At 46.2% G+C, this 255360-nt stretch overlaps 8 protein-coding genes and 1 non-coding gene across 23 annotated transcripts; 5 read left to right on the plus strand and 4 right to left on the minus strand.

Moving 5' to 3' along the window:
- The first annotated feature begins 28568 nt into the window (after positions 1-28568).
- LOC135388293 (integumentary mucin A.1-like) lies at positions 28569-117482 on the plus strand. Of its 10 annotated transcripts, XM_064617741.1 has the most exons (13): positions 28570-29332; positions 30413-30466; positions 33360-33413; positions 43295-43348; positions 46957-47010; positions 49150-49203; positions 52446-52499; positions 55705-55758; positions 62016-62069; positions 67440-67490; positions 69981-70025; positions 115930-116052; positions 116699-117482. In XM_064617741.1, the coding sequence occupies exons 1-13, from the start codon at positions 29275-29277 to the stop codon at positions 116836-116838; spliced, it is 849 nt and encodes a 282-aa protein (XP_064473811.1). In that variant the 5' UTR covers positions 28570-29274; the 3' UTR covers positions 116839-117482. The 10 variants fall into 10 exon arrangements, with proteins under 10 accessions (XP_064473814.1, XP_064473818.1, XP_064473817.1 ...); XM_064617744.1 differs by lacking the exon at positions 46957-47010 and having other exon boundaries at positions 28569-29332; XM_064617748.1 differs by lacking the exons at positions 115930-116052; positions 116699-117482 and adding an exon at positions 102047-102257 and having other exon boundaries at positions 28569-29332.
- An 853-nt stretch (positions 117483-118335) lies between these two features.
- On the minus strand, positions 118336-122022 carry LOC135390043 (uncharacterized). 3 transcript variants are annotated; one of them, XM_064620062.1, is made up of 3 exons: positions 121547-122022; positions 121254-121444; positions 118336-118522 (listed from the first exon to the last, which is right to left on the minus strand). In XM_064620062.1, exons 1-3 carry the CDS (start codon positions 121848-121850, stop codon positions 118421-118423), a joined length of 597 nt encoding a protein of 198 aa, XP_064476132.1. In that variant the 5' UTR covers positions 121851-122022; the 3' UTR covers positions 118336-118420. The 3 variants fall into 3 exon arrangements, with proteins under 3 accessions (XP_064476132.1, XP_064476130.1, XP_064476131.1); XM_064620060.1 differs by having other exon boundaries at positions 121254-122022; XM_064620061.1 differs by lacking the exon at positions 118336-118522 and adding an exon at positions 118870-119297 and having other exon boundaries at positions 121254-122022.
- A 9995-nt stretch (positions 122023-132017) lies between these two features.
- On the minus strand, positions 132018-169746 carry LOC135388294 (ADAM 17-like protease). Its single transcript, XM_064617752.1, has 21 exons — positions 169601-169746; positions 169156-169297; positions 168832-168965; positions 166364-166556; positions 163896-164121; positions 161046-161240; positions 150575-150713; positions 149786-149896; positions 149218-149223; positions 148991-149109; positions 148198-148267; positions 147377-147509; positions 145553-145654; positions 145328-145390; positions 143309-143382; positions 143099-143214; positions 142712-142790; positions 142310-142398; positions 140953-141009; positions 138204-138418; positions 132018-136694 (listed from the first exon to the last, which is right to left on the minus strand). Exons 1-21 carry the CDS (start codon positions 169665-169667, stop codon positions 136505-136507), a joined length of 2520 nt encoding a protein of 839 aa, XP_064473822.1. The 5' UTR covers positions 169668-169746; the 3' UTR covers positions 132018-136504.
- Positions 169747-173798: 4052 nt separating this feature from the next.
- Positions 173799-183502, minus strand: LOC135388296 (MICOS complex subunit MIC27-like). Of its 3 annotated transcripts, none has more exons than XM_064617755.1 (10): positions 183396-183502; positions 182917-183028; positions 182742-182861; positions 182308-182325; positions 182178-182232; positions 177277-177372; positions 176961-177107; positions 176543-176631; positions 175185-175251; positions 173799-173882 (listed from the first exon to the last, which is right to left on the minus strand). In XM_064617755.1, exons 2-9 carry the CDS (start codon positions 183010-183012, stop codon positions 175234-175236), a joined length of 639 nt encoding a protein of 212 aa, XP_064473825.1. In that variant the 5' UTR covers positions 183013-183028; positions 183396-183502; the 3' UTR covers positions 173799-173882; positions 175185-175233. The 3 variants fall into 3 exon arrangements, with proteins under 3 accessions (XP_064473825.1, XP_064473823.1, XP_064473824.1); XM_064617753.1 differs by having other exon boundaries at positions 176474-176631; XM_064617754.1 differs by lacking the exon at positions 182308-182325 and having other exon boundaries at positions 176474-176631; positions 183396-183501.
- Positions 183503-183657: 155 nt separating this feature from the next.
- On the plus strand, positions 183658-191945 carry LOC135388297 (DNA-(apurinic or apyrimidinic site) endonuclease 2-like). The gene is made up of 7 exons (XM_064617756.1): positions 183658-183831; positions 184541-184811; positions 185195-185338; positions 185431-185503; positions 186694-186778; positions 189438-189776; positions 190703-191945. The coding sequence occupies exons 1-7, from the start codon at positions 183717-183719 to the stop codon at positions 191173-191175; spliced, it is 1500 nt and encodes a 499-aa protein (XP_064473826.1). The 5' UTR covers positions 183658-183716; the 3' UTR covers positions 191176-191945.
- LOC135388298 (synaptophysin-like protein 2) lies at positions 191826-211345 on the minus strand. Its single transcript, XM_064617758.1, has 6 exons — positions 210923-211345; positions 208750-208816; positions 205047-205156; positions 203956-204169; positions 203179-203370; positions 191826-199559 (listed from the first exon to the last, which is right to left on the minus strand). The coding sequence occupies exons 2-6, from the start codon at positions 208807-208809 to the stop codon at positions 199371-199373; spliced, it is 765 nt and encodes a 254-aa protein (XP_064473828.1). The 5' UTR covers positions 208810-208816; positions 210923-211345; the 3' UTR covers positions 191826-199370.
- Positions 211346-211632: 287 nt separating this feature from the next.
- LOC135390044 (proteasome subunit alpha type-5-like) lies at positions 211633-225570 on the plus strand. Its single transcript, XM_064620063.1, has 8 exons — positions 211633-211731; positions 211958-212053; positions 213540-213666; positions 214259-214326; positions 214430-214596; positions 223283-223385; positions 225198-225284; positions 225442-225570. The coding sequence occupies exons 2-8, from the start codon at positions 211958-211960 to the stop codon at positions 225517-225519; spliced, it is 726 nt and encodes a 241-aa protein (XP_064476133.1). The 5' UTR covers positions 211633-211731; the 3' UTR covers positions 225520-225570.
- Positions 225571-234031: 8461 nt separating this feature from the next.
- LOC135390045 (tolloid-like protein 1) lies at positions 234032-238256 on the plus strand. Of its 2 annotated transcripts, XM_064620065.1 has the most exons (9): positions 234032-234392; positions 234831-234906; positions 234969-235013; positions 235442-235542; positions 235627-236052; positions 236121-236257; positions 236973-237128; positions 237204-237509; positions 238120-238256. In XM_064620065.1, the coding sequence occupies exons 4-9, from the start codon at positions 235461-235463 to the stop codon at positions 238225-238227; spliced, it is 1215 nt and encodes a 404-aa protein (XP_064476135.1). In that variant the 5' UTR covers positions 234032-234392; positions 234831-234906; positions 234969-235013; positions 235442-235460; the 3' UTR covers positions 238228-238256. The 2 variants fall into 2 exon arrangements, with proteins under 2 accessions (XP_064476135.1, XP_064476134.1); XM_064620064.1 differs by lacking the exons at positions 234032-234392; positions 234831-234906; positions 234969-235013 and having other exon boundaries at positions 235119-235542.
- Positions 238257-252793: 14537 nt separating this feature from the next.
- Positions 252794-252934, plus strand: LOC135390218 (U4 spliceosomal RNA). Its single transcript, XR_010421782.1, has one exon. It is a non-coding gene; the product is annotated as a U4 spliceosomal RNA (small nuclear RNA).
- Positions 252935-255360: the final 2426 nt, after the last annotated feature.

Raw genomic sequence — 255360 nt, forward strand, 5'->3', positions numbered from 1 at the left:
TTCTGTGCTTTAATCTTTATTTACTCGTTGAGGGGTACAAAGTTTGGATGAGTTTGTACAGAAAGAGGTCCCATAGTTAATGCTAGTTCTGGGACCTCAAGTTTTCTTATTTTGTTAGCAGCTCTATGTGGTGAATGTATATGTTAGGTAGGTCAATCCTTCAAGAAAGAATAAACATCAACAATAGATATACAGTGTAATACATATTAACGTACAGTGTGCTTTTTTCCTGGTTTGCGACGTCATCATGTCATGTTGGGGCTTGTTTAGCAGTGTTGCAATTTTACCCGCCGCTATTATCTTGTTGTTATCTTGTTTAGCCGTTGAGTTTCGCAGTGATGTCCGGTGACTCTGCTATTATTCCTGAGCGCTCCGTCTTAAGCCTTTCCCCCTCTCGCTTGAAGGAATTTGTGTGCCTTCATCCTGTGCTTTCTTTACGAAGGGACAATGCGGCTGTGTATGTAGCATTATGCAAGAATTATCTGATACCAGACATGAGTGTCTTTTTTTTTAGTTTATTACCATATGCTTCAGTTTTTGAAGCCATAGCAATTCCAGCACAATTGCGCGCAATTTTTGCTGCTCTTTCCTCAAATCACTGCTTTTGCGCAGAAGAATGTCGCGTAGTAAAGCTGATTTCATGAGAAGGGGGTTTCTCTGCTTGTTTGTTAGATGTTGTTAGGAGCTCGGTATGTTGAGGAAGTCAGCTGTTATAGGTATTCGTGCAGAAACGCTTGCATCTGAGCGCAGGATAGGGATTCCTGAAGCATGGCACCCTCAGTGTAAATTAATTATTTTAGATGTGAGTCTGCTTCACTGCATGACAAGGCTGAAATGGGAAGAGAGAAAAAATTGGAGCGCTTGATTAATAGCGATCCAAGTAACAGGGCAATTATAGTTTCCATAGAAAGTAGAATTTTAATAGGCTCCTAAAATTATAGTTTTGTAGTAGTTTTTCTAAGCTGCAATGCCAGATAGAAAATCATTAATATAGTGGGAATGCAATCATGTTCCCCTAAAGGCGTTCTGTCTTGTGCTTTGTCGTGCGCGAATGGAACTTTGCCCCCAGGCTTTCGCGCCTTTTTGCTCGCAGGTATTGCCTCAGACAACGAGTATACGAGCATAGAAAGGGTCATGTATTACATAAGCCTGGTGATTATGTTGAGTGGTCTCACTTATTATTTTAAAAGAGCAGTGGTAGTTTACTGGTGTTGTGATTCTAATGACTATTATGAGCCTTTGGGGTGAAAATCGCTAAGATCAAGATTCATACACGGTGCTTTTTTTGTTGAATTTTATTGTAAAAGTGAACGTCATTAGGAATCGGACAAAGGAAATAACATTGCGATTCAATTAATAATAGTAGTGTTTGTCTTTGCCACTGTCTTCTTCAGACAGGATGTGATGTGACGTCACGCGGTGTTTCATGTGTATGTAGCAATGCAGTGACCATTACTGGAAAAAGTGTAGCAATAGAAAAATGGTGTGTATTGTCCTGGACGGATTTATGATGAGCACTGTTTTTGAATAAGAGGAGTGCGTGTGCTTAGAAATAGTTTGATGCTGGTTCTCTGTCTTGTTCAAGTGTTCCTTTTGCTTTTTTCCCCCTTGTTGTCTGACAAACATGCGCTGACAGGCCCACACCTGTTCTGACATGCTTTCCTTCTACATGTAGTTTTTCTTTTTGAAAAGAAACATTCTTGACGATGTCGATAGTGCTGCCTTGAATGGGAGTAGTGCTAGAACGATTCTTAATGATTTTGCGACTCATTTAGTGCAGAGAGTAACCGCAAGGGGGACAAGTGTGTGACTTTATTCAGGAGGAACAAAGTGTCATTATTCAGTTAGCTGCCTGGCTGTCGGATAGGATGGACATGTCTTGCTGAACCATTGTTTTGTTTTTTCCTGTACTCATAAGTCCCATTTAGTAAGACTTTGGGAATGAAATGCTTAATTCCTACAATCACCTCTCATGTATGGTGTTTTTCTGCAATAGTTCCCTATGCAATCATTATAGTAGGATAAAGGAAATAATCTTGTGATGGTGATTCAATAAATAACAGGTCCCCTGTCTAGAGCACACGCGTCCATGAGCCATGCAGCTGCATGATGACGTCATACCGCGACCCTATTGTTTCAGGTGGACCTTGTCCAGAGGCGATGGGTTCGACATTAGTGGAAAAAAACAGTGTAGCCCTGAGACAACAGGATGACGTCACGACCAATGAGCAAAGCCTGCAGGGGGCGAAAAGATTCACTTCTGTCTTGGACACTGGCAGGTGTGGACACGTTAATTATGCAATTAGCAAATGCGTTGGCCGTTAGTGGAAGAGCGTAGCTTCGGTAGCGTTCCGTCTGCCTCTGATGGGGTGCGGATGTGTGATTCGTCACTGGTGAATGGTGTTCGACGATGCAGGTGGATTTTGTGACGAGCGGATTTACAACGAGGGAATGTAGTATATGTGTCCGATGATGGTGAGTGTCTTCTCACTCTGTTCAAGTGTCTCTGTGTTTGCTTTCCTCTGTTGCCCAGCAGTCGTGCGATTTGTCCTCGTGCAATAGCGCTCCTGACATGCCCCGACATGCATGCTTTCCTCTGTTGACACTTTGTATATCTTTCTTGTTTGACAAGGAACATTCTTGTCTTGACGATGTCGATAGTGCTGCCCTGAATGGGAATAGTGTTAGAACAATTCTTAATAATTTTGCGATTAAATTAGTTCAGAAATCAACAGCAAGAGGGAATGATGCATGATTTTATAGAGGAGTAAAAACATTAACCGCCGTATTCTTGAACAAGCCTCGACTCGACGCTCCGCCTCGACTCCAACGAGTGGAGGAAAGTGGCAGTGCTCCACTCGAAGAGCCCATGCGTTTCATGAACCCGCTTCGAGGATTCCTCCGCCAAGGCGCTCCTCGAGAAACCTTCCTCGAATAAAGCTGTAGTCTCGTCCCCAGCCGTCTTTCGGAACCACTCGAAAATGTTAATTATCGTGCTTAAAACACACTTATGGCATGAAAAATAAATGTAGTTCTTTACTTTATTTCGACCAACGTGCATTACAAATACAAACACAAAGGTCTGCAAGTGTTTGAAGAAGGGTGCAGGTGTTTCGAACAGGGGAACAGACTGATAGGTTTCCTAGTTTTCTGGTCTGGCAGCTACAACCACAACAGCGGCAGCTAGCTTAATGGCATGGTCACCTCGTATCAAATAATATGAAAGATGATGTCACTGCTTGTCACTCTTCTAATATGTTACAATGTGTGACGTGAATGACTGTTTGTTAGTGGATTGGGTACGTTTACCCAACGCCTTGAGGGTAGCTATAAACAATCAAACAAACAAAACAGATTTTACAACAACATCCCGAGCAAAGAATCGGGGAGACCATTCTTGGGGAGTCACCGCGAGCATGTCGTACGAACTTTTATGGCCCTCAATCGCGCTCTGCCTAAACGGTGGAGCCTGTTATCCCACCCAACAAACGGAATTTGTACTAGTGGAACAACAACTCCAAAAAAAAGAAAGAAAGAAAACGAGAGAAAAAAAAACATGATAGGAAGATTTGTTGAGCCGTTTCGGTGATAGCTGGAGCAGGGGTTGGGCCAGCTTGATACAGTATAAAGATTATGGAAAAACATTGAGGAGGCAGATCAGATGTTTATTTTTTTTAGATGTCCAGTCAATGCATTGTTTCTTTTTTTGCACCACTTTTTGCGTGAAAACATCCTTCAAAGACACCTTTTTGTGCTAAATAGCGCGACAGAAGGAAAATTTATTACACCTTGTCTTGAAAAGTGTGCTTGCGAGAAGGTGTGGGATTTTTTCCACAACGCAGCACACCGGGTCGTTTCTGACACATTCACAATGTCTCCCGTGGCAGTTCGAAAAGTCCTAAGGCCATAAAATCACATGTCGACGGGCAGCTGTAGCACAGGAGGTAGAGGCAGCCCACGATTGCACACATTTTCCTCCACTGGCAATGTATCCAAAAGGCTTCATACGGTTTTCTTCATGAAGCGGTACCGTATACCATATGAGGAACTCGTGATCATCAAAATGGTCAAAAGGAGTTTGATGGCCCCTTATTGAACGTTGTCGCTCAGTGGTAATGTTGTCAGCACCCAGTTAAAGGCCATCGTGGCACAAAATGCAGTCGATGGACGAACGACCTGTCTTCCGCCATGGCAACAGCCAAACTCGAGTTGAGGAGCGTTCTCGAGGTAGCACCCTTTGTTACCTCGAGATTTTCGAGGAATGCACAGAGGAATTCCTCCACTCGAGGAGCGTTGCGAGTCAAGGTCGATTTATGAAGCGCAAAACCGGTCTCGAGTCGAGTTTCGAGTCGAGGCTCGTTCAAGAATACGGCGGTAAGATTCAGTTCTGCGCCTGGCTGTCAGACGGAATGGACGTGTCGCTCTGCGCTCCTCGTGACTGATGTGTTGTGTCACCAATTCTTTCGCCAACTTTATCTTCGCTTTGTTTGCGATTTTCTTGTCGGGTGCTGGTTGCTGTTGTCCAGGCATCCACGCCATTTTCTATCTTCTTCTGCCTTGGAAACGAGAGTAGCGCTGGCGTGATTCTTAATAATTTTGTCATGAGATTAGTTGAGAAAGTCACCGCTAGGGGGTGCAGCTGTGGGACTTGATACAGGAGAAAAAACCATTACGAGTCAGTTCTCTGCCTGGCTGTCGGATGGAGCAGTCGCATTGTTCTAAGCTCCAGTGGCTGCTGTTGTGGTGGGCTCATTTGTTGTGTAACTAATTCTTTTTGTTGTTGGCTTTTGATGGTTAGCATATTAACTCTTGCTTTCCCAGCCTCTGTATTACGAGTGTTTTTCTCCTCGCATGTACAGGGCTGTCCTAACCTGACCAGACATGTCATGATGATGTCACAGCTGACGTCACAGGATGTCCGGAACTGGTGGTCATAGCTGCGATGCTTTGCAACCTGCCTCTGTGCTCCGTCGCAAGGCGATGGTCAGCGGCCGTTCCGGACCGCTTTCCTCAAGATGGCGTTGTTGATCTTCAACTAAACTCCTTCTCTCCACTTAATCTCCATCTAATTTTTTTTCTTTTTTTTGGACTCTCGTAGTCCACAACGCTCAGCTGGTCTGGACACGAGTTAGATGCTCCCCACTTAGTGTGGTGACTCCCTGGAGTGTGCTTATTAATGAGGGGAGTCCCAATTAGCTCTAATTAATAAATTAATCGTGTTCAGGCCAGTTGAACGTTGTGAACTACGAGAGTCCAGTCATTACTACTTATTGCTCAAGGTGATTGACTCGGGCAGATAGCTCAGCGTATTCTGTTTTCTATTTAGTGTTGTCAGCCTTCAGTTCTGCATTCTCTTTTTGTATAATGTAGCATTTGGAGGACAATTCTTCGAAGACAGTGTTCATAACGCTCATGCTAGATTTTATGCCTTCAAGGTCGTTTGAGAAGGCCTGAATCTTATCAATTTTTTTTTTTTTTCATTTGGTCTAATATCTCAGTGGATTGGGCTCTGAGTAGTTCCTTTATGTCGTCAATGTTTACTGGAGTATTAGTACCACTACCGGTCGATCTTGTTTTAGACATTTTGTGAACTTTACACAACTAGCAAATTGATGCCACTGCTGCAGACAGGTCACTACAGGTATGAGGGAAGTTAAGGAAGGCCTGTAATGCAGGCTGACGTACCTGATAATAAGAATGCGTATCAGTAGGTATCCTCGGTGAGCACAACGTGAGCTGCCTGCAGCAAATGGTTTTGTAGATGTCAGGCCTTTGCTTAAATAGTAGATTGGTGGATGTGGCGTAGCGGATGTAGTGTTTGTTGGGCGATGATTCCACGTGTATAGATGGCACCATGTGTGGAATGTAGGAGGCAGGGTACACGTTGACCACGACGGTATTCAGTTCACAGGCAGTTGCCTTGCAGGGGAGAGTTGACGAGCCTGATAATAAGAATGCGTATCAGTAGTATCCTCGATGAGCACAACGTGAGCTGCCTGCAGCAAATGGTTTCGTGGTGCTGGAATGTAACATACTGTTATGTCAAATGAAATGCCGACATAAGTTAAGAACTAAACCTATTTAATCCCAGTCATACTAAAAGATGAACTAACCGTGCACAGAGAGTACCTGGCCTGACGAAAAAGTCTCGACTGAACGCGCGGCGCAGGAGATTCGACGTGTGTGAGCATACAGAGCTCCCGGCGCTGGCTGAAAAAGAAGTCATAAGCCGCGTTTACATAGACAGATATGTCGACTGAAGGCCCCAGTCGATTGATCCTTAAATGAGCTCAGAAAGCACTTTAAACACACAATATTTTTAACCAAGCGGTTCATAAGCTTATTAAAACGCACCATGTGAAGTAATTCTATGAACAGGTGCACAAATATAGCAGAATTCGATTTTTAAAATCGCGTCCGTGCGCAACGGTGGCAATGCCCGGAACGAGCCGTCGAGCCGCTTGCGTCATTCTGACGTCGGAAAAGTGGAGCCGCTGATTTGTTTCGAAGAACTTCGTCTGCTATTTTTCACTCTGAACCCCGCTGCAACGGTGGAAGTAGTTTCATTTTGCTTTTTCTTTGGTTTATCAGATACAGTAAATGAAGATTGGTCTACAGACACTGTTAGGCCGTGAGATTGTAGAGGCCATCCTCATTGAACTCCCCGAGCAAAGTAAACCAAAAATCGGTCAACCTCTCCCCGCTCGACCTTGCTTTCCCTAAAGCGACCTTCCGGAGTAGGTGGATTATGAAAATAAACTTCAGGTACCAGTTGAACGCTGTTCTGTCTGTGTCTGCGTTTTGTATGCTCTTCGTTATCGTGGTGACTGTTTGTTGTTGTGTTGTTGGTGGCAATATGTTCCGGGTGGTCCACCAACCATGATAGAAATTCATAGTAAAAAACGTAGGCCCCGGAGAGACATGGTGTCAAGGGATTTTTTTCTGCCAATAACTTTTGCCACATATTGGTAACATTTTTATTTCATTTCAATTGACGGAAAGTTAATTTCTTGAATTGAACTTCGAAATTTCCCAAGGCAACCTAACGTTTTCTTTGCGGAAATGGGTTCCTCATGGTCATTTTACTCAGTATAGCACATAATCCACTCGTAATGCAATGGCAATTGCCGAAATAAATTCACCGAAAATCCGTGGAAATGAGCCCTTGGCTCCACCTCTTTTTTGACGGCTCGTATTTTGAGCGTAAAGCTGAGAAGAAAGGAGGTTACATTCACATACCACACGAGGGGCGAAAAGGTTACAAGCCGTCGGTTGACCTAATTTTTGATAAGATAGCTCTGATTCCCGCACTCACCGCGCGTGTTTGTTCCGTGGGTAAGGCTTGTAACCCTTTCCCCCCTCGTGTGGCGTGTCAATGTGACCTCCTTTCTTCGCAGCCTTGCGCTCAAACTACGAGCCGTCAAAAAAGAAGCGGAGCCAAGGGCTCATTTCCACGGATTTTCGGCGAATTAATTTCGGCAATTGCCATTGCATTACGAGTGGGATTATGTGCTATACTGAGTAAAATTACCACGGGGAACCCATTTCCGCAAAGAAAACGTTAGGTTGCCTTGGGAAATTTCGGAGTTCAATTCAAGAAACTAACTTTCCATCAATTGAAATGAAATAAAAATATTACCAATGTGTGGCAAAAGTGATTGGCAGAAAAAAATCCCTTGACCACATGTCTCTCCGGGGCCAACGTTTATTACTATGAATTTTGATCGTGGTTGGTGGACCACACTGTATAAACACAGTGCAGCACTAGGCGCTGCTTCAGTTCACGCCTCAAAATGATGGCTGCATCGCTATGATCACTAATTCCGTTCTCTATAGGTCACTGTATCAATATTCGCTATATCACTAATTCGCTATGATCACTAATGCCCGTCACTTCGACTAGCAACTTTGTTAGCCATTCAGTTAATTCCTGATTCAGCTGGGGGAGTGTTCTTGCCCATACGTTGTCAGATACAATGCAGTGAAATCTATCGCAATATGTCGTCGTCGGCACATCGTGGCATCAGGAGTTGAACATTTATTGCCTAAGCTGCACACCAAGCAGTGTCATAAGACCACCACAATTTATTATCAACTTACCAATCATCAAGCTAAACGAGAATTGTCCGATGCAGACTACAAATGTGGACGACGCAGACACGCAAGTTTGAGTTCACCCGTGCTCGGCGCCATTTGTTTTGTCACCATATAGTGCACCAGTATTATGCACCATATAGTGACCGACAACGTCGGTTAAGTTTGCGTCCGCCGACATATCAGCGTGCACTGAAACAACACGTAGCGTAAGTTTTAGCTGGCTATAAAATGCACATGTGGCGCGAGGAAAACTGCCAACGGCAAACTGTGACTAACCCAGCCATAATATTGCAAGCACACAACTAGCTGACCAACATGCCGCCCTGTTAAGCCAAATGGCTGCTAAAATGTGTCTTTCGTTCGCTAAGACGATTTCGGCACATATAGAAAACCCTTGAATTCGAGTGGTTAAATAGTGATGTTATGTTCTTAATCGCGGCATATCATCTTACGAAGCAGCATTTCCCCTGGTTTTTCTTGTTTCCAGAACATGAATTTCGAGAACGGGGGTTTCACGACCAGGAAGATCGATGTCCTCCCTTATTCATTGCTTGACAGGGAAAACGGAAAGAAAGAAAAGAAAACCAGTCAGGCGCTGACCCGGGTAGAAGCGCGGTCGCCGCTTTCAACTTTTATTACGTCCCCAATTAAGTTTTTTTTTTTTTTTCATTCTCCTCCTCGTTTGAACCGGAGGAGCGAGTCGAGTGGGAACACGCGCGGCGATGTTCAAGTGTCTTTTTTTTTCTACGAAAAACATCGCCTACAGAGAAAATTTTCGTGTTAATTATCAAGTTAAGTTACCTGCTTCCACAACACTTTCGGAACGGAAAATTTTTTAGATGGCTTTCAGAGCTCCTTTAAGGTTGACTGGCGACGTGACATAGAGCTCTGCAGGACTCAGTCGACTGACCCTCGACTGAAGCGCAACACTCACCTTTGATTTGTACTTTACACGCAACTTTGTCATCGCGTAAATTCTTTTGCTTTCAAAAACTTTTCAACCTTTCGACGCGCCATTCTTTTCATAAACAGCCATTCTCCCTCTTTTGCTTCCGTCTCCGGTTGTTTCGGCACGCGTCTGTTCATAATCAGACAGCCGTCACCGGTGTAGTGCTGCTATGATGCTGTCTTCTACTAGCTATTCTTCTTCATCCATCTCTGGCTGTCTATTCTGAATCTAAGGCGAGGATAGACCACTATAGACGAGGCATCCAGCAGTGACGTATGCGAAGTGGCTGAATAAGTCTACTGACGCGGTTTACATGCGGAGTTCAGTCGACATTTGTGGTCTGAACTACCCAAGCCGAGTGTCTGTAGACTTCTCTTTTAGGTCGATATAGACCGGTTTACATGCAGATGATAGATCGACTTATTCAGTTCAGTCGACTCGTGTCGCCTTCATATAAACGTATCTGTACATAACATGCCTCTTTTTCTATCTCCTTTTTTTCTTACTACTTATTCTCTTAGGGTAACGTAGGGGCCGTCTCGGCCTTCTTCCTGAGCACGTAAACTGTTCAGTCCCAGTAGTCGGCGGTAACACATCAGCCGGGGGTGGTATTTGCTCAGTGAAGTCTGAACTCGCACCAGTTGGCGGCAGTGAGGGAGAATTAGCTACAGATGCTGGCGATTTATTCGCTGCAGCAAAGAGGTACTTTTCAGGTGAATCCTGTGATCTGTTGGAGGTCTGTCATTTCCAGCCAATAGCTTTAGATCCTTTTCTAGGGTCGCACTTGCGTTACAACGGCGGACAACCATGTATCACGATGTCTCGCCCAGACATCCGGGTTTACCGCGAGGGGGCTTGAGTTTCTTGTCTCCGTAAACGTGCTGCCTGTGTTGCCAAAGTTTGAGTTGTCGCTTAGCGCTTATACTGCGCGTTGTATTGAACTGAGGCTTCAGTAGTTATGGAATAATATACAGGTGGATACAAGTCATGTCAAAAACACACTGTCATCCCACGGATATCCCAAGAACATCATGCCCGGACAGGGACGGCATCCCGGGGAGGATCAAATCTGATCCACAAATCCTCGTCATCGTGTCAATGTGGCACTATTTATGGCGTACTATTATGGCATGACAGAGTGATGACACTTCAGGAACGAATTCTAGTTTCACTTTATTGCATCTTATTTTTTCTTCAGGGTGCTTTTACTGATTCCATGCATCTTGGTAAGCCGCCGTAATGAAGTCTCGCTGCTCGTTTCTAGTGCAATCCACAACAAACAATGTGCACAGCGGTTTTAAAAAGAAAGCAGCAAGGTATAAAAGACAAAGAGAAAAAATCCTGCCAGGCGCACTATGCCCGAGAAGCCCACTCCGAAAGGCACTAGAATTACCTTCCGAAAACGAAAACAGATACCATTTATTGCTTATAACACGACCCCCCGTAGATTCGACAGTCCTGCTCGCTGCTACACAAAACAAAGGGTGAGCTGTCCATGTTTGTTTCGATTACGCAAATAGTAAATACACAGAGCGAGAAAATGATTGAAGTATTAATTCTGCATCACTGTACGTTTCTTACTCACTTTGGTTTGAGACACCCAGGCATCTACTTTGAAAGTCAAAAGCAGTGCTACAGAACAACACGCTTCTGTCCTTTCCACGAGCAATGCTCCATGTATGATAGACAGACTTTTTCAAGGCAGACAGTTTTACACTCAATCAGGTCCTAGGATCGGCCCAAAAACCAAACAAATTTGTTTAGAGAGTCTGAACAGGTAAACTAAGAAGGTAATATATAATATAATGTCGTCCCGCTAGCTACCCACAGGGACGGGCACAGGACGTACCTGATGACTCTCCACGGACAGTCCGCGAGTGTCATCCTCAGTACGTCCTGGGGATACACCTAGAAAGACGAGGACACTGTGAGGACATCCTGAGGACCGTGTGTGTTCATGGGTAGGAACCAATGTTCTTATCCTTCTTACCATAAGAAGTTCCGCAGGTGACTTCATACCTTCTATTATGGTGTTTCTGTGGTTCATATAATGGTGCCATTCATAATAAGGTCTGTCTGCATAGTGTGGCGACACGCTGCACGTGCCGCAGGGTAGGACTGCCGATAGTTTCGGCACCCTGGGGTTCTTCTGACATGCGCCGAAAATCTCCGATACACGGTGCTGGAAACAATGTTTGCCTCCCCCACATAGCTGGCCGTCCTTGAACTTGAGCCCAGCAAGCCAACGCGTTACCCACTGAGCTACCGAGAAGGGCTGTAGTCCATAGGCACAGAAAAAATATCCGCTCTGTCATCAGCTGCATTGATGAGTGAGTGCTTGAGGATCTGTACAGTTCGTTCAGCCAGACCTCTAGTTGTTTTGTTGTACGGTGCCGTTGGGGTGTGCACTATCTATGGTTTCACGTTTTCGGTTTTAATCGAAAGACACCGAATACGGAGGGACATTCCAGGGCATGACAGAGGGAAACTGCTGCACATGCCCAGCAAGTTGTTGATGCAGATCAGAGAACCACACAGAAATACGATGGTTGTCAAAATGTTCATTTACTTTTTCGTTAGCCGTAAAACGCCACTTAAGCGAACGACGCCATGTTCAATGAGCCTCGTACGGAAATTACATTGTGATGTCTACGATCGGGTAAACCATGCCAGGAAAAGCACTGAAACACGCCGATTTCGTGAAAATCAATAAACATCGAAAAACACATTCCCAGAAATGCGGGACACGTACAGTTTCTAAAAGTTGGCTAGACCGACGTAGTCGCTGCCCTCCATTGAAGCAATGCATTCCACCTGGTTTTGTTAGAGTGTTGACCTAGAGCTTGAGAAAGAAATCTCCACACATGGGTGTTGCTGTGAGAGACCCTTCGATGGCGTACTAGTGGAATGGAAGCGTAAGAGCGTCACAGTTTTGTACCTGGAGGACTTATTTTCGCCGTGTTGGCTTCATGGCAGAATGCACTGGTGTGCTTTTTTGTTGTACTTGGCTAAAACAATGAGTTCTCCAGAAAATGTGCATGTAAGGCATGAAAGTTGAGTTTGTCTTGTACGCTTTGCAACTTTGTGCGCAACTGTGGGACGCTCCAATTTTGTTACCACGACGAAAGAAGTGTTGAGAGGCACAGTGTGGCTTGCGTAGCGTATGCATCTTAATTCCTGAATGCGATACCAACGGGCGGTGTTAGCTCAGTGGTAAAGACGTGGGTCACAACTTTCGAGGGCCGGGGTTCGGTCTGCGTAGTTTTCTTTGTCCTTTTATTATTTTTCTTTTTCTCTTTTGTGTGTGTGTGTGTCCAGGGAGTTATGAGAGTAAAGGACAGGGCGAGAGCGTCAGAGTTTTGGCTTAATAATACCGCACTGGATCTATACTGCATGGCGTTCGGTGTGAATTAGTTGCGGTAATGCTGTGCGATCGCCTGTGCACTTAACAGCAGAACTTGAACAGCAGATGACTTTCCCTTGCACTCCGACTTACTTCACCGTTACATGAATCCCCGTTTTCCACAGTGCCACGCGTGTTTGTTGTAGTGTAGATTATTGTCCATCACTTAACATAAATTTCGAACTTGTGGCTTAAACGTCCTTTCTAGCCTATGAAGTCGAGGTTGATGTGACGACGGAACCAATTATGCGGGCCAAGCTTGACGCGGTCTAGTGGTAAGGGTATTTAAGATGAACGAATTACCACGCGTGTTTGTGATACATGTCAATAATTTGCCATAAATTTCGGACCCGCGGCTTAAGCGTCCTTTGTTCCCTGTCAAGGCGAAGCGTATCAAATTTTCATTGATCGAGGTCGACCTGACACGGAATCGTCGTGCGGGCCCACATTAACGCGCTCTAATGGAGAGAGAGAGAGAGAAATACATGATGACGATGATATGGGGATGACTTCCGCTCATTGAGCAGAATGCTACCTTATTGCTATTGGGGAAAAATGAGAGGATGGTGATGAGGATGATGCTGACGACGCTGACAGGGTTTTAGAGAGAGTCGATCAGGCCGGTAGTTTGCAGGAATTTGATGAAGGGTCGCAAGACGGACATCTGCTTTCGTGTGTCCCATGGTCCCAAAATGAGTCTGAGGTCAAGGGGTCGGCTGTCAATCCACGCAAAGTCGTTTGCCAACAAGTGACGCTCCCTCCGATAAGTGGGACATGCGATGATCACATGGTCCGCGGTCGCTGGCACACCACACTCCGGGCACAAGGGACTACTGGCACACCCTATCTGGTAACGGTAGTACGGCGAAAAGGCAACATTCAGCCGTAAGCGATGTAGGAGGGACTTAATGACGCGCGGTAAAGATGTCGGTAAGCGACACGAGAATGTTGGGTCTACAATTCCCAGTATGGTACTGGCCGCGACATCCCGACGCCATTGTTCGACGGATGAGGATGCAGCCCAGTCACGAAGAAGGGACCGTCTGTCGCCCCTTGGGAGAACAATCGGAACACACTTGCCCTGGTGGTGAGCGGCCGCTGCGGCAGCGTCGGCAACGTGGTTGCCGGAGATTCCGCAATGACCCGGAATCCATTGAAAAGCGATGGTGTGGCCGTGGGCAGTTATGGACTTCAGTAGGCGTAGAATGTTAATCACAAGTGTGGCCAGTGAGCCGCGGAGACTTGAGGTTTTCAGGCATCGAAGAGCTGACCGTACAGACCACCCATCGCCGTGGATCGCAGGTGGCCGCATATTGTAAAAACAGCAGGATTCCGTACAGCTCGACTGAGGTCAAAGAGGTGCGATGGGACAACCAGCAGCCCCGGGTGAGCGGTATCGAGGGTACCACAAAAGATGAGGATGACGAAGTTTTCGTTGAGGAGCCATCCGTGAAGACCGTGCAGAACCCGTCATATGCGGTGCCGATGAAATCCATAGTCAGTTGCTGTAGTACGAGGTCGGGGTAGCTCCTTTTGTTGTCCGTGATCCCTGGGACAGAGGCGGTGACGCTTGGCGACGGAAGTGCCCACGGGGCTGTGCTTTCAGCGGCGGGGCTGATCACGAATTTCGGAACGCGGGATTTGAATGACATTATACATCCGTGGATCGGCGCGCTGCGCCTTGCCCGAAGTTTCCGGATGAGCGGGTGGTGGCGATGGTGTGCAGTCAGGCGGAGATACTGGCGCACAGTTTCTGTGTTTCGGAGAACTTCAAAAGGAATGTCGCGGGCTTCCGCAACCACTAGCCTTGTCTCGGCCCCGCGGGGGACACCGAGGCTCACCCGTAGGCTCAGTGCCTGCATAGCGCGGATCCTCTGTGATAAGGTACTGGGGAGATCGTGAAGCACAGGCAGACTGTAGGCGACTGTGGAACGAATCAAGGCGTTATGCAGCATCAGGAGGTCCTTCTCATCGCGTCCCCACCTCATTCCAGCGAAGTGACGGATGACAGCGGTCCAGCGCTGAACTTTCTTCTCCATGCCATCGATGTGACGTTTCCAAGAGAGGCTAGTGGTTAGAGTTACGCCGAGGAATTTGTGGTGCTGGACATTTATAAGTGGCCTGTCCCCAATGTGCAGACGGCATCGCTGCATGGATTTGCGGGAGAAGGCGAGTGCCGCACTTTTCTCCGCTGATATTTCCATCCCTGCTCGGAGCAGGTAAGTGTGAATGTCGTCCAATGTAGCCTGGAGGCGTTGTCGAATGGCAGGGCGAGATGTACCAGTGGACCAGATGCATATGTCGGCGGCGTAAAGGGACAAGTTGGCCTTCATTCGAATATGCCCGCCATTAAAACATTAAATAAGAGCGGGCTCAGGACGCCTCCTTGTGGAACACCCTGAGGGACCGGGAACAAGTCGGTGTCGCCTTGTGATGTGCGGACGAAGACGGACCGTTGTTGGAGAAAGTCCTGAAGCCAACATAGTGTACGATGCGAGAGACCCGCTTGGTACAGATCATGCAAGATGGATACGTGACTGACAGTGTCATACGCCCTTTTGACATCAAGAAAAACGGCGACGGAAATATTCCTCCGCTGTTTACCAACTTGCACAGCTGTGACGAGATCAACTACAGATCCATTGAGTTACGGTAACGGCGAAAGCCGCTCTGCTCCTGGGGAAAGAATCCATGGCTCTCAAGCCACCACTCAAGCCTCCGTAGGACCATTCGTTCCATGACTTTGCCCAAACAACTGGTGAGGGTAACCGGGCGAGATGAGGACAGCTGAGACGGGTGCTTTCCTGGTTTCAAGAGCGGCACCACCTGACCTACTTTCCACTCCAAAGGTACCTGTCCACTTCTCCACGAATGATTGTACATGGCTAACACAGCCTTGAGGGACAGCGTATCCAGGTTCCTAACAGCAGCGTAGGTGATACCGTCCGGGCCAGGAGATGACTTTCTACTCGAAGATGATATCGCCGTGAGGAATTCCTCCATGGTGAAATCCATGTCGAGAGGGGGTATTGATGGCATAATCACATGTTCAAGGGTAGACTTCAAGCAAGCTGTGCCTGCCCGGTACTCGGCACAACGACACACGTCCGCAGCTCTCGTAATGAGACGACAAAATTCCGAGGCAACCAGCTTCTCCGAAGAGGACGTGGATAGGGCCAAGGACCCTAAAGGATTTCTAACTGGATGAGTTTCCGCTCTAATTGAGAAACTAACTAAGATGCACAAAGTGCCACGCGTGTTTGTTGTAGTGTAGATGTTTGTCAATAATTTACCATAGATTTCAAACCCGTGACTTAAACGACCTTTGTTCCCTGTCAAGGCGAAACTCATCAAATTTTCATTCATCGAGATGGATGTGGCGACTGAGTCCTCGTGAAAGCCAACTTGGACACGCTCTAATGGTGAAACTAAATAAGATGCACTAAGTGCCACGCATGTTTTTTTGTAATGTAGATGATCGTCAATCCTTTAACATGAATTTCGAACTTGTGGCTTAAACGTCCTTTGTTCCCTGTAAAGACACAACCCATCAACTTTTCCTTCGAGGCCGATGTGACGGCGGGCCAGCTTTGACGCGCTCTAATGGTAAAGGGAATTAAGATGAATAAATTCCCACGCGTGTTTCTTGTCGATACATGTCAATCATTTAACATAAAATCCAGACATGTGGCTTAAACTTCCTTTATTCCCTAACTCGACAAATTTTTCGTTCTCATGCAGCGTTGCACAAGGCCGTAATATCCTTACAGGTTAACTCGTTCTAGATAACAAGATAATGAATATGTTAACAATACCATGCGCGCTTATTGTCATATATACAGGGTACGTGACGTAAGTCTGACTAAATTTTATTAAATCCGCGATTGACTTTTTTTTCTCAAAAGTCGTTGAATATATCTATTCCGGACGGGACCTACTCAAAGGTGGTGGTGTATCAGCAGATAGCGCAGCCGTCAATTAACTTTCGTGATTAATCCGTATAATTAGCGAAAATACGTCGACTACGTAATTGCAAGGATGTAGAGCACAATCCTGAGGGGCCTACCCCTCAAGAACCGAAACCACAGCGCCTTTGCTCTAGTAAAAAAATGTGCGAAAATACAAAATAATCGAGCACTGTGCGGGTTTTGCGGCCAATTTCTCCTCTCCCTGTCTCGGTGTCAACCCCTTCTCAACTGACATCAGGTTGTTCCTGAAATCACGGAACAGCCCGCTTTGTCCCTGGAAGTGAGGGAAATTGCGATGCTGTTTCTCAGTCTACATTATCATAAAACATGCCGTATTTAATTTTCTTTCCGTCGTTATCTCGCTTGATCTGCTAACAACTTACAACACAGTTCGCGATTTGATGTGAGAAACGTCACGCAATAAAACTACCAATGCGTTAGTGTAAAAACCTGACAGATAACACAAATAAAATCGCCGATTCTGCTGCTCAATAAGTGTCTACGTTGTATCAGATTTTAACAAAAGAAAAACAACGAGGACGCTACGAAGCGGGGGGGGGGGGGGGGGCATGTTTTGAGGAACAGCGTGATGTCAGTGTTGTCAAACGGTGGCAGTGAAAGTCATAGGAAAAAGCGGCCGCAGAACTCGTGCAACGCTCGAAGATTTTGCTAATTTTGTAAGGGCACAGAAATGTGCTACTGTTTCGATTCTTGCTGACCAGACTTCTCAGTGTAGTGCTCTACAAATTTGGTATTGCGCGCTCAACTTGTTTTCAGGAATTATGAAAATTCATTATAAAAGCAATCAACGGCTGCACTAATTAGTGATATATCGCCACCATTGAGTTGGTCCCGTCAGGAATAGATACGTATATTCAACGACTTTCCGAAAGAAAAAACGAACCGCGAATTTAATAAAATTCTGGTCAGTCTCAAGTAACGCACCCAGTATGTATATACTAGTATATCACTCACTTTAGTTTCAGGCCTGTGGCTTGAACACCCTTTGTTCCCTACTGATGCGACACTCATCAAATAGTCCGTTTTGAGGCTTCGCGCAAGTGCATGATCGCAATACAAGGACGTCATTTTCAATTGTAAGCTCTGCGAATTACACCCGCCATATGAACACGTTTTAGGTACAGTCATTTTAATAGTGATTCCGACATTTCAGTCATTCCCAGAATTGCCCCTCCTCAAGTTGACTTGACCGGCGTACGCCCTGCCCTTCATTGAAGCTAAGCATTTCAGCTGGGATATTTTTTGTCCCTCAGCTTTAGAAAGACGTGCAAACATTTAAGTGTTCTATGAGAGGTCCCACGATGGTGAACAACTGGAATGGAAACCCAAGTTCGTCAGTTTCTTTTTTGTTGTTGTTGTTGTTGTTCCGGTGGTACTTGCATGCAGTGACGGCCAGTAGTTAACTACATGTAGTTAAACTACTAGTTAAACTACCTGATTGTAGTTAAAAAGTAGGCCTGGTCCCCCCCGGAACTTTTCCTAGGAGGGGCCAGGCCCCCTCCGGGAAGTCTAACCAGCTGACACTCAAGATGAAAGTTTCGAGGGATATCCTAAGAATCGATCGCGTGTTGCACGCGATTGATGATGAACATCTTCAAAAGTTCGTCTCATAACGTCACAACACGATTTCCTGATACCTTGCCCGACCTCTCTGTGAAAGGGGGGGGGGGGGGGCTTTGTGCCTCGGCCCCCTCCGGCAGATTGAAAACTCTCCGCCTATGCGTACCGCGGTCTCGGGTTTCGGTGGGGCGGACTCTAAAATGGCGTCCGCACATAGCTGCGTACTAGTTTCGGTTTCGGTTACCGAACGTATAGCGACGCATTCGTAAACGAGCGCGTCGCTTTGCAGCTGTTCTACTATGCATGTTCGTCGCCGCAACGTACAAATTCCAGTGCGCAGCCCGCAACAGCTTCGGAATAAGCTGCTGTGATATGCGAAAAAAAATCGAATATTCAGACTTTTACGAATATTCGGAAACTTCGAATATCAAATTTTCGAATACGAATATGAATCGAATATCGCAAATATTCTATTCGTATTCGAAATTTCGAACATTCGCACAACTCTACTTTTAATGCTTGTCTAGTGAAGCCTCATATGCTGTGAAATAATTCTGCAACTTAGTTTATCGCGTAGGCACAGAAAGAATCCCACCGCAAGCTTTGTATTTGACGATCGTAGCAATGGCTTGAGCCAAAGTTTATTATTGCATGTGATTCATATTTAGGTGTCCAAGAACACTGCAAGGGATTTGTGTTGGTGGACAACGTTAAGTAGTTATAGATGTAGTTAAACTACATTGCAGTAGTTAAAAAAAGTAGTTTTAACTACTCCCCTGAAAAGTAGTTGAACTACTAGTTAAACTACTCAATCACAAAGTAGTTAGTAGTTATAGTTAAACTACTGTAGAAGTAGTTAGTGGCCATCACTGCTTGCATGTATGTAGTTGAAAGTTTAGTGGCGCGAGGGCATCTAAGGCCAAAAAGCCGGTGGTACTTATTTTCGCCGTTTAAATTGCATTGGCGTGCCTTTGTTTTTGCATTTCGAGAAAGCAATGTGTTCCCCACAAAGTGTCGTACTCTTCGAAAGCGTTCATGTCATGCACGAAAGACGAACCTGTCTTCTACGGTTCTTTTAGTGCAACAGCAGTGTGCCCCAGTTTTTGGCTTTTCTCTTTTCTTTTCTACGACGAAAGTAAGGACTGTTCAGTGTGCCTTCCGAAGCGGTTGCGTCGTGGTCCCTCACGATGACAAAATTCTGGGCTGTTGGTTCAGTGGTGCAGATGTCGATTCTAGCTTTCATGTCCCCTGGTTCGATTTGAGGGTAATGCCTTTCTTCATTTTTATGAAGAGAGTTTTGAGATTAGAGCAAGGCAAAGCGTCACAATTTTCTTCCTGGATGGCTAATTATTAGGCACTATGACATAACATGACGAGTATATGAAAGGTAGACCAATTTCCATGGCATCCGAACCTACTGCAATGATACAGGAAGTCCCCGCTCTGCAGGATGCCAAGGTGTTAACATTGCAGAACAACAGCAGAGAGAGCGTCTTTAACCTCTATTTTTACAACAGCAAGGCGCGTGGAGTCGAGATTATTGTTTCTCTTTTTAAATGTTATTTGTTCATCCTTAAGAATGTGCTGTTGTTCGCACTCACAAGGCTTTCCATACGTTCTATAATCAAACATAACATATCAAGTAATGCACGTCCCACGGAGACTGCGTATTAAGCATTACAGTGCTTCCGACGAGTGAGAAAACTTGTACTTCCATCAGTGTTTTCCTTTACCGCTTCTCGCATATTACAAAGTGCTTTCATATGGGACTGCGAGGAGTGTCATTACTGGCTAGTTGAAGTCTCTTATTTAACGTGATCAATGGCAAGCGCATAAAAGCAGTTCTAGCAGACGGTTTGTAAGGTTATCATGCTTGTCGGCGCCAATTTGCAGTTATATAAGACTCAGATTCTTATCCACTGATTGGTTTAGGCAAGCGATGTTATATGAACGGTTCTCTAAAATTGTCTATCGTGTTCACCCCATTTTACAATAAAGCGAACCAGACGCCCATAAGAATCCCAGAAGAATGGCGATTATCTGCGAGAAACATTATACGGACGTTTCCCCGACTCTACTCTTGGCGAGATGAAAGAAAACTTTGATATGATGTCCGTTGGTCCCTACGATCTTATCACCACAGTTTGCGATTACATCTCTCTTCCCAAGCAGCACAGTGTACTGAAAGACGAGTGCAATAGGAGTGGACGGTATATATGTATTTGTCTTATCAATGTTCCTTGGCTTCAAGAGTCTGTTCAAGGTCTTCTACCTACCCATCCACCCCTATTGCACTCGACTTTCAGTACATTGTGCTGCTTGGGATTCCTTTTGTCTTTGATTCTGGCGCTTATTTCAGCAACACCTCCAAGATATGGAGAAGGCCTGTACCCTGCGCGCGTCACATTGGAAGGCCTGCTGTTACTAGTGTGGTTGTTTCTATGAGGTAAATGAAAGAACGAACGAGAAGAAAGCTCGAAGAAGATCGCAAAGCAGGACAGGCCTCCATAGGTGACGTAAGCGTGAACGCCCGATGTTATGTAGGAGGTGTTTGTTTACCAATCACTTTTTGCGTAGAACATGACTCTGCTGCCACCTCAAGATGTTCTGAAATTAAGCACTCTTCCGCTTGTTTGTTTATTTTTGTTTTTCTAGAGGACGGTATTGGTAACCGACAAACCTTCTTGATGGTGCCGGGAAGGGACTGTAACACGCAAAATTTGGAATTAAGCATGGAATTGTCCTCATGATAAGGACAAGAACAAACTGAAGCGTATGATACAGTGATCATGGAGTAACAAGGTGCAAGTAACAAAGTGAGGTGCAAGTAACAAAGTGAAGTGCAGTTACTGAATTCGTTTTCGTAGCTTAGAGAGTATAATTTCTTTTCATCATAATGTAGGATAATTTCTAGAGTTTTCCTCAGACGCTGTAACACATACGCCGGCACATTTCCCTCAGAAGTCGCCCCGGGACACACATTTCTCATCGTCGACGGCATCCCCATTACCCACAGAGAGAACAAAATAAATGGATAAGAACCAGCCTTACGAGTGGCAATCACACCGGGTGCGTTTTTTTATTCTACCCGGGTAACTCGGGGGTAACTCTTACTGGGCGAAAAATCGAGGGTGACGGAAGTGACGTCATAACTTACCGGCGAAAATTCAACTCTCGTCGCTCGAGGGTTACTCCGGGTACCTAGCTACTCTCACTGACCCAGCTCAGCAGGTGGGTAGCAGAGGGTTATGACGCAGCACGACGTCAAGTGACAGTCCCGCGTCTTTTCGGATTTCGGATTCCGAGCATGCAGGCGGTGCAGCCACTGAAGTGCCCATACTGTGATGTCCCCAGCTTTGGAGTACAAGACCTCGTGGAACATATCCGTATCGTCCACGGTCTCGTCGCTGTCGTGTCGAACGGTAAGCCGTCGGTTTACATGCTTTATGCGCGGTCGAGAAGCAAGCCGTGCTGTCAGCCACGCATGGTCGTCTGCGTCTCTCGATGGTAGTTAAGCACGCATTCTAGAGGGTCGTAACGAATATGGGCACGTATTCAAACCGTGCTTAGGTGGCTGTTGAACGAGAAATGTCTGCTGATCTTAGCAGAACATGAATCATGTGCTGACAAGCTTGTCTTGGTGTGACGTCTGCAAACTTCTTTGCAGCTGAAGATCATGAATGGCTTGCTAAGCTTCTTTAACGCATTTTAATTTTGACAGGGCCCAAGGTGGTCCCTCTTCAACAAGAGGTAGTTGCTGCCCAACCAGATGATGAGTTTGGAGAACCCTGCACGAATGGGCCGAGCATCTCCCCATCCCAAACTACTGAAAACAAAACAAGCTAACTAAAAGGCGTCCTGTGGCCTGATAAGGCAGTAAGGTTCCTTCTAAGCCTCTGCCAATAGGAGGAAGAGAGGAGGGGCACAATGAAGTTCACGAAGGCATTTTGGTCCCAGTAAGTGCACCACATGAACTCACCTGTGCTTTAAGCCGTGCAAACGTTTGGAGAAGTGGTGCAGTGTCAATCCAGAAATGTTACAGATGCAAAGATTCTGATGTTCTACCTCAGGGCTTCAGCCTTGCTTGCGGAAGAGGGATACACGCTGACTTCCACCCAGAGCTTCGACAAGTGGAAAAATCTTCAGAAAACCTACAGAACAGTGGCAGGCAGCAAAAACAAGAGTGGGAATGGAAGGTCTGTTGGGTTTTTCAAGGTTCCTTCACAAAGTCAGGTTGATTTCATGCCAACACCTGCTTTTTACTTTCACACAGTCAAAAATGGGAGTATTGGAGTATTATGCACGATATTCTTGGGAAGAAGCCCGAGATAGAGCCACGTACCCGCTTTGGCCCCAACATCTAGTGGACTCCACCTCCTTGAAGACCAAGAACAAACATCAGAAACCCCACGTAGTGAAGTCCCTCCACATCGCAAGAAGAGTCGAAGATAAAAAAAACAAAACAATGTGCACTATGCTAAGGTTGGAAAATGAAAGGGTTGAACAGCCGTTCAGAGAGTACCTTGAAATGAAGACGGTGCAAATGAACATGTCCAAAAGTTAATGCGTTAAGCATTTGTCCTGCTGACAAATGGCTTCTGCAAACAAGAAGCACAGGGTAATGAACCAAAGATTGATGTGCATTTGCAAAAAAACAAACAAAAAAAACAGAAAGCAAAAATGACATTCCCACTTGCCTTTGTCATATTTATTTACATTTCATGCGTGTTTATGTACACGCATGAAATAAATACCAAAACGATGTGCAATGTGCAGTAAATAAACGCTAGTGAATAATGAAAACCTTGGCAAGCACATTGGTAAAGAAGTAGTACACGGAATCTACAGGGTGTCTACCAACCGAGAATTGGAAGGAAAATGAAAATGGCCAGGAAAGTCGGGGAATATCACAAGCTTACACTCACTGCAGCATCCCAGTCTCCGGGAGTCTGATGTGTCTTTTGCATTAGTGTTTCCTGGAGACGAGCACAACACTGACGCCAAAAAAGGTCACAACTGAATAATGGCAAAGTATAGTTGAGGCAGAAAGAGTCCGCAAAATCATCCTTTGCTTGCTTTCAGTAAATTTCTTAGTTTTATGAACGGCGTTGGTTGTAAACCGTTACATCATGCCTGATGGCCAGGGAGTTTTGTTGCAATTGTCAGCAAAACCTTGGAAGGGTCAGTGAAGTCTGGTAGACACCTTTACATAGTAATCGAGTTGAAACGCATTAAAAACGGTCATAGAGCACACGATTACAAGGAATTTGCAATATCCTCGCGTTTCTGGATGCCAATCCTCCTTTCGTTGGCAGGGGTTTCGTCCTCTGGGACCTCGTCTCATCCTGCCTGTCAGCAACTGGTGGCTCCTCAAATGTATCACCCCACATCTGGCAAGCATTATGAAAAATACATGCCACAATGATGGTGACAATTATGTCTGGTCGTCGGGTTTCCACACGAAAGAGCCTTCGGAACTGACCCTTCAGCAGTCCGAATGCCCTCTCAATAGTTACCTTTGCCCTAGAAAGATGCACATTGTACCTCCTTTCCTTGGCTGTCAAGTGACCATTGTCTCTGTATGGCGTCAAGAGATGTGGGCCAATGGAATAGGCAGCATCTCTCACTAGATAACTGTCCAGTGGAAAGTGATCTGAATTGGGCATTCCATACACCTCAGAACGGCGAAGCACGCGCGCATCATGCACTGAGCCTGCCTCACCAACTGAACAGTGCAGGAACCGCATCTCATGATCACAAACTGCCTGTAGCACCACAGAATGAAAACCCTTCCTGTTCACGTACGAGGAAGCGTTCTCCTTAGGTGCAGTAATTTCTATATGCGACTCGTCAATTGCTCCCAGGACCTTAGGAAACCGAGATTTACCCTAGAAGCCAAGTATGATGGGTAACGCAACAAAGAAACGTGCCATGTCCAAGAGAGCCGAACCAACCCTACTAACCCAATGGAAGACCGTAGACTTTGCAACACCGAAGCGGTCCCCAACACTCCTGCAAGTGAATGATAGTGGCATATTTTGTCACCTTGTTTTGTGTTTCACACAAACAGAAATAAATGAAATGAAATGAAATGTAACAGCTGGAGTACGGCAAAGTAAGGCATTCGCACTAGACAGACAGGATACTAGTCTGTTGCTGTTCGAAGTGGGCACTACTAAAAATGTATGGCATGAACAGCAGGATCACATTAGAATTCCTCAACTGAGCAGTATTTCGCTTCTCAGGCCATATAATGTACAGATACTCTTGCCTGAAGGATTCCAAATTCGCCAGCGACCAGATAACAATAAGAAGCTGCTTCATGGCGGGAGTCGTGGGCCGTCCGGGGTGAATAGTTGCCGATTCTAATGCTGGGGCCAACAGCGTTGCCATCTTTTCTACAACTGTGGAGTCGAAAGTGAGACTTGATGTCTTCCCTCATGGCTTGGACTGTTTCTTCGGCATAGTGGGCGACCTTCGGAATCGTTCGGCTGTAACGTGCATAAAGCACAACCAAGTCACCAAATACTGCGCATAGCGCGGACTGTCACCTTCACCCTTGCCATTCGATTGCACATTTCGGTGGCTTTAGCACAACTGTTGTTTCGTTGGATGCATACCTTTTTCTTCCTTCGTCATCATGTTCCCCTTCGTCAAATGCGTCAAGCAGCACAAGTGCCGCAACTTCTACAATCATGTCCTCATCAAAAACGTCAGTCTGAAGGAATTGAAAAACCTCTTAAGTAGAAAGCGTCCTTGCGAAACGGCCACAGTGGGACCATTGAAGCAGCAGCTGTTGAATCTTTTCAATGGAAAGGTTTCACAAGAACAATACGACAAACTCGTTGAAGACTTCGTTATTCAAGGTCTACACCCTTTCTCTGACGAGCCAGCGTTCCGTGTACTATTAGAAACACTGGCCCCGACACCTAAGCTGATGACTCGGCGTGTCCTCATGACACGACTCCATGGGAAGTTTGAGGAGATGAAACAGCGATTTGGGTCCACACTCTCAGTGGCGTACAGCACGTTGCTGTCACAGCAGATTGCTGGACCAGCTTCCACAGGTACAACGCCTAAAGGCTTACTACATTCTCGATAGCAACATGATTTTTATGATCAGCGTCATCTTGTCTTTTTAGTTGCCTGCCCAGAAAAAAAGAAAAGAGTCGATCGAAGCATTTTTACATCCATTTTGGTTATAATTCGGGTGCCTTTGTAAACACAGAGAGATGCACTGGATAAACGGTCGCATGGCCGATTATGTTCGTGAAAGCTTTCTATCACCTCCCGCATTCTCAACATTTCTGTGTTGTCAATGCTTCAACCCAGGACCTTCCTCGGTGTCATGGTACTGTGGGTGGAGCCTAATACCCTTGAAAGACGAACCGCTGCACTGGCTCTTCGTCGCCTCACTGGTAGAGTAACTTACGATAAACTGGCGGATGCTCTGTCATAAGTATCCAGACAATACGATATCCACGGCAAAGTGACAAAAGTGATCACCGATAACGCGTCGAATTTCCTCAAAGCCTTCAGGTACGCTTTCAAGTTTTCTGCGTTCATGTTTCCACTTGCCCGCGTGATACATTCTGTAAGCTTGATGCGCTTTATATAAACTAGGCTTTATAGAGCAGAGGAGAAGGTCGCAAACTCTGCAGATGATGTGGCAACTGACGTGACCATGCTGATGGATGACGTTGGAGACGTTGGCGTCCGTCTGCCTCCGTATCATCGGTATGTGGCGCATACCCTGAACTTGGTGGCGACGCATGACGCTGCCCACGCTGAGCAGGACTCAGAATTTTCCAGGATATCCAAAAGTGTCGCAGAAAATGTACAGCACTATGGAACAGGCAAGGTCAATCCGCTGCAGCTGCAGACATTATTAAGAAGCACTGCGGTGTATACTTGGTGAGGCCTGTACCCAGTAGATGGAGTTCCTTCTCTTCGATGCGCATGAGGGCATTCTGAAGCTCAAGAGGCAAGGAGTGGATCTGAATACCTGACCTTACTGAGCTCGTTCGGACTCCCACTGTTCCAACGTCCAAGCGACCTAAACTTTATAGAGGAATACTGTGAGGTAATTTGTGGTTCTACGCAATGCGCTGTTAGTCAGTTTTAGTGACCTCAGCGCGTCATACGTACTGTATTTACTTCGTTTGTTTCCATGGAAATAACAGGATGCAATGTGCTCCTTCGCAGGTTATGAATCCTCTAGCACGCGCCTTGGACATCCTTCAAGGCGACACAACCATGTATATTGGATACCTCCTTCCAACGATTGCTGTCGTGAAGCGAATGCTTGAATACCAAGCCATGAAAGGACTGAGGTTCTGTGGTCCTCTAGCTGCCGCTCTTCTTGGGGCTATTGAGAAAAGGTTGGTATATATGTAGACGATAACCTGCTTCAATATTAACGCGATGTGTTAACATGCCATGCTCAACTTCTCAGGTTCGACCACCTGATGCATAATGATGACCGTCTGGTAGCGGCTGTGGTGCCGCGCTTCAAGGTGGCTTGGATAACGGACGAAGAGACTCGGAAGGTCGCCATTGAACTTGCTCCTTGGAATACCACCAGACGGAGGGAGGGCCAGTCGACGTGCAAGACGGGACCGTAGACGATTTCTTCACTTTCGGAAACGCTGTTTCTCGTATCTTGTCCGACGACGGGTTCCCTCCCTCTCTCAGGGTTCCCTCTAGTGTCAGAAGATTTTAAGCTTGCCGCTCTCAAGGACAATATTCCGAACGTTCACCGTGTTTTCAAAAAAAGTTAACACAGCAGTTCCGTTCAGTGCTTCGGCGGAACGTCTGTTCAGTGTCAGTCCAGACACGCTTACAAGAAAACGCACTAGGATGACAGACGAAAACTTTGAACGCCAGCTATTGCTCAAGTTCATCCAAAGCGCCTAAGATGCCTATTAAATATTCTGCTTTTCTGTTGTAAAACTGCCTTCTCCCTCGCTATTATACAAATAGAGTGTCTACATAAGCGAGTTTTCGATGTTGCAGATTTTATGCAAATTATTCGCATTCCCAGCAAAAGTATTGGGCAAAGTATCGCGTTACTTTTTTTAGTAACGATAGCGGTACTCGGTTACTCTTAAAAAGAAGTTTCGATATCGGTATTTCGCTACTTTTTACTCAAGTAACGGGTATCGGTATCCCGATACCATATTTCTGTAACGGGTACAACACTGCTACTACCCCATCCCTTGACGATCCAACTTTCATCTGCGACATGCGTGTCGCACTGTCCTCACTCCAATTCACGCCAACACCGCCTGTACACCGACTTTCGTGCACGCCGAGTTTCGCTCCTCCTCTCACGTTTTTCTACGCACCAACAGGCCGCGGAATTCCCTTAAACCACCCTATTTCGGCCCCTATAATGTGTTGCGACGAAACGGGAAGACATTTGTCATTGGCATACCTGGACTCCAAGAATCAGTCTCCATTGACTCAAGCCTGCTTTTATTATCAACACGTCCAGCATACTGCAGTTACTGCCGACCTCCACCTTTGAAACACCAGTTGCTCAACATAAAACCGTTACGTGGGCCTGAACACCCACTCGCACCCATTTCCACACCTCGTTTCTACCTACCTCACCCGCTTGAACGAGTGGCCATTATTGATCATCGCTCCATGGAGAATCATATACATCTAACACTGCAATATGCCATCACACTCCTTTGCATCATACTTAGGCGTCGTGCTTATTTAACGCCCCAAATACATCATTCCGTCGCCCTGGTGTGCCAGGCCCGTGGCTCGTGGCGTGAAGTCACTGTCTCGACCGAAGCGGCTCGACGGTAGCAGCAGGACATGAATGCTCCCTCAACGTCTCGTTGTTTCGCGCTGATTCCCAAGGCGTTTCTATTAAGTTTCATTGCGTTGTGCTAAGACACTGTAGGGAGAGAGTTTATGCATGAGAGTTTATTGTTTATGCACCCTAAAAAGCGAACATCACCGCATAACACGCTGAAGGCTCTACCATTGTACAAAGTGATACCTTCATCACTCTTTAGGCAGCGTTCACACGGGGCAACTTTTTGCAGCAACTATGAGCAACTTTGGAGTTGCTGTCAGCCGGCAACCTCCAGCAACTCGAGTTGCTCAGAGTTGCTGCGAATCGCTCCCCGACCGAAAACTTGAGAAGTTGCTTGTGCATCGGCCAATCAGAGAGGGAAGCATTGCCACGTGACTCCCGATGGCGTTGTGGATTTCATTCGTGGGTTCATGGGTTCAAATCCTGCAGGTGCAGCTGAAAAATAACTTTTTCTTTTTTTACGAACTTCACGGAAACATATCAGTTGCCACTTCTGGAAGGCAATAATGATCTATTGGGGCAATAAAACTGACTGAAATTTGATATACAGCAGCCAAAGAAAAGATTCCACCAGTTCGATTAGAACCCACACTGTCCGGTCGCCATAAGGTTGCTTGTGGGTGGACCTACCGAGTTGCTGCGTGTGAACGCGGACTCGAAATTGCTCAAAAGACGTCGGTTTGAGTTGCTTCGAGTTGCTGGGAAAAGTTGCCCCGTGTGAACGCCGGCTTAGTCACAGGGCGTACGCTTTTCCGTGACAGGAAGTCCAACAACGCGGAGCGGATCTCTCCATGGTCTTCTCGAACGGTTTGTCAAATCATCGCCTGGCATCACTTGAAAAGACCAATCCGAGGCCTCTCCGCATTGTCGCGCTCCTTGAGAAGGAGAGAGAGACGGAAAGCGTAAATTGCCTTGTTTTTTATCTATCGATCATAAAATACGAACGAATCAAGCGATGAGTCCCGTTCCTTTGTGTTGGTGTCAAGATAACGATATATTGCATTCCGCTGGAAGATATTTTTGTACTCCGCTACCCCTTTAATGTTTTAAAATATAACCATGATACAAAATATGCGCTTAAAAATCTGTACAGCTGTACTAAGTAATAATAATGAAGAAAGCCCGATTGTTCCAGAGTAATTGAGAAGCGTAGGCGGCCCTTAATGAGCAGTCTGCGGGATCATAGTGTTCGTGGGCTCTACTGTATGAGATAAAAGATAAAAGACCATAAAGTTTCAATCGGGGACGTCTTATAAAGCCGGTCATTGTATCTGTTTCCTAATTACGCTTGTGTTTTATTTGATGACACAAAACAAAAAGGACTTCTTTTAAAAAAATTCTCAATCTTCACTTTCTGCTATATTCCGCCTCCTTTGGGTCGTAGCAACACGCTGCTATTTCGCTGAATGCGTCCTTGCTGTGGTACTGACGAATCCCCGCAATGTTGGGGTTCCTTCTGGTGATCGCATTCGGCGTTTCCGGCGCACAGGCTCAGCCACGTAAGAGCTTTCGATTTTCGGGGTTCCGAGCGTTGTCACTCCCGTCGTATATCGTTTCGCTAGACACTGGAACAGGGCATTTTTGAATGAATTGTACATATCAAAGCGGCCTGCAGTGTCATGCACCTTGGTATGATGATTCTTGAATGTAATGTTCATTCAATTTCGCACGTACTGTATTTTTGGGAGTGGTTTTTCCACGTTTCGAAGAGAGTTCACACTGACTTTATGCGCTTAGTAATTTAGCTTTCCTTACGAAAATAAAGCGTTTCTTTGGTGAAAGCAGCATTTTCTCTCGACAAAACTGGAAGCTCACCGTTTATAGACATATGCAGAACACAGAAAACACTGCTCTAGCCTAAGTGGCATTTGCAAGAAATGAAAAAAAAAAAATCGTCCCTTGTTTGACGGATGAACTTTCTGTGATGCAGAAGACTCGATTAAGTTAAACTCAGTGTGCTAAAGTAAATGTACTAGCGTCGAAAACTTGGGCTTCCGTGCTTTAGGATAGGCTATATATACTGATGTCAACATGGCAGTATCAGTCTTGTATACGAGTATGAAACGTGGATCTATCGGCATCGAAAACGGAAATGATTTGCCATATATGGATGCTCATCTTTGTGCCCCTATACAGCGGCATACCTGCACACAGCCCGCCCGAGACCGCTATGTTGACATCGATATATAGCCCTATTCTAATGCACGGAAGAAATGTCATCTCTCTTTCTTGGCAACCAACCTTTTAGTGTTGAGAATGTACTGGGAAGCTGGCCAAAGCAGCACCAACAACATGCGCTGTGTGCCACAGCGAAAAACCTCAAGGACATACGTGCGGAAATAATCTTTTCAATCATTCAGTGCTTCCATACATCAAGCGTCATGGAACAGCTGGTCGCACCAGTGCAACCTACGTTTCCATTTTGTCTTTCTACTTCTATCCTATTCTACCTCGCTCTCTAGGCTTCCCGTCCTTATTCACAACGTCAACAATAGCGCTTTCACCGAAAGAGAATATTATGAGCACCCATGATGTATTTATTAGTGTCCTTTCTTATTAGTCATCTTTTCGTGCTTCAGGCGCTGCAGTGGGCCGACAGGGCACGACGACAATGGTACCACCTATGACTTCAGGTATTTTATATACCTTTTGTATACCTTTTTTGGAGCACAAAACATTGATATGTGGCGCACAAACTGAGAGGTGGAGGTACGCACTTTCTATAGCACAAAAGTGGCCACGAAGAGCACTAAAGCAGTAAGGGACAGAGAACTGCCTTCTTAATATTGAAGAGCACAGAACACAGAAACTCACAAGTGGACAAGGAAGAGACGACTTCTGTGTTTCTACGTTGCAGTCTTCGAGTTTTCCCAAGTGATGTACTCCCAAGAATACCCAGTGGATAGGGAAAATGTCATAGCTTTCTGCCATTACGTGGGCGCGAGCGCTGAGTGTCATGTATATCCGTGCACTTCTAACCATTAGTAATCTCATGTGCACCAGCCACAAGATATTCGGTTGCAGACGACAGGGTCAATGGCACCATCTTCTATGTGCCCAAGTACGGCACCCCGACATTCCTCCGCCGTGCGAATGCTTAGCATAAGACGCTCTGGATCTTCCGCCCAGTCAGCAGGTTTTTTTTTCTTTCTTTGCTTTTGCTTTGTCTTCCACTGGAATGTTCTGTGAGATGCCACACGTGCGGATACTCTGTTTTTAATACACGTCTTTATACGTAACGCTGCGATTATCGGGCTGTGTGGATGTACCTCGTTTGCGTGCACGGTTGTTGGCACATCCACTTTGGAGGTAGGAAGAATTGTTCTAACGCACTAATCCTCACGTATCTAAATACACTACGTCATTAAAATTTGAGGGTAATTCAATAATTTCAAGTATTCAATTACATTTGCGTCGAGTAATTGTTTCTATGCTGCAAACTGCTTGCACAAAAACTCCCACATGTGGACGTGTGACCCGGCGACAACGACACAGGTTTTATTTGCCGATCGGAAATACGAATTGTTCTTAGTCAACTTCTAGTTTAACTTCTACCCGCGCACGACTTGGGAGCATCATTTGATGTCAGTGAAATCAGTGAACGTACCTTGTTGCAGAGAGTGAATTAAGACCACGTCTTCGTAAACTTGAAACTCGACCACGCGAATAAGGTGCAAGCGCGGTTTCGGCATCCTGACGTCGTGACTACAAACTAGCTTCCAGAACAAACCAGACTATAGTCTGGTATACACTCGGTCACGGACACCTCTAATAGAGGAAAAAGGTGCATGTACGTTTTTACCTCTAAAAGTAAAACGTATATTATAGCCTCTAACTAACGTAACCGAGCATTGACACGGCATTGCACAACGTCGCGTAACACTGGGATATGTTTGGCTGTCAAGATCCAAAGTATGCTGAAAATACACTGAAATTAATTCTCAAATCTGCTCTTTCACTGCGCTGTGCACGCGGTAATGTTTCTGCACAGAGGTTTATGAAATATTGTCGTGTGACTATTTCGTCTCGCGGCAGAAACATGAAAGTATATTCCGTGAGACAATGCACACAGAACCGTCATAAGCTTCACGTTTGCGAGTAACAGTTTGTTTACGGGTTATGTCGAGGGCATTGTGATCGTGTAACTGTAACTCTTGCGGGTGATCATGACGCTCCCTGTAACCTCTGGGACACCAGAGGGTTTCGTCTAAGCTCGTTACCCATTATGTAACCCCTACAGCAGAAAGCAAGTCTTCTGACGGCAAGGATCAGCGGAAAGCTCCGAGAACTGGATCAGAATAAACTAAAAGAAAAATAAATAAATAAAAACAATTATAAGAAAGAAAAAGCAAACATTATGAAGAAAGAAGAAATAATTATATATAAAGAAGGAAAATTTATTAGATTGTCCCGATGGTAAGCACAGTGAAATTTATCCGTCTTCGGAGGTAACGTGAGAAGTGACCGTTTTAAAAGTGTACTTTTTACTTTCAGAGGTCAAAGGGCATATACATTTTTTCCCTCTACTATAGAAGTGGCCGTTTTATGGGCCGGTACCCACATGCCGTATGCGCAACCGCCCGCCGCTAGCCACGCGTATGCATGCCGCCCCAGCTATATATACCATATATACTGCCTCCGCCTGCGATTCTCGTCCGAAGCTACGCGAGACCTCGTGAGATCTTGCCAGCGAGATCTCGTCCAACGCGAGAGCTTCTGAGATTGTGTTTGACAAGACGGCGAACGACCGCGAAGTCATGTTATTGACTGTAGTGAACGTTTCCGTTCTTCCATCTGAGCTTTTGCGAAATCAACGTCACAGACGCAAGGAACGCAGGCTTTAGGTTCACTCGCTGTGGCGATAGCGCATTCTTTTCTTGTGAACTATGTTTAGCTTTCCACTCCCTGACACTATGGCTGCCAATATCTTACACTTTACTTACCTACACTCCAAATTTTATTCCAGTGTCGGCCCAAAAGATGATTTTAATGCAACGCTCTATATAATGTAGACAGCAAGGACATCTTGTTTCCTTCATAAATTCGCCGGTCGGAAAACGTGAGCACCGCTGCGACATACCTTCCATTCAACGACGCCGTCAAAGCTCTCCATGCGGGAGGGCGGGAAAAAACAAGAACGTCGCGCAAATTCCGTTTACTTCCTGATTGGCCGAGCATGTGCGGATGCCGCTAAAAATCGTGCACTGCGCGATCGCCAAAAAGCGGAAAGCGGAGGTGGATTTTCCCGCCTAGCTGCAAGAATTTACCGCGCCGCGTTCGCGTTTCCATGCAGGTTCTCCGCATGTGGGTACGCGGCCTAACAATATACCTGCACACAGCCCGCCTGAGACCGCCATGTTGACATTGGTATAGTCCTATTCTATTGCACGGAAGCAATAATAGCCTGGCTCTCAAGGCTTCCCCAGCCTATTACAACGTGAACAATATAGGACTTTTACTGACGCAGAATATTGTGAGCAGCTGCGATATATTTACTAGTTTTGTCTCTGTCTTTCGGTGTTTCAGATACTACAGTTGGCCAACAGGTCATGACGACAATGCTACCACCTATGACTTCAGGTATTTACTGCATTTTACACCTTCTTGGAGCCAGGGGCTGATCCAGACCCTCGGTTTGGGGCAGGGGGTTCCTTTGTCGAAGCTCGTAGTGGGGGAGGGGAGACAAGGAAATCCACTGTAGAGAGTGAGTAGTATAGACATAGACTGTATAATTTTCGAGCGGCATAAGAACCGAGCGGCATAAGAACCGAGCGGCACAAGAACCGAGCGCTATAACGGCCTCTTTTTTCTAATCCAAGATGGCCGATTCTAAGCCAACACAATCCAGTTCTAAGCCAACACAAGCCAAATCCAAAGCCATCTGATTGGCCACCATTAGCTCCGCCCACTTCACGTTGATTGGCCACCGCGCCCCCAACTGATCTTTGAATGGCTGACCGTAGATCCGCTCCTTTATGCTAATTAGTTGGCTTGGCTCCGCCCAGTTCACACTGAGCGGCCCGTGCTAAGCCTTGACTGATCATTGATTGGTTGACTGTAGCTCCGCCCCCCTTATGCTAATTACTCGGCTCTGCCCCCACTTCACACGCTGATTGGTGCACGCGTATCGCTGACCACAGCTCCGCCCCTTTATGCTAATTAACCGGCTCCGCTGATTGGTCCATTCTAAGCCTACTGATCACTCTCCCAGCCGCCGCCGCCGCCGATTGGCCCGTTCCAGGTCCACTGATTGGGGCCCGCTGAACATAGCCTTCATTAGCGCCCGGCAGACGGCGCTGCGGCTTTATCTCGGATGTTCAAACTTACCCAGGCTAGCGGGTGGCTAGCCTTCACCGGCGCCCGCCAGATGGCAGCGTCTCCACTGCGGCTTTATCTCAGATGTTCAAACTTACCTTGTGGCGTCCGCCCACTTCATGCTGATTGGTCTGATTCAGACGTCTAAGCCTACTGATCACCCTTCCAATGTAAGCCTGCCGATTGGCCCGTTCTGAGCCCACTGACACCGGATGGTGCAACCCTTTACTGGCTCCACCCACTTCACGCTGATTGGCCCATTCTAAGCCTACCGATGGCTGGTCCTGATTGGTCCACGCTAAGCCTACTGAATGGTGATTGGCTTACCTGTTGCTCCTAAGCAGCTTCAGACAAGACACACGACAATTGTTGATTTCAACCTTTATTTGGTACAACAGCCTCCTGGTTCAGCTGTGGGTATAGGTTCAGCTGCATCAGAGAGATCATTGGTCTATGTGGACATCTCTCACGCTAACTCAGCTCCCTCGGTAGATTCCAACTGTTATTGGTTCATCTGAGTGTGCACGTGGCCGCTCACCCAGCTCCTTATTGGTTCTAGTTGGTCACCACTCCCTCATAGGCTCCAACTCCGATGGGTCCATCTAACAGCAAGTGGTCACTGCTATTGATCCATTGAACCGCAAGCCACTCATTGGTCACTCACACTCATCTCTAGACGAGATAAATTTAACTGTGGAACTTTTACCATAAGATAACTTTAGCGGGGGCTGGTAGGCTCCAACGGCTATTGGCCCGCGCTAACCGCATGCCTCCACCCATTGGTTCACAACGCGCATGCTCTGACGGCGCCGAAGAAGGTTCCCTGCACATTTAATAGAAATTATGCTATTGGTCCAGCTGCGTCATAGGGCACGGCTGTGGCCGGCCCTGATGCTACTTACTTCGTGGCGCAACTCTTTAATGGCTCCACCCACTTCGCATTGATTGGTCCATTTTAAGCCTACTGACTTCTAAGCCAGTCCATGCTAAGCCTACTGATCACTCTACCAGCGCTCTGATTGGCCGCTACCAATTGGCCCTCGTTCTAAGTCCACTGACACCAGATGGCGCAACTCTTCACCAGCTCTGCCTACTTCATGCTGATTGGTCCATTCTAAGCCTACTGACTTCTAAGCCGAACCACGCTAAGCCTACTGATTGTCCCTTCACACCAAAGCCTACCGGTGTCTGGCCCTGATTGGTCCACGTTAAGCCTACTGAACAGTGATTGGCTAGCCTGTCTCTCCTAAACCACATTGCAGCAGCTTCAGACAAGACACACGACAATCGTTGATTTCAACCTTTATTTGGTACAACAGGCAGCTGTGGGTTGGTTCAGCTGCATCAGAGAGATCCCGGTCATCTCTTGCGATCATTGGTCACTCAGCTCCCTCGATAGACACCATATGGCTCATCTAACTGCAAGTGCTCATTGGCCCATCTGACTACAAGCCTCTCATTGGTCACTTATGTCTAGGGCTCCCTAACAGGCTCCAACTGCTATCGGCTCATGCCTCCATCCGCGGCTGCTCACTGGTTCACAATGGAACTTTTTCACATGCTCTGCCCTACACAGACAAGAGATGACGCCGCTTGTCTTTGCAAAGATGGACAGCTGCCATTGCATTGGTGACTCATTTCTATCCAACTGGTTCAAGAGAGCCAGCGTGCTGAACAGCTTACATGCCGCCGCCTGTTCACACAGCCACAGTTGGAAATGGGGAAAAAAAATTTTTTTTCAGGGTACACATCTCAAAACACACTCTACACGAATAAAGTTGGCTTCCCCCGGTTGCACGCGGGCGTTAGGTCAAGCCCGCCCCATGAGAACAAGCTTAGGATCGTTTAGGATGTGTGTGCTTTGCAGTTCAAAATCGTTTCAATCAAGCAGAATGGCAAATGATGCAATGGAGCGCGTTCATTCTTGAGAACGAATTTTGTGACAGAACATAAACAAAACAAAACATTTCAATGTGCAAAAAACTCATCGTGATGCTAATCAGGGGAGCCAGCACGCGTTCGAAATAAGCAAGAAGAAGCACATGATCGAGAAAACAACGATAGTTGATGTTGTGCAGAGAAGCTGGTTTGAGGGAAAACAGCTTGTATGATCAATAAACCCTTGGGCCTGTTTTTATTTTAGACAGCGTGCATTCAACACGCGAAATTAAATAAATCGAGCAGAATGACAATAGCATAGTGGCGCTATGTGGTGAAGCTCAAGACGCACTGACACTCCAACGCTTATTAAACAATGACGTGCGTACTGAAGCTAAAAAAGAAAAAGGCAGACTCAACCCAAGCTGAGTATGAAGAAACACAATTGCTCCCATCAGAACATTCTGTTCAAACATAGCCAGTGTACACGACACAGCTCGCAGTCCTGGAAGCACTCTTAGAAATATAAGGATGGTCGCACTATGAACGAGTTCACCTGGGAAAAAATGCGCGCTCACCTTCGCAGCCGGCATGCCGCAATATCTGAAACGCGTGGACAGCTCACGTGACTTTAGCCAGCCCGTGCAGTTTTAGACTTCAACATAAGAAATTAACTAAATCAAGCACAGTGATGCTATGTCGTGACTGACGCTTATTAAACAATGCTATGCAGTGAAGCTTCGCACGTACTCAATGTTAAAAACGGACACTCAACCCAAAACTGAGTATGAAGAAACACAATTTCAGATTGCTCTCTCCCGCAGAACATCCCGTGCACCTCCGCGTTCCTTCTCTATACTGGAAGCAGCAATATTAAGATCGTCGCACTATGAACAAGTCCGGCTCATCAAAAAAAGAAAGGGCTTACCTCATCACACCGGTATTACGCACGTAGACTCTTGTCGCATGGCGCGGTACAGCAGGGTAGGGAAACACGGCCGCGTGGACAGCTCACACGATTTCAGCCTGCCCGCGCACACATATCATGAATAGGTTCGCATCTCCTTTTTCTAGCTCAATTTCGTGGTATACTCGTAGGATCTCGTCCATGGCATCGTCTACCCTGTCGATGGTGGTGAATCGTTTCCCGATGAAAGCTTCATAGAGACCCCGCGGTACTGCTAAACACTGTATTCACAACACTTTAGCGAGGATGTCTTCTAACGTGGAGACAACACGTTCATTTCCCTCGATGACGGTAATGTCCAAGCTCGTGTGGTTCTTTTTCCAGTAGTCGCGCACCACGGGGATGGAAAACCCGGCATTTATGATTGTCTCGTCGATGGGTTCTCCGTTTCTATATCGCTCCAGCAGTTCCAACTTGTATCTCACAAACTGTCTTATTTTATGAGTACTCCGCACGGGAATAGCTCTCAAAATGTCACTAAAATCACTCTCTTCTCCGTGTCCATTTAAAAAGTTGTGTAGGCATTGTAAATCTGCCAGCATGCGTTTGCATACGAACTGATCCATCTCACACGACACACTGAGGCTTCGCAGTTTCGCGGTTGTCAAGTCGCTGCTCATCACTTTTCTCATGTCGGAGGATCATCCTTGACTCTCTTCAGTGTTTCTTACAAATCTGCACCATCATACGACCACAAAAGCCAGAACTTGTTTGAGCACGCTGAAACAAGTTATGATATGGTACGCGCGTTGGAGCGGGACTTGTTTGATCGCGCAGAACAGTTTACGTTGTTGCCTGATGCGCTGGAAACACCCGCCTGGGAACCCAAAACTACTTCTTTTACTAATAGCCAGAACTTGTTTGAGCACGCGCACGCACCGTGATGCGTGAAACGGTTTTCTTCTTTCCGTTTGATCGCGCAGAACGTTTGGGATATGATATAAAATGACTTTAAAATAGCGTGGCGCTCTCCACAAACTATACTCGCTTAGTCGATGAGTACGTGCTATATAATCCTTCTCCTTATCACCTATCTATATAGCGTCTCCATCACACAACACAGAATTTTCCCTCCTAAAAACAGGAAATATTGCCGAATGAACTGAAAACTTTCCTCATCTTCCTCGTTGTGCGCTTAACCCAGAGTCGACCGACGGACGGAACTCAAATGCGCCCTTGGAGGGTGGTGCGATTTTGTTTACACAATCGTGCCCGTGATGCGCGCCCGTTAGCTGCGAGGGACATTTGGAACCTCTTGGAAACTGCATAAGCGAACCCTTTGTTCTCGGTGCTTGTTTCGGCAATGAGCAGGTGGACTCATAGGGATATTTTTTTTCCTTCTCATAGCGTGGTGTGATCACTGGTTTTAATACGTGCGGCCTCGGAAAACATGATTTACGAGGTGACCCAGTTTCTCGTTACATCACCTTGACGCAACATTTTTTTCCGCTAGGGTCCGCCGCAGAGTTTGGCCATGAAGTGCGTTTTGATATAAAACAGATGGCTCATCTTCAAGGTGACCCAATTTCTCGGGCTTGCAACCTTGCGGAAACGAGCGAGCACTGATATAAAAGAGATGGTCCCAACCAGAGGGGTGTTTACGCGCCTGTGTTTCGGCTATCAAGTTTTCCGTGCGGCTGGCACGGTAAGTGGTCGACATGTTGGGTGTGTCCGCGCATGTTGTGAGGTGTGCGCGGGCAGGCTGAAATCGTGTGAGCTGTCCACGCGGCCGTGTTTCCCTACCCTGCTGTACCGCGCCATGCGACAAGAGTCTACGTGCGTAATACCGGTGTGATGAGGTAAGCCCTTTCTTTTTTTGATGAGCCGGACTTGTTCATAGTGCGACGATCTTAATATTGCTGCTTCCAGTATAGAGAAGGAACGCGGAGGTGCACGGGATGTTCTGCGGGAGAGAGCAATCTGAAATTGTGTTTCTTCATACTCAGTTTTGGGTTGAGTGTCCGTTTTTAACATTGAGTACGTGCGAAGCTTCACTGCATAGCATTGTTTAATAAGCGTCAGTCACGACATAGCATCACTGTGCTTGATTTAGTTAATTTCTTATGTTGAAGTCTAAAACTGCACGGGCTGGCTAAAGTCACGTGAGCTGTCCACGCGTTTCAGATATTGCGGCATGCCGTCTGCGAAGGTGAGCGCGCATTTTTTCCGAGGTGAACTCGTTCATAGTGCGACCATCCTTATATTTCTAAGAGTGCTTCCAGGACTGCGAGCTGTGTCGTGTACACTGGCTATGTTTGAACAGAATGTTCTGATGGGAGCAATTGTGTTTCTTCATACTCAGCTTGGGTTGAGTCTGCCTTTTTCTTTTTTAGCTTCAGTACGCACGTCATTGTTTAATAAGCGTTGGAGTGTCAGTGCGTCTTGAGCTTCACCACATAGCGCCACTATGCTATTGTCATTCTGCTCGATTTATTTAATTTCGCGTGTTGAATGCACGCTGTCTAAAATAAAAACAGGCCCAAGGGTTTATTGATCATACAAGCTGTTTTCCCTCAAACCAGCTTCTCTGCACAACATCAACTATCGTTGTTTTCTCGATCATGTGCTTCTTCTTGCTTATTTCGAACGCGTGCTGGCTCCCCTGATTAGCATCACGATGAGTTTTTTGCACATTGAAATGTTTTGTTTTGTTTATGTTCTGTCACAAAATTCGTTCTCAAGAATGAACGCGCTCCATTGCATCATTTGCCATTCTGCTTGATTGAAACGATTTTGAACTGCAAAGCACACACATCCTAAACGATCCTAAGCTTGTTCTCATGGGGCGGGCTTGACCTAACGCCCGCGTGCAACCGGGGGAAGCCAACTTTATTCGTGTAGAGTGTGTTTTGAGATGTGTACCCTGAAAAAAAATTTTTTTTCCCCATTTCCAACTGTGGCTGTGTGAACAGGCGGCGGCATGTAAGCTGTTCAGCACGCTGGCTCTCTTGAACCAGTTGGATAGAAATGAGTCACCAATGCAATGGCAGCTGTCCATCTTTGCAAAGACAAGCGGCGTCATCTCTTGTCTGTGTAGGGCAGAGCATGTGAAAAAGTTCCATTGTGAACCAGTGAGCAGCCGCGGATGGAGGCATGAGCCGATAGCAGTTGGAGCCTGTTAGGGAGCCCTAGACATAAGTGACCAATGAGAGGCTTGTAGTCAGATGGGCCAATGAGCACTTGCAGTTAGATGAGCCATATGGTGTCTATCGAGGGAGCTGAGTGACCAATGAGCGCAAGAGATGACCGGGATCTCTCTGATGCAGCTGAACCAACCCACAGCTGCCTGTTGTACCAAATAAAGGTTGAAATCAACGATTGTCGTGTGTCTTGTCTGAAGCTGCTGCAATGTGGTTTAGGAGAGACAGGCTAGCCAATCACTGTTCAGTAGGCTTAACGTGGACCAATCAGGGCCAGACACCGGTAGGCTTTGGTGTGAAGGGACAATCAGTAGGCTTAGCGTGGTTCGGCTTAGAAGTCAGTAGGCTTAGAATGGACCAATCAGCATGAAGTAGGCAGAGCTGGTGAAGAGTTGCGCCATCTGGTGTCAGTGGACTTAGAACGAGGGCCAATTGGTAGCGGTCAATCAGAGCGCTGGTAGAGTGATCAGTAGGCTTAGCATGGACTGGCTTAGAAGTCAGTAGGCTTAAAATGGACCAATCAATGCGAAGTGGGTGGAGCCATTAAAGAGTTGCGCCACGAAGTAAGTAGCATCAGGGCCGGCCACAGCCGTGCCCTATGACGCAGCTGGACCAATAGCATAATTTCTATTAAATGTGCAGGGAACCTTCTTCGGCGCCGTCAGAGCATGCGCGTTGTGAACCAATGGGTGGAGGCATGCGGTTAGCGCGGGCCAATAGCCGTTGGAGCCTACCAGCCCCCGCTAAAGTTATCTTATGGTAAAAGTTCCACAGTTAAATTTATCTCGTCTAGAGATGAGTGTGAGTGACCAATGAGTGGCTTGCGGTTCAATGGATCAATAGCAGTGACCACTTGCTGTTAGATGGACCCATCGGAGTTGGAGCCTATGAGGGAGCGGTGACCAACTAGAACCAATAAGGAGCTGGGTGAGCGGCCACGTGCACACTCAGATGAACCAATAACAGTTGGAATCTACCGAGGGAGCTGAGTTAGCGTGAGAGATGTCCACATAGACCAATGATCTCTCTGATGCAGCTGAACCTATACCCACAGCTGAACCAGGAGGCTGTTGTACCAAATAAAGGTTGAAATCAACAATTGTCGTGTGTCTTGTCTGAAGCTGCTTAGGAGCGACAGGTAAGCCAATCACCATTCAGTAGGCTTAGCGTGGACCAATCAGGACCAGCCATCGGTAGGCTTAGAATGGGCCAATCAGCGTGAAGTGGGCGGAGCCAGTAAAGGGTTGCACCATCCGGTGTCAGTGGGCTCAGAACGGGCCAATCGGCAGGCTTACATTGGAAGGGTGATCAGTAGGCTTAGACGTCTGAATCAGACCAATCAGCATGAAGTGGGCGGACGCCACAAGGTAAGTTTGAACATCTGAGATAAAGCCGCAGTGGAGACGCTGCCATCTGGCGGGCGCCGGTGAAGGCTAGCCACCCGCTAGCCTGGGTAAGTTTGAACATCCGAGATAAAGCCGCAGCGCCGTCTGCCGGGCGCTAATGAAGGCTATGTTCAGCGGGCCCCAATCAGTGGACCTGGAACGGGCCAATCGGCGGCGGCGGCGGCGGCTGGGAGAGTGATCAGTAGGCTTAGAATGGACCAATCAGCGGAGCCGGTTAATTAGCATAAAGGGGCGGAGCTGTGGTCAGCGATACGCGTGCACCAATCAGCGTGTGAAGTGGGGGCAGAGCCGAGTAATTAGCATAAGGGGGGCGGAGCTACAGTCAACCAATCAATGATCAGTCAAGGCTTAGCACGGGCCGCTCAGTGTGAACTGGGCGGAGCCAAGCCAACTAATTAGCATAAAGGAGCGGATCTACGGTCAGCCATTCAAAGATCAGTTGGGGGCGCGGTGGCCAATCAACGTGAAGTGGGCGGAGCTAATGGTGGCCAATCAGATGGCTTTGGATTTGGCTTGTGTTGGCTTAGAACTGGATTGTGTTGGCTTAGAATCGGCCATCTTGGATTAGAAAAAAGAGGCCGTTATAGCGCTCGGTTCTTGTGCCGCTCGGTTCTTATGCCGCTCGGTTCTTATGCCGCTCGAAAATTATACAGTCTATGTCTATACTACTAGAGTGACCCCCCCCCCCCCTGGATCCGCCACTGCTTGGAGCACAGAACTTTGATAGGCGGAGAATGAAATGCGAAGTGGCGGTACACACCTTTTGTAGCGCAAGATTTGCCACGAGGAGCACTAATGCCCTAAGGGACAGAGCCTTCTTAAGTCTTGAGGCGTAGAACACAGACACTCGCAAGTAGACAAGGAAGACACGACTTCTGTGTGTCTGCTAGTTCTCAAGCTCAAGAAGATGTCACGTTCAACATCGGCACACCGGCTCGCTTGTATTTTTCTACTTTGCCCGTGTACACAGAGGAGTATTCCCAAGCGATGTATTCCCAAGAATACTTCAGTGGAAGATAGCGAAAATGTCATAGCTTTCTACCGTTACGTGGGCGCGAGCGCTGAGTGTCATGTTGCCACAAGATTTTCGGTAGCAGAGGACAGTGTCAATGCTGCCGTCATGTATATGCCCAAGTATGGCACCTCGATATTCCTCCGCCGTGTGAATGCTCAGCATAAGACAGCGTGGAACTCCCCACCAGTCAGCACAGCCAACACAGAAACACAGTCGTGTTTCTTTTATTATTATTATTATTATTATTATTATTATTATTATTAATTAGTGGCCCGCTTCGCGACTCTCTTGGAAGTCGCGACCCACAATTTGGGACCACTGGTGTAACTATACTGCGGATTATCATCACGCTCCCTGTAGCCTCTGGCCAGCAAAGAGTTTCGTCTAAGGTGTTTACCCATTATGTAAGCTCTACAGCTGAAATTATCCATTTCAGAGTTAACGCGAGAAGTGAGTTTTAAGAGTAACTTTTTTTACTTTTAGATGTAACAACGCGTATACATTTTTTACTTCTACTAGAGGTGACCGTTTTAAGAGTGTACCTGCACACAGCCCGCCTGAGACTGCCACGTTGAGCTTGGTATAGCCCTATTCCAATGCACGGAAGCAACGACTCCTCACTCTCTAGGCTTCCCCAGCCTATTTACAACGTGAACAATAGCACTTTTACTGGTGCAGAATATTGAGCTGCCGCGATATACTGTATTTATTAATTTTCTCTCTGTCTTTCGGCGCTTCAGGCACTCCAGCTAGCCAACAGGTCACGACGACAATGCTACCACCTATGATTCCAGGTATTTACTGCATTTTACACCTTTTTTGGAGCACAATTATAGGTGGAGAACAAACTCCGAAGTGGCTGTACGCACCTTGTGTAGTACAAAATTTGCACTAAAGCCCTAAGGGGCAGAGAACTGTCTTCTTGATCCTGATGCGTAGGACTCAAAAACTCGCAAGTGGACAAGGAAGACGCGACTTTTGTTTGTGACAAACTCCAGTTTGTGCGCACCGCTGACGGGGACACTGCGACGTTCCGCGTGCACCGTGGTATCCCACAAAGGAGCGTCCTCAGTCCCTTTTTATTCAATATCATTATGGCTTCTCTTCCTGCGCAGCTTCATAATCACACTCACATTACAATATATGCTGACCACATATGTATCTGGACTTCCGCCGTTCGGCGTGACACGATCCAACGCCGACTACAAGGTTCATTAATCATCATTTTAAGATACCTCTTGCACCGCGGCTTGGTTGTCTCGCCTAGCAAGACGGTATTCCTGGCAAGACTAGCCATGGCATTCTCACGAAGAGAGAGAGAGAGAAATACATGATGACGATGATATGGGGATGACTTCCGCTCATTGAGCGGAATGCTACCCCATTGCTATTGGGGGAAAATGAGAGGATGGTGATGAGGATGATGCTGACGACGCTGACAGGGTTTTAGAGAGAGTCGATCAGGCCGGTAGTTTGCAGGAATTTGATGAAGGGTCGTAAGACGGACATCTGCTTTCGTGTGTCCCATGGTCCCAAAATGAGTCTGAGGTCAAGGGGTCGGCTGTCAATCCGCGCAAGGTCGTTTGCCAACAAGTGACGCTCCCTCCTATAAGTGGCACATGCGATGATCACATGGTCCGCGGTCGCTGGCACACCACACTCCGGGCACAAGGGACTACTGGCACACCCTATCTGGTAACGGTAGTACGGCGAAAAGGCAACATTCAGCCGTAAGCGATGTAGGAGGGACTTAATGACGCGCGGTAGAGATGTCGGTAAGCGACACGAGAATGTTGGGTCTACAATTCCCAGTATGGTACTGGCCGGGACATCCCGACGCCATTGTTCGACGGATGAGGAGGCAGCCCAGTCACGAAGAAGGGACCGTCTGTCCCCCCTTGGGAGAACAATCGGGACACACTTGCCCTGGTGGTGAGCGGCCGCTGCGGCAGCGTCGGCAACGTGGTTGCCAGAGATTCCGCAATGACCCGGAATCCATTGAAAAGCGATGGTGTGGCCGTGGGCAGTTATGGACTTCAGTAGGCGTAGAATGTTTATCACAAGTGTGGCCAGTGAGCCGCGGAGACCTGAGGTTTTCAGGCATTCTCACGAAGATCATTCCATAAGTACCCGCTTTTCATTGATGGCTCAGCCCTGACGTTTGTCACGACCTGCCGATACCTGGGGTTTACAATTGACCGTGGCCTGACGTGGTCCCAGCATGTGAAGCTGCTTGCTACCAAGGCAAACTGTTTGGTAAATGTACTCAGGCGTATTGCTGGTGCATCCTGGGGCCCGTCATGCTCTGACCTCTATCGTGTCCATCAGGCCCTGGTGTTGGGGACATCGCGGTACAGCTTACCCATTCTGCATGTTCTCAGTCGAACCCAAGAACAGGAACTGCTCAACATCCAGGCCCGTAGTCTCCGTGTCTGTTTGGGAGTCCCCAGGACAACGGAGACCTATCCTGTCTTGGCAGAGGCTCGAGAGCAGCCGGTTCACATACTGCGGGATGGTGATACCCTTCGCGCTTATATACGCTACATTAAACGGCACCCGCTCCACTCTCTTTGTCGCATTGATGAGGACTGCTCGGCGTCTGCTTTCGGCAGTGCCATTGCCCGCCTGAAAGGGAGCATTCCATCTCCCGCGTCTACACCATCCTATGCACCGGCGATGTGGACTCTCGAAAGACCCTGTGTTCACTCTAACATCCCTGGCTTCCAACGCAAGAAAGACGTCCCCACAGTCGTGGCCCACCAGCTCACACTGGAGCACCTCGCCTCAACACACCGACTAAGTCGCCATATATACACCGATGGCTCAGTAACCCAAGATAGTTCTAGCGCTGCTTTCTACGTTCCGGATGAAGACCTGGGGCATGGTTTCAAACTCCCCTATACAGCGTCCTCGACAGACGCCGAACTGTTTGGTATCCTGGCAGCACTGGAGCATATTACCGAATCCGGGCACGGAACGTGGGTCATTCTTACCGACAGCAAGGCATCACTATGTTCTCGTCATCTCGCCCCAGCGTAATAAGCGATTTGCACACCATGGCGCTTCAAAAATTCAATGAACTCTTCGCCACTGGTTACAACATCACGTTTCAATGGGTCCCTGGCCACGTAGGCGTGTATGGAAATACCCGAGCAGACGCAGTAGCGAGACGCGCTGGGTCTAATGGCACTTCGGCCCTGGCACCTCTGCCGCTTACAGTCTCCACATGCCGTCTATACACACGCCGTCGGTGTGCCATATGTGCTCAGCAGTTCCGTGCCGAAACTACGACTTACAACTCATTCCTACAGCCTATCGACCCATTGATGGAGTTCGTCATCACTTGCCACCGCAGCCGTAAAGAAGAATCCCTTCTCCACCGCCTACGACTCAACGTTGCCCGTACACCCTCACTTCTCTTCAAGATGCGTCGGCTAAATTCACCAAACTGTAATGTCTGTGGAGTGGAAGCTGACATCCCACACCAACTCCTGTATTGCCAGCAGCACCTTCAACATAGGGACACCCTCCGCTGCCGTCTGCTCCAGATTGGCTGTAACGACCTGTCGTTGGCCGTTCTTCTTGGCCCCGTCTTACACCCCAACCAGTGGGCTGTCACTGCCGCTCTCCTCGGTTTTCTACGAGTCTCAGGACTCGTGAACTGCATGTAACGTTGTGCTAGTGTTTATTCTCTTCTTTCTTTCTTTCCTTTTCCTTTCGTTTCGTTTCTTTTTTTTTTCTCTTTCCTTTTTCATTCTTTTTGTTTCTTGTTTTCTTTCCTTTTCCTTTCTTTTTGTTGCTTTTTGTTTTTCTTTCCTTCCTTTTTTTCTTTTGATTCATCTTTTTGTTTTTTCTTTCTCCTTCCTTTTTCGTTTTCCCCTTCCCCCTTTTTCTTTTTTTTTTCGGAATAGCAAGCTGGATCTTTGCCTGCACTCTTAAAAATGAACTTCACCGCATAGCACAATCCTAGTCAACCATCATCCCGAATGACAACGTTCTCGCCCCTGATTTGTTGAAAACGGGAGGCGGAGCCTTTTTTGTGTCAATTATGCACGGCACAGAATAGGCTCCGCCTCCCGTTTTCAACAAATCAGGGGCGAGAACGTTGTCATTCGGGATGATGGTTGGCAAGAAGCGTGCTATGAGGTGAACTTCATTTTTAAGAGTGTGGCTAACCTTTCCTTCCTTTTTTCTTAATAAACATATTCCCTCCCCCCCTCCCACATGAGGCCGCCATGTTGACGTCTGTGTCGCCCTATTGTAATGCACGGAAGCAACGACTCCTCGCTCTCTAGGCTTCCCCAGCCTATTTACAACGTGAACAATAGCACTTTTACTGGTGCAGAATATTGAGCTGCCGCGATATATTTATTAATTTTCTCTCTCTATTTCGGCGCTTCAGGCACTCCAGCTAACCAACAGGTCACGACGACAATGATGCCACCTATGATTCCAGGTATTTACTGCATTTTACACCTTTTTTGGAGCACAATTATAGGTGGAGAACAAACTCCGAAGTGGCTGTACGCACCTTGTGTAGCACAAAATTTGCCACGAAGAGCACTAAAGCTCTAAGGGGCAGAGAACTGTCTTCTTGATCTGGATGCGTAGAACACAAACACTCGCAAGTGGACAAGGAAGATCGACTTCTCTGTTTCTGCGTTACAGTTCTCAAGCCGAATAAGATGTCACTTTCAATATCGGCACACCGGCTCGCTCGTATTCTACTACTTTGTCCGTGTACACAGACGAGTATTCCCAAGCGATATATTCCCAAGAATACTTCAGTGGAAGATAGGGAAAATGCCATAGCTTTCTGCCGTTACGTGGGCGCGAGCGCTGAGTGTCATGTATATCCGTGCACTTCTAACCATTGGTAATCTCATGTGCATCAGCCACAGGATATTCGGTTGCAGACGACAGGGTCAGTGGCGCCGTCTTCTATGTGCCCAAGTACTGCTCCCCGATATTCCTCCGCCGTACGAATGCTTAGCATGAGACGCCGTGGAGCTTCCGCCCAATCAGCAGGTTTCTTTCTCTTTTCTTTTTTTTTCTTTTTTTGCCTTCCACTGCAATGTTTTGTGGGATGTCGCACGTGCGGCTGCTTTGTGTGTGATACATGTCTTTATACCACCTTGATATACCTTGATATGTCACCTCGCGTATTCGGATACACTACGTTACTAAAATTTGACGGTAATTCAGTTATTTCAATTATTCGTTGACAACTTCATCACCTCGAAATGAAGTTGTTGTTGTTGTACAATTATTCGGTTGCATTTACGTTTATTAATTATTTCTGTGCTGCCAACTGCTTGCACAAAAGCTCCCACAGGTGGACGTGTGACGCTGCGACAACGACACAGGTTTTATGTGCCGAACGGAAATGTAAACTGTTCTTGGTCATCTTAACATCTACTCGCGTACGACTTGCGAGCAGTGAAATCAGTGAGCGTGCGTTGTTGTAGAGAGCGAATTAAGACCACATTTTCGTAAGCTTGAAGCTCTACCACGCAAATAAGGAGCAAGAGCGGATAAGGCATCACGATATACGTAATGATTACAAACTAGCTTCAAGAACAGACCAGACTACCCTCTCGTTAGCGGTATACACTCCTAAAACGGTCACTTCTAATAGCGGTAAAAAATGTATGTGCGTGCTGACTCTAAAAGTAAAACGTGTAACCTCTAACTATTGGTATGTTTTCTGAGTTGTCTACGTGGTGTGGAGTAGCCGGCTTCCACGTTGGTGGTGCCAATTTTCTTCCTCTTCTTCTTTTTTTCTTCTTCTTTTTCACTCACTCACTCTAACTAACGGAACCGAGCACATGACAACATCATTGCACAACGTCGCGCAATATCGGGATGTGTGCATGCATCGGCTGTCGAGATCTAAAGTATGCCGAAAATACACTGAAATTAATCCTCAAATCTGCTCTTTCTCGGTGCTGTGTACGCGGTAATGTTTGTACGTATGTACACATAGGTTTATGAAATAGGGTGTCACTATTTCGTCTCGATGCAAAAACCTGAACGTATTCCTCTGGCACAATGCACACAAAACCGTCATAAGCGTTGTTTGTTTACGAGTAACGGTTTGTTTACGGGTTACACAGAGGGCATTATGATCCTGAAACTAACTCTTGCCGATGATCATGACGTTACCTGTAACTTCTGGCCGCCAGAGAGTTTCGTTTAAGCTCATTACCCATTATGTAACCTCTACAGCAGAAATTACATATAAGGAAATTTATTACATTGACCTGATTATATGTACCGTGAAATTTATCCACTTTCAGAGGCAACGTGAGAAGTGACCGTTTTAAGAGTGCACCTTTTACTTTCAGAGGTCAAAACGCATATACATTTTTTACCTCTACTAGAAGTGAGTGTTTTACGGGTGTACTTGAACACAGCCCGCCTGAAACCGCCACGTTGACATCTGTGTAGCCCTATTCCAATGCACGGAAGCAACGACTCCTCGCTCTCTAGGCTTCCCCAGTGTATTTACAACGTGAACAATAGCACTTTTACTGATGCAGAATATTGAGCAGCCGCGATATATTTATTAATTTTCTGTCTTCCGCTGCTTCAGGCACTCCAGCTAACCAACAGGTCACGACGACAATGCAGCCACCTATGATTCCAGGTATTTACTGCATTTTACACCTTTTTTGGAGCACAAATATAGGTGGAGAACAAACTCCGAAGTGGCTGTACGCACCTTGTGTAGCACAAAATTTGCCACAAAGAGCACTAAAAACATAAGGAACAGGGAACTGACTTCTTGATGCGTAGAACACAAAAACTCGCAACTGGACAACGAAGACGCGACTTCTGTGTTTCTACGTTACAGTTCTCAAGCCGAATGAGATGTCACTTCTAACATCCGCACACCGGCTCGCTTGTATTTTACTACTGTGTCCGTGTACAAAGACGAGTATTCCCAAGCGATCTATTCCCAAGAATACTTCAGTGGAAGATAGGGAAAATGCCATAGCTTTCTGCCGTTACGTGGGCGCGAGCGCTCAGTGTCATGTATATCCGTGCTCTTCTAACCATTGGTAATCTCATGTGCATCAGCCACATGATATTCGGTTGCAGGTGACCAGCTCAGTGGTTAGCGTGCTAGCCATGTCACGTCGAGACTGGGAGGTACCCGGGTTCGAATCCCGGTGCCGGCTGTGCTGTCTGGGGTTTTTCCTGGGTTTTCCTCAGACGCTTTCAGACATATGTCGGCACAGTTCCCCTAGAAGTCGGCCCAGGACGCACATTTCCCCAGGGCGTCAGTCGTGACGTTGCCCACATACGTGAGGCCGACAACGGCAAGCCCTTTCACCACCACCACCATCGGTTGCAGGCGGCAGGGTCAATTGCGCCCTCTTCTATGTGCAGAAGTACGGCACCCCGATATTCCTCCGCCGTGCGAATGCTTAGCATTAGACGCCATGGCGGAGCTTCCGCTTGGGCACAGTCAGCAGGTTTCTTTCTTTCTTTTTTTTTTTTTTTTGCCTTCCACTGCAATGTTCTGTGGGATGTCGCCCGTGCGGCTACGCTGTGTGTGATACATGTCTTCATACGTAACACTGCAATTATCGCGCTATGTGACTACCTTGTTTACTGACACGGTTGTTGCGACGCGGACTTTGTTCGAAGGTAGAATTGTTCCAACGAACTCGCCTCGCGTATTTACATACATTACGTTACTAAAATTTGACGGTAATTCAGTAATTTCAATTATTCGTTGATAACTTCATCACCTCGAAATAAAGTAGTTGTTGTTGTTGAATTATTCGGTTGCATTTACGTTTATTAATTATGTCTGTGCTGCCAACTGCTTGCACAAAAGCTCCCAATGGTGGACGTGTGACCTGGCGACAACGACACAGGTTTTATGTGCCGAACGGAAATGTAACTTGTCCTTGCTCATCTTAACATCCACCTGCGTACGACTTGCGAGCACCACGTTAAGTCAGTGAAATCAGTGAACGTGCGTTGTTGGAGAGAGTGAATTAAGACCACATTTTCGTAAGCTTGAAACTCTACCACGCGAATAAGGAGCAAGAGCGGATTCGGCATCATGATATACGTAATGATTGCATACTGGCTTCCAGAACAGACCAGACTACCCTCTCGCTAGCGATATACAGTCCTAAAACAGTCACTTCTAATAGAGGTAAAAAATATATGTGTATTTTGCCTCTAAAAGTAAAAGGTATAGTGTAACCTCTAACTAACGTTACCGAGCACTGACAGGCATTGCACAACGTCGCGTAATATCGGGATGTGTTGTGTATCGGCTGCCAAGATCCAAAGTATACCGAAAATACACTGAAATTAATTCTCAAATATGCTCTTTCTCTGCGCTGTGTACGCTGTAATGTTTGTACACATGTACACAGAGGTTTATGAAATAGGGTGTGACTATTTCGTCTCGATGCAAAGACCTGTACGTATTCCGCTGCCACAGTGTACACAGAACCGCCATAAGCGTTATTTGTTTACGAGTAACTGTTTGTTAACGGGTTACATCGAGGGCATTATGATCATGAAACCGTAACTCTTGCGGATGATCATGACGCTAGCTGTAACTTCTGGCCACCAGAGAGTTTCGTTTAAGCTCGTTACCCATTATGTAACCTCTACAGCAGAAAGTACATATAAAGGAAATTTATTACATTGACCTGATGATATGTACCGTAAAATTTATCCACTTTCAGAGGTAAGAGCGGGAGGTTTGTTCGCACTATCCAAGCTTCGGCACCTCGCGACCTCTAATACATTGTTAACTGTGTATTATGCCCTCATTCATTCACACATTAGTTATGGCATAGAGGTTTACGGTCTCACTTATCCTTCCAACCTTGATCCCTTGTACATGGCACAGAAAAGGGCCTTACGCACTATTCTTTTCATTGGTCCCAGGGAATCGGTGTCTTTTGCCTTTTCTGAGTTAGGTGCTCCAACCATATCTAATCTTCTGAGATATAAAGTCTCTCAACTGATGCATGCCGCATTCTACGGATCTTCTGTTAGATATCAGATGCAGCTCCGGCATCTCGCCACGCCTTACCCTCTCAGAAATCAGCTCTTATCACTTCAATGTCCAACATATCGTACTAACTACGGGTTTTTTTCTCTTTCATCTTTCGGTGCTCGCCTTTGGAACAGTCTTCCGATTTCCATACGCTCGTTAGGTAGCTTCCAATTATTTAAACGCCATTGTAAAATGTATTTTCGCGACACATAGCACATCCGTCACGGGTCCTGACAACGAGACTAGTCCGGTCTACTGTTCACATTTCCTTGTGTTAATCCTTAGCTGACACTGACATATGTTTTCTTTTTTCTATTTTATTTCCTTTTTTCTTCTTATAGCAGTATTGTAATATGTATAATAATATGTTGTAGCATGTAGTGCTGTCTTATGTAACGATGAATGTAATTTTTACGTGTAATAATGTTTCCCCACACGTTCATTTTATGCATCACTGATTATTTATAAGGACCGATTTACAGGGCCTGCCCTCTCGGTCCTTTCTTTGCTTATATGTACGTTTTTGATGTTTTCAATAAACTATTGAACTATTGAACTAACGTGATAAGTGACCGTTTTAAGAATGCATCTTTTACATTCAGAGATCAAAACGCACATACATTTTTTACCTCTACTAGAAGTGAGTGTTTTACGGGTGTACTTGAACACAGCCCGCCTGAGACCGCCATGTTGACATCTGTATAGCCCTATTCCAATGCACGGAAGCAACGACTCCTCGCTCTCTAGGCTTCCCCAGTGTATTTACAATGTGAACAATAGCACTTTTACTGGTGCAGAATATTGAGCTGCCGCGATATATTTATTAATTTTCTCTCTGTTTTTCGGCGCTTCAGGCACTCCAGCTAACCAACAGGTCACGACGACAATGATGCCACCTATGATTCCAGGTATTTACTGCATTTTACACCTTTTTTGGAGCACAAATATAGGTGGAGAACAAACTCCGAAGTGGCTGTACGCACCTTGTGTAGCACAAAATTTGCCACGAAGAGCACTAAAGCCCTAAAGAGCAGAGAACTGCCTTCTTGATATGGATGCGTAGGACACGCAATTGGACAAGGAAGACGCGACTTCTGTGTTTCTGCGTTACAGTTCTCAAGCCGAATGAGATGTCACTTTCAACATCGGCACACCGGCTCGCTCGTATTTTACTACTCTGTCCGTGTACACAGAGGAGTATTCCCAAGCGATATATTCCCAAGAATACTTCAGTGGAAGATAGGGAAAATGCCATAGCTTTCTGCCGTTACGTGGGCGCGAGCGCTGAGTGTCATGTATATCCGTGCACTTCTAACCATTGGTAATCTCATGTGCATCAGCCACATGATATTCGGTTGCAGACGACAGGGTCAGGGTCAGTGGCGCCGTCTTCTATGTGCCCAAGTACGGCACCCCGATATTCCTCCGCCGTACGAATGCTTAGCATAAGACGCCGTGGAGCTTCCGCCCAATCAGCAGGTTTCTGTCTCTTTTCTTTTTCTTCTTTTTTTGTCTTCCACTCCAACGTTCTGTGGGATGTCGCACGCGCGGCTACTTTGTGTGTGATACATGTCTTTACACGTAACACTGCTATACGTAACGCGCTATGTGACTGCCTTGTTTACTTACACGGTTGTTGCCACGCGGACTTTGTTTGAAGGTAGAATTGGTCCAACGCACTCACCTCGCGTATTCGGATACACTACGTTACTAAAATTTGACGGTAATTCAGTAATTTCAATTATTCGTTGACAACTTCATCACCTCGAAATGAAGTTGTTGTTGTTGTCCAATTATTCGGCTGCATTTACGTTTATTAATTATTTCTGTGTTGCAAACTGCTTGCACAAAAGCTCCCAAAGGTGGACGTGTGACCCGGCGACAACGTCACAGGTTTTATATGCCGAACGGAAATGTAAATTGTTCTTGGTCATCTTAACATCTACTCGCGTACGGCTTACGAGCAGTGAAATCAGTGAACGAGCGTTTTTGTAAAGAGTGAATTAAGACCACATTTTCGTAAGCTTGAAACTCTACCACGCAAATAAGGAGCAAGAGCGGATAAGGCATTATAATATACGTAATGATTACAAACTAGCTTCCAGAACAGACCAGACTACCCTCTCGCTAGCGGTACACAGTAAATCATTTTACACTTTAATTTGCTCAAACAAGGTGTATTCTTATAAAAACACCCTTTTCTATTCCACAAAGAGTGCAAAAAGTGCATTACTAAAGGTGTAATATCGACATACACCACGTCCTATGCAATGTGGATCATTAAAGGTGTAAAGTGGGGTGTTGAAACAGGTGTTTTCCGTCGAATGCACCTTTTTTACACCCATTTGAATTGGGAGTATAGTGTTAAAAATGGTGTTTTATTTCGTGAGAGAAAAATTATGCTGGTTTCACAGCTCCGCTCAGCAAGTAATCACATTATAGACGATAACCTGAGTTAAAAACACAGTATTTGACAGGGAGCGATGTTAGAAATTTAGCTTATACCTTTGACTCGTTGCAAGCGTGGGTGTTAATTGCAAAAACACATTCCCGTCACCGTTACAAACGTTTCCCGCCCCACCACATGTAACGAACGTGCCCCAACAAATTGTATTTCAATATATGATACATCCGACACGCCAATATAGGCTACTGAGGGTGCCCTAGGTCTCTTTATGCCTCTGCACTCACGTTGGTCCCACAGTGTTAACAAGCTAACGAGGCGTGCCTGCGACGCATTGCACTCCAGTTTAGGTTCTGCGATGGAACCACGGCTGGAAGTCTACCGCGTTCGCGGTGCTGCTTGCCATAGAAGCAAGAAGGTCGAACTGTATGTCTCGGCCAGTGGTATCGGTATGCTGCCGCGGAAGCTCCTATTGCACTATTTGCGAGGGAATATTCGCTAGCAAATAATTCCATCATAAAAGGTGTTTTCAATAGAATACTCCCATTTTAAGGGTGTTTTTGTTTTTAAACACCCGTTATAACAGTGTTTTATTAGGAATACACTTAACTAAAGGGTGCATTAGAAAACACCCATCATTTGAGTGTAAAGGCAACACCAAAAAGGTGTGCGCCATGGGACAAGCCATTTACACCAAAAAAGTGTAAAAAAGTTTACTGTGTATACACTCCTAAAACGGTCACTTCTAATAGCGGAAAAAAATGTATGTGCGTGTTGCCTCTAAAAGTAAAAGATGTAACCTCTAACTAACTATTGGTATGTTTTCTGAGTTGTCTACGTGGTATGGAATAGCCGGCTTCCACGTTGGTGGTGCCAATATTCTTCTTCTTCTTCTTCTTCTTTTTCACTCACTCACTCTAACTAACGGAACCGAGCACTGACAACATCATTGCACAACGTCGCGCAATAGCGGGATGTGTGGTGTATCGACTGTCGAGATCCAAATTATGCCGAAAATACAATGAAATTAATCCTCAAATCTGCTCTTTCTCTGCGCTGTGTACGCGGTAATGTTTGTACATGTGTACACATAGGTTTATGAAATAGGGTGTCACTATTTCGTCTCGATGCAAAAACCTGAACGTATTCCTCTGGCACAATGCACACAGAATTGCCATAACCGTTGTTTGTTTACGAGTAACTGTTTGTTTACGGGTTAGGCAGAGGGCATTATGATCCTGAAACTGTAACTCTTGCCGATGATCATGACGCTACCTGTAACGTCTGGCCGCCAGAGAGTTTTGTTTAAGCTCATTACCCATTATGTAACCTCTACAGCAGAAATTACATATAAAGGAAATTTATTACATTGACCTGATTATATGTACCGTGAAATTTATCCACTTTCAGAGGCAACGTGAGAAGTGACCGTTTTAAGAGTGCACCTTTTACATTCAGAGGTCAAAACACATACATTTTTTTACCTCTTCTAGAAGTGACCGTTTTATGAGTGTACGTGCACACACCCCGCCTGAAACCGCCACGTTGACATCTGTATAGCCCTATTCCAATGCATTGAAGCAACGACTCCTCGCTCTCTAGGCTTCCCCAGTGTATTTACAACGTGAACAATAGCACTTTTACTGGTGCAGAATATTGAGCTGCCGCGATATATTTATTAATTTTCTCTCTGTCTTTCGGTGCTTCAGGCACTCCAGCTAACCAACAGGTCACGACGACAATGAGGCCACCTATGATTCCAGGTATTTACTGCATTTTACACCTTTTTTGGAGCACAAATATAGGTGGAGAACAAACTCCGAAGTAGCTGTACGCACCTTGTGTAGCACAAAATTTGCCACGAAGAGTACTAAAGCCCTTAGAGGCAGAGAACTGTCTTCTTGATCTGGATGCGTAGGACACAAACACTCGCAAGTGGACAAGGAAGATCGACTTCTGTGTTTCTGCGTTACAGTTCTCAAGCCGAATAAGATGTCACTTTCAATACCGGCACACCGGCTCGCTTGTATTCTGCTACAGTGGCGTCGGAACTATTTTTCCAGTGGGGGAGCGAAAAAAAGTGCTACTATAAACATCATCATCATCACTTATTTTCCTTGAGGGCTCATGCTGGTGTTATACAGTCAAACTCCTTTATAGCGAACACCTTCTTAACGAAAATACCACTACAGCAAATTTTTTTGCCGTCCCGCTGGAGCCCTATAGGTCCAATAATGGACATCCTTTTGAACAAAAATATCTTTACTGCGTTTTTTTTTCTTTTTTTTTTTTTTTTTTGCTGTCCCCTGAGTTTTGTTGTAAAGGAGTTTGACTGTACAGGGTTGCTACACAAACTGTAAACGTGCTCCAGGCAAACGACATCTGCATATTTGTACAGTAGATATAAAATAGCATTGCAGAAGTATTGTAATTAAATAACGCTTGGTGGTGGGCTAGTTGGTATGAGTTCAGTGCGTCCGGCTTTTTTTACTTCTGCGCAGTGCCTAGACCTCTATGACAAGTAATGTGTAAGGAACTTCGGGGACTTGTCCCCGGGAATCGTCGTCGCGGCATGAACGCGTGCCGCGACTGGAAGCGAATATCGTCTGATCCGCAAGCCTTCTGCGAAGAAACCAGACTTTCCCGGGGCGGTCTGGAGCTCAGCAAGAATGTGTCCCTTTGACACCCAGCTCTTTGACTGAGTGTCACGCTGTCGTTATCAGTCCAGGGCGACTCAATAAGAAAAGCCGGGTAAATGACAACAGCGGGTAGTTTGAGACATCAGTACGGTGGAAAGTGAGGAGCCAGCAATCAGGTTAACAGCTAGAATATTTTACTATGACAAGTGAACATATACATAATATGAAGACAACAAACAAGCTGCGATACATATCTCTTGCCAGAGGTGTGGGCTTCTCCGATGTCTATGGCGTTTTATAATCATGTAACGCTGCTAGAGGCGACAACTTGATGGCGCTCCCTCGACGTTGATGTTGCCGACAGGTGAACACAACACCGGTGCGACGTTTCGTCTCAGTCAATCGCACTTGTCGTACTACAGGTCTTACACGCCAGCTCGAAGTGGGCACCCTGGCCACAACCGACTGAAATCTGTGGCTGCGCCTCGCAAACCGCCCCTATAACAACCTTCAACCGGGCGGTATCTTTGTATCCTTATTTCCCCCAGATGTCTTGTGTCTTGCGTGCCTTTCGCGATTCCCGTTTGCGCCTCTGCCCCCCCCCCCCACCCCACCCCGTGGATTGAGTCTGGTAATGCTCGCGCCTCCCGGTACACACTTTCGAACTGAGTATTGCACTTCGAAACCTCGACAGTGCACTTCGTACCAAAACCTTGCCATGGTCAACTCCAGAACCCTGTGAACCTGACACCTTTGGTATGTAGCTCTTCTCAAACGGTCTCCGCACACTGACAGTGGTAGGCTCTCTGTTTATTGCTCTCTAAATTTATGGCCGCCGAAAGAACACATGCACGGGCCTTTCCGTTAGACCGTAGAAGAATACGACGCTGGGCTGACACTGGGGGAGCCGTGCTCCCCCATTCGTAAATGTGGGGGAGCCGTCGCTCTCCCTGCTCCCCCTGTTCCGGCGCCCCTGTTCTGCTACTTTGTCCGTGTACACAGACGAGTATTCCCAAGCGATATATTCCCAAGAATACTTCAGTGGAAGATAGGGAAAATGCCGTAGCTTTCTGCCGTTACGTGGGCGCGAGCGCTTAGTGTCTGTCCGTGCACTTCTAACCATTGGTAATCTCATGTGCATCAGCCACAAGATATTCGGTTGGGAGGTACTGGGAGGTACCCGGGTTCGAATCCCGGTGCCGGCTGTGCTGTCTGGGGTTTTTCTGGGTTTTCCTCAGACGCTTTCAGACATATGTCGGCACAGTTCCCTTAGAAGTCGGCCCAGGACGCACATTCCCCCAGGGCGTGAGTCGTGACGTTGCCCACATACGTGAGGCCGACAACGGCAAGCCCTATCACCACCACCACCACCACCACCATCGGTTGCAGAGGGCAGGGTCAATTGCGCCCTCTTCTATGTGCAGAAGTACGACACCCCGATATTCCTCCGCCGTGCGAATGCTTAGCATTAGACGCCGTGGACCATGGAGCTTCCGCTTCGGCACAGTCAGCAGGTTTCTTTCTTTTTTTGCCTTCCACTGCAATGTTCTGTGGGATGTCGCACGTGCGGCTGCTTTGTGTGTGATACATGTCTTTATACGTAACACTGCAATTATCGCGCTATGTGACTGCCTTGTTTACTTACACGGTTGTTGCCACGCGGACTTTGTTCGAAGGTAGAATTGTTCCAACGCACTCGCCTCGCGTATTTAGATACACTACGTTACTAAAATTTGACGGTAATTCAGTAATTTCAATTATTCGTTGATAACTTCATCACCTCGAAATAAAGTTGTTGTTGTTGTTCAATTATTCGGTTGCATTTACGTTTATTAATTATTTCTGTGCTGCCAACTGCTTGCACAAAAGTTCCCACAGGTGGACGTGTGACCTGGCGACAGCGACACAGGTTTTATGTGCCGAACGGAAATGTAACTTGTTCTTGCTCATCTTAACATCCGCCTGCGTACGACTTGCGAGCACCACGTCAAGTCAGTGAAATCAGTGAACGCGCGTTGTTGGAGAGAGTGAACTAAGACCACATTTTCGTAAGCTTGAAACTCTACCACGCGAATAAGGAGCAAGACCGGATTCGGCATCATGATATGCGTAATGATTACAAACTCGCTTCCAGAACAGACCAGACTACCCTCTCGCTAGCGATATACAGTCCTAAAACAATCACTTCTAATAGAGGTAAAAAATGTATGTGTATTTTGCCTCTAAAAGTAAAAGGTATAGTATAACCTCTAACTAACGTAACCGAGCACTGACACGGCATTGCACAACGTCGCGTAATATCGGGATGTGTTGTGTATCGGCTGCCAAGATCAAAAGTACACAGTAAATTCAAAAACACCCTTTCTGGGTAAAAAAGGTGTTTTTAAGCAAATACACCTTTTTTAATTCCACAAAGTTAACCAAACGCCGCAAAAAGGGTGCTAAAAAGGTGTATGAGAAAATACACTCTTTATTACATCAAGTGCTGTATCAAAAAGGGTGTTTTTATGCGTTTACACCTGTCTTTACACCCTTCAAGTAACACTGGTGTCGAAAAAGGTGTTTACGTTATATGCACCCTTTCTACACTGGTGTTGAAAATCGTGTTTTCATTCGTGAGAGAAAAATTACATTGGCTTGACAGCTCCGCTCATTGGGTAATCACATCATAGACGATAGCTTGAGTTGAAAACACAATATTTGACAGGGAGGGATGTCAGGAAGCTCGCTGATATCTTTGGCTCGTTACAGGCGTACGTGTTAATTGCAGAGACACATTTTCATCACCGTTATAGACGAGTTTTGCCGCACTAAGCTTAGCGAACGTACTCCCAACGGACTGTATTTCAGTATATGATCAATCTGGTACGCCAATTTAGGCTACCGAGGGCAAGGTATATCTATATCACACAATCTTCTGTGGCTCATCTCATAGAGTCAACAATACAAGGTATATCTATATTGGGCTAGATCTTGAACTTTTCGCTATCCCGTAACGCTTGCTAAACGCTCGTGCTCCCCAGTTGACGGTCAATGCGCGTGACGGAATGAGCGCGCAAATTTTGAAAAATAGCTATAACGATCGCTATGTGCAGATCAAGATTGAGCCCCAAGGTATATCTAAACTGGTAGCGTAAACAAGCGAAGATACCAAATCAGACCCATCGGCAAGGCCACCAGCAAGAGGCGCGAGCGATCCTGGGTGTTGACAGTAGAGGTACGGTGGTAAACACAAAAACTTTACAACACGGGCGTGGCTTGTGTTTGTACTAATAGGTTATTCATAATTTCAATGTAGAAAAAACTTTCTGTTGCCCTGCTCGTGCACATATACGAAATCATCTACCACCTGAGTACATTTCCGCGTCCTGCTCCTTATGCGCATGTGTCACAGTGGGCGTGTTTATCCGTGCATCTCTGTATCCGTGCATTGTAATACTTAGTTGGTGCACTTTGTTGGGTTAAACAGGAAACGACGTTCACATCTCGGAGCTGTAGACCAAGAACCACTTGTGTGAACAGATAAATACAATGCATTCCCTGTTGCCGGCCCCACGAAAAAAAATTTCGTCATGGGACGAGCGGCCATGATAGCGTGAGTGTTAGCAGGAATCAGCTGTGCACCAATGATGCCATGTTTCATTGCAATTTACCTATAATAGCCACTCACTGAAGAAATGCAAACGTCTAATCTCTACGTGTACGTGTAGCTCTAGGAGAGCAATGGAACTTAAGTGAATCTTCCTAATTTCTGTGTGGTCATCACGATGCCCTTCAGTCTGGAATTGTATAAATCTGTGATAACTCTATGTATTTCGAACTGATATGTTTAAGTAAACCTGATGTGATTTATTTTTCTGTATTCTCGTCTGGTGTTGTTGCTTGGGTGAGGGAAAGGGTATACAACGCAAACAAAGTGCGCGAATGTAAACGTGCCATGGCTAATTATGCACTATTTATTAGTCATAGAGCTGACGTCATCCCTGACGTCATTTATTTACAATCGTAGTAGTCCGCTCAACGGATGGATGGCGCTGACCGTCTCTATCATGGCGTCATTCTGAAGACACAGGGGCCTATGGGAGTTGCGCTACCTGTTTAGATATACCTTGCTGAGGGTGCCCGGGTTCATTACTGACATCGTCTGAAGATGGCAGCATCGTAACGCCGCCCATTTCACGAGCACTGACGATGTTGAGATCTTCACCTCTTCCCGTACGCATGCCAAACTGTTTTGCTTTCATTCTATTTTCATTGTTTTTTTTTTGTTTTTTGTTTTGCTCACACACAGTGTTGCTAGGACGATGAGGGTTGCCAGTGACGCGCTGCGCTCCAGTTTAGGTTCTGCGGGGGAACCACGGCTGGAACTGTGCCGTCTCTATAGGGTGGTTGTTGCCATACAAGCAAAAACGTCGGACTGCATGGCTCGGCATGCTGCCGCGGGAGCTTACATCCTTTCGAAAGGGTGTAAGAGTGTTAAATACCCTCCTAAAAGGGTGTTTAAAGGGTGCAAAACAAGGCATTTTCAAGGAAAAGCACCCCTTCAAAGGGTGTTTTACACAGAATACACCCTCTAAAAAGGGGGTTCCAGATCATACGGTGTAAAAAGTGGTGTGAGTTAAAGGACAAGCCATTTACACCCATAAGGGTGTTTTTCAGTTTACAGTGTATGCCGAAAATACACTGAAATTAATTCTCAAATATGCTCTTTCTCTGCACTGTGTACGCTGTAATGTTTGTACACATGTACACAGAGGTTTATGAAATAGGGTGTGACTATTTCGTCTCGATGCAAAGACCTGTACGTATTCCGCTGCCACAGTGTACACAGAACCGCCATAAGCGTTATTTGTTTACGAGTAACTGTTTGTTAACGGGTTACATCGAGGGCATTATGATCATGAAACTGTAACTCTTGCGGATGATCATGACGCTAGCTGTAACTTCTGGCCACCGGAGAGTTTCGTTTAAGCTCGTTACCCATTATGTAACCTCTACAGCAGAAAGTACATATAAAGGAAATTTATTACATTGACCTGATGATATGTACCGTAAAATTTATCCAATTATCCACTTTCAGAGGTAACGTGATAAGTGACCGTTTTAAGAGTGCACCTTTTACATTCAGACGTCAAAACACATATACATTTTTTTACCTCTACTAGAAGTGACCGTTTTATGAGTGTACGTGCACACACCCCGCCTGAAACCGCCATGTTGACATCTGTATAGCCCTATTCCAATGCACGGAAGCAACGACTCCTCGCTCTCTAGGCTTCCCCAGTGTATTTACAACGTGAACAATACCACTTTTACTGATGCAGAGTATTGAGCAGCCGCGATATCTTTATTAATTTTCTCTCTGTCTTTCGGTGCTTCAGGCACTCCAGCTAACCAACAGGTCACGACGACAATGAGGCCACCTATGATTCCAGGTATTTACTGCATTTTACACCTTTTTTGGAGCACAATTATAGGTGGAGAACAAACTCCGAAGTGGCTGTACGCACCTTGTGTAGCACAAAATTTGCCACGAAGAGCACTAAAGCTCTAAGGGGTAGAGAACTATCTTCTTGATCTAGATGCGTAGAACACAAAAACTCGCAACTGCACAAGGACGACCCGACTTCTGTGTTTCTGCGTTACAGTTCTCAAGCCGAATGAGATGACACTTTCAACATCGGCACACCGGCTCGCTCGTATTTTACTACTGTGTCCGTGTACACAGACGCGTATTTCCAAGCGATATATTCCCAAGAATACTTCAGTTGAAGATAGGGAAAATGCCGTAGCTTTCTGCCGTCACGTGGGCGCGAGCGCTGTCGTCATGTCTGGTCAAGATTGGTAATCGCATGTGCATCAGCCACAAGATATTCAGTTGCAGACGACAGGGTCAATGGTGCCATCTTCTATGTGCGCAAGTACGCGGCACCCTGATATTCTTCTGCCGTGCAAATGCTTAGCATAAGACGCCGTGGAGCTTCCGCCCAATCAGCAGGTTTCTTTCTCTTTTCTTTTTATTTTTTTGTCTTCCACTGCAACGTTCTGTGGGATGTCGCACGTGCGGCTACTTTGTGTGTGATACATGTCTTTATACGTAACACTGCAATTATCGCGCTATGTGACTACCTTGTTTACTTACACGATTGTTGCCACGCGGACTTTGTTTGAAGGTAGAATTGGTCCAACGCACTCACCTCGCGTATTCGGATACACTACGTTACTAAAGTTTGACGGTAATTCAGTAATTTCAATTATTCGTTGATAACTTCATCACCTCGAAATAAAGTAGTTGTTGTTCAATTATTCGGTAGCATTTACGTTTATTAATTATTTCTGTGCTGCCAACTGCTTGCACAAAAGCTCCCACGGGTGGACGTGTGACCTGGCGACAACGACACAGGTTTTATGCGCCGAAGGGAAACGTAACTTGTCCTTGCTCATCTTAACATCCACCTGCGTACGACTTGCGAGCACCACGTAAAGTCAGTGAAATCAGTGAACGTGCGTTGTTGGATAGAGTGAATTAAGACCACATTTTCGTAAGCTTGAAACACTACCACGCGAATAAGGAGCAAGACCGGATTCGGCATCATGATATTGATATGGCAGCACAGCGTGGCGATGGCAATGATTTAATGGATGGAATGAGAATGACCGTGCGTGTCATGCGCCCGCCGCTGCTGACACCGTCGTCGCCGTCGTCGTCGTAACAATATACTGTTAGCTTCCCTCGGAGACAGAATGGCAGAGACTGGTCGATTAGGGATTACTAACTTTAATTAAAGAAAGAACATCATACTGAGACGGTCCAGGGCACGTCTACCCCACCCTGAGGTGTCTTCCAGTGTTGTTTGCCGCTCGTTCGCATCGCTTGTGCGTCCGTAGAACCAGTTTCGGTTTCGATTTCGTTTGGTTCTATTACAATTCGGCCATCCTATTCCCGATCGTCCCGATCGGACGGACTGTCTTCTGAATCACTGTCAAGGTCATCTCCGACCCATCTTTTTAGTTTATCGATAGGTGCGACACCACTGTAGTAACGGCTTGTCCGCTGATTTTCTGGCAAGTCCTCAATGCGGTAGCGGTCATGAGGTAGCACCTCGGATACGATGTAGGGTCCCTTGTATTTCTCGGACAACTTTGTTGATTCTCCACTCGGAGGAGGATCTCGCTGTACGACAACCAAATCGCCTGGCTGAAGTGCATCCGCCATTCGCCTTCGCAGGTTGTACGCTTTTCTCTGTCTACCCTGGTCAGCCCGGATATTTGCAAGTGCTGCTTTTCGGCGCTGCAGTATGTCGTCATCAAAGGTCTCCTTTAGGCTGTCATCAAGCGGATCGCCGTTGAATCGTCTAGGACGAAAGTTGAACAAAAGTCCAAACGGCGTTCTTCCAGTCGCCTTATGGATGGTGCTATTAACTGCATACTGGACCTCTAGCATAACGTCATCCCAGTCCTTCTTGTCGGTGTCTCGACATGAGCTAGCCAACGAGGAAGTGATTGTACGGTTCACTCGTTCAACTTGACCGTTTGCTCTTGGCGTTGCAGTCGACGTTTTAATGTGGCTGATACTGTGTTTCTTACAGAAATCTTCGAACACTTTCGCAGTGTATGAGGAGCCTCGGTCTGTAATGACACGATGAGGGGCGCCAAAAAGACCAACTATGTCCTGGAGAAACTGTACAGCTTGTCCTGCAGCTGTGCTCCGCACTGCGCGTAGGACGGTGTACTTTGTAAATCCATCCACGGCTACTATGATGTAGCTGTTCCTTCTCTTGCTACGAGGATGATCCATGTGGATCGTGTGGAAAGGTTCGTCGACCTTTTCGATAGAATGGAGGTAGCCCGGCTTCTTGCCAGAAGGCACTTTGTGGTAGAGGCATTCGAGACAGCAGGCCAAATACCTCTTGACATACCTCTTCAACCGCGGGAACCAGTACTTCTCCTTTAGCTTCTGTAGAGTCTTATCAAGCCCAAAGTGTCCCAAGTCATCATGGCAACTGTATGATGTTCTTTCTTTAATTAAAGTTAGTAATCCCTAATCGACCAGTCTCTGCCATTCTGTCTCCGAGGGAAGCTAACAATACGTAATGATTACAAACTGGCTTCCAGAACAGAGTAGACTACCCTCTCGTTAGCGGTATACGCTCCTAAAACGCTAACTTCTATAATAGAGGTAAAAAATGGATGTGCGTTTTGCCTCTGAAAGTAAAAGGTATAGCATAGATTGAGAAGCTACCCGTCAAAAAGAACTCGTTACGAGTTAAATTACAGTGTGAAGAATGTAACTCAGTTGATTACGAAGTTCTTCAGCCTGAAATGTAACTCGCAGTTACGGAGTTACTTAAAAATACAACGAGTTACTTCCAAGTTACTCCGGACACAAAATAGCACTACACAGGTGCAGCGCGCGTGAGCAGTTGACTTAGACCTTGAGTTGCCTGCGGAGGAGTGCAACACGCTTCGATCGTTTTCGTTTATATCCAACAATTTGAACGCTTTGCATCTTACTCCCTGTGGGCGCACGATGGTTCAGCTTCATTTCAAAGGCAGCGGTTCTTACTTGCTGAATAGGATACTGTCATTGATTGACTATCACGTTCAGTGGCATAAAATGCCATGAAAGAACCGGAGAGAACGCAAGAAAATAAGTGGACGTGAGTGAAACACGAATTAAAAGGAACTTAGAACTTAGCCCAAGTTACTTTTCCGAAGTTACCTGAAGAAGAAACGAGTTCCTCTATAAGTTACCAAGGCGCAAAAGTACCGAGTTAAGTTACAAGTTACCAAAAAAAAAAGGAACTTAGTTACAGTAACGAGTTACCTCGAACTCTGAGTTATAGTATAACCTCTAACTAACGTAACCGAGCATTGACACGACATTGCACGACGTCGCGTAATATCGGGATTTGTTGTGTATCGGCTGCCAAGATCCAAATTATGCCGAAAATACACTGAAATTAAATCTCAAATCTCCTCTTTCTCTGCGCTGTGTAGCGGTAATGTTTGTGCACATGTACACAGAGGTTTATGAAATAGGGTGTCACTATTTCGTCTCGATGCAAAAACCTGAACGCATTCCGCTGACACTGTGCACACAGAACGGTCATAAGCGTTATTTGTTTACAAGTAATTGTTTTTTAACGGGTTGAATCGAGGGCATTATGATCGTGAAACTGTAACTCTTGCGGATGATCATAACGCTACCTGTAACGTTTCGCCACCAAAGAGTTTCGTTTAAGCTCGTTACCCATTATGTAACCTCTACAGCAGAAATTACATATAAAGGAAATTTATTACATTGACCTGATGATATGTACCGTGAAATTTATCCACTTTCAGAGGTAACGTGATAAGCAGGGTGTCGAACCGAACCCGAACCGAAAACCGTACCCGAACCGTTAATTTTGCCGGAACCGTACCCGAACCCGAACCGAAATTTTCATGACACTGTTGAACCCGAACCAGAGCAGAACCGTAAAAAATAATAGCGGTAACCGGTTCGCAACAAAACGGTTCGGACATAAAAGAAGTCAGCATAAGAGTTCCTCTCAATCCCAGAACGAAGACACATTGGTGTCATCATCACACGTCCACATCATGAATTTCGGAAATTATCACCTAGCAGACAAACGAGGACATATAGTAAGTATACCCTCAGCGTCTTTTTAACATGCTGAAGCGCAGTTGTCCTTGTGAGCGCCGTGTCTAGCGCCCCACGCACGCGCTGCGGCGTCTACTCTTCAGAGACGAGGCGCCAAGCGGACGAATGAAACAGGAATGGAGTAGGCCAGTTATGTAGCTCTATAGGACGAACATGTGATTAAGTAAGCTCCCAACATTTCCCTGTATACTCGTGAGCAGTAAAAATTACACAAGTTAGAAACATGAGAAGTGGAGAAGTAGCGTACGCAGAACAGTGCCTGTTTGATTGGTCGTGGTTTGAAAAGTAAATGCAGTTCTGCTTATTGGTAGTGCAGTTGTGTCGCCTGTTGCCTTTGTCTTGCCTTTGCCTTTGTGTTGTGGATTAACTAGTACACTGCTGTGAGCTCGGACAGAGTAAGGCTGGCAGGCTTATTTTCGACATGCCTCAGTACGGTTTCAGATCGATTCACGCTGCGAATGCACTCTGCCAGCAAGTACCGTCGTCTGTGTAGCGCTGTCCATCTTATTAGGCTTCGTTTAAGTGCATCTTGCTGGCACTGTGCGTGTGAAAAAAGAGATTTTAGGAACAGAAAGTAGCAGGTCTACGACGCTTCGTCCATTTCTCCTTTCTTTCGCTAAAGGGAGTACCTGGCCGCTAAAAACGTCAATGCAGACAACAGCGGTACGCTATTAGCCACGCATTCCCTGATAAAAGCAGTTTTATGGAACATATAAAATAGAAGCGTTGAACCGGTTCGTGAACCGGTTCGAGGTTGAGAACCGGTTTGATTTTTGGCATGGCCGAACCGGAACTGAACCGGAACGAAATCAAAGCAACGCGAACCCGTACCCGAACCGAACCCGTATTGTTTGCGGTTCGACTCCCTGGTGATAAGTGACCTTTTACTTTCAGAGGTCAAAACGCATATACATTTTTAACTCTACTAGAAGTGACTGTTTTACGGGTGTACTTGCACACAGCCCGCCTGAGACCGCCATGTTGACATCTGTATAGTCCTATCACGGAATCAACGACTCCTCGCTCTCTAGGCTTCCCCAGCCTATTTACAACGTGAACAATAGCACTTTTACTGATGCAGAATATTGAGCCGCCGCGATATATTTATTTATTTTCTCTCTGTCTTTCGGTGCTTCAGGCACTCCAGCTAACCAACAAATCCCGACGATGCTACCACCTATAACTTCAGGTATTTACTGCATTTCCCACCCTTTTGGTCTTTACCAGGTTCGCCCTTACGTTTACGGGTCAGAAGCGTGACGGAATGTTCGTGGGATATCTGTGCTTCCGAGGGATCGGAACCGGAACTGAACCCGAACCGGAAACCGGGAAAAACCGTTAATTTTTGTCGAACCCGAACCGAACCGAACCCGAACAATTTTTGTACTTGTCCTGTATCGAACCGGAACTGAACCGAAAAACTCTGACACGGTTACTGGCTCGGGAATCGGTTCAGAGGTGACTACTACCGAACGACTTTATTTGTTTATTTATTTATTTTTGTACGATGCCAGATGCGAGTTAAAACTTGTGGCCGTAGCGCAAGTTTTTTTGCCAGAGCAAAAGAGGGCCCTGACCGCATTCTGCCAAAAGGCACCCAGCACTTCGCTTTCCGTTTCAGCAGGCGACCACGAGAGTGCAATACAGTAAAATATCAGGTAAATAATAAAGGTGTTTATTACATGTCGTGTGTTTTCACCTAGGTACTTTCATGAAATGTTTCTTTTTTTTACCTGAAGCGGTTATCTCACACCTTTCTTACAGCTGTGTACGATTGAGGGTAAGCTCGCATGCATGTCGCAAAATTACTGCCGATGAACCGGTTAAAGCAGGACCGAAAAGAAACGGTTTCAATCCCTGCAAAGGTCCCGACCACTGACTGCTTTTTGTTTTGTTTTTTAGCCGAGCCCGAACCAAACCCGAACCGAACCGAACCGATATACCTGAACCCATTCGAGCTGATAACTTCGGTTCAGCGGACCTTAACCCGAACCGAACCAATATGCCTGAACCCGAACCCAAACCGAAAAAAAACGGTTCCGATCCCTGGCTTCAGTAATAACTTAACATTTTCTGTTGAAACGGCACTCAAGTGTAAAAGAAATGAATGAATTAATAAAATGAAGCGCAGAATGAAACATGTCGTTACCTTGACAGCAATGCAAAAGTAACGGAGCTAATCAATTAATCAGTCCTTCGCTACTTGTGTGCGACTGAAACCACCTATTTACGTTTTCCCCCTTCTTGCCTTCTCACCAAGAGCAGAGTGTCCTGCCACTGGTCCCCTGAAACGATTTGTCTCACCATCGCTGGAGATTGTTTGAGGACACCAATGACAGGCCGCTCCCCATTGCCACGTTTCTTGAGAATGAGGGAAGAGGCAGAAATTGCGGTTTCGCTTTAAAAGTACCGTAAAGCAACGCAGACAGGCAGGCTAACAGCTCATGTACGTATGTATGTATGGAGATAGGTATGTATGTATTCATCTATATTTATTTATTGGATACTCAAGATAGTATCTCTATACAGAGGAGTGGTGTAAAAGATAAATAAGAACACCAATATCCCAAGCAAGCAATGGCCGATGGCCGACGGTTGGCAAAAGGTAGGATGACAGTTGGCCAACGACTCTTTCGGCCATCCAACGTTGGCGCAACGTTGCATAGTGATAGGCATAGCAAGGATTGGAAAGCCGTCGGCCAGGGTACAGATCCGTATCAAGAAACGAGCTCGTTGGCCAAGCACTTGCCAAAGCTTTGATTAATCTCGCCTGGGCGAGAGGGAAACGTAGAATGGTCTAGCGCTGCATAAGTTCGACTTTCGGTGGACCAAGGGAATTTCTCAAAACTAAAGCCACTGCAGTACTAAAGCAGTAAGAAAGGTAAAGGTAAAGGAAAGGTAAAACTAAGCAGTAAGAAACAGAAGGATTACCTTCATTGCGAGTTAATACGACAAGGAATTCATCATTTCAGTGTCGTTTGTGTACGCGCCAAATTAAACTAAGACACGCCTCACCCTTCATTTTGACGCACGCGCGAACAGGTCTCTCGAATTTGCGGAAGCTCGCGATACAAGTTATGTATAGTATCTGTTTTTCCTCAGGAAACGTTGTGGGAAATACGAGCAACAAACAAATAATGGTATATCGTTACCTTACGCCGCGAGATAATTGAGTCTGAAAATGAGGGACGCCGTGGAATGCTTTGGTCTGTATCTTGGCACAAGCTTGGCACAACGTAGGCTGGCCAATGCTTGGCAAATTGTTGGCCAAGGTACAGATCCGTTTCAAGAAACGAGCTTGTTGGCCGATGATGTACCAAGCAAGGCCAGGTTGGCCAGCGTAACTATAGCCTAGCTTGGCCCAGCCTTTGTTTGTTGCTTGGGATAGTCATATTCTTAATATAGCATACCTTGAAGGTAGCGAGTTCCTGTTGCGAGTATATTTAGCGTTCTACTCAAATACCTTTCAGGTTGAGCGTTTGCTACTCAACTCGGTCACCTTTTTGCCTCACTAACTTAGCTTAATGTGGCGGGTGGGAAGGGTGTCACGTACAAGCCTGGGATTTACCCCGTACCTTTCGTACGTATTCCTGTCAAGGTGACGGCATCTTTGGTTCCGCGGGGAAACTTTAGATACTTTACACTTTGTTCACGCAGAGTATTTCGCTTGATTTTTAAGCTGACACGATGTACATGCCGCATTACATCAGGAACGGCACACCAGGTAAGTTGGAGTATACAGTTACACTTTTGTAATAGCTATAAGCCCTACAGTATACCTGTCGTTTTCACCGCTTCTGGTTTGGTGCCAAAACAACATCCGGTTTCACAGCAAACACGCCCTGCGCCAGCCACTGTGCCGATTGATACATTTATCGCTCTGATTTGAAGAGAGAGGATCGAGGCAATTCAAATTGCCACAAAAAGGCGTACGCCACCCGTTCTTCACAAACCAGGAAAAGCGAAAGATATAATTCTGCATGGGGGCTGGTTCAGAGTGTCCCTAGACGCGGAACGACCGTGAGGACCAGCTCTCACTTGGCGACTCCCGACGCGACGTCGTGAGCAGTAGTAATGAATGACCACGACTAACCGGAAACGCTACAAGGCTTCTCGACACGTTTAATTAGCACTTAGAGCTAATTGGGACCCCCCACATTAATCAGCACCCTCCAGGGAGTCATTACACTAATTGGGGAGCGTCTAACTCGTGTCCAGACCACCCTGTGCGTTTCCGCATAGTCGTGGTCATAATAAAGAAAAAAATAGATAGAAATAAAGTGGAGAGAAACCATTTATTCTAAAATCAATGATGCCGCTGCGAAGAAACCGCTCCGGAAGATCCGAGTGACCAGCACCCGCCATGTTGGTAGTTGTCGGCGGCGGGTAGTTGCAGAGATCGACGACAGGTGGCCACTTAGTTGCAAGGCATCACACCAGATGGCACCACCATCATAGCTCTATGCGAGAAAGACAGAACAAGATACTAGCGGCAGGTAAAAATGCCAACACTGCTGAACAAGTCTAGGCATGCGAGAGAAAAAGGTCTAACCGCTACTGCTAAACAGAAAACAGTACACATCGGGGAAAAGGCTTAGGCGGAGCGATCGCTTAGGCCTACCCACAGCGCCTCAACACTATACACCTAACACAAGGCAGGAACCGCTAAACGTGCGTCAACATGGAGAAAAGGCTTGGTCACTGCTGAACAAGTCTAAACATGCGAGAAAAGGCTTAACACGAGCACAGTCAAACATCGGCAAATCACTCGTTGGTCACTGCTAAACACGGGGGGCACGGCAAACATGCAAGAAAAGGAGCGCGGCAAATTACTCACCTTTTCCTCCGCGGCGACTGCTCATCAGCCAGGCAGAAACTGAGTGAGCGCCGGGACTGCGGAGCACCTGAGCACACGTCTGCTCTCCGCGCCAGCCAGCCAGAAACTGAGCGAGCGCGGCTACTGCTGAGCAACCGAGCACACGTCTGCTCTCCGTGACAGCCAGTCAGCAACTGATTGAGGCGACGCGCTGCAGCAGCTACGCATACGCGCACGCGCGCCCCTAGCGCCTTCTGCTCCACCCGACCACGCATGCGCACGTGCTCCTAGCGCCCTCTGCACCGCCCGCCCGCCCGCGGGTGTTTTCGGTTTCGGCTCCCCGCTGCGCGCGTGTTTATCTGTATAAAGGCAGCGCGCACCGCGCTCGCGTCATCATTCTGACCGATACGTGGAAAACGCCATGTGTGGTTTATTCTCCTGCGTTTCTCGTCAGCGAGGGAAGACAAAAAAGGACGAACTTCGCGAATTTATTTGCGGCATCGTGGAGGAAGGCTTTCAAGTCCACCACCTGGAATGGTTGCAAGCGCGTTAAGAAATGTGTCAGGACAAGATGAAGACGCTCGACTGCATCTTAGCGGGGGACAGACTGACGAAAAAGAAGTCCAACTTTAACCTGGATAATCTGTATTGGAAACGCAGTTTCGATGTAGAGGACGACGACGACGTGTAAATAAAAGCGCTGCATTTCTCTTCGAGTCTCAGTCTCTTCTTTTTCTTCGTGCAACGTGTACGCACGCAACATGTCTTCCCCCGAACCTTTTCGTTTTTGTCATCCTTTTCGCTGTACCTTAAGCGGCCCCTCCATGTCTACTTTCGTTGCTAAGGTGCTGAGGAACCTGAACGACGTGGTGGACAAGCCTCCATCACAAATATTCTATGTGCAGAAATATGCTTCGCCGAGCATGCAGGACGAATTTCGGGACTCCGTAAAATTTACCAAGGAGCTACCACGAGAGTGAGACTTGTCGCGTGCTACGCTGATCGTCGTCGACGATCACATGACCGACACCGGTTCCTTGAAGGGGGTGACCGATCTTTTCATTCAACTTTATTTTCAACAACTTTATTTGCAACCTTGGAGAATGGGGAGTTTCATCGCCACAGGCGATACTCTACCCCATTGCTGGATGGAATGGGGGGAATAAAATAACGAGCCCCTTCACAATAATGATCGAAGTCCGATGGTGTCCAGAAATGTCAGAAGAGCTTTGAGCACAGAGCGTTGCTGGGCTGGATTGGGCCAGGGACCAAGCAATTTCGATAGAGAGAAAGGGCGAGAGTCCAGCTGACGAAGAGCCGTCCAGCCGAGCCGTAAGAGGCCGTGCGCAGCGTGCACCAGCTGGAACATTAATCCAACAGCTCTTTGGCAGAAAAAGATTGGAGTATTTTCTGGACGCATATAAACAAGCGATGTCGTTGCCCCACGCTTATTTACTTGTGTAGATGGGTAGAAATTTAGCGAACCGGTAGAGATGTAGGAAGGGAGTTGCCTCAGGACAGAAGCCGCCGATATTTCGAACAGAGACTGTTCTTCTTCTGGGCACCGTCCTCATATATATGAGGACGGTGCCCAGAAGAAGAACAGTCTCTGTTCGAAATATCGGCGGCTTCTGTCCTGAGGCAACTCCCTTCCTTATTTACTTGTGGATCTTCACAACTATATGCACGAGGATCACAGGTTGCATATTAATATCTTTCCGGGTGAACGTCAATATATCTACGCTCCGAAATGAATCTCCGCCCTCACCTCACTTTACTCAAAGTACTCTCCACTCTACTCCCTCCACGCCGTCGCGACGTCTTGAGACGTTCGTCTTCGTCCGACATGAAACACCTCTCCGAAATTTGCCTCGATGTATTGAACGGAAAGGTGGCTCTAGCTCCAGATATGTTCGCGCGTTTGAAGAAGCACAGACGCTTCTTACGACGGCTCGCCTACAAGAAGATTCACAAGAATCCGCAACGTTTGAAGCGCTATCTGTCTCAGCAGCGAGGACAGGACGTTCTTTCGTCGGTGGTTCCTCTGCTACTTTCCGCCGTGTTGAACCTTTTCGCCAATGGCCAAGAGAATTGAAGTGACCACCTCCTCCATTGGAAACATTCTTTCCTCGAAGGAGAGTGACGACGTCAAAGTGAAACTCATACTGCAAGCACTGTATCGCATACTCAAGCAGTACGGATTTGACCCCTACGACAATAAAAACAAGGTGTCCGACGCTACAAATGACTTTGACTATTTGCTCCTCTCTCCAGAGGTGGACGAAGAGGAAGCGGAAAGGGTCGTCTCGGAATTAAAGAAGGTTCTTTCCTGGGATCGCGAGGGTTGTGTCTCCGTGTCGGGCAAGCCCATCAGACACTCCTTCGTTTACGAACTCGTCAATTATTTGTTGCAACGTAAGACGGGAAAGAAACCTTCCTGGTTCCCCAAAGTCTCGAAACTATTGCGCCTGATTTCTCTACCCAAATCTCGCGAGCCTCAACACCAGCAGCAAGCCTCCATTGCGTGGACGACTTATGGAGGGATATGAAAAGCCAGCGGGTGGTTTGGGGTGTGTGGACCGCTATAGAAAAGCGCACTTGAGCACAAAGAAGGCTCTCGCCATTCTCAGAAGGCTGGATGCCTACACGCTTCACCATCCGGTCAGAAGAAAGTTTGATAGGAGACGCATCATCACGCTCAAGATCAACGACGTGTGGCAAATGGACCTCGCGGACTTTTCAAAATACAAGAGATTCAACGGTGGCTACCGCTACATTCTCGTGGCAGTCGATTCCATCTCCCGCTTTCTGCGCACCCTCCCGCTAAAGACGAAGCGTCCCGCCGAAATTAAAAGGGCCATGATAAGACTTTTTGGGGAGGTAACGCACCTACACGCATCTTTTGCGACAGAGGAGGGGAATTCTACAACAAGATCGTCAAGGAGTATCTCTCACAAAAGAAGGTCCACATGTGTTCCACCTGCTCTCCAGTAATCAAAGCATCGCAGGCAGAACGCGTAATACAGACTTTACGCGACAGAATATTCCGTTATTTTAGAGTAAGCGGAAAATACCACTTCGTTTCCGCGCTTCCCAAGATCGTGCGCGACTACAACAACACCAAACACAGGACTTTGGGCATCAGCCCGTCCGAAGTCACACCCGAAAACAAATTGGAGCTGTTCAATAAGATAAATGGGAAGCCCGTCATACCCTCCGTGAAAAAGAAGGTCAATGTGGGAGATAAAGTGAGCGTCCTACTACACAGAAAAGGTTTTCATAAGAGCTCAGAAGGGAGTTGGTCGCCTCAGATTTTCACCGTCTGCCGCCTGAGAGACACCTCCCCTCCCCTCGTGCACCTGGAAGATTACCGGGGTAAGGAAGTGGACGGATCTTTCTACCCGGAGGAGGTACTCGTCGTAACCCGAGACGCCTATCAGCCTTTGCCAGTAACGAAAGTGCTGAGAAAGAAGCAAGTGAACGGTGAGAGCTTCTCCTTGGTTCGCTGGTTCGGTTATGACAAAGAACACGACAGTTGGGTTCCGAGCAGCGATGTGGTCAAGATGGGGAAATGACGTCAGACATCTACGTCCACCTGCTCTCGAATGCCAGCATGGATAAGTTTTCCTTGAATAAGCTCAACGCCTTCATGGTAGCTTTCGATAGTCCGCTTCAGCTCTCGAATCGGTATAAAGTCGGTCTGATGGATCTCAGCATAAGCAACGATTTTTTAAATATGGGGTACGAAAGGCGAGATGCGAAAATCGAGGTTTCTTTCGAGGACACGGTCGAAGCCGGGAGAACTTTTTGTGTCACCTCGGATCTCGATGTCTCATCACCAATCTCAAGCATTCCTCAACTGAAGGGAAAAGTGAGCATTGTTTCGTGAGGGGGAATCTCGTACGGATTTTGTTTGACCGCAGTGCCACGCTGTCTCGTATGTCAGTACGACCCCATCGATGCCATGCTCGTGGCCATAGAAAGAGATCATGAAGCTAGAATAGAGAATCTCGGTAACAGCCCAGATGACGACGACGACAGAGTCAGTAGTCCGCCTTTGGTAATACCTGAAACGGACGACAACGAACCCCTAGATGGGCACGACAGTGCAGACGAGCTGCTCATGTGGGAAGGGGATCAGTCGTATGCAGATTTCATTCCTCTGTCTGGTAGGGCTAGAGATTAATCACCAGATCCAAGCCCAGAATTTCGAAACGAAGCTGAGCCTATCCAGGGACGCAGAATCGTTGAATTACGAGAACACGTCGTAGGGAATCATCCCTTCGTCACGGAGAGACGATTCCTTCCTTTCTTTGTCACAGACGAGGCATTTGACGGAATGGCTACTAGGTGCACGCTTCTCTGTTCTCCGCACGACGACAATGTCGACGATTTGCGACTCTATCTACCGAGCATAGCTCCAGTAATCGCGCGCGTCCTGGAAACATATCCCATGCCTTTCAAATTTTGTCTGTGCTCGAAAGCGCTCATGGTTAAGGACGGAGCCGACGGGTTGACTTCTCATCTCCTTCACGTGAACCTTCACATGAGAGTGGTTCATAACCGTCAAGAAATCGAAGGCGCGATAAATGCTGCCATCACAGAGTCCTCGCAACACGTAGAAAACTATGCGATAGAAGGGTCTGGTTTCACCTCGAACGACGTCCAATGTGTCGACTTAAAACTAACGCGCTTAAAACCGAAGCGGATTGGGTGCACGATCGAGCTTCCCGAAATGTTGAAAAGAAAAACAAAGACTCTCACAAACGTCAAACTTCCACCGAATCACGAAAACGAGTGTTTCAAGTACAGTGTGCTGGCACTCTTGCGTTCGTTGAGGAGCAAACCAAACCTTCATGTCAGATACCACAAATACATGAATCCTTCGAATCCGGAGACGCGCGTAACGTACTGGCCACCCTGCTTCCCAGTCACTTACGAAGACATTGCCCTGTGGGAGAGAAAAAACAAAGTCTCCGTGTACATCTAAGTGTTCGACGGGCAGACGAGTTCGATATCTACCGGACAGGTTCCCTGCACGCTCTATAAGGATAAAGTCCATCTGCTCGAGGTTAGGGAGCATTTCTATGGGATCCGAAAATTTAGCACTTTCATGGGACGAAGTGACTACTTTTATTGCGAAAAATGCACGTCCGGTTACGGGACGAGAGAGGCATTGCAGCAACACGAACGTCTGTGTCAAGATGTAAACGAAGTGATTCTCGAAATGCCAAAAGGGGGGGGAGTGTCTCCTTCAACAAGATACAGTACATGCATCCGTATCCCTATTTCGCGGTGTTGGACACGGAGAGCGTCTTGGAAAAGGACGCACTCGTTAAGGATGCCGTGAGTGTGCACAGGATGAGCTGGTACTGCATCGTTGTAGTGAGAAGTTGGGACGGAAAAATACTTGGCCTAGATGGCTATTTGGGACCCAACGCAGCAGAGAAATGCCTGCTCACGCTCAAGTGATTTAGCGATCAAATCGATAGGTTGAACCGTTGTCCCTCACCGTTGGTCATGACTATGGAAGACCACTTTCGGCACGCGAGTGCTACGCACTGCGAATTTTGTGGAATCGAATTTAACCGACATACCCGAAAGATGTCGCATCACGACCACACCCGCTTCGTAGAGCCCGGTTCTTCGAATTTTGTCGTGACGATGTGTGATACGTGTAACCTTACGTGTCGTAACACCAAAGAACTCGTCGTGTGCGTGCACAACCTGCAGTACAATTTGAGCTCCCTTCTCCACCACATGTACGTTCTAAATCTGGGCGAACTGTAGATCTTAGCTTCGAGCTCGGAAAAGATAAGAGGGTTCAACATTGGCGATCTCCATTTCCGCGATACCACACAGTTTTTCAACCTGTCCTTGTCGAACCTGGTGGAAACCCTCCTCGCCAATGGTGGCGAGAGCGCGTTTCATTGTACCCGTCAAATGTATGGTGACCGTTTCCGGCGCCTCCTCAGGAAGGGCATTTACCCGTACACCTTTGTCGACAGTTTCGAAGCGTACAATTTGCCCACACTACCGCCGAAGGAAGCTTTCAAAAGTGACCTGAACGACCAAGAAATCACGGACGAGGACTATCAGTACGCCCTCGAGATTTTCGAATTGTTCGAATGTAAGAACCTTGGCGGTTACACGCGTCTCTACGTCACGCTCGACGCTTGTCAGCTTTGCGACGTCGTACTCTATTTCAGGAAGATTGCTCTAGAGACGAATGGGGTGGATATCTTACGTTCCATGTCCCTCGCCAGTTACGCGTGGAGCAGTGCTCTGAAGCTCACCAATGTCAAACTCGAGCTCATGAGCGATCGCGAGATGTACGAAACGATCGAGAAGGGAATCAGGGGAGGCATTTGTAACAGCTTCCACAGATACTGTCGGGGTAATCACGAGGGGTGCGACGATTACGATCCCCAGCAAGAAAATACTTTTATCCAGCACATCGACGTGAACAGTTTGTACCCGTACGCGATGACTCTCCATCTCCCGACAGGTGGTTTTGAGTGGGTCGCTACTTCGAGGTGAAGCGAGATCGATTTTCTCAACTTTCCTCACGATTCGGAAGTGGGTTAAGTCTACGTGGTAGACTTGTCGTATCCTGAAGAACTGCACGCTCTCACCAGGGATTTTCCCCTGGCACTCGAACACAGGTGCGTGGACGAGAACGAACCAGTGTTGCCAAATCTCATTCGCAGGAAGTCACTAGTGGCGCCCCGAAAAGGCGCTAAAAGTGGCTAAAATTGAAACTGAAAGTCGCTAAAAAAGTCGCTGCTGCTATTCTGTCCTTTTTGTTCGTTGCATATTATGAAACAATATGGTGACAGCCCTACCAAGATGATCCAGAGAATGAGCGCAGTGGATGGCCAAGAGAGAACATGAAGAAATGGGCATGAGTGGATAAGAAGGAAAGAAAGGAACTGAAATTCGGCACTTTGAACATCTTCTGCAGAACTTTTTCTTGTTTTGTCACCGGAGGCACTGAACATGGTTTGTTTATTGCAGGTTCCGATGCCTGCTCGTGTTTTTGCGAACTGCTTGTCTTACAATCTTGCATAAATCTCACGTGCAATATAGATGCACAGCACCCTTGTGTCAGTCTTTGACTGGAAGAAGCGAACCCAAGAATACTAGCAGCATTTCCCAGCTCTTGCGGTATTTCTGATGTTAAGAGGTATTTTGGAAAGCGCTTGCGGCTAGGCTACATGGCGCGTCAGAAATGGGGCAAACTGGAAACAGCTGAAAGAAACTAGCACTGTGATGAACAACAATATATATGACACTGCATCACTGCACGCTGCAGGGAGAACGCTGAGAGATCTCCGTTACAGGTGATTGGCCCTGAGGAGTTAGGGCCAGCGAAAATTGATGCGATTGCGTATTATTCTTCGCTAGAGCGTATCGGCCACTGAGATGTGACAGCAAAATCGCGCTTCTTCCCGACTTCGTGAAGGAATATTTGTGTCGTTAAAAAGTCGCTGAACATGTGAGAATGTCACAAAAAAATCTGCTAATTCCAAATACAAAATTTTGCCGCTAAACAGACCCCGAAATCCGCAAAATTTAGCGACTTTTCCCCAAATTTGGCAACGCTGGAACGAACTGTCCCCCTACCCAGCATCCTCTCGTTCCGTCAAGACAACTTTTTGCGGACCTTCGCGCAGGGAAACGTCGCGTTGAGGAATGCCGCGACCACGAAATTCGAGCGATTTCTGTACAAAACCATGTCGAACAGTACGTTCGGTAAGTCGATACAAAAAGTGGGACGCATGAAAAGGTACTCTATAGCCTACGACAAAGAAAGTGCGCTCCGAAAAGCTAGCTCAGTCGACAGTCAGCATTTCCACATTCTGAATGATAAGCGCATCTTGTACGAGATGAAACAACGCCGCATCAAATGCACACACCCCCTTTACGTGGGCTTTGCCATTCTTGAGATATTCAAAGTCCGAATGTACAGCTTCATCTACGAGTCACTGTTTTCTCGCTTGACGTGTCCAGTGCAATTTATCTATAGCGACATGGACAGCATAATTTTTTCCCTCACGTGTCAAAGCATGGAAGAGCAGTTGATGAAAATTGAGGACGACTTAGACCTGTCCTCCTATCCAGTGGACCACCCACTTTTCAACGACGAGCACGCGAATCAGATGGGGTACTTCAAAGACGAGACGGGAGGTGGAGTTATTCAGGAAGTCGTAGCCATCCGAGCCAAAATGTACAGCATTCTCTTGGCTGGGACACACAAACAGATCGCGAGAGCAAAAGGAGTTAAGAAAGACGTGGTGAGGAAACATTTATTGCATGAAGTGTACCGAGGCTCTCTGTTCAATGAAAAGGCGGTCTCTCAGAAGCAGTGCACCATCCAGAGTATAAAGCAAACGATGTATACCATTTCGAGACTCAAGAAGAGCTTGGTCCCCTACGACGACAAACGCTATCTCGTGGATGCTGTACACTCCTTCCCTTATGGAAGCTGCGAATACGGTAAGCTTTGTTGGTGTTTTGACGCGTATCGCATTACGATAGTACTCCCTCTTTGTGCAGCAACGTAAAACCCGGAAGAGAGCCCGAGACGTCAGGCATCGAGTAACTGTGGAACAAAGAGCTGCACGTGCATGTAATCGAGGATAAAAGTTCTAGTCGAGACATGCTTCTCCTTCTCTTTCCCTCTCGCAGACAGGAGAAGCACGGGTCATCGTGGCAGTGTGGTAGCGGAATGGGTGTACGAACAGAATGACCATTCCGTCATCGTGCTGGTGCAGTGACCCGCGCAATGACGACGCTGCGATGAAGCTTCCCTGTTCCTTTTCTGGCACGTCTGATCATCTCGTACTGCTCCGTTCGTGAGGTCGGACATGTCAGGGAGGGTGTAGGTATCTATCGACCAACTCTTTTGTATGTATTCAATAAACATGTTTCAGTGAAAGAAAAGACAGAGTCTCGTCAAAGTCATTCAGATTGTTTAATGTGTTGCATGTCAATAACCAATTGGTATTTCAATAAATTAATGACAAAGTTGGCGATGTAGACTGCTTGCAAATGTCGCTGCTTCCGCAGGGCGTGCTTAATATGAGCGATGGCACGAGCGAGAAGGTCCACGATGTCTGCAGCGATGTAGTTGAATTCTGTGTTGGCCAGACTCACAAATTCACTCATCAGTCCCAGGGGGCTGTCCGGAACCGCTATGCAGACGTTCTTGTAACGGGCGTAGATTCGACGCACCATCTCCTGCAGCGGCCTCGCCGAGATCTCTCCTATATTGCCAAAGCCTACCATGTCTATCCCGTAGCAAAAAGCAGTGATGACGAGCTCGTTGCGGGGACTTTCGCTGCTGAAACACTCCTTCTCCACTTCTTCCCAAGAAGCGTGGGTGCGGGAACAATTTTGTAACGAGTGGTAGCTGAACATCTTCACGTCTTGATGACGCGAGCGCGGTGCGCGCTGCGTTTATACAGATAAACGCGCGCGCAAAGAAAGGAGAGCGAAACCGAAACTCAGAAGCCACCCGTCGCCGTTAGGAGCGCGCGCGCGCAGCGGAGAGCCGAAACCGAAAACACCCGCGGGCGGGCGGGCGGGCGGTGCAGAGGGCGCTAGGGGCGCGCGCGCGCGTATGCATAGCTGCCACAGCGCGTCGCCTCAGTCAGTTGCTGACTGGCTGTCGCGGAGAGCAGACGTGTGCTCGGTTGCTCCGCAGTCCCCACACTCGCTCAGTTTCTGGCTGGCTGTTGCGGAGAGCAGACGTGTGCTCGGGTGCTCCGCAGTCCCCGCGCTCGCTCAGTTTCTGCCTGGCTGATGAGCAGTCGTCCCGGGGGGAAAAGGTGAGTGATTTGCCGCGCTCCTTTTCTCGCATGTTTGCCGTGCCCCCCCCGTGTTTAGCGGTGACCAACAAGTGATTTACCAATGATTGACTGTGCTCGTGTTAAGCCTTTTCTCGCATGTTTAGACTTGTTCAGCAGTGACCAAGCCTTTTCTCGGTGTTGACGCACGTTTAGCTGTTCCCGCCTTGTGTTAGGTGTATAGTGTTGAGGCGCTGTGGTTAGGCCTAAGCGATCGCTCCCCCTAAGCCTTTTCCCCAATGTGTACTGTTTTCTGTTTAGCAGTAGCGGTTAGACCTTTTCTCTCGCATGCCCAGACTTGTTAGCAGTGTTGGCATTTTTTACCTGCCGCTAGTATCTTGTTCTGTCTTTCTCGCATAGAGCTATGATGGTGGCGCCATCTGGTGTGATGCCTTGCAACTAAGTGGCCACCTGTCGTCGATCTCTGCAACTACCCGCCGCCGACAACTACCAACATGGCGGGTGCTGGTCACTCAGGTCTTCGGGAGCGGTTTCTTCGCAGCAGCATCGTTGATTTTCGAATAAATTGTTTCTCTCCACTTTATTTCTATATGTTTTTTTCTTTTTTATGACCACGACTTTCCGGAAACGCACAGGGTGGTCTGGACAGGAGTTAGACGCTCCCCAATTAGTGTAGTGACTCCCCTGAGGGTGCTGATTAATGTGGGGGTCCGAATTAGCTCTAATTGCTAATTAAACGTGTCCAGAAGCCTTGTAGCATTTCCGGATAGTCGTGGTCATTCATTACTACTGTGAGCGGCCGGCAGAAGTAGAGATGCATTTCCGCCGCCCTGTCACGGCGCACGATTTTCATGTTCCCACCAGGGTCCAATAGCTCCCCATAGATCCCATAGTTTGAGATAATCCACACAACACTTGGCACACGACCAATGAGAGTGCAACGTTGTAGAAATTATGCAATGCCAGTATGCCAATCAGGAGCCTTAACTTTGGCTGAGCTTCCGGCCGGTTCTGGCTACCATCGACTTCTACCGGATTCCACGCCTACCGCCGTTACCCGATATTCAAAAGAACTGAAGCTTCTTTTGGCTAAAAGAAATATTTATTTGACACAAAGCACTGAATCAAAGACCTGATACACTGGTGCACTGTGAATACAAAATCCACTGCGTTGTTGACGCACTGTAACTAAGTTCGAACTTGAAGCAAAACGGACACAGCCCTCGAAATCCGACAAGGGCCGAGCGTGTTCTTCACTCTCCAACCACTCCAACTCACGAAACATTCCAGTTCCGGAGGTGATAGACTGTTCGTGGGATAATAGTCGTGTCCAGGAACAGCACAACACACGCTGAATCACATCGACGCATCAATAAACCAGCGAACACTTCTACAAACCGTTCTGCCGATTGACATCACTGAAACACGGAACACAAGAGGACGCCGTGCCGGCCGATTTTATGATGAGCATCTTCTTTCGTTGCTTGCAGAGCGGAGGGCACTTGTGTGGCACGTAATCGTAATCCCGTCTTTGTTGTCAGCCCTCAAAATCCAACGGCGCCCGAACGCGTTCTTCACTCTCCAACCGCTCCAACCCACGAAACATTCCAGTTCCGTAGTTGATAGACTTTATGTGGGATAATAGTCGTGTTCAGGAACAGCACAATACGCGTAGAATCACAAACTGTTCTGCCGACTGACATTACCGAAACACAGAACACAAGACGACGGACGACGGGCCGGCCGATGCGAGCTATTTCGAAACTATGCTGAAACTGTTGAAATGGCCACGGGGACGCTGGACGCTGCACGCAGATGCGCGCGTAGAAAATGCGATTTCAAAACATTGTTGACCAACCGGAGCGCGCACACAGTCTACGCCCATGAGCTTGCAACGTTGTAGATTGGCATAGTGGTACATACTCTACAGCCGCATCCTCAGTTACCTTAGGAGGACTGTTCCCACCACAGTGGCATTCCGTCGTCCAAAGCAGATGAAAAATCAGGAGGCGTGGCCTTTCTGTGTCACGTTATTGGTCGCCACTATATCGTTCCCTGCAGTTCTTGCCGACGTCGTGAAAGAAGTTCGGCATGGCAATTTTTTGGGCTCGGCGTCTCTCCTCTCCCAACCCCGGAAATGTCCGTCTATTCCCGCCACCCGCTCACGATGTCGCGTCGTGCGTCGGCAAGTGAGAGCTGGCCCTAAGTCTCCGTACCACCGGAAGTTGTGGCAGGGGCTTGTTTGTGGTTACCCAAGAATGTCATGTATTACTGCATGACATTAAACTGTAAAAACAGAACTTCACCACATAGCACGCTCCTGGTCAACAGTCATTCCAAAGGATATCATTATGTGTCCTTATTTGCTGAAAATGGGAGGACGCGCCTATATGGGATACATTATGCATGTCCCAGATAGGCTCCTCCCCCTGTTTTGAGAGAACCATGACACAGAATGATATCATTCGGTATGGCGGTTGGTTAGGAGCGTGCTGTGTGGTGAAGTACTATTTTAACAGTGTACTTAACGGCAAGCTGTTGATTACGACAGCGTCCGGTACAGTTGCGGGTTCGATCACGCCGAGGGTGCTAGCCGCTTTGTGGGTGGGTACATGAGTTGTCTACAGAAACACCGTCTTCCGCGAGCGATGTCAAGTACGGTGTGCTGTCTGCTGAGACTCCGGCGTACGTTAAGGACTCTCAGGCATTATCACGCACTCTCTTGAGGCACTCAGTCACTCCCTTAAGGACTCTCAGGCCTACAAGAACTCTTATGCACGCAAAATTAATCCACAGACAGGCCACAGTTGGCTGAATAGAATAGATTGGGAACAGAAAGAAAAAAAGTGGAAACGTAGGTCGCACTGGTGCGACCAGTCGTTCCAGGCCGCTTGACGTACGAAACCACTGAACGATTTAAAAGATTATTTCAGTGCGTATGTCTTTGAGATAGTTCGTTAGTGCACACAGCGCAGGTTGGTGTAGCCTTGGCCAGCTCCCCAGTACCTTCTCAAAATTAAAAGGTCACGAAAGGATAGAGAGGTAGCAAGCGAGCTGGTGGCATAGATCCATAACTTAAATACCCGAGACTAGGGGACATAGGCGCCGACTGCGGGGGGCGTTGGGGCCCTTGCCCCCCGGGGAGTCCCACTAAGAGACTGACACCAACCTTTGGGGTTCGGCGCGCCCAGGTCAAAAGAGCGAAGAGGCACCAGCCCCAAAAATGCATCTTGCAATTTGTAAAATATGTATCCGCCCACCATACTCATTATCACAGTAGAAGGTGAGGCGAAGAAACACAGGGGATGACACAACACATAGCCTGAATTTCGCCCAAAGCAATCAGATCAATGAAACGAAGCAGTCGAAAAGGTACCAGCAGCCGCCAGTGAGGTGTAACTGTAGAATCTTCGGAACGCATATCCGTTGGGAGCGGGTTCAACTCCCGCCGCTCCATTTCATTGGCCATATTCATTATATTGCGCGCATTTCGGGTCACACACCGAGGATTCAATGCATTTTGATCCTTTTGCACTCAGTTTCCAAAGGCGTAATGCCTTCCGTTGTACACATGTTCACTGTTTACGTTCTCTCTGTTTTTTCTTTTTGTTTTTTCTGTACTTCCTTCCTCTTATTTCTATACCACTTCTGCATACATCATAGGATCCTCAGGAGTGTGTGATTCTTCAGCTTTAGTTTTGTGTTCTTCATTTTTCTTTTCCTTTTCTTTCCTTCTTTTTGTTTTCTTTTGCTTTCTTCTTTTCTTTGCCTTTTTTGCCTTCCCGCTTTCACTTTTTTTTAATAACAAGCCAACATTCATCTGGCTTACCTTTCCTCCCTTTTTTTCTTAATAATCATATCCCCCCCACCAGAGTACTTACTTCGCGGTGCGCCCTCCCCCCCCCTCCGGGAAAATGAAAACTCTCCGCCTTTGCTAGGGGACAAAAAAAAGAACGACAAGGTCTCAAACACAGCTGAAAGTTTTCCTCAACAGCACAAACATATACGAAGTTCAAGTGGCTGAGACAGAAGGGTGAGGATTACGTAAGAAGATCCCCAAAACCAACGGGAAGGTCAGGGAAGGTCACGGCATGCCTTCAAAGTAAAAAATAACGATTTTGCTTCCAAGTTGGTAAAACACCTACAAGTCTGCAGAGGTTGTGCGCCCAGATGGCATGAAACCTTTGTAGTGCCCAGTGAAAGTGACCTTAACGAAAGGCTTATGAAGGAAACGCTGTCCATTATCTCTGCTGGGAACTGTGTCAGCAAGCCTTCCCTGACCTTCCCGTTGGTTTTCGGGATCCCTCGATGCAGCGAAAGAGGAACAAGGACACAGACACAACAGGAACAGGGACACAAACAGAAACAGGGACAAAGTTTTGGGCATGTTCTTACGTCCTCCTCGCCCACTTCTGTCTCACCCACTCGAACTCCTTATATGTTTGTACAGTTAAGTAAACTTTCAGCTGTGTTTGAGACCTTGTCTGTGTTGTCGTTTTATTTTTTAATTTTGTCTCCTAGTCTTGGCTTTTTAAGTTATAGATTAAAAGGTCGGTTGTCAAGTTTCGCGAGGGTGTTCTTCAGTGTTGGCCCACTAGAGTCGAAGCATCAGCAGGAGACCAGCACGCGCTCCGTGTCGTCCACAGTTCCGCAAGTTGAACAGTTCGGCGATTTAACGGCACCTAACTTACGAAGGAACGCTGCCGCGAACGGGACATTGAGTCGCAGGCGATGAATGACGGGCTCCAACGGTCTTGGCATCTTCTTGGCGTCGCTCGTGACCGCACTCTTAGAACGAACCTTCAAACCATAGAAAGTTGAAAGGCCAATCATTGCGCAGAACGATGTCGTTATCACTCCTGATTCGTGGAAAGCGCGTGGTGTACTCCTCTTTGTTACAACCACATTTTCCTGGGTTTTCCTCAGACGCTTTCAGACATATGTCGGCACAGTTCCCCTAGAAGTCGGCCCAGGACGCACATTTCCCCAGGGCGTGAGTCGTGACGTTGCCCACATACGTGAGGCCGACAACGGCAAGCCCTTTCACCACCACCACAGGGGTGGGATACAATGCATTGCTCCGTAGACGAAAGCGTGCTGGGCGAACGCAATGCGTCCTGGACAGGTCCTGGTCGCACGTCACAGCAAACGTCAAGGCACACGTGACCTTAAAGATGGCGGTGCCCGTGATCGGCGGCAAAACCGTTCGTAAACAATGCGGCTGTTGTTTCTGCGCGACGTTTTGGGTGTGTTTAGATCACGGTGTGTTTAGATCATCCTTATTTTCATCCGATAATATCGCAGTAAAACGCGCAGTTTTGCACATAAGGTCTCGCAGTGTTGACGACTTCCAAAGACGTGATGACGACCGCGCGTTAAGACTCATCCGATACGATGTACTTAAACTAAGGAGAAATGGGATACCATGTTGCGGAAGAAACACCGCATAGTTTACGCTGCCAAAATTCTTGACGTTATGACGACGAAAATATGTCGGTAGCGGCAAAACGACATGTAAACAATGTCAAGACCTCCCAAATGACGTTTACCCTGACGTGGAACGATTACAAGATGGCAGTTTTGCCAAAAGCACCAGCTTGAGGGTAGTTACAACAATGGCGGGTTTATGCCACCCCTGTGGTTACAACGGCGACCTCTTTCAGCAATTCCACCATCACCTTGTGACAATTAATCTACAAACATAGTGACAAAACCATCATGCTTTCAACAAATCAGAGAAACGAACCATGTCATTAGGACTCTCTTATACGCGATGAAGTTCCAGTTTAAGAATGCATAGTTTTCAGCAAACGTAAAGACACGAATTCTTATCACTACACTGTTAAGACACAACCTCGCCCCACAGCACGCTCCAATAGCCAACCATCATCCCGACTGATATCTACTTCTGCTTCCTGCTTTGTTCCTGCTTCCTGATTTGTTGAAAGTGGGGCAGAAAGTACACTCTCGGAAAAGCAACCCTTAAAATAACCCTTACTCCGTGTTTTACTCTTAGTAACCGTAGTATGCGGCGACGACGCCAACTGCCCTGTCCGTTATCATGTATTTTACTTGTAGTGTCTGTTAAACCCCACACTGTATCCGTTAAGGCACTTGTTTTCACCGTCATCTGTGCATTTACCCTTAGAAATTGACGCATAGAATTTGCCCCTGACGGATAAACCAACCTCGGACTCATGACATCACTGTATTTACGCTTATTCTTGGTGAACCTTGCCAAAAAACAAGAAACTCTGCGTGGGCGTGCACAGTTTGGACGCAAGCTTTCTTGTTTTATTCGGTGTGAATGCCCCTCGTTGTTATACAGGGCACAGGTGATGGTTTACAAGCGCCAGTGGAGAGATGGCACAAACAATATCAACGGATTTAATCGGTCAGCTGCGAGGACGCTGTCAAAACTGCGACTGTTCGGGAGTAGAATAAATATATGTCCTATAGCCAAGAGTTTTCTCTAATCCAATTCCAATCCAATTCTAATCCAATTCGAATCCATTTCTAAGCCAAAATCCACTGCTAAGTCAACACAAGCCAAATCCAAAGCCATCTGATTGGCCGCCATTAGCTCCGCCCACTTCACGTTGATTGGCCCATGCTAAGCCTACTGATCTTTGATTGACTGACCGTAGCTCCGCCCCTTTATGCTAATTACTCGGCTCTGCCCACTTAACTGATTGCTGCATGTGTATCGCTGAGCACAGCTCCGCCCCCTTATGCTAATTAACTGCATCCGCTGCTTGGTCCATTCGAAGCCTGCTGATCACTCTGCACATTTTCCAGACTTTCCAAGCCCTCTGATTGGCCGTCCCCAATTTAAGCCTACCGATTGGCCCGTTCTAAGCCCACTGATTGGCTGACTAAGCCAGCTGAACACAGCCTTCGTTAGCGCCCGCCAGATGGGGCGCTCGGCAGCGAACCTGCTGCGGCTTTATCTCAGACAGACAGGGAAAAAAATACCTTTCAACGTTTATTGAGTACATGTTTGAGAAAAAGCATGGTGGTCTTGGAGAGATTGATTCCTTTGATGCTGGGCGTGGTTCCGCGGAAGTGACGGATCATGTAGACGTCTCCGGGACAGCGGCTGAGAAAAATTTTGTCCTCCGTGAGCTGGCACTTCCGCGTGCACTGGATATCTTCGTAGCTGTCGCTCACGTCCAGCGAGTGAAGGCACGTATGCAGCGATCCAGTAGCGTTCCTATTCAGGTTAATGCCGGACCGCATAGGTACCACGTGCCACTCTCTGATGGCCAAGATGTCACCAGGGCATTTGTGCGCGTACGTGTGCTCATCCTTCTCCAGCTTGATGCAGGCAGTACATTTGCCGGCGTCCAGCGCCAGCGCGCACGAGACGAGCGAGAAGAGAACGAGGTACGACATCTTTCCAGTGACACAGTCCAAATGACGTTACTCCTTCTCATCCACTGCATTATCTGTGCGGCGGGGGAAAGAACGCCAGGTGAAATCTCGCTATCTACGTCATCCACTCGAGCTTACCATATTCGCAGCTTCCGTACGGGTAGGAGTCCACGTCATTGTAGAGGTATCGTTTGTCGTCGTACGCCATCAGACTTCTTTTCACATTTCTGATGGTGTACATGCACTGTTTCTTTCCCACTATTGACACCTGTTCGTGCGATACGCTAGCGTGCTTGAATAGGGTATCGCGGTACGTATCATGGAGGAGGTGTTTGCGCACAATGTTCTTTTGACCCCTTTAGCTCTTGCTATCTGTTTTCCTCCGGCTAATTTGATGGAATACATTTTGGCTTTCAAGCATATTACTTCCTCAATGGGTACGCTACCCGTTTCACTTTTGAACGCGCCAAGTCTAACGCGATTCCTCTCGCTGTACAGTGGATGACCACGATCGAAGGAAGACAAGTCTCAATGGTCGTTGGCGATCGCACGTAACCAGTGGCGTCGCAACAGGAGGAGCGAGGGGAGCGACGGCTCCCCCTCATTTACAGATGAGGTAGCACGGCTCCCCCAGTCAAAGGGCACTGCCGCATTGCGACAATTTCTTTAGCGAATTTTCGTTTAATTACGAGTTAAGTGAGAGAAGAGTTGTTGCAACAGGAAGTTGGCCAGTTGGTTCAGTTGACCATGACAGCTTCGGGACCCCCAGACTTATTGCTTCCAGACGTTTTGTCAGACGCGTTGGAGGGACAGTCCGAGTGTGCCTCCTCCGGGTAGTTCTCGACCCCCTTCGGCGAGACCAGGCATGGCATTTTCATGTCGTTCGGACCGTGTACGGTAACCCAATGCCACGTGTCTTCGCCCACAATCTTTTGGCCCCCGAGACCTGGGAATTGTCTTTGCACTCTGACATTTGGAAAGGATGTAAATTATTGTTCTTTTTTCCCTTTTTTTTTACGTAAAGCGGCTATAGTTGGGTTTTGTGACAGTGGCGTCGTGACTCTTTCCCGCCCAAGAAAAGAGGCCTGATGTTCCGTGGAGTGACTTGTGGGAGCCCCGTTTAACAAGGTTTTATAAGGGATTGTTGGATGAGCTTGAGAGACTCGTCCCGTGGTTGGTCTAGAAGGCGGAAGAATGCAAACGCGAGGAAGATAGCAGCTGTTTTCCCGCCGGGGAAGTTTGGGAATATTGGGAATAGTGGCGGTGGCAATAGTAGCGGTATGGCTATCACGGTGTGACGTCGAGGATAATGCCGGAAGACACCCCGCCGACAAGAAGGCGTCTCAGGCCTCTTCGAAGAATCTTCAGACTTCCCCACCCCTACAGCTAAGTGAAGTTGACAAGACTGAGGTAAAAATTGTTTAGTTAGGTAGCCTGTGCGGCAATTTTGAGTTTACGGATTTGTGCAACTTGTTGGGTAGCCTGGCGATTGTGGTGCTAAGAAGCAGAGATCACTTTTGTGCATCTTGTCGAGAAGCCTGCGTGGCGAGTTTGATTTTAAGTCTCTTGAGCTTAGAGTGTCTTTGGGTAACTTGTTGGACAGCCTGTATGGAACTTTAGTGACCGGTGAAGATTGGTCTAGCGTAAACGGAAGTCGTGTATTCAACCCGAGGCATCGCGAGGCCACTGCCCGTAACCCGCTGAGTCCGAATCTTGATTAGCACGGAGCTCCAGACTTTACTCAGTATCGTCCCGACCTAGCCCGCGACAGGCACCTGTAGGCTCTTGCTGAGCCCCACTCCGCACCAGGAAACCCTGATTTAATCGCAGAAGGCAAATGGATTGAGGATCAGACGATATTCGCTTCCAGCCCCGGATAATATAGTTCCAGATTTTCGTTGGAGTTAGTGTCCTACAGTCGTGCTGTAAGGGAATCTTCGTTCCGTGCCGCGGCTCCCACTTAGACATGCATTTCATGTTCCTTCTGTTGAGTCTTCTATTGTTGGGGCTGACGCATTTGGCAACAAGCTTACTAGACACAAATATCTTTGACTGGAAAAAGCCCGCACAAATGGTCAGCGTTCTCGCAGCTAATAGGGTTCATTTATCTTTCCTTGCTTGTAAAGTATGTATAAAAGATATGTAAATTATGTTTGTAATTACATTAACATTACCTTCTCACTGACATATTCATACACATTACTTCTGCAATGTTAGTTTAGGTCTGCTGTACAAGTATGCACAAGTCGTAATTTGCCTGGAGCACGTTTTCAATTTGTGTACCACTCCTGTATTGCCTGCATGAGTCCTCAAGGAAAATAAATGATGATGATGATGATGATGTTTATGGTAGCATTTTTTTTCGCTCCCCCAGCGGAAAAATAGTTGCGACGCCACTGCACGTAACTGATCTTCGTAGTCCTTACAGAATAGGCCGAGGATCAGAGAGTCCGTGTCAAAGTAGCAGGTAATCACCGGACAAGTGAGCTTACTCAACAGGGTTTCATAGTAGAACGAGTACATGGTTAACTTACTCAGTTCTAAAATCGTGAAGCCAATCTGCAGGGGGAAATCGCATTGCACTTTTTTTTGCGCATTTCGTACATGACACAATCGGGGGGCAAAATTTCCATTCGTACACATTCCGCCCGACTCCCGAGGCGACTCGCCGTCTCCTCATTGAAGACTACTCGAATGTCCCGCATATTAAATTTATTTAGCAACGTACGCCCGAAGACTGCATTATTTGAGATTTTGTAGAAATTTTTCTCGAACGTCGTGCTCGAGGCGACGCGTCTGGCAACATTGTCCTCGATGTAGGGACGCAGGAATGGTGCCTGACGAAATTTTAGAATTCTGTGAATTTTTGTCACCCTCATGCCCAGTCTACAATAGAGCGCGAGCAGCGCGTAATAAACAACGTACTCGACCTTGTCCTTGCACATGAGCAGCAGCTTTTTGCTGTTCGCCGGCTGATACATTAACTCTTCGAGGAACTCTCGCTCGAATGGTGAGAGCCATTCCTTCGGGACGACCGCCTTCTCGCGAGCCAAGGGGAAGTACCGCGTCAGCGCGTGGATAGATTTTGGATACTCTAAATCGCACACGTACACGTATCCCACGTCCGAATCTGTGCGATGACGCATAAAATCCACGGAACTAAAATCTTCGACCCATTGGAAATCGCCGACGGGGAGGTGCTTTATCATACTGAATCCGTAAAGATTGTTGCAATCTATATGTACGATATGGTACACCAACTCTTTATCGGGATCGTAGCCACTGCACAGCGGGTTGTTAGCCCGTAAATGACGCCTGCTCGCCTGATAGAGTCCGCCTCTAACACCCGATTCGATGGTCCGGTACATGTCCTCGTCGATGATCAGCTCCAATTTTGCCCGCGTGTAATTTAAAGCGCATTGCCATCAATAGGATGATAGAGAAACGCAATGACGCAATTCCAAACCGCGTGCGTCGTAGCACAGGCGTCGGAAGTGCTGCATTACGTCAGCATGTAACAGGGCATCCGTTTTCAGGTACAATGTATTATAATCCCTCAGATTCGAGCATCCAAAACGTTCAAAGACGTACAGCGCGTACTGATAGTCTTTGCCGCTTATATCCTTCCCCGTCAGATCGTTTCGGAAGGCGGATTTTGCCGGCAGACCCAATTCGTCGAAGACCGCGAACGAGCTAACGTGGCTGTATGGGAATACACCTTTACGAAGCAAAATTTTGTAGTCGTCTCCAAATACCTGCTTCAGGCATTGGAACGCCTCTGCGCCCCCCATGGATTTGACGGTTTCCACGAGCTCTCCCAGCGACGAATTTAGGTACTGCATGGTATCTCTGAATAGGAAGGCGCCAATTTCGAACGATCGGATTTTTTCCATGGAACTGGCCACGATGAAGGGAGCTCGCTTCCACCCGAGAAGGTGAAATTCCCGCAGTAGTCCGGCCAAATCATAGGCCAGATTGTGCACCATGATGGGAAGTCCTGATGCACATCACCTTCGAGTCGTGGGTGCGCACGAGCACGGCACAGAAGCTAGAGGTGACGTGACGCTGCATGCCAACACCACTGGGCGCGAGTACGCTCTCCGTGTCCAACGCGATGACGTAGTTATACTGCTGCTTGTACTGCATTTTAGTAAATTCGACAAAGTTTTTGCCTGGTTCGCAAAATTCCAATATGATTTCGTTTACGTCCGCGCACAATCCAATGTATGTGTGTGTGTGTATCCGCGCACAGGTGACGATGTTTCGCCATGCTCTCTTCCTTCAGGAAAGAGCGCGTGCAATGCTCGCAGACGAAACGCTTGTCTTTCTTAATCAGTAACCGCTCGAGGGACTTGATTCCAAAAAAACGCTGGTCTATAGCCAATAAGTGAATTTTCTTTTCATACTCGAGTTTTGGGGGTCGCGACACGTGCACTCCCTGATCGACGTACTTGTATACGTACACGGATATCATGTTTTTGTCTTCGAATTCGTCCAGGTCAGTGTAGGAAATGGGGAAGCGAGAAGGCCACCAGTACTCCGCACGATGTACGATGTATGTACGTACGATGCGGACTTTCGTCACTATGTACGTGGAGTTCAAATCGAGATAGTGATGCCCCAAATTCGAAAGCTGGAACTCTATGACAGAGGATATGTCAGCGACCGGGTAGAATACTTCATATTCCCCCTTCAGTATATGCCACTGCGTTCCCGGCACGGAAAATAACTGTGTTTCCGACTTATTCAACACAGGAGTGTCGGGATGTACGACGTTAATCGTGTCCATCTCGCAACTAAATTGTGGCCGCGCAACCGGCGTGATTTATGCTGTCGAAGACGTCCGGTTTTCTCCTCTTTCTTCGCCCGCCGGCCCCTCCGAGGGTGTCGGAGAATTTCGTGGCCCGTATCTTTCGCCGATCTTTTAAGCGCACTTCGGAAAGAGTCTCCCTCCGACAGATTTTTGGCCACGCGCTTAGTGGCCGCAACAGCCATCTTTTTTAGGTAGGGCGATACGCGTTTAACGAGTGGAATAGCGAAACGCCCGAGCTGAGAAAAGAAATTGCCTCCCCTCTGGTACAGATGCGACCTATACAGGGTGTCCACGCTAAGTGTGAACAGATTTTTCATAAATCGGGTAATTATTATTTTTAAATGCAATTAACGGTGGTATGTTCTATGCAAGAGGGCTCGTTCTTTGAGGCACCAGGCGGCCTCCATTAACGACGTCTTAATTAATTTTCACTAATTAACTTTTTAATTATGAACGACAGCGGGATGGTTCCAATGTAACATTTGTTGATGTTGCTTCCCTGAGGTTATTGCTTTTCTCAGAATCAAAATCGGCCTACTGGGTCAGCCGCAATGTCCGCTCGAAAAACGTCTATTTTTTTCTTTCTCTTGTTGTTGTCGCTTCCGAAGAAGCGCGGATTGCCCTCACTCTTTATTGCAGAGAGGGGCCGAAAGCTGCGACATTGTGCGGCCGGGAGACGTATTACAACCATGAGTGAGGGCTGCAATACCAGATTATTCCTGACGGTTCTTTCAACGACCTTGATGATCTGGGGAGACACAGGTTAAGATACGCCCACCCAAACCGGAGTGCCAGGTCATGGATAAGAGCAGGTTCAGACCACACCTGCAACTCAGTTATCGCTTCGTTGCTTTGTTTCTTTATTTTTCATTTCGTTTTTTCCGGTGCTCGGGTGCCCCGTTTCGTTGTTCGACATGGTTTAGCGGACGACAGCTTGCCTGCTGTTAGTGAATCTGTCACTATCACGGCACGACCGGTCGCAGCCTATTCCAACGACCAACTAACAGATATGATTCTGGCACTGGGGGAGGCCAACGGGAACTTCAGGAAGGCAAGGGATATTTACAGCCGAAATCGCCCGAATGATCCTGTACCAACTGCAAGTCTAATATGGAAGTATCACAAGCGCCTGCGGGAGACCGGCCAATTTTACCAAGAGCACCACAGGGAGTCTACTGTAAGGGATTCCGTCGCTCCTGACGTTCTAGCCTATGTCGCGCAGAATCCTCACGCTAGTGTCCGCGCCGTAGCCCAGGCAAGCGGCATATCAAAAAGTATGAGTGTATGGAATATCCTGCACGGCAACACGTTTCACCCGGTCCACGTTAGTCTGCACCAAGGACTCCACCCCGGAGACCTGGCGAAAAGGCTGGATTTCTGCAACTGGCTCCTGAACATGGTGGACAAAGACGGAAACTTCCCACTGAAGATTATGTTCACCGACGAGGCAAATTTCTCGCGTGATGCCCAAGTTAACCTCCATAATGCCCACTACTGGGCAGTGGAGAACCCACACTGGTTGAGAGAGTGCCGATCCAGAGAAAGTGGTCCTTCAACGTTTGGGCAGGCATTTTTAATGGCTCAGTTATAGGACCGCACTTTTATGATGGGACCCTGACAGGTCACCGATACAAGGAACCATCCCGCTATCGTTCATAATTAAAAAGTTAATTAGTGAAAATTAATTAAGACATCGTTAATGGAGGCCGCTTGGTGCCTCAAAGAACGAGCCCCCTTGCATAGAACATATCACCGTTGATTGCATTTAAAAATAATAATTACCCGATTTATGAAAAATCTGTTCACACTTAGCGTGGACACCCTGTATACCGTTGGAACACCAAATCCGTAGATTGGTACCGCTTTAGTGTACATGCTTAGAGTGCAGCGTAAGCGTCGATCTACCGCGATTTTGTAGCGTTAGCTTGCGACCCGTGTCGTCGCGTATAGAGACGGTGATTGAGGAAATTTCGCGCTGCACTAACTTAAAATACTGAACGGGAAGAAAGCTGAAACTCAGTTGTTCTTTCGTTCTATCGTACACAAATGGCATTAATTTCAGTATCGGGTCCCGCCCGTTTCCCACTACGAAGGGCGTGACGAGATCCGTGTATATCATAATACAGTTAATAGGAAGATCTATGGTCACTTTCTCGACGCCCGTATCGTTTTCGGTAAATACGGTTTTCGCGCCGAAACTCTGTAGGTACGCAAAGTAATTGGATAATGTAAGCGATACGTTTTCCCGCAAGCTCAACGAACACTTCCTCGCCCATGCACCGTACGTGAGGGAAGCCTCCGGCTGCAGACGCTCCTGGATGGCGCTCACGAGAGCTTCGGGTGTTTCGTAGTAATTTGGTGGAAGTGAAATGCGCCGACTTTCCGTCTCTCGAGTGTTTATGTAGATGCGGTACGTCTTCACTATGGGATTACACGTGATGCGCTTTCGGGACCCTTCAACCTGGATGTGCTTCACCTGAATGAGGTCCAGGAACTCAGTCAACAAGTTGAAATTCGCCGGGGGAGAGAGCGAGTAAGTGTTGTCTTTGTATTCCACTCTTGACTCTGTATCGTTCGTCGCTCTGAAAAATTCGTTGAATGTGTCGGTAATTAGCGATCGGGGTTCTAAAATTAGATCGTTATTTATCACCAGCACCCGGCGAAATCGCATCATAGCGGCTCTTTCCTCCGCGAGCGGTAACACGTTTGGGACGGCGCGTACTCTACCACCCTCCGGGTGATCTCCATCGATGTCGACGATTCCAAAGGCGAGATGCAGCGGTCTGTCGATTAATTTCACCGAGCGCACGCGCGACGGTAGCTTAAACACGTAGTGATCTTCCTCGTAAGTCCACTCTATCCCATATTCGGGGAATATTTTATTAAATAGCGTGTCCGTGTCTTCGAACGTGAGCTGTTTTGTTTGCCACTTCTCGGTTGATAGCGTTATCAGGCGTTCGGTTCACGTTCAGGAAGCTGTTGGGAATGGAAAACCCCTCGAGACCGACGACGTATGAATCATCCAGGTGTAGCGGCTTATCTAACGCGATCGTGAAGTCATTCAGCGTGTTGGACGGGTGCAGGTTCATGCTGGCGTTCGAGAGCAGATACACGTAAAATTCATTTTCTGACATCGCTGGCGGGCACCCAAGAATCGTGATCTTTGGCGTATCCGAACCAACGAACCAAGTAGTGCAATACCCTGTTAATTTTCTTCTTTCTAATCACAGCGGATATGAGTCGCTTATCGTACGAGGAAAGATGGTGGACGGGCTGCAGGTCCTGCTCGTAGAATGATCCCAGTATTTCTTTTCCCGTCGAATCTTTCACATACACTACAGGGTGATCGGTCTTTCTCGTTCGCGACACCTCGAACACTTCGGCCGTCCACCTTTGATTGTATCTTTTGGCGAACGCACCGCGATATAACGCGAGCCTCAGCTGGTCTCCTGCTTTATACTTGCTCTCGCGCAGGGTCGTCTTACGATTCAATCTGTTGAACAGAGCTACTTCATTTCCGGCGTTCACGTTTTTCGGCTTTTCGCCCGTGACGGAGTGTACCGAGTCGTTATAGTCGGCCACTATCTTCGGCAGTACGTTGATATAATTAACTTCCCTGTACTAGTGAAATGCCTGGCTATTCTTTCTCTAATTGTTCCCTGCACGCGTTCACAGGAGGCCGCTTTCACTCCGCTTTGCATGCTATAGTGATTTAGTAGCGACTGAAAGTACTGACGAACGGGGGAACCCCAAAATTCGCTTCCGCGATCCGTGAGGAGATTCTTCGGAATTCCGTGACGGAAAACTCGATGGAAAGCTTTCTTTACGTCTTGCGGGCGCTTTGTGCGAATGGGGACCATGTACAGGTACCTCGATAGCGTATCTATGACCGTTAAGATGTACCTGAAGACCTTGTTAAATTTCTGATATTTACGCATATCCAGAAGGTCTGCCTGATGTAAATCCCGCACATGATTTGCGATGATGGAGCGTCACTTCAATTTTTTCTTCGCTGGCTTGTGAAGGGTGTAAGCATCTTTTTTTTTCAGCTGTTCGAGGCTTTTGCGCGCGTGAGCTTGTGATAACGTTGGTACCGATCCACTCCACCTAACCCTTTCTCCTTGATCTTTCTATAGGGCCCCATATTTGCTCCAGTGAGCAATTCGGTGTATTTTCAGAGTGCTTATAATTTTCGATACTTTTTTGTACCAACTGGGTTTCTTGATGAGCGCGCTACGACGTGCTAAGTAGCTCACGAGAGCCACAATGTTTGAGCGATTGATTCGCTTCCCTCTATATACTAGCACATTATCCGCCCGGCAGGTGAAAACTTTCTTCAATTCTTTTAGCACAGATTTCGCGCGTGCTTTATCAACGCCGGAGGGTAGAAGATTAAAATCGAATTGATTGGGTTCCGGTTTGGGAGCCGAATGGACAGGTTCCAGAGGACAAGGAGGAGGATGATAGTGAGGGCGCTTCAGCAACTAATAGAGGGCTTCCAGTATTTTGCCGACCTTTACGTCGTCCGAATCGTTATTTCAGAACTGCACCTATTTCTATTCTATGAGCCATGACCGATGGCTTTGGATATTGCTCTCCTGGCGACTCCAGCCACGAGACTTGATAGCCCTGAGAGGAGCAGTGGAAGTATGGGAATGACACCACCTCGTTGTCCCCTAATATATTTCTTCAACTGCCTGGGGCACTTATGAAGTGACTTGTGAGCGAGGAAGCGGAGGATTTCTTTTGTGTTTTTTCAAGTTTTTATGAAGTTTCATCGAAAGTGGGATATTTCCGTGTAGAATGTTCAGACAGATTTCCGAAAGGATTCGAATGTCGTCGCAGCTGAGCTCTTTAAGTAACTCTGCGTGGTGTGTCGGTTTGCTGGTGGCCAATACTTTGACGAGCGTGAGATGTCTTCTAAGATCGGCCGTCATTCCGCGGGCGTAAACTGGAACTGCCGGTCGTGCAGTAAAATACCCGTTCGCAGGCTACGAGAGGGAGGTGTTTGCGCATGAAGATCTACACCTAAATAACCGTGTGCCTTCTCCGTCGCCTGCTTATATGCGTCGAGAAAATAGGAGAGCCCCTGTTTCTCGAATACCTGAAGTCCGAAGGTTTCGATCTGTTGTACGGACTGAGCGTTCCGGAACATTATGATATAACTGGCGTTCAGTGATATCGTTCGAAAAGCGGCGTTGTGATAGAACACGGCTTGTGTGATCAGGATCACGGACGCATTCTTATGGTGGCTACCACGTACAAACAGCGACTCTACCTCCGATAGAACCCCCTTTTCCGTGATTTGATCGTCAATAACCATGAGAGTGGGATATCGCTCATCCCATTCTGCGGGTATCCTGTCCATAAACTCCACGCCGTCGAGATCCTTTTCCCAGCCGGCTGCATACTTATCTTCTGTGGTGGAATGCTAAATAATTCGGGATGTCTCATTATATTCTGCGTGAGCACCGTCTTTCCACACATGGACGCGCCGGAGATGAGAATTCGAGTGGGGTGCTGGAACTGCATGCGCATCGTGGAATAACTTCAGTAGACTGTGTAGCGAGGTGTGATGCATCTTTATTTTCATCCATAGCTCCTAGCGCGATTGATGATCATCTCCAGGGCTCTTATTTCTTCCTGACATAGTTCCTGAAGCTCGCGCAGTGATTGCTCCCTGTAAGCCGACAGGTACTCATCCAAGATTTCGCGTATGATTTTTCGCAACTTGTTTGCGGTGATACGGGAGCGCAATATGTGGCAGCACATCTCGACAAAGTTCTCTCGTTCGTGTGACGCCTCAAAGTGGAACAGCGCGGAGTTGATGCACCTGAGTCGCGCCATCTGGTGGCACGAGGTAAGTTTGGACGTATGAGATAAAGCCGCAGCAGGGTCGCTGCCGAGCGCGCCATCTGGCGGGCGCTAACGAAGACTATATTCAGCGGGCTTAGTCAGCCAATCAGTGGGCTGAGAATGGGCCAGTTGGTAGGCTTAAATTGGGGACGGCCAATCAGAGGGCTTAGAAAGTCTGGAAAATGTGGAGAGTGATCAGTAGGCTTCGAATGGACCAATCAGCGGAGCCAGTTAATTAGCATAAAGAGGCGGAGCTGTGCTCAGAAATATGCATGCACCAATCAGCGTGAAGTGGGCAGAGCCGAGTAATTAGCATAAAGGGACGGAGCTACAGTCAACCAATCAATGATCAGTAGGCTTAGCATGGGCCATTCAGCGTGAACTGGGCGGAGCCAAGCCAACTAATTAGCATAAAGGAGCGGAGCTACGGTCAGCCAATCAAAGATCAGTAGGCTTAGCATGGGCCAATCAACGTGAAGTGGGCGGAGCTAATGGCGGCCAATCAGATGGCTTTGGATTTGGCTTGTGTTGGCTTAGAACTGTATTGTGTTGGCTTAGCAGTGGATTTTGGCTTAGAATTGGATTCGAATTGGATTGGAATTGGATTAGAGAAAACTCTTGGCTATAGGACATATATTTATACTACTTTCGGGATACCTGCGGGCCGTAGACGCGTTTGCCTATGATAAATGCCCCCATGCCTGGTGTTTGATGTGTAGCCACCCGCCAGCGCACCACGGTCTTGTAGGTGAGTTACCCACACATTGGCGTACAGTGTGATTCGTTCTGTTGTCGCGATGCCGTCTACTCTCTCTCATTCTTTACTTCACTGACGGCTGAATTCATGAACGAGCCTCGACTCGAGCTGCTCCTCGAGGCCGGTTTTGCGCTTCATAAATCGACCTTGACTGGAAATGCTCCTCGAGTGGAGGAATTCCTCCGTGCATTCCTCGAAAATCTCGAGGTAGCATCGGTGCTACCTCGAGAACGCTCCTCAACTCAAGTTTGGCTGGTGTCATGGCGGAAGACAGGTCGTTTGCTGCGTCCATCGACTGCGTTTTGTGCCAGGACGGCCTTTAACTGGGTGTTGACAACATTGCCACTGAGCGACAACGTTCAATAAGGGGCCATCAAACTCCTTTTGATCATTTTGATGATCATGAGTTCCTCATACGGTACCGCTTCATGAAGACAACCGTACGAAGCCTTTTGTATATATTGCCGCTGGAGGAAAATGTGTGCAATCGTGGGCTGCCGCTACCTTCTGTGCTACAGCTGCCCGTCAACATGTGATTTTATGGCGTTAGGACTTTTCGAACTGCCACGGGAGACAATGTGAATGTGTCAGAAACGATGGTGTGCCGCGTTGTGGAAAAAATCCCACACCTTTCTTGCAAGCACACTTTTCAAGACAAGGTGTAATAAATTTTCCTTCTTTCGCGCTATTTAGCACAAAGAAGGTGTGTTTGAAGGATGTTTTCACGCAAAAAGTGGTTCAAAAAAAAGAAACTGCATTGACTGGACATCTAAAAAATGAAACATCTGATCTGCCTCCTCAATGTTTTTTCGTAATCTTTATACTGTATCAAGCTGGCCCAACCCCTGCTCCAGTTATCACCGAAACGGCTCAACATATCTTCCTATCATGTTTTTTTTTTCGTCGTTTTCGTTTCCTTTTTTTTTTTCTTCTTGCAGTCGAAGACAAAGCGGCAGAGCGTCCATCTTTCGTCTCAAACGGTCGCGAGAGTTCTGTCGCATCCCTCCCCTTTCTTTTAGGGTATTTGGGAGATGTCGCAATAGTGTCACCCCAGGTCATAGTCTTGTTTCTTTTCTTCTTTTTCTTTTTTGTAGTTGTTGTTCCAATAGTACGAATTCCGTTTGTTGGGTGGGATACCAGGCTCCACCGTTTAGGCAGAGAGCGAATGAGGGCCATGAAAGTTCGTACGACATGCTCGCGGTGACTCCCCAAGAATGGTCTCCCCGATTCTTTGCTCGGGATGTTGTTGTAAAATCTTTTTTGTTTGTTTGATTGTTTGTAGCTACCCTCAAGGCGTTGGGTAAACGTAGCCATCCGCTAACAAACAGTCATTCACGCCACATATTGTAACATAATAGAAGAATGACAAGCCGTGACATCATCTTTCATATTATTTGATACGAGGTGACCATGCCATTAAGCTAGCTGCTGCCGTTGTGGTTGTAATTGCCAGACCAGAAAACTAGGAAACCTATCAGTCTGTTTCCCTGTTCGAAACACCTGCACCCTTCTTCAAACACTTGCAGACCGTTGTGCTTGTATTTGTAATGCACGTTGGTCGAAATAAAGTAAAGGATTATTTTTCACGCCATGAGTGTGTTGTAAGCACGATAATACACATTTGCGAGGGGTCCTGAAAGATGGCTGGGGACGAGAGTACAGCTTTATTCCAGGACGGTTTCTCGAGGACCGCCTTGGCGGAGGAATCCCCAAAGCGGGTTCATGAAACACATTGTCTCTTTGAGTGGAGGAGCGGTGCTTTCCTCCACTCGTTGGAGTCGAGGCTCGTTCATGAATTCGGCGGTGAGTGTTGTGCAGCTCAGTCGGCGGATGAACGACACCTGCCGTTTTCTTTTTTTTCTTCATGTCCAGCACCTTTCCCCAGATTTATCGTAACCCATTGCACTAACATAGCAGGGGGTTTCATCGGGTTCAAACGCCCCCATAGAGCTCGATGTATTTGCATTTGCAGGCACAAAAAATCGTATAAATTCACCCATATATCATACTCAAATAAAAAAGGTGTCAGACATGATGCGCAGTATTCGTCCTACTATCATGAGCTTAGCGTATTGTATCATGACTGCAGCGGTTTTAGAGATGAACTGGACAAAGCGTGGCCCATAGAGAATACACTGGGGTGACTCCGCATTAAGGCTTTCCAGCATTTAGGTGGTGTCAGGGGCCCATCAGAGGCCCTGGCAGGTTCCTATGCCACTGTCTTCAATTTCACTAATGATGCTTTTTATTATCAAAGATATAGGTGAAGCTGTTGCATCGGTTCGTCTAATTGCCCTGATGCAATTGCCGATTTCAGAACCAAGATGGAACGCATGGGGCGGCAACAAACGTTCCTTCTTCGGGGGTCGTCCTTCTTTGTTGGCGCTGCAGCCGATGCGAGCGCAAGAGGAGCATGATGTTGCCTTTGGGGGACGAAGGGAGGGCACCTTGCACCGTTGACGGCTACAGAGCTTTTTCGTTTACTCATGCTATGCGGTATACGTGCTGCAATAGGCGGTAATATAAGAGTAAACATTTGACGGATGGCGTAACCGTCAGCCGTTGCCGCTTAAAATAACAGTATGAAAACGAACGATTCTTGACCCTTACTATCCGTCATCGCACCAAGCGTAAGGTGATGACACGTAAAATAGCAGTCAAGAATCAAACGTTTTCTTACTTTTACTATCCGTTGCTTTTCCGAGAGTGTAGGTTGAGAGTGTTCCTATCTGCAACACATTATACATGTCCCAGATAGACCAGATCGTGCATGTCCATAACAGTAGTCCGCAGCTGACTGATACATACCCGTGTTACACGGCCACTCTCCAAGGTTTATTGAAACCAACTGACACCGAACTACATGTTTTCTCGCTCAGTGCAATCCTGTAGTCACTCATTGTAGTCCTATGGTCACTGAAATTAATTCCATGGTCACTCAATTTAATTCTTTGGTCTATCAATTTAATCTGACGGTCAATCAAATGAATCCAGTGGTCAGCCAATTAAATCCGGCCCATGTCAACAACAACTTTATTTGCGACCTTGGAGAATGGGGAGTTTCATCGCCACAGGCGATACTCTACCCCATTGCTGGATGGAATGGGGGGAATAAAATAACGAGCCCCTTCACAATAACGATCGAAGTCCGATGGTGTCCAGAAATGTCAGAAGAGCTTTGAGCAAAACCATGCCGGCCCATGTCATTGCATCTGCCGCCATTGGAATCAGTATAACCAAGTAGTTTATGACAACTGCTATACACGATCAGGAGATAACTTGCTAGTACTTGGTCATTTATTATATGTATTGTATATTATAGCGCCATGAGTTATGACCATGCTGGATTTTATGGCCTTTTCATGACTAACCTATAGGTAGGGTTCCCAGTCTTCGGCATTTACCGAAAGGCACCGATAAGCGTACACCAGTAAAAAATTTTACAAGTTCGGTGGATATAATTATTCACCAACTGTCGTCGAAATGTCGACTTCAAATGTCTTGATTTTATCCCGTGTCCCTTCTCTCTGAACCAGTTGCCAGCAGACAGCAGACTTCTTGAAAGAACAGATATTTCTTCGTTAGCTTCTCGCGGGGTCTAATGTTGGCCATAGTCAGGATCCAGGCCAGTTATAATGAGCACAGGTCTGTTCGGTCTGGAAGTGCCCCACCTAGAGCCTACCATGGGGTGTACCAGTGCGAACTTTTCGCCTATTCCACAAACACTGAAAACTAGGATACCGACCGACTGAAAAATTTGCCTTCAACAAGAAAGCTCCTGTGCTAATTCCTTACAGCGAAGAGAGTGGTGTGCGATGTCACCTGCATCGCTAACCTGCATCGCTGCATTGTAATGAAAAGGGAAAACGCAAGAATATGAAGTATTGGTTCACTGTATGCATGGGAAACTCCCGTCACGTTCCTCGTCGGTTTCGACCGGATGGCTTCAGATTTCAAAATATTACTGCCGCAAGGCACCGATTCCTGGTAGGCTAAATAGCCACCGATTTCTCCCACCAAATCTCTGAAAAGTTAAGCACCGAAAACCGGGATCCCTAATTATAGGCTATGATGGACTATTTCGGACGATCCTTGTCGGAAATTGTTTATGACATGAGTTATGACTATAACCTACATTATAGACTATAACTAGGGTTCGTGGTTTTCGGCATTTTCCGAAAAATGCCGGAAAACACCCCCCGAATGATTTTTTTCAGATTCGGAATATTCCGAAAAAATATGAATTTCTCGTATCCTGACAGCTGCCATTCCTCGAACCGCAAAGGGAAATCCCCTTGGAATCTCCCTTTGTCGACTATTTCTCGAGCGTGGCATTATCTTCGGGCTGTGCCCTTGTTTCGTTGTGCGTAAGCGCTTATAGGAGGATGACCTCAGCTGTGTTGATGAATCTCGTATAAATGATATAAAGCGCGAGTTTTTCGAATATGCTGCATGCCCAGCCCCTCAGGTGGATATATCTCATATCAGTTTTGGACGACCGGTTCCAGCACATGGCCTTTGTTATCGCAGTGCGCCTTAAGCATACTGGCTATTCCTGTTTCTAGCGCTAATGTTGAGCGCGCGTTCTCTAAACTGCGTGTTATTAATCGCAAGGAGCGAGCCGCTATGACAGATGCGAGCATGATGATGTACGCTTGACTCTATTTAGTCTAATTGTTTGCTGGTTTGGCACAGGCAATAAAAGACATTGTTAATGAAGCCATGAATCAATTCACTTCTTTTCGGTTCGTTGTTACTTCGCCCGCAAAATAGGCTCTCCTTCATGCCAAATAAATAGATGCCCGTATTCGGGCATTTATTTTTTGGGCCGAATATAGATGCCGAAAAAATCCGATTTATAGTTCCCAATATAAATGCCGATAAACACCCCCCGTATTGGGTTGAAAATAAATGCCGAAAACCACAAACCCTAACTATAACTGGACTATTTCGGAGTAACCTCATTGGAGAGAGTATAATACCATGATCTACGACTATCCGGGATTTTATGAGCGTTTCATGGCTAAAACCAGCATTGTATTCTATGACAGAACTATTTCGGACTACTCTTATTGGAAATTGAATAATGTCATGACATATGACTACGGGGGATTTTATGAGCTTTTTACGACTATAGCCTACATTATAGACTATGACTGGACTATTTCGGACTACCCTTGTCGGAAATGGTATATTGGCACGAATTATGACTATGCAGAACTTTATGAGCCTTCATGACTATAACCTACATTACAGGCCACGACTGGACTATTTCGGACCACACTTGTGGGAAATGGTATAATTACGCGATTATGACTATGCGGGATATTATGAGCTATCCTAACTATAATCTACATTATAGGCCATGACTGGACTATTTTGGACCACCCTTGTCGGAAATGGTATAACGACGTGAATTATGATTGTGCGGGACTTTGAGCTTTTCGTAACTATAACCTGCATTATAGGTAGGGAGTGACCTTTTCGAGTTAAATGCCTTCCTCAGATTCGGGGGGTAAAAATTGGGCGCTATTTTTAAATCTGTAATTCAGGAAGAAATCGGGCGATACTTGTGTCTTCGGGTGTTATCGGGTGTTTTTGTTTCTCCTCTTGTCTATTGAGTCATTTCCTAATCTCTCTTTTTTGTTCTTTTGTTGTTGTTTTTGCGAGATCGTGACCTTCCAGCGGTAATCCCCGAAGGCATAGACAGTGCTGACACACCTGGGTGTATTGCTTGGAAAGTAAGTGACCCATTCTTACATGTGTTACCAGGGCCGGTGCTATAGGGGTGTGCGGAGCCTGAGGCAAAGGCACATCGCGGGGCCTGTTTCACACGATTAAGTGCATACTTGACATTTTAAAAAAAGTAATCCCTGGTTGAGAGCTTCCTGCACGGGGCCTATGCAAGCGCGGTGCCTAATGCGATCGCCTTACTCGCCCCCCCCCCCCCGCCAAGAAAAAAGTTACCCTCCGTTGGGAATTTTTTAGTTCAATTACGCTAATTAGACAAATTAATGAAGTACACTAATGGAAACCACGTGTTTGGGCGGCAAAAACCTTCACAAGTATGACGCAGAAGGTTTCTAGTTTTTACCTCGAGCACATTTTTTTTTAAATAAATAGGGGTCAGTCTTAAGTGAAACATCCTGTATATACTATGACTAGACTGTTTTGGACTACTCTTGTTGGAAATTAAATAATGTCATGACTTATGACTATTTGGGGATTCTGAGCTTTTCGCGATTATAACCTGCGTTACATACTATCACCGGATCAGTTCGTGCTCCCCTTGTTGGAAATGGTCTAATGGACCTATTGCTATTTTACATCATTGTGCAGTTTCTCATGGCAGACTTTTTAATAAGCGGCTTCGTTAATCTTAACATACCTTTCTAACTTTACTTTCGACGTGCCTCGTAAAGCACTGGTGAGCAGACGATGTCTAGAGCAAACGCTCCGCTGAAGCAGACGACACACCAGACAACAGCTACTACGTGCGTCAGACAACGGCTATTCGTGAGTTGATTTTGAACCGCATTCACAGAAATACGCGGTGATATGAGCACCGATGTTGAACGGGAATGAGGAGAAAACCGGCGAGGGTGTCCGCGTAGAAACCTCAATGACCCTCCGAGAAAATATGCAACAATATCGCAGCAAGAGAAGGCAACGTCTGCTCGACTGCCACACGCGAGGCGGCGACTTGACATCGACTGCTAACACGTTGGGAATGAACATCAAAACTGCTCGCTCCATTGTGCGCACGGATAGAGACAAAGCGAAGAGGAGGATTTGAGGTGAAGGTTGTCCCGGAAGTGGTAAACATATTGACGTGACCTTGTTGACACGCATGGCTGCATACACACTTCAGAAGTTAAAGCGAAAGCTTATAGAGCGTATGCCCGACCTGGAGATCAGTTTGGCAACAATAGACCGCCTGATAGACGGTCATTGTGACAGCCTGAAGCCACTAGCACCAGGGAAAGGTAACAGAATCGGTAACCGAAACGGTATTATACCGGAATTATAGCAGGTAACGGTAACAAAAACAGAAACGTATATCGCACACTTGGAACACCTGAAACAGAAACGGAAACGACTATAATTTACGGTAATAATTCGGGTACTACAGGACCCGAATTATTGCAATTCTTTACCGTATCGTGTAGATAGGTTGATGAAGTATACTTCAATGAAGCAAAAGAAAATTAACTGAAGAACTAAAACTAAAATGAACTATCAAACTGGAGCATATAAGTAAGTAGTATACAGTAAATAGAAGAAGCATAGTTTTTATACGCTTATGGTGACTTGTAAGTTGTAAGCGTGAGTAACATTCCTGAAAACCACGTTCATATTAGCTGTTCATAGAAAATCACGTATATGTATATTTTGAATAGACGTTGCCTCTTGTGTGCATGTACCCCCGAAGTCCTCAAAATAGACTTCAGAATGTAGGGGGATTAAATTTTCATGATCAAGTTAAGTCACGGTCTCAAACTATTTAAAAAAAGAAAGAAAAGAAACAAGAAGAACAAAAAGGGCGGGGGGGAAACAGAAAACCGAAACGTAAGCAACAATGGTGGTAACCGAAACTGAAACAGAAACAAATAAGGGCCAGTAACATAGATGGTAACGAAAATGAAAAAGATTCCGTTACCTTTCCCTATAACTAACACTTCAACCGGCGGACCGAAACAGGGATGACGTCAAATGCGCACGGCGGAACAGATGCGACGCGGCTGCAATCGGAGCGGCCGCAAACGCTACGATACTACGTAGACGAAACGAACTTCAATATCTGGCGCCGTCGTGGCTACGGCAGGTCGAAAAAGGGTACACTGGCGGTGAAGAAGACCAGAATTTGCAATGGCTCCAATGTTAACATAGTCGCTTGCATGTCCTGCGATGGCGTGCAGCTGTGGAGAGAGTGATGAAGAGGGTAACGCACATTTCCTATAGTGAATTTTTGGACGAACTTTAACGCTCTATATCGGAGTCCGAACCAAGTCAGCATGCCGCCAGCATCATGGACAACGCCCCAGCTCACAAGCGTGCGCAAATGGCTGAGCTATGTGATGGACTTGTTTTTTTTTTTTTACACTATTATCTTTCTTCCTACAGTTCTCTCTTTAATCAAATAGAGGAGATGTTCCCAAAGTTCAACCTTCATATTCGTGCCTTTCTAACGGAAAGGGAAAATACATTTTGCCACCCCCGTCTGGAGTAACAACACTCGACCATCGCCGCACCATTTGTCGAACATGAGAGAGCTGATGTTCTGAGGCTGGAACACATAGACACATAGAAAGGACAAACGCATACACAGCCTCAAGTGCCTAAGAAATTAAGGACCGTACCATTTTGTTGCAAGGCGCTCAGCAATGCATGGAGAGCATCCACCTGGTGGACTGTGCATCTTTTGATCGTAATCAGTTCCGTTACATAAGTCAAGCGCTCGAATGTGTTGACATGTAGAAAATGCTTGCGATCCTGTGTACGAAGCCTTTCTCTTCTCTTTGCAGTGTTTTACCTTAGTGTACCAGATAAACATGAGCCTAACGCTTACTTCGTTTCATGTAACTGAAACGTGTTTGTGAGATTCAGATAACAAATGTTTCGCACCGCAGCTCATGGACACTCCAAATATATTGGGTTAGTTTATAGTTAGTTTATAGTTTTAGTTAGTTAGTAGTTTATCTAACGTGGGCGCGGGTCATTGTTTAACGCACGACCTATTACTATAGAGACCTGGACATCCGCAAGCTCCCAGCACCGGTTTAGTAGTTCTGGCAATCGCCGCTGCGCTATGGGATTTGGCGATAGTTAGCACTATTCGTTACCACGTGATTTGTCGAAACCGCGGCAATGTACGATGAGGATGTGTTAACAACGACGAAGGGGTTCGGAAGAGGGAAGCGAGCGCTTAACAACAGTCAAGCATCCCTGTGTAGCAGATGAACGAGGGTGACAAGGATGACAGTAATGCACATTTCATTTCCTCTCCACAATAATGATATGTGGCACTTGCAGCGGCCACTAGCGTAACTAACCCGGCTCTCCCATAGGCGGTTGCCATTTGTCCAGGTCTCTAGTACAGAGTAGGTCGTGGTTTAGCGTTGAATTTGAACACGAAGCTCCGTGCAGATTGGATTGGAAAGAAAAAAAAAGAAATGGCAGAAGTAGGAAAAAGAAAAACAAGACGGAGCTCCGTATAATCGTAACCTAAAAGTCCACTTCCGATACACAAACAGGAACAGCATGTAAGTACATGCACGCACGCCAGCTCATTATACTGCTTGCACAGGGGCTACTCCGGTATACACTGACTTGCAAGTCTGCAACATAGTCTATGGTTATAGTCTATATCTAGAAATGAAATGAAATGAAATGGTTATAAAAAGCTCACCAGGTTCCAAATAGTGATGTCATGACATTATACCATTTGCAAAAAGGGCAGTGCGAAACCGTCTACTCAAGTCTTATAACAGATTCATAGTCATAAAAAACTCATAAAATATTCACATAACAATAAGTCATGCCATTAGACCATTTCCAACAAGGGGAGCCCGAAATCATCCTGTGATATATGAAAGTTTGGTCTATAATGGAAGTTATAATCATGAAACGCTCATAGAGACCTCAAATAGTCATAAGTCATGACATTACTGAATTTCGAACAAGGGTAGTCCAAAATAGTCCAGATAGAGTATATATTGCGTCTAAGTCATAAGTTTGACTCATGAAAAGCTCATAAAATCCCGCAGTCATAGATCATAGAATAATACTCCATGCAATGAAGACAGTCCGAAATAGTCCAGTTATAGTCTATAATGTACCCCCGTTATAGTCATGACAAGCTCATAAAGTCTCGCACAGTCATAATTCATGTCATTTTACCATTTCCGACAAGGGTAGTCCGAAATAGTCCAGTCATAGTCTACAGTGTAGGTTATAGTCATAAAAAGCTCATAAAGTCCCACATAGTCGTAGACCATGGTATTATACTCTCTGAAATGAGGTTACTCCGAAATAGTCCTGTTATAGTCTATAATGTAGGTTACAGTCATGAAAAGCTCATAAAGTCTCGCATAGTCATAATTCATGTCATTAAACCATTTCCGACAAGGGTGGTCCGAAATAGTGCAGTCACAGCCTATAATGTAGGCTAGTCACGAAAAGGGCATAAAATCTAGCATAGTCATATAACGCATGGCGCTATACCAATGTAATCAATGACCAAGTACTCGCAATTTATCTCCTTATTGTGCAACACTATACATAAATTACTGAGTTATACTGATTCCAATGGCGGCAGATGCAATGATATGGGCCGGACTAAATTAGATGACCACTGGATTAATTTGGTTGACCATACGATTAAATTGATAGACCATATGATTAAATTCAGTAACCATGGGATTAATTTCAGTGACCACAGGATTAAATTGAGCGAGAAAACCTGTAGAATCTACACTGAAACAAGGCCGTATGTCAAAAGGAGGTCTGACCATTGATGGATCATGCCTATATATACCTGGAGGTCACGATCCGCCCACTTTTTGAGCTCTCTGACCAATGACGTGTTGAAATATGGGGAGCTATATCGATCGTCGGATCCTTAATACCTGTCCTGTTTGAGTGGCAAGTAGATTGAATTTAACTGAAATGAATACTTCTTGCAATCTCCATAACTATAGCGGATTTTTGTGCCAATTGGCTGAACCCCACATAGACGACACAAAGCATGTCGGGAATTGTTGTCTGCCATCCTATGTTGTTCGACTGCCGGCAGAACCGTATGCTGACGGACATCCTCTCGTCAGTACGATTTTTTAAATTAAACAACATGACTGGTTGGAATAAAAAAAGCAACAATGTTTATATGCAGAAGATGCAGAGAGATGTGGTGGTGGCCGGCATACAATCGGTAATTCCTCGCCAAGTGTCTTTTTCCGTGTATACAGTCGACGTCGCCCTTTGGACAGTAGGAAAATCACGCCCGGCCATTCAGCGCCGCCAGCAGCTGGCCCTAAATAATGTACATACATACCTCACGCAGCTATCATCATCCGAAAAGTGCGGCGAGATCCCTTTCGAACGCAAAACTGTGACAAATTTCCCTCTTTGGGGTTGGAGCCAAGAAGCTTGAGCAGGTACGTTTCCATCACTCCCTAGGCGTGCTAATCGGCTCGGACTTGTGCTGGGCTCGCCACATTAGGCACCTTGAAACCAAAGTGCAGCGACGGCTCCCTGCAATTCAACATATTTCTGGCTCACGATAGGGGCAGTGACCCCCACCCTGTTCGCAGTTCACGCGGCGTTGATGAGGGTGACTCTGCTTTACAGCCTTGCTATCCTGCACAGGATATCAACAACGTCATTAAATACTTTTCGGACCCTGTTTGCTCGAAGCCTTCGTCGCTGCCTTGGAGTTCCAAGAATGGCTGAAACACGGTAAGTCCTGGCTGAAGCTGGTGAACTTCCTTTTGGAGTTCTACATGATCGGAAAACGGCTTGGCACTTCCTACGTTTGCGTGCTCACATTCCCTGTCATCCAGTCCTCACGAAAATTCGATACTGCCCTGAAAGTGACTTCTATCGAGTAGCGGAGAGGATACGCCAGAGTCTCACAGGCTTCGTAGCTAAGAACGCAACACCGCCAGAAGCCCCTTGGTTTCTGCCGGCACCACCGACCCTCGTCAGCCTTTCAAACCTTCTGGAAAGAAGCCGATCAGGTTCCCCCTCAAGTCCTTCGAGCCCTGTTTTTATGCTCTGGTAGAAAAAGTTTTTTACGTCTACAGCAGCATAGACATGTGGCGCATCCAGAAACGGTAAGTCCGCCTCTGCATTCGTCATGCCATCTGCAGGCGTAGTGTAAGAACGACGCCTTTCACACGTACCCAACCTCATCAACAGCTTCGGAACTATATGCCATACTTTTCTTTCAGAAGTACATCGTTGGTTTTACACCGCGGTAATGGCAGTCTTCACTGACTCGAAATCTGCACTGCAAGCTATACGGGCATGCAAGCATACGAGGCTCATCCGCACCCCTAGTCACGGATGTGTTAATGACTTACCACCTTGTGTACGAAGCAGACCATAGGCTGGTTCTCAGTGAATTCCAGCCCATTTTGCTGTGGTGGGGGAATGAGCAGGCGGACAGCGCTGCAGAAGCAGCTCTCTCGTATCGGAAGCGGACCAATATTGCACTGGTGCGAGAAGACCGTCGCTCCATTCTGCGACGCCTCGTGCACCCTTGGCTTCCCGCCAATGGACAACCGACATTCTTCCCCCATCTATGCTGAGCGGGGTTGATCCAACACTGGCTTTTCGCATGGCACGAAACACCTCTCGTCAATATGCTGCGTGAATTCGTCGAATACGACTCGATGTGGCTTTTACAGTTGAGTAGCGTTACCGATTTAGACAAGTTGACTCTCCCAGGTGCTGTCACTGCGGTGCTCTAGGGGATCTGGAGCACACTCTTCTTCATTTTTAGTCCATCCGTCCGTCCAACTCCAACTCTTCTTCATTGCCCACACTACCAACCTTCCCGAACCGCACTTTCCGGGTCTCTTAGTCAGCCGGACTCTCGCCCCTTCTCTCAGTCAAAGTTGCTGGTTCACTGGGTGAATCCAGCACAGTTACGCCCTGCGCTGATAGATATTTTGATCTTTTTGGACACAGTAGGGCTTCGATCCTGTGAAGGGGCTGTGAAGAGGGGAACTCTCGACGTGCTATGGCAAGACCTTCCCCTGTGATGCACCGTGAAGATGCTGCGTGACCATCGTGCTAGTCGTCTCAATACGATGGGTGACATAATGTATCACAGAAGAATGACTCCACGGTGAAATTAGTTCATGAAAAGACGTCAATAGTTTTCTGTATGGGGAAGTGTAGAACAGGCAACATATATAGAAGACCTCTCTGCAGAGAGGGTGGCGCTTGTGGAAAGGTTCCTTGAAACGTTTTTGGCATGCGTCAAAAAGAACCTAACCACAAACGCTGCCCTCTCTGCAGTGAAGTTCTTCAACTGGAGGACGTTCGCGAGGATGTCTATAGAATGGTTGTTTAAAGATCAAATCGCCGGAGAAATGGGGGAGGCATACTTGAGATACGCAATCAAAATAACCCCGTGATAAGCACATCTTCTATCACGCTTAGCCCCTTAGATATTGGGTATCTGCAGCAGACTACGCCTTGAATTTTAGGTCAGGTTCTTCACGTGGAGTACGTTCGCGTGCTGCCCCACATGTTCTGCTATTTGGGTGTACCCGGTTGTATCGCTCATGTTTTAGCATTCCTTTGTTGTGTCATTAGTGTATGTTTCCGATAAACTTCAGTTGCCAGTGAGCTGGCTGAGTTGTTCGTCTCGTCTTTCGTCCAGTGGCAGCTCTGCAGTTATGGAACATTACCGACTACTCCAACTTCCAGTGATTGGCGCATGCTGACATAGAGGCTGAGGAGCTGTAGGAAACAGCTCCAAGAATCAGTGCTCCACACTATCGAAAAGCGTGGCGAGCACAAAGCTGATTTGCGTTCCCGTGTCCGCTGGGAAACGATGGTTACCAATATGGCACTGGACGGGTAGAAGACAAGCAGGCCGTAGGCCTCAGTTGTTACCGTTATTATTGACCGGCCTGAGAGTCTTCCTCCTAAACACATCGAGCTTAGTAACACGTGGAGCGATGGGCAGAAGCGGCGATCATGCCAGCAATATTGAGGTGTGATCAAACCTTGCAGTGATGAGGGCGCCGCGGACTTAACGACCTGCCACGGTTGCGGGATCAGCGAAATTGACAATGAAGAGCAGCTAGTAGGCCACCCATTTACGTCGTATTTTGCTCATTACACTCGGCAAGCGAGCAACGGTGATGTCCATGTCCCTGGAAAGCTAGGAATCCGTTGCCGGAAGAGGGGACGCACGGCAGTAAGGCTAGCCAAAGCGTAGTCGACGATGTGATGTGCTGGTTCCGCTAGATGGTCCAGGATGGCGTCGTCATTGCCAGCTAGGATAAGCCGCACCTCGTCAGTGAGACGATAAAAAAGGCACGCGAAGGATAGCGGAATGGATTTCGGCACGGGTTTCAAGCGATGGTCTCATGCAGTGAAACAGCTGCGACCTGCGAGGGTTCCCTAGCCCTTCGGTTGTAAGTGTTGCCTTGTGTGTGGTCTTGTGTTCCTGCTCCGTCTGAAATCGCTCGGTGTGGGAAAGAATCGCCGACCTGAAGGCATCGCAAGCGTTGTGGGATTGGAGTGAAGAGAGAACGTCTTCAATGTCGTCGACTAAGTCGAGCGAAAATATGGGTAGCACTTTGTAGTATAGTTGCACATCTATGGCTCTGCTCCAGCCTGATGTGGAACAAGCAACAAGTTTATTTTATGATGATGAATGGGAAGTTTCATCGCCAGAGGCGACACTCTGCCCCATTGCTGATGGTGATGTGGGGAATGAGATAATGAGCCCCTTCATAATAACGATCGAAGTCTGACTGTGACTAGAAAGGTCAAAAGAGTTTTGAGCGCAGAGCGTTGGTTTGCTGGATTCGGCCAGGGACCAAGCAATTATGATAGGAGAGAGGAAGCAATTTTGATGGGGATAGCGAGAGTCCAGCTGACTAAGAAATCCGGAAAGTGCGGTTTCTGAAGGTTGGCAGTGTTGGCAATGAAGAAAAGTGTGCTCCAGATCCTCTAGAGCACCGCAGTGACATCTGGGAGAGTCAACTTATCTCAAGTGGTAACGCCACTAAGCAGCAAAAGCCATATGTTCGATGAATTAACGCAGCTTCTTGAAAGCGAGCGTTGGATCAACTCTGCTCAGCATAGATGGGGGGAGATTGTCGGTTGTTCATTGGCGGGAAGATAGGGATGTCACGAGGCTTCGCAGAATGGAACGACGGTCTCCTCTCAGCAGTGCAATACTGGTCCGCTCTAGCTTCCGATACGAGATCTGCTTCTGCGGCGCTGTCGGCCTGCTCGTTCCCCACGACACCGCAATGGGCTGGAACCCACTGCAGAACCAGCCTGGAACCTGCTTCGTACACAGGGTAGTTAGCCATTAACACATCCATGACTTGGGGTGCGGACGAGCCTCGTATGCCGGAATTTCCAATAGCTTTCAGTGCAGATTTTGAGCCACTAAAGACAGCCCATTCCTGCGGTGTAAAATAAACGATGTGCTGCAGAAAGGAAAGGATGGCATAGAATTCCGCAGCTGTTGATGAAGTTGGATGCGAAAGGCGTCGTCCTTGCACTACACCTGAAGATGGTACGACGAACGTCGAGGCGGACTTGCCGTTTCCGTATGTGCCATGTGTGTATGCTGCTGTACACATGGAAACTTCTCATCTACCAGAGCATAAAAATGGGCTCGAAGGACCTGAGGGGGAACCTGATCTCTTCTTCCCGGAAGGTTCGGTAGGCGTACGAAGGCTTCCGGCGATGTGACGTAGCCTGTGAGACTCTGGCGTATCCTCTGCGCTACTCGACAGAAGTCGCTTTCAGGGCAGTATCGAATTTTCCTGAGGAGCGGGTGGCGGCGAATGTGAGCACATAAATGTAGGAACTGCCGAGCCGTTTCACGTTCACGAAGAACCTCAACCAGGAGTTCACCAGCTTCAGCCAGGACTTGCCGTGTTTCAGCCATTCGTGGAACTCCGAGGCAGCGACGAAGGCTTCGAGCAAACCGGGCCCGAAGGATATTTAATGACGTTGTTGAGATCCTGTGTAGGATGGGAAGGTTGTAAGGCACCGTCGCCTTCACCAACGCCGCGTGAACTGCAAGCGGGGAGCTCTGATCCAAGCCCATCGCTGGACTTAGGTGTCAAGGTGCTTAATGTGGCGAACCCAGCGCAGGTCAGAGTCGAGTACCACGCAAAGGAAGCGATGAAAACGTACAGGCTCACGCTTCTTGGCACCAACCCAAAGAGGAAAATTTGTCATAGCCATGCGTGTGAGAGGGAGCTCGACGCTCCCATGTTCTGCAGCTCAATGATGGTTGGGGCCACCAATTTCGTGGCAACTGACCATCAGAACAAACGGTCCGTGACCTGCACCAGCCCGAGCTGAATGCGATCATTTATTCACCCGGCATCTGAGCGTCCCACTACACCCACACCGAAGCTGTGTAAGCGCTGCACATTTTGTTCTCTTCTTTTCATGGACTGGTTCTCATCAACCATCGTGGCTCACCAGTGACGAAAATAACTTTTTGCTGGGAGGCCGGCTACGAATGCCTGCCCAAGGTTAAGTGCAAGAACTACATGTTCCGTACCTTCCACTTCGCATGTGGTCCGCATTATACCTGCTGCAATGCACGTAAGTAGCCGCCGAGCGCATAAGTCGAATAAAGCAGTGATCTCGCGATGACTGATGGACAAATCGTTTGCGGAGACCAATGAGAGCGCGCTCCGCAGTATCGGCCTTCTTGAGATGGAGAGGAAAAACGTAGATCTCAAGTTCCCTCGCTCGTAAATCATGAACGACGCAACTGATGAATCCCGTTCCTGTGGCGCTGGTGTCAAGGTAACGCCATCTTCCGTTCCGCGAAAAGAAAGTTGCGCACTTTAGTACCATTTGAAGGTACCGTAAGAGCAGCATACAGACATGTTATGTTGACGGTATAGTTTAACACTTTGTTGTTTGTAAACCCAGCGTAACGAGTTATACATGTGACAAGTAACGCTACATATTTTTACTTTAAAAGTAAAATTGCACCAAAGCGGTGCCGTGTATTAAAAGCGCCAGACTATTTGTTGAGGGCGCGTGACAATCATCTCTGTTCGTCACCCCTTCTTAACGTAAAGACCAATGACAGGTGAGATATGAAGTAATCGAGGTCGATCACTTTGACGAGAATAGGTCCTCGGTACCTTTAAATTAAATTACATTTGCTTACTTTGCTGGCTTGCATATTAGCCCATGCTCTAACATAATTATTTATTCCAGTCATCCCTTCTTGCAGTTGGAGTGAACAGCTGTCTCATGCGTCCTGGAGTTTGCGTCAAGGACCCTTATATAGGAAATTGGCAATGTCGCTTCAAGTACAAAGCGTACGATTGCAACCACTGGGAAACCTGCTGCGCAAATGCAGACTTTCCTTAAGGGACGTTTCTGTTGACAGCCTTGGATCAACACTTGTTGCGTGTAAGCCCAGCACAAATTATACATATGACAGATGTTTCATTTGCTAGCAAAATTGCGGCAAACTCCCGCGGAGTAGTATTGAGGCAACTTAAGGTAAAAAAAAGGGTGCCCGAGTGATAGTTTCTTCTGTGTGCACAGCGGGAGCTACTATTCGGGCACCCTAATAAAAACGTATCGAAGCGACGTCTGGTGGCACATGATCCCTCAAAAGGGAAGAGCCAAACCTAAACCAGTTCCTCAAGCAACGCTGATCTATTCGACCGACTGACTTCCAGCTCCTGGTGGCTACGGAGCCGACACATAGCAAACTCCTATCATTTAGACCCGCGGTGTTGTCCATGTGCAATGTAGCCATGCCGCCATACTCGACCAGTGGTGCGCAGTTAGGGAATTACTTCGATACAATGGTGTCCGTAAATTTCAACCTGAACTTTCTGAAGCAGCTAGACGCGCATTTGTGACGAAAATCGTTAGCGTAGCAGTACTGAGGGCTCGAGCTATCGAATAAATACATTTCCTGAGAGTTTTATCTCTACCAGTTTACGGTACCCTTTGTGCTTTTCTTTTTTCTTTTTTATGAAAATAAAAGACCATGCTGTCGACACTAGACTTTCTTCTTGCTTCCTGCAGGCAGATTGCGGTTCCTCAGTGAATACCGTTGTATCCCCTCCAAGGATCAGGCCAAGCGTCGGGCGGAAAAGAACTGTCTTTATTCAAAACTATCAGTTTAAGTAGTCAACCAGTGGCGCTGCTTGCGCCGCTTATCACACTGAGCATCACACGCATGCTTTGCGTCGCGCGATAACAACTGTTCGAACATGATATCACAATCCTCCCCTCTAATTAACACGCAATTAACACCATAACGTTCGGGCGGGCGTCTTGTCCGCGTAGATCTTCGTAACGGAATGCTGTCCGTCTCATTTTCCAACGACCTTTCACCTTGAGTCTCTGTTGAGGGGACGTGGCTGGTCTTGTCTGTGGTCTCTTGAGGACTGACCCTTTCGGACGTAGGGGAAAGAGGGTCCCCTGCACGAGTAATGTCCATGCTGCTCTGCGAGATCGGTACGTCTGCTGACGTAGTCTTCTCCTGGGGCGAGTGCAGCGGAATGGTTGGGCCTGGCTCACGGAACGTGGCAGTGGCGATGTCGTCTACATGGACGAATCTTTCTTCGTTATTTATTCTTACAGTGTACGTCGCAGTGCTGACTCTACGTGCGATTCGTCCCGGAAGCCACTCCGGGTCGGAAGGTCTGCTGCCCTTGACCCTTACTGTGTCACCTGCCTCAAATTCCCTCCAGGGCCCCCTCGAGTCGTCTGCTGTCATCTCTCCTTTATGATGCTCGTCTCTTGTGGAGGTTCGGGTGGAGAAGGCTTAACCTGGTTCTCGGAGTCCATGACAAAAACAACTCCGACGGCGTCTTGCCTGTTGTTGGGCTTGGAGTGTTTCTGTAAGTAAACAAAAACTGATCCAGACGACGTTGGACACTTCTTGTAGTCTTCAACTGGTCCTCATCCTGCATCTGCTTGAGAAGGTTCTTTACTGTCTGGACGAGACGTTCCGCTGCCCCGTTTGATGCAGGGTGGTAGGGAGGTATGTTCTTGTGGACGATTCCGTTCGCGGACAGGAAATCTGCGAACTCTGCAGAAAGAAACTGTGGTCCATTGTCGGACACCAACACTTCAGGCAATCCGAAGGCGGCAAACACTGTCCTCAACTTCTCTACAGTCTTTGCAGCTGATGTTGAACTCACCCACAGAACGTCCACCCACTTAGAATATGCGTCCACTAGTACCAAAAACCACTGCTGGGAATAGTAAGCAAAATCTACATGTACTCTTCGCCATTGTCTAGTGGCAACATTCCATGGGACCAATGGAACCTGCTGCATTGCGTTCTGCGTGAGTTGACACGTTGTACATGATTTTACAACATTTTCAATGTCGTCAGAAATCTTAGGCCACCAAACATGGCTTCTACTCAGCATTTTCATCCTTGTAATTCCTGGGTGATTTTCGTGAAGTAGCTGCAACACTTCCGAACGCAAGGGTTCAGGTACAAGTACGCCATTCCCCCAAGTTACACAATCTTGATCGACAGCTCATTCCTACGCAAGAAATAAGGTGCTAAAGTTTCTTCAGATACATGTGCTAGCCAACCATTCAACGTGAAAAACAGAACCTTCTGCAGCACCTTATCTTTTTTTTTTTTTTTTTTGTTTCGGAACTTATTGCGTCTGCAGATAAGGGTACGCCGTTCACAACAGAAAATGATTGCACATAGTCACTCTTGTCCTCCCTATTCGGCAACGGTAATCTTGGCAGAACGTCTGCATTAGCTACATCGGTTCCCTTGCGATAGACCCATTTGTACCGATAGGCAGAAAGTAACAGCATCCACCTTTGCATACGTGCGGCTGCCAAGGAAGAAATAGGCTTGTTATGAGCAAAACGTCCGGCTAACGGCAAATGATCCGAATGAACAATAAATTATCTACCATATAAATACTTATGGAATTTCTTAATGGCAAACACAACCGCTAATGCTTGCCTTTCAATATGTGCATACGCGCATTTACTCAACGTCCGAGAAGCGTAAGCGATAGGCCTTTCTGCTCCGTCAATTTTGTGGAAAAGTACGGCTCCCACCCCATAGGCTGATGCATCACACACTAGACCAAGTTCTTTCGTAGGGTCGTAGAATGTCAGCACGTTATCTTCGGTCAACCATTTTTTTTACTCTTGGAAGCTCCTTTCCGTTTCTTTAGTCCAGGCCCATTTCTTGTTTTTGTGGAGTAGGTCATACAAATGCTTAAGCGCCGTTGACATATGCGGAATAAACTTCGAGTAAAAGGTTATCATGCCCAAGTACGCTTTGAGCTCTGACGCGTTTCTTGGCCTTGGAACTTTCTGAATTGCTTCTACGTTTTCCGAACAAGGGTGAACTCCATCCGCATCCAGTACACGTCCAAGATACTTCACGGATCTTTTGAAAATTTTTGCATTTTTCTTGCTTTACGCGTACTCTGTGTTCGGCAAAACGCTTTAACACCAGCCTGTACTCTCTCTGCCCGTTCTTCTACCGACGATCCCGCTACAAGCACATCGTCCAGATAGGAAACAACCCCTTTCATGCCTTTCAGCAGTTCATCCATAACCGACTGGAATATTGCTGGTGCGCTGGATATACCATATGGAATACGGACAAAATTGAAAAGTCCCAAATGCGTGTTCACAGTTAATAACGATCGCGAGTCGCGGTGAAGCTCGAGTTGTTGGTACGCAGTTGTTAGATCCAGAACCGTAAAAACTTTGCCTCCAGTCAGCGCTGCGAAAAGGTCCTCCATCACAGGCAACGGATAATGATCGGTTTTGATGCACGGATTCACGGGGACTTTATAATCACCACACAGTCCGACTTGATTTTCGGCTTTCCGTACTACAACCAACGGCGTTGCCCTTGTTTTTACAGGAACGAGTACCCCTGCGTTTTCCAAGCTACGAATTTCAGCTTCTACCATGTCCCGTAGCGCGTAGGGCACTTGCCTTGACTTACAGAACACTGGCAAACTGCCCTCCTTCAGCACCAGTTTTCTTGATACCCTCTTATCAGTCCCACTCCCGGCGAAAATACCCAAAGCAGCACAATGTACTGAAAGTAGAGTGCAATAGGGGTGGACGGTATGTGTTGTATCAATGTCCCTTAGTTTCACGAGTCTGTTCAAGGCCTTCCACCTACCCGTCCACCCCTATTGCACTCGACTTTCAGTACATTGTGCTGCTTGGGACCGTACTATACTTCTTTGCGAGATGCTTCACCTTATCTTCCGCATCAATGCTGAAAACGTCAGACCAGTTCCAAGATAACCTTTCCAGCCAATCACGCCCGAGTAAACATGGTTTTCTTCCGGGCACTACAATCACGGGAAGAGTCTTCTGTCCTTCGTACTCAACTAAGACGTCCATCTTCCCGGTTACGTGAAGCGGTGTTCCACCATAAGTCTTAAACCTCTTAGTGCAAGGCTGTAACGCGTTGCGTAGTCCTAGACTTGAACAGACATCCTCCGAAATAATTGATACTGCTGCTCCCGTATCGATTTGCATTTGGACTGGCTTACTTTCAATACGGACTTCTACCACGTACGGTTGTCTTGCAGTACGGCTGTCCTTGACATTGAATAAAGTTAATTCCTCCTCGTCTAGGCTGTGCATGCACCTTTCTTTCCGGAATTCTTCTGTTACATCTTCTCGCCAGGTGCCCGATGCGTTTACACTTATGGCACTTGAACTTGCGGTATGGACATGTAACGGGTTCATGGTCTGATCCGCATCGATAGCAGCTCCCCTTAACTGAAGTTTATCTTTTCACTCACCGTTGCAGTCTTTTTCGAAGATTTCTTGACGGCGTTGACCGCTTCGTTGCTCGATGCCCCAGCAGCCGCGGGCTGGAACACTTTAGACTCCTCCTCGGCGAGTTCCACACTTTTAGCAAAGTCGCATGCTGAAGTGAACTTTAGGTCCCGGTTCTTCAGAAGTCCGGCTTGTATTCCTGGATTTTTCAAGCCTGCAACGAATCTATCTCTCAGTGAATCATCCAAAAACGCACCGAAGTCACATTTCGCTGCCAGGTGTTTCAACTCCACGGCGAAGGTAGAAACACTTTCACCTTCATGCTGATAACGACGATTGAACTTAAAGCGTTCAGCGATGACTTGACCTTCTGGGGCGTAGTGGTCCTTCAGTACTTGCACTAGTTGGTCGTAAGTTTTCTGCTGTGGCTTTGACGGCAGCAACAAATCCTTGAGGGTCTTGTATGCTCGTTTTCCGATTTCAGTAATAAGGGCCGATGTCTTCAATGCGTTGTCTTCTATCCGAGTCACTTTCCAAAAATGCCCAAACCTCTCGATGTAGGATATGAAATCCTCATCTCCGCCTTCCACGTAGGGCTCAAATTCCCAGAACTTTGACATCACGCAGGCCGCCGTTCCTTTTTGGATGCCCTCCTTCGTGATGCTGCATTACTTGTTTGAGCATGTTATGGCGGGCATCATTCCAGCCCGCCATAAGCATGTGTCGTCGCGCGTTGTGGTGGGTGTCGCCATCCTCGTCACCATTTTCTGTTGTATCCCCTCCAAGGATCAGGCCAAGCGTCGGGCGGAAAAGAACTGTCTTTATTCAAAACTGTCAGTTTAAGTAGTCAACCAGTGGCGCTGCTTGCGCCGCTTATCACACTGAGCATCACACGCATGCTTTGCGTCGCGCGATAACAACTGTTCGAACATGATATCACAAATACGAGGCACATCTATGGTATCGGTTACTGATGGACTGAGGACGTCTCCAATGTGTTGACGGATGTCGCGCGATGGGTCTCTAAAGGTGTTTCGCGAGGGATTATATCAACCGGTGTGTGTCATGGTGTGAGCCAATGAGAGTGGACGTGATGCCATTGCATACAGAACCCTTATGGTGTCTTCGACTGGTTGGTTCCTAGCGCTCTGGAACGACATTTCATCCTCGACTGGTCGATACAGACCACTCTGCATCCGACCGCTTCATTTAGAGCCTTTCCTACAACTCGTAGCGCTCTATAGTGCTCTCACCCACACCGTCGCAGTGGTAGGACGATGGATCGTCGGAGGATGATGGGTAACGATGTGATTCACTCCTGATGGCCATCACCGACATCATTCACCATCACATCAGTCGGAATGATGTGATGTTGAATGACTAGGTGGTGGCGTGATGTGATTTTTAATTTGATGTTTAATGATGAGTAATGACGTGCTGTTGAGCTTGATGTTGAATGATGGGTAACGATGTGATGTTGACTTTGAAGTGATGAGTTTTCAAGTTGATATTACGCTTGTTTGTAGGTTCTAGCATTACCAATTCGGGGGGGGGGGGGGGTCGCATAGAAGCATGCCTTGACTAAACGTGAGTATAGTGCACCAGTTTCAGTGTTTTGAGTGAACCTGTCCGCATGTCTTGTGATAATCTGAGTTTACGGGTAGCGGGGAAGTTCCAGTCGTATGCCTGACATTTATTCCGGTGGGTGGTAGGGGAGGGGTATTCGCTGTTCAGCGTTGTATTCAGACTTGGGAGGGTCTCGGTCGGTGGGGAGGCGCTGCACTTTATGGATGGCGTTCTCAAGAAGCAGGGGAGTGGTGTTGACCTTGCCGCCCTCGCGCTATTAGTATTGCATCGCTGGTGTGGTCACTGTGGTGTGGAGTTGGCTCCAGGATAAAGACGCGGCACTTTCGGGCTGTTATACCGGGTGCGTGGGTGGGAGTGGAAGGGCTTGCCGTTCAGCGTTGTACTTGGAGTCGGGGGCCCCGTGGCGCTGCACTTGGATGGGGCGCTTGGATGGAGATGGAGGTTGACGCTGGCGCTTTCGCGCTATTGGATCTGCATCGCTTCAGAGCAGGTGAGGCGCGGAGGCGGGCTCCACTGCGTAAAGAAGAGACGCCTTCGGGCTGTCATATCCGTTATGTAAATCAGAGAGCCTGTTGGAGCTCGTTTTTTCTTTTTGCTACTGCTAGCACCGAAACATTCGTGCTGCATGAGCAAATGAGCGAGTAGATGAAAAATGCGACGGGTATTGTGCAGTATGAACTCTGGGTATGTCACTGTCATGTGAATAAAATGATGTCGTCAAGTACCCGATGTTGTTTTGGGCAACTACAGCACATCGTGCTTCCGCGTTATAATTTTACGTTGACATTGCCGCACAAAATTACTCTTTGAAACAGATTCTCAGTGAGACTCTCTGAGAATCTACGTGTGTCGTCTTCTGTGTCCGTGTCTCTCGGTCTTCTTCGTGGATCTATACCAGCTAGCCTGCACCCTTTCCCTTGTTTCTTTTGTCATGATAATTTTGCACGTTGCAGAAAAGCATTTCAAATTTACACAGATACGCCCAAATCGCAAAACAACAAAAAACTCGTGTCTTTGGACCTTTTCTTTTGTAGCAACTGCGTTTGTTGCTCTCGGGTCTGCTTTCAGTGCATGGCCAAGACTGGCCCGACCTTTTCGTGCCGAGCTCCCCGGTAACACGTCACTGAAGGTTCTCGAGCCGACGTTGTGTGCCAGCTACATTGGTCAGCGACATTTGGCTGACGTTGGTCCAAGGCTCAATGGCCGACTAAGTCGTTTGCCGACCAAAAACCGATCACCGCCCGGTGGTTGGCAGTCGGCAATTTCCTCTTGGGTTGTCGCCAAAGCCCGCGATTATCTGGAGTCCGACACAACGCCTGCCCCTCCTGCACCTGCGTCGCTCAGCACAATGCCTCCACCACGACGGTCCCAGCCTTGTCAACGCCATGAACACTGGACGCTTCCGCTTTCCCGAGAAGGGGGCCCATTGTAGCGGTGACGACGACGACGGCGGTGCGCTCTGCCCTTCGCGCGCCGATATTCTTGGTGCCTTGTCTTGTCTGTCTTCGCCTCACCTTCTACTGTGATAATGAGTATGGTGGGCGGATACATATTTTACAAATTGCAAGATGCATTTTGGGGTTGGTGCCTCTTCGCTCATTTGACCTGGGTGCGCCGAGCCCCAAAGGTTGGTGTCAGTCTCTTAGCGGGACTTCCCGGGGGATGCCGCGCCCCCCCTAGTTCATGTTCCGGGGGCAAAGGACCCCCCCCCCCCCCCGCAGTCGGCGCCTATGCTGCGATTGGATTGTGACAGAAGAAAATCATGATGAGCGAGTGCAGGACCCCTTTAAAGCCCACTATCTGACAATTGCTGGACATCGTGTATATGAAACATGATTTAATTGTTCAAGTTGGAACACGAACACAGGCAAAATGAACCCGTGGGAGACGGGATACAATGCCTAATGATACCCTGTACTCTATGTGATTTCGGCGAAAATGTTCCTGGAGAATACAGCTGTAATAATACCGATAAAATGGTGACTAAGCTGGTGGTGACATGGAGCTGGTGACGAAGATCCATAACGAAAAACCCGAGAATGGGGAAAAGGCGAAAAACAGACGTTGAACGATAAAAGAGATAGGGCGCAGACTAACTGGTGCATGATGACGAAGGAACGAATAACCGAGAGACACGGGACACGAAGACAAGCACAAGAGTTCTCAGACACAGTAATGATTTAATAACACCGAGCCTCCTAAATACCTAACAACTCCCGGAGGGGAGGGAGAGGGATAATTGAAATTGAGAGTTTGTGTCCATCGTCTGGTTTTCGTCTTTTCTCCAGTCTCGGGTTTTGCATCATGGGGGTTGTAATAATTTTCATGATCTTTCTATGTCTCCTCAAAACGGAGCCAGGAAAACTGGAATCCAGGTGACTGCAGTGCACCTTTGAAATGTAAAAGAAGGAGAAGAAAACAGAAAAAAAGAGAAAAACGCACGATGTGATTGCCGGTGCGATTGGTACCATCGTTGTGCGCAAACACTTCAGCTGTGAGTCCCCCGATTCTGGCAGCAGCATCATAGTGTTCTGAGAATCGAGTGCGGGATCTCTTCAAGCACTTTCCCCGCCACCACCCCATCGTTTCCATAACGGGTACATCTGCGCTGTAGTATTCCGGGCTGCACTTTACTCATGCAAAACACTAACGTTAAACCTCACTGCGACAGCAACAACTGTTACCAAATTTATCCAAGCACAGCACGAAACCCTACAAATTGTTTAAAGTAGCTTTAAAGTGGTATATCTAACATGGCAAAAAACTGCTGTCATCTTGTAAAGCAGTATGTGAAAAGCATTCCCCCAAATATTTTTGTCCAAAGTTGTTTCACCGCGGCGCAATTAATTCGCAAAATCGCCCACCCACTTTCCCAAATCACCCACGCTAAATGTGACGTTTGTGGTAGAGAGCCCCCTCATTCGTTTGTAGGAAAAACCGTCTGCAGTGAGCATTGCGAGCGGTTTCTTGTTGACTTCTATCCTTTATATGATTTATATCACGTTTTTTTTAAAAAAAGACAAAGCATATACTGCAGCCTGACCCAATGAGGTTGCAATCACAAGAGTAATATATACGTGGCTTCTATGCAATCTCAGAATTCACCGTAGCAAAAAGCAAGCGATGACGGCCAGTGCCGTGTATGCCAAAATGAGTCTGGCCATTAGGAGGAGCCTAAAAAAGAGGCTCGACCTGTCAATCAAACGTAGGCGCATTTCTTTGGTTACTGTTTTCCATGGGAGCTGCCATGGCACCAAATTCTCCAAGATGGAGGATGGTGCTTGGAACGGCGAAGGGGAGATTTCGTGGCAAAAAATTTTTTAGACTACTTTAATTGCATAGTGTGAGTAGATATCCTCATGTACGCATGTGCACAATCAGCTTCAACTTTCGCTCCGCCATCATTATTTACGTGAAAATGAGATGTTTCGTCGCCAATGTTAGGCCTAGTTAAGATCGTGATACCAGGAAAATAGCAAGAAGGACGACCCTTATACGTAGGATTTTGCATTATATAATTGCATTTTATTTATACATACATCTTTGCTCCTTTTTGATTCAATGTACTTGCATTACGTGATATAAAACTTCATACCGGCTGTCGTCTGCTACGAAGGCGCGGTTGTACCGCAATCCTGGCCAATCACTTCTGAGAGCAACCATTTCTGCTATTCTGAGCCTTCCCAACATGCCTCTCTCCGTGCAGATGGCGTTGATAAAAGTGGGCGCAAAATCCGTCGTTTTGGTCTGTCACCAGTGATATCCGCTTCAATCCAATTCCATCAATTTTCTCCAAAATGGTAGCGCCCAGTAAATAAGGGTGAGGTATAAGTATTGGATGGATGTAACAATAGACAACTGTATTTCGACCTGTGATTGGCTAAATACCTCAAAAGGTGAGGTATAAGTATTGGATGGATGTAACAACAGACAACTGTATTTCGACCTGTGATTGGCTAAATACCTCAAAAAGTGGGTGGAGCCTCAGGTACACAGGGGTGACACAAACCCGCCATTGTTGTAACTACCCTCAAGCGGGTGCTTTTGGCAAAACTGCCATCTTGTCCTGGTCGCACGTCATAGAAAACGTCATTTTGTGGTCATGTGACTTTGTTTACATGTCGTTTTGCCGCGTACCGACATATTTTCACCGTCATAACACCAAGAGATGACCGTATTTTGCCAGCGTAAACTATGCGGTGCTTCTTCCGCAACATGGTAGCCCATTTCACCTTAGCTTAAAGGAGCATTAAAGTGGTACCTACCATGGCCCAAAACTGCTGTCATCTTGTAAAGCAGTATGTGAAAAGCATACCCACAAAATATTTCTGTCCAAAGTTGTATCACCACGGTGCAATTAATTTGGAAAATCGCTGCCGCGGTGACAGGCCGGAGCGCTCCAACTGCAGACCACACCCACTCTAGTGTGACGTTCGTGGTAGTGAGCCCCTCATTCGTTCGTAGGAAAAACCGTCTGCTACGAACATTGCGAGCTGTTTCTTGTTGGCCTCTATTATTTATGATTTATATCACGTTTTCTTAAAAAAAAAAAAAGAAGCATATACGCAGCCTGAGAAAATAAGATTACGATCACAAGAGTAATATATCCGTGGCATCTGTGCAATCTCAGAATTCACAGCAGCAGAAAGCTAGCGAGGCTAGCGATGGCGGCGGTATTGTGGCGCCACCTGTTAGCCACTGAACCAACTGCGCGGTGAAAACTGTCGGACAGGCTGCACACTGTCGAGAAGCACGGGTTTTTTGCTGTACAAACGCAGTTAATTTCAGGCTGCACCACTCGTTCTTCCTGTGGTGCCTGCGGTCCCAAAAAATCGTGGTTGTGTCGTGGACAGCCTTCAAACCCTCCGTTTCGGACATCCCGAAGCCGGAGAACGCATGGCGTCTCCGAAGCGGTAGCAGACGCTCCGGCATGGGCGATGTTGCTCACCTCGATCATGTGATCCCAAGTCCAATGAGGAGCGTCCTCACCGCTTGCGTCACATAGTGACGTGTGTGGTGGCGCGCTCATCACGTGCCTATCGTGAAGGCGAAGGAGGGTGTTTCGCGCGCGGGAGGTTCGGGGAGCTATTGCAGGCGTCCCAATTTAGCTACGGTTGCACTAATTGTGGGAAAACTGTTTTCTGCCGCCTAACATTCCATACTGACCAAAAACAGAAACAAAGTTGTGGGCCTCCAGACTCTCCTTTAAGTACATCGCATCGGCTCGGTAAATCTTAACGCGCGGTCGTCATCACATCTTTGGAAGTTGTCAACAATACGAGGCTTTATGTGTAAAACTCTGCGTTTTACTGCGAGATTATCGAATAAAAATAATTACCGTGATCGAAAAACATCCAAAACGTCGTCCAGAAACATCAACCACATTGTTTACAAACGGTTTGGCCGCCGATCACGGGCGCCGCCATCTTTAAGGTCACGTGTGCCTTGACGTTTGCTGTGACGTGCGACCAGGACCTGTCCAGGATGCATAGGCGCCGACTGCGGTGGGGGGGGGGGGGGGATATCATTCTGTGTCCTTATTTGCTGAAAATGGGAGGAGGCGCCTCTATGGGATACATTATGCATGTCCCAGACAGGCTCCTCCCCCTGTTTTGAGCGAACCATGACACAGAATGATATCATTCGGTATGGCGGTTGGTTAGGAGCGTGCTATGTGGTGAAATTCTATGTTAACAGTGTACTTAACGGCAACCTGTTGATTACGGCAACGTCCGGTACAGGTGCGGGTTCGACCACGCCGAGGGTGCTAGCGGCTTTGTGGGTGGGTACATGAGTTGTCTACAGAAACTTAAAACTTCAGACTGGGCCTGTTGGTAAGGCATGGCAGAATAAAAGCGCTAAAAACACGAGGACAACGGCGCTAACTGTGTGTCCGTTGTCCTCGTGTTTTTAGCGCTTTTATTCTGCCACGTCTACAGAAACACCGTCTTCCGCGAGCGACGTCAAGAACGGTGCGCTGTCTGCTGAGACTCCGGCGTACGTTAAGGACTCTCAGGCATTATCACGCACTCTCTTGAGGCACTCAGTCACTCCCTTAAGGACTCTCAGGCCTACGGAGAACTCTTATGCGCGCAAAATTAATCCACAGGCCACAGTTGGCTGAATAGAATAGAATGGGAACAGAAAGAAAGAAAAAAAAATGGAAACGTAGGTCGGGGGGGGGGGGGGGGCACTGGTGCGACCAGTCGTTCCAGGCCGCTTGACGTACGAAACCACTGAGTGATTTAAAAGATTATTTCAGTGCGTATGTCCTTGAGATAGTTCGTTAGTGCACACAGCGCAGGTTGGTGTAGCCTTGGCCAGCTCCCCAGTACCTTCTCAACATTAAAAGGTCACGAAAGGATAGAGAGGTAGCAAGCCAGCTGGTGGCATAGATCCATAACTTAAATACCCGAGACTAGGGGACATAGGCGCCGACTGCGGGCGGGAGAGGGGGCGCTGGGGCCCTTGCCCCCCCGGAACATGAACTAGGGGGGGGGCGCCTCCTCCCCCGGGAAGTCCCGCTAAGAGGCTGACACCAACCTTTGGGGCTCGGCGCGCCCGGGTCAAAAGAGCGCAGAGGCACCAACCCAAAAATGCGTCTTGCAATTTGTAAAATATGAATCCGCCCACCATACTCATTATCACAGTATAAGGTGAAGCGAAGAAACACAGAGGATGAAACAACACATAGCCTGAATTTCGCCCAAAGCAATCAGATCAATGAAACGAAGCAGTCGAAAAGGTCCCAGCAGCTGCCAGTGAGGTGTAGGATCTTCGGAACGCATATTCGTTGGGAGCGGGTTCAACCCCGCTGCTCAGTTTCATCGACCATATTCATTATATTGCGCGCACTTCGGGTCAAACATCGAGGAGTCAATACATTTTGTTCTTTTTGCACTTAGTTTTCAAATCCGTAATGCCTTCAGTTGTGCACATGTTCACTGTTTACGTTCCCTCTGTTTTTTTTTTGTTTTTTTTTTGTTTTTCTGTTCTTCCTTTCTCTTATTTCTATACCAGTTCTGCATACATCATAGGATCCCGCTAGAGTGTGTGATTCTTCAGCTTTAGTTTTGTGTTCTTCATTTTTCTTTTCCTTTTCTTTCCTTCTTATTGTTTTCTTATTTTCTTTGCCTCTTTTGCCACTTTCACTTTTTTTAATAACAAGCTGACATCCATCTGGCTTACCTTTCCTTTCTTTTATTTCTTACTAAACATATCCCCCCCCCCCCCCCCCCCGCCAGTGCGCCCTTGCCCCCTCCGGGAAAATGAAAACTCTCCGCCTCTCCGCCTCTGCCAGGATGCATTGCGTTCGCCCAGCACGCTTTCGTCTACGGAGCAATACATTGGATGCCACCCCTGTGCTCAGGTATAGGCAGGTCCCATTAATGGCCAGACTCCCTTTGGGATACACGGCACTGATGACGGCGGCATTGTGGCACCACCTGTTAGTCACTGAACCAACTGTGCGGTGAAAACTGTCAGAGGCTGCACACTCAGAAGCACTGGGGTTTCGCTGTACAAGACGCAGTTAATTTCGGACTGCACCACTCGTTCTTCCCGTGGTGTCTTTGGTCTTAAAAAATCGTGGTTGTGTCGTTGACAGCCTTCAAACCCTCCGTTTCCGACATCACGCAGCCGGAGAACGCATGGCATGGCGTCTCCGACCGGTAGCAGACGCTCCGGCCTGCGCGTTGTTGCTCACCTCGATCATGTAATCCCAGGTCCAATGAGGAGCGTCGCTACCACTCGCGTCACATAGTGACGCGTGTGGCAGCGCTCATCACGTGCCTATCGTAAAGTCGAAGGAGGGTGTTTCGCGAACGGGAGGTTCAGGGAGCTATTGCAGGCGTGCCAATTTCGCTGCCTAACATTCCATACTGACCAAAAACAGGAACAAACAAGGTTGTGTGCCTCTAGACTGCTCCTGTGCTGCTGTTGAACTACTGCTCCGCGCAGTAGTTCAACGCCGACGTCACATGTGAACATTACGGAAAGTTCTTTTGACGCTCATGTGCCTCCTAGTTAGAGGTGAGTATGGGTAAGCAAACTTGGACCTGCACCCGCACAGTACCCGTGCGTGTGTGACCCGCACCCGCAAGAATTTAATCTGGGCGACCCGCACCCGCATTGGGACCCGCGGGAGGAAGTGTTCCTCGTCCACTTTACCGCTGTTTCTATTTTAAAACAATGGAAATTCTGAGTGTTGGTTACGTGTCTCGGACATCTTCATCGTACGCCAATAAAACTGCAATTCAACAGAGAGCCGTATATGTCTGCATTAATACACGACCTCGCCCGCCAGCACTTGCCTGCTGCCTGGCACATGGATGAATTTATACGGCCGACGACATAGGGCACTGCTGAGCTCGCATGTGACAGAGAGGATCGAATCACTTAGTTGGCCATGGAGTGCGCATTTTACCCGCCACCCGCAGCGATCGCGAATTCCTACCCGCAAATCGTGACGATGTGTGGGTAACTGCGGGTACCCGCGGGTATACCCGCACCCACGCTCGGCTCTACTCCTAGTGACTTGAAGACATGTGAGGCCATGAGGATTCACGAGGCGAGGGCTCGCGAGGATGACGGGTCGTCAGACCACGATGGCACCCATGATGTGATGACACGTGAGAATGAGGATCCTCAGGAGGTGAAGATACGTGAGGCCATGAGGGTTGTGAGTGGCCTCGTGAGGTGAAGGCATGTGAGGATGAGGATGGTGAGGCCTTTTGTTATCCCGATGCCCTGAGGTAAGGTTTGTGAGGTTAAGATTTAAAATGGAATGTGAGGGTGAGGGCAACTAAGGTCAAGTTACTGGTGAGGAAAATTTGGTGAGGGTGAGTGAGGCCAATAAAGTTTGTGCTTCGTGAGGTGAGGATGAGTGAGGCCGCAAGAAAATGCCCACCTATGCAGCAGTTTCTTGCAGAACTCTGCTGTTACAGTCACTGAACATAAAACGACAAGTCTTTTCTGGAGAACGTAGTTTAAACACATGCACAATCTCTCTCCATTTCATAACGAGACTCATACTGCTTGACTCAGCCTCATGTCATCAGTGTGGAGTCACCATGAAGGACCTCTGTGAGGATCCTAAGGAGAGTAATCTCGCCAAGATATGCAGTGCTGTGAGCACTATGAAAGTGTAAGCCACAAGATTTCTGCACCTCATATTTGCAACTTTACAAAACAGACAAACACATCTTTCTGTATTGTATTTAACTTCTTTATAAAAAAATAACACTAAAACTGTGATGAACCAAGCACAGCAAAGTAAAAAATCCGATTACAACTGTGGTCAACCTATAGAACACCAAAGGCAATGGTGGATCCTGGGGGAAGGAGCGATCGATCCCCACAAAAAACGTCAGTTCATACACTGGATTCTCTCTCTCTCCCCTCTCCCACTACGCACTTGACAACGAAATCGTCTCCCCCACCCCCGAAATTGAGGGCCTTAACCCACCACTGGCTATAGGTGGCACACCTTTCTACTAGGGCAATTGGCCATATCAACACAATACATAAAGTAGTGGGCACATGACATTCGTTTGTGCCAAATGCATCCGTGGCAAGCGTTACTTTCACAGCAACATGTAAAGGTAGAAAATACAATGTGTCCTACAGCAACCAATGTATCGCGCTTAGGTTGAACATGGGTGTAACATTTGTCCATTCCAGATTGACTAGAAATACAACCTAAATAATGCTACATGTTGTTCAGTACAACTTGCACAATATCACACAATTCTTGCTGTCACAGTTGACAGGTTACAACGGAGTTCCTAAATGCTAAAGGGCAAAATATCAGTACACACAACATTCACGTCATTTTACTATTTATGGCAAATTTTTGCACAACCCTAATGTGAAGTATGTTCCAAACATACAAAGAGGAAGCAGAGCTTGCAAATGGAATTGTGATAAACAAAATATAAAAGGACATCTCTGGTACCCTGGCTAGTAAATATTGATACAAGATATTCTAGCTGGAAACCAATACTGTAGAGTTACATTACAGAAATATGTGGTACAGTCCAACATAGCATATAGTTTCAGGTAGCTTCCAATATTGCACAGGTTGTTGTACTACACTATTGTATTTGTACGTGCAGGGATTAAAGGTGCTATACGAATATGTGTCGATAAAGTTTGGTTGACCTGCCTGTCTTAAAAAAAAATTGCAATAGTAACTTGAAAATAATGAGTAATGAAAATTTGTAGTTTCAACTGAAAAACAATTAATTGACAAGTAATTGCTCTTATTAATTACATTGCATTAAATGTTTTGTTTAAAATGTTTTAATATGTTTTAAAAGTACAGATTTAAAAAAGTACCTTGTATTTTCGGGTTAAATTTAGTAAAAACCAATACTAACCCATAAGTCATAAAAACCCGTACGAACCCGTAAACCATAAAACCTCATTTTTACCCTATGCTTCGCATCATTCTTGCTTTGAGTCGAACCTAAACAGCCGCGACAATGAACTTGCCGAAGTGGAAGTCCAAGCCACCAATATGGGCCTCGGAGAATCCTAAGCATTGCATGGTCAGCACGGCTCCTCAGCATCCCGTGTTCACTGCAAACGCCAAAAGCGCGTCTTTTTGTTCTTTGTCAAAAAAAAGCTTCCTTTTCAACTCAATATTACCAGTCTCTCTTGAAACTAAAATCCAATTTTTTTTGTCTTCCAATTTTTGAAAACCGAAAAACACTGAGGTCTAAAAATGGTATGTTTAGAAAGGTTTAAAAATGAAGTTTTAAAGGTAATAATAATAATGCAATAATTACCTTATCAATGTTGTTATGCCTTTCAACTTTCGTGAGCCAGAAATTATGACCATTTTAAGTTTTGATCAAGATATATGATGTTTCTTTTGTGTCTCCCTTTGTTTAGCTTTTCTGGTTGTAGAAACCAACAAGTCTACATAGGGTAGCTTTTCCCCAATTGGGGTACTTCAATACAGTAAAAATCATCTCCACATGTGCAGAACATTGAAGTGGATGCAAAGACAATAAAACGAACAAAAACTAACAAAACAAAATGTTTCTGCAAAAGCGAGGTTAGACAGGTTTACATGTACAGCAAGCAATTGATAAAATAAATTCAGCAAAAACACAGAAAGGGCAAAGATGCCAGAAAATCACGAAGGTTCACCAGGCAACATTCCCAGTCACAACGCTCTTGACATACCAAGAGGGATGTCAAGTTTGGGGCTAAACCAAGTGAAAACTGGCTGCATGTCTGAAAAGAAAATGCTTATCAAGCACTGACACCAAGAAAATTCGACCCTGTGCTTCACTGATTTTCACAACTCTTCACTAATGGTAAATTTGGGTTGTCATTTTATGGCAACATGGCCTAGTGCTCAGAAATTGCTCGGAAGTTGCCCGTGCTGGATCACGTGACCGTTGCCACCTGAACGTGAGTGCCAGAAATCTAGTGGTCGTAGCCGCTTGTATCACATGAGGGCCGTCGTGGTAGCTCATCTTCGGGTTTCGTAGTCTACTAATTCACGTGAGCTTCACCATGTGGGCCAATGCGGGCACTCGCCACTGTTGCAGTGCAGATTTGATGACACCAGATATAGTGGGAAGACCCGCTGCCCGATCGTATCAAGGCCGGGCGAAAAGGTGCTAGCTGGCAAATTCAGGGCGCTCGGAAAGCACCACTCCAACATGCAAAATTGATTCGCTTTGACCAAGCAAACATGACTACTCTGGATTGGGCACAAAAAGTTGAAATGACCACACGAATTTGCCCTTAGTCTGCAATTGTCCATCTGAATGTAAAACAGTGTGTTGAACCTTCCACGGCTAAACGACAACTTAACCTTAACAAGGATATGGATGAGACCATGTACTATTGGCACGGGTATAGGATTTTAAAAGCAACCTCATGAGCGATTTGAACACAACCGACTAGACAATAGTTAGTTAGATATGTAGTTACAAGTTAGTCTTATACGTCAATGTCATAGCATTATGGCAGCTCCTATGCTGCAAACTGCCATTTCATAGTGTTTATAGAAAAGTGTTATACATGTGGCAGTAGTGCCACGAATTTTCACAGAATGCATTCTTCTGGAACAATTTTGTTGGATGAATCGTGATGTCATAATTTCGTTCTTCTAGATTCATTATAATATAGCTTTCACCTGTGCTTCAACATGGAATTTTATTGATCCACTAAACTAAAATTAATTTTGACTGTAATGCAATGAGATCAGTGTGAAGGTTACCGTACTCTTCCCATGTTAAAAATTAATCTAAATGACATAATTATGCTCAGCTTTAAAAAATTTTTTACATAAATTAGAAGCATAACTACAAGCAAGAAAAAAAAAGACAGCATAAAGATCTAAACAAAGTAAAACGTAAGGTCCAAATATTTGCTCATGCTCTGATGGTCAGTACTGCAGACAATGGCACAGTACACTCTGCGTATGACCAACAATCCGAGACCTAGGATACCTCCATGAAGCAGTCAACAATGACATACATCAACAGGTCTCAAGCTATGTGTAAAGCAAACATAATAAAAACTTCTGAGAATGCAGTGGGTAAAACAGCAAAAAATAACGAGCAAGACAAAATCAAGCAGTGAATGTGCATAACGCTGCATAACTTAATCCTAATTTGGTAGAACATATTTCTGCATGTGTGTTCTGTACTACCTTATAACTCTTAAGTAAACAAACATCTCCCTCATTCATTAACCCACAGAGCACTGAAGTGTTGCAGGCATAGAGTTCATTCACATATATACATGTTTGGCGGCATCATTAAGACAGTGTTAAAAAATGCATTGACTTAACGGAGCAAGGAAGTCATACTAAACATTGCTGAAAAAACCTGCTTCATTCTTCAAGCAGCCTATCAGGAGCCATGGTGCAATATATTTTCTTGTCACTGCTCAGTTAAATTTACAAAATGCCCTGGAAAAAGGCAGCCATGGGCCTTGGAGGCCGAATCAGCCGGTACGACATAGCATCGTTGTATCGAGGCAAGGTCTCATTTGCCACGGAAGCTTTGTCATCCACGATTACCGCATAGTGCTACTTGTTGCTGACTCTTCACGTCAAAAAGGTGACATCAGTACCTATTATTCACGCATCATGTGTAGAGCCTAAAGTTTTTGGGAAAGATTTTTTTTTCTAAATTCGTGGAATAAAATTAGGTACATAAGCATGTGCACAAAATTCATCCGAGCTCAGGTGGAAAAACTTCCAGTGTGCTAAATTTGGACTCAGTCACTCATATGAACTGTAATTGCTAGGGACAAATGATGATGTAACTGCATTTGCTGCCAAACACAATTAGTGTGCATTCCTACAGGTGTGTCAGTGAGGGCAATCTGCCCGGGTAAAAATCGTGTTTCACCCTAAAGAGGCCACTTTCAATTCGGAGTCCAAATTCGAGGAAGATTCAAGTTAAACTGTAAAACTTCAAGCTCTAATCATGTGCTCTCTGAACGAGGGGAAGCTCAGATCAAAGGCCTCTCCACCACGCTACAGGTCAGCTTTGTGCTCAAGAATGCATGTCACTTATTGTACTGCATGCCACAGTTGAAAATGGAAAAAAATAATTATGGAGGGGTCCTTCAGTGCTCCTTCAAGTCCTTATACTGTACAGCTGTACATGGGCATATATACATTTAGCCACCATTTTATAAGAATGGTGCCAAACTAGAGGGCAGTGTAATTCTCAATGTGCTGTCGACTGCGGCTGCTGGGACGATCGGAGAGATTCGAATGTCTTCCACTGTAGCCACTGTGAGGCAAATAGTAGTCCGCCGGCTCGTGTCGGCCATAGGAACCGGAGTCGATTGAGCGGGCTCTGGTGTAGGGTCGAGCCTCGTATCTTGGCCCGTGCACGCTAGGAGGAAAAAAAAAAAGAAAGAGTACACAATCATGCAAAAGAACAAGAGATACACCTCAGGTATTCAAGGGCTTCGAAGACTGGTGGTAACCATGTGCTTGTTTATGATTAAGGCCCCTGGTTTTCTGCTGCGGCAAATTAAAAATTCAGTGGCACCGACTTGTAAATTCCGCGATTTTCCGTGGCAAGGAGTCAACGGCTGCTTGAAGCGGGAAACACTATTTTCTTGGATAATGTGGGTACAGCAGTACATGATACCTTGTGATCTACTCTGACAGCGAATGCTGTTGTCAGCTACAGTCATTCTATACCTCCAGAAAGATATTTCAGCATCTGCATAGTTTATAGGAATTGACAAATGCGAGTAAATATGATCGAAATGGACGCTAAATTCAGTGCAAGCACCCTAATTCTGTTCCAAAGACCCAATCGTATTTACTCGCATAATTTGCGCACTTTTTCTCCCTAAAAAAATCGGAAAATTTAGGGGAGTGCAAATTGAGCGGGAACATTCGTTACGATATTCAAACGACGCAAAATTTTAAAATTTTAGTATGCGGGTCATATAGGATCTCAGCAGGGCTGATACTGACGTTATCACTGCATTGCGCGAGCGCAAAAGAAGCACCCAAATACCGCGCAACCGCCGACGGTCATCAGGAAACACGGCGGCCCGTCATTATACAAGTCATTTAGAAAGCCAATGTCTTTAAAGAAATCAAATACTATAAAAGTGGTTAATCTCGCAGTCTTAATAATTCGCAAATCTGTGCGGAAGCGCGCTTCGGGAATATTTCGCGGAACCTTAATTTCGCAAATTCGTGCAGAAGCGGACAGAAGCGGAAATTGCGGGATCAGAGGGGTCGGGGGTTCATGGCACTACCAGCAGAAGTTCAGATGCATGGGAACTTTGAAGAGGACTAAAGGTGCTCTTGACTGGTGCCAAGATGGCATTTCTCGGTGGTGTCATTCCTGATATACGTCTGCTTAAAAAATAACGATTTCTTGTCATTCTCTCTGTATTGCCTACTACCATGACTCAGGAAAAACGAATTTTAAGACACTTTGGGATGCATCTGAACAAAAGAAAACTTTGGGATCACATAGAATATCGATTTTTTCACCAAAACTGTGATTTCCAGAACATCCGGTTTCTCTTTCCTCTTTTTTTCTTTTTTCGCAAGTTGATACCCAAGGGACACCTTAACCTGAATTGGTCCTAAGCGGGTTTGGAAGGAATCAATCGGGGGAACCACGTTTAACCTGAAATTACCCTAACCACGTTCGTTTTCACAACAGTGTGGGCGTGCAAGTCATTATGGCAGCACACGACCCTGTGTGGACGGCTGCCACCAGGAACCCAATCGTGTCCTGGAATCTGCATTTAGAAATGCTGAAATACGGAGACTGCAAAAGAGGCTCAAGATTCCAAATCCTATACAGAGCTACTGTCAACTTTATTTGTGACAACATTATAGGAAACAGAGCAGCTGCTTTGCACAGTACCTCCTGTCTGCGGCAGCATAAAGTGCCGAAGGCCAGTAGTCGGCGTGCGGTGCTGCCCTAGATACATGTCGCGGCAGTTGCACAGGAACGGGCTGAGTGGGGGGAGGTTCCCTTGGAGCAGGCTGAGGAGGCTGGGACGGCTGCGGAGGCTGACGTCGCGCAATGCGCACCATCTTCACGCTGCTATCTGAAGGTGGACGGAATGGCAACAGGCTCTGTGGATGAAGAGCAATATTGTTGTATGAATGACAGTACTATGCATGTACAATGATAGCATGAACTAATGACGGTAATAGACAATACAGTGTAGCATATTGCGTAGCATGTAATAATAATTCAGGGCTTTATGTCGCGAGAGAACTGCGATCATGAGCAATGCCACGGTGGTCGGGTCTTTGCCCCACCTCAGGGTTCTTTAACGGGCGCCGAAATCTCAACACACAGAACACCGCATTTCACGTCCCTCGCGGAAGACGCCGTGTCTGACCAACCTGTTACCAACCTTCCACCAAGTTACCACTGTCCTCGACAACATTTGAATCCGCGAGCTTGGGATCAGCAGGTGGACGTGCTACCGACTGAGCTACCGACGCCTGCTTGTGTAGTATGTAGTGGACCTCATACAAGGCCTTTAAGCATCTGTGTCCCATACCCTCCCTCTTACATGCCTGACAGAACATGTCTTCGTCAACCTGCTTGAGAAACAAGTATGCCTTTCTTTTTGATTCATGTTTTGATGCTTTAAAGAAGAACAGTGAGCAACACTGAAGGTCGTATTCTGAAGCTACAATCAACTTGACCCTCCACTTGAGCTGCTCCTCGAGACAGGTTTCGTGCTTGAAACATTGACCTTGACTGGAAACGCTCCCCTAGCAGAGCAAATCGTTTGTGTATTCTTCAAGTGCTGCGGGGTAGCACCAGTGTTTCCTTAAGGCCATGCCCCCTTAACGCCTCCTCAAATGGAGGGGCACTTCTTTCCTCCCATAACTGGTATTGAGGCTGGGCGTAGGGTCAAAGATCGTTTAAGCTATCGCTATCATATTTCAATGTAACAGTGCTCTCTAAAACAAGAAATGATGTCATTATTACAAATGGAGACTTCTACATTAGTAGAATAAAGCTTGCTCAAACTGTCAAAAGACATGAGCATGTGTGTGTCAAATCATTGGGTAGGTCACTAGACTGCAACAGGTATCATTTTGCTACTGGAATTAAGTTACTGGATTACACACTCGTCCTTTATGTTGTAATAGGCGGCTATGGGCACAGTCTTCAGCACCTCATTGAAAGCGTTTGATTAATTATCACATTAATGATGTTTATCACTGCTCAAGGCCCCACCTAATTAAGCAAGTGCTCCAACACCATGTCGAATGTCTGGAATATTGTCTTATTAATGCACAATTCAAGTCACAAAAAGTGCCCCTAAAAGTCAGCAGTGGATGGAGCTGCGTAACATGGCACAATCTGCATCAATGACATACGAAGATGTCAGTAACGTCAGGTGTCATTCTCCTAAGGAGCTTCCTGAAAGAGTGGAGGGTTTCTAGAGGGATGACGGGCTGAGGGAATCACTGTTTTTGTTCTGTTTTAGCTTCCTAATTTTAGGTCGTTTTTTTTTTTGTCCAAGAAAATTTAGGTCGACTGCACCCCTTGGACAGGTTGGCAAGGGTTTTTGCCTAAAATTTGCTCTGTTAATTTAGTTATGTAATATAAATCAATTCCATTTTATGAGCTACTATAACTAATTAAGTAAACTTAATTGTGGGCATTAAGTGTGGGCACTAAGAGGGATGACACAAACACACGACTCAGTAAGTCGTGTGTTCATGTCGACCCTCTGTGTGCCCAAACTCAGGCGTTTACATTAGGCTAACGCTTTTTTATCAAGCTCATCCACCAGCTAAGTCCATCCACCAACCACACGACCCAGTCGTGTGTACATGACATCCGTAGGAATGCACATTAACTTGTTTGACAGCAAATGCAGTTGCATCACCGTTTGCACCAAACCAGTACTGTGAGTTTGAGTAACTGAGCCCGTTGTCTCACCAAATTTAGCATACTGGAAGTTTTTCCACCCGAATTCGCATGAATTTAGAGCACATGTTTATTTACCCGATTTTTACCCTCCGAATTTAGAAAAAAATATTTCCCGAAAACTTCAGGCTCTAGTTGTGATGAATGGGGAGTTTCATTGCGAGGGGCGATACTCTACCCCATTGCTGCTGGTGATGCGGGGAATGAAATAATAAGCCCCTTCGCAATAAGGATCTATGTCACATGGTATCCAGAAATGTCAAGGGAGCTTTGAGGGCAGAGCGTTGGTGGTCTGGATGTGGCCAGAGACCAAGCAATTTTGTGAAAGAGAGGGGGCGAGAGTCCAGCTCGTTAAGGGATCCGGAGTGTATGGTTCGGGAAGGTTGGTAGTGTGGGCAATGGAGAAGAATGTGCTCTAGACCTTCTACAGCACCGCAGTGACAGCATTGGGGAGAGTCAACTTGTCTCAAGGGGTAATGCCACTGCACTGTAAAAGCCACATCGACGCTTACATCATTCATTCGATAGGGCATTCATTTGATTAAATTTTCCTATATAGCAACATATTTTCAAGTTATACTGTCAGCCATGAAGAAATGTATTTGTCAAACCATCCAAAAACGGACATTTCTGCGGTGGAAACAAAAGAGTAAATGAAAAGTCAACAGGTGCGGGAGGGAAATTCTGGCACCAAAATGGAAAGGCTCACCTCCCTCTTCCTGCAGCTCTTCTTTGCTCTCTCATGTTCTACCCTTCTTTTGTTATCCTGAAAGAGCAACGCCCGCCGCTATTAAAGCACACCCGCAAAAGTATTTGTCGGATATAGGCTAAAGGCAACTATTGATGCGTTACGCACAAACAGTAACTGAACCATGGTTAGAGCAAGTATTCTTGATAGGGGTGTGTGAATCCGAATATTTTAAGTCGAATCGAATATCAAATCGAATGGGGGAAAAAATTCTGAATACCGAATCGAATATCGAATATTTGTGCAAAATTTACAACATGTGACTTTCACACTAAAAGTTTCCATTTTGTAGCCCATGGCTTTAGTGTAATTTTTCTGGCATTAGCTCCCACAAGAGAGACATGCAATTCGTCAGTTTAAAGCCCCTACTCTTTAATTTTACATGAGAGTGCTTCCTGCTTTTCAGGTGATCCTACACTTACTGGAGTACTGGAGTGGTTACCTTCATTTCAAAATTTTATGTCAGGCAGTAGCATGTTATATGGATGAGGCTGTAATTGTTTCAGACAACCACAGGCCATTTGTGAAAGAAACGAATTGGCATCCTGCCTCAGCTTTGCCGTGAACACCCTTTAGTTTCTTTGCACCCGCCCTAGGAATTTGCACTGCTGAAATTTTAGACGTAAAGTACATCTTTAAGACACCCTTCTTGTTCGTGGGCTGTAGTCATTATTCAAGAGTCCTAACTTTTTAAAGGCAGCCTCACAGACATCAAATCAAAGTCCCTCGTCGGCACCACTAAACTCATCGGCTCCCACATGCAACTGCATGTGGGAGGGGCGCCACCCCTTCCACGTTATCTTAAACTAAACATCGTCCCGCCTGTGTTGGTCCTGCAGCCAGGGTAATTTCGTAAAGCAGGCTTCACCTCATGCACAGAAGCATCAGGTGAAGCCCACATTCGGGTTGTGTCGTTCATATTCGTGGAATAGTCGAATATTCGAAGAATCGAATAGTTTGAGCGTTTGATATTCGATTCGAATTCGAGAACTCGAATATTCGCACACCCCTAATTCTTGAAAATAATGGTAACAAAGGCCATTAAAAATGTTGTGGTCTCCCTCCACTGGAGATGTTACTCGTTGAATTAATGAGCAATTTTATAATGAAATTAATTACATTAAATTACCATAAATAAAAATAAATATTTAAATTTAAAAACCATAATGTCACTATGTTACATGAAATTTATGAAGCATCGCCCACATGAATGACTAGACACACTCAAAATTCTACGTGAAGAGGCTAGTTAAAGACCTGCAAAAGCTAGCAAAAGGCTTATGCTCGTAAAGAATCAGAGTGGAGAATGGTGCATTACCACATAGCTCACTAGACAGCTGAGTGGAATCCAAACAATGATTGACACGACAACCACAGTGCCCACGATGTTGTCATTCAGGAATTTCACTGAAATCAAAGAGTTACATCATGTACTGATGGCCTCCATGATTACTTCCCTTAAGAGAGAGTGCTAAAAAAACATGCATATTTATTTGCAAGATATTCCAATATATATTCGTACACCACTGTATGGAAATACCTTGATTTACTACTAGTCGTCAAATGATATCTTAGCACAATATTAACTTTTTTCTAATATCAATACATTTTTGTCAATTAATCAATGTTCATTAATCTTTTTTTTTTCCTATTTGCCACATCATGTTTGTTTGAATAATGAGCGGCCCCCTCTCCCTCAAAAAGCTGCAAAAAGACGTACAAACAGTATTGATGTCAATGTCTTCGATAATGTCCCAGAATCTTTCAACGATATCTTGCACAGTCTTCTCACATTTTCCCTGCAAAACATCACATGGATATGGCTTTTCAAATCACAATGCAGTGACCACTGATGTCGACTCCTGACACAGAAGGTTCACAACAAGTGAATGGAATAAATGGGAATAAGTACGTACAGTAGCCACAGCGGCCCACTGCTTGCCTCAGGATCTTAGAGGTGTCACAATTAAACTTTTCGGTGTAGATCAAGCAATTAGCAATCTCAACATAGATGCCTTCTATGACAAAACTATTCAACTCTCATGCTCTACACGTGCAAAAATGTGGATGGTAATACCAAATGTTTTCAGACTTTCTATGCATTTACCTTTTCACAATACCCATGGATACATGGCGTTCCATCCCTGAGTACCTCCACCGGATCCGTGGGCTTGCACGTCGCGTTGTGCGACGGACGACAGCACCTTTTACACGCATCTGCCTCTGTAGTTGCACAAGAAAAAATTGTGTAACAACTGAATGCCTCATGAAATTAAACTCAAATAGGACTACATACTAATAAATTTGGAAAAATCACCTGTGTCACACATGCAGGAAATCTCCCCTCGTGTCTCACAGTACGGCATGCATTCTCCAGCACGGCATTTCCCTCTGGGCACCACAAAGAAAACATGTGGAAATGTAGCAAGGGCCATTCGTGCGGCTAAATTCTGTACAGTGCAGGGCTACTAGTTCGTATGATCGTGTGCTTGCGTCATTCCTGTGCATATAATTTGCAGAAACAAATAGAGGGCGGTGCATTATGCGTATGGTTTGACCCTCCAGAACAGTCTCATGGCAACTTTGCATTTCTCATTACCCATCACATCTTTCAAAGTCCCTCTCGCAAAGCTTGGTGACAGGGGCATCGATTTGGAACAACATCCTCTACCTCCACAAAAGCTTGTAGTGTAATGATAACGCGCTTGACTGCGTCGGTTCTGGACTTTGGACTCTCGCTGTTGCAGTGTCAAACTGACAGTTTTAGTATGTTCTTTTCTTACAAATTAATTTACCAAGAAATTTGTTCGCTGAACCACTGGGCTGGGCCCAGCTCTACTGACTGGGACACAGAGCCAGGCCGGGCCGCATAAAAACAGGAAGGCCTGGGACACATTGAATGTGTCCGGGCCAAGTTGGGCACAGAAAAGTCGGCCGGTGCAGGGCTCAAGTGTGAATTTGTATCACACTGTGGGCACAGAAAAAGCAAAGATGGCTACTTAAAAGCAGCACTACAATGCAAGAATTTCTCCTCTTAGGATGCATGACGTCATTACCTTGACACCAACACAAAAGGAATGGGATTGATCAGTTGTGTTGTTCATGATTTACGAGCATATGAAACAACGAACGGAAGGCTACGGCAATGCGGCTAGCTCTGGACTGGCTTCCTCAAACAATCTCCCACAATGATTGGAAAAACTGTTTGAGGAAACCCATTCTACATTGGCAGCATTCCCAAGAGAGAGAGAGAGAATTGTGGTTAATTTTCTCATCAATTCCAAACAATGCAACCAATGAATCTGGTTCCTTTTGTGCTGTTGGTTTCTCGTATGCTGTCCTTGAGTGTGTTGGTGTCAAGGTAATGACATCTTTCATACAGTGAGGAGAAATTTTTGTTCTTAAGCGCCTCTTTAAAGGGACTATGAAGGGACGCTCATAAAATTGAGTTCTCAGCAGAGTATGGTTCTTAAGAATGACTTTAAGAATGACCAGGGAGCCGAAGAAGCAGAGCCTGCAGACCATGTGTTGCTGTATTGCTGCTGACTTTTAATTTACTTCTACTTTGGGGCAAGTAAACCAAGTAAGACTTGGGAACACGCAAGTGGGAGGTTTTTCCCATAAAGTAGAAGGAGACAAACACACGCTCGAATTTGAGGTGCTAAAATTTGAGGTGTTAATTGGCTTAACACTTTGTGACAGGTCTGAAATAGACCTCTTTCTGGTTGTAAACAAGTGACATCATTGTGTTCGACAGCGCCCTCAATTTTGCAGACTTGAACTATGCTCGAAGGTAGGAGGCGAACAAAGTTGCACTCAAAAGCCATGGTCTTGAGAGTATTACAATGGTCCCTTTCAGTGTTCAGTCCTACTTTTCTTTCAATAGGAGGCAGCGAACAAGTGCCCATTTGTGGAACCCAGCCCTCCACGTCCGATTTGATTCGGTTTCAGTCTGTCTACCAACATCATGATTTCATTTCTCGGGTAGAGGTCTATTGTCTGCATCACATTTAACCGAAGCCATGCTGCACAAGCGTGTGCTGCAGAACACTGCAAATGACACTCCCGTACAATCCAAAACCTGTAGGATCAGCTGTGAAGGTAATGTTTTCTATTCCAGCTTAGTTTCTTAAGTGAGAAATCTTGCTAGACATTTTTGCATGCCCTTAGAATTTGTGCATTTTTCAATTTTCATTAAAACTTAGTGCTCGTCAACAATAAGGGTTTTACAGTATTAAAAATGCTTGTAGAGGAATACTATTGAGGGTCCCTTCACGGTTCCTTTATGTAACATGGGTAGAGGGTAGAACATTTTTGCAACAGGTACTTCTCTTACTTGTCTAAGCATGGAGTGTCATCCATCTGTGGCATCGAAGGTGGACATTCTGCCGAGGCCCCAGTAAAAAAAATCCATTAAGGAAATTACATTAAGTACACAGAAAGTAATAGTACCGACTGGTGAGCTGAAGTCAACTTACAAATGAGCTGTACTCATTACATCCCTATGACATTTCCAATTATGTAATGCACGACACGTACAATGCTCCAAGGAAAAGGATATGTGCAATGGGCTTCATTTTTACAAGCATTTGGCTGTGCTTCACGGCACATCACTCCCGTGGGTGAGTAGTCGCAGCTACGACAGCATGGAGAGTTCCTGTCACTGCAAGGTGAAACATAAAATTCTTACCCAAGCAGCACAGCATCTTTGCCCAATATTGGACCAATATTGGCAATCTCGGCCCAATATTGGACCAAGATTGGACCAATGTCGGGCCAGTATTGCCAATATTGGTCCATTATTGGCAATCTCGGCCCAATATTGGACCAAGGTTGAACCAATGTCGGGCCAGTATATCCAATATGGACCATTATTGGCAATCTCGGCCCAATATTGGACCAAGATTGGACCAATGTCAGCCAGTATAGCCAATATTGGTCCATTACTGGGCCAAGATGTTGTGCTGCATGGGTACACTCAGTCATGTTTTTTTTAAGAAATTTCAACAAGCATGTAGGGTACTCCAGTCGAGAGGGAGACACATTATAGGAGCTGCAATGTGCAGGGCAGGCAGGTATATCTGTAGCGGCCGGTGGACAGCGACGAAGATGGCCACGCGCCTGGAGCACCTGCCTCAGTTCCACCGGCAGCGTGAGACATTTCCGCGAGCGACCTCCGGAAAGCGTTGCCGAGCTGACGCATGTGCGGCGTCAGGGCGGCATCACCAGCGACTGTTCAATGAGCAACACGCTCCACTACTGGTATCGGTACGTCGCTGTTCTTACGCCCTGACGCCGCACATGCGTCAGCTCGGCAACGCTTTCCGGAGGTCGCTCGCGGAAATGTCTCACGCTGCCCCCATCGTCCTGCTTCCACTTGACACGACGCAAGCTGATCACTGGCGCAGCAGCACGACGGCGCAGCGCACTACATCGACCGTCCGTAACAACGTTCTACAACGAATGTCTACGCCCGCTATCCTGCCGCGCCTGCTGCCGCGAACTCAAGCCGTACTTTCTCACTTCTCAAGCCTCACTTTCCCACGTCCACGTGCCGTCGCCATTCCTCCCGTCTTAGTATCAACGCGCAAGCGCCGCTCCGCGTCTGAGGGGGGGAGTGATGTAGCGGCCGGTGGACAGCGACGAAGATGGCCACGCGCCTGGAGCACCTGCCTCAGTTCCACCGGCGCGGCCATGGAGACAGGCCACAGTCATCGCCTCTCCGTGGCATACCATCATCGCCGGTCGGGGCTCATGTAGAGGAAGACCATCGTCCTCTACATATCATTCACTAGCTGCATTCTTTTCACAGCAAAAGCTGCTCCCCATCTTGCTCTTTTTACCAAGGGTACAATGGAAGCGACAAGCCATCCCTCGTCCTAAAAATAGTGTCAGAGTGCGGACGGGGCAGATGGTGAATGCACTCTATGTGTCAGTGGACTCGGCTGAATTTCACTGAATCTGCTTCCTGTACACTAATCGCAGTCCCTATGACAACGTGTGCCAATGTTACCATGCATTCAGTCCAGCGTACAGCCACTGCAACAGCTGACACACAAAAGTTTCGTCACGGAAATTGCACATGGCAGAGAGTAGTTGCGCTTGGATGACTTTGGAAGGAAAAGCTGTGTGATTGACAGGTTGCTCCTAGAGTTGCAACAGGAAATGCCAGTGGAGCAATTGGCCGTGCAACTTTTGCAACTCGAGTTGCGCAACCAGAGCCTCTCCGTTCACATGGTGCAGCCTCGCTGCACGCAACTAAAGTTGCATCATGTGCATCGAACCTAAGTCTACATAACATGGGTAAGCTCAAAATTACAATTTAATTTTTTTACACATACATACACACAAAAAGTTCCATGCTTGGAAAGACAATTGAACCTACCTGCATTTGGCATTAGGCTTAAGGCGACACTCTTCATCACAGCACGGGTCGCTGTCTTCACTGCCGATAAGCCCTGCATCACACTGTTCACCTTCTTCCACAAGTGAATTTCCGCAGAATGATTCCTCAGGTTCTGCCAGAAGGGAACATCAAATGAGTGCCCAACAGAATGTCGAAGGAATGTCTTGCACAGAAGTAATAAATAAAAAGCACTTGAACAGCAACATGTGCACTTGCATAATAATTAGAACCTGAAGTTTTAAGGCTTTACCCGATTCTTCTCCGAATTCGCACTCCAAATTTGCACTCCGAATTGAAGGTTGCCTCTTTAGGGTGAAACCCGATTTTTACCCGGTAAATTGCCCTCACTGGAATGTCTGTAAGAATGCACTACTTACTTGATTAGCAGCAAATGCAGTTACATCACCGTTTGTACCAAACTACTACAGTTAGTTCGAGTAACTGAGCCAGATTTCTTTACGAATTTAGCATACTGGAAGTTTTCTCACCCGAATTTGCATGAATTTAGTGCACATGTTTAGTTGCCCAATTTTTACACCCTGAACTTAGAAAAAAATATTTCAGGCTCTATCAATAATGTATAAAAATGCCACTACAATCTGAAAATCTGCTTTATTAGACTCCACCTGCTGTGGTTATTTCACAGCCAACACATCACCGTAGGGTGACAATGCACAGAGGAATCACAGAAGGATGCAAGCACTCTTTTCTCAAGGCATGGTAATGACGACCCGATGTTCAAAATTCGAAAATGATGACTAGTTCACTCTGTGCTACAAAATATAACAAAACAGACTTACTGGAGAAACACTTGCTAGCCTTTGCCAGCAAGACGGCTCGTATTGACCTCACGCTGCACGGTGAAAATTTCTAGGGAGGACAAAGGTTCACACAATTTAAATTCACTGCATCAGCACAAAAGCAAGAGAAGTGCTTCTCCCGTACTGTTAAAAGTGTTCTTCCGCTATGCCCAATGTCAGAATGTACAGTCACTTTTGTTTCCTTTGCCTACCCCTCTCTGTACACAAATTCTACTGTCCTTCACAAGAGGAAAATGCAGCTAACCTTCCTAAGAAATTATCAACTCTGGTATTACTTCAAGGTGCTGCTGATGTATATGAAAGCTGCTCTTGGTTGCGCAGCTGGTGCTAGCACTGCATGTTCAGGACAGGCACTCACATCTCGTGATCACCTAAAGTGTAAGAAGTGCCATTCTTCTATTTCTTTTTATGTATGAAAATCTGAAGGGATTGGACGCGATTGGGTTGCTGGCCCATGCCCGCCTGTTCTCTGATTGACAGTTTGAGTGACAAAAGTTACAGTTTTCGTGTCGCTCGGATTTTCAGGATGCCAACCTATTGCAGATTTTAGAGACGTATTAACGTTAGAAACGGGAAAATCCAACAGAGATGTACTGTCGTCCCAATTGAGACGAAAAACCTGCACAAATCCGTTCCCTTTTCCACTGTGAAGCGTTCAGACACTGTAAGATCACTCAAACCGAAAAGATCCTTGTTTCTTCAATAACGCTGCTCTGCAAAGTCTGAAAGCTTCTAGTACAAACCAAAGAACATGTCTTATGCGAGTGCTTACCTTGTTGTTGGGATCGTAACCATTCACTGAGTATGTATACATCAAATAAGATCCTCCCCTTTGTGAGTCAGGGGAGCATTCCAAAAGGTCTGGGTCATGCTCGCTTCCCCAGTTGTGACCTGATATGTACAAACATATTCTCAGAATGACTGGTCTTAGAAAATCGGCTGTGTTCCGAAGAGAGTGGGATGCATGCAATATTTTGAAACAAACCAAAAAGTGCTTACCAAATTCTGTTTCATGTGTCAGCAACAGGGAGAGAACAGAAAAAAAGGTAAGATTAGTTCTAAAAAATGTTAAGCAGCTCCGAATTTCAAAGTAACAGCAGAGAGGATTAAAATCAAGGGCATGATTTGTAGGAAGCTTGAGAGTGACACATACTGCCATCCATGCAGACATCTGTGTGGTCACTGTTTCACAGTACAACAATGATCATTATTCATGATGATTAAGGGTGCTAAAACCTGAGCCCACAAAAGTTCTGCTGAAAGCGACAGTCCTGGACTCGTTACAACTACAAAATGGCCGTTGTACAGTTCTTCATGATACGCAAAGTTGGGGTGCAAATCATTTCAATGAAATTCATTGCCAATTCAATGCATCACAATTCAATGGACTGCAACCAGCCAATCTCCTTCGATGCCGATTTTCACCACATTTTTTTACCATGTGGAGCATTGGAGCCACAAACTACAGGGTGTTCCACGAAGGTCCACCAGCTGAATAATTCGTAAACAGGTGGCGCCATCGCAGAACTTTCTTTTTGGTAAAGTGACAAAGCTTTCAATCCCATACCATGTGCCGTGACGAGGTCAGCTTCCCTGGTTATCACACGCTGACCATAATGATTGCGAGATGTGCTCAATCCGGAGTTGAGATATAAAGTGTATCCATTTTTAACGTAACCTGCAATATATGATTCCATTGAGTATATGCCACAAGAAAAATGTTTTGCAATCTCAAAATGCAGCACACATAGAACATGTTAGCCCATATCAATATTAGCACTCATTAGCAGCTCTGCAGGGCATTCAAGCAAGAAGCAATTCAAAGCCAAAGCACAGTACTCTGGGAAATTGAAGAAATGTCACTTGGAACTGAACAAGCAACATTAGGAAAGCACGTAAATAAACCTACAGGAAGGTATGCCGGATTCCTGCTTCACCGTGCAACTAGTGTGAACTCAACACATTTTCTTGCACATATATATCATTACTGACTGGAAATAAGCACGATATAAATGAAAGATAAAGCACAATTAAACATTTTATCACAAGCTTTCGTAAATGAGCCCTTCGGTCATGACTGACCCGTAAGCTTTAATCTGCCTTGCTCCAGTTACCTGGAAATAAGCATGGCAGAAATGCTGCTCGATGAAAAGCAGAAGACAAGTAATTTTGATGGAGTTAAGAGTCAGTAAGTAAGTAAGCACAAGTCAGACGGAGCATGGTCAGTACTGTTCAAGCTACTGAGAGTCGTGTAATGCATGCATAGCAAGAGCTTCTCACTTTGAATCGATTATATTTATTTTGAACATGCGATATTTCAAGTGAAACTCATGTAATGAAACACACATAGGCATACCGGGACTACAGATGCCGCCTACAGAGTTCCTACGTGGAGAACCCACATAGGCGAGGCCCAAGATGCCCCCTTCAAACTTTTGATCAGTGAATAAGTGAGCCAGGCAGAACCAGCGGTGATTCAAGCTGCGAGAGAATACCTGCGAAAGCCAGGGGAAGAAGGGCATAGAAAGAGAGGAAAAGGATTTATAGGCATTTTATAAAACATCTCAGCAGCAAGCCCATGAGTGATAGCATTGTAAGAAATCTAAACTCTCAAAAGTAGGCCCCACTGAAGGCACTATGAAAAGTGTTCCGATGTTCTAAAGAGCAATTTTCTTGCATCGGTGCCAAGCGTTGGATGAGACAGGTTGAAGAAAGATGTTTACACGAGTCCCATGAACACTCCGCTGTAGAGCGCAGCGTGGAAACTGCGAGCTGGTGTACCGTACAAAGGGTATAGACATTTCCTCGAGTTCGAGGAGGACAATGTGAGAAGGACACTTGTGTCGTCCTTCCTGTATCTATGTTCCTCAAACTCACGAAAGTGTTATCTTTCAATAGTTGGAACGCTTCAGTGAACTGTTATCATGCTGGTATTCGTCAAATTGGTGAGAGAGCCAGGAAAGAGGTGTGACCACGCTCGAAGGTCAGAAGGAGAACCAACGTTTATTCGAGGTTGCAGTGAGGGTGGATGTGTCGTGGCACAAGCCGAGTACAACAGGCGTCTCCTGTACTGCACCAAATGGACCTCTTTCACAACACTTCTGCGCATGCTCTGTGACCATGGCGGTGCAGAAGGTTCCTTACATAATCAGTAGATGGCGCCAGCTGTAGGATGCCTCAGTATACTTACGCAACCTGCGCCCTCTTTGGAAAGGGGGCGGAATTATTGAGGCGCCCTATAGCCGGCTGTGCTTTGGCACGCACCGAGCGTGTTTCGCAGGACAGCCGCTAAGACACGACGCGAGTGTGAAAAAGGTCCATTAATGCTCCACACTGCCAGCAAACTTTGAGCCTGTGTTACATGTGTCACATCTATTAACATCTGACTGCCCACACCACTGTGCCAGGTTTTTCTTTAGCAAAGGTGGTAAAGGAGCATGGAAAGGCTCAGGGGAACAAAAAAAGAAAAAAAGCGAAAGACACGTCAAGAGGAGTAGAGTAGAAATTAGCATTACAACCCCTGGGACGCACATTCGCACACAAAGTATTAGTGCAGCGCGCAATCCTGGTGTGCAATGGAGCTTTCAATAGACGACCCTCTGTTGTCAAGTGCGACTAGCACCTTCCAGCGGCGTCTCGATGTATTTCACCGGTGTGAGTGGTAGTGGGCCGGCATTTTTCCGGTTGCGCGGTATTTCGGCACTTCTTTCTCCCTTGCACAAAGCAGTAATTGCATCAATACTGGCTCTACCGAGAGCTTATATGAACGGCATACTAAAATTTTGAAATTTTGCGCGGTTTGAATATTCTATTGAACGTTTCCACGCAATCTGCGCACCCCCTACTTTGCCGACTTTTTGGGGAGAAAAAGCGTGCAAATCATTCGAGTTAATACGAGGGTCAGAAAAGCTTGTTCCGTCAGCTTCCTGTTCGCAATGTCATCTCAGTCACACGATAGTGAGCTGAGCGCATTCTTTGTTCCTCCTTTCTTTTTGTGGTTCTATTTTGCAGCACCCGTCCCGCATCTGATACGGAGGTGGTGGCGAAAGGGCTTGCTGTCGTTGGTCTCGCAGAGGTGGGCAACGTCACGACTGACGCCCTGGGGGAATGTGCATCCTGGGCCGACTTCTAAGGGAACTGTGCCGACTGTGCTCTGAACGCGTCTGAGGAAAACCCGGGAAAAACCCCACACAGCGCAGCCGGCACCGGGATTCGAACGTGAGTACCTCCCAGTCTCGACATGACATGGCCGACACACAAACTGCTGAGCCACGGGATCTGGTATCTGATACGAAGCAGTCGAATGGATGCCTTGTTCCGACGTGGTAGCAGACGGTTCTCGGCAGCCAATGAAAGTGCTCGGTTGATCACGTCACAACACACTAAAAGGGGATGGGAGAGTTTGCCATTGCTGAGCACATTCTTGTAAACTATTTTTCTCAGGAAATGCGTGCTTCCTGAAGGAAATATTTAGTGTTCCTGAACCTGAAGGGAGCATGTTTATACTGAGCAAAAAAATAAATAAAAAATTTCTTCCTCCTAGGGGCCATCCATGCTCCTTTAAAGCAACAGCTGTAGTTGCTTGATCAAGAGAGTGGGGACGGTCTACAGAAATCTGAATCCAAAGTGCGCTAAGCGATTATAACCACATTGCTGATAGCTCCTCCACATCTTTGAAAACAGTGCAGTTAGCATCTTTCTTGCAGTATACAGTCAAACTCCTTTACAACGAAACTCGAGGGACAGCAAAAAAATTTGCAGTAAAGGTATTTTCGTTAAAAAGGATGTCCATTATTGGACCTATAGGGCTCCAGTGGGACCGCACAAAAATTTGCTGTAGTGGTATTTTCGTTAAAAAGGTGTTCGCTATAAAGGAGTTTGACTGTACATGCATAATGCTATATTAATTTAATTCAAGTTTTACATAGCACTGCACAGTTTGAATGCCTATTCGGTGATGTACTCATATGAAACATACTTAAGGCCTGACTTTTTCGGGTTAAATTTTCCAGCGAAATCGCGGGGAGGGGGGGGGGGAATATTGGGTTATATTATGCTTCAATAATTCGGGTGTAATTGGGTTGAATGGAACTTGATTCAACTTAATTCTGGTTGAATCGGGTTGGATCAGGCGTAAATCTTTAGTTTACTCGGCATGATGCACATGACACACCAATAGATACAGCGTATCAATATTTAGTCCATGCGTCTAAGAGGCAGCAGGATGTCCGTTCTGACAGTTTGTGTTAGCATATTTATGCAGTTACAGCACAGTTTCCAAAGTTGGGTGTTAGTTGTGATGACTTTGGATTCGCCTGGTCCAGCAGTTTTCGGGGAAATACCGGGTTAAACCCTGTTTTTCGTCATTTGAATTGGGAGGTAAATATCGGGCATAATCAGGTATAACCCTAAAAAGTCAGGTCCTAAACATACTGCACTTCAGTAGCACAGGTACTTGTCAATATGTTGCCAGGCCTTCACGAATGTCACAAAATCACTGGCACAGGTGGCAGCATGTTGAAAAGGGGTTCGGTGCTCAGCTTTCCTCCACGCTCTGGTTCGTCCAGCATGTGCAGCTGGCACATACATGGTTGCACTGATGCTGTCATGCAAATGGCTATGTTTATGCTTTTACGGTGTAACGTGAGGTAGCGGCCTCAGTAAAGGGAGTTCGTCAACTCTCTGGTGGTAATTCGAGATTTTCAGTGTGTCTTTTCGAGAACCCAATGCAATTTTCTGCAGGTTTCAAGGGTTATCAGCACAGAAAGGGCCAGCTCTAAGATCGTTTCAAAAGCACCACCCCAGTACAGGTATCCTTGGCAGGTAATGAAAGGAGTGGTCAAAAAGTACCTTAAATCATTAATTGATAAGCGCTTGGTACATGTACCTGCAAACAGGTGTTGCCTCATCTAGGCTACATAAGTGGCAGTCCGTGTGATATAACACAGGTTGGAAAGCTTTTGCTCCAGAGGTCACATCAATTTTTGATTTCAGGTGCTAACATAAAGGTCACGCAAAGAACAAAACAAAAAAAAAGAAGAAACAAGATGAGGAGAGAGAGACCTGTGTACTATCTGCTGAGACGCACACCATGTATTCACACGAGCAACATTCCCCAGAGTACTCCTGTGGAAGATGTGTAAAACGCTGTTACATTCTGCTGCTATGTCAGCGCTCAACGTCATGTCTTTTCGTGCGCTTCTAGCCACGGGGAACATCCTGTGGCTCAGCCACAAGATATTCCGTAGCAGATGACAGGACCTCTGGTGTCGTCTGCTACGTACAGAGTATGGCACACCGATGTACAGGTGCCGTGCAAATGCTCAACCGAAGATGCAATTGAACTCCTGCCCCATAAGCAGTTCTTGTTTTTTCTTCCACTGGAATAGTCCGTGCGATGTTGCTCATGTGCGTACAGGGATACATGTGGACAGGGACAAAGAACAAGAAAGGTGCCCCCAAACATGATTTGCTCGTGGTATTTGGTCACAGGTAACAGGTACACCAGAATAACGCCAGTGCAGCAGGACACACACGACGAAAAATGAAAGAATTTGTGAGTGCAAGACAACCACAAGAGCAGCAAAAGCGAAAAGATATACGTGACACATGCTCAATGTTGAAGCTCAGCAAGCAATAATGTTATATAGCAGTCGTTTTGAAAACCAAGGTTCTAGAGAACTGTTAAGCAGATGCAGAAAACACCAGGAGCAGTACTTTTATTGAAAATGCAGCATTTCAGAACGCTGCTCCATCGGCAGAGACGTGCGCAGTGGTACCAGAGCCGGATGAGTTTCAGTAGCCACAATGCCATTTTTTACGCGTCTATTACATCCTTTGCTGTGAAACTTGAAATGTGGGTTTCCAGGTGTGGGCATGCATTATGTATAATAGTAATACTGTAATACCTTTTTGTATTTTGCATTTCGTATCATAATACAAGCTTGAAACAAGTACTTGCATTAGTATTACACTACTCAAAAATGTGTGTTACTGGTATATTACTGTATTACCTATACGACAGTAAGATGCCTCGGGCTTCACCCTGACCCTCTGTATGACTCCTCTCTCACGGATAACAAAGGCAACCTGTGCCAAGCCGTGCTGTGCAAGCTGTGCTCAAGCCAGATCCATGTCATTACATACTTGCACTGTTCCAATTTTTCCCACTGGCTTTGTCAGTATTATGCTAGGTGACTAAGGGGCTGTTCATACTCCGTCATAACCTCGACAACCGTGCATGCACAATGAGGATGACTCCCGTTGGCTGCTGTGGGAGTATCTATACTTGGGTGGCACAAGCACGCTGCATGACGCTGGTCAACGTTGCACAAACTACGCCGTTTGACGTTGGAGTATAAGAATTCACAAAGCATATGTTTGATACCATTTTTAGTTCTGAAGGACGCTATGGTGTTTGGTGACATATCAGACATGTAGGTTGATATCGATTATCGGACATTTATCGGCTTATTAATTGAAATATGAGACATGTAACATTCACAGTCTCTCTCTCTCTGTCAGGCCTGCAATGCTTATGCTAAGTTGCCCATGGGTACTGTACTAGAGAAGCCAGGAAATTCATAACCCCAGTGGTATGTATACAGGCTATGGTAAACAGGCTATGTCATATTAATACCTAGTTTTTTTAATTATTTCAGAGTTAACACGAACTCTCACTTATCTCAAGCCGTTCACAAGCAAACCTGATAACTATACTTACTCAGTAACAAAAACATTACTTTCTTGTAAAACACTTCTTTTTACACGCCTGTTCTCCCACTTCTGGAAGTTTTTGTACTTTGCTCCTGAGTAAAGACAAGTCTCATTTTTCATTTTGCATAACATGTCCGTAATATGTAAATAAATATAGTAGTATGAAAGAGGGGAATAGAGGAATGACGACAGACGATGAACCACTGCCGGGCAGTGGTTCACCGTCTGTCGCCATACTGTCTTCATCGTGGATTCGTCTGGGGTCCCTCACTGCTATTCCTCCCTTAGAGTGTCCTACTAACAAGCCCAAGTCCTTATTCTCTATATTACTCAATAATTAATAGATATCTGTATTGCCTATAATGTTTATGCCCCATATTTATGGGTCCAGCCTTTCAGTGCTTTCATTTTGCAAAACTTGCGGTTGGGGGTGCTTACTGAAGTTTTCCATTTCTGGAAAATTTTGTGTTTCTGGAGGTTTCAAGGAACAGAAACTCTGAAGGACTCCTAACTTTTGAAATCTCCGGAAAACACCCCCTGAGCTGTGCCAAATGAAAATATATCATCATAATTTGTTGGTTTACCGAACAGTCGAAACCCGAACTATGCTGTGTATGATAATCTGTTTTTTGTGTTGTCCGCCACATCAAAGTTTGGCAGTTTTTCTTTTGTGCTTCAACCACATTTCTGCAACATGACTTAAATAACTGAAATGAAATAGGTTGTGCACAAGAAAAAAGGCACTACAAACCACTGCTATATAAGATTAAAACTAATGCACTGCGGGATTTGCCACCCATATGAGCACATCATAAGCACCTAACAGAGGCTGAGGAAAAGTGAAGGGAAAAGTGTCCAACACCTCTGCTACAGATACCACCAGGGGCGTGAGGATTGACAGAAGCCACGTAGCCCAGGCCAAGCACATTGCCATCACCTTTGAAAGCCTGGTCAGTGAGCAGGTGGCACAGGCACACCTGAGGCATACAATTGCGGGAAAACACCTGGAACACAGACATGCAACTACATGCACGTGCAACTGGCATGGACAAAAACACAAAATCACGGTACCGTAAAACACAAAGTGGAAGATCCAGCAATCCGGTGGATGTAAATGGAACAAAAGCCTCAGGTCAAGGAGCCAGCGATATTTCGAACAGAGACTGCCCTACTGGACACCATCCTCATCATGCGAGGTGTATTTAAAGAGTTGTGGACCTGAGGCTTTTGCTTCAATGTAAAACACAAAGAGAACTATGTTGACAAGATTCAAGCCAACGTGTGCTACATGCATTCTTCCTATATGCGAGATGTTGAAGGTAGTACTGTAATTTCACGCATATAAGACACACCACAGATAAGCCGCAGGACCCGCTTTTAGGAACGTTATGAAAATTTTCCGGCAGATGAGCCGCAATCGCAGATAAGCCCCAGGCAATACGACACGACTGACTTGTGCGGTAAACTGGCGGTGCAGATATAAAACCGATCAATTAACACGGATATCGCTTATTCGACCCTTCTTGCGGGTCTTTCGACAAAGGAGACCGTAGAGAAGGCCATAAACCTTGTGGTCCACATTCCCGGGTCGGCACAGTGTGCAACAAAGGAGGTCAGTTCTAGTGTTCGACTACGATCGGATTGTGCCCTTGTTGATAGTGAATGACCACGGTATTCAAACACTTGCCCGAGCTTCACAAAACCTCATCTTTAGCTCCTGCATGAGGGGATCATAAACGGAGGACAAATAGGTTGTGACAAATAGCTCTCTTTGCTGATATTATGATTGACTTTTCCAACGGCTTACTGAGAACGACAAGTTGCAGGACCCCAAAGGATTCTGGGTAGATAGATTCGGGTTTAACCCAAATTCTTGACAATTTGTTCGAGGGGAGGAATGATCGTGAAAAGTCGGGTCTAACCTGAAAACGAATAACCCAGGAATGTTGTGTAGTTACGTAGACATTAAGTCAAAAGACAGCCAATTATCAAATTGTGCTGGACTAGAACAGTGCAAAGTAAACATTGCGGAAGTCATAGAAAACTTACCTAAGTGACACTGCTAAACAGACTTGGTAGATTTTGAAAACCAAGCTTCTGAGAGCCTCATTAGGCGGTAACTGCATTCGTGGTGATGCATGTCACCTTGTTACATTATCTTACTACCTCAGCACGTTTGCTCAAGAATGTACCGTATTTACTCGCATAATTTGCGCACTTTTTCTCCCCCCCCAAAAAAAGTCGAAAAATTTGGGATGAGCAAATTGCACGGGAACATTCGTTACGGTATTCAAACGCCACAAATTTTTGAAAATTTAGTATGCTGATCATATACAGGGTGTCCCAGAAAACGTGTCATTGAATTATAATAAAAAAACTACACCACCTAGAGTCATGCGGTCAATGGCATTTGTTCTTACTGGGTTTTTGCCACCTCCTCATGTGAATGTCGTGTAACGTAAGTTTAATTATGTAAATTTTGGCGAACTGAAGTCGGAAATTTGCCAAGCAAAGGTCACTTTTTTACCCCACCAATGCGAAGAGCGTGTCTAATTTAGTCAAATTAATGATAATTGACAGGGATATTCAGGAACTATCCCATCAGTAAAAATAGCCGAACATCATGCTGTACGGAGTTCGCACAGAATAGCGCACGATGAATTTTTCAGCGCAATCTTTGTCAGTCCGACGAAAGGAGGTTGGAAACCCAGCCCTCCCCGACATCGCAGAAAGAGATAAAACAGGCACGGCTTATCACGTCCGACTTTCGCTGGGATAATGCTTTCCCTCTCCCAATTTTAGGAACTGTTACTTTTTCTTTTATCACTCTGTGGGCTGGCTTCGGAACCTCCTTTCGTCGCACTGCGAGCGATTGCGCTCAAAAAGTCATCGCGCGCTATGGTCCGGTGCTCCGAAAAGCATGATATTCGGCTATTTTTTCCGATGGGATAGCTCGTGAGCATCACTGTGAATTATCATGAATCTGAGTGAATTCGGCACGCTCTTCATATTGGTGGGGTAAAAAAGTGACCTTTACTTGGCAAATTTCCGAGTTCAGTTCGCAAATATTTACATAATTAAACTTGGAGTACATGACATTCACATTAGGAGGTGGCAAAAACCTAATAAGAACAAATGCTGTTGACCGCATGATTCTAGGTGGCGTAGTTTTTTATTATAATTCAATGACACGTTTTCTGGGACATCCTGTATAGGCTCTCAGTAGAGCCGATATTGACGTTATCACTGCATTGCGCAAGTGCGAAAGAAGTACCTACCAGATACCGCGCAACCACCGATGGCCGTGAGGCAAAGTGCCGGCCCTCTACTGGAAGACACCGCTAGTTTGTCAAGCGTTTCTTCCCGCGTTTTATAGTTTGAGTAACAGTGTCGCGTCAGTGGACTATCATCCGATTGCGTGTGCGCAGATCAAACAAAAGCACTGCAATAATTTCTGTGGTATGCTATAAGCATTGTTGGTACATACTGACGGTGTTGCAAAAAGCAATCGCCACGGTCGCTCAGACGGGCGTGCCAGGTATCCATGCGGGAAAACGTGGGTGTGCAAATTATGCCGCAAAATATGCCAGTGAATACAGTAACTGCACAAGCACTCTCATGGCGAGGTACCTGCCATGTGAGGTAGTCACACTCACACATTTGCCCAATTTTTTGCGCATGCGTACTGAATTTGTGTTCGCCACATTCTTGCAGCCGACCGTTTCGGAATAGGTTGCGTTTTGCGGTCGTGACGTGCAATGTCATGCTTCCCACTATAGCGGGTGTTTCAGTTAAATCCCCGGGCTAAATAATTCGCGAACCGGTGCACCAATCGAATAACTTTCTTTTTTACAAGTATCTGTCCAATACCGCCGACAAGATGCGCACCGCGTGAACGAGCGGGAGGCGCTCATTATTTACATAAAAATTCAAATGAGTTTTGTGAAAAAAGCTCACTTCTAAAGCAGGGCTCCGTCGGCATTAAAATGGGTACAGTGAACCCTCGTTAATATGACCACCACAGTTCCCGAAGATTTTGGTCATAAAGCAAATTGTCATATTAATGAGAAACTCGCAATCTGCTGACCTCAGAGACCGCTTTGTTCCGGCCATTCCTAGTTGCACAGTGTGACCTGGTCTCGTGGTTACTGCTGTTTTAAGCACTACAGTGCTTTGGCAGTCCGAAAAGCGCTATGAGTAATTCCGAGGTCAACAACATCAGGAGTCATCCCAAACCATGGCGCCCCACATGTGTCACCCTTTGCCTGGGACTACTCTGCGGGTCATGTGACGTGGTCATAATAACGAAAACATAATACCTGTGTTTGACCCTACTTGTGACAAAAATCTCAGTCATAGTCAGATAAGCGGATTGTCATACTAACGAGATGGATTTATATGGCGGCGGAACTGTTCCCAAGAAAAACGGTCATAAAGTGAGTATGTCATATTATCGGGTGTCATATTAGCGAGGGTTCACTGTACTACCTTTTTTGGGACATTCAGTGGACACCTTTTAGAGAAAAATCTGCAACCGAAACCGGTCATTTGTTGCAGTAGTCAATTGGCTTCGGTTTACGTATTTTTGGCGTGGCTGGTCGCGGTGAAGCGCAATAGGACGCTCTTTCACTCCCATGTCCACCAATGAATTACGTCCTTACACCAATAAATTACACCAATGAATTACATCCTTTTGCGCTTCGCTGCGACCAGCCGCGACAAAAATACGTAAACCGAAACCAATTCATTACTGCAACAAATGACCCGCTTCGGTGGCAGATTTTTCTCTAAAAGGTGTCCACTGAAGGTCCCAAAAGAGGTAGTACCCATTTTAGTGCCGACGGAGCCCTGCTTTAGAAGTGAGCTTTTTTTCACGAAAATCATTTGAATTTTTATTTAAATAATGAGTGCCTCCCGCTCATTCACGCAGTGCGCATCTTGTAGGCAGTACTGGACAGATACTTGTAAAAAAGAAAGTTATTGGATTGGTGCACCGGTTCGCAAATTATTTAGCCCGGGGATTTAACTGAAACACCCGGTATATGTCACTCATACTGTCACTCAACATGGGCCAGACACTGTGACAGCTCTGAAACAAGACAGCTCCTCACCTCAAGCAGGTCCCGCACGTTCCACGGCATGTTGGCCATGTTGTAGTGCACCTCGTTGCGTAGTACGGGTGTTGCTTCTGTGTGAACCATCACTTCCTGAATAACAAATCCCATTCCCCGGAATCCCGGCTGTCGGTCGCTGTCCTTCCATTCTGTGTCCAGGAATATCTTGTTGACCCGATCTATCAGCGTTATCTGCATTTATTACGGGATAATCCCATTTACGCCGATATCAGGCCATGCATACAGATCCCGACAAAAGTTTACGGAGCACCAGAGTGGCGTACATCTTCATCGGGGCGACATGCTAGCAGCAAACGGTAGCAGGTAGACTTACAGACGGGTGGCTAGGTATTCCATGCGCCTCTCAGTAAGCGTGTCCACTACAGTTCGCTGCTCTGAAAACCAAATACGTTGCTATGGTGTTCCGTGAATTTTTGTCGGGACCTGTACGGAAAGTGAAAAAAAAAAAAAAAATGATAATAAACAAAATAACATGGTGTGACTTTCCTGAATGAAAAACACTTCACAGCGCATAACATACTCCAGAACTGATTCTGAAGCTCTTAGGGTCGATTCACACGATGCAACTTTAGTTGCGCGCAACCAGGTTGCGCCACCAAGTTGCACCGTGTGAACGCGAAGCTCTGGTTGCGCAACTCGAGTTGCAGGAGTTGCAGAGCCAATCGCTTCACGAGCGATTTCTCCTGCAACTCTAGCTGCAACCTGTCAATCACACGGCTCCGTCTTGCAAGCGCGACCAATCAGAAAGACTTCCATGTGTCAGTTATTGCAGCGGCAGTACGCGAGACGATGAAATTATCACTAACCAGTCGAAATTATACAAAACTAGAAATCTTGCAACGGATTGAACTCGTAACGAGCAGAAGTCGCAGTGCGATTGGACGAAAATGATGACAATGATGTTTTTCGCGCCATCTGGCGAGCTCGGTGACAACTACGGCATTCCGAGTTGCTCGCCGTATGAAAGGGACCTTTTTGGTGCAACTTCGGTTGCGTGCAACTATAGCAGAAACCGAGTTGCAGCAAAAGTTGCATCGTGTGAATCGACCCTTAAAGAATAATGCGGTGTTGACTGTGCATACCACATGAAACGTAAGTCGCGGAAACGTTTAGAGTGAACGTGAGGGAGCCGTTCAAGCCAGTCCGCAGCACTCAACTGGAATGACAAATGTGGGCGCCACGTGCTCTCAACGAACTACGAAAAGTGATGTGTCACCTACGTGACAGGCGTCACCATTCCGTAAATCAGCTTCTCTCAAAAGGATGCTCGCATATGGAAACCCATCTATGAAACCGATACCACTATGTTCGGCATCGTCCGACAATCTACTTGGCTAATTTTTACCGTCCGAAAAGTGCTCAGATATTAAATAAACAATTTTTAAAGGCTCTGGCGGCGTGACGTCATTTGCTAACCAGAGGCGTAAGAGAGCGGCACTCAAAGGAGGAAAGTCACCGTCCAGAAGCCCGCATGGCTGTGGTATTCCTGTCTCGATGGCCCCTCAATGGTTCTTAGGGAGTGACGTTTTCTCGTTTTTCCGGATAGGAACATCCTGCAGACTCTCAACATGCAGCGCCTTGCTCTTGTCATGTATCCCATCGAATAACAGTCAAACTACACCACTATTTCACGTCTATTTTTTTATATATACAGTAGACTTTCTTTAATTTGAACTCAAGGGGGCCGGGATATTTGTTCGAATAAAGAGGAGTTCCAACTAACGGGAGACACTCTCCTGGAAGGGGGTTTGGGCGCAGGGAGCGGGCGCAGGGAGCGGGCGCAGGGAGCGGGCGCAGGGAGCGGGTGCAGGCGTGTTGCGACACACTTCGAGTCGTGTTATACGTTCACGGTACCACTGTCGCTTTAAGACACACTTATATTGATGTAATTCAAATAGTTACTGTTGCCAAACTCCGCCGTTACCGTCGTGTTCCCGAAGCCTAACCAATGTTACGACGGAGAAAACTGCCAGAGCGTGGCAGCCGTTACGACTTTGAAGGAGATACAGGACTTATATGTTCAGAGGAATTCACTTAAGAGAAATTATGATGCAAGTTAGAGTTCAAAGCAGTCAGTAATTTGCTCCTGCAACTGTTTCCAGGAGCAAGACTGTTAGCATCGCTTTCGATTTGGACGCAAGTTCAAGTGCGGCATCCGCATTTTCCTCAGAAGAAAAATAGCGTGCTGTCATATCCAGCACTGATGCACTTCACTTGATCAGATGCACTTGGGAGAGACACTGGTTCGTGACTTGGTCATCCGAATCTTTGTCGCCACACTCCGCACGGTCCTCTGGTCTAGGATAGGACTTAGATATAGTTTGATATGTAGGAGCTTGAAAGGCTCGCACACATATCTGGTCTGATCACTGATAGAGTAAACATTTCCATTTTCGGATATGGACATTCCTACGGAAAAGTTCAATGTATCCCATATCATACTAACTTACTACTAATGTGATTGCTATGAACAGTGCTGCCTCTACCACCGTCACAGTATTAAATGTCCTTGGCCACACATATTCCATGCTGAGTACTTCTCCCATAAGATGGTCCGAGGCTCCACAAAAAATAACATTAAAAAGAAACAAGAACGTCAGGGCTCTATACAAGAAAGAAACCAAAATACAAGTCCAACCACTTGAGCAAAATGTCTGATTTCGCCCCCGTGTCCGCAAATTCATAGCCGTCTCGAACATCATTTGAAGTTAAAGAAGGATACAGTAGACAAGGAAGTAATAAAAGCAAACTTCAATGAAAATGTCAGGAAAGAATGACTCAAAACATGTTACTCTGACTCCAAGTAACAGTGAGGTGCACACTCACCAGAAAGTTTATCGTACTCTTCAGGTTCCGGCCACCCATGTTCTCGTAGAACCGGTGGTCAGCAACCAGGAGCAGAGAACAGCGCGTTTGCACAGGTTCCCACCGATATGCTTCTGCCGCCTGTCTTTTCTCTTTGTGGCCGTGCCTTTCCGACAGCGGACCGGGATCTGTAGGATCCACTGGCTCGGAGATGTTGCCCTCCTTCATGTAACCGCAATACCGCGTTCTGCGTCCACACACCGTTTGTTAGCATCAATTCTCCAGAGTGCACAAAGATGAGAACTCACATGAACGAAATGACAGACACGAACAAAGTTACCAGCAAATGTCTCATAAAGGAAGCACTTTTGCACTCAAAAGGACAGACTGGAGCTGGTGACTGGTTTCGAGATTAGAGTTGTAGTATGCAATTACAAGTCATGCCAAGGTTCCAGATGCAAACTTTTGTCCAGGAGAGCGTCGTCATTTTTTAGGATAAAAAAAACACAAAAAAGAATGTAAAAATGGAGGGCGATTAATGTAATTAATGCGATGACAATGCATTAGCATTAGACATTTGTCATGTCTCTTTTCTGCTTCTTGTTATTTTATTTTCCTTTACTTGTATTTTGACCAGTAGAAGGTCCTGGATCCATTGGAGAACGTTGCAGTCTGAACTGCCACACGACGTGAGACACACACTCAGCTGCTCGCGAAGCTCTCGGAGAAAGCACAAAACACGTCTCAACATGTCCAGAGACATGGTGCAACGATGGCTCCGCGCTTCCGCGGGATGGAGAAGAAAGAGCGAATCAGCTTGCCGAGCGCAGCCTGGTTTGCCCTTCTCCGTCAACGTGACGCACTGTACACTGACACCACAGTCACCCCGCGATGACACCAGCTTTTCTTCAAAATGCTTCAAATGCTAACGAAAAAAGAAAAAACATCTTCTAAAAGGAAGAGTGACACGAGACAGGGAGCAGAAGAAGCAGACGACATGTTACCCCACAGCGGTGGATGTCACGAGGATGTGCAAGGATTGCGTGATACGGATGACTAAGGACAGTTTTGAGAAATTATAAAACGTAATTAGCAAGTTTTGTCCGGAATGGATGGCTTGACTGCTTTACAGAGCAAATATCACAAGCTAATGCCAGTGACGGTGATGGTATGGACAGTCAGTGGCAAAAGTGCTGAGTATAAAATTCATCATAAATTCAATACATACAAGGTTGCAAGTTCAATTGAAATATTGTGCACAGTGTCCCTAAGTTTCATAAAGCACTAGGCAGCATCGTTTTAGCCTTGTTTTGGGTTCAGATGGTCACTTGAAGTTGTACAACTTCAAAATCCCGCACAAATAAAGCAAAAGTGCGAGAGACGGATTCACCCTTATCTGTTTACCTTATGGTGTTTCCCTACACCTGTGGTGTCATGATTGTACAGCTTGTTTGCATCATACACAGTCATGCCCAGTTTACCCGTAACTCGACTAACAGGAACGTGCATTACCCGATCAGGAACGAATCTGCTAATACGTACCCCTGTCACACAGCAAATTGAATGTCATCCCCAGCGAATGACATTCGCACTGAATGACATTCGTTTCATGTCACACGGTGAACTCAAATGGTAATACATGCGAATGATATTCGCCCAGCAAACGAGTTTGGGGAGCTCATTTGCTTCTCCCTCTCGCACTGACAGCGTACCCTCGCAGTGGAGAGGTGGCAAAAACAACAATGATAAACCGTTTGAAGAAATGAAAGACTAATAAAAAGTTGTACTCCAATATTTTATCACAAATTTGACAACTTTTGACACAAAGGAGGGAAGGCTAAACACTGTCTTTCGTAGAACTACCCTCATTCCCAGTCGCCACGTTGCCAAGTGTGGTGCAGATAGGCTTCTTAGTTGTCTTTCCTTGTGGTACTTAGCCAATAAAGTGACTTTGAAAAAGCAACGATTTTGTGAAGTAATCTAATGCTTCGCTAATTTCGAGCAAAGCAAGTAAAAATATAACTAATGTACCTGTATAAAGCTTCATATGTTCGGCCGTGGTGCCTTAATAGACGACTTCAGAAAATCCGAGTGCCCTTTGCACACGCATTGCATCCTGGGTGCTTGCTGAGTGGGGCAACAAAAAATAATCCTTCATGTTTCGCTTTCTCTGACCTTGACATGCATCGAACTCCTCATATGGTCGCCCTATGATTGCCGCGTATGATGCCATTGAATCCGAAGAGTGCCGTGATTCGTCGTCCAATAAATGACGATTGCGCACTCCACCTAGTTTCGTTTTTCAAGACACCCAGGAGTAGTTCGAAGGCATGCCTCGGTTAGTACTTCTTTTTCCCTTTTTTTTTGCTCTTCCAACGATAAGTATTGCCGCTACCAGTACGAAAAGAACACAACCTCTCATCATCATCATCACATAATCTGTAGTACTAGCAAGAAATATGGTCGCATTATTCTGGATTGTAACTCACAATGATTCCACTCCGTGATTGTGGTCCCAAGAGTAGTTGACATCAGAGTCACGATACACTATCATAGTGGCATTGTCGTTGTCTGGAATGTGTCGCCACGACGGTTCTACGACGTAGATCTCATCCTGGACTCTGATGGAAGCAGTCATCACTCCATCGTCCAAATGAGCACTGACGTTCGAGTCCAGTTCACCTGCAAGTTACGGGGTTCTCTAAAGATGGTCGCACTTTCGTTGCAGGGATTGTAAGCTGAATGGTAAACCCACGTAGAGACTGTATGTCTTTCAGAAAGCTCGTAAAATCTATACTTCAGATATGTAGTAGCTTTGTTGTGCATTGATAGAGCCTGAAGTTTTCGGGAAATATTTTTTTTCTCAATTTGGGTGGTAAAAATTGGGTAAACGAACATGTGCTCTAAGTACATGCGAATTCGGGAGAAAAAAATTCCAGCAGGCTAAATTTGTGGTGAAATCGGGCTCAGTTATTAAAACTAACTGTACTGGTTTCGTACAAACTGTGCTGCAACTGCATTCGCTGCCAAATAAGTTAGTGTGCATTCCTACAGACATCTCCGTGAGTGCAATTTGCCGGGTAAAAATCGGATTTCACCCTAAAGAGGCGACCTTCAATTCGGGATGCAAATTTGGGGGAGAATAGGGTTAAAAACTAAAACTTCAGGCTCTATACATTGGGCATTGTTTCACCAATCAAATTTCAAAGATTGCTGCACTGAGCAAAACTTGCAGAGTCCCTTGACCCACCAACATCGAGGCAACTGGCATGCCATGTACTGAGAACACGGCCCACTGTGCTAGCCAGCTGCAATGTACGCTCAGCAGTGCGGTGGAACTAAAAAAACACTGGTTGTTGATGACTCACGGTTGGTGTGCATTGCAGAGCACTACAACATAAACCAGGAATTTGTGGGGATCGGCTGGATGCAAAGCTTTACACAGAGCCATAATGGAAAAGCGAATTCCACCGTGTTTACCTTCTATAGTCCTTTAAACACGCTGGGACAGTGAATGGTGGCAGTTAGCAGACGACGCGAAAGGAGAGAAGCCAACAGATGGCGCTGTCAACGCAGGTTACAACGTTATAAATGGTTCAACTGAGCTGCTAAAGAGTTACTGTAACTCTTCAAAACAAGTTTATTAGTAACTAGTCTCAAATACGTTACACAGTACATATTTGAGACAAACTCGGCCTCCGAATGTTTCCCATGGCAGACGTCTGCGGACGAGTGAGGGGGATATCAATCTTTGAAATTCATTAATAGGCAAAGTATGAAGATCTGAGACATGATGGCCTGTGTGTGCCATCCCAAGGCTGAGTTCAACGTTGCGGTATGTAAAAACTTGGTGCATAGTTGTATTACATTTTACACCCCCTTTAACTAAATTGCATTGGGATGTATGAAACCACAAGGTAACTTATGGCTAATAGAAGAAAGGGTTAATGCAGTTGTGACACATTGATATGTGTGGTTCATTGCATTGTACTGCCCACTAGAATACTGACGGGGGAAAAATTATCTTCGTGTGTTGTAGTGGCCGCTCACGCCAGAGAAGCGTGAGTTTCGGTCATTCCTATTGGTCCTCGTAACCAAGGTGGACTTCTCCCAAGGCCACCGTGCAGAGGTGCCTGCCAAGATGAGTTTTGGTATTCGCAGTGCAGATTCTTTATATGTTTATTGCAACTTCGACTGCAGGTTCCCACCGATGCAAATACAGTTGCCTTTCACATTTATTTGGTCCAACATGAATCAAAGTGCCACGACTTATATGAGTCATATCACAGCCTGTTTCTTTTTCTGTCTTTTTTACAAGTCTTTCAATGCTGGTAGCCGCACCAGCATCAGAACGTAATGAGGCAAAGATAAGTTGTTGCGCGGCATGAAAAAGCAAAACAAAAAAAAAGCAGCAACTGCACACGTAACTCATCACCTGCTTACCGGACAAACATTCAGTGGCGCACAAACGTTGCGTTTATGCAAGCTACAGAGAAGCGGTAGAAATTGAACTCTGCGCCACAAAATGAATACAGCGACAAAAACTTTTGCTTTCGTGCATTGGAATAGGCTACACCGATGACAGCATGACGGCCTCCAGGGAGTTACGTGCAGGCGCCACCAGGTGCTCTACCGGTGCGGCAACTGAAATGAAACGCAATTACGGATGCTCATTTCTGTTTTGCCCCGGCTGCATCCTTGGCGGGATGTGCACACAACCCTCCGAAGATGTTAACGTCAGTGTAGCTTATACTACATAATGAACGGAAGACCAAGCTGATGTCTCTACGTTTATTTTGTTATGCAGAGTTTAATTTCCACTTGGGTAGCTTCAGCTCACATGGAACATGAGCACGTGTCGTCATGGAAACATGTAGGCAACAAGTTAAGTGTGCAAATGCCACTTGGGTTTTTCTGCACACAGACCATGTACTCAAATAAAATGAAGAATACTCACCAAAGACTCTTCCTTCATAAAACTGGTTCTGATCTACCCACACCGGCCGCTTATTGCCAGAACCGTCCACGGTATAAGCCTTAAAATGGGCCGACAAAAGTCCTTTTGTGGGATTCAGAATCAAACGAAAATCCCTGCATGGAACATCAGCACCAGACATTAGAAAAATGTAGAGGCCAAGTGATTTTATATGCTGCTTTATATAAATTGTTCTCATATTCACTCGTTCTCATCACAGAAAAATTGTAGTGGTGTATACGAGCGAACAAATGTGTGCAGGAACAATATCCCAACTTGAGAATCAGTAGAGTAACCTCCCCTTACCTCCCATGAGCTTTAAAGCTGACTTCCTTGATTGTGTTGAATTTGTGCCTGCTGGGTTGTGTCCCTCGCTTAGTGATTTTGTGACTTAAATCCGTGACCTTGAGCGTTTCAAAATACTTGAGCTTGTCGTATATACCTGTCGCTAAGCAAAGAGAAAAAGGCGGAGTTATTCCAAGACTCCCGTACAAAACTCGAAATGACAGTATATACAATAAAGATATTTTGCTCAATTGCATACTCTGCCGAAATAACACGCAAAGACAGGCAGTAAATATTCGGGACAAGGGGGGAGGAATAAAAAGTCAGATAAACATGCGCTGAGAATAACTGATGCTTCCGTGAACCACTGCAGTCAGTAACGCTGTGTGGAAGATTCGGGTGTGAAAAACCTATCTTGACACTGCGCATTCATTGATCATGGTCGTCAGTGAAGAAACGAACTTACCTTCACTAACTGACGACGTGATTAAGTAAAATATCACAGACAATATCATCTTCGTGCTACTTTTCATTGCTGGACTTAAATTCGTGCATCTACGGCCCGGACATTAGAGAAGCATGCAAGAGCATGTAAAGCTGTAAAGGGACACTCCCAGGAAGTTTACATTCAGAGCCGGAAGTGAACTTGAGCAATAACAATTGCAGTTACTTATTATTCCTCTTCCACACACAGTATATATAATTGTATTTAGTTGGAATGACCGCGAGATTTGCTTCCGGATCCCAAGTAGTAGCTGTTAGTGATTCAGTGATCGGCAGTCTAGAGAAGGTACGAATGTACGAATGTCATTGTCATCAATGGATGCCAGAAATCCACAGAAATCCATGCCGAAATCCAATGTACGGTTGCACATGCAGAACGCGGTATTTTTCGTACATTTCTTTCGTTACAAAGTCCTTCCCACGTAATGACGTCAAGTGATAGCAGTATCCGAAAAGGTCGATCCAAAGAGCAGTTAGTGGCATTCGAGAACGGTGACATTGAAGTCCTTGGTCTTACAGCAAGCGTGTTTTCGAATGGACAACTGCGTGTCGAGTATGCACCAGACGACGAATACATATATTTCTGCCTTCTCAACTCAAAACCACAATACGCCGTTGCTGACAGCAACATGCCGTTTGGTGTACTCGCTTCTTTCGTGCAGGAAATACAGACAAAGACTGTGGAAGAGGCACTCGTAAAACTTCCTAAGCGGATCACAGCTTATCATGCTCGTCGCAAACAAATTGACTTGTGCATCGAAAAATGCCGAGAAACACTCGTCGGCAATAAAATTGAAACAATGGGAGCCTGCACTTTTGTGAGAGTAGACCTTAGGTTAGAGATTGAAGACTCTCCTGGCGTGGTGCGTATTGATCTTACGTACGGCGAATTCTCAGTGCATCCGATTCGGACATGTATCTCTGCCAAAGGAACCGCTGATTTCATCGCTTCCGTGACGCAGAATGCAGATGTCATGCGTGAAATGCTCGAAGCGAGGCCACTTCACGAAGCCTGCGTTATGTTCACGTCCTAAATAAATATGTCGTACAGTTTTGGGCATCTGCTGCAGTTTTTACGAGTATTCTGCATGTCGGCTTCATCAGGTTCAGGTTCAAGTGTGCCTCATTCCTTTCGAATCAGGGCAGGTACGAGAGTACTACAGGCGCAGTATTAGACCGAAGTCTAGATGTACAACAGAAGTAAAACGAAAGGTCAGTTACTTTGTCGTCGTGTGGAGTCGCTCGCGTTCCGGGATCCGGTCGTCTGGTTTCGTCCTGCCTCCGTCGTCCTGTTCGGCTTCGTAGTCGTCTTTTGCATGAAAGAACTGATGTTCTGAGCACGACCTACTCTATACTAGTAGTCTATACTACTATACTATATTATATACTTATACTATACTATATATATACTATACTACTCTATACTAGTATACTATATAGTAGTAGGTCATGGTTCTGAGGCTGGAACAACATAGAAGGGACAAATACATACAAAGCATTACTAGTTTAGGCTGCCAAGGGGGACGTCGGACAAAGTAGGAGACACGACAACAGAAACAGCTTTTTTTTTTTTTTTTTTTTCCAAGAAACAAACATGATGCTATACGACGTTCCAAAGAATAGGAAGGGTCAAATAAGAAGGAGACCCCCATTGTACCGGAAGTATAACGTACCAAAGTGCAAAGTTGGGGTAGTTGGTGTGACATTACTAGTTTAGGCTGCCAAGGGGGACGTCGGACAAAGTTGGAGACACGACAACAGAAACAGCTTAGCTGTTTCTGTTGTCGTGTCTCCTACTTTGTCCGACGTCTGCGTCGATCCCGTCGTATGAATGTGTGTGTGAGTGAGCAGAAATGTAAGAGTAAAAGGAGGATGAGTGAGGGAGAGTGGCTGGTTTGTCCCTTCAGTTGACGCACCCTGGAAGTCGCTGAGAAGGCGTGTTAGGTTAGCTCAATTGGTAGAGCCCTGGACCTGGACCGGCAATCCAGAAGATGTGGGTTCGTATCCTACAGCTGGCTGGCTAATCTTTTCAGTGACTTTCATCTTTCATCGTCTTTTGCGTTTCTTTGGGAGATGCTATCCGACCTTCCCGTTAGTCCCAATCACTGATCTCTATTGCTCCCGATGTGGCTGATGTTTGCAATACGTTAATTCTTTTGCATTCTTTTTCCCAAGCCTCCAGGTGTCTCTTTGTTGTTTCAATAGTGTATGGCGGGGTGTCACTCTCAAAGCCTAGCAGTCTTTGGAGTGGTTCTGGTTTCGGTTTCGTTGGTAGTAGTGCCCGGCATGAATACATTATGTGCATTATGTGGTGGAGGTCCGCGTCTTCGCCTGTCATGCAAAGTATGCATTCTGCGTTGTCGGTATGGAAAAGTTCTTCAATGCGCTTCCTTGTAGGCAATGATCCAGTACGTGCTTGGAAGAGTAGGCCACTTCGGTTGTCTCCCCTGTAGAATTGTTCCGTTGCGTGTTGATGTTTATTTCTTATACATGTCCATGCTTTTCTTTTTCCCCATTGCTGCCTGCCAGCGCTCTTCCTCAGTTTGGTTCATCTCTTTTGATATTATTCGGGTCCATTCTCTTTCATTTGCGCTTTCTGTCTCATTGTCCCTCCGCTGTAAATTTGGTCAATCTGGATCCTCTTCACCCACCGGGTTTTGTGGCGTGTGTAGCGAATGTAACGGAAGACACGAGCTGGTTTCTGGGCTGTAGATTAACCGTCCGAGGTATCTGGATTTGGAGCGAGCATCTCTGGTGGAGCAAGCCATCTCGCCTTCGATAGCAAGGTTGGGGGTTGCAAAGTTGCCTCTGTAACCAGCGTCCGATTTCTCGCTGCTCTTGGTCTAGTCGTTCCAATGTCATTTTTGTGTAGCAGATGGCCTCGTTTGCGTACTCTAACTCCTGCGAGCACTTAGGTGAAGCCTGCTTTGCGGTACTGCCAGTGTCGTTCTGCACTCTAAAAACAGAACTTCACCGCATAGCATGCTGTGCGCCAACCATTGCCGCGAATGATAGGGTTCTCTCTCTCTCTCTCTTAGAGCTCTTGTGATGATGTGTAGATGGTACAGCGTGACAAAAGTTTATGAAACATACTCCGGCGCGTTCGTTTCCTCGGCGTGACACGCTATAGCAGCGAATGGGACAGTACGGGCTTGCAAACAGGTGACTGTATATGTTACCTAGGCACACATCTGTAAGTCTGTACGGTTCCATTGTATCATGCGATAAGCATTACCGCTGTCTGATTATTGTGGTGTTAGTTAGCATTAGTTAGTTAGCATTAGTTCCCCCTCCCCCCGTTTTGCTTCTTTACCATGATCCCGTCTTGCGCGGAATGACATACACACAGTAAACCCAACGCACCCCTAACACGACCGCGGAATGCGCAACACGTGTCCGGACTTGCCTGGGAGCGAAACGAATCTGCCGACGGCCGAGCGCCAACTGTGCAGAGCCGCATAAATCGGAGCAGCGAAGCGAGTGACTTGCATGCTTCAACCTCCGTGCGCCCGTTACGTTCCCTTTCATATGTATAACCGTGATATACAGACGTGCCCCTTGGTGTGCCGCCCGCCCAAGACGGGATGGCACAGATTTTTTTTTGTTCTTTTCTATGGTTTCAGTCACTCCCTTGACAACCTCTGTTCGTGCCGTGGGATGTGGGGGCAAGATGCCGGTTTGGAGCTAGTTGTCGCTAGCGGGCTACATAGGCCGCTTATACGGTGGCTCCTGCTTGATGACAATGGGTTCTGTGGACCCCGATCACTTGATTTATAATTTATCGTTGAACCGGCTAGCTTCTTGCATTGAACGGAAGGCTCTAGAGCTGGATGGGCCTTTGCCTGACAGGGAACGATCTTTCTACCACACGAGGGGAGTTCACCACACGCCAGTGTGTCAGATCGGTAGACCCCGATCGCTCAGGTTTCCGTCCCTAGTTCAGCCAGGGATCACGGCCCAAGGTGTCCTTCCTCGGCGGGTCGAATGACAGTTCGCTTGGGTGATAGCCGCCGTTGGGACTAACCTTGCCGCCGTGTTACCGCTAGCCTTTCACCTTGTTGTCTTCCTCGGTGTAGCCAACAGGCCCAGGCCCAAAGCAGGGTTCCAACAGGGTTTCGCATGTTATGCCAACTTTATATTTCGGATCGACACGAGACATCTTGCGTATACCACATTTTAATGCTTCATAATTACACTGCTGGGAGAGTTGTAACCTTTGCAACTTCTCCTACCTATGGTGGAATCTGAAAGAGAATGAGCATCCAAATTATTCGATCACCAAGAGTAGTTTTCTGATGTGCCGTGGTTCCTGTGTGTGCCCGTTGCCAGCTAATCCTGCATGTGTGCAATTTTGTTGGCGGCTTCCACGAGTCCTCTGAACACCCTCTGAATGCCCATTACAAGTAGGGATTCTAAATTATGCCATGAAAAAAAAACTGCACCAAGACTTAGCTTTTTTTTTTTTTTACTAATTAATGGGCTTCAGTTCACACATTCCTTGTGCATTGTAGTGCACCAATACTTCCTTTCATTGAGTTATCCCACTCTAGATTGTGCATTCATCTGCCCAGTTCACACATGAGGGTGGGAGAAGATAAAGAACATCTGCAAAAGAAGCTTCTTCTCTGTCTGACTGGTACACAATGCCCGCAGCGCATTCGTCGTCATTCCGACAGAACTGCATTGTTAAAGAATGGTAAAAGCATGGCACTGTAAATACATGGTATGCACGAAAGATAAAAAGGTGAGGTAGAGAAGGAGGCTCGTAGCAGAGCCACCTTTGCAATTTCAGAATTTTGAGACCTTGAGAGAATTTTGTAGTTGTTGAGGGGTTCTTAGACGAAATGGTCGACACATGACACACCAGTAGACACAGAGTGTCCATGAATCCATGAGTCCATGAATCTAAGAGACAGGGTCTCTCTTTCGACAGCTTGTATGAGTGTAGTTATGCACTTACTACACAATTTCCAAAGTTCTGTGCTAGTTGTGATGACTTCGGATCTCACTGGTCTAGCAGTTTTCGGGGAATTATTGGGTTAAACCCTGTTTTTGCTAATTTCCATCGGGGGCTAATTTCCGTGCAGATACGTGTATCAGAATTAAATGGGAGTTAAGTGGAATAAAAACGCTGGGTCCCAATTTTGCCCTGCATGCTGAACTCTCAACAGTGGTACATTCTTGGGTAATAATGTGCATCCTATCCGTGGTAAATATGGTAGTACTTCAACAGCAGTGAAAGGGTGCTGACTAGATGGTTCATAATGACAAGGAGGAGACCCGAGACAGGGGAAAAATGAACAGACAACTAATTCTCAGTCCGTTAATTTTATCTGTCTCGTGTCTCCTCTTTGTCATGGTAGTACTTTGCAAACAATGTTGAAGTCTGAACTGGTCTCAACTTCCTAAATGATGTTTCTATTCGCTTAATTTCTTTGCTGTATCACAGAAATAAGGATTGGAAATTTTATGGAAACAGAATACCATCGCTGCTGTTAAGTACATGTCATATACACATAACACACACACATTTGCTTTCAACTTACTTGTGCACACAGCTGCTTGCAGCTGATTGGCTTGTTTAAGGCATCAATTTCACTTTGCAGGGTTTTGCTGCAACAAAAGTTGTTTAAAATCAATGTACTATAGGTCAAGAAATCAGAAAGGGGGCATTGCTACATGGGACTACAATATTCAGGGCAATAGGTATTTATGGAGCACAAGAATCATGGATTATGCAGTATGCTCCACAAATTTTGAAGTCTAGCACCTGTCAGTTTGTTGTAATATTTGCAACATGTTTCCAAGCAAGTTTATGTGCTTTCAAAGGGGCACTGAAATGCAAAAACAAGTTTACTTCAAATGACGTTATACGCTATGTTAATTTTGTACTTGTCATCATAAATCAGAACTTTGATTCCGTTACGGAGCTACAGTCGAAATTATACTGGACTCTTTCTTGCTTCGGCGCTAACCAGTGAACGTAGTCTCAGCTCGTGCATCGGTGTTTTTAGTCCATGCTGTGTGTGCACGCGCATGCCACGCTATGGAGCAGTCCGATGAAAAACACAGTACACGTTGCGAAGCGGACTGACGTCGCATCCGATGGACGTGAAGATAAATGTTGTCAGTGGAACATTCGCGAGAACTGTTGTGGGTTACAATTCAGTTAATCGGTATTGAAAAATACAGCAGTGTGCGTCATGCCACGCATATACGGAATACTACGATCGGACCCGTTCCGAATTCACACGGCCACGATAGGTATGCGCACGCTTCTCCTGCTGTCTCATTGGATGACGCCAATCTTTGCCTCCTTGGGATCCCATTCGTTGCCGCCAAAGACTGCTTTGATGTCATTGCGGTTTTCTTCTGAACGGTAGCACTAACTTTGCTTGCATTATACTAATTGAAGCCCAGACTTTTATTTGAGAGCAAGTTTTTTTTGCATTTTAGTGCCCCTTTAGTAACACCTTAACGAAAGCAAGCTGTGATGAGATAAAACATTAGTTCCCATGAGAAGTTCAAAACAAAAGTTTGGAACACAGGTGTGACACCTGTGACACCAAAATATGTTTTTCCGTTTTGCAGTGACAGACTGCAAGATAGCATGCTTCAACATTACTTTAGTTACGGTGAATGCTAATGTTGCGTAGCTAAAAGGATAGAATCGATACACTTGTTTCATAGCCAAATCCAAGTGGCGCTAGAAAGCATATCGGAGTGCAGCATGTACTGCACACACGCAAGCAACAAAGTATTAACCAGAATGACTACTTTATGCCGAAGAGATGCCTATAATACTGTCTCCTATAAATGTACTGTCACGGATTACCGTGTCCTGTGATTCGAGTTCACTTTTGGAGCTGCCCAGGCGAAAGCCGTAGTACTGAACCTCACTCACTTGCTCCCCAACTTTATCTATTGTTTTGGGAGTAAAATCTGGCAACTTGGGCAGCTTCACCTTGGAGAACAAGTCATTCAGGTCGTAACCTGCAAGAGAGAAAAACATGAACTTTAAAAAATATTAAAAACCATCCCGGGTCATAGGAAGGTGCGGCAGAGTTTTGCACCCCACCACACATGTCAAGGTGTCCTTTCAGTCGATCTATCAACATGTTTAATTCTGTTAATACTACTGGAAATGGGGTCTGCTCCCGTTACAGGAATATAAGCCATTGTAGCTTCATGTATTTTTTACTTTTTTTTCTGAGCAAATACAATTTTCCACTTTGAATGTCGTTGAAGACGTAAAAGGGACAGTCCAGCCGGTTGCTTACGAGAAACACTAATGCTTTTTTCGAACTGCAGTATCACCTTACCCGTGGCCTGTTTAACACCTGCAGTGACTTGGTCCTTAGCCAACGTCAAATAATTTTCGGAAAATTCCCGGGCCTCTTTGGGGTAGCAGGCGGCGGCTGCCGCTCCGGCTCCTGTCGTGGCGAAGATGAGCTTGCGGAAAATTCCTCCTAAAATAATTATCGCAGCCTGAGAAGCCGAACGGCTGATTTGATGGTGATGCATGGTGACAAAATTACTACAAAAGTAAAGCCAAGTTCTTAAAGGAAGTCGAGATAGATAAAAAAGAAATTGTGGGCAGGGTGAAAGAAAAGGGACGACGTGGAAAGTAACCGTTACCTCTCGCACCAAGCACGAGACCGGCCAACCCGCCGACCGTTATGGCCATTCCTCTGGCAACCGTGTTCTTCTCTTCCGTGATGTAGTGGTAGCTTGCTGGAAATTATCACATCCGACAGAGTCAGTGTTTTCAGAACATTCGTAATCAGATTCCTTACGAAGCAACTGTCTGTTCAAAGGAAGGAGCAAGTGACGTATAGAAGTGCCTGAAACCCTGCCTCGTACATACACGTACCGTACCGTACTTGTACGTTGCAGGACAAAAGTTTACGGAACACACTCCAGTGCATTCCTTCCTCAGAGTGACACGCTAGTGGTGAATGGGACACCATGAATGAATGGCGCATGAATAGTGAACATTTACAAGGTCTAATTTCTTGCAGAAAATTCATCTCCTGCAGACACAGTGGGGCACTACTTGCAGTAGACTCTCAATGCCACGGAGTGACTCACTCCTTTACTCCTTTAAGGGTGCTCTGGACGAGGGGAGGCGATCCTAGAGGGCGTACAGACCAGAGACGTCTCACATGTGATAGAGATAGGCTACAATAGTTATTCGCGCATGAGAGCGTATGTTACTTGCTGCACGATACGCTGCAGCTAAGAACCAAAATAAGTTACGAGGGGGCCATTACTGCCCCTGTAAAGCAACAGCTGGATCTAAATCAAAGCTCAAGTAATGCAGTGAAGTGCTTCCTTATAAAGCTGAGGGTCACCCGAAAGAAAATTTCAATGAAATTTACAGTCTATAATTTAATTTTACATTCAGCTGTTTCACGGTTTTCACTTGACAGCCAGTAGTTTCTGGTTACGGTGCTTCCGAGCATCGAGACCCCTGACTTGAGACGATACTTCATTGTTACTTTCTACAAGCTATCAACTTTATCTTGGTCTGATACTCCTATGATGTCCGCTAAGGTACAGAGGCCTACGGTATTATCACCGTAAAGCGACGTGAACATGCGCTTTGTTTTACTTGTTTATCTAAAAAGTTATGATGCTCTACTGCATAGTTCAGTTCAGCTTATATTATACCCTTGTCACATGGGCAGTCTTCAATGATTGAAACTAGTGGCCATTAAACTAAAGTCACTGGCTTAAGAAAAGTACTGCGACCCTCTTATCTTTGTTGTCTCGACCTCGGTGCAAAAATGGCAGTTGTAGCATACCAATCTATGCTGCGGACACTATTTTTGCTCCAAGGTGGCACTGGGAAAGGATGGCGTTACTTTCCCCAATCCAGTACGTTACATAGAACCAGAACCGTTTATATAGAGAGTCTGGCCATTATGAGGAGCCTAACTTACCTCGACTAACGACTTCCCTCACCATGCTCTATGTTGCCCCTTCGTCAGCCAGCCGCTGACGCCATTTTTGATGCAGAGCGTTGTTTACAATGCAAAGAGAGAAGACATGCGCATACTTCTTTCTTCAAAGGCCCCTCGTCCTGAACTTCTTTCAGTTTGGCAACAAAGGCCCTCCATATCGCAGAGCGACTGTGGGTCGCCAGCCGGTGATTCCAGTAATTACATTGAGCACGACAAAGCACGTGCCGACCAGTTGCCTGACAGCATCAAAATGGTGCCCACCAGATGGCTGATAAGTGGATTCCGGACTGATTCCACTTGCATTCTGGCTTTTTGGGCAGTGCAACGACGACTCTGATGTCACAACGGGCTCCACCCACGAGGCAGCAAAAGATCAAAGAATGGCTAAACTCTCTCTATAAACAGCTCTGCATCGGACATGCATACAGTGCCACCAAGTGTGTAATCTGTTAACTTGTTGCACAGTGTGGACCCAGTGGTCCCTGACAGGGTGACACGTCACACGCTCATGTTCAATGACCATTGGTGTGAATGATAATTGAAGACTACCCGTGTGACAGGGGGATTAGTCAGATCAAACTGTTATGTCACAATCAATTGGCAGTTTCAGACAGTCTGCTTAAATGTGGCCAACTGCAGTGATTGGAACATACGGGACTACACAAAATGGGAGGTCATTATGCCTGTCATAGTGAACACTGTGCATAAGCAGTGAATTACAACACAGGGGTCAGTTGTCCTTATGGTTCTCTACTTACCCACAAAAGCTATACAAAGAAGACTCTAAAACAGTCCTTACAAGCATAAATCCTAACAGCTTCATACTATGGCAGGAGTCGGGAACCTTTGCAATCCTAAAAGAGACATTCCCCCCCCCCCCCCCCCACACACACACACACACACTCGACGATTTTTTCCAGGGGCTGCAGAACATATTTGAAAGCACTTGAAAGGAAGTCTAAATTACCCTGCTGCAATAATTAAGCAGTCATACAAGCTGAAAATAATTTTAACTATTACTTTTTAAGTGTAACGTACTGAAAGCTCGCATTTTCCATGACTTGTTGCAGTCGCATAGTTATGGCAACAGAATACATAAAACACTTTTTGTTAACTTTATTAGAGGGGCCGTAAACAGGCTGCAAAACATTTCACAAATAATGATACCTTATAAAAGAGTGCAGGTCATAGTACCCAAATATACATTTCGTTCGGCTCGTGCCAGCTCAGTGACCCATATAAATGCTTTCAAAGACGAGTAATCAGCGCACCTCTCTCCACCACGAATACATCACATGGTTACGTAGCCTTTTGCTGTCCAATCATGGGGACGAGCTCCGAACAAGATGTTTCAAATTACCAGCCAATAAACTGGCTTCATTATCAGCTGCGAGGCGGAGTGCTCCGTTTTTTTCTGTGGAACTACATTTTGTGCTCCGTGGTTCCGAAATTCAGCGTCATGACATCCCCAACACTTTCGGCTGACGCAAACGTCAACAACTGGGCTGCTATCATATGACGCGATTCGAACCCGGGAACCTCCCAGTCACAACGTGACATGGCCAGCACGCTAACCACTGTGCCATGCGAGCCAATGATATGATGCCGCGTGGCTCAAACCAAAGTACGGCAGCTCAGTCATCGGAATAATTCGAAGATGACGAAGATGACCCATCGTGCACCTACCTAAGATTCTGGAACTGTAGCGCCAGATATTCATTCACGCCTGCAGTGTTCTGTGTGCTACTACGTGGAAAACATAGTACGTGTGTGATATCTAGATTGAACGCATTTCTTTTCCAGTTTGAGGATGTAACTGCTTAGATCTTGAATAGAATAAGACTTATATTCATCTAGTCCATTTCCGCAAGTGAAATAAAATCATACGTGGAACCCTTGATCGTAACTGGTTAGGAAAGCGCCATGTCAAAATGACGTAAAGTTAGAACGCAGGGCGGAGCTAAAACGCGAAAGAGTGCAGTGAATATTTCATCCGTATGTAAGCGAGTTTTGTTTTTGAGCACTATAAATTGTGAGGAAGTTTCACTGCCTAAGTTGCAATAATATAACGCAGACAAATGCACATCTTGTACACCTGTTTACGGCCCCTTTAAGAGCAGGAAAGGCAACCCAGAGTGCATGCTTTTGCCTGAGGAATTCGGTTGCCGAGCCACGCTCTGCCAAGCCAGTCCAGTATTGGATAACCTCTCCTTAAGCCCATAACCAACAACTCCTAAGCACCATTTTTGTTGCAGACTTGATCTGAGCTGGGCCGCTAGTTCCCCACCCATGTACTATGGGAACACACAGAAGCACAAATAGTGGGTACACACATTCAACCAACAGAGAGGTTGTTTCACCTAACGATAAAAGGATTTTGTAGTAATATCACAATTTCATCAAAATACGACTGCATTTGTGTAACACACCTGGCCTAGGGTGAACACTACGAAACAATCGTACAGCTAGCTGCTGTACCTGGGGGTGGGGGGTTGAAAATAATTCAGGGCTGGCAGGGGAAGTACCATCATTACTGTACGTTATTACATCACCTGATTACAATTATGTTAAAGCTTTACCAGCTTTATGTACCATTGCCGACATGTGTCTAAGTCTTAGTACAGGAAAAAAAGGGAAGTGGTGTTGCCAAACATTGGGTGGGGGATGGGATAGATCACTAGTGACAAGGCTTTGGCTGACTCTTATAGGAAGAAAAAGGTCACTGAATGTGTCCTTTTCAAGGTGTGACCGCAGTGTATGCATGTGTCCACTCTTGACTCATCCTCAAGTGCTTACACAAGCCATCATAGACTAAAGGGCTCTTCTGGGGAACTGGTCCTTGTAATTTTACGGCAAATAATTTCTCACTGCCTCTTAGTTGTTCACCTTTGAACCCTTGCAATGACATCCATGCTATATTGGAACAAAGGAGTGAAAATCACTGCACTAACAAAACTGCCCTGTGTACCCTTATCCAAGTAAGATACCTAAGTGGATACATCTTGGACGAAGACGACAGTCAGTTTGAGGATAACTTCTTGAGCCTTAGCCTCAACAACCTCCATGGCACACGCTACACGTGCCTTTCATCATGTAAAATACTGGACGAGTGAGCGAGACCGAAAGGGAGAGAGGAGGATGACCAGAGAATTGGACGAGGGAAATAAATAAATGGGAGAGAGGGAACAGGAGAGGGTGAAAGGAGAAAAAGCATCCATTCAACACCGCACACAATGCAGCATTCTTCGTGTCACGACGAACAAAGAAAGGAGCCTTCGAATCGGGCCTTCCAATTATCTACTACAATTACCACAGCGGAGTTGGACCTGTTCCGAATTACTTCGAGGGGGCTCAGGCCATTCGCAGAAGCTTCCCTGTGAAACGGCTTCCGAGATAAAATACCGGCCAAACGCTGCCCATATTGCCTTTAAAACGTGCAGCCGGCACGAGGGACAAAATAACTGGCCGGGCCAATTAAATACCGGCTCGGTGGCAACCGTATGCTATGTTGGGCTATTCTCGTATGTCGCACACCAATATGTTTCAAAATCGAAAGACCATGTCCCTACTTACATTTGGAGTGTTCGACCGCTGTGTTGTACATGTTTCCCAGCCTATCTGATGCAACCTGGAAGGCAACGTCAGTTTTACGAATTCATTTCATTACAGGACCAGTTCGTAGAAAGTGCATTAGTTACATTACCGCATCTCTCAGTTGCTCCTAGAAAATTCCTTCATGTTAGATTTTGTGTCATGACTGACACTATATGTAGGACCACCCAGCAATGGATAGCCTAACCGTCTACACTGAAGGCGAGATCCCGCAGCACGACGACTACGTATCTAGACAATGATGTGTCTTGCTAGAAAACACAACTACTGACTTAGTCACACTGTTTTCCTTTTCGCGCCTTACGATTAATAGACCCCTCTGTAATGATTCACTGTGTCAGGAACAGCAAGTGATGGTTTAACCAGGTTGAAACTCCAAGAACATTTTCTCGTACAAAGCTTCGATTTTGAGTAATACACATTTCTCTGAGACACATTTTCCATTTACAGTTTCAGCATCTCAAATACCTGGGGTTGTCTTAGATTCCCCAGAACAATAAGTAAGAGTATATTTGTTGTACACACCTCGACATACGTGTAGTAAGGAGTCAAAGTAAGTCGTACGGTACGAACGCCATTCTCAACAGCACCTGGTCCCTCTTCCACAAGTTCTTTATCGTCAGGTGGGTTCTCGTACAAAGGAAGCTACGAATACGGAGAACTAAACATATGCACAATAGCTTGAGGTCATATACTCTACCTCGCTTGGTTTCTTTAGTCTCTTTCCTCTGCAGCATGGTTTGCACTGAGGCTTTTTTTCAGCCTCAGAAGCTGCTTGTGCTGCGTGCTCTGACATCTTGTTCCAGCGTGCTCTGGGAAAAGACAACTTATTATTCGGCCTCAGTGTCGTCCAAGGACATTCAAAACTTCTGAGGCGAAATCAAGTCCAAATTACATGATTTTGAACGTTATGAAGACTTCAAACACTCAATAATAGGTATGAGCCTCATTTAACGTGTCACAGAAGGGACATAAAAAATAACATCGGTGATCGTGAGGTACGGATATCCCATGTCAGTGCCAACCTCAACGTCGGCTGATCAACGTTGACTATACCACGCACCTAGAAACCATACTGATAAAGTTGCATTGTAGCAGTTGGCATTATTACGTTTTGAAATTAGCAGTATCCTTAACACACTGTCAAAAAAATGTCAAGAAGGAGACCAAATTCCCTACCACAAACGTAGTTCCTCGCCTCAAAATACGAACTTTCGGTATCGCATGTGCTAGCGATGACAATGCAGAGGCGCAGGCAGAGCTCTCCTTACTAGTTATTGAGTCCTTACTAGTTCATACCCTAATACGACTGCTATTCCCTTATTACGTATTCATGTAAGTTCATGCATAAAAATCAAATTAATGGATTTGTTTTTAAGTGAACGCTTCATTAGTTTTAAGGTTTTAATCCAATCCATTTTATAGCCAGCCGCAGTCGAGATTCGACGTCTGCTGTTTTCAAATCATGGTTCACATGGGCGAACCTTGCTTAAAGTTACGATGAAACTGTTGAGTTGGAACATTAATGGCCTTCGTTCCTTCAAAACAAGCGTTAAAGACATCTTGGAGAGTCTAGATGCGGATGTGATATGTTTTCAAGAGACGAAAATAAACAGTAAGCGCATTTTTGGTGCTCGTTGTCACCCTGACAGAACGAATTCTTTGTCGTGATCCAGAACTTAAAAACCCGAGGCTGGGGGACAAAAAACGACAACACAGACAAGGTCTCAACATTATCTGTCCACTGTCTCTTCTGGGAACTGTGTCAGCAAGCTTTCCCTGACCTTCCCGTCTGTTTCGGAGATGTTCTTACGTCCTCCTTACCCGTCTATCTCACCCACTAGAACTCTATGTATTTTTGTGAGTTGAGTAAAGTTTTCAGCTGTGTTTGAGACCTTGTATGTGTTGTCGATTTTGTGCCCAAGTCTCGGGTTTTTAAGTTATGTACCTATAACAAAAGCTCTCTTTGTCATGGGCATGAGAAATGCATGTTACAGTATTACAAATACTGTAAACGCATCTTTATTCGCGATGTACCAATTTTCGCGAATCGCGCATTCAGTCATTTGCGAAGTTAATTGCGATAGTTTCACGATTCCAGGGCTGTTCCTTTACGCCGGATAAATACGTCAAGCTGTGTTTGCGAGTACAATTTTCCGAGATTTTTAGAGGTCGCGAAATTCGCGAATGAAAATGCGTTTTTAGTGACTGAAAGACGTCTTGCTATTTTCCTCTCGCTGTTTTTATCTGCGGGCGCACAAGTGAGGCACCGAAAACTTACAAGGTCCTGGAACTTCTATGCTCAAACACATTTTTGTTTTCAGGAGGCGCACTGGATGAAACGTCCGCAATAGTGGATGGTTATAGTACCTATTTCTCATTTCCCCGCCATCAGACGGGCTACTCTGGTGTTGCCACTTTCTGCAAGGACTCTTGCCGGCCTTTTCAAGCAGACGACAGTTTAGCGGGCTCCCTGGACAAGACATCGTCGCTCGATGTTTTGGGTTGTCACGGAGATTATTCGCAGTATGAGCGAAAGCACCTTCTTGCACTTGACAGTGAAGGAAGGGCAGTATTAACTCTGCACCATGTAGAGTAAGTTAGGTTCTGTCTCTGTCATTTTAATTTGCGTCATATAGGTAGACTTTAGTGCACACTTTAGTACACGCATGCACTCACGAGAAAAAAAAAGGGGGGGGGGGAGGGAGGGAGGACAGTCGAATATTTGTTAGCCACCGGTCAGTCAGTTATGCAGCATTTCATGTTGGTTCCTCTCTATGTGGTTTCTACTTGTGTTTGTGTAAATACAAACGAGAATACCCCTGGTAACACATCCAGTGTCACAGAAACATACCAATGGTTATCTTACCTGACCTAAGCCCTTTGTTATGTGTTTGCTGTGTGGTCTGCCAGTACTGTTTTGGCACATCCAGGACCCTATGTTGCCTATATTACCTTCTATATATTACTTTAATCAGAACCACAGAGGGCCTTCAAATGATCGCGGTGATCAACGTCTACTGTCCACGGGCAGATCCAGAGAAGCCGGAGAGAGGAAACTTTAAGCTGGATTTCTACAAGTTGTTGGAGCTGCGTGCTAGAGCCCTGCTGAGGGATGGCTAGTATGTTCCTCTTCACACTGAATGTGCTAAGTTCACACGTGTAAATGTGAAATAATGCTTGCATCGGTGTTGCCGATTTTCTTTCCAAACAGCCACGTTGTCGTCTTGGGTGATCTCAACACGTCGCACAGAAAGATCGACCACTGTGATCCGGCGTGTGACGAGGTAATCACATTTTGAGAGTTACACATTCTTTTAAAATGCGACTCCCCACAAAACCATGGCAAAGTTGGTATATCCATAACCTTTCAGCTGTCGTGAACACGTGTACAAAATATCTTTTTCCAAAACTGCACATATTTATTCAAATGAATTTATTACGAAGTGGGCAAAATGCCTCTATGAAGCAAAAGCCTTCTAAAAGCAACACTGGGCCGCTCGTCCCAGCTGTGCTTCTTCTGTCCTGCCCGGGTTTTGGAAGAGGAGAACAACCTTTTTCTAAAGCACATTCGGCGTTATCCCATTGAAATCGACATCACAGTAGTCAGACCAATATGTTGCGTAAGTGGTTGCAGCAGCAGGTCGTGCCACACAACGGGAACGGTGACTACTTCGAATGTCGTTTTGTTTCACTCACAATGCAAGGAAGAATGCAGGACTCTAAGCAGACGCCGCTGCAGGGTGATGTCACGGTATCCTCCTCCGCACAAATCGCCGAAGTAGGAAGCTCTGATTTCTCCTCTCGACATTTCAGTTTCGAGGCATCAAAGATAAATTAATTAGTCGCGCAAAATGGACCTGAAAGCTGTATTAAATATCGATGGGGTAGTTTGTGTTCGGTACGACATTCACCTTTTTTTTTTTCTTATTGCAGCGAAGTCCCCCATAAAGCCTCCTTTAGAAATAAGCCAGAGCTGTCTCCTCACATTTGTTTGATTGTCCCTAAAATCCGTAAGTCTTTTTTTGCTTTCAAGAGCATCTAAATTATTGTTTTGCAACTTTTGTGCCACAGGGCGAGTCAGCCCTTGCGTCATTTTCCTCTTTCTAACTATCAAAATTCAGTTGAAAGTAAGAGGATCTCAGGATGTGCAGACATGCAAACAAATGTGACGAGACAGCTCTTCACTATTGCTGCAGAAGACTTCAAACAATGTTTTGGTCATTGGAAGCTGCACTGGGCTAAGTATGTGGCTTCAAAAGGGACCTTGATGCTGACTATGTCTCATATCCACGAGTGTTTTACTTTTTAATTTACTTTATTTCTGTATAGCTTCTTATAAGCCATCGTATAACGATAGGAAAAACACAGAATCTACCTGGTATCACTGTCAGCGTTCATTCTTAGTATGCCATACTGCTGTGTCTTGAATGATGTGGTCAATAGGCTGCTGTAGCAAAGTTTATGAATCTTCCAGGAATTTAATGCAAACCCAGGTCGCCAATGGTTGAACGACTTCCTAGCGCCATCTAAAGAGCGCACTGGAGAAGATGAGACAACGGGTAAGGGCGACATCGAAAAATTGAAAATGTGTATTCTTTTCAACTGTTCTTTCAATTGCTATTAGATTGTTGTGTCTTCTGGATTCATGCTTTTTGAAAGTTGGGGGGGGGGGGGGGTGATAAAAGTCCTTTCAGGATCTGCATAATGGGGCAAGACCAAGCAATTTCGTACAGCAAAGCAGATTTTCTCATGGTCTTTCTTGCTTTTTTTTAAATGTGCTTCTTGCATTTCTGATGAACATAAGATGGTTAACAGCTGTGCTGGACATGCACCCTGGGTTTTACCCTAAGTGGGGATGATCGGGGTGTAAAAACAGGTTTCACCGGATTTAATCCTGAAATGCAAGGCTCTAACTATAACAGTGTGTGTCACGTGAACAGGGCCAAAATTGCCACAAATCCACATTGCATTTGTCTGTCAATAATTGAACCTCTGTATGCAATAAGGGGATAAGTCAATTTATCCCCTTTTTGCTATTGTTGCTGCAATGACATCTACATACCAGTATGTTCCTGCCAAAGAAAATTTAGGACCCTATTGCAATTTATTGGCTCGCTACAGGAGGGTAAGAAATGGGAAATGCATGTATGTCAGTGGGACGCACAATCAGATCAGGCCCCTCTCCTTGGTTTGGGATTTTTTGACTTATCCCCTTATTGCATACAGAGGTTCAATTGCAGTGCGTTTACTTATTTGGGATATGGCCTACTCTGATACAACGTAATTTCAACGGCGAGCACTAGCCTTAATGAGTTTACAAAGTTGATCCAATTAATAAAAATGTGCTGGTCGTTTAAATTAGAAAGTTGGTGTAGAGAGCCACAAGGTCTTCAATCCCCCAGAAATAAAAATCACAGCAAGCTAGCAAACGGACCTCTAAATCTGCCATTTTGCTCGCGCTATGTTGGCTCGATCACTTTCTCAAACTGACAGCGGCATCAGCGGCATGAAAGTTACTTAGGACAGCGCCCCAGGTTGTTGGTAGTACGGCCATCAAGCATCCCACTTAGCCTAGAATATATCACCCTTTATTGTAACTGAAAATAGGTATTTCCGTTTGTTTAAAGTTCTGCCCAATACTATAGTGTGGACACCCTGTATAGCTTGGGACAGCTAATATAGTATTTACATCACAGTGCACAACGACTGTGACATGTATTGTAACATCATCGTAGAGCTCACAACATCTGGAACACCAGTGGACTCTCGTTAATTCGAACTCGACGGGGCCGCGGTATTTGTTCGAGTAAACCGGAGTTCGAACTAACGGGAGACGCTCTCCTGGAAGGGGGCTTGGGCGCAGGGAGCGCATGCAGATGTGTCGCGACGCACTTCGAGTCGTATTTTACGTTCGCGGTACCGGTGTCACTTCAAGACGCATTTATATTGGCATAATTCAAATCGTTACTGCTGCCGAACTCCGCCGCTATTGTCGTTACGTTCCCGTTACGTTCCCGATGCCGAACCGAAGTTACGGCGGAGAAAACTCCCAGAGCGTCACAGCCGCGCGTTACGACTTTGAAGGAAATACAGGACTTATATGTTCACAGGAATTCACTTACAGAAATTATGAAGCGACTTAAGGTTGAAAGCAGTCAGTATTTCGCTCTTGCAAGCGGGACTGTTAGCAGACTGTCTTTAGCGGTTAGCATCGCTTTTGATTCGGACACAAGTTCAAGAGTGGCATCCGCATTTTTCTCGGAAGAAAAATGGCGCACTCTCATATCCAGCGCCGATGCTACATCAGGTGCACTTGGTAAAGGCACTGAATCGCGAGACAGGTTCGTGGCTTGAGTCGCCTGAACCTCCGTCGCTAAGCCGGCGCACGCGGCGTCGATGATGTCCGCGTCAGTTAAGAGCCCAGTCTCCACCCCGTCGTTTCTGCTGACATGGTGCAAGTTAGGGAAATAAACGATGTCAGTGAACGGGTTGTAGAACGATATTGACAGTCGCGAAGTCATAAAAATGAGTGACGGCACGCGCACACACCTCCTCCACCCTTGACGGCCTCAAGAGGAAGAGAGAGAAAGAGGAGAGGGACAAAGGGACAATGCAAGCGTTCGCGTAAACTCCTTGCTGTCGTGAAAAGGAGATAGCGTCCTTGAACAGCGCAAAATGCGGAAAGAGGACGGAAAGCGTACGGAAGGTCAATAATCAGGGAGATATGGGGCGCTGTGACCCGTTCCTGTCTGACGCGCGAGCGCTGTTGGTTCGAATTATGCGGTGTATACGCTCGTCTGTTTGAATTACCGGGAGTGTCTCCCCATTGAAATACTTGTGCTTTGGACGGGACCCGGACGAGAGTTGGAATTATCCGGAGGTTCGAATTAAGCGATTTCGAATTAACGAGATTCTACTAGCTCTGTCGTAAACGTCTGAAGCGTCTCTGTCCTGTGCATGTCCCTACGTTGCCGCCTCAGGAACATATTGGGAAAATTAAGTTGAACAGATAAACAATAGGCGTCACTAATGTGCTTCACTGACTGAGCTCGTTACAGGTTGTTACACGTTTACACAGGACATGCATTGTAGGTGGAATGCCAAAATTGTTGAACCACTGAAGCTGAGCAGAAATGTGTCTTCCGTATGAGATGTGATGCTGACTGAATACAGCTTACGACAACATAGTATAAGTTTCTCTCTTATTGTTTTTACCAGGCGCAGGATTCTGCGACACCTTCAGGCACGTAAATCCCACGAGGGAGAACGCATTTACGTGCTGGAACACGCGATTGTCTGCGAGACAGACCAATTATGGCACACGCATAGACTACGTGCTCATCAGCGAAGGTCTCGTCGGTTACCTCGAGAGCGCAGACATCATGCCCGAAGTCCAAGGCTCGGACCACTGCCCCGTTACGGCGACACTACGCTGCGTCCCATTAGGATGTTCACAGTGTCCCTCACTAGCAACAGCATTCTGGCCAGAGTTTGCAGGGAAGCAGCAGGGGCTGATGAGGTTTCTCAGCAAGCAAAGTGGCAAAGCCTCTTCTAATGGTACGTTATTTCACCACGCAGAGGCAGGTTGATGGATTTGCTAGCAAAGGTGGAGCCAGTGCCAATGAGGCTTGCAAAGATTACTGTTATTGAAGACTTACGGACAATAATGGTACTTGTACATGCACATGGGATTGCATTGCACCTATGACTTATACCATTATTGCCTGTAAGTCTTCAGTTGTAGCCTTAAGTTGTAGTCTTCAGTTGTAGTCAGTCGTAAGTCTTCAGTTGTAGCTGTAGAAATTGGATTATGGTTACTACTACATGCATGTAAAAGGAATGAAATTACAGCTACAATTACAAAATCGTTATTTTAACTCTGTAGCAGTTACAGTTACTCTCGAACGTAATTGAGTTTTACCCCTGTCGCATAGGCAGTATACAATGACCAGCCATTGAACATGCACGTGGTGCCACCAAGCGTACAACGTGTCAACCTGCCATGGAGGATTGGATCCAATGCTGTTTGAGAAGATGACACGTCACACACTTGGCGGCCATTAGTCATCGGGTTGGCCACCGTGCGGACGGAGGCCCGTTTCCATAGCAACTATCGCTGAAAGCACAGTTGTAATTGGCGGAGTCTTAATGACACCGTCGCATCGTTTAAGGGACTGTGCTCTGTTTATCTGCATGGACACTGCAGTGGTTGTTGCCGTGCACTAGCGAGACGGTGCTACTGAAGTGAGGGCGCATGAAATACACGCGAAAAAAGTACCAATAGTTGGGTGCTCAAGCACATGGTGCGCATTAATGATGTGTGTCAAAACGGTATCAAAAGCCAATTGCAGGCGTGGTCATGTTGATTTCTCTACACATTAGACGAAACCAGGAAACATGCGCACAAAATAGCAGAGGGAGATACTTGCTGAGTGTCAAGTGTCTAGCAAGCGCCTTCATTACTGCGCACTTTGTTCCTGCAGGTCTCGTGGCACCTTCGCCAAAACGACCGAAACATTCTGCGATTCCAAAGGGGCAAACTGCCATAAGACCCAGCCAGAAGAAGCTCAAGGACTTTTTCATCTCTCCCAAGCCAATTTCATCATCTACAGATGTGACACCAAACTTGAAATGCATAGACAATATCGATACCCAACACCGGGACAGTGTGACCTGCTCCGACGCAAATGGGACGTTCCAAGACTGTACCAAAAGCATAGGGCAGTCAGAAGCCTCGCTTGTGTGGAAGGGACTCTTGAAGGGTCCCTCCGCACCTCCGTGCTGCATAGGACACAATGAACCCTGTGTGCTTCGTGTGGTCAAAAAGAACGGACCTAACAAGGGACGGACGTTCTTTGTGTGTGCAAAGCCAGAGGGGCGTGCGAACGACCCCGCGGCCAAGTGCGACTTTTTCCAATGGGCAAATAGCGTCAGAAAGGCTTCGTCGCAGAGCTGATCGTCTTTGGCGTTGTTTTGTCGCGGTAGGGTTTGGAAAAATCCTCCGATCATTTTTATGTGCATGTGATTTGCAATGTGTTTTTTAAGTAGTTGCGTTCACTTAAGTAAAGGGGAGATGAGGATACCGAGAATAACTGTGTCAGTTATGCTTGTGAAGAAGGAAAAATAATTGAATTACAAGGTTGGCCTTGAGCTGCTAGGTACTGGTCCCGACAAAAGTTTACGGAAGAGCGGTACGTTTCCTCGTCGGTGCGACACCCTACCGTCGAGTGGAAATGGAAAAGCTTGTATATTTCAATACTGAAACCACACAACATCTAATCACTTTTATATAATAGGTACTGCATGTGACATACTTGTCTGAAATCGACAACTTGTGGCTTATCCTGTCTGAAATCTTGGAGGTGTTGCAAGATTTCATCTTCCAACCAATACACTCGTACAGCATACTGCCCACCCCTCAGACTATAATGATACAGCTTCTTCAGGGGCGGACAAGCCATTACGTACCGTACTACGTAATTTCAGACAAGCGTGTCACAAGCAGTACAGAACTCCGATGGTATACCATCCCAGCAGATCTATGCGCCTGCCTCCTTAAGCGAAAAGCAGTGGAATACACAGCAAAGTGGAATGAAACAACCAATGTAAATTTTTGTGCTTTATTTTCATTCATATCACTCTCTCTGCACAATGAAACGTCCCATTATATGTATGCTTATGTGTAATCTTTTTAAGCATCAACAGTGTAACACAATATTCCTTTCCTCTAAGTACAAGGATCACAACATTTAAGGTCATACACACCAAATACTTTTTTTAAACATTTTCTGGAAGCAAGAATGTTTCTACAAGAATAACCTTGTACTACACCCAATGAAAATATTTTTGTGGTACAGAGTATGTATGCTTTATATGCAGAAAACAAAAAGACATAGGTATGTACATGGATTTCAACAGTAAATTGTGAATATTCAATCTCATGCAGCCTTTTTGTCTTCAGAGAAAAAACCAACTGGCTGGAGTTTAATACATGCCTTAAATGTACTTGTCACCTTCTGTAAGATGGCTGGAATTTCTAAACCTACGTAACAGTCCGTATCCTACAGATGTGAAACAGTAATATATTAGTTTCGGATGATTATACTACGTGATAGCCGTTTCTTCTCCTCCTGTGTGCCACACAAGGAAGCACTTTCAACAGACTTTGCTGGTCTCTGACTTTTGTAACAGAACTTGAAAACCTAGCAGTCGACACAACAAAAATAAAGATTTGCTGTGTTACAGTGTAAAGGGATAACTCACATTCAAACGGACACATCGTGTTATTCTTGCCCAGTTAATTCCAAATGATAACCAAGTGTTGTTCAGAGCGCACACACACACACAGTCAAAGCCACAAGGTCGAGATGCAGAAACGATATCGTTCCAACCCACGCTTATTTCACCAGAAAATTCAGCCCATAATTATAACTCTTCATTTTGGGTTTCTGTCTGTAGCACCCTGAGGGACACTGATATCCACAGTTCATTTTTCTTGTCGGCGCAATACCCATCTTGGACAAGGACCCCAACAAACACTGGATAATTTTGACCGTTCTCACCAATAGCACAGGAAACACGTGGAACGATACAGACACGGATACTCGTGGAAGCACATGAGGACTTTGATATATTGGTCAGTTCAACGAGGAGCAACCACTTTTACGAACCATTATTGTGATTACCAAACCCGTGGAATCAATCCCGTCGGTGTTTTAGCAGTGCCTCATTCTAGCAACGCTCTTTAACACTTGATTTGTTTGGATACCTGGAACGCAGCCATAAAATTTTTCAATGTGTCAGGATAGCTTTAGGTTGGGAAAGTTTTGACACTAATGGGGTTTGCATCAGCCATTTTGTCAGCATAAAGCATGCGCTCTGCAAGCTTTCTCAAGCCCCCAGAAATGGCAGATAATGCTCTAGCACTGGACTAGATTCAGTTCCGCTTAATTTTCTTCCACAGCATTATCTGCTACTGTCTGCTAGGGTGGCCATTGGTTAATCACTGCAAAGACATTTTGTGTATAGGATGTGTCGTGCTCAACGATAAACAAAGAAGGGTAAATGTGTTGTGCAGAAAAGTCGTTAAAGGGGCACTAAAATGCAAGAACAACTTGTTCTCAAATGAAAGTCCGTGTTTCAATTAGTGTAGTGCAAGTACAGTAAAACCTCCAAAGTCTGACAACTCCCCATGTCGGATAAGATTTCGTTGCACGGGCAGGCTCTCATTGAAACTACAAGGGTACGAAATTCTCTATGTCAGACACCTCCCTATCCCGGAAGTAGGACAGGGTTTTCTCTGTATACGTCAGACAAAACCCTGGCCAAATTACCTCAATCTCAGCCCATCTTTGCACCAAAAAGACTCAAAATGAAGCAGGAAGCATCACCTTGAACTCCCAAAATGACCTAAAATGAGCCAATGCCCTTGACTTTCGTAAATCAAAATCAGTACCAATTATCGGTGAAGAGTGGGTAGAGAGGTATCAGGTGCCACTAATGACCATGTATTGGAGGGGGCATTTCTGGCAACACAGCCGCAATATTTTGCATTTTTGTTTCCCTCGTATTCTGTAACTCCTCCCTATGTTGTACACACTTTGGCTGCACTGCGGGTGTCCAGGACAGGGAGGTTTCACTGTTTCAAATTACTTCACACATTGCTACCATTTAGAAGAAAAATGCAGTGAAAACAGAACGTCTTTGGCGGCAACCTAAGGATTGACGGCATCCAATGAGCTTTACATAGTTATCACAAATGTTCCACTGACAACAATTATCTTCACGTTCTTCGGACGGGGACAACAGTCCGCTTCGTAGCTCGCACTTTGTTTTTTGCCAGAACTGCTGCATGGCGTTGTACACGCGGCGTGGCTAAAAACACCCAATGTATACCCGACGCACGAGCTAAGCAACGTTCACTGCTTTGTGCCGAAACAAGAAAGAGTCCGGTATGATTCTGATTGTAGCTTCGTAACGGAATCAGTTTTCAATTACTATGACAACAAGTGCAAAATCGACAAAGCATGTAACCTAATTTGAAGTGAACTTGTTTTTGCACTTTAGTGCCTCTTTCATCGTGTTTTCTCTGTACAAATTGAGTGCAGACATTTGTAGTCCAAAATTGTGCACATAGAATACACAGAGCCTGCCCCGTCCTGAGAACCAAACATGATGCCAAAGTGAAGGAAATCGTAAGTCCTTTTATGGGCTGTTCCATTATTAGCTACGTGGTGCCCGATGCATTGCCAACACATCACCGCTCGTGTACGTCATTCAAAAAAGACACTGTACTAATTCCTTATAAAAACACATACCGTTGGTAAGCAATGCTTTTTTTTTTTTTTGACGAGTACATTAAGAACTTCACGTTTTTCAACTCTCATAACACATGTCAAAAAGAATGACTCTAAAATTCACTTTGAGGTTCAGTCAAAAACTGTAACTGTAAAACATGATTGTGAGCTGCAAGAAATTTGTTGCAGTTGCTGTGCAAGCGTGGGGGAAAACAGTGCATTATAACTATTAAAAAGAGGGAAAAGAAAAGCTGGCAGTGCTGGTTGATCACTGAAGTACGGTAGCCTGTCGCAAACAATATGGACAGAAGGTTTCACCTCTGCACAGAATTTTCCGTAGTGTCCCGCAAAAGTAACAACTGAAATTGTCCCGAAGTTCATACATGCAGAAACTCAAAAGCTAGAATTATTGGACAAAAAGAATGTGTGCATCTCTCTCTCTTAGTATCGTAACCGGATGATAGTTTTTGTAACGTTTGTGTGAATTTGTTCCAATGCCACATTCCTTTTCACCGTTAAAGAAAAACATAATCACACAAACACATCAGCCCATATCATATTATATACACATATATCACCAAATTATGAAGAATGTCAACAGAAACCTCCCTTTGCTGAACATTTTGCATGTGTGATCTGGTTCCAAAAGGAATAGACAGATGTAAACAGAAAAAAAGAGGGGGAAATAAGCAAGATTACCTTTTATTACGTTTTAGGTACTATATAATGAAAAAGCACTTCACTGTTTTTCTAGGTACACAACTACTCTAGGCATTTGTGTGGCAGAACGTTGCTGTACCCTCCGACACACAAATGGGTAATCTTACACCCAGACACGGAAAGTACACTTAGAGTCACGGTCAATGGACCCTATGTCTAGCTGGTTCCTACGGATCCACTATATTGGGGAGGGCACATCCTAGTGTAGGGACTTGACATCAAGAACACCTTTTACTTTCGTCCACCAATGGTTGCTTATGAAGAGATGCGCATGAAGTAATGACCTGTTAGACACTTAAAACAACAAAGTCGGCTAACGCTTTTCGCTAAAATCAAGTAAATTTGCAGATCTCCAGTACTTCATCTAATAAGAACGTTATCGGGTTTTGCAAGTGTATACTGTTACTTCTAACACTGGGAGAAATACGAGGATTAACAGAAAAGTGACAACGTGCGAAAAAAAAGTTAAGTAGTGGCACAGAACTGGTACTCGGCAACCTAATTTCATGTCGCACATGCACGTACTAATACAAGTTCAAAGAACTGGTCGACTTGTCTAAGATACTGAAGCTGTTGCAGCGAGTGCTCTTTGTTAAATTCTAGGTGTTTTGAGCATGCCAAAGGGTTGTGTTGGTGTAAGAAATGAGGCATAATTTATAATTTGGTGTTACGTTTCCCATGGGGGCATACAACACTGCCTTTCATCACTAATTTCGGGAACAAAAGCCCAAAGGAAATGCAAAAGAAAGATACACAATTAGAGAGAGAATCAAACTGATGCATGCTCGAAGCAGCGAGTGTATGATAGGAGTAACAGAATACACAACTTAGAATCAGGTCTATATTCATTGTGACTGTAGGACACAGATGCACATATTTATAAATGCTAGCTGTGGCTGGCAACAAGGGACAATCGACAGTATCCAAACACGACTCGTCTTAGTACTACATAGCTCAACACCGCGAAGACTCTTTCAGAAAGAACAGTTTGTACTTAATGTTTATTACAAATCTCCTAACACGTGGTAAACGCAGGAAGACAAGTGTATGTGTATGACCTGGCCTGTTACATGCCAGTGACATGATGCTGGTTGCATGAGTGTTCCGAACAGACGAGGGAGGGGGGGTGACTAGTGTTAACAACTGTCCAAATCTTGGGTAGCAGTATAGCTTTTGTATCTGTAGGGTTGAGTAAGTAAATGTGTCAAGGGGTCCGGCTGTTATTAGGTATGACAGAAGTTCCATTCCAAGCTAAAAAACAAAATGCATACAATGGAAAATTTATGAAAATGTTTATTGCCGGGTCGATCGATGAATTGTTAAATTTTCTTGCAAGATCTTGCTCCACATTTTCTCTGCCCGAGATTTTTTTTTTGCATGACATTCTGCCAACTGATATACTTAGAATGCAGGGAACATTTTACCTCACATAGTAAAAAAAACTATGGTTAATTGTCGTTCGAAAAGAAAACGCTTGCGGCAATGTCACGTGACACTTCTCTGTGTGCTCTGATTCGATGTTCCTATGTTTACCTCAACTGACAGTAGTTCATTTAGCAAGGTCATATCCCATTCGATCCTTAACCACTTGATGATGAAAGGCTGAATGTAATTTTGTTGCAAGATATCTTTGCCGGCAAAAGTACCCACGTGTAATAATATGTGGTTTTTTAGCGCAGCAAGTTTCTTCAAGTTGTTTCTGAGTCTGAGTCCTTTTTACAACATCTTCCTTTCTTATTGCTGCCTGTTCATGAGGAACTTTGCCTGAATGGGAACAAACATTTATGGCACCTCGTGTTCCAAACATGAACACACATACATCAAAGCACCACACATTTACACTGTGCTACAGTACTATAAACATGTCAGTATCGCATGCATGTAACGTGAAATATATATATATATATAATTAGCATGTTTCGCATGTGTGCGTGGTCGTGTGTGTGTGTTGGAGCATTGTTGGTTTGAAGTTTGCATTATGACAGTCGTGTGTAATGAAATTATGAGTACATGTTCTCATAATCGCATATGGTACACAGAGGAGTCATGACAGAAATATTGAGACTTGTAACGTAACAGGTTATTTGCTAATGAAACTCAACAAATGTTACCGTTGGCAACAAGAACACTGAGATCTACTCGATGGTATACAGTGCACGTTAAGTACAGTGTTCCACAATACACAGAAGAGAGGTATGTGTTTCGATTCTCCTTTCAATGTCGGTGAACAAGACATGTACGATGATTACAAGTTAGAACTTAGTATAGTCTGCCAACAGAGTAACACCTTAAACTACGTGACCAAAGGCAATAGGGCTCTTTTTCAAAGGCTGTATACGTGACGACAAAAAGTTACCTTGCGCTGCTCGTTTGCTCCACACGTTAACTGTACAACACGTGGATGAACACTCCACCGTTCCTTATTTTTGTGTGAAACAGTCTCGCAATCCAAGTCGATCCAGAATCCAATGTAACCCGCAAACAGTTATGTACCTCACATTTGAACCAATAGCACAGCCGAAATCAGGAACAAAGGCCCATCTGCAGCTTGCCCCAAAGTCCTTGCGAGTCAACATTCCAAGTCAAAAGGCACTATCTAAAGTGATATCCAATACTGAAGCCTTAGTCAATCTGGTACAATGCCAATGCATCAGACAGTCGCTGTCCACTCAATTCCTGCTTATTTTCCTAATCCCCGCCAAACAGTATAACAGAATTCTGTTCGCCAGATGTGTTAGACAAGGTATCTCTTAAAGGAAAAGACTACTGCTTCTGAATCTTGAAATACTGAGCACAACCACGAGTAACAAAAAAAAAAGTTAATTTCAATTAACACCGACAGAATAAATTACTGTATTATGCCGTAAACTTTTAAGCAGCATACTCTTCATCTGCAGGTCGCTTTCAAAAATAGCAATCCTGTATGACAGAGTAAAAAAAAAAGTGGAATGTTACAGATATGACTAGTACATGAAGTAAAGATCAGCATCATTAAAAGGAAAGCTGTCAAGTTCCACAACCAGCATGAAGAAAAGTAACTCGACAAGACACTGCCCAACAAATTGCAGTCTCCAAATTATGAAACAAGAACAAACGTAACAATGTGAAGGGAAAAGTACTGTAAACCTAAGCTACGCAACTCTACGAACATCATAGTATAGATGACCAAAAATATTAACATATTAACAAAAACAGAACAAGGCTGATACTGCTATGTTGCAACAAATGAACTACGACTACATGGGTAAAAAAAAAATAAAACATTTCACTTCACAACACAAGGGCATGTCATAGCATTATTATGCATAGCAGTAAATAGTCCTTGTATTGCAGAAAAGCTGGTCTTGTAAAGATAAAAAGGTACAAGTATGTACTACAAAAAACTATACATAAAAAAGGGAGGTAATATTATTAACAAACAGCTGCAACTTCCGATTGAAGTGAAAAAACTAAAACTATAGAACTGCACTTGACCTAGACAGGAGGTAAAATGACATTTTATAGACAGGCCTTTGGATACACAGGCAGTGTACAGGAAGGCATTCGGATACAACAGCCAGCAATGTGGTTACTATTTATTGGCTGGTTGCTGCTGCAGCCCATTAAATCGGCGCACATTTCCTCTGAGCTTTTTTTCTCTTGAAATCGATGGAAAATGGATGTCATGCAAGAGAAAAATACTGGGCTCTGTTCAGAATTAGAAACTTCTATGTGGAGCCTTTCATGACGATTGAGCTGAAGTTCTGAAGTCGATTCCGAGTAGCCACTTCAATTCCAACATTTTCCTATGTATTACCTTCAAAGCCTCCATGACAGCTCCACCAGACATGAGATCTGTGATGTGATCTGATTTTTACGTACAGAGCTGATGCGATTGGATATTATTTTGGGCTTTAAGATGCACACATACTTTTGAACATTACCTGATTGTGACATGTGCATCCCACAATAGAGATCAGTCGAGATCAGTAAGACTGTCTTCAGAAATGATATCAAGATTAAGAGCCAGAAGGCCTTCCATTGAAATGTCATCTTATCTTCCGTGAGCAAAAAATTCACGGGGAACTTTGTATGAAGTAAACCAAGTAGAATGGTAGGTTGAAGCAATAAACACAAGTATAGAAGTATCCCTGCGTTAGTACTGTGTTCCAAAGGTCGGGCTCTGTACAGGGGGCGGAGACTGAGGCGGATACTGGGAGTTGACTGGTGGATACTGCGGAGCTGCCACTCCCTGCGGAGGTGGGTGCTGCCCGTGGAAGGAGGTTTCTTTGAACACAAACCAGCAGCCAGCGACCCAGAGTAAGAAGTTGGCAAATCCCAAGATCTGCATGCAAGAGCGTGGGCCCAACAATGGTTTAACGAATTACAAGGACACATTTCGCAGTGAGCAATTTTGCCAGGTGTGCAGTAGTAGTTGTGCTGACAGTGAGACCCTCCAAATTTTTCACTCTCCCCTGCCCCTCTGGTTTATAGAGAGGGGTGGGGTTTCCAGTCCCACCACTGGCACTCGCTGACTTTGCGTCAACTGCCATCCTTCAGATAACTGCTTCCACAATGATTAGAGCCTGAAGCTTTGGGGTTTAACCCGATTCTTCTCCGAAATGAAGATTGCCTCTTTAGGGTGAAACCCGATTTTTACCGAGCGCAAATTGCCCTCACTGAGACGCATGTGGGAATGCACACTAACTTGGTTTGGCAGAAAATGAAGTTTCATCACCGTTTGTATCAAACCAGTACTTTCAGTTTGAGTAACTGAGCCTGATTTCTCCCCGAATATAGCATACTGGAAGTTTTTCCACCCGAATTCGCCATGAATTTACAGTACATGTTTATTTACCCGATTTCTACCCCCCCCCCCCCCCCCCCCGAATTTAGAAAAAAAATATTTCCCGAAAACTTCAGGCTCTTACAATGATCTGTCGTAAAACAGCAGATAATTTTTTGTCGTCGGAGCGCTCAATTTAAGCGCGGCATATTTCATGCCCTGAAAGCAATACCCACGTTATACACCGTACTTAGGGCCATGCGTCTTCGGATTGAAACCTGGTAAAACCATTCCCCCCCCATTTTTTATTGTTTTGTCACTGACCCGTTTTGTCATTATGTACCAGTATACATGTTTACATTTCTTGGCTGCATCGTTATTGTATTCTATTTACTGGGATTTACACTTATTGTACCGTTGCACTGCATGTACTGAGCAGGTACAGTGCTGGACAAAAGTTTATGGAACACGCTCGGGCGCATTCCTTCGTCAGAGGGACACGCTAGCGGCGAATAGTACCGTGCAGACTCGCAAACAGGTGACTGGGTTACAAAGGCACACGTCTGTACGATGCATAGAGCCTGAAGTTTTCGGGAAATATTTTTTTTCTAAATTCGTGGGGTAAAAATCGTGTAAATAAACATGTGCACTAAATTCATGTGAATTCCGGTGAAAAAACTTCCAGTAGGCTAAATTCGGGGGGAAATCGGGCTCAGTTACTCCAAGTAACTGTAGTGGTTTGGTACAAACGGTGATGTAACTGCATTTTCTGCCAAACAAGTAAGTTAGTGCATCCCTAGAGACATCCAAGTGAGGGCAATTTGCCAGGCAAGAATCGGGTTTAGGCAACCTTCAATTCGGGGTGCAAATTCGGGGAAGAATCGGGTAAAACCCTAAAACTTCAGGCTCTAACGATGCAGTATGTACAATGCAGTACATGTCCGTACAACACAGTGCAATCCCGTTAATTTGAACTCTAAGGGAATCTAACATATATTCCAATAAGTGTCTCTCTGCATCAGGGACGTGTCGTGGCTCGACAGGCCGTGCCGCACGCTTGCGCTCACGCGATGCCTAAAATATAAGGGTCTCGTGCTTTCCAGAATATTTATTTATGGACAAGCATCGAAGCAGCTCAGGGCAGAAAATAATCTGATACGCGCTTGCGTTAGCTTCTTCAGTCGAGTAAGCGGGATTATTCCATGCAAGTCATGTTTGCGCACACGATTACAGTCATTCCTTCCTTGCTTCCCTTTCCTTTGGTAGAAGCGTCGCTTTTATAAGGAATGGAATTATAAGTAGAGCCTGAAGTTGTCGGGAAATATATATTTTTTAATTTGGGGAATAAACATCGGGGAAAAAAGAAACATGTTCCAAATTCATTAAAATTCGGTTGGAAAAATTTGCAGCATTCTCAATTCGGTGAAAAACCGGGTTTAACCCAAAAACGAAGAACCCTACTTATAAGTACTAAGTAAACTTAACATTTAATAAGTAAAGCTGTCTATGACAAGCCAGCAGCATGCCAGCTGGTGCTCGGCTGGTGCTTCCGAGCTGACGCGTAGTCAGGCATGGCCAGGCAATCCAGTATATGAACAAACCGTTGCACATGTTCATATGTTCGATTTAGCGGGAAGTACCCCCTATTGAAAGATACATTGCTTTGCCAGGACCCGAGCGTACAGTCCAAATTATTCGTAAGTTCAAATTGACAGGATTGCGCTGTATTTAAAATGCCACTACGGACTAAATCTCATGTCTTCAGTATCCCACCAAAGTTACGTTACTGAAATCTTTCTGCCTCACTTTACATTCCTGCAAAATATTTTGGCTCTACGTGACGCGAAAGCTAGAGAAATTTAATTTTTGTTTTTGAGAACTGTGACATCATGTTATGCTCCCACAGAGCGTCCAGCTCTCATCTGGCAAAGCTGTTGCCCTTCAAGCCTTCGGGGGGGATCACTTTTTGCTCTCCGGTAGCGGAGCCCCAAGTGACATACCGTACAAACCGCTCCGACCGTGGAGAAAACACAAAGGAGGGAGAAGACATCTCTCCCACTTTCCCCTCTTTCGATCAGCCTCACGTGACTCCTCCGTAGGGTTGCAACCTTTCGTAGTGAAAAATACCGGCAGAGGGAGAGGAGGTGGAATAGAGGGAAAGGAGGAAAGGCTCGCGGGAAAGGAAAAGTGGGCGAGGGGTGGATGAGCACAGAGAGAGAAAGAGTGAGCGTGCTCGCTCAAGATAATCCTGTATGTGGCAGGATCATTGACGTTAGAAATTGCTATAAACATGCATGAACGCTACACTGGATCGTATTGGAGCAACCGGACTGGTCTGCCACTTACTTTGAAAAACGCATCGACACAGACAAACCCTTGCAGGCGGAGATCTCATGATGGTTGTATACGGCCTTAGTTCTAGCTGGCTCGACACAACCACCAACAGCTTTGCACAGCCATTGATCTTATCCCCTCCGAACACCAGAATATTGATGATAATCAGTTTATAAATTTTATATATAATTTTAACAATGAATAATTAAGGAATAACGATGAATAATAATAATACTGAATAGCTAAGAAAACGACTGGTGACTGCGGAGTTGGGTCTGTGCTCCAGGTTTATTCAACCTATAGCGGAATGTTAAACTGAAAGCCCGCAGAAGCCCCTATGAAAGGTCTTGAGGCACAAATACCGGCAAAAGGCTGCAGGTATCACCTTCCTACCGGCAAACCGGCACAGCGAGCAAATAACGGGCCGTGCCGGTATAATACCGGTCTGGTGGCAACCCTACTCCTCCGCCATGTGACCCTCCCCGGATGCTGGTGTCGCTGCTAGGAGACGAATGCCCTCTCCAGAACATGACATCATTGCAGTTTGTGGGGTTATGATTACGTCACTCGCTCGTTGTGTCATCAAAACTTCTGGAGGCTCAGCAGATCTTCAAAAATTGTACAGAAACGCACAGTGTTCGTAAACAGGATTGAAATTTCGCATATAGAATCCTTGAGACTCCTTCTTTTCATGAACTAAATAAAGTAAACGCCGTTCCCCCTCCCGAGTCTGGGGTGGCACTTTAACCAGTAGGCAATAGCCGCAACATGTGCAGTACATGAAAGGACATTGAACTGAAACCACAGTGTGCACAGCTTTCAAGATAGGAAGCAAATTCCTCACCAGTGAAACATTAAGAGTGGCAAAGTTTCCTGTCGATTCGGAGGTGCACTTGTTACTTGCATTTCCACAGATCTCTAGCAGTTTCATGAACACAGCCGGGTCTGTGTAGTACTTGACATCACGTACTCCCTGTGCCCAAGCAGAAGAACCAGCAAACCAGAACAGGGCCAGGAGGCAGGACAAGCCCAAATCCTGAGTGAAAACAACAAGTGCAAGGTGTCATGGTATGATAGGAGAGAGAGAGAGAGAGAGAAAACAGTATGTTTGTGTGTGAATTCACTAAGGAATGAAGCTATTCTTAATGTTCAAAATTTAGAGCGTGATTTGTTGTGCTTAGGAGAAGGACGTAAGTAGGTCGCCATATTTGGAACCTTCCAAGCTTTGTGCACCTGCTACTGAAAAAAAAAATTTAAATGAAAACAAACAACATACATTCACCCCCAGCAGTAACCTTACAGCTACATAAAAATCGATTTTCACAATATCCTGGTGATTATTAATCTTCAAATCGATTGGCAGTAAGACCTGTCTTTTCAATTTCAATAGCCTGTATTTTTCTTTCTACTAATGAAGCTACTTCCAATATGATGCCAGATTTGGGATCAGCATGTTAAAATATGCGTAACTGTAAAATAAAATTTCATCAAGACAATCTTTAAAGCTGCAGTTTTTGGGTTTAAGAGCCACATCCCCTCCCTTAACAGGACTGCACTGTACATATAACTATCCAAAACTTAAACAGACTTTCACCGTACACTGACACAAAAGTACACTTACAACGATAGGGGTAGTTTGATTCTCAGTGTACATTTTGTTGCAGAAGATGTAGACACCCAAGATACCAATGCAGTAGAGGAAAGAGAGCACTCCCGTAGCCACAAAGAACTCTGGGTTACTGGCAAAGTTGTAGGGAAGCACAACGCTCTTGGTCTGGATTTCCATCATGTTTGAGGGACATATGGTCGGTACATTGAACGGGAAGTACGACATCCTGAAAAGAAAAAAAAGAAGTGGTGCTGAGGATGAACTGTGCTGAACGTATCTAAATTGCATTCTCAATAACATTAAATACGATTTGCTTCCAGGCACCATACACAAGGAAGCAATTTTATTAATATCTAGACAGCTTTAGTGGACCACGCCTTATGAGATAGCATTGCCGCCATTGTGCATACACAATTGTAGCGCACATGAGGACCACAGCTTACAAACATACACTATTTTTCGAGAATGGCTTGCTGCTGCTCTAGTCTATCTCTCATCTACACTGCTGCTATCTTTCTATGGAAAACAGTAGCCACAGACTGTGATAACTAGACTTCTACCTTGTCTGGAAATGTGAGGCCAATGGCTCTAGACTTTTTTGCCACCAAGCGCTGTGGTCTTTTTTTTACTTATTATATCATTTTGATGACAAAAGTAACTGGTGTGCCCTTCCATTATGCAGAGCTGCCAGTACCCCACACATTTTAGCAGTCTAGTTGGTTAACTCCCTGCCCATCGTCACTTAAATGAAGTTGTTTTGTTGCATGGGTCACTGCACTGTTGCACCCCATGCCAAATAAGCAATGCCTTTACATGTTTTGAGGGTACCTGCACATAGTGTACGCAACATGTTGCAACAACACCATAACGGGGTGGACCTGAAGCTGAATATAAGCTCCGTTTTCAAAACCTGGTCAAATACGAGGCTTGTTATCATTTGTGTGGACTAATCGGTGTGCACTAATTTGATGTGCCGATAATTTCCTCTAGATAAAAGCTGAATCTTATATAGACGAGTGAATAGTTTTCCACGGTACCTCCTTACTTCGTGAAAACAGGAAGGTATACCCATATAAAAAAGAGCGCCACCTGTCTTAACGTACCTGAACGGGTAGCCAAAACTGAAAGTGGCTAGATATGCTTTGTCGCAGACTTTGAATGTTGCAGATGTCGAAAACCCAGAGGTTGTGGCAAAGGCAAAAACTGACATCACCTGGACAGAGTATGACACACTGATGAACTACCTTCAAGACAGTGCAATCACTACTACAGGTACAAACTATACAAACAAACAATTCAAACTAGGGCCGAATGCAGACACGATTGACAGTATACGTGTCCGCACGATGATCACATCAGCTGCCGCACTAGTTGAAATATGTGTACTACGTTATATGCATCCATGCGGGCATTGAGGATATCCGCACATCCGTGTTGTAGGAAGAAATCTGCACGACAAATATGTGGTGTTGCAAATGTTTTCACCTTTCAGCTCAGGAACATTATATCATCTACAGTTGTCCAATAACAGCAGTGAGAGGAACGGCAATGCCAATGAACGACAAACTTCAACGCCATTTTGTATTCACAGCAAGCTCTCAATTATGGTTCCCCCTAGAGGACATCGTCAGAGAGATCAACGCTTATTTGCAGATATCCACGTATACCGAAGCGCAGAACAGTTTTGTCCACGTTTTATCTGCAAAGATTTCAAAACATTATAATTCTATCCAGAAACCAGGATGTGGTGCAAATATCTGCGCAGATCCGCTGATATAATTGCCCCCACGCACACTTCTACAGATAACGGCCCTTCGTATAAAGCAAGCGTACATTCAACTTCTTCATAAATATGTGCAGAGCAAAGCGGCTGCTACTAGGTAAGAAGAACAACAACATACAAGGACAAACACAACACAAGCCTCACATCACCCAGTTGTATAGTCCAATTAAGTGATGGCAGTTGAAGAAAAGGCGCCAGCAGTCTTTGGTGAACCCACGACCTACTAGATTATAACGACTATGTCATAGGCACCACCCCTTCTCAGCGCCGCATTTGGAAGCTAGTGGTGGCGTCACTCATCGGCCCGGTTATTGCTTCCTCAACTTGTACAGTACTTTGTACTTCAGCTTATCTTAGTATTTTTGAACAATCGGTGAATGTCCCACAAAAGATGTTTCATTCTAAAGTTGATTATCATCATCATTCTATGCGTTTTCATAGGAGCTGTTGCTGTCATCTGCTACGGTAGTCGTATGTCCGCTTCTGCACGTTCAAAAATTCAAATTCCCATCGTCCAATCATGATGTAGATCTCGCGGGCCGATGAGTAGCGCCCCTAGCGGATCGTGCGGACCATCTCCTCATAGGGCTTGCCGATTATGACATGGTCGTTATAATCTAGCAGGTCGTGGGTGAGCCACAAGGTATCCCAAATGACTTTACCCCATTTCAGGCTTAAACTTAGGTTGCGTTCGTTTATTCAACTCGAACAACTAGAGAGCCGAGAGAGTAGACTCTTTGTGGGCGAAAATGCCGCGGCGCGGCTCTCATGACGTCGCCCACGTGACACTAACTCCCGTTCTAAAATTCGAGGATTCAACACTAGAGGTGCTCAAGAGTCGACTCGCAGCGACTCTCCTTTCGAGGTGGGTCGCTAGAGTCGATGACGTACGATGGCTCTCATACGTCACGACTCCGACTCGCGGGTCGCGCGAGTTTAATAAACGAACACACCCTTAAAGAAGCATGAATGGCATCTCAAACATAATTTTTTAGCTGCGCGATAAGAACGCACCTTCAGGAACTGTCACACCAAATATTTCCTTTCGGAGGCGCACATTTCCAGAGAAAATTATTTTTAAGTACGCGCAAAACAGCGGTGAACTGTCCCAGCACCTCTTGGTGTGCTGGGACATCAGCTTACGTGAGCACTTTTACCGTCTGCTATGGCGTGGGAGCAAGACAACCCGTCGACTGCTCTGTGTCAGACATGGGACCCACGGCACCAAATACCACCGCGAAAAGAAAGAAAGGAAAAAGAATGCGTGCTCCTTACTATTGGGCGGATGAGATAGCGTTGCGCACTGCCAGACGATGGAAGCGGTTTTTACGGTCCAAACGCGCACATACCACACACAACTACCTTTATTTGGCTGTTTGAAGACTATTCAAGAAAGGGATGTCGTCCATGCTTTTTAACATTCACAGTGCTGAAAATGGTCCAAACGCTGGGAGGGGGCATTCATCATTCCAAAAACAAGAGGCATACCGGCAGCACAAGAAATAAAGAGAGTTTAAAACAGTTAGAACACTGTTAGGCTCCGAGCTGCTACGCCTTTCTCTGTAATAAATAATGAACGGTTGATTGTCAGGCTTCTTCATCCATAATGATGGGTTCCTTATGGGTCCCAAAATGTCCCATGTGTTTTAACTGTTTTTAAACTGTTTTATTTGTTGTGCTGCCTGTGTGCCTCTTGTTTTCAGAATAAAGGATATTCACAATGCATTGAACAATCCAGATCCGAACAGGTATCGGTGGCTTGAACGCGGCCCATGTCAATCTGTAATGCAGATGTCACGATGTGCACCATGCGCTTTCTGCTACAGATGCTTGGTGCCACACCCATCAACAGGGAATTTCAAAGCAGACGACACCCTCTTCCGCATATGGTCTGCAGACTGCAAATGGGTTATGTGCCACAGAATTCTACGTCAGGCTGCTAGACATATTAAGTTTCTAAATTGTTGTAGTACGTAGCTGTCACAAAGCTTTCACTGGTGCAGCCCAGGTGGCGCTAGCGCAATTGCTCTAGGGAGTGCATTCGAATACTAATCTGTGGAGGCGCATGTTAATGCACACAGAAAGACTGCAATTGTGATGCACAAGAATTCGAACATGGATGCAAGTTCTACTCCTCCTGATATTTTTTTTCGAGCCTTTCCATACTCCTTTAAACCCAGGAGTTGTACCATCCTCCTAGAGGTGTGCTACACGTGGAACGTACCTCAAGGTACTCCGACGTCTGCGAGTAGGCCCTCATGTTCTCGGGTTTTATGTCTTCTAATTTCATTTTGGGTGAACACATGATGCCAAGCGGATGTGCTGAACGAACAGTGCTTAGCATTCTCCAGTGTCCATATTGGCAGCTGAACTTGCACTTTGGCAAGTGCGTTTTTGAATTTTTACCAAACGTGATGACAATACAAATTGGGGGTGAAAATGGAACACCCTCAAACACAAGGCTCTCTCAGCGCATGAAGAGAAGTGCCTAGGGGTGTCTTCAGTTTGCCACGCATGGAAGCATGCAGGAACAATATGTTCCGGAATAGGGGAGAGAGTTAAGTTTCGAGCAACTACGTGACATCCGTCCACTCACAACTTCGGAAGGCAGCAAAAAAGGGGTATTCATAAACTGGCATTGGTCCACAGAAGAAACCACGTGTGCCTCAACCTTGAGATGGTAACCCCCTTACTTGGGGGGGGGGACCAATGAGGTCGCTAGATGGTCAACAGGAAAGAAAGGGAAACTGAGGAGCTGCGCAGACAGCTGACGTACTTGCATGGTATACCATCACGATGGCATTTTCTAAGCTCAGGTTGCTGGCAAAAGAGCTGTAAGAACTGTAAGAACAGATGATGGCAGCATTCTCCCGGACTCCAATTAGGAATGTGTAAAGCTTTCACTTGTAGCCACTGATAAGCATTGAAATGCGATGGGACAAACGAGTGGCAAGCAGAGGTACGAAACAGAATACAAGAAACTGTAGGGTTGAAACGGAAAGCGCCACAATGAAGATACTTACAAATTGGATTACTCTGATGAATCCCCTGGGTTCTTTCAACACTTGGAAGTTGAGATCCATCTTGAAGCTACAAGGAGAGAGAGAGAGAGAGAGAGACTGTGTCATAGTGAAGGGCCGCATGAAGTTGTTTTTCCTGGCTGTTTATCTACACGACTGCTATTCTGCACTAGATGAGGAACAAGACGTGTGAGCAGCTCATAGTGGGACTCCGCAACAGAATCACCACAAAGGTTGTAGTATATCCATAACCTTTGGGATGTCAGGAACATGTGCACGAAATATCTCGTTCCAAAACTGCGCAGATGTTATTCAAACGAATTTATTATGAAGCGAGCGCTTCACCTCTGTGAAGCGAGAGAGCGCTGAAAGCCACACACTGCTGACATCGTCCGGCATCTTTTCCCGGCACTGCTTCATTCGACCTGCTCGTGTTTTGGAAGGATACAACCTTTTTCCAAAGCGTACTCGCTTCTATCCAGTTGCAATCGATGCTGTATTGGTCGGCTCAATATGTTGCATGAGTGGCTGCGGGAGGAGATTTGCTACACGACGGAAACGGCAACTAGATGGGACGTCTTCTTTTGTTTCTTTCAAAACTAAAGGGAGAATGCAGGTTTCGAAGCAGACGACAACGCTGGGTGACATCATGGTATCCTCCTCCGGACAAACTGCTGCATTGTGAAGCTCTGTTTTCTGCTCTTCACCTTTCAGTTTGCCATTGTCATCATTTATTAATTAATTACTCGCACAAAATGAATGCGAATGTTGTATTCTGTATGATTCTCACCAAATTTTTTTTCAAATCCTTGCGAAGTCTCCCTTTAACAGGATATCAATAAGGATGCTACATGACGTGTACTACACAGTTGACACCCTTTTTATCCAGACAGGGATTCCTAGCAACCTCTGAGGAGATTACTCAACAGCCGCCTTCACTTTTTTTTTTGTAATGGAAGTTTAGCTCGCTGTGTGCTGCTGTTGCGTCCAGTGTTGAGCCAGAGACAGTGTGCGACCTACATTTTGTCGAGCAGGGGTGATTAATTTGTGCTATTTTCCCTTTTCCTACCATAACCATGTACCCCACGTTGACCAGTTCAGTCATTTGACACCGTTATGACGATGTGTTTTGGGCCTGCACGCCCCTTCTCAGCTGCTTTCACAGTCTGAAAGTGGTGCTCTCCTACATGTTTCTGCATGCTGTACAAAAAGCACTTTGTTCAAACTCAAATAATTCCAAAAACTTGCATCTCGATGATGCGTTAAAACTGCATGACACTTCAACAATAATAATGAGAATTATTATTGACATTTCTGAAAAATTATGTTCAGAAATGTATATATAGGTATAATGGTTTTCAATGGGTAATGCACATGGTTTCTTCATCGAATAGGATCTTTGGACGAGTGAGAAGTACCTACATCAATGCAACATATTTCATGCATTATGAAAACGTGCAATCCGGTTCACGCAATCCAAGTCGCAAGCTGTCATATTCCGTGTTTATCGTCGGGCGCGCACGCTCCAGCGCTTTCGCGCATGTCTAGCACTTTTACGCTGTTTTTCCTTTTATTTATTTATTTTGACAACTATTGCAGTGGTATCAAGTGGCACTACAGTATCAAGGCCAATCCCAAGGCCAGAAGTATAACAATATAGTAAGCATTGTTTTATTACAATTACATTGCACAGTGAGTAACCTTATTTTCTGAACGAATTCCGGAGGCCAGCACAATCAAAGTGCACATTTGTCTCTTGTATAAAGAAAAAAGTATCCCAATTATCACGTGGAAGAAAAAAATTATCACTAACGCCGCCACTCTCGGTCAAATCGCAGACATATTCCTATGTTATCTTTGATAGGGCGCTTATTATGATTCGTAAACTTAACCGTTATGCTTCGATCCAGGTACAAAAGCCAACAAGAATAAACCAAGTTGAAGTGAAAAGAATACATCACGACAAAAATAGGACTTCGTTTTGTATCTTGCACCGCCTGAATTCTCCAACTGTGTTCTTGCAAGAAACGTTGCTACAATATCGATCTTGACCATTCTAAATACAGGTCACGGATTTGCCGAAAGGTCCACAGCTTTTCACAGAGCAAACCAGGATAATAAGACCTTCAATGACGTACACCATGTTGGGTGTTGATAAACAGATTAAACGGCATACCTTGAAAACCAAAGCGTCGAGCAGCCTTCACTTGAAAAACACTATCCACCCCCACCCGATATGGAAATCACTACACTTGACTTCGTCGTGCTAAACTCATGTAACAGTTTTGGATTGAGTAGAAGTAATCAAGTGCTTTTAAGTGGGCACGATTTTGTCCACAACCGCACGAAACTGTGGCTTTGGATGCGAGAAACCGACAGGAACAGCACGGCACACTGGCGCTACAAAGTAAAAAAATGTACGGTATTGAAGTGTAGGCGGAGACAGAAGCTCCGCTGATCAATGTTACCAAAGAAAAAAAGAAACGTTACGGGGTTACGGGCTTGCAGAGGCAACCTAGTTTAACTCAACTGCGGCTTCGGAAAGACGAATACGCTTTCTTATCGTCAGGCAGTCCGGATCGGAAAGATGTGCACGGATTGTTTGGAATATTTATTGCAATGTTTTAACACAGGAAGCGCAACAAACGCTTCATAGGGGATTCTAGAAATAGCCGTGTTCCATAGTTCTATATCACGTGCGTTAGTGCTGCGCAGCGAAAACGAAGCTGCGAATGAAACAAAAACACGTCCACAAGCTTTCATTGTTTAATACTTTAATTATTGAACAGTTAAATATAAAACTTCAGTTTACGAACTGTAATTTCAGGCTGTATATAAAAAATGTCATCAAAATAGACGTATGTTGCATGAATACAACAAAACGTAAGATAAGGATAGTGGTTCTTATTAACCCTACCTCAGCATCCAGTCGCACCGGGAAATTTTTTTCACAGGGTCCAGAACCCAGAATTTGCATCTGCTAAAGTACGTATATTTCACGGAATAATCCGTTGGAATTCATGTATGCTCACATGGTACCCATTCGTACGTTGTAGAGGTAGTGCAAGTGGTCCTTGGTGTAAACATTTACCAGATTATGTGCATAAGTCATAACTGCATGTCATTCTGCTTTCTGGTCTTCGATCTTTGTGAATTCGGCTGCTGAGTACGTTCGAAAAGAGACGTAATATTATTATTTGCGCGATTGCAGATGTTTATGACACGGTCCGAATATGACAGAGGCGTCAACACTTTCTCCCCCGAAGGACGACTTTTTCAGGTCGAATATGCTATTGAAGCTATTAAGGTAAGCTTGTTGTACACCGATTTATAAAGACCCATCGAGTACATTAGCTCCGTGCATCTAGCACTCCCACAATGTTTGCAGACACCCCCCTCCCTTTCTTTCCCGTGCATCACTTACAGGGGGCCTTTGTTACTTCAGTTCTAGGTACATGTTGGCAGTGCAACTGTAGTAATGGTGCCTCCCCCCCCCCCTCTGCACTGCAACATCACAACCCAGTGCTTGCGATACTTGATAAGGCACTGGTGTTGAAAATCATCGCTCCTAGCTGCAAAAATTGCGCACTATCTGGAACCTCTAAACCACATGCGGGATTATAGACGGATGAGTGCTCAGAGAAAAAGTAGAGGTCGGTTCCAAAGTTGTCGGAGATGAATCCGGTTCTGCCTGGTTACCATTCGATGTTGCCCGACATGACATCATCGCTAAGACCAAGCACACTCCGCTACGATTTGTGGTTGGCATCGGGATATTTTATCAGTTTGCTCTCTTTTCAATAAATGCCATGGTAGCCGTAGTGATGCTGTAGTTACCTACTGTGATGTCAGTCTAGGCGCAACAGTGACATTTCGGGATGGTTAGCAGTGCTCCGAATGGACCTTTTTTCATATCTGCATCGTATCCTAGTGGCTCTCCAGCGAACCACTGTCTGGGCGCGCCAGAACAGATCCACATGGGAAGCATAAACGACCAACATTGGTCTTCGAATGGAGCCGACGAGTTAGAGCCGTCTCCCCACTGGTCCCCACTCCTGTTGGTCCCATCCAGCGCCATCTGTTGAACACAGAGTTAACCTCTGGCGCACCCAAGGTTATTGGCACAGCAGTTGTGAAAAATGTCCATTGCCTTTCATGGTGTCCATGGCTCCCATCCGATCGTATGCTCTACAATCTACGCCACAGTTTACACGGTACTCTTTGGACCTTATCTTTTGGGATTAAATCCGCTAAGACCCGTTTTCAGTGCGATTTGCATCATCGTCACTTGCGGTAAAGCCCCAAAAACCCAGAAAGCTAACTTGGCATAGTGCCGATTCAGCCAAACGCTAAGCACTGCAGATTTAGTATGGCTGTTCCACATCTTATGTTAATCTAATGTGCAAGAAGCTCTCTTTGTTTACCACCTGAAAATCTGATTTACCACCCGACATCGCCCACTGTTTACCCTCTTTTACTGCTCCTGAAAGAAACTCAATTTTTACCGCCCCGATTTCCAAACAATATAAAACTAGAAAACACAAAGCCCTAAGTAGTGCTCTACAGTGCTCTACAGTTTACAGTGCTCTACAATTTACGGGACTGTTCAGTAGAGTGCACAGCATGTGGTGGGAAGCATGTTCCCCAGTTCGGAGCACGTAGGGTGCCATGCACTGGTGCCCACTGTGCTTGCGAAGGACATAGTGTATAATTTTGTTACGGTTGGCTAACCTCACGCTTGTAAGCCAAAGATCATGTAACATTTGCCCCATGTCATAGTCTTCTCTACGCAGCTTGGGTCAACAGCCATTGGCATCCAAACTTCCGAAGGGGTCGTCCTTGCTGTGGAAAAACGAGTTACATCTCCCTTGATGGAACCGACCACAATCGAGAAGATTGTCGAAATCGACACCCATATCGGTATGCTATGGTTTTACGGTGTTGTGTGAGATCTGAGGAAACCGTAGGAGAACTAGAAAAATTGGGGTGGGGAATGGGTTCTTTCGATTTCCAAGGCTTGAGAGAACTGTTTGTCAATTTCAGAAGGTTAAAAGTGGGGATTTTGCATATCCACGTGACGTCTATGATGTGAAGTCGGGGTAGTTGGTGTTGATTCATACTTACGAAAGTGATCTGTAGGAATGCTTTTTTGAACGTGAATCCATATACAGTAGTACGTTTATATGTACTTGCTAGTTCTAGTCAACCTTGGTGCTAATGGTTTATATAATCCATTTGTGTGCTAACCAAATTTAATCTATATTTATATTACACTATGGTTTGTTCTTGAATGTTTTGAGTGATTTTTTTTTTTTTTTTTTCAGCATGTAGTTCAACATTTCCACAGATTTTGCATCTCTATGCAAAAGCAGCCATTGCAAATGTGTCATAGAATGTTTTCAGCTGTGCATTTGTTATTGTACTCCCGCGTTATTACCTTTTCTTTTCTTTTTCTAAGTGTAAGCCACATATCAGCACATCTAAACAGAGAATCTAAACATTTTACTTTCAGCCTGTGCTGTTAGCGGTTTGATGGCCGACTCCAGGACAATGGTTGACAGGGCAAGGGTTGAAGCTCAGGTGAGTTCCCCCTGGGCACCCAATACAAATTATTTTTATTTTTACTGGATTTGACTTTTTTTCTGGAGTCTAATTATTTCGTATACTTTTTATACAACTTCAGAACCACCGCTTTGTCTACAACGAAAAAATGCAAGTGGAAAGTGTGGCGCAAGCAGTTTCGAATCTAGCCATCCAGTTTGGCGACAGCGACGACGATGGAAATGCAATGAGCCGTCCTTTTGGTGTGGCAATCTTGTTCGCTGGCAATGATGCCAAGGGCCCTCAGTTGTAAGTATGCAATGTTAGGGCCCAACCGCATGAGGTGTTTTGCGAGCGGCAGAGCACCACGCCTGTCTCAGCAGCAAGCGACGCTAGCGAAAAGTGCCCAAAGCTAACCGCATGCGGCGTGGCAGATGGATGGCGTACCATGTGAACGTTTCCGTAGTCGCTAAAGGAAAGAAACAATATGTAACCTGATAAACAGTTTTATTCACAAGCGAAAGAATCTCAAAACACAGGTGCTTTTGAGTGATAACACATTATAAGAAACAAGATACTGCAGCAATGCGCACTCAAGAAGCTACAGTAAAACCCGCGGATAGCGATATCGCGTATAACGATATCCCTCATAAAACGATGGTTCATGATTTTACCGTCAAAATATACATTGGTTCTATGGGAAAACGACCCGCATATAGCGATGGAGACCGCGGTTCCGAGTATCCGCATAACGATGTTGGACGCTGTGCCGTGCGAGATAGGATACAGTAGAGTCTCGATGCTACGATTCTCACGGGGTAGCGGAAAAAATTCGCATCATCCAAAATTCACATCAAAAGAATTAAACCAAAATAAAAATTGAGGCAAGAAAATAGACAGCGACTGTTCATTTTCCAATACAGTCAGTGAAAGAGGTAGGTGGTAACGCTTTTATGTCTTCGTATTTGGCCAATGCTGCTCAAATTCGCGAGATGATTCAAAAGGCCTAGCACGTGCTTTCCACCCGCAAGTCGACAGTGTTCTAAAGCGAGCTTCTCCTAGAGCACGTAGGCGTTAGGTGAAGCCGACTTGCGGAATGGTGACGTGTAGTGTTGCCAGAAGTGTCCTGCTATATTGTCTGGTTCCCTCCACGAGTTCTGATCGCTGTTTTCCCAAGCCACTGCTATGTCACACAGCTTCGCGTTTTTTTTTTTTTAGCATCTGTTTCTTTTTCTTTTGCTACACGCGGGGTGGCGCGCGACTTTTTGGGGACGCGCTATTTAGGTCAGCCCTCGTTTAACGATGTACCCCGTATAACGATGGAATTCGCGATTACCGTCAATATCGTTATACGCGGGTTTCACTGTATTTGTTGCGAATCCCAGTGCCGCTATTCACAAGGTACCCAAATACACATAGCGAACGCAGCATTCTGGTTGACACCTTCATCACGGTGTTGCACACTTCTCTTTGTGCTTTGTATGTTGGATGCTCACACGAGAATTACGTTTTTAAAATCTGCAACAATCTTCTGTCTGAGCAGTCTGAGCAATTCCGTATGCCGAAAGCTGGTGCGACCAGATGGACCTATCCCGAGGATAATCCCTGATTGGCCACTTGCGTGCGTCGTTCCAGCCTCTTCCGTCGCCTAACACTAAATATCCATTCGCCTCGGACTGCGAGGGGGGCCCCAGGTTTCTATTGTTCTACACCACTCGCCAAACACCGCAGCAGGATGCTGGAAAAAACGCTGGAGAAACGCCTGATGCGGTTACGCCTTTAATTTAGAGCTGTGCGAATATTCGAAATTTCGAATACGAATCGAATATCTGATGCTATTTGAATGCCATTCCCAACCTATTTTCAGTATTCAAAATTTTCGAATATTTTTTTTAATAGTGACAGAAGCGTATATGAAGAGGGGAGTCAAGTCCTGTAGATCACATAAACAAAATACAGAAAATCTTCAGTGTCGGTTTCTGTATTTTGTTTATGTTTTTTAATAGTCACTGAAACAAGGTATCGCCATCGCCATTCTGCAAGTTGGCTTCGCCTCATTGCACCCAAGCGTTACGCGAAGCCCACTTCACATTACACCATCATTGTTTTCTTTGCTCCATTCTGCAAGTCGGCTTCACATCCTTACACTCGAGTGTTAGGCCAGACGACGAATGTAGGAAGACGACGACGACGATAAGCAGCAACGAGGATAACCGTCGTTGTGAAGTGGAACAGCCTTTCGCCCTTAGGCGTTTTCAGAGCCGTTGAAAAAGAAATCGAACCATCACGGACCTCCCGCCGAAATCTGGACGGGAGGTCCAACGTCTCTATGACACTTACCACAGGTCAACAGGTCCCCGTCAGCCCTGCCAAACGCCAACGGGTAGGGAGCCCTTCTTCTGGTGATCCCAACATTCCACAGATCGTGAATGTTCCCGATAACACCATGGACACTTCGGCACCGCCAGCTCCTCAGCAGACAGATGCGATGAACGATAGCAACCTTGCCACTTCACTTCATGACCCGTTCACCACTGTCACCTACAAGAAGAACCGAGCCGGCGGTATTCCCATACTGTTTCGACCAGCAACTACTGACTACTCCTTCTGGAAGGTGAATCCTAATGCGGTCGCTAGTGAGATACGCCTGCTAACCCAACAACAGGTTATGCACCACCGTTTCCACCGAGATGGTTCTCTCTTCGTCTCCGTACGGTCCGAAGCAGCCGCCCGCAACCTTTTGTCTGCTAAGTGCTTAGCTGGCATTCCGGTGATACCATCCATACCCCAATCGTACGCCAGAAATATGGGCAAGATATATGATGTTCCAAGAGAGTATTCGAACGACGACCTCGTGCTCTATCTTAAAGACGCAGGGGTTTTATCAGCACGGCGACAGGTTCGGCATTCCCTAGCAGAAGATGGCAGTGATGTGTTCACCCCGTTACGGAGCGTTATCCTGACCTTTGAACCTACACTCCGTCTTCCTCCCCGAATTGCCCTTGGGTTTCAGACCTTCACAGTCCAAGAGTATATAGAAGGCCCCATACAGTGTTATAACTGCCAACGATTTGGCCATATTGCACGAAATTGCCGAGGTTCTACACGGTGTGGCATCTGCGCCGGACCTCACCGGAGATCAGACTGCAACAATAAAAGAGAGCCAAAGTGTGCTAACTGCAAATCCAGCCATCCCGCATCATTTTCTTTATGTCCTGTCAAGACCGCCGCCACCAAGAGGCACCAAGACCGAACCCTACGACTTCCGTCTGATGCTCCTAGGGATGCTAGTGCCACACTCCCGTCTCGTACAAATGCACAAGAATTTCCTGCACTACCTCCTCGATCTGCACCAGGTAAACGAGGGTCGCTGAACACAGTCGCGGCTACGCCTCTCACAAGCGCACCGCCTCCTCGTCCATCAAGACAGATTACAAACACTTACGCCAGTGTGACGGAACCAGCACCCTCATCAGCCCCCCAATATATGCCTCCTCTGGGACTCTTCTCAGCGGTACTCGCTGCCCTTAAGGCCATTGTCTCTGCTTTTCCTGGTGCGTCGCAACTGCCCGAGGTTCAAGCGCTTCTGGCACTGGAAGCATTATCTTCGCATCAGCATGACGGAATTGTATAAAAAAGCCCTGGCCATGCAGTGGAATCCTCGAAGCCTGCGTAACAAGCTCCCAGATTTTAAATCACATCTCCAACAGTACAAGTTCCCTTTCATAGCTATATGCGAACACGGCATGGATTGTACACATCGTGTTAGTGGATACACAATCTATCGCTCTCATCATTCACCTGAGAGTAGAGCAGCGCTATACGTTCGCAATGACCTCGTTGCTGCACCCATCGGCTCAGTTTGTCATCGCTCTTATGATTACGTCACATGCAGGATCCGCCTTGGCCCCATGCTGTTAACGGTCGTCAGTATCTATATCCGTCCCGCGGTACAGGTCCCGTGGAGTGACCTTGACCGCTTACTTGGTTCTCTGGAAGCCCCGGCGCTTGTGCTAGGGGACTTCAATGCACATCACTCGGCCTGGGGAAGCCGAAGGACGGACAGTAGGGGAAGGAGGTTGTTAGAGGCAATGGAGAATAATAACATGTGCCTGCTGAACAACCGCGAGCCCACTTACATGCGATCCCCACGGTCACTTGATGTATTGGACCTCTCGTGGTCCTCAACCGACATGATTCGCCACTTGTCGTGCGCTACGGACGTCGACACTAGAGGTAGCGATCATTTTCCTCTATATATTTCGCACGACAGACTGCCCCTCTCAGCCACTGCTGGACTGATTTCTTTCACAAACTGGAGACGTTTTCGTGAGGGCCTCAGAACATCTGTGCACACCGGTATGTCCCCAGAGGCTCTCTCTCAAGCAATTACCCGCGGTATTCAGGACGCGGTGGTCATGTCTAAAAGGGTAACAGGCCATATCGGCCATTCCCCCGCTATTAATCACCTTAGAGCATTACGTCGCCGAGCAGAAAGAACGGCTCGTCGGACAGGGCAACTTACGGACATTGTGGAATACCGCCGGATGAAAGCTAAAGTAACACGAGAACTTAAAAACGAGGATAGGAAGCGTTGGCGTAACTTTTGCCACCACCTTTCACCGTTCGATCCGGCCACGAAGATCTGGCGGACAATCCGTTCTCTGAAGGAGGCGCCCCCTCAAAAGAATCCTCTCGCGGCCTTGGCTCTCGTTCAGCGTGTAGACGAGAACACGCTTGCGACGGACTTCTGTGTGGTACTAACGACTCCGGCGGCTGCCTCGACCACGCCCCTACACCGCAGTTTTGTCCACAGTTTGACGGCTGAACTTCACCACGACTGGCCCCGTCCCCCGGAAGTTATGGACCGCGACTTCACACTAATCGAGCTAAAGGCAGCGTTGAAGCTTGTGAACGCCAGCTCGTCCCCTGGGCCCGATAAAATCACCTATGCCGCCCTACGAAACCTTGACGGGCGGTCCCTCCAAGCTCTCCTTCATGTCTATAACACGTCTTGGCAACAAGGATCTTTACCACATACATGGAAGCAGGCCTTGGTTGTTCCCATCCTGAAACCAGGCAAGCCCCCAAATGCCCTATCCTCCTTTCGTCCGGTGAGCCTGACAAGCTGTATGGGGAAACTGATGGAGAGAATGGTTCTGCATCGCCTCGACTGGTGGCTCGAAAAACGACGTGCGTTCCCTCACGAAATGGCTGGATTTCGTCGCCACCGAAGCTCCATGGATCCAGTTCTCGACCTAGTCTCTACAGTTCAACATGCTCGAGCCCATCGACGGATCGTCCGATCGGTCTTCCTCGACATCAAGCGCGCCTATGATACCGTCTCGCACATTTGTGTGCTACATGCCTTGCGCTCGTTTGGAGTATCCGGTCGGCTCTTCATCTGGCTCCAAGACTTCCTTACGGACCGAACTGTCGCTGTCCGTACGTCCCAAGGCCAAAGCCCTCAGCATCCTGTTCCCCAAGGAGTCCCCCAAGGAAGCATTCTCAGCCCGACACTGTTTAACGTGGTGATGGCCGGCCTACAATCAGTAATTCCTCGCAAAGTGTCGTTCTCCGTGTATGCAGATGACGTCGCCCTTTGGACAGTAGGAAAATCACGCCCGGCTCTCCAACGCCGCCTGCAGCTCGCTTTAAACAATATCCATACGTACCTGACGCACCTCGGGATGGACCTTTCACCCGAAAAGTGTGTCGAGCTCCCTTTCACGCGTAAAGCTATGGCCAATTTCCCACTTTGGCTTGGCTCAAAGAAGCTAGAACCAGTACGCTTTCACCGCTTCCTTGGCGTGGTAATCGACTCGGACTTGCGCTGGGCTCGGCACATTAAACACCTTGAAACTAAAGTGCAGCGATGGCTCCCCGCAATCCAACATCTTTCTGGCCCAGGATGGGGCTGTGATCAGCGTTCCCTGCTCGCGGTTCACGCGGCATTGGTGAGGGCAACTGTGCTTTACAGCCTTCCTATTCTGCACAGGATATCAACAACTTCATTAAATACGCTTCGGTCCCTGTTTGCTCGAAGCCTTCGTCGATGCCTCGGAGTTCCCAGAATGGCTGAAACACGACAAGTACTGGCTGAAGCTGGTGAGCTCCCGCTTGAAGTTCTCCGTGAACGGGAAACGGCTCGGCACTACCTCCGTTTGCGTGCTCACATTCCCCGCCACCCGCTACTCAGGAAAATTCGATACCGCCCTGGAAGCGACTTCTATCGAGTAGCGCAGAGGACACGCCAGACTCTCACTGGCTTCATAACTAAGGACACTATACCGCCGGAAGCCCCCTGGTCTCTCCCGGTACCGCCCACGTTTGTACGCCTCCCAAACCTTCTGCAAAGAAGAGATCAGGTCCCCCCTCAAGTCCTCCGAGCCCATTTTCATGCTCTGGTAGACGAGAAGTTTTCTACGTTTACGGCAGCATATACTGATGGCGCATCCCGAAACAACAAGTCCGCCTCAGCCTTCGTCATTCCATCCGAAGGCGTCGTGCACGGAAGACGCCTTTCACATCCAACCTCCTCCACAGCTGCGGAACTCTATGCCATCCTTTTCTTTCTACAACACATCGCTGATTTTCCACCCCGGGAATGGGCAGTCTTTACAGACTCCAAATCTGCACTTCAAGCAATTGAAACTTCCGGCATACGAGGCCCATCCGCACCCCTAGTCACCGACGTGTTAATGGCTTACCACACTATCTACGCCGCAGGCCACAGGCTAGTTCTCCAGTGGGTTCCAGCCCATTGTGGTGTCGTGGGGAACGAGCAGGCCGACAGCGCCGCAGAAGCAGCACTCTCGTCTCGGAACCGGACCCGTATTGTTCTGCTCAGAGGAGACCGCCGTTCAATTCTGCGACGTCTAGTGACACCCCTGGCTTCCCGCCAACGGACAACCGACATTCTTCCCCCCTCTATGTTGAACAGAGTTGATCCCATGCTCGCTTTCCGCATGCCACGAAACACATCTCGTCAGGATGCTGCATTAATCCACCGCATGCGCCTCGATGTGGCCTTTACAGCTCAGTGGCGTTACCGCTTGAGACAAATTGATTCTCCCACCTGTTGCCACTGTGGTGCTCTTGAGGATCTGGAGCACATTCTTCTTCATTGCCCTCACTACGAACCTTCCCGAATGACACTCTCCGAGTCTCTTCGTCAGCTGGACTCTCGCCCTTTCTCCCTACCGAAATTGCTTGGTCCCTGGCCCAATCCAGCCCAGCAACGCTCTGCGCTCAAAGCTCTTCTGACATTTCTGGACACCATCGGACTTCGATCGTTATTGTAAAGGGGCTCGTTATTTTATTCCTCCCATTCCACCAAGCACTGGGGTAGAGTATCGCCTGTTGCGATGAAACTCCCCACTCTCCAAGGCCGAAAATAAAGTTGTTGTTGTTTGAGTGTTAGGCGAAGCCCGCTTTACACTGGTCACAGTATTCTGTCACTAAAGTCTACAACTTCTGTGACCTCATGGCCAACAGTGAACTTGGGCCTGCATGTTTCAGTAAATGTACACCCAACTTTCAGAGTTATGTTCAGTAACAGATAGAAGTATACTGTAGAAGTCGTTTTTTCCGTGTGGAAAATATTTTTGCGTTTTTGAACAAAGCTGGTTTGAGGAGTAATTGGTGAGAATTTAAATTCGCGGCACAGGTTTCCGGGAGTGCTTTGCTCTTGCATTTCGTGCCGCCGTCAATACTCTGGCATGTTTCGACGCTTACTAAGACATCCGTTGTTCACGGGGATGGCGGCGTTCTAGGTCAATCCCTTTCTTCTCCTCACAGACATGGGAGGAAAGGCCCTGTACAGTGGTCTTTAGGGACCCTGCAGGAGGCCGTAGTACTGGCCGTGTGCAGGTCAGCCAGTTCATTTTGGCAGTTCTCATTCATTACCACTCAGGGCACTGAACAGTTTGGTTGAAATGTCGTACTATCATACAAGCTGGTTTTGAGAATGCGCGGAAATTCATGTTGCGGCCTCGTGGTATAGGTACGGTGCAATGTGTTTGTAGGAGTAACAAAAGTGTGACCAATTTTCATTTCTTTACATCGTGCCTGATGGAATAAAACAATCTTCTGCGGCTTGCTTAAACTGCCTACGCTGCATGGAGTAGAAAGGGTCAAGGTAGTCACAGTAAAGCGTCGAACGCCACACGATTTTTGCCTCCATATGGCCTGATTTAGTGCCGGAAACTTGAAACTGGAGGAATGCGCGAAAAGTATGAAAAAAATTTCCGCACAAAAAAAAACACACTTCTACAGTATGCAGTTTCTAAAAAAAGTACGGGAAATTCTCGATGTAAACATAGAAATCAGGAGATGCACACAAAGCAGGCTGCATGGAACATGTTGACTAACTCTCAGTGCAGTTCATCCCACTAATACAGTCTACCATACACAACACAAAGGGACGCTTCTCTCACGATATGTTATACTGCACGAAGAGGCTCACAAGTTTGGAGCAGAACGTCATTGAATGCACACACCACCACAAAATATTTCACCATGAGGTATTCTAAATTATTCGAATTGGGTCTTCCCTGATTATTCGATTCGCCTTCTGAAGAAATTCTTTGGATTTGATTCGCAATGGAAATTTGGCTATTCGCTGAGCTCTACTTTAATTGTGTCTCATAGCACTGTGTGTTCCACCTGTACAGTCTCTGTCAGACTTAGCCATAACATGCTAGTGTGCGAGCCACAAGGACACCAACACTGCAGAGTGTTGGCTGTTGCTTTTGAGACAAGGTCCCAGCGTGCATGAAGCACCACTGCCAGTGCAGTGACTGCCTGCCAGGTCACCTGTTTGTATCATACACTGTGGCCTGAGGGAACATTTGGACTGCTCTGAGATGTAATGCATTATTGTATCATCCAGGAGTTTGGATCAACCATGATTACGTAGTTGAGATTCTTAAAGCAAAGTCGCTATAGTATAAATGATATGTGGATTGCTTCTAACTGGGTTTTCTTTTCACAGGTACCACATGGATCCATCTGGAACCTATGTTCAGTATGATGCAAAAGCAATCGGCTCTGGGTCTGAAGGAGCTCAGCAAGCACTTCAAGAGAAGTACCACAGGGTATTTGGCATTTTTTGTAGAACAAACAGTACATGTTGATTATTACCAGTTGCATGTTATGTGACTGTACCTCCAACCTGCTCACATTTGTTGCATTAGTCGAGCGGCCGTCATGGCAGCGTTTTCAGTAGCATACAAATGCTCCTACTCTGACTCATGTGTAGCTGTCACACTAGCTAACATGGACATAGCAAGTCTAAGTTCTGAGCCATAGCTGTTTTGGAAAAATGTCATGCTGTGTAGATGTGTATGAGCTTTGAGCCGTGTAAGCTGTCTGCTGCGCTTACTTGTTGCAAGCCATAGAATTGAGCAGTTTCGATGCTTTTTGAGGTTTGAAGTTCACAAAGTATGTACACTGGTCATTGACCACAAAAACAAGTAGTATGCAGCCAGGTCTAGTTTCAACAACTGTATCGGGATGTGTGGAAGCCAGGGGCGGATTTAGGGGGGGGGGGGGGGGGGGGGTCCGGATGTCCTGACCCCCCCCTCAATTCCAGACTTGAACACAGGGTTCAATGGACCAATCCCAGCATGCACCTGGCACTTGTTCATAGCGGACCCCCCCCCCCCCCTTTCTCAGAAAAATCCTAGATTCGCCCCTGGTGGAAGCAATGTAGAAGGTTGTAGTATGCTTCCTGAAAGTTTGACAGAACTAATTAAACCGTTACTTTTCATCACTAATAGCACTACTTGTTTTAGCAGCAGGTATGCCAAATGAGTTGTGACTGTTTTCTGTGCAGTGCAATTTAGAGGAAGACAAAATGCCAGAAATCAGTCTCTTCTCAGTGTTTGTTGGCTGTCTGTCAGGTCCTGTTAGCTAGCAGTTGCTAGCACTTGCGATGATAGTTGTTGAGACAGTAACAATAACTGTTTGGAAAACAGCTGCAAGTTTAGTTTGTAGTATCGAGAACCTTGGTGTATTAATACAGGACAGGTTTCGAGTCATTGCACATTTTGATGACATCACTGGACTACACTACAAAATGATGTCTGAGTCACCTTAAACTTCGTAGATTGATAGCGATGTCCGATTGTAACTTTTTGCAAACCCTGTTGTCATGTAGAAAGAGAACCAAAATCAAGCAAAGTCTTACTCTGTGCGCCGGAATGGCTCCTCTTACTCGAAAGCCATAATTTTTTCTTGTGTCCGCTTCAGCTTCACACCTCTGCACATGGACTATGCTGCTTACGTCAGTGTGATATCTGTCATGCAATAACAGTAAAGGTGAGCTGGATGAACAGGACTAAATGTGGCACAGATGACACAAAGGTCATACCAGATGGCACAAAAGCCTGAAACAAAATGGGGCTGTGACTGGTGTGAAAGCAGGCTAAGGCATGTTTGATCATTTGCCTTGTTTATCAGATTCTGTGGGACATATCAAATGCGGTTGGATCCCTATGAAACTAAGAAGCCATGGTGCACCTGCCACATTCCCGTAGCTGCTGTGCAGAAGCAAAAACATATGCGAGAACTGCGATCATCCACAATTGCCTCAGTAAGAGGCTGTTGCCCATTTGAGTCTCTCGTAGCAGCTTCAGAAATCAAGCCCGTTCTTGGACACAGATTGGCGAGAATAGATTTCAGTTCCATCTGTTTCGTTCCATCTGGGCAAGCAGCTATCAATCTGCAAAGTTTGAAATGAGGTAAACCCTGTTTTGTACGTTTATGGCGTGGTGAAAATTTGTAACGATTGCTGAATTCACGCTGTACTCACTTTGTTGTGAAAGTGGAATTTTGAGTTGGTAAAAGGTGGACTTTATGCCATGCCCAAGTTTTTATAGAGCACAGCTTTGATTTGTTCCATGCAGTCTATAACTCTCGAAGAGGCAACGAAAGAAGCGCTCGTCATTTTGAAGCAAGTGATGGAGGAAAAGCTAAATTCCACGAATGTTGAGGTATGATGTCGTTCTTTTGCTACTTTGCGAGATACATACAACTACGTGACACGAGGTCCATATATAGAGAGCTTGGAAGTTTATAGTTCGAAAACATTTATTTTTATTTATTTTTTTGGAGGACACGTATATTTCTTTGTGTGGTTTGGTTTTATAGGTTGCAAACGTGACCAAGGACAAAGGCTTTCACATGTTCACCAAGGAGGAAGTTGAGGAAGTGATGAAGAACATCTAAACTATGTACATGCAAGCTGATTTGTTGGGATTAAACCAATTTTTCTTTGTACTCAATATTGTGCAATCTTGGTACAGTGACATCATACTGTGAGTGCACCAGTGCAAGCTATACTACTAGTTCGTTTGTGCCCATAGCGTACAATGGCATGGAAGTAAAAGTAAGAAAAAACACAAATACAGAACTACGATACATGCAGTAAATAAGGTACAGTATTTCTTCTGCTCAGTAAACAATACTGCATGAACGGCAGACGCTGAAATTTCTGTCAACGATTTATGAAGTGCTTAAAAATCGTGTCGAGGGTTTTCACCTTCCAGATTTGTTTCGGTTAATTTATGAGAAACCACTCTTTCCTAATCATTGTCAATGACCTAGACTGACATTTTCTTGAGCTTTTGAGGCATTGCTAGCATTTTGAAATTCACTCTAGGATGCACATTTACTAGAAGTGCAACAACAGATACTTGTAACAACTTGCAGCACATTTTATTTAATAAGGCTCACACTGCTTCTCTCAGAGCATGCATAGCAAAATGTAATTTCCAAACACACTCGAAAATGCACCTCACAGGTGACGATCTTGACAGCGATGCCACAAGTAAGAGCTGAAGCTGCCTCACCCCTTCTCAGGGGCAGAATTTTTCATCTGTGGGTTTCCTACTTAGCGACATTTGCCACAAATGCGGAAGCACAACCACCAAATGACCTTTTGCAAATTCAGCGTTTACGTATTTGGAAATTTTCGGGTACGTCCCATGTTTCAAATATATCTTTTCTGTATTGAATTGCCTCTGCTCCCGCGGACTCCGCCCCGCTATGACGTATGTGCGACGATCCTCTCCGAGGGAGGCCCTCGCAAGCGCCCTGCCCACCGTGCGAGGACGATTGAAGCCGGTTGTTGCACGCGTTCGTCGTGTGATGTTGGTGAACTCGCAGTGGGGTAGCTGCGTTGTTGCAGTGTTCGTGATCTGCATGGATTGACACGTTAAACTGGTGAATTTAATGTTGCAGATTTTCCGACGACGCTCACGCGAGTAAATTGTCATTTCTCGTATTCCGCAAAAAGGATGGAAGGGACGCGCACCTGTCCTTTGTTGTCATGAACGTTGCCGCGTTGCTGTGTGACCAGGGATCGGAACCGGAACTGAACCCGAACCGAAAACCGGAAAAAAACGTTATTTTCTGTTGAACCCGAACCGAACCCAACCAGAACAATTTTTTGCTTGTCCTGAACCGAACCTGAACTGAACCGAAAAAAAAAAAATTGATATGGTTACCGGTTCGGGAGTCGGTTCAGATGTGAAATAATTGTACTACCAACCGACCTTTTTTTGTTTGTTTATTTATTTTTGTACGATGGTAAAAGTTTGTGACTGTATAGTGCCAGTTTTTTTTTGTTTGTTTTTTTTGAGTAAAAAAGCCCTGACCGGGTTCTGCCAAAAGGCTTCCAGCAGTTTGCTTTTCGTTTTCAGCAGGCGACCACGAGAGTATACAATACAGTATAGATTGTATACAATACAGTAAGATACCAGGTAAATAATAAATGTGTTTATTACTTGTCTTGTGTTTTCACCTGCCTTCATGAATGGTTTTTCACCTGAAACGGTTATCTCACACATTTCTCTTACAACCGTGTACGGTGAGGGTAAGCTCGCTTTCATGTAGCAAAATTACTGCCGATGAAACAGTTACACGAGAACCGAAGAAAGTAAAGGTTCCAATCCCTGTAAATGTCCCAACCGCTGACCGCTTTTTTTTTTTTTTGAGGGGGGGGGGTTCTTCCTGAGCCGAACCCGTACCGAACCCATATACCTATACCGGTTCAAGCTGATAATTTTGGTTCAGCAGAGCTAAACCCGAACCGAACCAATATGCCTGTACCCGAACCCGCAAGAAATACCGGTTCCGATCCCTGTGTGTGACTGTACGTGGTTGTCAACTTTGCTGGTTTGAGTCGTGTGTTGTGTGTCGTCCCTCTGTGTGCCCAGACCCAGGCTTTTACATTATGGAGTTCATCCACCAGCTAGCCTGCATCTACGCCATTTTGTCGTGCAATCAGTTCGTGTGCAGCTCACGGATCCTGCAACGCACTGCCGCGCGCGATACATGCAGCCCCTTCCCCTCTGCGGGAAGAGGCCCACCTGACACGACGAACGCGCACAACAACCGGCTTCAATCATCCTCGCCTGGTGGGCGGGCGCTTGGGAGCGAGCACCACCCTCGCCTGCCTCTCCTATAGGATGGTCGCGCTTACGTCATAGCGGGGCTGGGCGTGTGAGAGCAGCGGAAATTCAGTACAGATTGAAAGGGGTGTAAAGTAGCAATGAAGTCATTTTTAACACCCTGTTTTCTTTCTATAAAACTGTTAAGTCGGCCAGTAAACTGCGCCATGAGAAGTAATTCGAACCAACGAAGTCATAATTATCGCAGAAATTGGATCTAAAGTATGCCACAAAAAGCGACCGTGCGCAACGGTGGTGAAGAGCAGTACCAGCCTGTGACCTTGCGTCGACGCTACAAAGTCCGCGCACGCTGATTGGTTCAGAATATAATCTACTCGTCAGCTGTTCAGGGAAGCCCACAAGGAAACTCCTACAGGACAATGAAATCCTTTATGACCACGGTCACCCTTTCAATTCCTAATCCCCCGGAGGGGACAGGTTTAGCGACTACAAAAGAAGCTCTCACGCGCAAAAAGAAAAAGACAGGCGCTGACCTCGACTGACCGTGCAGACGTTATGACGCGATAGGTCGTCCCCCTTCTCCTTGTTACACCCTGGGAGCGAGTGGAGAGTGAATGAGCGTGGCTGTGTTTGTGTACGTTCTTTCCTTAAAAAAAAAAAAAAAAACTGCATGCATCAAAATCTTTTGTGCTGTTTTCACACTCATATACTTTCATCATCTGCGCCGCTATGTTTTCATATACTTTCATCCAATGTCTTAAACTGAAAATATTTTGGATGGCCCTCTGTAATCCTTTAAAAGGGTCAAAAACGGTTTATTGCTGTGTCTGCGTCGTCTTTCAAGTGTCGCCCTGCACCCGACCCGTAGCGAGGCGAGTTTGCGTCTGGGACAGGGCAAATCTGAAGCACCGTCCCCCCTTCTCCCTCACTGCCGTCGGTAGCCTTGTGAACAAGGAAAAGACAACGCCCATTTACACTGCCGAGACCCAAAATTCGAATTCTCGCTATTCCTACTTTAAACTGTCCAACCAACCTCCCAGGGCTTGCTGTTCGGCGCCCTCTCGCACCCCCGTCGATATGGCTCTGCTCTGCACTGGGGTTTTCATCGGTTTTAATTTGATTCCACTACAGGATAGTCGTCCTCTAGCAGTGGTATATCTTCGGTGTTCAACAACCTCCGAACGTAGCAGTACGTTCTCTGTTATGCTTGCAGAGTGGATGCTGTTATGCAAGTATACAACGGGAATTAGCCAGGCAGGCTACACACGAACAGCCTCCAACGGTCAGCATCAACGAAATCGAACAACTGGCGTCAAGGTGTCAGCACGTTTTCCCTGAGTTGTTGTTTGATTTTTTCTTTCAATGCTGTTATTCCCACTCGGTTTGGGGTTGCGTTGTTCAAACTTGGCCTAAGTGTAACGACCCAGGCCTCCGAGGAGGTGGTCACACGAATCCCGGTTGTTTTTTGAGTGAGACACAGAGGCGAAACGTTCGGGAAAACGAACGATTTATTTACAAAACACATTTAGGTAAATGCTACATAAGGCTAGGCAGTCCCGTACGGGACCGTGCCGCAGCCGACCTGTCTCGGACCCATAATGCCAGGTCCAGACGTCTCAATCCTATAGCTCTGCTGTCTGGCAGCCACTTGGGGCCACTCTTTTCGGTCGTTGTTACCTGGTTGTTATGTCTTCCAAGACTTCCCATAATGTGACGACGACCTTCGCTGCCCCGTGGCGCGTTTCCAACTTTGTGATCTTGTGGGGTAGCTCATCCCACCACAAGGCCACGCGCACAACATCCCTCAACAAAGGGTCCGCAAAATCGCAAATAAAACCTGCATGCCCTGACTGGGCATGAGCATGACATAAACACCAAACTGTCAAAATGTGCCCGAATTATCTTTGCCTAGGGTCTAAGGGTTTCCGGAATCACAAATTCAGTGATACAAGTAAAACCCGATTTCTCCCCGAATCGGGAAACTTTGTCACGCCACCCGGAGCCACGACAGGCGATTGCGGTAGTGGGAGAGACGGACTGAGTAGAGTAGAGTAGAGGGTAGAGTAGAAAGCACCTAGACCTTTTTGATGTAGGGCAGACTCAAAAGCGGAGTCATAGGTGCAGTGTGAAATAAAATGCATACTAGAATGCGTGCATTGTTCACGGTGGGGTCACACTGGTCTGCTTTCTCAATGGATGGACGCACTACAATCAGTGATTTTCCCAGGATTTTCTTCAAGGGGGGGGGGGGGGTTGCGACGTAATACGTAACGGTGTCACATGACGTCACAACCACGTGACCATATCCTATGACGTCACCTATGATGTGACCCAGTGGCTTTTCCCAGGATTTCCGTTTTGGGGGAATCGGGATTTGAAGGATTGGAATGGGGGGTACAAATGCGCTTTAGAAGACTTGCCCATTAACAACTGTGTTTCTGGCTAAATGAAGCGACATTCAATTTTGAAACAGTAACGCTTTATTATGGTGAACATTGTTTTGCTGCTCTCAAAATACCACCTAGGTAGTTCAGAGTTGCGAGCATCTTCATTTCTGGTAAAAATGCTGTGTGACATTAAAAACAGAAAACGAGGACAGGTCACGAGAAACGCAAAAAAAACAAAAAAAAAACACAAGCACACACGACGCAGAGCAGTTCTCTACATGTGAAGCGCGGTAAGTTTCCCCTCCATAGCCTCCTTGGTTTCCGGACCCATTTTTCAAAAGCTTCATCTATTAACTCGTGGTACTTGTCAGCGCTGCCATCAGGCGTCACCTGCTGTCGCGGAACCTGTGGTCCTTCGATTGATATCTTCATCAGAGCGTCAACATGCGTGAGACGCGCGCATCTCGCGCGAGAGCTGCACAGAGGCGAGCTGGTTCTACTGGCAGCCGAAGCGATGAAGCCGATATTTTAGCGCAAGAGCACAACACCCGGTCTCGTTCCTGTATATCTCGTTCACAAGTACAGCTACCACACATTTAGCAACGTGATCCACCGAGTGCACCGTGCTCTCGCACGATGATCCGGTGGAACCACGTATCAACCGCTGTTACTTTTTTATGCTTTACTCACAGCGTTCAAAACCAGTAGGCATCGTAAATATCAAGGTTCGATTTGAATACTCGACAGGGCCAGGTAACACTCCCATGGGGGGGGGGGGGGGGGTGTTAGGGGTTTGTGGAGGGGTGCTGGGAAAATCACTGACTACAATGTCTTTGGGGCGTCTAACGGCTCTCAACGGTCGGGGTCTTTGGGGGTCTGAACGGCCTTGTCAACGAACTACACACCGCCTAGAGAGGGTACTGCGAGAGGGTATAATGCATCACGTGGAGGCGCACGTGGCTTCCGGCTGTACCGGACGTTCCGCGCATGTTGCGCCCGTCCACGCGTTCGCTGAATGCGTTCACTGGTGAGCTCGTCGAGTACTGTAATCAAGTGTAATAGAGGGTCGCAGCTTGAAAACTGCTGGAGGCTGGGTACTCTAGTTTCCAGACGCACTGCTTCGCTGCCGAAACAACCCCCAGCGTCAATGGGTAATACACGTATTAAACACTGGATTCGTCCAACACGGCCAACAATGCTCTCCAGAGGCGTCGCAGAAGCAGCACTCTCGTATCGGAAACGGACCAGTATTGTTCTGCTGAGAGGAGACCGCCGTTCAATTCTGCGACGCCTAGTGACACCCCTGGCTTCCCGCCAATGGACAACCGACATTCTTCCCCCCTCCATGTTGAGCAGAGTTGATCCAACGCTCGCTTTCCGCATGCCACGAAACACCTCTCATCAAGATGCTGCATTAATCCACCGAATGCGCCTCGATGTGGCCTTTACAGCTCTAGTGGCGTTACCGCTTGAGACAAGCTGACTCCCCCACCTGCTGCCACTGTGGTGTTCTTGAGGATCTGGAGCATGTTCTTCTTCATTGCCCCCACTACCAGCCTTCCCGAACCACACTCTCCGAGTCTCTTCGTCAGCTGGACTCTCGCCCCTTCTCCCTATCGAAATTGCTTGGTCCCTGGCCTAATCTAACCCAGCAACGCTCTGCGCTCAAAGCTCTTCTGACATTTCTGGACACCACCGGACTTCGATCGTTATTGTGAAGGGGCTCGTTATTTTATTCCCCACATCCCCACCAGAAATGGGGTAGAGTATCGCCTGTGGCGATGAACCTCCCCACTCTCCAAAGCCAAAATAAAGTTGTTGTTGTTGTTGTTGTTCGTCCAACACCGGGAACGAAGTTATTCGAAAAACCGGAAGCCGCGCTTGTGGCAGTTGTGCATCTCTCACTAGAAGCTTGCCTCGCGGTAAAAAGCAGAATGATTAGTAAGGTTAATTCACTCACTGACACGAGACACGTTACGTTTTTTGAGGGTCGCGCTGCGTGAGCATTATTGGTCCTTATTCAAAGCTCAGTTTTTGTTCACTTCAAAACTGTTTGTCAGTGCCATTGCGGTGGTGACGTGAACAGCTGTAATTGATAATAAAAACGTACTGATGTTCAAAACGAACTGAAATCAACCGCGATCGCAGGAACGAGGAGCAAACACATTTTTTTTTAAATGTCAGTTGCTCTGTTTGCATTCGCAGATATCAGCGTGAACGCAGGACACATACGTTAATCGTTTCCACAAAGTCCGCTAGAGGAGCGGTACGCATCAGAAGTATCCCGTCGAAACAAGGGGAAACAACAACAACAACTTTATTGTGGGATGATGAATGGGAAGTTTCTTCGCAAGGGGCGATACTCTACCCCATCGCTGGTGGTGATGCGGGGAATGAAATAATGAGCCCCTTCACAATAAGGGTAGAAGTCCTATGGTATCCAGAAAGATCAAGAAAGCTTTGCGGGCAGAGCGTGGGTGGGCTGCACGTGGCCAGGTACGAAGCAATTTTGTGAGAGAGCGGAGGCAATAGTCCGGAGAGTACGGTTCGGGAAAGTTCGTAGTGTGGGCAATGGAGAAGAACGTGCTCTAGATCTTCTACAGCACCGCAGCGACAGCGTTGGAGAGAGTCAACTTGCCGCAACTGCGCTGCAAAAGCCACATCGAGGCGTATTCGATGAACTAATGCGGCATCTCGACGAGAGGTATGTCGAAGCATGCGGAAAGCAAGCGTTGGGTCAGCTCCGCTCAGCATAGCTGTGGGGAGACAGACGCGTATCGCGCTCCTGAGAGGACATCGTCATTCCGTGCTTCGACGCCTTGTGACTCCCCTGGCTTCCCGCCAAGGGGAAACATTTTGATATACGAGAGGAGCAAAGTCTGTGAGCAGTATATTCGATGAAGCTCCCGTGTTAAAAATGACACTTGGGCTGGCTAATCCTAGTAAACCTTGGACGAGGTAAGTCAATCTGGACGATCCGGAGCGCCCGGAACAGTTTTTTTTTTCTTTTCTCCCTAGCGGAAAATACGCGTTTCATTGGTCTATCTCCTTACCGGAAGCGGAACCGTACATGTTTTACGATTCGAAAAACCGCGAAGTACTTGTGGTATGCTTAGTATATTACGAAGTTCTATACCTTTCTGTGTGCTGTATACTTATTGCACTAGCAAGTTGGATTGGAAACCCCAGGAAAAAAGAATGAAAAGGCGATCCACCTGCTGGCGCCACGGATCCGGAAGACGAAAAGGTTGGTTGTTTTCCGTATACTAGTTAGCATGAACTCCTCGTAACAGTATATTCAGTTGTCCGGTTATCTGATATAATACTTCTGTTAAAAAGGTGAAAGGGGGATATGAAGGTTTATTAGAGGAACTGACGGATGCAGTTCCGTATCGGGACCACTGGCTTTTTAAAAAGAAAAACGCATAAAAACAAAAATCAAACGCTTTTACATGAAAGAGGAAGTAATTAGTAACGAAATTAAACAGGAATGACCCTCGTATATTGCGTAAAACGTATAAAAATTAAATTTTATCGGTTTCTTGATGGCCATCCGCCATCTTGGCTGAGGACCTTACTGACCTAACCCGAGGTACAGTCTCGACGCCCGCACCGCTTAGTGCGTGCCTGGGGGGTGGTGAGGGGGCGCCGCCCCCCAGACCCCCCAATCTGTAGAACCTAACTTAACCTAACCACACTAAAGTGAGGTGATTTAGCCCATTTCAACGGTCCTACCTTTCGCAAGACGGCAAGTTTCGAATCCGTTAGGCTTAGGATACCCGTGTTTCTCCTGCGCTAAAAGTGAATCAGATGGGATTGTTTAAATGCGTACAAAAAACTTGTAGTCCACAGAATTTTATAATTCTCACATTTTTAGATTCAGTATATGATCTTCTTCCACTTCTATGCAATATTTACTTTCCTACCCGTTTCAAAAATTTTTAAGAACGAGTGGTCCCGATACGGAACTACACCCAAAGGTGAAAGGGATCAGAACATTTTATGTGAGCAGCATTGTTACGGACATTTAAAATGAGAACACATAATTTGTCAAGCGATAGTGAAAGGATACTATGAGAGAAGTATGCAAATAGTACAAGAAGACCGTTGCATTATCCACTTTTCGACATTCGCTGGGAATGACATTATTAAACTCTCGTGTGGTAGGGGGATTACTCTGGAATATTCCCAGCCCTGGCCATTCTCCCTTGGCCAGAAAGTGTGAGGAAGAAGAAGAAGCATTACGAAGCGCCTGTTGGACCAGTCAAAGCACGATCCTGCAAGCTAGAGCGTACTTCTGGTAAGTAGACAACTGGTTCGCCATACGTGAGTTAATTGCTGAGATATGATTAGCCCCAGCTCATATAAGCCGGCTCCCGTGATCTAGTGGCTATACTATGATAAGACAAGGAGGTGACCGGGGTTCGAATCCGGGCGCCGACTGTGCTCTCTGGGTGTTTTCCCTGGGTTTTCCTCAGGCGCTTCAAGAGAAATGTTGGCGCAGCTTCCTGTGAAGTCTGTCCAGGACGTGCGATGCCCCCTGCGATAGTCCTGACGTTGTCCGCCGGATTGTGGCCTACTGCGGCAAGCCACCACCCATCTCAGGAACACACGAACATCTAGCTATAGTCAGCGACATCGCCGTACCGCGGCCCTATCATATATACAGTTCTGAAACGATACATTCCTCAATACAATATAATCGTTTATAATATAATACTCATGAATATTTCTCAAGGTGATCTCGAATCCAGTTGCAAGCGTGGTAAAAATGTCCGCCAATCCCATCATGGCGTATGTGCGGTCTTCCATGGGTAAGTTCCATTCCTTTGGTGCACGTGAATAGCAACAGAACATTGAAGATATTCCCACACAGGTCGGGTCACGTACGGTAGGGCAGACGGCGGATTCCAACTGAACTGTAAGCAATCCAGCAGGCTTCTGTTTTTTAATCACAAGAGGCCGGCCATTGCGAATGTGCACTTCTTGTTTCAGCTGGCTTGTAAGTACTACACTGCCGAGTTTGTAAGCCAATGCCCATCAGCATCAAATAAGTTGTTTACAGAGGGAAAGTGCACATGCGGTTACGCTACAGCACTGTTCGGAATATCGGGAGTGACTCTACTAAAGGCTTTCTCCTGCGTGTCGCATTCATTTCAGCTTCCTCGTCCAGTACACGATAATGATTAAAAGTTAAAACGCGCATAATACCGTTTCCGTGTAGCAGCTTCTGCGCCTTTGTTCCTTCCAGTTTGTCATTTATAAAGACAGTGTCGAACGTACCGTTAGTCAACGGTAGCGGAGCCTTTTCATGAAACTGACTATGAATACTACGCCTTCTTATTCCAGATTGAAATCGAAGCTGACCATGGCTATCCTAATATCCCTCCTCGTCCTCTTTACAGTCGTGATAAGCTTCGTGGGCTTTTATGCACTTCAACCAGAACCCCGTTTGTACCTATTGCACTGGTTTGTTGTAGTGTCCTTTCTGTCATGCTGACTGCAGTCTGCATTCGCTCTTTTTTTTGTTGTAGTGTATCTCTCTACGGACGTCAATCAATCTGAACCTTACACGCGAGAAGAACTGTCGAATCTGGGCACCAACGCCGGCAGTGATCGTACTTCTGCTACAAGCGGCGCCGTTTTCTTCACCACCTGGTTGGTCACGATACTTCCAGCCGAACGAGATGTAAACGAAAAGGCGACTGTCAGCAGCGGACTTGAAACGCTCGGTAATACCAACAGCACCGCCCATGCTGCAACACACAAGTGGACAACAGATGTCGACGTAACAACAACGGAGACAAACGTTGCGACGGACACCACCAGAACAGCTACCACCACACCTACTTCCACCACACCTACTTCCACCACCCGTACTACCACCACGCCAATTACCGTCACGGCGACTAACGAGTCCTCACCCGATTGGAACATGGAGACCACGAGAATGCCAAGACGTAAGATGTCCTCTGGGTGCACATAACACGGGCAACGTGGAGGGTGCTAAGGTTGATTTCCTTTCCAGCTTTCTCGGCTCCCTGTAATGTCACATTTACCGGAATCAGTGGTGAAGTAATGTCACTGAACTACCCTTTACCATACCCTGGACACCTGAACCAAACGTGGTGCATCAGGACGCCGCACAACTGTCAAGTTCTTTTTGTAAGTTATCATTAATTCTCTAACTGCTGCGAGAGAAACCGAGGGTAGAACACTGCCACCAGCTGCACGGCCGAGCGGGTTAAGGTGGTGGTAGCCAAGGTCGTGCTGAAGACTGGGAGATGGTGGGTTCGAATCCTACCACCGGCTGTGCTTTGTGACGTTTTCCCTGGGTTTTCTGAAGACTGTCCAGACGAATGTCGCACCAGTTCCCTTGAAGCCGGCCCAGGACCCGTGCTAAACCCCTTCCCCCATTGCTTCGTGCTGTCCTCTCTCCATCTGTGTACGTCTATACGCCGCTCATAGCCACAGTCGCTTCGTGGTGCCAACACACTAAAGAAAAATAACATTGCCGTCACAGCTCGTGTCTCATTCACTTGAGGACGAGACGACATGTATACGTTGCACGTCGTGTGGTGTGTATATTCATAACATTCGATTTCGAAATATTCCGGAACAGGCGGTAACAGACAACCTGAAATAAAAAAAAAAACTATAGGAATAACAGCATTTTAAACTTTTGGTTAGAAAAGCCAAGTCTGCAAAATCTGTTCTAAATTCGAAAGTGCGTCGCTCGCAACCCAGCGGGTGCGACTTCGAAACGCGAAAACTTCTTGTAAGTTACCGTAGATATGGTTTCTGATCATCAGCTCTCTTCTGCGGTCCTCTCTTTCTCGCTGACGTCTCCAGTTGTTTGTGTGACGCAATTTTCGTGCAGACCTTCGTCGATCTTGTGCAAGACAATTCTACCCGATGCAACGTCGACAACATTGCTATCTATGACGGAGGAAGCCCCTCGGACGAGAAGATAGGATTATCCTGCTCCGCACTGACAAAGCAGGACATAATCAGCACGGACAGTGTCGTACGCCTTGTGAGTTGGTTTACGTATTTTCCTGATATTGGTTTACTGCGCAAAACGTGCAGTATAACCGCGGTAATTTTGCAGTGGTTTACCTACGACCACACCAGGCAGCTGAAAGCGTTCAAGGCGCACTTCACTGCGGTGAATTGTAGCAGGGGCAGAAGGCTGGAAGCTGTGGCGCAGACTGCACGCTCGTTGTCTTTCCGTTCCCAGGATGGACTGAACAACAGCACGGATAGGATCTGGACCCTGGAGAGTCAGAATGGGCACGTTCAGCTCACTTTTGTCGCGCTCGAAATGAGCGATTGCTGCGAGTGCGAGTTCTTGGAAGTATTCGATGGAAGTGAGAGAAGAACGGCGCATCTGATGGGGAAATATTGTGGAAAGAAGGTAGTCTATTTTTCAATAAGTACAACTTCAGGATACGTTTTTTTTTCCCTTTGCTGGGGTTTTGTCAAATCCAAAGTGTTACCGTATCGTACCGTACTTTATCTTCCTGAAGGCGACAACCGCGTATCCTGTACATATGACGCAGTTGGAAGACGCTAAATGTACTGAACCAAAGTCGTTCTCCCAGGGTGGACTTTTCTTTAAAAAAATAGTTCAGCGTCTGACATTGCTAGTTCCTGTCAGTTCCTTTGTTGAAACATAGCTAAATTAAGTTGTTTTTTTTTGTTACGTATATGTATATACCGTGCATTTTTCTTGGATTTTTTATAAAAACGCCAAGAGATCGGCAGAGATGCCGCTTTTGCAACTGAGTTAGACGTCAAGGGAGATGTCCTCTCGAATATAGTATGTAACTACTACATGACTAATTACCTAAAATTCGCTAATTAACTCTTTCACTATGGGGACTCTTAAATTTTTTAAATTAGGGAACGTGGCTTTTTCAAATTTGTGGGCCCCTTCGCGACCCACGGTTTGGGAACCACTGGCTTACCTGGCTAACCACTGGCTACTGGTTAACCACTGAACCACTGGTATGTTGCTTCCTCAGGTCCCGCCAGTGATGGTGTCTACCACGAAGACATTTCTTCTCCATTACTACAATAACGGAAAACTATCTTCAAAGGGCTTTCGTGCCAAATACAGAGCGATAAGCTAGATCACGAATAAAGAAACTCCAACGATAACCGGATCGAGTTTTCATTCGAAACGCCTCACCGTTCTGGTGTTGATAGAACACTGTATACATGAAGGTGTCACAACGCGGGAGTGTACATGCAGGAGAATTACACATCCGAATAACTTGTTGGCATTTTCAAGCGCGAAACAGTTCTACAACACCTAGCAGGGCCCGACATATGAGACAGTGAAGCAACCTCAGTCAGTGAACTATGGTTTGCTTTGGGTCAGTTGGTATTTCATGGATCTTGGTATTTTGAAGCGCTGCAACGAAGGTTACGTGTACGGGACAAGGAAGAATAATTGCACGTATTTGAACAGCAATCCAAGGTGTGCCGCCGTAATATCATGTCTGCCCAGGCAGCACACGACATCAGGCCGATGTCTGTAGCAAGTCTCGACACTGCCAACTTGTGACCGATATACGACAGAAGTTGGAGTTGAAGTTGGACAAGAAGCACCTTGCCATGGCAAGGTGCTTCTTGCGCATCCCCAACACCCCCAAGCCGTCAGAGCTGCTTGCTCTCTTTCGGTCAGACATCCGGCTCTCAATTGCGTGTCACAAACGGGGGTGACGGAAGGTAAAGAACAGCCGCCAGAGACGCTTCGGTATCCATTCTCTACGTGACTGCACAGCAAGGTTTTTTACACTCTTTGGTGTAAATGGCTTGTCCCATGGCACACACTACTTTGGTGCATAAACCCCGAGACTAGGGAACACGAAGGGACAGACACAACACGAAGTCTCAAACACAGCTCAGCCTAGTCTCGGGGGTTTTTACATTATGCATCATCTTCACCAGCTCGCTTGCTTCCTAGCCATTTTTTCATTGTCACTTTGGTGTTGTCTTTACACTCGAATGAAGGGTGTTTTGAATTAGGTGCATTGCTCATGAAACAATCTTAATAGTGGGGGTTTAAAAACAGAAAACACCGGTTAGGGTGGAGTTGTTTTCTACCAAATACTCCCTCTCAAATAGCTAGTGTAATACAAGCGGCAGCATGCCGAGACATACAGTTCGACGTTCTTGCTTCTGTGGTAAGCACCACCCTGAACACAGCAGACTTCCAGCCGTGGTTCCATCGTACATCCACATGGTACAACCTAAACCGGATCGCAATACGTCACATGTGACGTACTGCAGGCACGCCTGGTTAGCTTGGTAACACCGGTAACACTGCGGGACCAACGTAAGTGCCGAAGTAGCCTATATTGGCGTGTCAGATAGATCATATACTGAAATACAATTTGTTGGGACACATTCGTGAAGTATAGTGGGGCGGAAAAAGTTTGTAATGGTGACGGAAATGCGATTTTACAATTAACACGTACGTCTGCAACGTGTCAAAGATGCCAGAGAAGTTCCTAACATCCTTCCTTGTCAAATACTGCGTCTTTAACTCAGGTTATCGTCTAAAATGTGATTACGTGCTGAACGGAGCTGTGAAACCAGTATTTTTGTTTCACGAATTAAAACATCATTTTTAACATCATATTCCCAGTTCAAATGGGGTGTAAAAATGTGTATTAGACCTAAACACCTCTTTCAACACCTGACTTCACAGCTTTAATGCTCTACAAATGTGGTGTATGTCAATATAACGCCTTTAGTAATGCTCTTTTTGCACCCATTGCTTCAGTCTGCGGAATAGAAAGGAGTGTTTTTATAAGAGTACACCTGTTTTGAGCAACTAACGGTGTAAAATGATTTACTGTGTGGTACACAGCGGTCGCGGTGCGTTTGTCACCAGAAACATAATATCATTGTTAGTCAGTCATTCGATGGGCTTTTTTTGTGAAATTATGAACTGCATAAATGTCACAAAAAAAAAGGCGTACGCCTCCCGTTCTCATCGAATCAGGGCCGATACGATAACGATATCATCCGAGACGATGGTTGGCTAGGAGCGTGCTTTGCGGTGAAGTTCATTTTTGAGAATGTAGCAGAAAGCAACGCTTTCATAACGAGGGTCTCACCTCTAACTGTAAAAGATGGCCAAAACATCCTCCGCCCTTGTTTCTACCAAACGCCCACCAGGGTCGGCAGACCGGGATGGCGTTCAAGTTAACTCTGATGCGAGCTGTACGTGACAACATAGTGTGAAAAACACCGTTTATAAGGAGGTATTTCCGTGGTCGATAACATAAAACATTTCGCTCAATCGAGTTGTTAAACTGTCACTTGTGCGTGGGCCCCCGTGGTACTCGTATAGAAACACTGCGGAATGCCAATAGACTGAGCAAACTGGTGCGGACGTTACTGCGGGCATTGAGCAATACGCCCAGAGCCTGCAATAGAGCCGCATAGCATCTTGTATTGCCAGATATTTCTTCCTATTATAATGCTCATTATACTTACGGGTTATAGACATCTCCCTGTTTGTAAACAAATGACGTCATAGTGTACGACAGTGCCACCAATTTTGTAGAGCTGACCTACGCTCGAAGATAGGGGGCGAACAAGGTCGCTCCCGAAAGCTATGGTCTTGAGGGATTTACGATGGTCCGTGAAAGGGACGCGACCTTCGGTCGTACTTTCCTTTCAATAGGAGGCAGCGAGCAAGCGCCCATTGGTGGAACTCAACCGTCCCGTTGCGATTTGTTTCGGTTTCAGTTTGTCTACCAACGTCATGATGACGTTTCTCGGATAGAGGGCTGCCGCTGAACGAGTTATTGCTGAGGCTCAAGGACTACTTCGGGGCTCCGTGAATGTAATCTGTCTCTGCTCAATCTTGTATCAGGTATCTTGAATGTTACATGCGGGATGCTCATGACAGACCTCGTCAGTCATTAGTTTACTCACCTGCTTTCTCTTCTTCTCAGCCCGACAGTGAACGAGCCAAGTCTAACGTTAGAGAAACGAACATATATCAGCCCAACTCAATTAGGGCTTTGGTTGATTGGAGCATCCACCTGCATCGCTAAAGTTATCACATTCAACGTTCAACCTGACTGCACAATCTCGCCTGCAATTCTCACCGGTGCATCCACACATTCCACCACCACCACCCCATTTCTACACCAAACATTACTTGTACCTCTTCTACATGCTTCAGGTGCACATCACCTTCAGACAGACCTCGGCAAAACTCACTCATGAGCACGCTCACTCATGCACACTCACTCACGCTCAATTCGGCTAATGAACTGATGAACGTGATTGAGCGACCCTGTAGCTGAGCAGGCATTGAGTGATCGTGAGTGAGCGAGCCGAGAACTGAGCGGCGGTGAGTGAACGTGAGTGAGCGAGCGAGCCAAGAGTTGAGTCGATGGTGAGTGAACTTGAGTGAGCGAGAGACAAAACTGCCGTGCTCTGTACGAAGGTACGAACGCAAGGGGCGTGCGACGCGTTGCCCCTGTTAACTTTGTTGCAGATTTGCCTTTTCGATGACTCCCAATATCCGGCAAAGCAAATAGCTTGTACGGTCGCATGCGCTCCGTTCTTAGCGCTCGGTAATGGGCGACGCAACGATTGCTTTATTTGATTCTTCGTGGAAAGCAATAAGGTGAGCATGAGTGAGCAAATGCCTCAAAACAGCGCAAACGATGGCACAGTGTTGAGCTGGAAGTGAGTGAGCGAGCCGAGAGGTGAGCGAAACGCGAGCTGAGCGGGAGTGAGTGAGCTGAGTGCTGATCTGGCGGTGAGTGAGCGTGAATGAGCGAGCCGAGAGCTGAGCAGACAGTCAGTGAGTGTGAGCGAGCAAGCCGAGATCTTGGCCGGTGGTGAGTGAACTTGGGTGAGCCAGAGTCAAAGCTGCCGAGGTCCGCCCTCAGATCCGAACCTGATGGAAAGTCATCGATGCGGGAAGGCACGATCCCCAGCAAGCCAGACGTCCATTCAATCTGTGAAGATAGCCGCCGTGTTGGTTCAGGTCTGGACAAAGCCCCATATGCGAGTCTCGCGGAAGCGGCCAGGCTCCTGCAACAGCTGTGCTGGTTTCTGTTGCATGTGGATTCGCCCTCTACTATTGTCATAACCTGTAGGATTCAAGTCACTGTTGTCGTATACCACAAAAAAATGCCATCCAAACATTTTTCCACGTCGAAACACGATCGCCTACGACACGCACTACGATGCACGACGACGACGACGTCGACGATGTGGGCCACAGTTGACACAGCCGATTTCGACTATTTGACAGCCACAGTTACAGTTTCGCTTTTCTATGGTTCCCGGCTGCGGCAAATATTGGCAATGTAACAGTCTGCCCCATGCCTCACTGTGTCTCACGTTCCCGTACACCTACCTGCACTGTTGTAGGCAGTGCCACATGATCTTCTGTGGGCATCAGGTAGACAGACCGGGGGGAGAACCAATGCTGCTATCAAGACTCAGAAAGACGAACTGTCAATTGTTCATTCAGACGGTATTCAGACATCGTTCCGTCATACAGCGCACTGTTCGGATGCGCTAAGGCTAACACTCGATCATCATTGGAGCGGTGTTCCGCCGAACACGGGTCCCAGGCTGCAAGAGTCACGTCCAAGTCACGTAGCACCAGAGTCTATCTACATTTATACACTGTGCTCCCCACTGCAGCTATATGTCACCCACCTTTCGGGGAGCAATCTTTCACTCCCGTTATTCGACGAAGGAATTGGTGGCTGTTCGGAGAAAAATTCTGAAGCAGCCAATAACAGGCCCAAATAAGAAATAAGTGCTTCCTTGAACAGCCCCGAACAAATAGATAATGGAATACAGTTTTGCTAGTCCGCATAACTTTATTGTACACATCACACCTTTTTCATTCTTAGTACTGCTACAATTACGGGTGGAACGGTCCTTCAATGGAACTGCCATGGGCTACTTTCCAATCTAGATCATGTCAACAATCTTTTCGGTAAGTACAGTGCGGCATGTTTCTGTCTTCAAGAAACATATTTAAACATACATACACGAAATCTACTGCGCAGACATACCATTTTTCGAAAAGATCGATCAGATACATCCCGATCATCTGGAGGTGTAGCGATCGTAACATGGGGTTCTTTTCGAATCAAAGAAATTCAACTGACTATACAAACTTGGAGGCTGTGGCTGTGCAGGTGTGTCTTGGCAAAATCGTCACTATCTGCTCAGTTTATCTGCCACCATCAGAAACCGTCTCACAAAAAGACATAGAAGATTTATGCACTCATGCGGCTTCCAACTCTGTTTATTCTTGCAGGTGAGTTTAATGCCCATAACCCGCTTTGGTGCAGTACAAGAACAGACACAAGAGGAAAAAAATGATAGACTTCTATCGACGTCCTCAACATGTCTCTTGAACACCGGAAAATTCATGTACATACTCAATTCTTCTCAGCCCTAATGATCTCTCTTTTTGCACTTCATCTCTGTTTCAAGATATGGAATGGACCGAGGAAAACTCACAGGGGAGCAAGGGAGTGACCATTTCCCAGTGGTGTTAAAATATAACCGTGTAATCACTGCCCTAACGACACGTCCTCCCAAGCGGAAACTCGAACAAGGCGATTGGAGGCAATTTTCAGAAAAATGTGACCCGTCACTAGCTCCTTTTCATACGATGACGATCGAGGGAATTAACTTTCTTGTCACCATCGTAATCCTTGAGGCAGGAGAAAAATCCATATACCACAAACATCTGGCCAACTGCCAAAGCCTTGGTGGAAGTTAATGCAAGGAAACCCACATACTTAATTTCAGCGAGTTTTACAAATACTTTTTACCTCTACACCCAGCGCTCTTGTTGGGTGACGAAGCTATCGTCCCTTTTAGTACAGTATTTAATTTCTCGAAAGACATCGGAATTCTTAGCCTGTTGTAGTTTTAAAATTATGGTTTTATACATTCATGAGATAGTTGAAATAAACATGGTGTTTTATTTTAGCTAGTTGGTTCTTATCAATTCAATGGCGCATTATGACCGTAGTTGTCAAATACGCCAGAAAGACCGGAACCATCATCATCATCATTATTAGCCGTAGAGCATTAATCACCGCATCCGCAGTAAATCTGCACCAGCTCCCGTGGCATAGTTGGTTAGGATGATCGCTTTCCACGCCGAGACTGGGAGGTGACATGGGTTCGAATCTTGTCACCGGCTGTGCTGTCTGAGGCTTTCCCTGGGTTTCCGAAGACTTTCCCGACGAGAGTCGGCACAGTTCCCCCGAAGTCGACCTAGGACGCATACTAACCCCTCTGTCCACCATTCCTTCCTGCTGTCCTCTCTCCATCATTCCACGTCTGTACGCTGCTCATAGCATAACCACAGTTGCTTCGCGATGCTAACACGGAGTTAAAAAAAGTAAATATCTTCATTAAATCTTCAGTAAATAAAATGAGCTTCTGCTAAAGAACGACAAGTGCAGGTGACCTCTATAGCGCGTGTGAGCAGGGCTGGGCAGTAATACTGATATTTTGTATTATAATACAAATACATAATACGTGACGGCAATGAGTATTATAATACAAATACATAATACTCTTGCACCAAGGTATTATAATACATAATAATAATACATCTATGTATTACTTGAGTAATACTAGTAATACAATTCACTGGATTGATTGTGAGCCCGTTTTCGTAGTAAAGGGTTCTCCTTCATGATTTCTTCACACTCAAGGTGTGCAGAAGGATTGACCCTCTGAAATGAAAAAAAAAAAAAAAAAGAAGGAAAGAGAAACGGATGTCGTGCAGGAACGTTCTACGGATCCCGTTCACATGCGCGGTCAGTTTAAGCTGCAGAAGAATTACGCTTCATCATTACTAGGGTGATGTTGGTTATGTCCTCACCTTTTCACACAACATAAATAAAAACAACAGAGATTCACTCTGAGATACCTTCAAGTTCGAGGCTGACTGCTTCGATGCGCTGATCACTTCCGAACAGAATACACATTTTGCCTTTAGTGTGGCACAGTCTTCATGTGCTTAACCACAAAAAGCGGCCGTCCAAAATTCTGCAGTTCTGACGCAAAATTGTGCCGTTCTGACCTGGCACGCTGTTAATGGGTCACGGCTACAAGCACCCTTCTACGAAGACATTGCACGTGTGGTGACTAAACATGAGGGGATGTCGTTGTTGTCCCAAAGGAACGCCCGGAAACGAATGTTCTCAACTCTGAACTCATTGATCCAGTCCCGTGTAATCTGGGATAGGGGTCTTATTGTGAACTTACGGTCCGCGTGGCCGCACAACAGGCGCTTTTGTTTGTCACCAATGGGAGATGGGCTTCTTGGAAGGAAGATTACTGATCATCCGCACATGTGGCGCTTTTGTTAGGACCAAAAGCTCCACAAAAAGTATTACGACTTCACAAGTAATATAATACACGTAATACCTCAATTTGGTGTATTATAATACAGATACAAATACATTTTTAGAATCAGTATTATAATACATAAAACAGATACTCAAAGTATTACAGTAATAGTATTATAATACAAAGTATTACTATTACTGCCCAGCCCTGCAGTGAGTACAGAGTCGGGATTCGTACGCGGTCCTTCTCCCGGTATCGGCACAGAAGCATAGAACTCTCATAATAACTAGAAGCCAAGCCAGCGAAGGAGGGCGTCTCAACATGTGAGCCGCCATGATCGATACGGTAGGCCTAGCGTGTTACTAACGATGTCTTCTACGATTTCCGTGCGCCTTCTTTCATGTCGCAGCACAAGGTTTAAACGAGGGATGTGCCAACCGAGTCCGCGAATCTTCGAATCCACGAATCCTAAGCAGGGATTCGAGATTCGGGAATCCGAATCCCAGTGCCCAAAACGGCGATTCGAATCTTTCGTATCTACCAACCACGTTTGTTCGTTTCTTTTTCAAATTGGCGCCTGCGGAGTCCGCCGACAGCCTCATTGACCGACGGATGTTTTCTTGTTTCTTTCTTTACATTGCTCTGGACTGAAAGAGTTCGGGCGGGAACTGTTACATTACAAATTTAAAAGTAATATGGTATTGCTTTTGATTGTTGCTTTAGCTTTATGGAAATAATTCAGACTATTATAACGGCTGTGTAAATAAGTTCGACACATTCTTCAGAAACGAGAAACAAAGTATAGGTTTGGCAGTCGGGAACTCGTCAGTTGCCAAAAGGGCGGGGAATCTCAAACGAAACCGAAACTTCTGAATGTTCCTTCTCCTACCTGTACCATGCGTGACGTCACCGGTAGTCTCGTGTGGGCCGCCGGCAGTGTTTCGGGCACGCGCTTTGTAACTTCTTCGTGCCACATGGGTGACCAGTCATCTGCGGATATGCTTTAGCGACGATGCCGCGGCGTTTTCGAATAGAAAAAACATGAAAATAAAAAAACGCGCTGTCTTCTCACCTGCGAATTGACGAACCAAGGTATGTTAAAAATATGCACTTTTTAAAATGTTTTACGAAAATTACTTTTTCAAAACGGAGCGATCCGGCAATTTATATTCTACCACCATCCCATTACTTCAGCGCCACTAATGGCGAATTCGGGTGGTCATTTCGGAGCAACTTTTTTTGCCAGATCTCGAGCAGTCATGTTCGCTTGGTCAAAATGAAGCAAATCCCGCATGTTCGCGTGGCGCTTTCCGAGCGCTCGGAATTTGCTAGCTAGCACTTTTTTTTGCCCGGTCTCAAAACGATCGAGCAGCAGATTGCTCAACTGTATCCGGTGTCGTCACATCCGCACTGCAACGGTGGCGAGTGCCCTCATTGGCCCGCATGTTGAAATCACGTGGTTTAGCAGACGACAGAACTCGAAGACTTGCGACCGCGACGCCCCTAGCGTGATCCAAGTACCTAAAACCGCTAGATTCCTAGCAATCATGTTCGGGTGGCAACGGTCACGTGATCCAGCTCGGTCACCGACCTAGCAATTTCCGAGCGCTCGGCCGTTTTGCTACGAAATGACCACCCGAATTCGCTATAACAATGAACACGGAATCTGGTAGAAATGCGAAACACAATCCTCATATTTTACAGCCTTTTTTTGGGCATTACGAACGTAATTAATAAACGTATTGCAAACAACACAAAAATTTGGCAGACAAAAAACCTAAAAATGTACGAAACAACATAGCAGACGACACAGAGCGGCCGTTTTGAAACACAAACTTTCGAAACGAGTTCGAAAAATGAACCTCTTCACTCTAGGCCGTGTGAGACGTAACTTGCGTAGGACTAAGGTAAGACTTGCACCGGAACAAGTACTTGACCTAACCTACCCAGGTGAAAAATGTCTGCAATCGTTTTTGAAGGGATTTCCACTTGAAACCACGTACGTGCAAAGTGGTTCAAAGTACTCGTAGTTTCAAGTGGAAATCCTTTCATAAACCACTTGGGACAGCACACATTTTTCACGTAGGTAACCTCAGTCACGTCGGATGCACAGTCTACGTCAGCCCCCTCGACACATGGAATACGTATTCACCTGACCTAACCTAACCTCAGTCACGTCGGATGCACAGTCTACATCAGCCCTCTCGACACATGGAATACGTATTCGCCTGACCTGACCTAACCTCAGTCACGTCGGATGCACAATCTATGTAAGCCCTCACGACAAATAGCATACGTATTCACCTAACCTAACCTAGCATCAGTCACGTCGGATGCACAGTCTACATCACCCTTCTCGACACATGGAATGCGTATTCACCTGGCTTAACCTAACCTCAATCACGTCGGATGCACAGTCTACGCCAGCCCTCTCGACACATGGAATACGTATTCACCTAGCTTAACCTAACCTCAGCCACGTCGGATCCACAGTCTACGTCAGCCCTCTCGACACATGGAATACGAATTCACCTGGCTTAACCTAACCTCAGTCACGTCGGATGCACAGTCTACGTCAGGCCTCTCGACACATGGAATACGTATTCACCTGACCTAACATAACCTCAGTCACGTCGGGTGCACAGTCCACGTCAGCCCTCTCGACACATGGAATACGTATTCACCTTACCTAACCTAACCTCACTCACACCGGTTGCACATTGTACCTGGGGCCCACTCTTCGACATGTGCATACGTAATCAACTGGGCTAACCTAACCTCAGTCACACATGATGCACGTTCTACATGGACCCACTCTTCGACATCAATACCTAACCTGGGAAAAGATGCACTCCCTCCACATCCAGGTGTTGCTTTTTGTTTCAATTTGTAGGATTTATTTCCATTTCCCAACATAAAAAGTTTCATTAAACAAAAGCCATCTTACGCAGCCCTACCATACCCAAAAAGCTTCTCATACTACTATATCCGATAGGAGACGACTCTTAACCTCTCCATACCCAGAACGCGTCTTATGCGACTTTATCGGATAGCAGACGACTATGCGATATATAGCCGATCGCCGATCACTCGCCCGCATGCTCTCGTATCGTCTCACAACATTGACAACGTGCCAAAATTGCCAGAGGCTAATTCCACGCCTATCCGTCCGCCGTGGCATCGTTACCAATATACAGCCTCATCTGCTTCCTCGATTTCGTTCTAAAATATCGCTGGCGGTACCGAAAGCCCTACACGAGGAATACTGGTGAGGTGAAGCTCAGTGTTGCTGGACTGCTTTGCCATGGAGGAGCGCCAAATCACTCAACGGGAAATATTCCTTTTCTAATTATATGTGCAAGTTGGGGATGATAAATTGTGTTCACTGAAATATCTTACGGTACGGGTTGGTGTCGCACTCAACGCGTTTTTGGTAAGGAGCCTACTTAAGCGACTCCGTCCTAGGGTGGTATCAGCCTTTGACACACCACTTGCCGCCACCCACCATCTTGGTCTCCATTCCCTAGATGGCTTGGTATAGCGAGCATAGTCGTACACTCTTAGAAACGAACTTCACCGCATAGCACGCTTCTAGCCAACCATCATCACGAATGATATCGTTATATGCTCTGATTTGTTAAAACGAGAGGAGTACACCCTTTTTGTGACGATTATGCTGTACGTAATTGTCACAAAAACGGCGTACACGCCTCCCATTTTCAACAAATCAGAGCATATAACGATATCATTCGAGATGCTGGCTGGTGGGGAGCGTGCTACGTGGCGAATTTCATTTCTGCAACACCCTTCGCGATTCTGTCAAAGCATGGGGGCCAACATGGTGGCCGCCTGAGGCACATCGACTGGAGATGTCACCACCCTAAAGACGCAGTCGCGTATGTAGGCTCCCTAGTTTTTGGTGCGGAGTCTCCCTTTAAGAAGAACTACATAGGTATATTTTCTCCCGAAACTGAAATATTATTTACTTTTTGTCCCTTATTTATGTACTTCTTTTTTCATTAATGTTCTGCTTCACAACACTTTTCAGTAGAAGTTTTTTTTTCTTGACTTTTAAACTCTTTTTAAAGAAAGGATTCGAAATATTCCAGATTCGTGGATTCGCAGAACCTTCCTTGGATTCGGATTCGCAAAATTCTGGATTCGTCCCATCTCTAGTTTAAACCGTACGATACTCGTTTTCCACGGAATCGAAGCACACAGACGACGGCAGACAAAACACACGCTCTTCGCACACGGCATGGCACGCGAAGCCCAGCGGAAGCGGAAGCGACTTGCATCGCACTGGATACCATTGCACCGAACGCAGCTGGTCTTCACACGTGGAAAGGGTGTGGCCGAAGCCGGCCGAATCCACAATATCGATAATGGCGCGTCCCGGACTTGGACATTGGGAGCGGGTCTTGCCTCCGTACAACTCCTTTGCTCTCCCCCATCACTCTCCCTCCCAGCTTTTCTTCTAGCCTGTCTATACTTATGAGTTCTATGTACAGAAGGTACTTACCTTCACCGTTCAAACAGCAAAACACCCCGTCGCTTCGTTTTATACACGCGTGACGTAGAACATTACTCACCGAATTCCAGCACACCAACGCTCTGCGCTCAAAGCTCTTTTGACCTTTTTGGACACAATAGGACTTCGGCCCTTATTGTGACGGCGCTCATTATTTCACTCCCCACATCACCGCCAGCAATGAGGTAGAGTATCGCCCCTGGCGATGTAACTCCCCAATCATCATCTGAAAATAAAGTTGTCGTTGCTAATCACCGAATATCGCTCTGCCGAAACCAAAACAGAGAGCATCAGGAGCGCCGACGGAGACTTTTCTGTACCGCAAAGTGGTAGGTAATAAACATAACTGGAGTACATTTACACGTAAGGTGTGTCAGCCGCAAAGCGGTTGATCTGGCCAGCAGGTCATCACCTACTCCAATCATCTCCATCGCTCCAGAGCATGGGCCCTCTGACGTGAAATGAGCGCTGACCAGTTAGCGGTTCACTTGCCTACGCTTATTAATCAAGTAAAATCCTGACTTTTACATTTTTGTTTAGGGCGCTGTAGTCACTTGTACGGTAGCGATCGGAGCTTCTTGGGCGCTTTCGGTCAAATATCCGGCTCTCAATTGCGTGTCACACACGGGGGTGACGGAAGATAAGGGACAGCCGCCAGAGACGCTCTCCGGTATCCATTCTCTACGCAATGCGGCAGCAGTCGCGGTGCGTTTGTCACCAAAAGCATAAAAGCACGCTAGAGTTGTAATCATGGGCGCCGTCACGGGGGGCAAAAGGGGGGGGGCGATGCCCCCCTGGCTTCCCGAAATGTAGGGTTGCTGAGCCAAGACAATGTACAGGGGTCGCCACGATTAAACTTCGGGGTTTGTAAGGTAGATTAAACAAATAGCGACGGTGTCGGGAAGCATACAGTAGATGTGAGAGGACGTATTATGCCCCCCAAATTTTATGTCGATACTGCCACTTGGTCCGTTTCGGTGGGGATAATCGTGAAAAAAAAAAAAAAAAAACTCCGCTCCCTAAGATTTCCAGTCGGCTATGTTTCAGGTCCTTCCGTCCGATGGCGGAACGGTCGAACGCGGCGTTACACTTCGCGGCGGTGTGACTTCGCACAGGGTCCTCTGCATTCGGTTCCACTTACAATAAGTATCTAAAGAGATTGAAACATTTATTTTACTGAAAAACAAGCTTTCAGACGGAGTCGAAGGACGGAGACGAAGGACGGACTCCGTCCGAAAGCTTGTTTTTCAGTAAAATAAATGTTTCAATCTCTTTAAATACTTATTTCATTCACTTGCGAGTGCTAGACTTCTCCCATTTTTGCCTGTTAGTTTCTGTTCCACTTGTTCATTTGGTTTCGATATCGTCTGCAACGCCGCGTTCGATCGTTCCGCCATCTGACGGGATGAGCTGAAACACAGGTATAGCCGATTGAAAATGTTAGGGAACGGTGTTTTTTATTTTTCACAATTTATTCCCAGAGAAACGACATAAAATTTTTGGGCATAATTACATCCTCTAGCATCTACTTAAGCTTCTCGACACAGTTTTGTACTTGTTTTATCTCCGTTACAAACCCCGAAGTTTATCTTGGCGAACCCTGTAGTTGCGGGCGCAGTTGACGCACTTGCCCCCAACATTCTGCCCGGTCCCCCCTCCACCTGAAAAAAATCCTGGCGGCGCCCATGGTTGTAATGCATCGTGCATGCGCAAGGGATAGCTTTGATGATTCTGAGCACGCCCACAACAGAAAGAGAGCAGTGCGCGGAACAACCAACGCTATCCGTTACGTACGCAAAGGCGATAGCGTACGACGTATAGGTTGGGACAAAAGTTTACGAAACACGCGAGCGGCGTACTTCTTCGTCGGTGCGACACCGTAGCGGCCGCCAGAAGCGGGCGAGTTCATGTTTCAGAGGGGTGGACGGGTACGCTGTTACCGACACCCAGCTGTAGCTTCCACTTCCCAGGCACACCCAAGCGATACCGGAACTACCACTGTGTGTCGCTAACAGCGCACCCTTCCATCCCTCCGAAACAGTGAACTCACCCGCTTCCGGGAGCCGCTAGGGTGTCGCACCGACGAAAAAGTACGTCGCTCGCGTGTTCCGTAAACTTTTGTCCGAACCTGTACTAAAAGTCTCTGCTATCTCGCCTACCCAACGACAGAGCTGTGAGCGCTTTGTTCCAGTCCGATATAGAAAAAGCAGGATTACTTATGCATAATGTAAAAACCCCGAGACTAGGGAACACGAAGGGACAGACACAACACGAGTGTTCCCTAGTCTCGGGGTTTTTACATTATGCATCATCTTCACCAGCTCGCTTGTTTCCTAGCCATTTTTTTTTTTCATTTTTTCAGGATTACTTAATCGTCTCTTCCGGTTTTTGTTCCTCATCTTCCGTCACCCGCGTGTGTCAACCAGGCGTATGAATTCGCAGTTGACCCCGACCCAGGCCCGACACACGACCCCGGGCCAGTCCCGCCTGAAAACCGCCAAGCCCGGGCCCGTGCAGTGCTCTAGTTTCATGTAATGTCGTCCGATACCACATTAGTTACAGACTGAAGAAGAGAGTTTCGAATTCGAGATTAGAGTAAGGAAAAAAGAAATGTTTAGAATCTTTGATGCGCAAACACGCGTTACAATGTGTGGTACACAGATTTCATAACATGGCAATCTGTATTCCAAAAGTTGTTAAAGAGCGCAACTCGCTTTTATTCAGTGTCACCGTTAAGAGTGGCAACGATACCAGAAGTGGGCTGTGTTGCGCGAAGTGGAATCGCTAGCTTTGCGCAGTGGCGGTGTCGTAGCCAGTGAAGTGTAAACTGAGGCGCGACTATTGCTAGTTGAAAACTTTTCCCAATACCTCGCTTTGACGACGTGAAATACCGTCGGCTATAGCAATTTTTGCAGCCTCTGTGGAGGCCACTGTGAAATTCAAAATAAGAATCATTGGAAGCACATCGCGTTGGTGGTATAATCGGCATGTTCCGCAAACAGTAAAACCAGCTCCCGTAACAAATTTAATGAGACCTGCAACAAATAAAATCAGCTCCTCTGTCGCTTTCCAGTCTCATATTAGCGATGATACAGCGTCAGCCGCGCGGGCTGTGGGGTGGCAGGTGTGTTGTTGTTATCGCTATCGTACGTATATGTGCACTAGTAATGCCCCATGATCACGCTTTATAATATCGCGAACGTGTGAGGGCAATCACTAGTGTCACTCGAAAAAGTGTTTTTCTGGTAGCGTGGTAGTCTGCGATAACCAGCGATCCTCGGCTGAGTTAGTACAGTATCGCACGGCACTCTTGCTGAGTGTACGAGATCACGGACGCCATCGCAGCCACCGCTGACTACGGGTGCGACTGAAATGGCCGCACACTATCAGATGATTGTGATGGTGAGTCAAAATGCCGAGCTCTGAAAGAAGCACACTTTCGGGAGTTTTAGCAGATCGATACGATTCTCTACTCGGATACGACACGATAAAAAGAAAGCTGTCAGATCAAAAATTGGGACTAACATGTTAATCTTTCTCTTTTACCAATCAATCCAATCAAGGATCAACAACGTGACGTAAGCCACATCAAAGGGATCAGGCGATTGTTTTTTCATGTTATCCGAAACGTTATCGTTAAGACCTTCCGATCTGCCCGTACACGATCACTCGGACGGATCCCCTTCGTCTGTGTGGTCTTAAATTCTGTCGATGCAGAGAATTCCTTGTTTCCAGAGAATTCCTTGCAGAAGAGTTCCTTGTTTCTTCAGAGAATGGGTTTGTGTATACTGTAGTAGGAGATGCACCCAAGTGACATGCCAAATGCAGTTCAATGATGGCCCAAATTTGGCAAGCCAAGGTGGCCATACATGGAACAAGTTTGGCCGTACAGCACATTCCCGGTTTGGGATCGTTTCTTTTTTTTTTTGGCCAAAGTGACCAGAGACCGGGTTTCACTTGGGTGGCCAACAACAGCCCAAAGATGTTCCCTATACACATGCAAGATACATGTTTCTCCTTTGTTTTTAGTTATTTGTGCGCTATTTACTTTTCTTCAACGTGGGAAGTCAGATGAATGGCTGACTACAAGTTCTTCGGCGGCTCTGGCGCCCGTGTTTAGCATGGCTAAATATGACCAGCGTGAGTGCCATATGCTCTATCAGCTTCACAGAGGCATAGGTTGAGGGGTTGGCGCCTCGGCAAGACGTGGCTTCTATTGGCATCGGAGCTGAAGACCAGCCATACAGACTATAACTATCAGCGAAATGGATGGGACATATACGGCACTGAAATACAAACTGTTGGGCAGCTTCATCAGGTGTGTAGTGGGGCGTAGAATGTTTTGTAACGGTGACGGGTATACGTCTTTGTTACCCCGTGCATCTGCAAAGCGTCAAGTATACAAAACAACTTTCCTGGCGTGCTCTAATGTGAAATATATTGTGTTTCTAATTATACTAGAGCGGGGTGTAAAACCAGTCAGTTTACTCCGTGGCTTGATAAGTGTTAAACGTGTGCTTGGCACAGACAGGAGCACACAAACGAGGGAAACACCAAATGCTTTCAACTGAATTTTTATAACTGCTGACTAGGTGTTTTATCTCCATCAGATATATTTTGGGGATTGGCACGAGTTTGGTCAACTTATGCATACCATACATGGTTGCCAAGCTTTTACCTATCGTTGGATGGCCAAAGGTGCACATATCTAAAAAGTTGCATTGGTAGCCACACAACCTGCCGGCCACACATTTGTCATCGGCTTGCCAATCATTGGCCATTGGCCAGTGCCTGCATGGGTAGTCCATGCATCACACACTACAACACTTCTCGTGAACACACGGGCTACATATCGTTGTGCCGTTGCGCGTGGTTCGCATATTCACATCACCCACGATGTCCAAATTGCACGTCTCCTGTGCCGCTCGGCGCTCACGCATGGTTTGGCGGTTCGGTTCGGTAGTACGAGTAGGCCGTTAACGGAAGTATTTGAAGGTTTAGTATATATCAGGGATGCGCCATCCGAATCCGCGAATCCTCGAATCCTAGGCAGGGATTCGAGATTCGCGAGTCCGAATCCCAGTGCCCAAAATGGCAAATTGAACCTTTCGAATCCACCAACTACGTACGTTTGTTTGTTTCTTTTTTTTTCAAATTGGCGCCTCCGGAGTCCGCCGAAAGCCTCATTGGCCGACGCGTGGTTTCTTGTTTGTTTGTTTACATTGCTCTGGACTGAAAGTGTTTGGACAGGAACTGTTACATTACAAGTTTAAAAGTAACCTGGTTGTCATTTTGATTGTTGCTGAGTTTTATGGAAATGATTCAGACTCGAGAATTCGTGTATTTCTTGTAG

The sequence above is a fragment of the Ornithodoros turicata genome, chromosome 3 (genome assembly GCF_037126465.1).
Source record: "Ornithodoros turicata isolate Travis chromosome 3, ASM3712646v1, whole genome shotgun sequence".
In the NCBI taxonomy this organism is placed as follows: Eukaryota; Metazoa; Arthropoda; class Arachnida; order Ixodida; family Argasidae; genus Ornithodoros; species Ornithodoros turicata.

Bases quoted from the DNA above. Each gene is read 5' to 3' on its own strand.
- LOC135388293 (XM_064617741.1), top strand. From the start codon at position 29,275: ATGTTGGGGTTCCTTCTGGTGATCGCATTCGGCGTTTCCGGCGCACAG. The intron at 29,333-30,412 runs GTAAGAGCTTTC...TTCGTGCTTCAG, and splicing joins CGGCGCACAGGCTCAGCCAC to GCGCTGCAGTGGGCCGACAG. The intron at 116,053-116,698 runs GTAAGTAGCCGC...CCCTTCTTGCAG, and splicing joins TTATACCTGCTGCAATGCAC to TTGGAGTGAACAGCTGTCTC.
- LOC135390043 (XM_064620060.1), bottom strand. From the start codon at position 121,850: ATGTCAAAGTTCTGGGAATTTGAGCCCTACGTGGAAGGCGGAGATGAG. The intron at 118,523-121,253 runs GTGAGTGAAAAG...TTCTTTCTGCAG, and splicing joins CTTCGAAAAAGACTGCAACG to AGTTCGCAGATTTCCTGTCC.
- LOC135388294 (XM_064617752.1), bottom strand. From the start codon at position 169,667: ATGAAAAGTAGCACGAAGATGATATTGTCTGTGATATTTTACTTAATC. The intron at 164,122-166,363 runs GTGAGTTACAAT...GTGTGGACGCAG, and splicing joins AATCACGGAGTGGAATCATT to AACGCGGTATTGCGGTTACA. The intron at 142,791-143,098 runs GTAAATGCATAG...GATGTTTTGCAG, and splicing joins TCCATGGGTATTGTGAAAAG to GGAAAATGTGAGAAGACTGT.
- LOC135388296 (XM_064617753.1), bottom strand. From the start codon at position 183,012: ATGTCAGAGCACGCAGCACAAGCAGCTTCTGAGGCTGAAAAAAAGCCT. The intron at 177,373-182,177 runs GTAAGTAGGGAC...GATAATTTCCAG, and splicing joins AGCGGTCGAACACTCCAAAT to CAAGCTACCACTACATCACG. The intron at 176,632-176,960 runs GTAAGGTGATAC...TCTCTCTTGCAG, and splicing joins AGGTGTTAAACAGGCCACGG to GTTACGACCTGAATGACTTG.
- LOC135388297 (XM_064617756.1), top strand. From the start codon at position 183,717: ATGAAACTGTTGAGTTGGAACATTAATGGCCTTCGTTCCTTCAAAACA. The intron at 183,832-184,540 runs GTAAGCGCATTT...TTTTGTTTTCAG, and splicing joins TCAAGAGACGAAAATAAACA to GAGGCGCACTGGATGAAACG. The intron at 185,504-186,693 runs GTAATCACATTT...TGAATCTTCCAG, and splicing joins GTGATCCGGCGTGTGACGAG to GAATTTAATGCAAACCCAGG.
- LOC135388298 (XM_064617758.1), bottom strand. From the start codon at position 208,809: ATGGATCTCAACTTCCAAGTGTTGAAAGAACCCAGGGGATTCATCAGA. The intron at 203,371-203,955 runs GTAAGTGTACTT...GTTTTCACTCAG, and splicing joins ATCAAACTACCCCTATCGTT to GATTTGGGCTTGTCCTGCCT. The intron at 199,560-203,178 runs GTGAGGAATTTG...TCTTGCATGCAG, and splicing joins CCACTCTTAATGTTTCACTG to ATCTTGGGATTTGCCAACTT.
- LOC135390044 (XM_064620063.1), top strand. From the start codon at position 211,958: ATGTTTATGACACGGTCCGAATATGACAGAGGCGTCAACACTTTCTCC. The intron at 214,597-223,282 runs GTAAGTATGCAA...TTCTTTTCACAG, and splicing joins GATGCCAAGGGCCCTCAGTT to GTACCACATGGATCCATCTG. The intron at 223,386-225,197 runs GTATTTGGCATT...TGTTCCATGCAG, and splicing joins TTCAAGAGAAGTACCACAGG to TCTATAACTCTCGAAGAGGC.
- LOC135390045 (XM_064620064.1), top strand. From the start codon at position 235,404: ATGAAACTGACTATGAATACTACGCCTTCTTATTCCAGATTGAAATCG. The intron at 237,129-237,203 runs GTGAGTTGGTTT...GTAATTTTGCAG, and splicing joins CGGACAGTGTCGTACGCCTT to TGGTTTACCTACGACCACAC. The intron at 237,510-238,119 runs GTAGTCTATTTT...TTGCTTCCTCAG, and splicing joins GGAAATATTGTGGAAAGAAG to GTCCCGCCAGTGATGGTGTC.